This window comes from Sciurus carolinensis, chromosome 11 (assembly GCF_902686445.1).
Source record: "Sciurus carolinensis chromosome 11, mSciCar1.2, whole genome shotgun sequence".
In the NCBI taxonomy this organism is placed as follows: domain Eukaryota; kingdom Metazoa; phylum Chordata; class Mammalia; order Rodentia; family Sciuridae; genus Sciurus; species Sciurus carolinensis.
The window spans coordinates 76,077,244-76,349,865 of NC_062223.1; the positions used below are offsets into that span (position 1 = coordinate 76,077,244).

At 40.1% G+C, this 272,622-nt stretch overlaps 3 protein-coding genes, 1 non-coding gene and 1 pseudogene across 17 annotated transcripts in view; 3 read left to right on the forward strand and 2 right to left on the reverse strand.

Annotated features, from left to right (window-relative positions):
- The window catches only part of Relt (RELT TNF receptor), a 19,264-nt gene extending 15,163 nt beyond the window's left edge, over window positions 1-4,101 (forward strand). For all 7 annotated transcript variants that reach the window (XM_047516066.1, XM_047516062.1, XM_047516068.1 and 4 more), the window contains 5 exons: window positions 1,273-1,353; window positions 1,639-1,720; window positions 1,882-2,139; window positions 2,557-2,755; window positions 2,900-4,101. In XM_047516066.1, the coding sequence (XP_047372022.1) occupies window positions 1,273-1,353; window positions 1,639-1,720; window positions 1,882-2,139; window positions 2,557-2,755; window positions 2,900-2,947 (668 nt within the window). In that variant the 3' untranslated portion in view covers window positions 2,948-4,101. The remainder of the gene's footprint in view (window positions 1-1,272; window positions 1,354-1,638; window positions 1,721-1,881; window positions 2,140-2,556; window positions 2,756-2,899) is intronic.
- A 9,404-nt stretch (window positions 4,102-13,505) lies between these two features.
- Fam168a (family with sequence similarity 168 member A) lies at window positions 13,506-220,943 on the reverse strand. Of its 7 annotated transcripts, XM_047516070.1 has the most exons (11): window positions 220,701-220,943; window positions 111,908-111,981; window positions 98,867-98,954; window positions 95,254-95,343; window positions 36,410-36,490; window positions 30,555-30,581; window positions 25,673-25,798; window positions 17,820-17,962; window positions 16,364-16,538; window positions 14,981-15,111; window positions 13,506-14,133 (listed from the first exon to the last, which is right to left on the reverse strand). In XM_047516070.1, the coding sequence occupies exons 3-10, from the start codon at window positions 98,934-98,936 to the stop codon at window positions 14,999-15,001; spliced, it is 825 nt and encodes a 274-aa protein (XP_047372026.1). In that variant the 5' UTR covers window positions 98,937-98,954; window positions 111,908-111,981; window positions 220,701-220,943; the 3' UTR covers window positions 13,506-14,133; window positions 14,981-14,998. The 7 variants fall into 7 exon arrangements, with proteins under 7 accessions (XP_047372026.1, XP_047372025.1, XP_047372029.1 ...); XM_047516069.1 differs by lacking the exon at window positions 111,908-111,981 and having other exon boundaries at window positions 220,701-220,942; XM_047516073.1 differs by lacking the exon at window positions 95,254-95,343 and having other exon boundaries at window positions 220,701-220,940.
- Window positions 102,485-220,882, forward strand: LOC124959591 (N-lysine methyltransferase KMT5A-like; annotated as a pseudogene).
- On the reverse strand, window positions 210,421-210,494 carry Trnat-ugu (transfer RNA threonine (anticodon UGU)). Its single transcript has one exon. It is a non-coding gene; the product is annotated as a tRNA-Thr (tRNA).
- Window positions 220,944-255,664: 34,721 nt separating the features above from the next.
- Plekhb1 (pleckstrin homology domain containing B1) lies at window positions 255,665-269,229 on the forward strand. 2 transcript variants are annotated; one of them, XM_047518550.1, is made up of 8 exons: window positions 255,665-255,809; window positions 257,068-257,143; window positions 258,287-258,439; window positions 258,960-259,062; window positions 260,149-260,188; window positions 263,098-263,202; window positions 267,215-267,314; window positions 267,909-269,229. In XM_047518550.1, the coding sequence occupies exons 2-8, from the start codon at window positions 257,107-257,109 to the stop codon at window positions 268,043-268,045; spliced, it is 675 nt and encodes a 224-aa protein (XP_047374506.1). In that variant the 5' UTR covers window positions 255,665-255,809; window positions 257,068-257,106; the 3' UTR covers window positions 268,046-269,229. The 2 variants fall into 2 exon arrangements, with proteins under 2 accessions (XP_047374506.1, XP_047374507.1); XM_047518551.1 differs by lacking the exon at window positions 263,098-263,202.
- Window positions 269,230-272,622: the final 3,393 nt, after the last annotated feature.

Genomic DNA, 272,622 nt, shown 5'->3' on the forward strand with positions numbered 1-272,622 from the left:
AGAGGCCCATGGAGGGCCAACTGGGAGGGCCTCCTGGAGGTGCTGCGTGTGAGCCTTAGAGGAGACAGCTGCAGAGGCGCCACTGCCAGGAGGAAGGTGAGGGGTCTGAGAATGGTGACGAGCAGAACAGGCAGAGCTGGTCAAGTGGTGTGGCTGTTTTCTCACCCTGGCTGAGGCCCTGCCCAGCTGAGGGATTCTGGATTCCTTGGTGGGGGCAGGTGCAGGTTATAGTTGTGTGTGTGGTTCCAGGGTTGGATGACCTTTAAGTACTCAAAGTGACCTTTGACCTATGGCCTGTAGCTGGAGGAATATCCTGTGGGAAGGGGCAGCTGTCCTGGGCAGACACCACAAGGAGCTCAGGTTACAACAGCTCCAGGCTGTGGTTTGAATTACAAGTTCTGAAAAGAGGAAGAGGCACATTCTCCCACTCCTACCCCAGGGGCCTGGACCCCCTTTTCCTCTTCCCCACCTGGCCAATACTTCCTGAAGGACAGGGGCCCCACTTCCATATACGCTGACCGTGGGCCTTCTGGCCGAGTGAAATAGCATCTCCCATGCTAGTGTCCCAGGCTGCCTGGGGCTGCTAACACCCCTTCTAACCCCTAAGTCTGGAGAGGGCAGGAAGGCAGGCAGGCAGGTGGCAACTCAGGATCATTTTACCTGGGACTGCACTTGTTTTCCTAGCTTAGTGACTTCCTTTAACCTCTGGCTGCTGCTTGGATGCAAATTTTGGGAGCTTTCTTTGCTGCTGGGCTCACGGTTATCACAGTGGCCCATTCCCACACTCTTGAAGTTTGGGTCCCAAGCTGACCAAAGCCCTCAGTTAAATAGTACCATGGACAGGGAGGTGTGCAGGGAGGTAATGGGCCTGGAAGGGCAGAGGTTGCCAAAGAAATCTGGAGTTCTGGGCAGGAAGGAGCCCACTGCAGAGAGGCAGTGCGACCCAGAAGAGGCTGAAACGGCCTCCCACCCCCAGCGGGCAGGGATGCAGTGTTCAGATGGCCCTGAAATCACTCAGCACCTGTGGCTTTTGGGTACAGAGAGTGTTCAATAGTAAAAGTGATGATGAGCTTCTCTGAGCCAGAGCTAAGGTCTAGAACCTGCAGGTGCAGAACCCTGGGATACTGTCACCTAAACAAATGCACACTGTCAACTAAATGCAAGCTCTGCTGTGGCTTCAAGGAAGGCCCGGGGTGCCCTCTGCTGGTTGATCCTGGTGTAGCCTGGGAGCCCAGCTTCCTGGGATCAAGGTCCTTCTCTTCTCTTTCCCAGGTATCAACCCTGCCTACAGGACTGAGGATGCCAATGAGGACACCATTGGGGTCCTGGTACGCCTGATCACAGAGAAGAAAGGTGAGGAGATGGTTTGACCCAACCCAGTGCCCAGGAGAGGAGGGTCTCCTCCCAGAGCCTGCAAGGCAGTGAGGTCACTGTCCTGCTCTGCCCTGTCCCCACACCTGGGTGCTTCAGACTGACGGAGGTGCTGCCCCTGTGCCTCTGGTCTTGCTTGATGAGGGGTGGAGGAAAAGGTGCACAGCCCAGCTTGGGTATGGGTGGTGGGTAGGTCGGGGGCTCTGCTGGGGCTCACGGGGGCTCCCCTCATGGTTGGAGCTGGGTTCTGACCACAGCTGCCCACAGAGAATGCGGCGGCCCTGGAGGAGCTGCTGAAAGAATACCACAGCAAACAGCTGGTGCAGACAAGCCACAGGCCTGTGCCCAGGTGAGGGGGGCAGGGCCTTCAGATAATCAGCCTGCCTCCTGGGGGCTCACCATTGGTCTGTTCCCTCATGTGCTACCTCTACCCCTTCTCTCTCTGCTTGGGTCTTCTGGCCCTGAGCCTGGGCTGCCTTGGTGACTGCTCCTTCCTGTTCCCTTCCATAGGCTGCCGCCGGCCTCCCCCAGCATGCCACACATCTGTCCTCATCGCCACCATCTCCACACCGTGCAGGGCCTGGCTTCACTCTCTGGCCCCTGCTGCTCCCGTTGTAGCCAGAAGAAGTGGCCTGAGGTGCTGCTGTCCCCTGAGGCCGCAGCTGCTACCACTCCTGCTCCCAGCCTTCTGCCCAACCCAGCCAGAGCTCCCAAGGCTGGGGCCAAGGCAGGACGTCAGGGCGAGATCACCATCTTGTCTGTGGGCAGGTGAGGTTGGCACAGTTGCAGCAGGGTCATGGAGAGATGAGACAGCCTTGAGTGGAGGCAGGGTCCTAGAGGAAACCCTACCCTTCCTGGGCCTCTCTAGTCGGGTGTGTGGCAGAGAGAAATCAGGATTTCCTAGCTATGCAAAACCTCACATGGAGCCCTTGGGTTCTCAGGGCACATCTTGGCCCCTATGGCATCTGGGGCTTCCGAAGCCAAGGGCCTACCTACCTGCAACCTAGAGTTGGGGGTGCTGGGGCTGGCACAAACAGCAGAGCGAAGCCTTATCTATGGAGGGCCTGGGAAGCTGCTCAGGCACAGCTGTCAACAGGCTCCAATCCTGAGATGGAACCTGTTGTGTGACCCCAGCAGGTGCTGCCCTCTCTATACCCAGAGTGGTCACACCACCTCTTCTTGTAGGTTCCGTGTGGCTCGAATTCCTGAGCAGCGGACAAGTTCAGCAGCATCTGAGGTGAAGGCCATCACGGAGGCTGGGCCTTCAGGGGGTGATCTCCCTGACTCCCCACAACCTGGCCTCCCCCCTGAGCAGCGGGCACTGCTGGGAAGTGGCGGGAGCCATACTAAGTGGTTGAAGCCTCCAGCAGAGAACAAAGCTGAGGTGAGGGCTGGGAGGAGGTTAGTACCTGGGCTAACCCCAACTGCAGAACAGGGGTGGAAATGCAGGGGTCCATGGGCAAGAGCCATTTTCCTGGAGCCTAGAAGCCCCCTCACTCAGCTTTGGCCTTTCACCCCTATCTCCCAGGAGAACCGCTATGTGGTCCGGCTTAGTGAGAGCACCCTGGTCATCTGAGGGGCTGCCTTGTCTGAGGACACTCAGCCCTGCCTTGGGAGGTTCTGAAGGCTTCCTGGAGGAGGAAGAGCTATAGCTGGGACTGTAAGGACCAAGAAACAATGGCCCAGCAGGCAAAACAGCAAAGGCCAAGGCCTGGAGGTGGGACCGTCCGCCCCAGTGAGGAGGCAGGCAGTTGGCAGGCACTGTGTGCAGGAGCAGATTGAGAGCCTGGCCCCTGTCCCTGCTGCCCCAGTTCCTCCCCTACAGGATGCCCTAACCCTGTGCCTGCCCTGGCCACATCGTAGGAGCCCAGAGTTCTCTGTACCATCAGAGGTCTAGGCTTGGCCGAGGGGTGGCGCCTGTACCTGGTGCCCCAGTACTTTGGTGACTAGCTACCCTGCCCCTGTACAGGGCCCTGGAGCAGATGTGCCTCCTCCTCCTCTCCTAGCAGGTTCTGTAAAGGGAAGGGGCAATATAAAAGCCCTGGGCTGGGAGGCTGAGTTCCTAGGTTCTAATCCTGGGTATATCCCTGGCCATCACTGGTCCGTTTATCTGACTATGAAGTGAGGAGAGAATGATGCCTCAGTACCCAGGGCCTCCCCAGCTCCTTGGAGGTTCAGGGCTGGGTCCTGTGGAGGGGGGTGCTTGACTCTGCCACCTCTCCTATTAGTAGCTTTATTTGGCCCATTTTTGCTGCTTCTGGGGCCTCTGCCTTCAAGGCCCCCATGGGGCTGCCCATCCATGGCTCTGCCTACAGAAGGGGCTTACTGCATGTGCCTGCCCCTACTTTGCTGTTTTTAATGAAACAGAAAAATGACTTGACCTGGGCAGGCTGAAGTGCAGAGTCCCAGACCACCCTGCCACCCCACACCCCCAGATCTCTGGAACTTCTGGGAGAGGACCATTGGCTGGGCAGGAGAGCACTTCTGGCCTAGGTGGTTTCTGTGTCCCTGTGGTGTAGCATGTCTGCCCCCAGCTCTGGACAGCGCAGGTGACTGCTGGCCCAGCCCTGTCTGTCTCCACTCTGACTCAGCCACCTGGTTATTTATGTGGGGCCGTGCAGGCGCGAACCCACTGCCCATCCCCGTTTCTCTTATTTATTAAAACCTGCTGTTGTCATCTTTCATCTCCATCCCCATCCACTTGTTGAAGAATAAAAGGTGGGAACGTGGTGTATGAGGAGCTTCTTTTCCTTGTGCCCCTTCCCGAGGTCATCTGTCTGTTCAATACCTATCTCCTTGGCCCTGAGTGTTGGGCTCCGTGTGCTGGACGCGTGGCCCCTCCCTCCCTACACCAGCAGTGGGGGAGATGGGCCAGAGGCGGCCCCTAACTTCACCTGGTTCCCACAAAGGCGCCTAGAGGGCTGTCCAACAGCAATACAGTGAGCCATATATGTGATTCAAATTTCTAATAACCAGATTCCAAAAAGTAAAAGCAAGTGGATTCAATTTTAATATTACTATATTTTAAACAGTATATGCAAAATATTTTCATTGCAATATAAAATCAATATAAAATTATGAATGAGGTTTTTTTTTGTTTTATAATCTATTATGTATTTTACACATCTTAATATGAACTAGCATATTTCAGGGGCTCAAGAGTCACACGTGGCAAATGATTACCCTATTGGACAGCGCAGCTCTAGGGGAAGCTGTGGTGTGGTGCTTGGAGATAAATGGGGGCGAGGGAGACCTTGGGAGGGAGACAGTGTGAAAAGGGGAGACAGCCCCATGGGGAGGGAACAGCATGTACAAAGTCCAGACCAACAGAAATGTGACCACTAAACACGAGAGGAGCCTGACCCATCAGCTCCCTCTTGGCCAGGGAGTGCAGGGTCAAGGGAAGCAGGGGGTACTGTGAGGGAGCCCTTGCAGCTGTCCAGGCAAGAGATGATGGAGTGCAACAGCTGGAGCCACGGGATTCCTAGGGCAGACCTGCTAGGGCTCCTTAATGTGGGGCAAGAGCCAACTTGGGGGCACCTATGACAGCCCTGGCAGGTGTCCTAAGGCATCTGGACATGGAAGTCTGGGGCTTTCAAGAGACAGACCTGGTTGGCAACAATATCACTTAGATGGACATGTATGCCAGTATTGGGCTGGGAGGGAACATGTCACAGGGAAAGGGCCCAGAGCAGATCCTGGGCTGCTCCAGGACCTGGCAGAGAAAGCACTGGCAGGGAGAAAATCAGGAGAGGAGGTGTCCTGGCAGCTAGGAAGTGGGTGAGGGGGTGACAAGGAGGATGGGCTACAAGGCCGGGTGCTGCTGCTGGGCTAGGAGGACTAAACCCATGAGTAGACATGGATTTAGAAGGAGTCCTCTTGGGAGCAGTGAGAGAATAAGGCCATGTCCAAGTGAATTGAGGGAGACCGCTCCATGCAGAAGCCTGGCTGGGTCAGGCCATGGCCACTGGGGCCTTAGGTTCTGGGAGAGATTGTTTCTAGTGAAGTCAGGACTTCACTGGTGTTTGCAATTTTGTTTAAAGATGGAAAGAGGTGGCTGGAGGCAGTAGCATATGCCTGTAACCCCAGCTACTCAAAAAGTTGAGGCAGGAGGATCAAAAGTTCAAGTCCAGCTTGTGTAACTTGGTGAGACCCTCTCTCAAAACAAAGAGGGTTAGGGATGTACCTCAGCGGTAGAGCACTGCCCTCATATGCAAGGGGCTCAGAGTCAATTCCCCACACCCCAGAATAAAACAAAGCAAAACATGGCAGAGGGTGACACATGTACACTATGGACCTACCCAGAGAGAGGCTGAAGGGCTACAAAGTGACCCTGGATGTAATCAAGGAGGCGTGCAGAGTACCGGCCTATGTGAGTTGGGCCTCTTGTGAAGCAGGCATAAATGACCAGGCTGGTGCTGCAGGAATCCTGGCTTTGCAGAAAGCAAAGCCTTCTAGGCTGAAGCCAAGGTGGGCAGACATGCTGAGATTCCGCTTCCCCTTGCTTCTCCCCAGGTACCAGGGCACAGGCTTCTCTCTTTGGGGTTTCTCAGTTGAGTAGGAAAGGAATGGGGTGCTCCTGAGGAAGCAGGAGACAAGGCTTCACCTATACTACAAGAGGAAGGAGAGAGGGATGCTGGACATCAGTAGGAAATTTTTGGAGCAATAAAGGATGTCAAATCAAAATCTAGGACAGGATAGATGACTAGCCCATGTAACCAGTGAACCAAAGGAAATGTTCCCGGGGGCTGCAGGGTGGCCCTTGGCATCTCTATTTGCCTGTTGTTCAAATTCTCCAACTTGACTGTTCCCTTAGCCAGCCAGCCACCCCTCTTCACCCTAGGGCTTGGATAATACGCAGCTCACGGGGGGTGGGGGGGGATATGTGAGGATGAGACAATGGACCCCCCCCCACTCTCCTGCTTTGGCCTCTTCCCCCAGGGGAAGGCTGGACAGTGGTCTTCTGATGTCCTTTTCCTACCTGCAGAACCAGCCTGGGGACAGGCATCTACACATGCCAGCCACGGTGGAGACTGAGGCTGTCCAGACTTCCCAGGTTGTTAGGGACACCCATATCATAGGGGAGTACTGTGCTCCCCTGCCACCCAGCTTCCTGCTCACTGAGAGGAATGGTCTGTCTCTTGGGGTGTTCAGGGTAGTTCTTAAGAGTGGGGTAAAGAGCTAAGGGGCAGGCAGGAGTGTGCCTAATGCTCCTGGCCTCCATCCCCCACTTCCCTGGAGCTTTCCTATCTCCTCACTTCAAGTCCCTGCAACCGTCTTAACTCTTTTTTTTTTTTTGGTTCTGGGGATTGAACCCAGGGACACAACCATGGAGCCACATCCCCAGCTCTCTTTATTATTTTAAGGCAGGGTCTCATCAAATTGCTTAGGGCCTTGCTAAGTTGCTGAGGCTGGACTCAAACTTGGATTCCTCCTGACTCAGCCTCCCAAGTTGCTGGGATACAGGTGCATAACACCTGTGCACCACCATGCAGGCCCTCTCAGCTCTTGAGCTCTCCACTGAGGGAAGAGTGCTGAGCTTGACCTCCACTCACCTCCTCAGGATGGTGGGGTTGGGGACCAGGTTGCAACTTCCCTCCCTGACCCTGGCCTCAGCCCTGACACTAGGACCTGATGCTGAGTGCCCAAGAAGTGCCCTGGACAAACTGAGTGCTGTGACACAGCGGCAATCCTGGTGGCCAGAGGTGCCTTTCCCACCCACTGGGTTTCAAGCTGAGTCAGGGACAGAAAGGGGCCCTGCGGAGGGCCATGGAGGTACAGGAAGTAGTTTGGTGGAAAGCACTGGAGAGAACAAGTCTTGTTGCCTCCCCCTCTCCCTGAAACTGAACCCAGGGCTTCACATACTATTGAACAATACACAGCTTATAATAAATATGTCGACAAAGGCTTGATTTTAGTCTTTCCAAGTGATCACGCTAATGGGCCTGTTTTTCCTTCCATTTGAACTGTGTGGCTGTAGCCATGTGATGACTGAATTGTCTGGGTCAGGCCCTAGTAAGGCCCAATGACCCAGGGAGAGAAGCCTGGGCCTGTACTAGGGCAGTATCATCACCCAGAGAGGGGACAAGAGATTCAGATGTTTAGCAGGTAAAACTGATAACACTTGATGACTGCTTGGATAAAATCATGTGGCCTCTGTCAACTGTCCTGTAACTATAAACCACCAAAGCCTTCTTGGTTTCCCATGTGATTAAATCCACCCTTTAAGCTTCTGTCTGGGATGGGCAGGGGAATGTGAGCCTTGGTGTCTGGGTTCTGGAGCCAGACCAAGCAGGAGTTCCAACTCTGCCCCTCACCAGCCCTGTAACCGGCCACGGCACTTACCCTCCGGGGCCTCCCCCTTTAAGACGGGCAGGACTTACCTCCTAGCCAGCTGTGAAGACTGTGTTAAGCGGTCAACAAGCAGAAAACGAGTGGCAAGCACCAGCCACAAAGGAGGCACTCCATAACTTTTTTTGGCAGGGGTGGGCACTGGGTATCTAACCCAGGCCCCCTGCATGCTAGGCACACTGCACTACAGAGCTATGCCCCAGCCCCAGCAGATGTCAGCAATGAATGGCCTCACTGAGTTCCAGTCACACAACTTATTTCAGGTGCTAAAGTTGCCATTTCACAGCTCTGCAATGTGGAGGGGCATGCACTGGGGAAACAAGTTTAGAATCACCTGGGGAGAAGCCCAGGGAATTTACTGGCTGGGGTTTTCTGTGCCTCCCTCCCCAAGAACCACTCAGTCTGGTCACCTAGGACTTTTTTTTTTTTTTTTTTTTGGAAACTTTTTTTAATAGTTATTGAATGTTCTACAGTTTACAGTAAATATCATAGTTACAAACTCTTGGCTTCAATCTTTCAGAGCGATCACTATCTGATCTTCAAAACAAAACAAAACAAAACCCAAAGGAATCCAAAACAACAAAACAAAACCAGATTTACACTTCATACACGCACAAGCGAGGCCGTGGGGCTTTCCAATCTTTACACTCCACGTTGTGTTTTGAAAACACCTATAAATTCTTTGATCAAACTACTTGGAAGACACTGGTCAAAAGTTTATTATTATTATTATTATTATTATTATTATTTTAAATGTTTTTATTTCTTTTTAAAATGTGAGTTCCAATAAAATTTAAAAATTAGATTCCAACCTGTAGATTAAAATGAATTAAAAAATACAAAAATCATATACAACGCTCTCTTCACAGGGACGTTACATGCCATGAGAACAGGCTTCTCTGTCATGTGATACGAAAGGGATGCAGACACTTGAAGTCAGCAAGGGGACCTACCGGTCCGGGGCCTTTTAAGATCAGACAACTCCAAGGTGCTAAGCATAGCCTTAACCTCCCCTTGTTTATAGAGGAGCTTGAGCCACAACAGATTCTGGCAATCTGGCTGACCCGAGGAGATCTCTGGGCCAGTCCCACTCTTTCCTTGATTCTTAGGCATGACAAGGAGGCTGGAGCCGCGAGCATGCTGGTCTTGCTGGGGTTAGGCCCAAAGCTGATTTCACCTATTTGATTTCCAGTGGCTGATATTTATCTTCCAAGTGGTTACATCTGTTCTCTTCAGGAAGAAAAATTCCCCCTCTACCAGGGGCTGGAATGGGTAAAGGGACTCTGCCACAGCAAGGGCACCTAAGGATTTTGATGCAGCTACAGTGAAGGGGGCTGTTGTGTCCCTCCCTGGCCCTGTGGCAGCCAGTTTCATCCCCTATGCTCCTTGGCTTGCTGCTGGGCTGGACTCAACAGCATTGGAGATAGAAAATACCCACAGGAGAAGCTGAAGAGGTGGAACCCAAGTGTGGCTCAGGCAAGGTTGGCCATGGAATGTTGAAGCTAGCCTGCCAGAAATTTTGAAGGCTGGGTCCTGGAACCATGTAATGCTGAATTTCTGAAGAGTTTTCTAGGAGTGTGGACATGGATGGGTAAAAGACAAATCCTGACACTAGCTGGGCATGTCCACAAGTGCTTAGAGGCCTAGGTGTGGAATCTGCCCAGTTGCGGGGCTGGGTTTCTGCCACAGACCCCTGCTTTGGGGAGTGGGTGGGGCTTACACACCAGCACCAAGCCTGCTTTTCCCTACCCATCTCTGGAATCCCAGGATGGCAAGAAGCCAGGGGCTGCACAACCAGTGGTGATATGGTGATATGGGGTGGAAAAGCAGAGCTTCCACGAACTTCTACTCCACTCCATCTGAGGAGTCACTCCATGGTGATGAAGACCACAGGGCTCACAATGAAGCCTGTGCTCTCTGGTCACAGAGCAGACCCAATGAATTTGATATGCTGGTCTTGCCCAGTCAGCAAAGGTGTGTCCAATCTATACAATAAGGATGCCAGAACTTGGTGACCAAGGAGCTGTCCTATTACATGCAATTCGTTTTTGAAGGCAATTCAGAACAAACTAAGCCCTCCAAAGAAGCACCTTCAGATCTCTGGAAGGAGGATACCTCAAATTCGGAACATTTTGGGCGGTGAGGGGAAAGGATGAGAATGCTCAGAGCCTGCTTACTTGATGTTTGCTCCTGGTTCTCACCCATGAAAGACCAAGCCTGGGACTCCAGTTGAGATAGGTGTTTGGCTCTTCAGGGCCATGGCTGGCCCCCTGGAAGTGCCAACTTGCTTGATCTGGACATTGGTAGGCTTTCAGGGGTCAGAAAGCCAGGGTGCCGTAGGTTTCTCAGAGACATGGGTCTTCGATAGAAAAAGATGCCTGGAGCTATCGTTGAACATGTCTTCAGTACTGGGTACTGTGACAGCAAAGTGCTTTAAGTTAGCCTTTTGATCCAAATTCTCATCCTCTCTGTGCTGCCAGCTTGATATACCCCTGGGTCCCCAGGGTCTATCCCACAGGTTTTGGCCCAAAGCAGAAGTTCATAAAAATCTGCTACTCTGAGAGCACTGAGCTTCCCAGGCCTCCATAAAGTTTCCCTCTGCTTGGGGGCAGACAGGTAGCCCTTCCTTTCTAGCCTCATTGAGAGACCCAGCAGGTGGCAGCAGAAGGAGCAGGGGATTTCAAGAGTTTGAACCTTGGCTTTCACTCAGGAGCCTTGTGTAGTGTGTTCAGCTGTGTGTAGTGTGTCATTTGGCAAGTCTCTTAACCCTTTGAACATTAGTTTTTTTATGTATAAAACCAAAGTTTTGGGAATCAACATCAAAGTACTTTACATACCTTAAAAACTTTGGACAGGTGTGTGTGCCCTGTTGATATTCAGGGTAGGGGATGTATTTCAGGGTCATTGCCAGAAGAATAAGAAGGAACAGCAACCGTCTACCTCACAGAAAGAAGTTTTTTGTTTTTTTAAAAGCATGAAAAAAATGAAGTTTTAGGCTTTCACTATTTTGGGGAACCCAGCTCCCCGACTCAAGCGTCCTGGGCCCCAGGCTGACTGAGTGGCAGTCAGGGAAGCCACAAGTGTTGTCCGGTGATTGGAACCACTTTTATCCTTGGCGCTGGCCACCAAAGTGCTTAGCTGAGGAGAGGCAGTAGCATGGGATGGAGAAGGCTGTGCATGCTGTGGCTAAGTCACATGGGCATGTCCCTTCTATTCTCTGGTCTGCTGCCTTCCTGCAACGGGAGGACCCTTCCAGCTTTGACCTTCTGCCCAGCCTGATCACTGCGTCATCCAGAATTTTTGGTTGATACCTACGGTATCTCCTGCCAGATGGCTATGACCTTTGCCAGAGCTGTGCTCATCCGCTCAGAGGCACACTGCCCTGCTCTCCTGGGCTTGGTCCCTCTGTAGTGACTCCCTAAGCTTGGCCAGGCTTATGGATTTCTGTCAAAACAAGAGGGTGACGCCAGCTCAACTTTGGCTCCACTGCTTATCATGACAAAGGGGTTCTGGGCCTGGGTCCCTCAAGACCATAGCTTTTCAATGCCTTGTTTTTACCTCGTGGCTTCCCTGTGGTCCTGAATTACACACCAGAGGCTAAGAGGGTGCTGAGCATAGATACTTCAGTACATGGGCCTGTGTATGGGTCAGAGAGAGAGCACACAGCCTGGGATCCAAGAGGTTCTGCTGTTATTAGCAAGTCACTACTTTTCTGAGCCTCAGTTTCCTTATGGTTCAAATGGTAGGCATAATCATCATTTCTCAGGGTTAAACCACATGATGTATATTAAACTGCTCTGTGCAACGTGAGGTATAGATGTTAGTTTTTACTTATGGGTGTAGAAAGAACAAAAGTTACAAGGTCATTCCTAGGTCCCTTCCTTTTTTCCCTACTCTCTGTGGTCCCACCCAGCTTACCCGGAGGTGACAGGGTCAACAGTGAAGTCTGTCAGGATCCCAGCATTCAGCTCATTTTGGGCTTATTCCCTTTCTTCTAAAACCTGTATTCTCATTTGTCAAATGGGTAGAGTAACTGACCCTGTCTTTCTCTGGACCAGTAAATTAAAAGGCTGTGAAGTGCTTTGAAATCTATGAAGCACCTGACAAATGCAATCATTTCCTATTATTATCATTATTATTATTTTGGCATTTTTCAAACACATATGACATAATCTAGAAGAACCTTCACCCACCTTTATGAAACCAAAGAAGGTGGGAGGAAGTATTTGCAAAAAATGGATTAACACTGGAAAACTTTATGTTGTTTAAAAATAAAACCTCATCAAGCACCCCAGAACAGACCTCTCAGAATAGCTGGATTTTCTTTTTGGTCTTGAAGTTCCCTGGAGGGCCAGGAAAGTAGCCCCCAAACTCCTGGCTCTGGGCCAAAGATGCTGATGGGCTCTGATCTCCTGGGAACAGCTAGACAGTTTCTGAGGTCCTTACGACCCAAGGGTTTCCTGATTTTTTTCCTCCTAAAGGGGAGAAATGGAAGATAGGGGGAAGGGTATGTCCAAGTTTACATGAATTTAAAATGAAAGTTATTTTAAAATCCCAAATGTCGTCAATGATCCCACTTTGTACAGTAAAATGTTCCTGCGCCACCCCACGGGGGGGTTGCTGGCCCAGCTATGTGCTGGATACAGGAGGATGGTGCTGGGCAAGTCAGGCTCCTGGCTGAGACTAGCAGGGGCCGCTTTGTCCTAGGGGTCCCTCTTCTCCCAGATGAGCCCATGTCTGTTGGGCCTTATCCTCGTCCTCCTCTCCTGATGGCTCCCACTCTCTTCCTCTCTTCTCAGGACGAGGGGCTACTGTCCTAAAAGCATGGCCTCTCCTTTTCAGCCAGCCCACCTGCTCCTTTTCCTAGGGTGGAGTCAGGCACAGGATGAAAGTTCCAGATGTCTTCACAGAATTTCCAAATGCTATTTCTTCATTTGCAATTTCTGTTCCTGCCATCTGCCCCCAGGTAGCCTCAGATCAGTCTTCAACCCCCACCTCTGGAGTCCGTGAGGGTAAGGAGCAGAAACAAAGAGCCCAGAGATCATTCCAGAGCTCACCATGTGTGGGCGCTGCTGACTTAATTTTTACAAAACCAAGCCAATCCATCCCTAGGTAAATTTTTGTAGGCAACATACCACTAGGTAGGAAGGCTGCATTTAATGCTAATTTACTGCGAGGTCTAGGGAAGTCCTTTCTTCTTCTCTGGGCCTCAGTTTCCTCATCTGTCAAACAGGGAAATGGATGAGATGATTGCTAAGGTCCCTTAAGTTCCATGAGTCTATGAAATGTTTATTGCTATTGCTTTTCCTTCACTATCCTGACCTTCAGAGCCGCCAGCACCCACCTGGAATGTGGTTCCTTCACTTTGGCCCTGAATGGCACAAGGTACCCAGGAGGCTGGCCAAGGTGAGCCCTGGCACTGGGAAAGGCGGAAGGGAAAGGGAGAGAAATGCCACAGGTTCCCACTCTAATCAGGAAGAAGCTCCTCATCAGAGTGGGTCTAGGAGGGCTCAGAGGCCGAGGTCAGGATTATGCAGGGAACCTGGCCTTCCACGTCCTCAGGACGCTGGGATCCCACCACCCTGCAGCTGCTTGGCGGGTCTAAGGTCAAAATCACCTTTTGAGGAAGTGCCAGGTCAGTTATCATCACTGTGCAAATCAGAAGGTCCGGGCTCAGAACATATGGCCAGAGACCTTTCAAACCAAAGCCATTAGGCAAGCACCTCTCTCCCCTTCTTTCCTCTCCTTCCCCAAGTCCCCCCTCCCCCCACCCTTCCCCCAGTTCTCCCAAAGACTCTGGTTTCCCCAGGTTCTCATGAAGCTGCTAATAACACTCCTACATAAACAGGTGGTTTTTGTTCTTGGTCTGCTGCAATGGTTCTCAGAAGACATTTCATTTGTGTCAGGAGTAGAAATGTCCTAAACTAATTTTGCTTACAAACAAAAAACAAAAAAAACAGAAAAAGAACAATTACCCAGAGATGTGGCCTGCTCAACAGCTCTGAGTTCTGACCCTGTGCTTGAGGGCCACATCTGTTTATATTCTTCAAATGAAGTTGAGCCTTCAGCTGAACCACTGCAATAAACCCCACTCTGCTTGCCACTAGTCTGGGATCCTGGGGACAAGATGCTTGGGGAGAAAAGAAGTGCTGAGGGGATGTAGCCTGATCAGGTAGAAGGGGGTAGAGCTGGAAGGGCAGCAGCTAAGAGAGGGGCAATGGGGGAAAGGCAGGAGATTAGAAAAAGCAGCTTTTACAAAAACCAAAAATAAAAACCAAAATCATTAAAGATGCATAAAGTGACCCTTGCACTTCTGTTGTCTCTTCTTGAAAATAGAGGTGGTGCTGCTACGGAGCTGCTCCAGCACCGGTGTAAGACTTGAGTAGTTGCATACAATGTGTGACTCCAGATCTGGAGGAGGAAGGGAAACCATCAGTGACAGTGATATTCCACAGGCCACCTCAGGAAGCCTCTGAACCCTCTTCTTTCAACTTGGGAGCCCTAAACAGAGCCCTCCATGTCCTCCCAGTGGAGCTGCTTTCTCCCTGCCCGCAGAAGTTGTGTTCTAGCATCAGTTGTCTTCAGAGGAGGTGGAGGGCAAAGTAGATGCTGCTGTAGGGCAAATTCCAAGTGACATCCTTAGAACCCTACAGTTCACAGGCACTGCCTCAGAAGCCGCTGCGGGCAACAGAGGGCTGGTGGTCAGGGCCTACCTCAAGTTTCCACTTGCCACAAACCAGAGCTAAAATTGGTAAGATTTCATTTGAAGAATGGGGCCCACAGAAGTCTGAAGGCCATACAGTAAAAAGCACAGAATTTAGTACTTGGGGACTAGAGTTCCAAGTCTCAGTTCAATTTTTACTGGCTGAATGGTGTTGAGCTATATCTTTTATCTGTAAAACAGACCTAATGATTCTTATTTCACAGAGCTACTGTGAGTATTATGAGATAACACATGAAATGATAGCTATTAAGAAGAGTAAAAACTGCCAGGTGTAGTGGCACAGGAGGATTGCAAATTCAAGGCCAGACTGGGCAACTTAGCAAGACCCTGTCTCAAAAACAAAAAAGGGATGGGGATGTAGCTCAGGGGAAGAGCAACTCTGGGTTCAATACCTGAAGCCATACATACAAAAAAGAGCAAAATTACAGATCTTGGAACAGGAAAGCAACATCTAGGCTCCAGATTCAAGTGGGAGCTTTGAGGCAGTTTCTACATGGACCCCTCCCCCACCTCTCCCACCTTGGCCCCACTCACTTGGATGGGCTGAAGGTTTTACCAGTGTGGGGGCACGTAGCTGTACGCAGGGGTTCCTTGGGCCCTGTATGTTGGCATGGAGACAGGGTGTGCCCCAATCGCGGTGTGCTGGGGTGTAGTCAGCAGAGTACCTGAGCATACAAAGAGAGAGGAAACCTGACGAGTCTGTACCAGGGTCCGGGTGAAGAGGAGGAAACCATGAACCTTCTCTACCATGTCAGGCTTTACCTCCTTAGGGGCATCTTTTCGGATGCTGAAGGAGAGAATTAACCACTATTCTTGGGAAGCCTCCTTTTGCTTTTCTTTGTGGGATTCTCTTGTTGCACACACCAAGCTGTAATTGTTGGTGTCTGTGCTTATATCTCTCACACTAACCTGGATGTTCCTTAAGGAAGGGCACTAGTCTGACCTATTGATTCCTGGTCCCCAGGACCTAAACAACAGGGCAGGCCCTGAGCAGGTATCAGTAGCTGGCTAATGTAAAGGACAGAATAGAATCCGAATGTCCACTCTACTCCTGGCCCTCTCTTTTCTCAGATGGTAACCTAGTTGGTTCTTTAAGGTCTGGGTTTCAACAAGCTAGTCAAAGACCCTGGTTTTCTCTCACCCTTAATGGGAAAGCCCAGTTTCTCTCTAGGTGTCAACTTACCCAGAGACCTTCCTGAAGCTGCACTCCCCATCCCTACTCTCAAGGTTCACTAAAGGCAGTGCTCTGGTAAGCTCTGCAAGGGTCTTCAGGAACTCCTGCTACCCTCCTCCTTCACTGCAGGTCCTTATACTTCTGCCTGCTAAATAACATTGCCCTGTGCCCTCTTTTCTGGGCCCCCTGCTGATACCAGAGTCCTCATGCTATGGTCTCTCTCCTTATCTGCAGTGACAGCCTCCTCATTGGCCTATTTGCTTGTAGCCTTTACCTCTGGTCCTGCCTCCAGCCTGTAGCTAGAGAGAAGGTTTAAACCCAACCCTTTCCTCCTACTTGAAGCCCTTTGCCAGCTCCCTCACCTTAAGATCCTCAAGACTTTCCACCACCTTATCCTTGCCACTGTGCCAACCACTCTTCCCATCCATGCCCCTATTTCCTAGGTGCCTTTGCTGCCTCCAGTCCATCAATTTGCCACTTTTGGATTCTTTCTGCCTGTATTGCCCTTCCCTTTGTCACCTCTCTGCTTGGTCTCCATTCACCCTTTAAGGCCTTGCTCAATATCCCCTCCTTGGTGAAAACTTTCTCATCTCTGTGACAGAGTTAGAAGGTCCTTCCTCTGTGTCCCTCGAACATCTCAGCATAGGATTTCTTATGCTATGTGGCAATCAGTACATGATTGTTCTCTGCTCCAGCAGGAGTTCCTAGAGGAGGAGGGATGCTAAGGTAGATACTGCTCTCACCTGCTGACATTGCCATGGTGGTACCTGCCACCATGCCCATGGCCACACCATTGGTCCTGGGGGCAGCAACAGGCGCTGGGTAGATGGCAGAGGGAATGCTGTTGGGTTGGACGACCGTGGTATGGTGGATGACATGGGGCTGAGCAGCATACACCGGCTGGGTATAGTAGGCTCCCTGGAGGAAAGAGACTGAGGTCACATGGGCTCTTGGAAGAAGTGGCAGGGGATGGAGAGAAGTAGTTGGGGGTGGGGCTCTCTGTTCCTCCCAGACCCTACGGAATGGGAAGGGGAGAAGGGCTGATCCAGGGACACAAGGCCTAGGCTCCAACTGGAGCCCTGCTTTGTCTTACTACACAACTGTGGTTAGCTCAATACAGGCTTGGTTACTGGTCTCCCTGACACCTGTCTTTCCTTGCTCCCAGGGCTGCCATGATGACCTAATGGGGTAAGCTCTACTCCTTTAACCCTCATTCTAGCAATTTAAAATGTCTGCATTTTACTGAACTATACTTCTACAAGCTGCCTAAAATTTAAAGGTAGGGACTATAATTGATCAGTTTCTAAGTATTTGCATGGGGCTGGTGAATCCCAGAGCACTATGCATGTGTGCTGAGGAATCACCAGACTGGTGTGAGTACTGGCAGTTTACACACTGAGAAAGTGCCATCAGCCAACAGCATTTTCCATGATGTCTCTTACTATCTATCTCCCTTTGACCAAAAGGTAAGGATGGAGACAGAGGTCCAAGGTGGCTTCCCAGTGTCTGGATCACATGGTTCTTCCTGCTACTACCATTCATATGTCTGCCGAGCACTGGGAGCAGACAAAGGCCCGTGAGATCATCTTAATCCAAAAATTTTTGTATCTTTCCACTAAATAATAACAAGGCCTTCAATGTAACCTCAGAGGTCTGAAAGCACAGTCTAATACAGTTTTCCATAAATGAGAAAAATTAATCTCAAAAGCCTCTTCCTTTTTTAAAAAAGTTCTACATTCTACACGGCTAGTTTTTAAACTAAAAAAAGTATTCTCTTTGCCAATTACACCTTGTGTTGAATTGCCACTCCAGAAGAACATGCCATGGGCACCCTCCCAGAGTGCACACATTCTTCAAATGAGGGCACTGAGGCACAGACAGAATAACTGCCCAAGGTCAGAGCCTGGGCACTTTTCTCCTTCTTGGTTCACAGACTTTATCATGGAAGAGTGGATGTGGGGTTAGGGAAGACTAAGACATATGTGATCTCATCCTGACTCAACCAATAGCTCACAGTGTGACCTTGGACAAGACACTCCCCTCTCTGGGTCTGTTTCCCCATTTGTTTAACAAAGGAATTCAGCTAGATGATCACTAAAGGACCCATGAACCCTCCACTCTTCTTCACCCTACCCAACCCACCCCATTCAGTCTGGAGGGTCTTCTATTTGCAGAAGAGGTAGGCCCATGTATACCTACCTGTGCATACAGATTCTGCTGGGGGTAGGCACTTCTGATTGGATACATGGCCGTCTGATAGGGGTTAGGTGATGGGGAGTAGGGGGGTGGAGCAGTATTACTCTGGGTCGGTGGGACCTTGTATGGAGTCCCTGCAGTATATCCTGTACCAAGGAAATAAGAGAGACCACCAGTTAGTTGGCATAACAGCAGTGCTAGAAGGCAGCAGGTCCCAGTCACAATTCCCCAGACAAAGATAGGCTGAATCCAGGCTGGAAACACAAATGAGAACAAACAAGAGAACAGGGCTCAACCCAGAGAGCCCTGGCCCTATAGGTAGCTCCCTCAGTCCTGGTGCACAGGGCTATACATGTTTCTGGAGATTTTTTATTTCTCTAGGTTTCAAGGACTCTCATCTACAAAGTAAGAGGCTGGAACCAGATAGTCTCTTATAGGACCCTTTCAGCTATGATGGCCTGGGTTTCTACATTGTCTGAAAAAGGTGGGTGCACACAGATGGAAGCCCCTCAACCCACCCATTCCTATCTTCTTGCTTGTCTGTCTTTTTATTTATCCCAGTATCCCAGAGTATCTATCTTTCTCTGTCTTGCTTTTTTCCTTATTCTTGTTCTATTTCCTTTTCCTCTTATATGGACCTCCCTTGACCATGCTGTCCTCCCCCCCACCAAGTTTGAAGGTAAAAACTCACACAAAACATCTCTCAGATGCTCATCTTTTGGGCTGTTGAAAATATTGCTCTATAGGGCTGGCTTTTTCCTCCCCTCCTGTGGCTTGTGGGAGGGTCACCTTTGCCCCTTGAGCCTGAAGTCAGGACCCAGACCCCAGGCCATGTCTGCACCTCAGTAGGCTGGACAAAAGCTGGGGGATTGTGAATTCAGGTCTCAAAAAGCTCACAATTGCCCATGAGACACAATTGGGCTGCCTTGAGACCTCCAAAAAAAGGTCAGATCTTATGTTCACAGGAAGGACTTCAGACACAAGTCACTCAGGAATGAGAAGGTTTCCTTATAGAATCACCAAATGGAATCATCCTAATGAACTAGGTAGTTATCAACTGACCCCCCAATCCTCTCAGTTACATGAGGGGATCCTGAGGCTCAGATAGGGCAAGTCTTTTTAGAAACTTCTCCTAAATACTCTAAACTCTAGCCAAGCATGATGGCCTGTAATCCCAGCTACTCAGGACACTGCCAACAGGAGGATCACAAGTTCAAGACCAGCCTGGGCAACTTAGCAAGACCCTGTCTCAATATAAAAAGGGCTGGGATATAGCTTAGTGGTAGAATGCCCCTGGGTTTGATCTGCAGTATTAAAAAAAAAAAATTAAGATTCTAAATTTTTCCTTCTGAGTTGGAAGGGTCAGTGTCAGGGGACCTTGGCTATGAAGTCCTAGTGATGAAATAAATACTAAGGTGGCTTCTTCCCTGTAGTCCTATCCTACGTGGGTCCGGCTGATGTCGTTGGACCTCTCTGGGCTTCATTTCTTCTGCCTATAAGATGTTTGTTAAGGACCCTTTAAGTCTCAAGGGACTGTTTCTGAAAGAAGGAACTAGGGGTCAAAGTAGCAAGGGGCTTTATTGGATGAGAAGCCAACTAGACTTTTGTCTGGCTTTCTGCCTAATTTGAGTGACAACTGCCAAATCTCTGGGCCTGGGTTTCTTATTTTGTAAAACAGTAGATTAAAAATGAAGATCTCTTTCTAAACTAAAATTCCATGCTCTAAGATCACAGGTTTCCTCTATCCTAACTCTTTAAGTAAAAGCAAGCTTCCACATGGGCACAAATCCTCAATTACACCGTAACTTTAGCTTGGTATTTTCTGCCCTGATGACTCAAGAGGATATGAGAGCTGCTGCTCAGCTGGCACAAAAGATGTCCTGTCATCTCCCCTGGAATTGTCATTTATTTTCCCACCTGCATAGCTATAGTTCGTTCCATGAAAAAAATGTTTTGTCGTCAAATTTGCTTGGGAAATAAGTAGCAATGAAGATGGGGTGAAAAAGATACATTAAAGAAAAGGAAGAAATGATAAGAAGTAGAAATTAACTGGAAGTTGAAGGAGAATTATAGAGCAGATTCCCTAAGGTTTCTAAACTGTGGAGTTAAACATGAGATGTGGCCACAGGAAAAGAAGCAGATACCATGTCGGAAGATAGAGTCTAAGTTTGTAGAGATCTAGGGAGCCATCTGATGGCACCTTTTCACTTTGGAGATAGTTTACTTCTCTAAGAAACAAAGGGGATTCTCAAAATAGACTGATTCCAGGGAATCTTCTTTTCTTTTATGGTCCCAGAGACTGAACCTTTGCATATGCTAGGCAAGTTCTCTACCACTGAGCAATATCAACAGCCCCATAAGGAATCTTACTAGTTGTCTGGAGAAGAAAAAAGAAGGAATGAGTTTTGAGGTCCCACAATTTGTGAAGTAGCAATGTAAAATAGAAAAATAGGTGGGGGTCTTTGTTTTATTTTAATTTTATGGCCCTAACAAGTCTTTAAAATAATTTGATGAGCTGGTGAATCTCTGAAGATGGAGAGATATGTAAGGGACTATATTTCCCTAAAACTATTACAGAATTATTATTTTTTTGGTGGTACTGGAAATTGAACCCAGAAGCACTTTGCCAGTGAGCTACATCTCCAGTTCTTTTTATATTTTATTTCAAACAGGGTCTTGCTAAGTCGCCGAGACTGGCTTCAAATCTGTGATCCTCCTGCCTCAGCCTCCTGAGTAGCTGGAATTATAGATGTGTGCCACCACACCTGGTAGTACCACAGAATCTTTTATTCATACTAATAACATTTAAGATAGGCAAACCTGTGGTCTTCTGTAATTGCAACTTGTTTGGTAAATAAATCTTTAACTACAAATCCACTATGACTACTTTCTTGTTACTATGGTAGGTACAGAAATCATAGGGTTAAAAAGCCTAAAGCATTTATTATCTAAGATCTGGTCCTTTACAGGAAAGTTTCCTGATCCTCGATTTAAAGGAATAAAACAAGATATAGAGAAGTTGGAGATGTAGCTCAGTGGTAAGGCACTTACCTAGCATGTGTGAGGCCTTGGGTTTAGTTCCCAGAGTAGTGCAAACAAGACAAGAAAACAAAACAAAGGCTGGGGATGTAGCTCAGTGGTAGAGTGCTTGCCTAGCAAGTACAAGGCCCTGGGTTCAATTTCCAGTTAAAAACAAAGAAGAGAAAAGAAAAGAAGAGAAAGAAAAAGAAAAGAAAGACTTATTGAAAAACAAAAACAAGCCAGGTGTGGTGGCACACACCTGTAATGCCAGCAACTCGGGAGACTAAGGCAGGAGGATTCCAAGTTTGAGGCCAGCCTCAGCACTTTAGCAAAACCCTGTCTCCAAACAAACAAACAAACAAAAAAAGGGTTGGGGTAGTGATTCAGTGGTCAATCACCTGGTTTTCTACCTAATTTGACACCTGGGTTTAATCCTTGGTATCAAAAAAAAAAAAGAAAGAAAGAAAGAAAGAAAAGGAAATATGACAAAATAAAGCAAAACAATGTGTGGAGAGTCCTGCCAGGATGGAGAGCATCTCTTTTCTATGTAGAAGAGGGGGCTTCCTCAATCAGAAGATGCCTATCTCTGAGACTATCTCTGAGAGAACTACAACACAGAGCAGTGGTTACAGTCTGAAGATAGATTGACAGTCTGAGTCCAGACCCCAGTTCTGCAACTTAATAGCTGTGGACTATATCATCTCCTGACATGTAAAATGGGGGTAATAACAGCACCTGTTTCATAAAGTTCCTGCAACAAATACGTTGATAAGTGCAAAGCACTCAGTACAGTGCTTGACAATATAAGCATTTCAAACAGAGTAGCTACTATTATTTTTTTTCTCACACTGTATAGAGATAGTAAGCTTCCTGTCCTGGGGGTGCACAAGCCAAGACTGGTCTGGATGAATACAAAAAGAAGTTAAATTATGATTTGGTATGGTTTGTTCCAACTTGGAACAAAGACTCCAGGATTCTAATATTCTATTTATGGTTGAAATACTATGATTTTATGATTCTTTAGAATTAACGGGACAACACTATTGGTTATTTTACTTTTATGCTCTTAAAGAATGTACTCTGGAATTTTTATCTTCACCAGGAAAGGTTGCCCAACCCCTCTATACCCCAAAGACAACCATGTTAGAAAGTGCAGGAACTCTCCCTTTGAGGAAAAGCAAAAGGTTCCGAGAGAGCTTTAGATGTGGTACATTTAAGAATAACCTTGTCTGAGAATGTTTCCCTTTCTTCATGTTATAAAATGACACACACACATACTCAGAATACAAATAAGTAACCAAAACATCCTTGGCAGCCAGAGATGCTGATCTAGAAGGCCCTGCTTATCTGTCTAGACAGTTTGGGATGGGAGAAGCAGAGCTGCAAGCTAGAGGAGATCTTGGAGATGGCCCAGACTGACATTAACATTTCACAGATGACAGAACGAATAGATACTAAAAGAGAATGACTGCTCATAGGGACACTTCCTCTAACCACAGCGGTAATCAAGGTTACCATTTGTGTCAGGAAGATCTTATATGAGGCTACAAAAACTACTCAGGGTCCTCAGCCTGGACTCCTTCAGAGAGTCTGCTCATTTCTCTCAGGGAATGTACTTATTTGGACTAGATAATTTCAGAGGGTCTTTCTGAGGGTGCTGATATTCTAAGTCTCTGAGTATCTCAGTAGGACTTTTATGAGAACATCATTGCAGAGAACTTTCCACAAGGGATTGGTGGTCCTATGGATACCCTTGGGGAACAATGAAAATTCCTCTTTTGCTATAGTCTGGGTTACCTTAAGTATCACAAAAGTCAGGGTTTATTACTTTGTGCATCTAAGTAAAAGAAGTTGTTAGGCTTTTTGAAAAAAAAAAAAAAAGTGTTTTTTACCCAAGTGAACTTAGACTCAATTCACTCACTGGTGGCCTAGTAATCCTGGAAGGAATTCTAAATCTGAAGGTCACAATATTAGGGCTTTGATATGCTGTGCATTAAGGACATTAGAGGCTCACAATCAACCTTCTCCCTTTCAGAGGAAGAACCTGGAGCCCAGAAGGGCAGCAATTTTCCCAAAATTGCATAACAAATTAATATAGAGCTGGGTCCAGAGTTCAGAGCTTGAGGTCTTGTCCTGGACAGAGTTCTTTCTGAGTTAAAGGTTTTTACAGTCCAGTTTTGGGCATTTAATATATTGGTCTTTTGGTCCCCCATTTCACTAAGGGCAAAATCATGAGAGGAATTTGATCATCAGAAGTCCCAGTTTTGCCTTATATAAGAAGCTTTATGATATCTGTTCTTTGTCTCAGGTTCCTAACCATAATTTTAGGCTCCATCAAACAGGGTAACATTAGCAAGGTAAAACTTTTTCAAGCCTCTCTTCAATCCTTCTTCACTGCTATAAATCTTTGACTTGTAGAACACCTACCACTTTCAAAGGCATTGGTCCTCACATCACAGGTACCTTTGAGACTAATAGATTTACTGATCACCAGGTTTACATGTCTGGACAAAACAAAGGTCTATGTCCGAGTCTTGCCTTGCCCTCTGACTTTCCTTGTTGGTACCCAAACAAGACAGAACTGAATAAGTAGAAGGGAGACCTTATTACAAACAGGCTTAGCAAATGTTGATGAAATTGAACTGAATTTCTCAAAGCACCCGAATTTTCTATGACACTAGAAGCAACAAAATGTGAATGTGTGAGGAGTTTTAGTGGGTACAGTGGGTCAATCAATCCCAACTTCATTAAAGAATTACACAGGTTTAAACATTACTTGTAAGAGAGGGATACATTTTGGTCCCTTCCAGGGACTGTGACAGTCTGTCTGGGAGGGGACAGTGGGACATGGCTACTGGACATTTCAATGGGATTTCAGAAAGCCTTCAGATAGTACAAGGCAAGGCTTCTGATACTCGGGCTGCCTAACTGTGGAAAGGGCTGCCTCTGGAGGGAACCAGCATGCAGACCCTGAAGACGTGAACAAAGGCTTGATGGCCAACTACTGAGAGTAGCTGGAGAGGAAGTCCCTGTGGCAGGGAGGATACTGATACACAGCTCCAGGGCAAGAGAATCAGGAGTCTAATAGCTCTTGAGAATGTTTAGGATGAAGTCATTCAGGCCAGTCATTTAAAAGATCAAGGTCCAAAGCATGAATATGAATTACTTATCTAAGGCTACTCAGAAACAAGTCTAGAATCAACTCTGGGCTTCTACTCCAGGCGTCTTCTTACTGCACTAGTAAGTATGCCCTCATGTATTTTTCTCCATATGTGTAGTTGTATGAGAGAACAGTTTTATGCCAATTAACATATATAGTTTTATATATGTTCTTTCAATTCTAACTGAGGTATCTGGAAAAAGTTTCTATTGCTGTTATCCCTCTAAAAGTAAACTTAACTTCATGAAAAAAGTTAGGAATAGAATCTTAACCCTGGGTGTTATCTCTTCTCAGTTGTGCTGCTTATTAGTTGGGCAGCACTGGGCATATTACCTTTTTGAGCCTCAGTTTTCATATTGGGATGAAAATCCTCCTAAATCACTTTTAAGACTACAGTGTTGACTAAATGAGAGGGTACTGGGCAAAGTGGCACACACCTGTAATCCTAGTGACTTGGGAGGTTGAAGCAGGAGGACAGCAAGTTTGAGGCCAGCCTCAGCAATTTAGTGAGGCCCTAAGCAACTCAGTGAGATCTCATTAAAAAAAAAAAAAAAAAAAAACTAAAAAGGGCTAGAGATACAGCTCAGTGGTAAGGTACCTCTGGGTTCAATGCTCAGTACTGAAAAATAAATAAATAAATAAACAAACAAATAAATAAATAAAAAGGGAATTATGAAAGCACATTCTCCAAAAAATGAGCTACGCTATATAGGTTGATATTGACACCTAGGGGCAAATGATAATAAGGAGAAAGGACTTTGGATGTTTTAAAGAAAAGAAAATACAATGAATTTTTCTAATCTACTTACTTAGTAGACTAGCAATTCACTATAATATGCATGAAAGGCTTGTACAGCCCCAGGTGGCCACAACCAAAGTCAGCCATTCCTCTATCAGATAGTTCCCTCAAGGCATCAAGATCTTCCTTATGTGGAATCAAAATGCCACTCAGTGATTTCTAACCACTGGTTCTCATTTCCTCAGTGGAACCACTGTGTTAAAAATCAGAGATGTAAAGATGATAGCACCAGTTACTCTACTGAGCCTCTAGATTATCATGACCAATCTGTCAGGCCAGCTGGCTTCTGTCAATATATGGACTTTGTTCCCATAGTATAGCTTCTATAAGGGCAGTGTTTCTTAAAAAAAAAGGGGGGGGGCATTTACTAAGTTCGAAGACATTTTTAGTTGTCATAATGGCACTTTGCTCCTGGCATCTAGGGTTAGAGACCAGGAATGCTGCTAAACATCTACAATGCACAATGTGGACAGTCCCCCACAACAAAGAATTATCTGGCCCAGAAGTCAATAGTGCTGTAGTTAAGAAATCCTGCATTGGGGGAAATCCCTCTCTGTTCATAGACACACGGGTCTTCACAATGTGTCCTCTGTCCTTTCCCCTGAAATGCAGTAACAGTCTTTTCCTAATCAACTTTCTCAGTCAGGTGAGTATTCCTTCTCCCTCCCTCACTGTTATGTGTCTCCCTAAAGCGGTGTGTATGACCAAAGAGATCTTTCCTGAATGAGGAAGGACGACTTTTTGCATGGATAGAAGAACCTTTTAAAGTAGTATATATAGTATGTCGTTTTTAAAAATCCCCTTTCCTTTCTTCCTAAGAAACAAATCAGTCCCAACCAAGGGGAACAAGGAAAGGAGGAGACAGGCTGTATTTACTGAAAGCCGCAGAGGATGCTTGGTAAGTTCGGTTCTCGGTCCCGGTGTCCACTGGGAGGTGGAAGGTGCCTTCAGTGCCACAGGAAGACGAGTTCTGTGGCCAGGCCTGTTTCATCAGCAGAGTGGCTTAAGGGAAGACACAAGAATGGCATTAGGCAGAAATAAGAAGTGGGCACCACCAATCACAGACACAAAGCAAGGATCTTGTGCTGGACAGAAACATATAACCCAAAGGGCCTGTTCAGACACACAGAATGATTCAGCTTTTCTGAGATGGGTTAGTGGGTTGGGAGCAGTGCTGAAGTGAGCTTCCAAGTGATTGAAAACAAGGAAATCTGCACTTATGCAAAGAGCATCAGGATTTTCTATGTACTACTAAAACCATGAACATGTCCATGAATACTGTCTCCTTCTACCTGACCTTTTGGCATAAGGCTCTGGTATATTCCTCAGCTATTTTACAATGTGGATCAACTTGGCAGCCTTTGTGTACTGGGCCATATCAACTCAACCCCCCTCCTTTTTGTCTGAAATTTCACCTGGAGGTATATTTAATAAGTTGCTGAAATACCATATCCTCTAAGGGGATTGAGCTGTAGCCATGTGAGCTTAAAGGCACAGGGCACTGTGGGTGTGTTCCTAGTTATCCAGTGGGATACCTGCTAACTCATCCTGGACACCTAGCCAAGGTCAGAAGAATAAACCTCTTGCATACCCTTGAATTATCCTGCTGAGGAGCAACTTGGTGTCCCACCTGAGATAGCTCATAAATTAGAGATGATCCTTTAAGTCATCCCAAAAGTAAATGCCAACTTGGGGTAGGTGTGAAAGATGAGGCCCAGTATATCTGTAGAGACTTCCCCGGCTGACTCAAAGATCAGCTTGAGAAATTTGAAAGATGATCATACTTCATATGTTCTAGAAGTGGGACTGACTCAAAAAACTTACCTTCATGGCACCCAGAGGAGAAGGAGAGAGGAAATAGGACTCCAAAGGGTAGAAATGCCTAACTTTTTCTATATTTTCAAACACTAGAGGAGAAACATTCTTGACCCAAATTTCTACATATATGGTAAAAAGAATAATTTTTAGCAATATCTTTTCCACTCAAATAAGGTCTTGGGAGTCTTTGATATGAGACATTAAAAAGCATATTAGCAGGAGGTGTGACTGTACTGACAACAGTCAGACATAATTGAAACATTTTAACAAGGAGCTAAAGTAAGTTAGTGTAGTCTGAGAAGGAAGTATGCCTATATATGCTAAATCCACAAGTATATTCTATCCTTCAGAGAGATTTCCTAACTCCCTCTGCCTGTCTGGGTAATAGCAAATGTCTCTGTTCCTTCAATCACAGAACTGTTAAGGTTAGAAAAGGTCAGGGACTTCACTATTTTTGCTGAACTAAGGCTAGGAGTGCAGCTGTTATATGCTGACTCTGCTTGCATTAATGGCCCGCAATATATACAGCAGATGCTGAAGAATGAGAAGGAAATCATGGGCAGGAAAGTGACACTAAAAGGAGAATTCTGGCAAAGAGAAGTGGAGAACTCGCAGAACTCCAAGTAGAGTTCAGGGCCTCTTCTGGATATCCAGACATGGCTCTGCAGATACTACAGGAGGAGAGAAGTCCATTAAAGCAATCATCTTGGGTTCTTTATGAGGGCAGAGGGCTGGTATGAAGGGGATTAACAAAGGATCCAATTAATGCCAAAAATCTTATCAAGATGTCTTCAAATTTAGAACTTGATACTCCATGTGGCTGGAAAGATGCAGCCACCCAAAACAACTACCTGAAAGGTTAAACATGTTCTGAGGTGTCAGATAGAGCAAGCCCATGCCCACAAGAACCTCACTGGGACTCCACCAGGGAGCAGGAGCCCTGAATTCGGCTGTACAAATTTGGAGAAATTAGAGGTCCTGATTCATTCCAGTTTTTTCTTCCAAGTGGCACATACTTCACCATCATTTGCATCATTAGTCAAAAGTCTGACATTAGCCTGAAGGGCTGTGTGACAAAGTAAATCAAAATTAGCCAAAGAGTACTGAGGTCTAACTGCACTCAGTACTGAGGGGAGCGCCACCGTGGACAGGAACACACGGGTCACGGTCACTGCACACAAGGTACTTACAATCTAGCTGGGGATGCAACACAGCCACACGCCAACCAGGGAGTGAACAAGACAGCATGATACCCAGGAAAACAATGTTGTAGATTCACCAGGAAAAAAGCAAATGGGACTATGCTTTTGATTGTCTTCTCTAAGTGATCTCTTGAGCCAAACTATACATTTTCCTGAATAAAGGGGCATTTTCTTCTGGTTTCATTAAAGAAAACAAATATTTTCTATACCTCTTCTGTATATTTGAATACTAAATAATTTAAATAATTGAATAAATGTGAAAACTTAAAACCAAATATCAACTTGACCTCCTCATTAATTAGATGATCCTGCTCTTCCAAGTACAATTCGAAAGGCACCCATTCTACTGGCGGTGATCAGAGCTTAGTTGTGGAATGAAAACAATCCCAACTGAAGCTTTTCCGAGGCATGGTGGTGGAAGAGGCTGCTCTGATAGGCAGGCCTGTTCTTGGGTGCCAGAAAGGAACCACTTCCTAGAAATGTGTGATAGCTATATATAGGTGTATCATATGTGAAGATGTTGTTAAGCTGTGTATTTAAGATTGGTGTACTATATTATATTTATCATCTTTCAAGTCAAAAAGACAGAACAAAAGAGAACCACTGGCAGTGAAGGGCCATGGGCCAGTCACAGCAAGTCGCCCACATCCAGGTGCTGGGTTGTTCACTTCCCTGGATATGGGACCCTCACACCCTCTGACACTGGAACAATCTGTTAAGCACACTTAGAAGAGAGGCAGCAAGGGACCATCATCCTGAACAATGTACTGAGTCAAGAAATTTGAATTTTTCTAGCCTGGGCTCTGCCACTTATTAGCTATGGGATCTTGGGCAAGTCACTTAATTTTTTGGTTACCTCAAAATGGCAATAATATTATTCCCTGATTGCTTCACAGTATTGACATGGGGGTCAAAAATAAAGTGTCATCCAGTTTTAGGTATGGTAGCTATCTACTCCCCCATACCCACAGTGGCAGACTGCTCTAATTCAAGCTCTCAGCACCTCTCACCTGAATTACTCCAACTGCTTCCTCATTGTTCTGTTTATTTTTAAACCTGTCCCCTCCAATCTTTACGTTATAGCTACAGTGATCTATCTAAGACACAATCATAAAACCCTCTTTCTTAAGAACATTCCATGGTTCTCTACTGCATAGAGGCTGGTTTGAAGTCCATTAGCATTCAAGATCCCCCCACTCTAGTTCTGATTATCTCATTAAGTCTCCAGTCCACACTACAGTGCAACTGCTTACCATTCCCAGAATATACTGAGGAGCTACACATCTCCATGGTTTTGTCCACACTGCTAGCTCTTCTGGTATGTCCCTTCTCACACTGTACCTGGTAACTTAGACTAATACATCAATCATGAGCTGAAGATTCACATGTACTACAAAGTCTTTACTTCTCTCCACCCAATGACCTCAGTTTCTGCATGTACTCCATGTCATTCATTATCCTTGCCATTCCTGTGATTCTTAGAAGTCCCTGTACTTGGCTGGCTTATTTGTCTCCCCAATAAATTGCACACTCCTTGAGAACTAGAGACCTTGTCTTACTGGTCTTTGTATCTTCAAATGGCCACTTAGGGCCTGCCACAGAATATTTTGTTAAGTGTACCATCCATACTACTCATGCATCTTCATTTCAGATGCTGTAAGTGGAAGGGTGAAGAAGAATGAGACCTTCTATACTTTTTATGGATATATGTCCAAGTCCATATATCCCGAGGCAACCAAACAAAATGACTTCCCGTAATTAAGTGAAACAGGTCTGTGCTTAAAAAACTGAAATCATAAAATTATAAATGGATGGAAGGTTAGTATTTAAAGAGACCAAAATATCCATGTATAATAAAACTTTACCTATGACCTAGAAACATTAGCATATTGCCCAAGATCACACAGCCCACAGTAGTGGCAAGAAATTTCACAGCTCATTTTCTGAAAGATGTGCCACATGTAAATTTAATTTCTGACATCTAGATGATCAAGGTTAAAAGTGTGCAGAGATTTTACAAAAACATTGTCCTAAGCAGCCCAGGTGAGGGTGGTAAAAGTGGCAAGTCCTTCCCATGGTCCCTTCCTGTCTATGACGAAAAGAACCTAGTCAAATTACACTGCTGGGACCCTCACAGGTGCCCAGAAGTTCCTGTGGTGCCTTGGGCCTGGAGTCCACACTGCCCCAGAACTCAGCTTTTGGCACACGTGGCTCCCACTTTCACCATCCTGGAAAATGCCCCAATAACAAGCCCAGAGCTCAAGATATGGGCTAAGGGAACAGATTGTATTTAAAGTCACCAGGTCTTCAAACATGTCAGACTGCTGATGGAGATGGGAAATCTGATCCTGGGGCAGACTGGTGTTTTGGGTTCTAATAGACAAAATCCAGGCACTCCATCAAAGAGGCTGCCACAAAGCCAACAGAGGAGCCACATATAGACCCTGAAATTTTGGTTCATTTGTTTGAATTCAGCAGCCAGGTTAGGGTGAGAAACGCCTTTTAGTGCCATGATCCTTCATTGTTGCCCTAGGGAAATGGTTCATGTGTGTCTCCAACCCATGATTTTGCACCATCAGACATGTTCCTGCATGCTTTAGGAACTGCTGCTGAGCCACCTGGGGGGAGCCCAAGCCTAGGGGATGGGATTTAGGGAGGAAAGGAGAGGGGTTCTACTATTGTTACAAGATAACACATTCATAGGCCATAATACAGATGAGGAAAAATAGCTTTCCTACCATAAGCTGAATGCAGGAACTGAAACTCTGTTGGATAGAAATGTTAGTTGAAATTACCACTAAGAATTTGTGCAAAGTTTTACATATTGCAGTTACATAAACATTCTTTGTCTTGAGATAGCAGTTACCCCCGGGCCACACAAGAAATGGTGATTGTACAGAGTGTGAAGTACCTCTACCCTGGAGAGGGTGACAGACTTGCCATCCAGGAAAGTTCAGCCATTGCAGAGAAGCATTTCCCTGGATGCCATGGCATCTTCCAGGCAGCTGACCCAGAAGGTGCCTGGAATGAACAAGACCAAGCTCCTGTTCTTAGCTCATCTATGATAAAAACAAGTTTCAATCCTCCCAAGAACTACAAAGGGTGAAGATGCACTGCAAAGGCTGTAGGTATTAAAGGATGTGAAGGTTCAGAGACAATACTGTAATCATAACAGGACTCTTAAGAGTTGTCTATAAAACCCCGGAGAACTAGGCCCAAGCTTCCAGGACAGTGTGGTGCTACAGAAGGAACACAGGTCATGGGAACACAGACAAGTAGGTTTGAATCCCAGCCTTATGGCTTTTTTAACTGTATAACTTTGGACAACTTATTTAACCTCTGTGAGCAAAACTGGAGGCAAGAAGCTCTAACACATAAGACTAATACAAAAGGGAACACTTGTAGCTTGCCTTACCTAGTGCCTGGAAGGAGGCAGGGGTTCAGAAAACAATTCCTTTTCCCTACCATTCTCTAGGCTTGTTATATGCAAAATGGGAATAATATAGTTGTACTTTACAGGGCATTATGAAATCGAGTGAGATAATAGGTAAAAAATGCTTTTGTATACAGATTCTTGTGAGGAGGTATTGTATTTTTGTTATACCAGTTACCCTGTGTATCCTTCCTTTTCACTTTCAAGTCAAAATTATCATTAATATGATAAACCCTTTGCACTGTGGATTCTGAAAACCTAGTCTTGACTAGCTTCTGCCTCCTGTGGGGCAAAACAGTTCTTAAATAAGATTCTTGAAATCATTAAGAAATTGTAAAAAAAAGCTCCAAGTACCAACACTACTTTCAGAACCAATCAAAGAGCTTCCCTGCATCCTAGACAAATGACATCTTAGGTGCTAAAAATAGCCCTGTCTAAAGCAACTTCTTGGTCTCCTTGAAGCAACTGAAACATATTTAAACCTGAGAGCCTGGCTCCTTTGCAGGCATTTGCTCCTGTGATGCTGGCATCACAAATGGCCGGTTTTGGCAGGAAGCTGAGAGTAACCAACTCTGTCTTCTCTGACCTTGAGCCAGTTCCTCCATGGTAAAATCCTCCTCACTGCAATCAAGAAACCTATGAATGCAGAGGCCAGTGTCCCACAATATGAAGTAGACTGTGTGTGTGTGTGTGTGTGTGTGTGTGTGTGTGTGTGTGTGTTTATGTGTAAGATTCAGAAGCCAAAGGCATCTCCCCAGGGTCACACCAAAATCAGAAGAGTTGGTGCTACAGCCCAGGTTTTCCAACTTTCAGTATGGGGCTTTCTAACACAATGCACGAGCATTACCCTTTCTTGTGTACTTTGTGAGTTTCTGAGCAAATGGTCAATATTACCTCAATTAGAGTCTGGAAATATGTTGACTTTTAAAAACATAAAACTGAGTTGTGTATGGTGGTGCACTCCTGCCAGCTCAGGAGGCTGAGGCAGAAGGATCGTGAATTCAAAGCCAGCCTCAGTAACTTAGTGAGAACCTGTCTCTAAATAAAATATAAAAGGGGCTGGAGATGTGGTTCAGTGAGTTCAATCCCCAGTACCAACCAACCAACCAACTAACCAACCAACCAACAAAAAAACCATGAAACTGGGGAAAATCAGGTTAAGAGATGACTTTTATTTTTTATTTTTAAAACTTAAATCTTCTACACATACCAGCAGCTTTCCAATCTCTCCATTTTGTTTTGGTTCTTTTTTTCTGAGACAGTCTCAATTCCTCCTTTCTGCACCACCTTTCCTCTCTAACCTGGTTGTTCTAGTTTAACACTTCAATTTCTCTCTGTCCACTGCCTCAACAACAATGTAGTGGTTTAGAGCTCACATGGTGGTGTGACAGAATGCTGGGCTGTGGATCTTTGAACTAGTTACTCATCTTCTCTGAGTTTTAGTTTTCCCATTTGGAAGATAGGAATAACAACAGTACTGCCCTCAAAGTTCTGATGTGTTATAAAACAAGTTCCCATCTGTAAAGAGCTTAAAACAGTCTCCTATACAAAGAACACTTCAATAAATAGTAGCAATTTATTTTTTATCTTTCCATTTTCTTGCCAAACAATCCTACAATCTCTCACCAGAAGTGCTGAACATGATGAGGAAAGAGCCCACTGCTGGGAATCAAAGCCCAGGCCAATCTTGGCCTTTACCTCAGCCTCCAGGGTTACCCTGCTCTGTGTTCTTTTGGTAGTTTCCATTTCCACTGTTTCATATGAGTCTCTAACTCTCTGACCTTTGTCCTTCCTCTATCCCTCCTCACCTCTATGTCAGCAAATCAAGACCATTAGATAAGAACTCCACTTTCCATTGGGCAACTGATTCTAAGCACATCCCCTGTGACTTTTCCTGTGGTCTGTGAGGAAGAGCTGCTCTCCTGGTGTGAGGCACCCCACTCCCCCTGCCACTTGACACCCCAAAACTAGGAAAAGACCCAAACTCTGGATTTCCCACCCCCACTGCAGCCTCTGTGCAGGCCTGGCTGTGTGGCACTGCTTCTCCTGCGTATCTGACTCGTCCCCTCCATTTGCTCAGTCCCAGCAGGGCTTGTTTAATCGTGCCTATACCCCAAAACTTTCTCAACCCCACATACCCTTCTAGTCAATGCTATTTCATTTTGCTTTCCCAGCTAGCCAAGCTTCTCGTAAGCGTAGCCTCCATCTGATAAATCTACTTCTTTCCTCCCTGGTTCACTGTACTCTGGTTTCCAGTCTCACCACCTACCTGACTGTTGCCAGCGAGGTCAGTGGTGGCCTCCTGACTACGAAGACAATGAATCTTCCTCATTCCTACCTGAGTTTCTGCCACAACTTGCTTCACTTTACTTTAGACTAGTTTACAAAGCCAACTCATAGATCTCATGAAGATTTAAATCACTTATCTATCATGATAGATTTAACAAAAGCCACCACAGTTAAGATAGAACTTATCAAATTTATTATTTTATCAGAGAGAATTTCTGTAGTTTTTATTGTTGCTTCCTTCTATTATAAATTTTTTGGGAAATATATTTTATTGATTAAAAGAAAACAGAAAATAATGCTGAGATACAAATTTTAGCCCACATGTCACTGCTCCCCTTATAAACTTTTTTTTGGGGGGGGGGGTACTAGGGATTGAATTCAGGGGCACTCAACCACTGAGCCACATCCCCAGCCCTATTTTGTATTTTGTTTAGAGACAGGGTCTCACAGAGTTGCTTAGTGCCTCACCATTGCTGAGGCTGGCTTTGAATTCATGATCCTCCTGCCTCAGCCTCCCAAGCTGCTAGGATTACAGGTGTGCGTCATGGTGCCTGGCTCTTATAAACTCTTTGAGGGCAGTGACAGCAGCTTCCTCAAGTTTGAATTACCTGCAGTGTCTTCCAGACTGTCTCAGGTATAACAGGGCCAAAATAAATATCTGTCACATCTATGTAAGTACTTCAGGGACTATCATCATTTATGTGCATAAAATAGCTCTTGTTTGCCAAAAAAAGAAGAGCCTATCTGATAATTTCATGGTGTGTGTGTGTGTGTGTGTCATGGGGCAGGGGATATGGTTAGGATATGATTCCAGGGCTCAAACAGAGATCTTCAAATATAGCCCATGTTCATTTCTGCTTTAAATATCCCAGAAAAAAAGGGAACGAGTAGAATGGGGATGTGGCTCAGCACTACAGAGCTTGCCTGGCATGCATGAGATCTCGAGTTCGATTCCCAATACCACACACAAGGGGAATGACAGTAGAATGAGTACTGGTTTGGTACAGAAAAGTAGGGAACTGAGAGACAAGAAATCTTCCAAGGTGGACTGGGGATACAGCTCAGTTGGTAGAGTAAGTTTGCCTTGCCTGCACAAGGCCCTGGGTTTTAAATCCCCAGCACCACACACACACACACACAAAAAGAAATCTTCCAAGGGTTCTAATTCATAAGCTGTTGCTGATTCACTGGGTCATGTGAAACTAACCACTCTGTAATCAAGAGAAGAGGCTTAACTGGAGAAACCTCTGAGGTCTTTTCAAGCTTTCTAATTCCATAATAATAATCACTAAACAATAAAACAGGGTGTTAGGATATTCAAGGCTTTTCCAAATCACCTTTGCATATCTTTAGTTCAGATTCATCACCAGCCCCCACCCTGGCCCATGCTTCAACCACTCCTATTACTTCTAAGTCTCTAACAGTGTTATGTTCCCACATTTCCATGCCTTTACCGTGCTGCTCTGCCTGGAATGCTCGGTCCTCCTTTGTGTCCTTAAAAGAACACCTTCTAGGGCTGGGTTGTAGCTCAGTGGTAGAGTGCTTGCCTAGCATGCATGAGGCCCTGGGTCTAATCCCCAGCAGTGGGGAAAAAAGAAAAAAAAAAAGACTTTCTATTTCTCCCTCAAGTCTCTATTGCTAGATCACTTCCATGAAACCTCATTATACTCTTACCCTCCCCCCCCAGGCAGACTACGGTTCCCTCTTCTCTTCTAATATGTATTCCTTTTATAATATTTACTGTATTGTACTGCAATGAATTTGTCTACATGCTTAGGCTTCAAAATAAACTGTAAGTTACTTCAGGCAAGGATTCTGTATTTTAATTTTTCTATCCCAGAATAGAAGAGAGTCAACAAATAAATATTTACTGAGTAAATGAAGACCTTCCATAAAACAACTTAACCCTGAGGTAAGTAGTTACACTGAATCTCAGAGAGGTGAGGTGAACTACCCCAAGGTTTTAACGAGTCAGTCAGGGAATGCAGATTCAAACCCAGGACTTTCTAACCACAGAACCTAAATATTCTCCTGCTCTTTTTCTTCCCCCAGTTCTAGCAATCAAACCCAGGGCTTCACACATGCTAGGCAAGTGGTCTACCACTGAGTCACACCCCTAGTCCTTTTATTTATTTATTTATTTTTGAGACAGGGTCTTGATAAGTTGTCCAGGCTGGCTTTGAACTTGCAACCCCTCCTGCCTCAGCTGCCTGAGTAGCTGGAACTACAGGCATGCAACACTATGCCTAATTTTCCTGCTCTTGAGTGTTAAAGTTACTGGCTGAGCAGGAATTTAAGATCAGTGAAGATCTCTGCAATGTATCCAGTCCAAATTAGAATAAACCTTTTTAATTTTTTCACACCCATTTCAACCTCTATCCAGTAAGTGTTGGACATTTATTGTTTTTGAAAAACAAGTAGCTTGTCTCAGCTTGAAGACCAGTTCTTTACTCTCTGATGGCAAGTCTCTTACTCTCTTCCAAATCTATACCCCAAGAGTGTGTGTGTGCGTGTATGTTCATGTGTTTCCCAGCTGCAGCCTCAGGGGAGACAGCAAAGAATGGATTTGGATATTGCTTGGGAGAGCAGAAAGGGTGCTATAAGGAGGATGCATGTCTCACACATTCTAGTATAGGAGAGATGGGCCAAGCTTAAGACCCAAGGAGAATGAAGGAGATTCTACTCCCAACCCCCACCCTGAGGCTCATCTGCCTCAGTTCCCAGAGGGGCCTGCTCCCACAGAATCAAACCAGGACAGGCTGAGCCCAGAGCAATTAAGGACAGGGGAAGGCCAGCAAGTGGGTCTGTCTTCCCAAAAAGAGTGCCAAACTTCCCACCCCATTCACCACTGCTGCCCCCCACTGTGTTTACCTGGAGCATAACTGGGGCTATTGGTTGGGTACAGGCTGGGATTGTAGGCAGGGGCCGCTGCTGGGTAGGCTGTGGGGTAACCTACATAAAGACAAGAAAAGTCTTACTTAAACAAGGAAAACAACAACAACAACAAAAAAAACTTCTAATGAAACAAAATCCAAGTTATAGGCTTGGCTTTCATTTTCTTCACAGGCCATTTCAGATTATATGTGATCAGCTTTCAGACTCTCAGAAAAGTTATTAATGCCACAACTCCAATATATGCAGATTTGGGGGCCCACTTTTAAAAAGCAAAACATAAAATATGCCTGCATTTTTACTGTAAAAAATTGAAGAAAAATAAAAGAGCATATGATAAAAAGTGTAAGCTTCCTTTAACATTCCTATCATAATACTGCTCTCAGAGGGAACAACATTAACAGTTTGGCATCTATTTTTGTAGGTAGCTTTCTATGCATTTTTATACACATATTCAGTGGTGTACTGGCAAGTATTTAACAACTAATTCGAAGAGGCTGGGAGTAGGATGCTTTTCTAGCATACACTAATTGCCATGATGTAAATTCTCTCACTGTGGCCAATTTGAAGTTACCAATATCACTGAATAATTTGTTGGGAAAAGATGCTCACACTCAGCACTTGACCAAAGCATATCATATACGGTTTTGTTTTTTTTTTTGAAAACTTCTATTGTGGCAAAGTAAATATAAAATTTGGAATTTAAACCATCTAAGTGTACAATTCAATGGCATTAATTACATTCACAATGTTGTGTAACTCACCAGTACCTGTTTATGCAACCTTTTTACAATCCCACACAAAACCTCTGTGTCCGTTAATAATAATTTCCCACTCTCCCCACCCCTACCCTGGTAACCTCTAATTTACTTCCTGTCCCCTCAAATTTTCCCCATCCTCACCAATGCTTTTTTTTTTTTTTTAATTATAGCTTTTATAGTTAGTGCGAAGTTGGTATCTCATGGTTTTGATTTATATTTCCCTAATGATTAATAATGTTGAACATCTTTTTATGTGCCTGTTGGCCATTTATATGTCTCTCTTTTTTTTATCCAGGGATTGAAGCCAGGGGTCCTTAACCATTGAGCCACATTCCCAGCCCTTTTTATTTTTTATTTATTTATTTATTTTTTTTGCGGTACTAGGGATTGAACCCAGGGTCTTGTGCTTGTGAGGCAAACACTCTACCAACTGAGCTATATCCCCAGCCCCCCTTTTTATTTTTTATTTTGAGTCTCACTAAATTGCTGAGGCTCGCCTTGAACTTGTGATCCTCCTGCCTTAGGCTCCTGAGCTGCTGGGATTATAGGTGTGTGCTACTGGGCCTGGCTTATATATCTTCTTTGGAGAAATGTCTACTCAAATCATTTTCCCCTTTTTGTAACTGGTTCATCTTTTTGCTGTTGCACATTGTAGAAGTTTTATATATACTCTGAATATTGAGCCATTACCAGATTAATAATTCACAAATATTTTCTCCCATATTCTGTGGGGTTTCACTTGATAATACCTTCAATGTAATTTTTTAAGTCCAATTTATCTACTTTTTCTTTTGCTACTTGTACTATTGGTGTCATATCCAAGAATGTATTGCCAAAACCAAGGCCATGAGATTTACCTTTGTTTTCTTCTAAGAGTTTTGTACTTTGGGCATTTTGAATCGATTTTTGTGTACAGTGTGAGGCAGGGGTACATATAATTTTATATCCTATTCTTTCATTTAAACAACATAAACATTTTCCCATATAATTACATATTCTTCAAAAACATTTTTAGTATCTTTGTACTATTCAATTACATAGATACATAAAATTACTTAACCATTACCCTATTTTTAAATGTTTGGATTGTTTGAAATTTTTCATTTTTATTATGGCTAACAACCTAAAGTAAACTAAATAAACCTTTGGCTGCAACTCTATTTCTTTAAAAATTAGGTCTAGCTGGGCATGGTGGCACATGCCTGTAATCCCAGAGGCTCAGGAGGTTGAGGCAGGAGGATCACAAGTTCACAGCCAGCCTCAGCAATGGCAAGGTGAGACCTTTTCTCTAAATAAAAATACAAAATAGGGCTGGGGATGGGGCTCAGTGGTCAAGTGCCCCTGAGTTCAATTCCCGGTACCCCCAAAAATAAATACATAAAAATTAAGTATAGAAACAAATTAAATATTCTTATATACAGACATTTTAAATGCACATTGTAGCCACTACAGAGAAACCTTTTACACAGAGTTTCCAAGAATCATCTTATGAAATCTCTTCAAAGAAGCCAGGTGTGGTGGTGCATTCCTGTAACCCCAGAGGCTTGGAAGGCTGAGGATGGAGGATGGACAGTTTGAAGTCCCTCAGCAACTTAGTGAGGCCCTAAGTAACTCAGTGAAACCCTATTTCTAAATAAACTATAAAAAAGAGTTAAGGATGTAGCACGGTGGTTAAGCGTCCCTGGATTCAATCTCTGGTACCCTGCCCAAAAGAATATTTTTTCAATTTAAAAATAAAAAAGAGAAAGGGTTGGGGATGTAGCTCAGTGGTAAACTGCCCCTAGGCTAAATCCCTAGTACCCTCTCCCCCGAAAAATGAATCTCTTCATAGGGTAGGTGCTCAGTGATAAAGAACGCGTTTACCTAGCATTTGTGAAGCTCTGAGTTCAATTCCCACACCACAAAACAAACAATCTCTTCATAAGTCTCCAAATCCAAAGTAATGATAAGAAGGTAGAAATGCTACTTACCCCATTTGAGCAATACATATTATATATATGTACTAAAATATCACATATACCTTATAAATATGCAAAATTATGTTAATCAAAAATGAATTTCAAAGGAAATGGAAGTATAACTAATCTTATATGATCTTTGCATACTGTATACGTCCATTGTATCCCTAAATTTGTACAAATAATAATAATATCAAAACTAATCTTTAAGGCAGAATTAATATTGTCAAAATGGCCATACTACCAAAAGTGCTATACAGATTCAATGCAATTCCAAGTAAAATCCCAAGGATGTACCTTACAGAAATAGAGCAAGCAATCATGAAATTCATCTGGAAGAATAAGAAACCCAGAATAGCTAAAGCAATCCTTAGCAGGAAGAATGAAACAGGGGGTATCACAATACCAGAACTTCAACTATACTACAAAGCAATAATAACAAAAACGGCATGGTATTGGCACCAAAATAGACAGGTAGATCAATGGTACAGAATAGAGGACAGGCAAACAAACCCAAATAAATACAATTTTCTCATACTAGACAAAGGGGCCAAAAATAATGCAATGGAGAAAAGATAGCCTCTTCAACAAATGGTGCTGGGAAAACTGGAAATCCATATGCAAGAGAATGAAACTAAACTCCTGTCTCTTACCCTGCACAAAAATCAACTCACAATGGATCAAGGACCTTGAAATTAGACCAGAGACCCTGAATCTTATAGAAGAAAAAGCAGGTCCAAATCTTCAACTTGTTGGCTTAGGATCAGACTTCCTTAACAGGACTCCCATAGCACAAGAAATAAAAGCAAGAATCAACAACTGGGATAGATTCAAACTAAAAAGCTTTCTCTCAGCAAAGGAAACTATCAGTAATGCGAAGAGAGAGCCTACAGAGTAGGAGAATATCTTTGCCACTGATACTTCAGATAGAGCACTAATTTCCAGAATCTATAAAGAACTCAAAAAACTCTACACCAAGAATACAAATAACCCAATCAACAAATGGGCTAAGGATATGAACAGACGCTTAAGATCTACAAGCAATCAGCAAACATATGAAAAAAATGTTCCCTATCTTTAGTAATAAGAGAAATGCAAATCAAAACTACACTAAGATTCCATCTCACCCCAATTAGAATGGTGATTATCAAGAATACAAGCAACAATAGGTGTTGGAGAGGATGTGGGGGAAAAGGTACACTCATACATTGCTGGTGGGGCTGCAAATTATTAGTGCAGCCACTCTGGAAAGCAGTGTGGAGATTCCTTAGAAAACTTGGAATGGACCCACCATTTGACCCAGCTATCCCACTCCTTGGCCTATACCCAAAGGACTTAAAATCAGCATACTACAGAGATACAGCCACATCAATGTTCATAGCTGCTCAATTCACAATAGCCAGATTGTAGAACCAACCTAGATGTCCTTCCATTGATGAATGGATAAAGAAACTGGTATATATATACAATGGAATATTACTCAGCTATAAAGAATAATAAAATTATGGCATTTGCAGGCAAATGGATGAAATTGGAGAATATCATGCTAAGTGAAGTAAGCCAATCTCAAAAAACCAAAGGACGAATGATCTCACTGATAAGCGGATGATGACACATAATGGAGGGTGGAAGGGGGGCAAGAATGGAGGAAGGAGGGACTGTATAGAGGGAAAAAAGGGGTGGGAGGGGTGGGGGAAGGAAAAAATAACAATGAATCAAACATCATTACCCTATGTAAATGTATGATTACGCAAATGGTATGCTGTTACTCCATGTACAAAGAAACAACATGTATCTCATTTGTTTACAATAAAAATAAATTTAAAAAAATTAAATAAAAAAAACTAATCTTTAGCTTAGAAAAAAATTAGTATAAGAAGTGAGACTCCAAAGGCTATTTTTATAATTCATCCATTCAACAAATATTTGAATATCAATTCTGTGTCAGACACTGGTTTAGGGAACAAAACTAAGAACTTTGCCCTTGTAGAACTTATATTCTAAGTGGGGGGAAGAAGGCAACAGATAAATAGGAAATATAAACAAAATCTTTGGGATTCGTAAATACTGAAGTTTTAATTATGTATCTTTGTTAAACTGTTGGTCTTTAAACCCTTTCCAACTCCAAAGAGAATTCATTTCTGAATTCATCTTAAATCATTTTCTGATTTTAGAATTGAGATAACCAACTTGTCACTTCAGTAGCAATTGCTTTGGAAAAAGAAAAAAGGCAGGGAGAAAAACACCAGAATTGTCCCAGTGTCAAGGTCGAGAGCACTGCAATATTTAACAGGATAATCAGGGTAAGACACTGAGAAGGTGAGATTTCCACAGACTTGAAGGAAATGCTATGGTTAACCAAACAAAAAGCTTAAGCATTTCAAAGAAAATGATCAACGCTGAGGCCCTAAATTGGGGAGCATCAGGGACATAGCAGAGGAACAGCAGAGACTGGAGTGAAACAAATGAGGGATACAGTAGTAAGCAGTAGTAGTAGTTGTAGTTGTAGTAGTAGTTAGATAAAGAGCTATTCAGTTCATGTACAGTCTTACAGGCTACTGTGAGGACTATGACTTTTATTGTAAGTGAAATGAGAAGCTATCACAGGGTTTTGAGCAGAATAACATGATCTGACTTATGTGAAAAGGGTCACTCTGATGGCCAGCTGAAAAGAGAGTACAAGGGGGCAAGGATAGAGAAGCATAGAGATCAGCAGAGAGCTACTGCAAACTCCTGACAACAGATGATGGGGCCCAGACCAGCACAGCAGCAGTGCAGGTGATGAGATGACAGGCTAAGTCTTCACAAACTTTGCCACACTGCTTTCTAGAAAAACTATCAATCTGAACTTGCACTAGTAGTGTAAAAGTGCCTGTCTCACTACTCCCTGCAGTTTTTAAATGCTCTTTGGTATTCTGACTGACATTGAAAAGCTGGTTTTAAAAGTCAAAGATTAAATCCCTAAATCCCTAAAAGCTTCTTTGGGATTTGTAAATATTGGAGTTTAATAATGTATCTTTATTAATATGCTCTTTCCTAAATCCCAACTCCAAAGAAAATTCACTTCTGAATTCATCTTTGATCATTTCCGATTTTGGAACTGAGATAACCAACTTGTTGTCACTTAATTAGCAATCGGGAAGTATGCCACTCTACAGAAGAAAGTCAGGGTCTAAGCTGGGAAGTTAAGTGATCTAATCTTATGGATAAAATCTGTACTCAGCTTCAAGTAAGAGACTGCAGCCATGGGTAATCACAACACTGTTATGTCACTTCAGATGCTATTTACTTCAGGGGCAATTAGGATCTTCCTTCAAGATTTCCAAGTAGAATTATTTTTCATTTACATAGAATGGCAGCACTATAGGGGTTTTATTTGGTTTACTCTTCTTCAGTTTACAGGTGACATTCATAGGCCCAGAAAAGGGAAGGGATTCTTAGGATCACAGAGTGCTGAGGTTAGAAGGTACCTTAAAGGTCCTTTAGTCTATTGCATTTGGAGTTAGAGCTTCCATTACAATACCCTCAATGGAATTGTTTATCCCAATTCCAAACTTACACCTCTATTGCAATCAAGGCCTTCCATTCCTAAGATTCCCTACTCCACTGAGACCACTCTACATCTCTATTGCAATCAAGGCCTTCCATTCCTAAGATCCCCTACTCCACCGAGACCACTCTGTCCAAAAGTGCCTTCTCATACTGCACCAAATTCTGACTATAGCTTCTACTTTTTAGAACAGAAAAATTTGAAGATATCTAGTTGCCTTATCACATTGTACTTCACACTTTAATTATTATACTATACACTTCAATGCTTTGTTTTCATTTTCTATCCTATGCCCCTCTCCCCAAACTGTAAGCTCCTTGAAGGCACAGCTATGTCTCATTTGCTTATACACAATAGCTCTTGGTCAGTACCCCCTTCCCATTCAGCCCACAAACTCACCACTCTCCTCAGCCCAGACAGCAAGCACCCGAGCTTCTCAAATGCTGGGTGGCTGACAGCCTGTCTGGCCAACAGGGAATATCCTTTCCCTACTATCAACTTTGTCTGGAAAGGAAATTATAGATAAGCTGGGTTCCTTCCCTGCTCTTTTTCTGGCTTTCATTTTGTTTATTTCATTTCCTTGTCTCATTGACTATTTTTCATCCTGCTGCTTCTACTGATGATGATGTCTGTATCTTTAGTGCCCAGCACAGATAAGGTAAAGAATAGGTACAGGTACTCAACGAAGAGATTATCAAGGGGTTGTTTTTAGAACTATGAGTGGCTGTGTGCGTGTGTGTGTTGGAGATTGAACTCAGGGCCTCATGCATGCTAGGTGTGAGAAACAGAAAGTCCACTGGTCCATTTTCAGAATATAGTATTTAGCCTTAAATGTAAAATTAGGATGTAAAAAATGAAAGGCAGTTGGAGGGAAAATAGAGCAGAATGGAAAGTTATAAGCAGTTAACTCACACAATAGCACCATAGCCAATGAGGATGACAGATCCAAAGTCCATGTACCAGAAGAGCCCTTTGACAAAACAGGAGGTTAAGGAAGGAGTCTGACTGACCAAAAGAGATAGAAATCTCTCTGTTAAGAAATAATAACTGGGCTGGGATTGTGGCTCAGCTTGATCCTCAGCACCATATAAAAATAAATAAATAAAATGAAGTTAAAAAAATAAATCAGATACTCTTTAAAAAACAAAAGAAATATTAACTTAGGTAAAAAAGTGAGAGCTTGTATATATGCCAAAAGGTACTCAATCCAAGAAGACTTTCTCACCACAAGAGAACAAAGGGAGGTGGGATCAACTAAGGTATATTTCTTTAAATAACACAATAGGGGACAGTAAAACCTAGGCAACTTTTGAGAAGATTGTGCACCCCATAGTACTCAGCCAAAGAGGAACAGGGGAAGGACCTTTTGCCCTAGGGGAAAAATGCCAATCATAACCATTCTGGGTATGCCTGCTTACCCAGACACCCGATCTTGCAAAACTGTCATTAAAGCCTGGATTTTTTTTGCTGTACCTTGTGTCTCTGAGCCCATTGTTTGGGTTTGGGTAGGTGAGCAAGTTTCTCACACTAGGCAAGCACTCTATCAACTAAGCAATGCCCAGCCCTTTTTTCTCCATGAGTTTTGTGGAGGTTTTTGTTTTTTGTTGGGAAACTGATGCTGGGAACTGAACACAGGGTCTTATGTATGCTAGACAAGCACACCAGCCCTGAGCTACAACCCCAGCCCTGAGTAGTTTAAAAACAAATGAAACCAATTCAACAGGGTCTCTGGCTTTGAGGGGGCCACCAAATGATGATGGAGAAAGATCAGAGGATAAGCAGAGATAAGTGGATAGTTAGAATAAAGTCTGAAATGTACCATGACAAGGAAAAACTGGTCAGAGAAGAGACTTTCATCCATCTCATTATTTAGTATCTATTGTCTGAATTATACTGAACACAGAGTGTCCCTGGATGTAAACTAAAAAGAGGAAGAAGGACATTCCAGATAGAAGTATAGGGAGTAGAATTTTGAAGACATCCACCACTGGATTGGCTTATGCCCTCCTTGCTTCTGAGAGGTAGGACTGATGTTTTAACCACACCCCTTGTCTTTAGGGGCTTGAATTCATAATTTCACCTTCTTGTGACATGTCTCCTTTTATGGTAGTTGCCCTAACCTACCTTTCTGGCTTCATCTGTCCACTAATTATATATAAAGGCATTATAGTACAGTAGTTAAGAGTGGTCTCTGAGAGCTGGGTGTGTTGGTGCACACCTGTAATGCCAGTGATTTGGAAGACTGAGGCAGAAGGATTCCAAGTTCAAGGCCAGCCTCAGCAATGTGCAACTCGGTGATACTTTCACTCAAAAAAAACCAAAAAACAAAAAACAAAACACTGACCTCTGATAGCTGGGAGTGTATGTCAGTAGTAGAGCACTTGCCTAGTATAAGTGAGGCCCAGGAAAGAGAAGGGTAAGGCAGGAAAAGAAAGGGAAAGGAAGGGCAAGAGGGAGGAAATTTTTAAAATTGTGTGTGAAGCTGGGTGCAATGGCACATGCCTATAATCCCAGCAGCTTGGAGGCTGAGGCAGGAGGATCACAGGTTCAAAGTCAGTCTTAGCAACTTAGTAAGGCCCTGAGCAACTTAGTGAGACCCTGTCTCAAAATAAAAAATAAAAAATAAAAAGGGCTGGGCGCCGGGGTTGTGGCTCAGTGGTAGAGCATTCATCTAGCATGGGTGAGGCACTGGGTTTGATCCTCAGCACCACATAAAAGCAAATAAATAAAAATAAAGGTAAATTCATTTGTGAGGAGGGAGTACTGGGGATTGAACTCAGGGGCACTTGACCATTCAGCCACATTCCCAGCCCTATTTTGTATTTTAATTAGAGACAGGGTCTCACTGATTTGCTTAGTGCCTTGCTTTTGCTGAGGTTGACTTTGAAGTCGCAATTCGCCTGCCTCACCTCCTGAGCAGTTGGGATTACAGTTGTGTGTCACCGTGCCCAGCACAGTGGATTCTTAAAAAAAAAGGGGGGGGGGGGCAGGCAGGGCACACTGGGTATGCAGCTTAGCGGTTAAGCACTCCTGGGCTCAATCTCTGGTATAAAAAAATTAAAAAAAGAAAGAAAGAAAAGAAAATTGGGTGTAGGCTCCAAAGCCAGACTGCCTAGGTTTGAATTCCAATGATAAATAACATTAATTCTCTGTACTTTAGTTTTCCCATCTCCAAAATGGGGCTAATAATATCAAATAGCTATAGAAAAATTAGAATGCCTAAGAATAAATTTAACCAAGAAAGTAAATAACCTCTACAATAGAAGTTACAAAATAGTGATGAAAGAAACTGTAACACAAAAATGGAAAGAACTTGAATGTTCATAGATTGGAAGAATTAATTAATACTATTAAAATGTCCAGACTATCCAAAGTGATTTATGGATTTAATGTAATCTCCATAAAAATACCAATGTCATTCTTCACAGAGATAGAAAATTACATTCTAGAATTCACTGGGAAACATAAAAGACCCCAAACAGCCAAAGCGATTGTGAGCAAAAAGAACAAAGCTGGAAGTACCATGATACTGGCTCCTAAGACCTACTACTAGGCTATGGTAACCAAAACAACAAGATACTGGCATAAAAATAGACACCTAGTGAGTGGCTGGGGTTGTAGCTCAGTGATAAAAGCACATGCACAAGGTCCTGGGTCAATTCTCAGCACAACATCCCCCCTCCCCCCAAAAAAATATTGACACATAGGCCAATGGAACAGAATAGATAACTCAGACATAAATTCAAGCATCTATAGTCAACTGATTTTCTAAAAAGGCACCAAAAACATACAATGAAGAAAGGGCAGCCTTTTCAATGATGCTGGGAAGACGGAAATCCCCAAGCAGAAGAATTAAACTGGACCCTCATCTTTCACCATACAAAAGATGAATAAAACAAAGAGCTGTTTTTTTTGAAAATACAAACAAAATCGATGAACATTTAGCTAGACTAAGGATGAAGAAAAAAGTGGGAGGGCAAATGAATAAAATCAGAAATGAAAAAGAAGACATTACAACTAATATCCCAGCAGTAAAAAGGATCATTTGGATCTATTATGAACAAATATATGCCAACGAATTAGAAAACCCAGAAGAAATGAATAAATGGACACACATAAGCTACCAAAATTGAACCATGAAGGTATAGAAAACATGAACAAATCAGTAACAAGTAATAAAACTGAATGAGTAATAAAGTCTCCCAAAAAAGAAAAGCCCAAGACTGGATGGCTTCACTGCTGAAATTTACAAAACTTTTAAAGAACTAATACCAGTTTTTTTCAGACTACTTAAAAAAATTCGAAGAGGGGGAACCAAAAAAGATCATATACCATGATCAAGAGATACAAAGGCAGTTCAACATATGCAAATAAACAAACATTAATCATATTAGCAAAATTAAAGACAAAAATTGGGGGCTGGGGATATAGCTCAGTTGGTAGAGTGTTTACCTTGCATACATAAGGCCCTGGATTCAATCCCCAACACCACCAAAAAAAAAAAAAAAAAAAAAGACAAAAATCATGACTATCTCAGTAGATCCATAAAAAGCATTCAATGACAACCATCTGTGATAAAAATTTCATAAATTAGTTATAGAAAGGAATGCATCTTTACTTAATAAAGGTCATATAAAACAAACCCACAGCCCATACTGAACAAGAAAAAGCTGAAAGATCTGAAACAAGACAAGGATGTCCATTTTCACTGCTATATTCAATATAGCACTGCAAGTCTTAATCAGAGCAATTAGGCAAGAAAAAGAAAAAGCGCTTCTTTCCACGGGGCGATCCAAGATGGCGGCCTAGAGGGTGACTGCACCCCCAGTCGCTCCAGAACCCAGGAGTTAAGAAGGGGAGGCACTGAGAGACTCGAACTGAAATAGAGCCACGGGTGAGTCTGCCCACTGGGTAAAGCTCGGCCGGGGTGGCAGGCCCAGATAGAGGTGGCTTATCGGAGCAGGGCAGGGCAGCTAGAGTCTTCCACAGGCAGCCCTGCGCACTCCGGCGGTGGGCCCCGCCCACACAGCCAGCTTCTCCAGGTTCTCGGAGCAGGCCCCCTAGTGAGAGCCTTTCTGACCAGAACAAGCTCCAAGTCCCGGAGCCAGCGTAGCGCAGCGTACTCCAGCACGCAAGCAGCTTCAGGGACCAGGATAGGGCAGCCAGAGACTTCCCCAAGTAGCCTGGACCCCTGCGGTGGGAGGTGCCTTTCAAGGCTAGCTTCTCGGACCAGACCGCACATGAGAGGCTTTCTACATAGAACCAGCCACAAGTCCCCGAACCAACGGAGAGCTTCGATCCGCAAGCAGACTCTGGGATCAGGGCAGGGCAGCCAGAGACCTCTTCAGGAGGCTCTGCCCACTCCGGCCGCAGGTTCTTTCCACGGGGCGATCCAAGATGGCGGCCTAGAGGGTGACTGCACCCCCAGTCGCTCCAGAACCCAGGAGTTAAGAAGGGGAGGCATTGAGAGACTCGGACTGAAATAGAGCCATGGGTGAGTCTGCCCACTGGGTAAAGCTCGGCCCGGGTGGCAGGCACAGATAGAGGTGGCTTATGAGAGCAGGGCAGGGCAGCTAGAGCCTTCCCCAGGTAGCCTTCCACAATCCGGCGGTGGGCTCCCCCCACACGGCCAGCTGCACGGTGCAGGTCCCCAGTGAGAGCCTTTCCGCACAGAGCCAGCTCCAAACCCTGGAACCAGTAGGGGGCTAGGGGCAGCTTTCTTCGGATGCACTGCATTATCAAATTCCTCCAAGACATCAGGCTACTGAAGGCTGGGAGGTGATACACTGGAAATCTACAGGGACACTATAAGCCAATAGCGGAAATCTGCAATATCTCAGGGTCCCACTGACAGCTGACCAATATGAGAAAACAAGGGAAGAAAATGTCCCAAACAAACCTAGATACTACATCAATAAAACCCAATGACAGCACAGCAGAAGAAATGTCAGAAAGGGAGTTCAGAATGTACATAATTAAAACAATCAGGGAAGCAAATGAGGAGATGAAAGAGCAAATGCAGGCATTGAAGGAGGAGATGAAAGAGCAAATGCAGGCATTAAATGATCGCACCAATCAACAGTTAAAAGACCAAATACGGGAAGCAAGAGATCATTTCAATAAAGAGTTAGAGATACTGAAAAAAAAAACAAACTGAAATACTTGAAATGAAGGAAACAATAAGCCAAGTTAAAAACTATAGAAAGCATAACCAATAGGATAGAACACCTGGAAGACTGAACCTCAGACACTGAAGACAAATTATTTAATATTGAAAACAAAGTTGGCCAAACAGAGAAGATGGTAAGAAATCATGAACAGAATCTACAAGAATTATGGGATATTATGAAAAGACCAAATTTAAGAATTATTGGGATTGAGGAAGGCTTAGAGAAACAAACCAAAGGAATGAACAATCTATTCAATGAAACAATAGCAGAAAATTTCCCAAATCTGAAGAATGAAATCCAGGTACAAGAGGCTTATAGGACTCCAAATATACAAAATTACAACAGACCCACACCAAGGCACATTATTATGAAAATATCTAACATACAAAATAAAGACAGAATTTTAAAGGACGCGAGAGAAAAGAATCAAATTACATTCAGAGGGAAACCAATAAGAATATCAGCAGATTTTTCAATCCAGACCCTAAAAGCTAGAAGGGCCTGTAACAACATATACCAAGCCCTGAAAGAAAATGGATGCCAACCAAGAATCTTATACCCAGCAAAACTTACCTTCAAATTTGACGATGAAATAAGATCCTTCCATGATAAACAAAAGCTAAAGGAATTTACAAAAAGAAAGCCAGCATTACAGAACATTCTCAGCAAAATATTCCATGAGGAAGAGATGAAAAACAACAATGCAAATCAGCAACAGGAGGTGCTAGCCTAAAGGAATAGCCAAATGAAGGAGAAACCAAATCATGTCAAAAACAAATATGAGTCAATTGACTGGGAATACAAATCATATCACAATAATAACCCTGAATGTTAATGGCCTGAATTCATCAATCAAAAGACATAGACTGGCAGATTGGATTAAAAAGAAAAATCCAACAATATGCTGCCTGCAAGAGACTCATCTCATAGAAAGAGACACCCATAGACTAAAGGTGAAAGGATGGGGAAAAACATACCATGCACATGGACATAGCAAAAAAATTGGAGTATCCATCCTCATTTCAGATAATGTGGACTTCAAGCCAAAACTAGTCGGAAGGGATAAAGAAGGACATTACATGCTGCTTAAGGGAAGCATAAATCAGCAAGACATAACAATCATAAATATCTATGCCCTGAACATTGGCTCATCCACATACGTCAAACAAATCGTTCTCAATTCCAGAAATCAAATAGACCACAACACAATAATACTAGGTGATTTTAACACACCTCTCTCACCACTGGATAGATCGACCAAACAAAAATTGAATAAAGAAACTACAGATCTCAACAACACAATCAACAATTTAGACTTAACGGACATATATAGAATATACCATCCAACAAAGAACGAATACACTTTCTTCTCAGCAGCACATGGATCCTTCTCTAAAATAGACCATATTTTATGCCACAAAGCTACTGTTAGCAAATACAAAAAGATGGAGATACTACCTTGTACTCTATCAGATCATAATGGATTGAAATTAGAAATAAATGACAGAATAAAAAACAGAAACTTCTCCAATACCTGGAGATTAAATAATACACTATTATATGATGAATGGATAACAGAAGACATCAGGAGGGAAATAAAAAAATTCTTAGAAGTAAACGAGAACAAAGACACATCATATCAAAATCTCTGGGACACTATGAAAGCAGTACTTAGAGGAAGATTTATTTCATGGGGCGCATTCAAAAAAAGAAGTAGAAATCAACAAATAAATGACTTAACACTACAGCTCAAAGCGCTAGAAAAAGAAGAGCAGACCAATACAAAAAGTAGTAGAAGACAGGAAATAGTTAAAATCAGAGCCGAAATCAATGAAATCGAAACAAAAGAAACAATTGGAAAAATTAACAAAATAAATAGTTGGTTTTTGAAAAAATAAATAAAATTGATAAACCCTTAGCCACACTAACAAAGAGAAAGAGGGAGAAAACTCAAATTACTAAAATTCGGAATGAACAAGGAAACATCACAACAGACACGAGTGAAATAGAAAACATAATTAGAAGCTATTTCAAAAATCTATACTCCAACAAAACAGAAAACCTCGAAGACATCAACAAATTTCTAGAGACATATGAATTACCTAAACTGAATGAGGAGGACATACACAACTTAAATAAACCAATCTCAAGCAATGAAATAGAAGAGGTCATCAAAAGCCTACCAACAAAGAAAAGTCTGGGACCAGATGGGTTCTCAGTCGAGTTCTACAAAACCTTTAAAGAAGAGCTCATTCCAATACTCCTCAAACTATTCCATGAAATAGAAGAGGAGGGAACCCTCCCAAACTTGTTCTATGAAGCCAATATCACCCTGATACCTAAACCAGACAGAGACACATGGAGGAAAGAAAATTTCAGACCAATAACCTTAAAATTCTCAACAAAATTTTAGCAAATCGCATACAAATATATATTAAAAAGATAGTGCACCACGATCAAGTGGGTTTTATCCCAGGGATGCAAGGTAGGTTCAACATTCGGAAATCAATAAATGTCATTCACCATATCAACAGACTTAAAGTTAAGAATCACATGATTATTTCAATAGATGCAGAAAAAGCATTCGATAAAATACAGCATCCCTTCATGCTCAAAACACTAGAAAAAATTGGGGTAGTGGGAACATTCCTTAACATTATAAAGGCCATCTACTCTAAGCCCATGGCCAATATCATTCTAAATGGTGAAAAACTGAAAGCGTTCCCCCTAAAAACTGGAACAAGGCAGGGATGCCCTCTTTCACCACTTCTATTCAACATCGTCCTTGAGACTCTAGCCAGAGCAATTAGACAGACCAAAGAAATTAAAGGGATACGAATAGGAAAAGAAGAACTCAAACTATCCCTGTTCGCTGATGACATGATTATATATTTAGAGGAACCTGGAAATTCCACCAGAAAACTTTTAGAACTCATAAGTGAATTCAGTAAAGTAGCAGGTTACAAGATCAATGCTCATAAATCCAATGCATTTTTATACATAAGTGATGAATCTTCAGATAGAGAAATTAGGAAAACTACCCCATTCACAATAGCATCGAAAAAAATAAAATACTTGGGAGTCAATCTCACAAAAGAGGTGAAAGACCTCTACAATGAGAACTACAGAACACTAAAGAAAGAAATTAAAGAAAACCTTAGAAGATGGAAAGATCTCCCATGTTCCTGGATAGGCAGAATTAATATTGTCAAAATGGCTATACTACCTAAAGTGCTATACAGATTCAATGCAATTCCAATTAAAATCCCAATGATGTACCTTGCAGAAATAGAGCAAGCAATTATGAAATTCATCTGGAAGAATAAAAAACCTAGAATAGCTAAAGCAATCCTCAGTAGCAAGAGCGAAGCAGGGGGTATTGCAATACCAGATCTTCAACTCTACTACAAAGCAGTAGTAACAAAAACGGCATGGTATTGGTACCAAAATAGACAGATAGATCAATGGTACAGAATAGAGGACATGGACACAAACTCAAATAAATACAATTTTCTCATACTAGACAAAGGTTCCAAAAATATGCAATGGAGAAAAGATAGCCTCTTCAACAAATGGTGCTGGGAAAACTGGAAAACCATATGCAATAGAATGAAATTAAACCCCTATCTCTCACCCTACACAAAACTCAACTCAAAATGGATCAAGGACCTCGGAATCAGACCAGAGACCCTGCATCTTATAGAAGAAAAAGGAGGTCCAAATCTTCAACTTGTTGGCTTAGGATCAGACTTCCTTAACAGGACTCCCATAGCACAAGAAATAAAAGCAAGAATCAACAACTGAGATAGATTCAAACTAAAAAGCTTTCTCTCAGCAAAGGAAACTATCAGCAATGTGAAGAGAGAGCCTACAGAGTGGGAGAATATCTTTGCCAACCATACTTCAGATAGAGCGCTAATTTCCAGAATCTATAAAGAACTCAAAAACTCTACACGAAGAATACAAATAATCCAATCAACAAATGGGCTAAGGAAATGAACAGACACTTCACAGAAGAAGATGTACAAGTAATCAACAGATATATGCAAAAATGTTCAACATCCCTAGTAATAAGGGAAATGCAAATCAAAACTACCCTAAGATTTCATCTCACCCCAATTAGAATGGCGATTATCAAGAACACAAGCAACAATAGGTGTTGGAGAGGATGTGGTGAAAAAGGAACACTCATACATTGCTGGTGGGGTTGCAAATTAGTGCAGCCACTCTGGAAAGCAGTGTGGAGATTCCTCAGAAAGCTTGGAATGGAAACACCATTTGACCCAGCTATCCCACTCCTTGGCCTATACCCAAAGGACTTAAAATCAGCATACTACAGAGATACAGCCACATCAATGTTCATAGCTGCTCAATTCACCATAGCCAGATTGTGGAACCAACCTAGATGCCCTTCAGTTGATGAATGGATAAAGAAACTGTGGCATATATATACAATGGAAAATTACTCCGCAATGAAGAATGATAAAATTATGGCATTTGCAGGCAAATGGATGAAATTGGAGAATATCATGCTAAGTAAGATAAGCCAATCTCAAAAAACTAAAGGACGAATGATCTCGCTGATAAGCGGATGAGGACATATAATGGGGGGTGGGAGGGGTTAGCATTAGGTTTAGGGTTAGGTTTAGGGTTAGGGATAAGGAGAGCGGTAAGAATGAAGGACTGTATAGAGGGAAAAGAGTGGTGGGAGGGGTGGGGGGAAGGGAAAAAAATAATCAAACATCATTGCCCTATGTAAACGTATGATTACACAAATAGTATGCCTTGACTCTATGTACAAATAGAGAAACAACATGTATTCCATTTGTATACAATAATAAAAAAAAAAAAAGAAAAAGAAAAAACACCTAAACAGGAAGTGAGGAGTCAAATTATCCTTCTATGCAGGCAACATGATTCTATAAATAGAAAACCAAAAGACTGGTAGAACTAATAAATGAATTTAGTAAAGTAGCAGGATACAAAAAGCAGCATTCAAAAGCAAGCAGTAATTTTACATACCAATAGCTAACTTGCTGAGAATGAAAATAAGAATGCAATCCCATTCACAATATCCACAAAAATAAAATAACCCAACATTGCTAGAAGTATTAATAGTTAAGATCCTAAAGGGCTGGGGGCCAAGTACATAGTTAAGACTTTTTAAAAAGTTAGCTATTATTATTTCAAACATAAAAGACTATAAAATTTTTGCTTCTTATCTTCCCAAACCTGTCCAAACTTGTTCTCCATGGTTTTCTCTATAGCATTAGTTGGCAATTCATTCTTCCAACTCTCAGAGTAAATACCTTAGAATCATTCTTGACTCTATTCTTTCTCTTCTATCTACATCCAATTCATCAACAAATCCTTTCAATTGTTTTCAAAATATTTAGAATCTGACCATATCACTCTGTTTACACAATTTCTATCCTCCAAGTCATCATTAATTCTCATCTAGATTACTGTAATTATCAAGCTGGCTTATACTTTTGATCCCACAACAGCCAAAGTGATCCTGTTAAAACATTAAGTCAAATCACAGAACTACTCTCTTCAAGTGCCAAAGTAGCCCACATGACAATGATAGCTAAATCCTTTCAATGACCTGGGTCCCTACTACCTGTGTAACCTCCTCTCCTACTATTTGCCTCTTGGCTAATCTTTGGCCACAGTGGCCTCCTTGATATTCCTTAAATGTGCCAAGCACTTTCCCAATTCAGAGCCTCTGTCCTTTGTGCTCCCTCTTCCTAAAACTTGGTTCAAAGGTCACCTTACATTCATTCTAAAATAGTATTCTCATCATACTCTATGCTCCTTGATCTGTTTTCTTTTTCTTTGCAGTACTAGAACACCTGACATCCATATGCTTGTTTATGTGATCACTGTCCATATCCCACCACTAGAATGAAGTTAACAGTCAAGCTTGCTAATTTGTGGATTCCTTGCTGAAACCTCCTCTTCCCACACTCCAAAGGCTCTCCCCACAAACTCAGTCCCACCCCTGTGAAGAGAGTACATTCCAGACCCCAAGTTCCCCCAGATCGACTATACCTGCTGAAGTACATCAGTAGTAAAGTATACTGAACTGAAATAACATATGTGTGTATTTCATCCATTATTCATAGAAAAAAAATTTTTTCACACCTGTTCTTCATTTTACCTTAAAATCAACCCTAATGTTATTTCTCCCATTTTGTAGATAAGCAAACAGAAGCTGGGAGGTGAAGAGACTTTTTGACTAAGGTTATTCAACAACTCAATGGTGAAACTGGGAAAAGTATCCCAAAACCAATGTATTCTCCACACCTACCAAATAACTATGACTGCACCCTTGGAAGCAAATCTACCACTTCTGTGCGTGTGTCTGTTTTCTTTTTTTGCAGTACTGGGAATTGAACCCTGGGGTGCTTTACCACTGAGCTACACCTCAATCCCTTTCTAGTTTTTACTTTGAGACAGGATTTTGCTAAGTTGCTGAGGTTGGTCTCAAACTTGGGCTCCTCCTGCCTTGGATCTCCTGAACTGCTGAGATGAAAGGCATGCACTACTGCATTTGGCTGTATTTATATTTTTTGAAGGTCAAAAGTGAAGAGAATAAATGGATACAAGTGAGTTTTCTCTTTTACAGTTCAAAGGCTATAGCAGTGATTGGGTTTCCTGAGATCCTGATACATACATTTTAATTTCTTTATAGATGTCAATATAATTTAATCCTCTTTTCTTATTCTTATTGGGATTAGAAATAAAGAAATATAAAGTTATTTTTGATTAATATGGAAATTAGAAATTATTCTCAGCAGAAATCAGAGAACTATTTCTGAAACTAATTGACTTTTAGGAGCTAAAAATAATAGAGTATTAAAAGACTAGTGAAAGACTACCTCTCTGGTTCAGGAAGGCAGAGGATTACTCCTTTGTGAGCAGGGGATACTTAGGCAATGAAGACATTTTAGGTCTGAAGTTCACAATGAAAAAGAAAACCGCCCTTGCCCCCAATGCCAGGGTGACCTAAAATCAACAAAATCTTCATACTCTCAAACTAAAAAGAGGGGGGGAGATATAATTTGGAATCTATACTACATTCTGAGAACTGTGGTAGGCAAATCTTTATCTGATTTAATTTTCACCCTAACTCTACAAAATATATTAGGACTTCCATTTTAGAGATGAGAATTTTAAGACATGTCTTGCAAAGTTAAGTAGAAAGTGGAGACAGAGCTCAGACCTGAGTCAAACAGTCCATTCCTATCAACCTCCTTACATCTCCTCAAAACATGAGTTTACTCAATGTATACCTCCAGATTTGATTGCCATTAACTTGGCCAAGATTCTTTGATTTCATTTTCAAAACCAGAGAAATTATTCTGGAGAGTCAAATTGCTCAAAGATGGTTCTGCTTAAAAGAAAAAAAAAAAAAGCTATTTTGTTCCTATTCAGTCTTAAAATACACCATACTCATGTCATTAAAAGTAACACACAGACACTGAGTCAGAGTTGGAAGAAGTATTAGAGGTAATTGAATCTAATTTGCCATTCAGGATAGGAATACCCTTTATAGTGGTCCATATGGCAGGGAACAACCTCTGCTATGCCTTTCTAAAGATGGTATGTTCAGAATCTTTTCGTTAAAAGCTTGTGCAGGGAGATCCAAGATGGCGGACTAGAGAGAGGCTGCGTTACTTGTCGCTCCGTAACTCCGGTATCAAGCAGAGGACATCTATTTCTTGGTGAGGCAGTTTTTGCTGCTTATCGATCCCCTGCTATTTACCCCATTTGTCTGCTGAGATCACCTGCAGTCTGCCAGTATATCGACGCCTTTTTTGAGTGCAGATTGCTCATTGTCAGGCGCCTATCATCTGCCATTTGCCTGCCTCTTGCCTGTCCATCGCCTGCCTTACACCTATCCATCACCCAATGCACGAGGTTCACCTCCTGATCGTCCAACAACAGTCAGCAAACTGATTGCCGACCACCAGTGGAGCACCAGCTGCCTGCTATTGCCTGGAAGTTCACTGTTACAGTACCTGCAGGTTTGATTACACGTGGTTGCTGCCATTTTGAGACAACAGCCAGGCTCCATAGGGCCCCTGGCTGGACTGACTGAGCCCCGTCTCCAGGATCCCTCAGCCCGACCAATTACTCCCTGCCTCCGGGAGCCTCACATTGACTGACTGCTCCCTGCCGCCAGGACCCCCAGACCAACGGACTGCGCCCTATCACCGGGACCCCACACCGACTGGTTGCAACCAGCTTCCAGAATCCCACAACCACACCAAACACACCCGAACTCCAGGACCCCTGCCTGGCCAACCACACCCTGCCTCCAGGACCTCCAGCTGACCACGTCCACACCCTGAGCTGCAGCTCCCTAGTTGCCAACACATTTGGAAGCCAGAGCAGCCATCTTGGATAATCCTGGAAGCCGTAACTCTGATCTTTAGGTGGGGCAAAACCCATCCTGAGACGCCTGCTGGAGGCTTGAAGCTCATTGTCAGGTACCTCTCATGCATCAGGCTACTGACTCTGGGAGGTTTCATTACTATATGACTGTTATACTGTAGATTTTCTTTTTTCTCCTTATTGAAAAAATTTAAGTTTTTATTTCTTTATTTTTCTTGCTCTCTTTTCCTTTTGGTTACCTGTTCCCTCAGAGTCTCTTTCTCCTTTTTTGCATGCTAACATCCAATTTCTTTTGATTACACTCTCACCCTTTCCATTATCTAGAACTTCTGTGTATTCATATTCTTTTCTTATCCCATTAACAACCACAATCTACATCCCTCTGCATCCTCTTTGTCCTCCATTTGAAACTGCAGACCTTATTGCAAATCTGTTTTACCGAAGATAATATTTGAACTCATTCTGCTTATTATGACAATTTTGTTATTGTCCTCATAGGGGCTATTGGGTCTAGGATTGCATAGTGTCTGAATTGGGCACTGCTAATATTGATCTCCCCTTAAAGAAAGGGTTTTGGAAACCTATAGGGCCACTATAAGCCTATAGGGGGAAATCTGCAATACCCCAGATCTGCACTGCTAGAGGGGAAGAAACGTGAACAACATGAAAAAACAAGGGAAGAAAATGATCCAAACAAATCTAGATTCTATATTAATAGAATCCAATGACAGTATGTTAGAAGAAATGTCAGAAAAGGACTTCAGATTATACATGATTAAGATGATTTGTGAAGCAAAGGATGAGATAAGAGAGCAAATGCAGGCAATGAATGATAATACCAATAAGCTGAAAGAGCACCTGCAGAAAGCAAAAGATAATTTCAATAAAGAGATAGAGATTCTCAAAAAAAAAAAAAAAATGGAAATCCTTGAAATGAAGGAAACAATAAACCAAATAAAAAACTCAATGGAAAGCATCACCAAAAGACTAGACCACTTGGAAGACAGAACCTCAGACAATGAAGACTAAATATTTAATCTTGAAAATAAAGTTGCCCAAACAGAGAAGATGGTAAGAAATCATAAACAGAATCTCTAAGAACTATGGGACATCAGGAAAAGACCAAATTTAAGAATTATTGGGATTGAGGAAGGCACAGAGATACAAAACAAAGGAATGAACAACCTATTCAATGAAATAATAGCAGAAAATTTCCAAAACCTGAAGAATGAAATGGAAAATCAATTATAAGAGGCTTACAGAACACCAAATGCACAAAATCACAACAGGTCCACACCAAGGCACATTATAATGAAAATGCCTAACATTCAAAATAAAGATAGGATTTTGAAGGCCGCGAGAGAAAAGCATCAGATTACATATAGGGGGAGACCAATATGGATAGCAGCCGACTTCTCAACCCACACTCTAAAAGCTAGAAGGGCCTGGAACAACGTATTTCAAGCTCTGAAAGAACATGGTTGCCAACCAAGAATCCTATACCCAGCAAAACTAACCTTCAGATTTGAAGATGAAATAAAATCCTTCCACGATAAACAAAAGCTAAAAGAATTTACAAATACAAAGCCTGCACTACAGAAAGTTCTCAACAGAATATTCCATGAGGAGGAAATGAAAAACAACAATGGAGGTCAGCAAAGGGAGGAACTACCTTAGAGAAAAACCACTCAAAGGAGAAACCAAGCCAATTTAAAAACCAAAAATAAGCCAAATGACTGGGAATACTAATCATATCTCAATAATAACCCTGAACGTTAATGGCCTGAACTCATCAATCAAAAGACACAGACTGGCAGAATGAATTAAAAAGAAAGACCCAACAATATGCTGCTTGCAAGAGACTCATCTCATAGAAAAAGATACCCACAGACTAAAGGTGAAAGGATGGGAAAAAACCTACCACGCACATGGACTCAGTAAAGAAGCAGGGGTTTCCATCCTTATATCAGATAAAGTGGACTTCAAGCCAAAGTTAGTCAGAAGGGATAAAGAAGGACATTTCACACTGCTTAAGTGAACCATAAATCAGGAAGACATAACGATAATAAATATTTATGCCCCAAATAATGGTGCATCCCTGTACATCAAACAAATCCTTCTAAATTTCAGGAATCACACAGAACAAAACACAATAATTCTGGGGGACTTTAATGCACCGCTGTCACCATTAGATAGATCTTCCAAACAAAAACCAAACAAAGAAACCATAGAACTTGATCCAAGATGGCAGACTAGAGGGTGACTGCATCTCCCGTCGCTCCAGAACCCAGGATTCAAGAAGAGGAGGCATTGAGAGACTCGGACTAACATAGAGCCGTGGGGTGAGTCTCTCCCACCAGGTGAAGCTCGGCCCGGGAGGCAGGCCCGGACAGAGGCACCTTCTCGGAGCAGGGCAGGGCAGCTAGAGTCTTCCCCAAGTGCCCCACTCCCTCCGGTGGCAGGCTCGTTCCACAGCCAGCTTCTTGGAGCAGGCCGCCCAGTGAGAGCCTTTCCGCACAGAGCCAGCTCCAAGCCTCGGACCCAGTAGCGGGCCCTGGCCTGCAGGCGGCTTCTAGGACCAGTGCAGGGCAGCTAGAGTCTTCCCCAAGCAGCCCTACTCCCTCCGGCGGCAGGCTGGTTCCACAGCCAACTTCTTGGAGCAGGCCGCCCAGTGAGAGCCTTTCTGCACAGAGCCAGCTCCACGCCCCGGGCCCAACGGAGGGCCACGGCCCGCAGGTGGCTTCTGGGACCAGGGTAGGGCAGCCAGAGACTTCCCCAAGCAGCCCTGCTCCCTCTGGCAGCAGGCACGATCTACAGCCAGCTCCTCGGAGCAGATTCGCCCAGTAAGAGCTTTTCCGCACAGAGCCAGCCCCCACCTCTGGACCCAGTAGCGGGCTAGGGGCAGCTCTCTTTGGAAGCACTGAATTATCAAGTTCCTTCAAGATTTCAGGCTACTGAAGGCTGGGAGGTGATATACTGGAAATCTACAGGGAAACTATAAGCCAAAGAGGAAATCTGCAATATCTCAGAGTCCCACTGATATCTGACCAATATGAGAAAACAAGAGAAGAAAATGTCCCAAACAAACCAAGATACTATATATCAATAAAACCCAATGACAGAACAGCAGAAGAAATGTCAGAAAGGGAGTTCAGAATGTACATAATTAAAACAATCAGGGAAGCAAACGAGGAGATGAAAGAGCAAATGCAGGCATTGAAGGAAGACATGAAAGAGCAAATACAGGCATTAAATGATCACACCAATCAACAGTTAAAAGACCAAATACGGGAAGCAAGAGATCATTTCAATAAAGAGTTAGAGATACTGAAAAAAAACAAACAAATCCTTGAAATGAAGGAAACAATAAACCAAGTTAAAAACTCCATAGAAAGCATAACCAATAGGATAGAACACCTGGAAGACAGAACCTCAGATATTGAAGACAAAATATTTAATCTTGAAAACAAAGTTGACCAGAGAAGATGGTTAAGAAATCATGAACAGAGTCTACAAGAATTATGGGATATCATGAAAAGACCAAATTTAAGAATTATTGGGATTGAGGAAGGCTTAGAGAAACAAACCAAAGGAATGAACAATCTATTCAATGAAACAATAGCAGAAAATTTCCCAAATCTGAAGAATGAAATCCAGGTACAAGAGGCTTACAGGACTCCAAATATACAAAATTACAACAGACCCACACCAAGGCACATTATTATGAAAATATCTAACATACAAAATAAAGACAGAATTTTAAAGGACGCGAGAGAAAAGAATCAAATTACATTCCAGGGGAAACCAATAAGAATATCAGCAGATTTTTCAATCCAGACCCTAAAAGCTAGAAGGGCCTGTAACAACATTTACCAAGCCCTGAAAGAAAATGGATGCCAACCAAGAATCTTATACCCAGCAAAAGTTAAAACTTACTTTCAGATTTGAAGACAAAATAAAATCCTTCCATGATAAACAAAAGCTAAAATAATTTACAAAAAGAAAGCCAGCATTACAGAACATTCTCAGCAAAATATTCCATGAGGAAGAGATGAAAAACAACAATGCAAATCAGCAACAGGAGGAGCTAGCCTAAAGGAATAGCCAAATAAAGGAGAAACCAAAACATGTCAAAAACCAAAAATGAGTCAAATGACTGGGAATACAAATCATATCACAATAATAATCCTGAATGTTAATGGCCTGAACTCATCAATCAAAAGACATAGACTGGCAGATTGGATTAAAAAGAAAAATCCAACAATATGCTGCCCGCAAGAGACTCACCTCATAGAAAGAGATACCCATAGACTACAGGTGAAAGGATGAGAAAAACATACCATGCACATGGACATAGCAAAAAAGCTGGAGTATCCATCCTCATTTCAGATAATGTGGACTTCAAGCCAAAACTAGTCAGAAGGGATAAAGAAGGACATTACATACTGCTTAAGGGAAGCATAAATCAGGAAGACATAACAATCTTAAATATCTATGCCCTGAACATTGGCTCATCCATGTATGTCAAACAAATCGTTCTCAATTCCAGAAATCAAATAGACCACAACACAATAATACTAGGTGATTTTAACACACCTCTCTCACCACTGGATAGATCTTCCAAACAAAAATTGAATAAAGAAACCGTAGATCTCAAAAACACAATCAACAATTCAGACTTAACGGACATATATAGAATATACCATCCAACAAAGAACGAATACACTTTCTTCTCAGCAGCACATGGATCCTTCTCTAAAATAGACCATATTTTATGCCACAAAGCTACTGTGAGCAAATACAAGAAGATAGAGATACGACCTTGTATTCTATCAGAACATAATGGATTAAAATTAGAAATAAATGACAGAATAAAAAACAGAAACTTCTCCAATACCTGGAGATTAAATAATACACTATTATATGATGAATGGATAACAGAAGACATCAGGAGGGAAATAAAAAATTTCTTAGAAGTAAACGAGAACAAAGACATATCATATCAAAATCTCTGGGAAACTATGAAAGCAGTACTAAGAGGAAGATTTAATTCATGGGGCGCATTCAACAACACAAGTAAAAATCAACAAATAAACAACTTAAAACTACAGTTCAAAGCCCTAGAAAAAGAAGAGCAGACCAACACCAAAAGTAGTAGAAGACAGGAAATAGTTAAAATCAGGGCTGAAATCAACGAAATTGGAACAAAAGAATCAATCGGAAAATTAACAAAATAAATAGTTGGTTCTTTGAAAAAATAAAAAAAATTGATAAACCCTCAGCCACACTAACAAAGAGAAAGAGGGAGAAAACTCAAATTACTAAAATTCGGAATGAACAAGGAAATATCACAACAGACACGAGTGAAATACAAAACATAATTAGAAGCTATTTTGAAAATCTATATTCCAACAAAACAGAAAACCTCGAAAACATCAACAAGTTTCTAGAGACATAAATTACCTAAACTGAATGAGGAGGACATACACAACTTAAATAAATCGATTTCAAGCAATGAAATACAAGAGGTCATCAAAAGCCTACCAACAAAGAAAAGTCCGGGACCAGATGGTTTCTCAGCCAAGTTCTACAAAATCTTTAAAGAAGGGCTCATTCCAATACTCCTCAAACTATTCCATGAAATAGAAGAGGAGGGAACCCTCCCAAACTCATTCTATGAAGCCAACATAACCCTGATACCTAAACCAGACAGAGACACATCGAGGAAAGAAAATTTCAGACCAATATCCTTAATGAACATCGATGCAAAAATTCTCAACAAAATTTTAGCAAATCGCATACAAAAATATATTAAAAGATAGTGCACCACGATCAAGTGGGTTTTATCCCAGGGATGCAAGGTTGGTTCAACATTCGGAAATCAATAAATGTCATTCACCATATCAACAGACTTAAAGTTAAGAATCACATGATTATTTCAATAGATGCAGAAAAAGCATTTGATAAAATACAGCACCCCTTCATGCTCAAAACACTAGAAAAAAAAGGGATAGTGGGAACATTCCTTAACATTATAAAGGCCATCTATGCGAAGCCCATGGACAATATCATTCTAAATGGTGAAAAACTGAAAGCGTTCCCCCTAAAAACTGGAACAAGGCAGGGATGCCCTCTTTCACCACTTCTATTCAATATCGTCCTTGAAACTCTAGCCAGAGCAATTAGACAAACCAAAGAAATTAAAAGGATACAAATAGGAAAAGAAGAACTCAAACTATCCCTGTTTGCTGATGACATGATTATATATTTAGAGGAATGGGGAAATTCCACCAGAAAACTTTTAGAACTCATAAGTGAATTCAGTAAAGTAGCAAGTTACAAGATCAATGCTCATAAATCCAATGCATTTTTATACATAAGTGATGAATCTTCAGAAAGAGAAGTTAGGAGAACTACCCCATTCACAATAGCCTTGAAAAAAATAAAATTCTTGGGAATCAATCTCACAAAAAGGTGAAAGACCTCTACAATGAGAACTACAGAACACCAAAGAAAGAAATTAAAGAAAACCTTAGAAGATGGAAAGATCTCCCATGTTCTTGGATAGCAGAATTAATAATGTCAAAATGGCCATACTACCAAAAGTGCTATACAGATTCAATGCAATTCCAAGTAAAATCCCAATGACATACCTTACAGAAATAGAGCAAGCAATCATGAAATTCATCTGGAAGAATAAGAAACCCAGAATAGCTAAAGCAATCCTTAGGAAAAAGAGCGAAGCAGGAGGTATCGCAATACCAAAACTTCCACTCTACTACCAAGCAATAGTAACAAAAACAGCATGGTATTGGCACCAAAATAGACAGGTAGATCAATGGTACAGAATAGAGGACAGGCAAACAAACCCAAATAAATACAATTTTCTCATACTAGACAAAGGGGCCAAAAATAATGCAATGGAGAAAAGAGCCTCTTCAACAAATGGTGCTGGGAAAACTGGAAATCCATATGCAAGAGAATGAAACTAAACCCCTGTCTCTTACCCTGCACAAAAATCAACTCACAATGGATCAAGGACCATGGAATCAGACCAGAGACCCTGCATCTTATAGAATAAAAAGGAGGTTCAAGTCTTCAACTTGTTGGCTTAGGATCAGACTTCCTTAACAGGACTCCCATAGCACAAGAAATAAAAGCAAGAGTCAACAACTGGGATAGATTCAAACTAAAAAGCTTTCTCTCAGCAAAGGAAACTATCAGTAATGCGAAGAGAGAGCCTACAGAGTGGGAGAATATCTTTGCCACTGATACTTCAGATAGAGCACTAATTTCCAGAATCTATAAAGAACTCAAAAAACTCTACACCAAGAATACAAATAACCCAATCAACAAATGGGCTAAGGATATGAACAGATGCTTCACAGAAGAAGGTCTATAAGCAATCAGCAAACATACGAAAAAAATGTTCCCTATCTTTAGTAATAAGAGAAATGCAAATCAAAACTACACTAAGATTCCATCTCACCCCAATTAGAATGGTGATTATCAAGAATACAAGCAACAATAGGTGTTGGAGAGGATGTGGGGGAAAAGGTACACTCATACATTGCTGGTGGGGCTGCAAATTATTAGTGCAGCCACTCTGGAAAGCAGTGTGGAGATTCCTTAGAAAACTTGGAATGGACCCACCATTTGACCCAACTATCCCACTCCTCGGCCTATACCCCAAGGACTTAAAATCAGCATACTACAGAGATACAGCCATATCAATGTTCATAGCTGCTCAATTCACAATAGCCAGATTGTGGAACCAACCTAGATGTCCTTCCATTGATGAATGGATAAAGAAACTGTGGTATATATATATACAACAGAATATTACTCAGCTATAAAGAATAATAAAATTATGGCATTTGCAGGCAAATGGATGAAATTGGAGAACATCATGCTAAGTGAGATAAGTCAATCTCAAAAAACCAAAGGACGAATGATCTCACTGATAAGCGGATGATGACACATAATGGAGGGTGGAAGGAGGGCAAGAATGGAGGAAGGAGGGACTGTACAGAGGGAAAAGAGGGGTGGGAGGGTGGCGGGGGAGGAAAAAATAGCAGAATGAGTCAAACATCATTACCCTGTGTAAATGTATGAGTGTGCAAATGGTATGCTGTTACTCCATGTACAAAGAGAAACAACATGTATCCCATTTGTTTACAATAAAAATAAATTAAAAAAAAAAAAAAAAGCTTGTGCAGGTTGGAAATTCTTCACTTTTGAGCAAAAAATCAGCCTCATGAGGAATCGTACTCTGACATCTCTTTCCTTAGTTACTGGTCCCAGTTCTACCTTCACAGAACATGTGTGTTTCTTCTGCTTCAAGACAGGCCTCCAGAGATATGAAGACATCAGTTATTTTTCCTTAATTTTCTCTTGTACAAATACAATACACCCAATTCTTTCAAGCTTCCCCCTCCTAATTGTTCACCTCTGATCAGACTTCAATTTACAAATCCCCTTTCCATTAAACAATTCAATTTTCTTCCTGCTTTGTTCACTTTTCCACTGATGGTTTTTCCCCTGACTTAAAAAAAATTAATTGAATTGACATAACAAGACTAATGATGGTGGTCAGTGAAGGCCTAAAATGACAACCCAGATTTCTTCATCATCATCATCATAATTAGCATCTAGCAAATGCTTACTCTGTGCCAAGCATGGTGTTACGTACCTTCTTTACATAGGAGTTTACAGGCCAATTGGAAATAATGTAGGTCATTTAAATTATCTACAGGAATTACATAAAATATACAACCAGAATGTTGGGGTGTTATTAGAATGCTAAGGAGGAAATAAAGAACAGGTTTGGGAGAGTTGGGAATGGCTTCTCAGAGGAAGAAACATCTCAGTTGGCCTTGAACAATGAATGAGAAGAATTTGTCAGAGGTGTGTGGGGTGAGAACAAAGAAATACATAGTCATTCATGCATGAAGGAATGAAAATGTCTGCCTTATTAGACAAATGGCAAATAGTTTATTATGGCTGGAGTTTACATTATATAGGGGAAAATAGTAGGAAATGAAGACAAAAAGGAAGATGGGGTTGTGGGGGACTGTGAAGGGATCTGAATGCAAGGATAAAGGACAGAATTTACTAGTAAATAAAAGGAAACCATTGGACGGTTTTAAACTGGGTGTGGGGGGTGGTTCAGATTTGTGTTTTACAAAAACTACTAGAGCAGCAGTGTAGGAAGGGGTTCAAAGTGGGCAAGATCAGAGAAGGGATGGAATAAGAAATTACTGTAGTAGCCCAAAAAAGCTAAATGCATAGCAATGGGATGAAGAAGAAGGAACTACAAAGATATTTAGGAGACAAAGCCTACAAAATTTGATCCTGATAATAAAAATCCCATTTTTAGTGTGGTAGGCTGAGAAGTTACAAAGTAAGGAAAACATTCTAACTGCAGGGTATGCAGGCACCCTCCTCCCTTCTTTAATAGAAGGAAATAAAATAAATAAAATGGGTTCTTGAATCTGTTTGCACCAGAAAAAGGCCTAAATCTGAATTCTTTTCATTTGCTCGGAGGCCTGGCTGCTGAGAGTGCTAGACTAGTGAGAATGTAGGTCAGCCCAAGCAGTTGGTGGTTGTGGAGTGCTGAATCTGAGGCAGCCAGTATACTGGATTTAAGGCCCACACACTGAGTCTAGCAGTGGAGTGTCCCAAGGTTTGATAAAGGGTATGAGCTGTGAGTGAGGCACTGTTCTCAGTTAGGGCAAGGTAACAAGAGGGGAGACATCTAGTGCTCACACCTGGCACTCATCTGTGCTCTGTGTTGCATCTTCAAGGAAAGTCTATCCAGGTTAAGGGCAGCCACCTCTAGGTCATTCGCCTAGAAGAATCCCAGCAGACAGGGCTGCTAAAACCTTGGCAGGTTTAACTTGCATGTTATTAGTGTAGAAGCAGTACCAACAACAACAGAAAGGAAAGCGGGCTGCTTAGATGTTCCTAATATAATTGCTTTTAAGTACGTAAGGCCAAGTGTGTGTGCTGTTCCTCAGGGGAAAAAGATTCTTTAACAAATCTAACCACATCTCTTCAGGTTCTTTTTTGCTGGAATGGGAGAAATTTTAATAGAAAGCAGATGGTCTATTCCACCTCAAAGTATGCTGCTGCTGCTGCTTCTCCCTTCTCCCTTCTCCTTATTTTCTTGTATCTATAAGGCACTTGGGAAGTACCCAACACTTCCTAAGTTGTTAGTGAATGGTCTCTGACCTCCACGCATTTATCTTCTAAAAGCAGATTAAAGAGAAAAGTAAGATTTTGCAAACCAATGATTTGGTCCACGAATTCCTTTCCCTACCAGATCAACTCCTTCATTCCATTATTGTGTTTAAAAAACTGCAGCAAAGGGGAGAATATAGCCATATTCAATAAAATACATGGGACACTTGCTTTCCATATAAAAAATAAAAATCGAACCCCTGCTTCACACTTCTCCAATTCCAAAACAATCAGACTTTACTATAAAATAAAAATTTAAAACGATTAAAAGAAAAAGGAATAGGAAAACATCAGTATGACCCTAGAGTTAGAAAACCCTAGAGTAAGACGGTCTCTTCTTCAGTCTCCTTCCCTCCCTCCATCCCCCTCACTCCCTCCCTTCCTTCCTACCTTTCTTTGGACTGGGGATTGAACCCAGGGTGCCTTACCATTGCAATACATCCCCAACTCTTTCTCATTAAGTTACTGAGGCTGATCACTCTGACTTGTGATCCTTCTGTCTCAGGCTCCAGAGTCACCAGGATTACAGGCATGCGCCACCTCACCCGGTTTAGACAGCATTTATTAGATAAGACTAAAAGGAGAATCACAGAAGGGTGATAAATTTAACTCATCAAAACATAAAACTCTATATAATAAAAGATGCAAACCAAAGTTAAAAGATAAGTACACAGAAAGAAAAAACATTTGTAACATATACAATACAGGATTAATAACCAAAATAAAAAGCTTGCATTAGTCAATGAGAAATTAAAATAATTCAATAGAATCTAATCAGGCAATTTGCAGAAGAAATAACTCAATTGACTAGGCAGGAGGAGGAGAAAAGGAAAAGATGTTTAATCACACCAGTAATCAACAAAATTCAAATAAATGGAATGCGTTATCACTTTACACTTAACAGACTAGCAAAAATTTTAAGTTGGGAAGAAAGAGTCTGAAATATTCCTAGTATTCTATTGGGTTTTTTTAAAAATTTATATTCAAATAGCATATTGGTCTACAGTTTTCTTGTCTGTGACACCTTTGTCTGGTTTGGGCATCAAGGTTATATAAGCCTCACAGAATGATTTAGAAAATGTACCTATATTTTCTACTATGCTGCATAAAGTCATTCATAGTATTCCCTTATATTTCTTTTTATTTGCAAAAAGACAGTAGTAATGTTCCGTTTCATTCTTTTTAACTGCAAAAACCCTAGAAACTTTTTTTTTTTTGAAATTCCATGTAAAAAGGATAAAAAGACAAGCTATGGCCTGAGATAAAATATTTGCAAATCATATCTGATAAAGATAAGTATCTAGAATATGTATGTACCCTATCATTTTTTTTACATATATTCAAACAATCTTTTTGAAGATTTAATGGAAGAAAATATTTCATATGTAACAGTAACGAAAATATATTAATATGTTTGACAATAAAAATGTGAGACTAATTAAAAATTAAAATTAAAATACCACTGAAGCAAAAAAAAAAAAACCAGCCTTTCTACAAATAGAAGGACCATATTATTGTGTAAATTGATTTGTAAATTTAACAAAATCTCAATGAAAATTTAATAGTTTTGAGCTATATCACCTGATGCTAAATTTAGTGAAAAAAATAAACACAGAAATGGGACCAGCACTAAACACATTAAGGCATTTTTAAAAGCCTAAATAATTTAAGAGTATCATACTGGTGTATTAGCAAAACAGAATGCCCAGAAGTAAGTACACTCAGATACATATAGAAATTGAATGTATAAAGAGGACATCATCTCAAATCACTGGGAAAAAGAAGTAGTCAATAAGTGTTATAGGGATAAGAAGAGTAATATCCTTGCCTTGCCTCATATACCATTATAAATTCCATATGTACCAAAGATATTTTTCAAATAACACAACCATTAAATAATATGAAAACTTGAAAAATTTTTCTTTACAAATCTGGAGTTACCAAGAATTATCTAACCTTTCAAGACTCAAAATCCCCAAGTCATAAATTATTTCACTGGTACTTTTTGTCACATAAAAATCAATTTTTTATGGAAAGAAGCATCATAAGCAAACTTTTAAAAAAGACAAATAAGGGAGATATTTACAGCTTATATCACAAACATGTAAACTGACAAAAATCATAACCCTTTCCAAATATAAAAAAAGGAAATAAAATTTGCTATTAATAAATAAGATAGTGAACTTCACTCATTAAAAAAGAGAAATGTAAGTTAAAACTGTGGGTGAAAGACTGTTTTCCCTCTCTCCATTGGCAAAAATCCAAAATAACATACTCTATTGATAGGACTCTGGAGGGGAAAGCATTTTCTCATGCATTCTGACAGTAGTGTGTTAAAATCACCCAAAATTATTATGTTGTGGTCTATTTGATTCTGGAATTGAGAAGGATTTGTTTGACATACATGGATGCGCCGTTATTTGGGGCATAAATATTTACGATCATTATGTCTTCCTGATTTATGGTTACCTTAAGCAGTATGAAATGTCCTTCTTTATTCCTTCTGACTAACTTTGGCTTGAAGTCCACTTTATCTGATATAAGGATGGAAATCCCCACTTTTTTACTGATTCTTTGTGCATGGTATGTTTTTCCCCATCCTTTGACCTTTAGTTTGTAGATGTCTTTTTCTATGAGTCTGTCAAAGGTAGCAATATTGTCGGGTCTTTCTTTTTAATCCAATCTGCCAGTCTATGTCTTTTGACTGATGAGTTTAGACCTTAACATTCAGGGTTATTATTGGGGTATGATTTGTCTTCCCAGTCATTTGGGCTTATTTTTGGTTTTTAACTTGACTTGGTTTCTCCTTTGATTGGCTTTACCTTTAGGGTAGTTCCTCCCTTTGCTGACCTACATTGTTGTTTTTCATTTCCTCCTCATGGAATATTTTGCTGAGAAAGTTCTGTAGCACAGGCTTTCTATTTGTAAATTCTTTTAACTTTTGTTTATCATGGAAGGATTTTATTTCAACTTCAAATCTGAAGGTTAGTTTTGCTGGGTATAAGATTCTTGGTTGTCAATCATGTTCTTTCAGAGCTTGAAATATGTTATTCCAGGCCCTTCTAGCTTTTAGGGTCTGGGCTGAGAAATCTGCTGATATCCATATTGGTTTTCCCCTATATGTAATCTGATGTTTTTCTCTTGCAGTCTTTAAAATTCTATCTATACTTTGCATGTTAGGCATTTTCATTATAATGTGCCTCGGTGTGGATCTGTTGTAATTTTGTGCATTTGGTGTTCTGTAAGCCTCTTGTAGTTGATTTTCCATTTCATACTTCAGGTTTGGGAAATTTTCTGCTATTATTTCATTGAATAGGTTGTTCATTCCTTTGGTTTGTATCTCTGTGCCTTCCTCTATCCCGATAATTCTTAAATTTTTATCTTTTCAAGCTATCTCATAATTCTTGGAGGTTCCATTCATGACTTACCATCTTCTCTGTTTGGTCAACTTTATTTTCAAGATTAAATATTTTGTTTTCATTGTCTGAGGTTCTGTTTTCCAAGTGATCTAGTCTGTTGGTGATGCTTTCCATTGTGTTTTTTATTTGGGTTTATTGTTTCCTTCATTTCAAGGATTTTTTTTTGTTTGTTTGTTTTTTTAATTTTTCCAGATTCTCTATCTCTTTGTTGAAATGATCTTTTGCTTCCTGCAGTTGCTCTTTCAACTGTTTATTGGAGTGATCATTCATTGCCTTCATTTGCTCTCTTATCTCATCCTTTGCTTCACGGATCATTTTAATTAAGTATATTCTGAACGCCTTTTCTGACATTTCTTCTACCATTCTTCAGTGGATTCTATTAATATAGAGTCTTGGTTTGTTTGGAACACTTTCTTCCCTTATTTTTTCATGTTGTTTGTGTATCTATCCCTCTAGCAGTGCAGATCTGGGGCATTGCAGTTTCCTCCCATAGGCTTACAGTGAACCTGCAGGTTTCCAAAACCTCTTCTTTAAGGGGGAGATCAATATTAGCAGCACCCAGTACAGACAATATGTAGACCTAAACCAAATAACAACAGTACTTTCATAATAAACAGAGAGGATGAGCTCAGTTATTATCTACAGTATAACAAATAGATTTACAATGAGGTCTACAGTTTCTAGTGGTGGACAAAGAGGATGGGGAGGGGTGTAGGATATAACTGTTAATGGGATTAAAAAAAAGAATATATAGAAGTACTAGATCGTAGGAAGAGTGAAAACAGAACCAAAAGAAGTTGGTTGTTAGAATGAGAAAAGGGATAAAAGACTCTGAGGAAATGGGTAAATGAAAGGAAAACAGAGCGAGAAAAATAAAGAAATAAAACTTAAAATTTTTCGAAAAGGAGAAAAAAAATTTATACTATAACAGTCATACACTATTCAAACTTCCCAGTCTTCAGTAGCCTGATGCATGAGAGGTACCTGACAATGAACTTCCATTCTCCCACAGGCATTTCAGGATGGGATTGGCCCCCCCCTAAAGACGGCAGCTTCTGTTTACAGGATAATCCAAGATGGCTGCACTGGCTTCCAAATGTGTTGGCAAAAGGGGAGCTGCAGCACAAGGTGTAGGCACTGATCTGTGTGGGGTGCGGTTGGTCAAGTCTGCTGGCAATCCACTGGTGGCCTGCAGACTACTGGTGGACAATCAGCAGGTGGTCCTTGAGCGGTGGGTGATGGGTAGATGAAAGGCAGGCAATGGGCAGGCAAGAGGAAGGCAAATGGGCAAATGGCGGATGAGAGGCGGCAGTCCGTGAGCAATCTGCACTCAAAAAATAGGTGATATGCTGGCAAACTGTGGGTGATCGAGCTGGACAAATGGGGTAAACAGCAGGGGATCGATAAGTAGTAAAGACTGTCTCACAGAGAAACAGATTTTCCTCTGTTTGAAACCCAAGTTACAGAGTAATAAGGAACACAGTCTCCCTCTAGCCTGCAATCTTGGATTTCCCTCTATCATTGTTGATTTTAGCAATTGGAAGTTTACTCTCTTGTTCTTGATCAGTCCAGCTAAAATGATTTGCCAACTTGATACTCTTAAAAGAACCAATTTTTGTTTTATTGATTTTCTCTGCTGTTTTTCTATATTTCACTGATTTCTGCTTTACTCTTTATTTTTTTCCCTCTACTTGCTTTAAGATTCCTTTGCTTTTTTTCTTCTCCCAATGTATTAGGGTGAAATGTCAGGTTATTAAGCTGAGATCATTCTTCTTTCTTAATGTAGGTACCTACAGTTACATATTTCCATTTCCTAAGTACTGCTTAGCTGCATCCCATTTGTTTGGTGTTATATTTCATTCACCTCAAAATATTCCCTGATTTCTTTTATGATCCATTTTGACTCACTGGTTATTTAGGAGTGCTTTCTTTAATTTTCATGTAATTATGAATTTCTCAAATTTCATTCTGTAACTGACTACCATTTTCATTCCACTGTTCTCCATCAGAGAACATATTTTATTTAAGTTCAATCCTTTAAATGTATTGAAAGTTGTTTAACAGCATAGCATCTGGTCTATCCTGGAGAATATTGCATATTCTCTTAAGAATTATATTCTGTAATTATTCTACTGGTGTCTATTAAGCATACAGTGTTCAAGTCTTCTATTTCTTCACTGATCTTCTACTTAAGCCTATCTACTATTGAGGATAATGAAGTTTCCAACTATCAATGCTGAATTGTCTCTTTCATGCTTCATTTCTGTCATTTTTTTGCTCATGTATGTTGGGGTCCTGTTTTTAGGTGCATATGTTCATAAATGTTATAGCTTCAATTGACCCTTTTCTCATAAAATACCCCTCTTTAACTCCAGCAACATTTTTGTTTTGTTTTAAAGCCCATTTGGTCTGCTATAACTACTCTAGCTTTCTAATCATTGCTGTTTACATAATCTTTTTTCAACCTTTTACTTTCAAATAATCTCTAGCTTTGAATCTATAGTGTGTCTCCTGTGGACAGTGTACAACTGGATCTTGGTTTTCTTTTTTCATGTATTTTTTTAAATTTATTTTTTTCCAATTTTTTTAATCAGTACATTATAATTGTACATAATGGATCTTGTTTTTTCATATAGTCTAACAGACAATATTTGCCTTTAGATTCAACACAGAGAAGATTGAATGAAGGTACCAGAACAATAGGGTGTATTGAAGAGTGAGTAAAAATGTTGACAGTAAAGGAAAGAAGAAGTGATGATAGACTGAGGAGCTAGGAGGATCCAGAGGAAATTCATATTTTTTTTAATAGAAGCAAGATTTTTCTTCTCCTTAAAAATGAAGGAAACAAGGGCATTTGCACCTTCATTCATGATCAGGTTATCAATACTCATTTTCATACTCATTTTAGTGTCTTGAAGCCTGTACCCCCAGTGCTGGAATTAGTTCTTGGCTGGAAGTCCAAAAATCCATGTTTTCTAGAACTGTGTATACATTAAACATTAACACTTGAGTCACTGCCTTCAACAGTGAGCCAAGTACACAAAACATGGGCTGGGGGTGTGGCTCAGTGGTAGAGCACTTGCCTAGCATACTCAAGACTCTGCGTTCAATCCCCAGCATCACCAAAAGAAAAAGATCACAAGTTCCAAAAAGAGAAGGAAAAAATTTTTTTTGGTCAATTCAACTAGGTGAATACTTAAACACTGAAGTGTGTTCAGGGCTACAATGAATGCAAAATGAAAAGAGATAATACTTGCGGTACAAGAACTGAATTTCTATTGGGGTAACAGAGAAGAAAGAATTTTTGTCTGGCTTCTGGCTTTGGAGAGGCTACAGCAACTCCAAGCTAGGGAGAGGAGGCACCTTAAGTAGTACATGACCTTATGTTCAGGTCACGGACCCTCCCCCACTGTTGTGCACACTGAATCAGGCATCAAACTAAGCCAAACTATACAGTATTATGCAACAGCCGAGCTTTATTCACAGGCAGACCTAGGTTCGAATTCCAGTTTTTATTTACTAACTGTGACTTTGGGCAACTCACTTCAACTTTGAAAGCCTGGGTGTTATGGTTTGGATATGTGGAGACCCCAAAAAAGTCATGTGTGACAATGCAAGATGTTCAGAGGTGATATGATTAGATTATGAGAGTTGTAATCTGATCTGTGGATGAATCCATTGATATGAGTTAACTAGGTGGTAACTGTAGGCAGGGAGGGTATTGCTGGAGGAGTTAGATCACCGAGGGCATGCCTTTGGGGTTTATATTTCAAACTCCTGATGGGAAGAATTCTTTCTCTGTTTCCATGTTGCCAAGTAGTGAATTGCTTTCTTCTGCCATGATGTTTTGCTTCATCTCAGGCCAGGGCAATGGAGTCGGCAATCTGTGGAATGAGACCTCTGAAACCATGAGCCCCAAATAAAATTTTCCTCCTCTACGTTGTTCTTGTCAGGTCTTTTGGTCACAAGCAATGAAAAAGCTGACTAAAACACTGGGTTCTGATATTTTAAAAAATAGATGCAATCAGTAACTTATTTGCTAAGTAATTTTTTATTGCCAACTCTATGTCCAGCATCAGCACCCCTTTTCCATCTGTATTTGCCATGTGGGCTGGCTGAGGAAGTGGACAGCACAGTCCTTGAACTTGCTTTGTAAAGATTCTAAGATTCATCTAAGCATTCCTACTATAAGTTAAAATTTTCCTGCTCTGGTCCTCCTAACGAAGTCATCACAATCCACTGGGGAGAACAGGGACTCTGAGGGCAGGCAAATATGGATTCAGCAGTCAGTTGTACCATTTACCAGATATGGAGACTTAGACAAATCCCTTTACCTGATCCTCAGAAACACAGAGATGCCCTATACTACAGGCAAGACAATCAAAAGAATACTTGAAATTCTAAACAGTTTATGCAAAATATCTCACATAAATACTTGGCACAGAGTGGTAGGTACTTAAATGTTAGTCTCCCCACTCATATTCATTTCATTACAAGTTCTGTTTGGGAAATATGATTTGCCCATGGATTTTAACACTATTTAATTAAAATCTCCCAGGTTCTCAATCGTGCCTTATCTCCCACCTTTTCCTTGCCCTCACATGGTTCCAGATGGTTAGGCCTTTCACTGTTTGGCTACTCAGAAGCAAGCTACAAGTCATCTTGACTTTTTGTAGAAACATTGAACTAGTCGCCTTTCCTGAATAAAGGTAATTGTGTGTGTGTATTTTGTGTTTATAATCTTTTGGGTATCATGCTGGGGTTTTAATCCAGGGACTCAAGTGCTCTACCACCAAAACTATACTCCCAGTCCTTTTTTTCTGGACATTTTAAAGCATTTTTGTTTCCCTTTAAAAAACTGTAAATGAAAATGTCCCCACATCTTTGCATTTTTATTTCTAGTTCAATTCAGTATATTATTTCTGTTTTATACTGTTGGTTAATAGTTCGTTTAAGCAACCTGAACATCTACCAATAGAACATTAGCTGAAGCAAATTTAAATGATCCAATTCAGAATTCAAATAAATTAAGTTAATACTGGACTTGGTGGCCCATACCTATAAACCCAGCAACTCCGGACGCTCAAGGTTGGCCTCACCAACTTAGCAAGACCCTATCTCAAAATAGAAAACAGCATGGAACTGGGGATATATAGAACTGAGTGCTTAGTGGTAAAGCAGCCCTTAGTTCAATCCTCAGTACCAAGACAAATAAATTAATCAGCCAATTAAGACAAATTATAGAACACTACACAACATATAATCTCATTTTTGTTGAAAATGTGTGCCTGTTCATTTGAAATGAACTAGAAAAAAATGGATACATCGAAGGTTTAGCAGTGACTGTCTCCACATCAGGAGAATTATGGGTGCTCTTTATGTTTTTCTCATATGTTGATACTTTGATTTTTCTCACATGAACATACTTGTTTTGGAAATGAGGAAAAACAAGAGAAACCATAAAATGAGTGTGTTACTGGACACTGAGGGTCAATTAATCTCCTATTATTAAACATTTCATATGTTCCAAATAACTGTCACTCATCCTTTAGGCTAAGTCAGGACTAAAATCCAAATACTCAGATTTTCCAGGTGTACGCAAAAATGTAGTAAAAACTATCATTGGGTCCTATTTAAAAGGCTGATATTCTTGGAAACTGTCAACTCACTGGTGAGGTCCTAAGGAAGCAGGTAGGAAATATGTGTGACATCCACACCAGGACTGGGTTTTCAAATAAAAGGAAACATGGAACATGTCTTAAGTGAAAGATCCTTAGAAAATACCACTTCAGCACTTTTTCTGGGGGGAGGATCAGGTGTTAGAGCTATTATTAAGTTACTATATGACATTGGCAAGATCTTTAAACTCCTTATCAAATTCTGAATCTTTGTTTCCTTGTCTGCCGAATAAAAACTACTCTTAAATGAACATCTCCCATATTTTATGGTGAAAAAACTGTGGCCCTGAGAGGTTTCATAATTTTCTCGTGGTTATTTAAATGACAGGTTTAAGACTGAAACCAGATCTGATAAAAAGAAAATGAGGGTATGAGAATGTTTGACTATTTCTGTCAGTTATTTTGGGTTTTCTTTCTTTTAACACTAATGAGGCATCAGCAGAATTTTCTTTGTGCAATGTGAATAATACTGTGCACTCTGTTGAATTGAATTAGAAGGTGCATTGAATTATGATTAACCCATGGCCTCATCTTAACAGCTGAGTAATTAGATAAATCTAATCTTCTGAATTTTATTGCTTGGTTTATTATGGCCTATAATAAGTTGAAATTACCACACAAAGTCCAAGTATGGCACAAGGGCAACATGCTATGGAGGACAGATTTTCTTACTTTGAGCAGTTGGGTGATACCAGGCAAATTACTTAACTACTGAGCGTGTCAGTAATCTGTAAAATGGAAATAACATTATCTTGCTCATAATTACCGAGCTATGTTAAGTTTAAAAATGCCCAGTTCTAAGGAAAAAGTCATGAGTTATGAGACTATTATCTGAGAAATATCTAAAAGGAAAGCTTCCTGGAACACTCACTGGTCTCAGTATTACCGAGAACTCAGTGATGGCACAACCATGCAATCTGTCACCTAACACTGAGAGAGTGTGTGGAATAAATTCAGATTCCTCCCCCTTTCTCTCTCCCCAAATCCAACATTCAGTCCTAACTTAATTAATTTCATAAATGTTGAGTGTCTACTGTATGTCAGACACCTTTTTCTCTAACAATGTTTCAAATCTATTCTTCTCTTCATCCCAGATACCACCTCTAACTCAGGTCCCTTGACTATAAACTATTTAAAAGACCTAAGTGGTCTTCTAACCTCCATTTCTCTCTCCCTCTCCCTCTCATCTCCTCTCTTCCTCTCTCCAATTCATCCACCTCACTACACTTAGATCATTTTTAAACATGCCAATCTATACATCATGCCTGAAACTCTCTGATGGTTCCCCATTGCCAATGATGATGTCCCAAACTTCTTAGTATGGCACAAGGACCCTCCAAGTCTGCCTTCTATACATCTAAATGGCTTACTTCTTCTCTTGCCAAGCCTGGCCTGGCATTTTACACTTTACCAACACCAAACAGAGATTTCCTAACAATACTTCACAGGTCTATTCTACGTTCATGTCATTGTTCAGGCTATCCTTATGCATACATAGTCTTTTTCTTGCCCTTCACTTTTTTCTCCTAAAAGTCTTCCTTGACCATTATCCCTCCAGTTTAGACCAGGGGTTCTTTCAGGCTGTTTTTTCTTACAGTACTTATCAAATTACAGCCAGATGCAATGGCACTCCACAGAATCCCAGCAAGCTGGGAGGCTAAGATAGGAGGATTACTTGAACCTGGGAGCTTGAGGCAAGAGTGGTCAACACAGTGAGTCAGTCAGTCAGTCTCTCTCTCTCTCTCTCTCTCTCTCTCTCTCTCTCTCTCTCTCTCAAAAGAAAAACACATTTCCATTTTTCTCAAATATTCACCCCTCGATTTCGTAGGTCTAGGATCAGGTCAAGGATGACCCCCTAATTTATGATTCTCTTTGTCTTTATGTGCTCCAGGTGGGGACTGCTGCTTGGGCTGTCATCACCCATACCTATTCTTTTTGCTCTCTCTCGTTTCCTAATTAACAAGCCTTAACTGATGCCCTGGGTCTGGCAAAGACAAACCCATCAACTAATGAAACTTTATTTCTGTGCTCACTCAACTTCCAGTGCAGAAAAAGTAGCATGGATTATAGATTCAGATATAGGTGTTAACCCCAATTCTGCCATTTCAAAATGTGAATTCAGTAAGGTTACTTCTACTCACTGAGCTTCAGCTACCATGCATGCACATGGTATATGTGTGTTTTCAACCCAGGGTCTTGTATGTGGTAGGTAAATACTCTACACTGAGCCCTCCCAGTTCATACTTCTTATGTAAAATGGGGTGATAATTATTTTGCAGAGTTGAGATGATTATAATGAAATCAAGTGATATTTCTGTGTGTCTAGTATCTATGCTAACGAAGCCCTTTATGTTAATATCATTTAATCATTGCAATACCTTCAAGCGGTATTATCTTTATTTTATAGATAAGGAAACCAACTGTGATGGACATGATGGACTAGTTCACTGAATACTCCTTCCCAACCCCCTCTGCCCTTTGGTGGGTTTGGGGGAACACTACTCGTTTCCCAGTCTACCTAACAGCTGATGATAACCATGTGGTCTAGTTCTGACTAATGATGTGTACAAAGAAATGTACTGGGGGAACTTTGGGAAAGTCTTTGCTTTCCTAGTAAAAGAATACACATTACTGGGGGCTGCAGTTGTAGCTCAGTGGTAGAGTGCTTGTCTAGCATGTGTGAAAAGGCTGTGGATTTGATCGATCCTCGGCACGACATAAAAATAAACAAAGATATAAAAATACAATAACATAAAAAAAAAAGAATACACATTATTGATGTTCCCTACACATACCCTTTTTTCCAACCTCAATCACAGACATGATCCCTAGGGCCACAGCAACCATCTTAGATCAACACAGACCACAAGAGTCATGGGGATCTTGAAATCACTGATCTAACAAATCAATGCCACCTGCCACTGACCTCCAAACTTCTTTTAATGTGGAAAAAACATACATACTTTCTATTTGTCTAGTTAAGCTACTGCTAGTTAAGTCTTCCAGAAGCATGTTCTGGTGTTTGTAACTGACACAAATGATGGAGCTGAGAGTCAAACCTAGCTGAGACGCAAGTTAAGCTACATTCCCAGCCCAAATTGGGGCAATCTAAACTGTTGTTACATAAGAAACACCTTTCACTGGACTTGGTAGGGAATGGGTATGCAAATAATAAAAGTGATTATAATAATATCAGTCACTCAGCCTACCTCCTCAAGGCTCTATGCTCCTCTGGAAACTTAAGATTAATAGTAACTTTAATCACAACAGAGGTGCTCAGGAACAGTGTCCCTGCCTTTCCTTAGACTCTATGTCCAGCCCTCTTGTCTCAATTTCAATTCAGTTGTCCCAGTTCAGATTCACTCTAAAGAAGGAAGGAGAGACATTCTGGAGTTAGGTTTTGGTTCTATGCCCACCTGTACCATTCTCATGCCATGTAGGTGTAAGACAACAGAGTTTGATGACCATAAACTTACAAACTGTGACAGCCTTTGTGACAGTGAAGGTCAAAGCTTCTCCCTGGCACATAAAGGCCTTCTGAGATAACATCAAGTGTGGTTTTACAGCTTAAACAAGACTATTGATTTTTCTGCCTCTTCTCCTGCTGAGAGCAGTAATAACAGAAACCTGATTTAAACACTTAAATTCAAGTACCTTTCCCACCAGCTGAGCAATTTTCAAGTAATCACACTTTTGACCTTACCCAACAAGAGTCCGTTTAAAGCCAATTTGGGGGGCCAATTATTTAGTTTCCCAAAGATGTGTAAGAAAAATGATAGAATTGTTGGCTATCCTGCTGGAAACTGTAGCCTTCATCCCTGTGCCCAGGGTTTGGGGTTACCTAACCACAGACTTCTCAATCTGTCTGAAAAGGGGCCGGCTGTCCCTCCCATTATAGCTGATGCATGACCTGTTTATAAAGTTGTTGTGAACTCAAAGGAATTATGGGATTTGCAATGCCAAGATTCTTAGACAAGCACACAGAATTGGGAGGGAAGAAGGAGACTATTTATTGAATATTTACTAAATGGCAGATATGTGCATCAGAAATGTCTATAGAGGGGCTGGGGAGATAGCTCAGTTGGTAGAGTGCTTGCCTTACAAGCACTAAGGCCCTGGGTTCAATCCCCAGCACTGCAAAAAAAAAAAAAAAAAGAAAAAAAAGAAAAAGAAAAAGAAATACAAAGAAATGTCTATAGAACTTCTGAAAAACATACAATTTGCTGGGAACTACCTCCCAGATGATTCTGGGGTAGGAGCCCTAGAATGCATTTTTAAACAAGTTCCCAGGCCCTACACTTAGAAAACCAGTTATAAAGTGCAAATCAATTATTAGGGAATCTTTTGGCCTTTTGGAGGATTTAGCCACTATTGGGCAAATCCAGATGTTGGAAAAGTCTCTTCATCCCTGAGAAGAGGTTATTGTTCTATATCAGAATATTTATTTTGTTAAACAAAGCAACACACACACCACACTAGACTGCTTTTCGTCACTGTGGAGAAATACCTGAGAAAATCGGTTTAGAGGAGGAATGATATATTTTAGCAGTGGCTAAGAGGTTAACATGAATCATTGTTATAGAAGAACCTCAGGACAAAAAAAAAAAAAAAAAAAAAAGCCTATTTAAACTGAGGTCAATTTGCCAGTGAACATAGCCAGCTGGCTCCATTGCTTTCAAGCCTGTGATGAGATTGAAACATCATGATAGAAGGGTATGGGGGTAGAAACTTGCTCACCTCACTGGCAGCCAGGGTGCTGGGAGGAGGGGGCGCTGGCTCAAGGAAGGGACTAAGGAAATGACATATCCTTCAAGGATACACACCCAGTGACTTACTTCCTCTAACTGGGGTCCACCTCCTAAACTTTCCACCACTTCCCAATAATTCCACAAAATTATGACTCCATCAACCAATTAATTCACCAATAAGGTTATAGCCCTCATGATCCAATTACTTCCCAAAAGTCTCACATCTGAACACTGCTGCACTGGGGACCAAATCTTGGACACTCGGGCCTTTGGGGGACATTCCAGATCCAAACCATTAACACCTCCCAATCTGAAAGCCAATAGTAACAGATTTCTATAGATTTTTCCTTAAGGACCAGATGGATTCCAAAATTTCAGAACACTGGGCAATGCCTATGGATTTTCTTAAGGCAAAGCTCTCTCTTAAGATGCTTTGAGACTGGGGCTATAGCTCAGTGGTAGAGCACATGCTTAGTATACATGAGGCCCTTGAGTTCAACTCAGCATAGAAAAAGAAAGGAAAAGAAGGAAAGAAAAGAAAAAAAGATATATTAAATTCAGAAGAGAATTCACTCTGGAAGAAAGGAGGAGTCTCTAGAGGAGGTTCTCCAACCTCCCAAAGCATATATATATGTGTACATATACAACTACCAGCTGATACTGGGTGGGAGGGAAGGATCCAGCTTTTTACATAACACACCTGTGCTCACTACTGTAATAATAAGGAATGTATGGATACAAAAATAGAGAAGAGAAAGGAGTGTGTGAATACAGTATATGGTGGAAGGATAGGGATACAAACATAAACCACACAATTCTGAGATTCCCTTCATGGTAGCTTAAGGAGTTGTACATGGGTTATGACTTGAGATACTAATTTCTTAAGCTAATCTAATGGTGTCTGGGAAGGAGGTGGACATGGAAGATCCTGGGTAGCTTTGTCTATTTATCTAGAGTTCCCTGCAGATATCAACTTTTTTCCCTAAGCACTGGATTAGAGCTTAATGTGAATCACTGTTATAAAAGAGCCTCAGGACAAAGAAAGGTCTATTTAAACTCTGAGGTCAATTTGTCAGAACCATACGAACCTTTGAAATGACTTCATTTTAGGGGCTTGATCATTCAGTCATTTATTCATTCAACCAATATTCATTATGAGTTTACTTTTTGTTTATTTGTTTGTTTGCATTTTAATCCTCTGGCCTCAACCTGCCTAGTTGCTGGATTATATGTGCAGGATACAGCACTCTGCTTTATGCACCCTGTCAAGCATAAAGGACACACAAGATTGCCTGCAAGAGCAATAGGAACTATAGAAATATATAAATAAGTTAATAAAATAACATGGGAGACTACATGTAGTTCAGGGGTTAAAAGCATGGAACATTCCACTTTGGGTTTGAGTCTGGCTATATTATTTCTTGGATCTGTAACAGGAACAAGTCTTTTTTCATCTTTCTTGACTTGTGTCTAAAACTATTAAAATTTGAATAGTAAAGATTATGTAAAATGAGGGGCTGGGGTTGAAGCTCAGTGGTAGAATACTTGCCTAGCATGTGTGAGGCACTGAGTTAAATTCTCAGCACCACATAAAAATAAATAAATAAAACTAAGGTATTGTGTCCATCTACAACTTAAAAAAAAATTAAGTAAAAGGATAACATAGTTCTCAAACTGTATTCAGTAACCCCTGTGGTTATTCAACAGTATGCTCGAGGTACATGAAATAAATATAGTATACCTTCCTGGGTACCACTAATTTTACCAGATGGTAAATATGGTATTTATAGAAAACAAGTATGATTATACAATGGTGTTTTCAGGCAAAAGTCATATAAATTTTGAAGATGAGACATAAACTTTGTTCTCCACTAATGTCAGGTACACACACTTGGGTAAAAGTTTCCACACACTGTGTATGGTCTACAAACAGAAACCATTGTTGTTAATAATAGATAGCTGCATTTATTAGCTCATCCACTGAAGAAACAAATTTATTCTATGGAGTTTGGGCATAAGAGGAAGCCTCTCTACCTAGTCGTTTTTTTCCAAGCTTGGGATCTCTCCAGGTCTTGCCCAGAAGTTCTGTGATTCCATGCTGAGAAGCAGGCTAATTCTGCCTCCAAATGCCAGGAAATTCTCTTCAAAACACAGAAAAAAAAAAAATTTTTTTTTTAGCTAGTAAAGTTGCTAATCTCAATGACTTCCTGGCCTGCCTTAGGGACCTCAGTCCGTGCTAGCAGTTAACCTCCAGGATAAAAAGTCCAATCCAGCTCCACCCATGACCATTTTAAAATTTCTGACAGATCAATTATCTTCTTAAAGTGTCAGAAACAAATGATAAATAGGGTAGGTATTATTATTATTACCTTTATAGAGGAAACTGAGGCCTTTAGAAATAAAATGACTTATCCAAGTTTTTAATGAAAGGCAGCTGAGGCAGATTCAGGTCTTCTGACTTTAAGTGTAGCTCTCCCAGCTACACTAAATAACAGAGGTCATTCTAATGAGAATTTATGCAGCACAGTCCAAAGCTCTTCAAATCCTTTGTTAACATCCCACTGATCTGCAGCTGTATTCAGAGCCACAAAAATTATATTAGCATTGACTAAGAACCATAAGTTACTAATAGAAAACTAAATTAAATTGCATAAGCTTAATTAGCAGAAAAAGGGAACTCAGGCACTAGAGATAACGATAGCTATATGTGATCTTCCATAGGAACCTACTTGTGAAAAAAGGCTTTCAGCTTGGAATGGACCCACCATTTGACCCAGCTATCCCACTCCTCGGCCTATATCCAAAGAACTTAAAATCAGCATACTACAGAGATACAGTCACATCAATGTTCATAGCTGCTCAGTTCACAATAGCCAGATTGTGGAACCAACCTAGATGTCCTTCAGTTGATGAATGGATAAAGAAACTGTGGCATATATATACAGTGGAATATTACTCCACCATAAAGAATGATAAAATTATGGCATTTGCAGGCAAATGGATGAAACTGGAGAATATCATGCTAAGTGAGATAAACCAATCTCAAAAAACCAGAGGATGAATGATCTCACTGATAAGCAGATGATGACACATAATGGGGGGTGGGAGGGGTTAGTGTTAGGGTTAGGCTTAGGTTTAGGGTTAGGGTTAAGGAGGGTGGCAAGAATGGAGGAAGGAAGGACTGTATAGAGGGGTGGGAAGGGTGGGAGAAGAGAAAAAATAACAGAATGAACCAAACAACATTACCCTATGTAAATTTATGATTACACAAATGGTATGCCTTTACTCCATGTACAAACAGAAACAACATGTATCCCATTTGTTTGCAATTAAAAAAAAAAAAAAAAAAAAAGGCTTTCATGGTTTCCTATTGATCTTGCCCAAGTCCATCAAGAGCTGTAGGGAAAGAACCCTGGGCTGACAGAGCTGCTGTCACTGTACTCAGAATGGGCTCTGAGTAGGAGTACTGAGCTTACCTCATCTTACCTAGCTGATTCCGAGGCAAAAGGAGCTGGGCGCAGTGGCCCACAACTGTAATCCCAGCTACTCAGGGAACTGAGACAAGTGAATTTTTCAAGTTCCAGTCCAGCCCCAGCAACTTGACAAGGTCCTATCTCAAAATAAATAAAAGGGGTGGAAATGTGGCTCAGTGTTAACATTTTACAGAGCCCCTGGATTCAATCCCCAATGGGGTATGGGAGGGACTAGGGAGAGAAGGCAAAAGAAAGAGATTAAGGAAAGGAGTATAATGAAAGAGATCTAACAAAAAAAAAATGTAAACATTAATGCCCAGAATGTTAGAAGTGAAAGGGAAATTGCTAAGTAGCTCAAGTCCCTGGTAGCATGGATGGGAAAGTGAAGATGAGAAATAGGTAGAACTGGTCAGGTTTCATACAGTCATTTATAGTAGAATTAGATCTAGAACTCAGACTCTTCTCATGCTTCAAAATCTAGTTCCACGCTTGCTTTCTCAGAACCCTTTTCTGACACCAATCTCTGACCCCACGCATACCTTGTTTCTACAAAAATTTACATCTACTTATTATATTAAGCTTTGAGAATATTGTGGCACCTCTTTCTGAGATAGCATGTTCCTCAGTGTACTGAAATTGTCTCCTTACACACCTGTGTCTTTCTATACCTCACAACCTATGCTGGTTAACAAAGGGAGTCTATGGAGGGGCCAAGAATGTACATAAAGAACATAACCATTGTGTGTGTTCACAAACTCATATAATTGAAAAACAGAGTATATAACAAAATTGGTGTAGAAGAATAAAACTAGATCCCTCCCACCCTGCACAAAAGTCTAAAATGGATCAAAGACCTAGGAATTAGACCAGAAACTTTCAAGCACTAAAAGAAAACATAGGGTCAATGCTCCAACACACAGGTGCAGGCAACAACTTCCTCAAAGGACCACTACAGCTCAGGAAATAGTACCAAGAATTAACAAATGAAAAGTCTTCAAATTTAAAAGCTTCTGCACAGCAAAGGAAACAAGAGCATGAAGAGAAAGCCCACAGAATGGGAGGAAAACTTTGCCAGCTTCTCTTTCCTCGGAGGGTAAATACCCAGAATACATAAAGATCTCAAAACCTTACTACCAAAAAAAATTCCCAAACAATAAATGGCCAAATGAACTAAACAGACACTTCTCAAAAGAAGAAATACAAATGACCAATAAATGTATGACAAAATGCTCCACATTTTTAGCAATCAGGGAAATGCAAATAAAAACAACAATGAAATGTCATCTCACTCCAGTTAGAAACGCAGTTATCAAGAATACTTTTCAACTGTTAGAAGGAAACACAGGGTCAATGCTCCAACATACAGGCACTTAGGAATGCTGGAGAGAATATGGGAGAAAAAGAACACTTATACACTGTTGGTGTGACTGTAAATTATTACAACCACTGTGGAGATCAGGATGGAGGTTCCTCAAAAGACTAGGAATGGAACAACCATATGATCCAGCTATCCCACTCCTTGGTACTTATCCAAAAGAATTAAAGTCAGTATACTACAGCAATTCATGCACACCCAGGTTCACAGCAGTGCAAGTCACACAGCCAAATTATGGAACCAGTCTAAATACTGGTCAACAGATGAATGGGTAAAGAAAATGTGGTGTATATATACACAATGAAGTTCTTCTCAGCCATAAAGAAGAATGAAACTATTTTATTTGCAGCAAAATGGATAGAACTTGAGAGTTTTATGTGAAGTGAAATAAGCTAGGCTTGATCAAGGAACCTATGTTTTCTCTCATATGTGGAAGCTAGAGAGAAAAAAGGGGGAGGGAAAGTCCTCATGAATATAGAAGGGAGGTCAGTAGAGTAGAGGAAGGGCACCAAGAGGGAGGCAGGAAGGGAAAGAAAGTAAAGGCAATGGAGAAGGAAATTGACCAAATTATGTTATGCAAATGTACAAATAAAAGAAAGCCCACTGTATGTACAATTATAATGTACCAATTAAAAATAAAACAAAACTGGAAGATCAGAGTTCATCCAGTCTAATTCATTTAGGCCCCATTCTGAGGCACTTCATCAAACAAAATCTCACCTGGAAGCCCAATATACAAAATAAAGGTATAAGCAGACCTCTACTGAAGAAGAAAACACTTATTTGGCTTGCTCCTAAGCTCCTAAGACACACTGAGGAGCAATCATCTCATTTTTTGAATGATAAAACAGTCAAAATAAAAGAACATTTTTTATTGTAGGCCTTCTCTTCATTTAGCATGGAACAAAAAAAATAGTAGGATCATTGGAGCACAGTAAACCAGAAGGAAATTCTCTATGACCTTGAAAAGGACATTTAACCCCCTTCAGATAGCTTTTTTTTTTTTTTCCATTTATAAAACTCATAATATCTATCTTTCAGGCAGGTTCTGAGGATTAAATAAGATGAAATATTTAAAGCATCCAGCTCATGCTTGATACAATTTGGTGCTCAATAGTCACCCTAAAATTACTTTTACTAGGAATCAGGGGTAGAACCTGGTGTTCCTCAGAGCTCTGTTCAGCAAGCCTATTATCATCAAAGAATAGCATTCCAGAGAAAAGATATGACTACTAATAACCTGTAAGGTGACAAAGCAGGGATGAAGCATCTTAAAGCAAAACCTTAAATGAAATCTCTCCAGATATAAGAAGGCACCTTAAGTCTTCATTCAAAGCTCTCGGCATGGTGATGATAAAGACTGTTCCCCTACTAGGGCAGAAGAAAGGTAATAAAGTGAGCTATAGGACAATTCTGCATCATTTTATAGAAATATGCCCATGACTGAATGCTACAGAAAGGTCCATGTGTTAAAGGCCTGCAGAGCTTTTGGGAGGTGGTAGAACTTTAACAGGTGGCACCTATCCCGAGCCCCTCCCATTCTTTCTTTCTTTGCTTCATGGTTGCCATGAGGTGGGCAGTTTGCTTCACAGTGTGCTCCCACCATGATGTTCTCCCTTCTGAGGCCCAAAAGCAAAGGGACAAGCAACCAAGGACTGAAAACTCCAAAACTTTGAGTCAAAATAAACCATTCCTCCTTATCAGTTTATTATCTGTTTAATATCTCTTATTTTGACAACAGTGACAAAAAGCTGACTACCATACTGAATACACTGCTGTGACTTCAGTTAATTGTGAGAATCTGTCATTGCAAATGGGTATACAGAAAGAATGTCTCCCACCAATCTTCCAGGATGATGACTATTCTTTATTTACAAAGAATATTGTAATACAGCAAGACTATTTAGAGGGAAAAATAACAAATTCTGGCTTGATACTTTTTATGATGTAATGGTGCTAGACCTTTTTAAAATATGACACCAAGGGTTTATTGTTGCTTTTAAAGAAATCCTATATTGGGAGTGATTGTCATGGAAGCTCCAGGAGTCCACTTCTTCACCCTGACAACTACTGGCATAAAGTATCTGAGGTAACTCTGGATTCTAATCAGAATACTTACAGCATCCAGGGGAGAGCTTGATGGTTGTTCCATTCCCAGTAGCTACCATCCCCCTAGTTTCTGGTATAGCTTTTGCTAGAGTCAGGGTGGGCAATAAGGACTTAAAAAAAAAGACATGATGGTACTTTGATATTTGTATGACAATAAGAACTCTGTCCTCCAAATATCAGGGTTATGTTTTGACTGCAGGTTTTGATCATCAAGAGATCAGCAAAAAGGCTGGCAGCCACAGTTTCAACTTCTATTGGCTGAAGCAGATTCCAGGGTATTTAAAGAGAGAAATGAATGGATAAACAAATATTGCATGATTCTACTTAGTGAATGATATAGGTAAATGCACAGAAACAAAGTAGATTAAGGGTTACCAGAGGATGGAGGGAAGATAAAGGGGAGTTATTATTTAATGGGTACAGAATTTTTGTTTAGGATGGTGAAAAAAATTCTGGAAATAGTGGAGATAGTTACACATCATTATGAATATACCCAATGCTACTGAATTATACACTTAAAAATGGCTAAAAAGGTAAATTTTATGTCATATATTTTACTGTGATAAACATTTTTTTTTAAAAGCATGCTTATATTTCATTTAAGGTGACTTTTATAAGCTATATACCCTTGGGAAGATTGAATGACTCCTACAGAGAAAAGGAAGCCAAGAAGAACTTAGAAGCAGGGGAGTAACAACCTAACGACACTACTACTTCTTTGGGGGAATAAGCTGTTCTTTTCTACAGAGGTGGGAAATTATTTTGTGATGCTGGAAAGAAAATTGGTCACAGAAAAATAGCATTGTGATTTAATGTATATGGTTCTTGCCCCGACAAGATTTAATCCATCTACCTTTTGTGTTGGCATAACAGAGATTCAGAGACAGACACACCCACAGTTTGTATTCATTCCAAAATCCAGAGCAACCTTGGTAGAATGAAAAGACTGGAGTCTGGTAAACCTAAACTCTAATCTTGGCTTTGTCATTTTAGCTGTATTACCTTGTATAAATTTATTAACCTTTTTGAGTCTTTTTTCATCTATGAACAAGATGTTTTTTTTTTGTTGTTGTTGTTGTTGTTTTGTGGTGCTGGGGATCAAACCCAGGGCCTTGTGCTTGCAAGGCAAGCACTCTACCGACTGAGCTATCTCCCCAGCCCTGAACAAGATGTTTTAATAGGAATAAATATTGTACTGTTCTAAGAATTAAATGACTCCACAAATGGTAGTTTTCACAAATGGTAGTTTTAACTTGTACAGTAATGTACTTCTTAGTATATGGGTTCTTGTGGGCCTTTGTTCTCTCATGTTTCAGAGAAAATTTGTCATAGGAGAGTTAAATTTTGTTTTTAAAAGTTGAGTCTGGCTTTGTTAGCAAAGAAGCTGTGCCTCAAAGTGATGCAATCCAAGGCTGAATAGGTAATACAGGAGGCTTGAAAGCAACCCTTGTTAAGTAGTTCAATGGAATTGTTGAACTTCAATTATTATTGTTCTAAAAAATATATATTTCTTACAAATCAAGTAGGCCAGGGGAAAGGATCCCTTTTTTTGCTTTCTCTGACGATCTCTACTATCTCTATATGATTCGGAAGCAGTAAAAATCTTCCCGTTCCATCTAGAGGAATTGATCAGACAATATCCAAGTGAAATTTTCATTCACTTATAAAGCAGGAACAAACCCTCCCAAACTTTCCTTGTCACATCAGAAGGCTACTCATTAGCAAGAACAGTCATATCACAGACATCTCTTCCTCAAACCCAATGTATATTTCTCTGCTGTGATCTCCTTCACTCAGATTTCCATCTCCTTCCCTTTTATTTCTTTCTTCCCTCCTTCCCTTTCTTCCTTCAAAGTTTATTGAGAGTCAACTCTGTACCACTCTGTGTGCTAGATGCTGGGGATATAAGGATGACTAAGAACAAAACAATGGCTACTCATTCTTTAGTACCTATTAAGAGACTTAACCACATACTGGATGCTTTACACATATCATGTCGGTCCTCAAAGTACTTTTGAAGTAGGTATATACTATTATCCCTGTTTTCAGAGGTGGGAAATGACCTAAGAAGATGATAGAGTTATCTTGTTTAAAGAAGTCTAAATAAATGTCTTAGAAATTAAAAAGAAAAGAAAAACAGCATAAAGTAGAAAGAGAACCACATTGGTTGTCAAAATTCTGGGTAGCTCTGACATTTCCCTGTCTATTCATGTGTACAAAAACTACTGAGTAGGGGCTGAGGTTGTGGCTCAGTGGTAGAGCGCCCACCTCGCAAGTGTGAGGCACTGGGTTCAATTCTCAGCACCACATATAAATAAATAAAAATAAAGTTCCATCAACAACTAAAAAAAAAATTAAAAAAAAAACTACTGAGTAAATATTCATGGCATGAAGCTGTGCTGGGTACTAGAAATACTAGAGTAAATCAGGTTTTGAATTCATTGTGAATATCAATAAGCACTTCCTTATAATTCTAAATAAAAACCTGAAATGCCAGCCATCAGGAGAATACAGATTAAAAAAAAAGATGAGCAGGAGATGGGCTAAAGAGATCTGAATGGTTAGGTCATTAAAACTATCCTCTACAAGCTAAAGAGTTTGGATTTTATCCAGATAATGAAGAGTCATTGAAGAGTTTTAAGAACTGGAGTGATGTGATCAAATTTTCAAGTTAGAAAAATGATTCTGGCTGCTATGTGAAGAATGGATTAGGGGGCTGGAGTGTGGCTCAGTGGTAGAGTGCTTGCCTGGAATGTGCAAGGTCCTGGGTTCAATCCCCAGCAGTGTAAAAAAAGAAAAGAAAGAACAATGGGTTTGGGAGAAAGCCTATGATAGGAGCTGAGAAGACCAGTTAAAAGGCAATTTAAATAATCCCAGAAAGAGTAATAATGGCCTGAATAATAAGGATGAGAAAGATGAGGAGTGAAGGTCTGAGAAATGTAAAGAACATTTTTCTTTTAAAACAAAGTCATTTCATAACCATTAAAATAATTACTATTACTTTTGAGAGGGAGAGGGAGAATAACAAACACTGATGAAGCTGTGTGGAAACTGGAATCCTTAATACATTGCTGGGAGAATGTAAAATGGTGCAACTGCTAAGAAAATGATATGATGGCTCATCAAAAAATTAACAATAGGGGCTGGGGTTGTGGCTCAGTGGTAGCAGAATGGCCTAGCATGCATGAGGCCCTGGTTTTGATCCTTAGCACCATATAAAAATAAAGGCATTGTGTCCACCTACAACTAAAAAAAAAATATATATATATATATATAATATATATATATATGTATATAAAGTGAGAGAGACACACACACACACAAACAATAGAATTATCCAGCAATGTGATCCAACAATTCCACCTCTGGATATACGCCCAAAAGAATTGAAAGCAAGGTATATGATACATTCATATTCACAGCAGCATTATTCACAGTCAAGAGGTAGAAGGAACCCAAGTGTTAATGAACAAAAATAGATAGATAAAATGTATATACACACAATGAAATATTATTCAGTCTTAAATAGGAAGTTAGTTCTGAAAAACGCTATATAACATGGATGAACCTTGAAGACACTGGGCTGTGTGAAATAAGTCAGTCACAAAAGGATAAAGATTGAATGGTTCCACTTAAATATCTAGAGTACTCTAATTCATAGAGCTAGAAGGGAGAATGGTGACTGCCAGGGGTTTACAGAAGGCAGGAATGGGGAGCTTTTGTTTAACAGGTACAGAGTTTCAGTTTTGCAAGACAAAAGAGTTCTGTGGATGGTTAGTGATAATGGTTGCACATCATTATGAATGTACTTAACACCACTGTATAGTATATACTTAAACATGGTTAAGATTTCATGTACAACTAAGAAAAACCAAAAAATTTTTAAAAATGATTAAGATAGTAAATAATTCTAGGTTATGTGTATTTTACATAATTATTTCTAAAAGGCAGGACTGAATGATTAAATTTGAAAGGCAAAAGAGAATGGATATCAAGGATGATACTTTCTCATATCAGGGAATAGGAAGATAGTGATACAAACCACAAATTGATAAAAGGAAAGAGAGGTTACAGAGAAAAGATAAGTGAACAAGCTCAGTTTTAGATATGTTAAGTCTGTGCAAAGTATGAGACATTCATAGAGATGTTCAGAAGACTGCTGGAATAAACTAGTCTGTAGCTCAGAAGAGTGATCTGCTACAAAGCTAAAGCAAATGAATCATCAACCTATAGATAGTAGATGAGGCAAAGGATGAGCAATGTGGCCCTTGGGCAACACCACTTTTTCATGGGTGAGCCAGAGGAAAAATCCTAAAAATAAACTGAGATTTATAGATAAAGAGGAATAAAAGAGAAATCAAAAAGAAAAATTACAATGGCATCAATAAAAGTAAGGAAATCTTGTTTCAAGAAGAAAGGTGCATCAGGGGTGTCAAATGATATACAGTGTCAAATAAGGATGAGGGCTGAAAAGGGTCTGTTGTATTTAACAAGAAGAAAATTATTTGGTAACTACAATGAGAATCGTTTGTAAGAAATCTTAAGGCTCTTCTTCAACTATAGGTGAGGAAAGTGACCCGAGAGGTCTTTTCTAAGCAGAGAAAATCAGTTTGAATATCAAAGGGGGTTTTGCTGGAGCAGTTTCAGAAATTAGAATCTAATTTCCAGGCTCATCTGCGATCATAACCACTGTGGTGTCCAACACAGCTCCAGTCACAAGTGCCACAGTAGTAAAAGCGCTTACTGTGTAATTCAGAAAATCTGTAGTTAGTTTAGGTTCTGCAATACAGTGTGATGTTAAGGAAGATGATCCCCACTATTTCATCTGGAAAATAATGGCTATCTCCCCAGAATTGTTATAAAAAAACAAAAATGAGGGAAAACCCCCACAAAAGTTCTTTGCAAAGAATAAATGCACGAATGTCAGTTAATCTTAAAATTTCCACCACATGATCCTTAGAAAAGAAATGAACTGAGCAGGGCTTGGGTCATTGCTGAGAAAGACTTTATTTTTCAGTCTTACTGATATACCAGGTTATTCATTATATCTGTAGGCTGTCAGCTTCATTAATTATCATGATCATTTAGATGACAAATCACTGTGTCAAATATAATCTGCTTTGTAAATTGACTTTTTTTTTTTAAGTAAGGGAGGGTTGGAGTTGTAGTTCAGTGGTTAAGCACTTGCCTAGCACATGTGAGGCACTGAGTTCGATCCTCAGCACCACATAAAAATAAACAAAATAAAGGCATTGTGTCAATTTACAACTAAAAAAAAATTTAAAAGAAGTAAAAGAAGCATTCTAGAAAAAAAACTGATGGAAAGAAAGACGGTGACATCTTTGAACAGATCAATTTTTTAGCTTTCTAAATTTGAGGGTCATAACTTCTATTTGTGTATTTGTAGCTTTTGAATATGGGTTTGATACATGGTGAAATTGGGAAATTAATTCAGGGTCTACCACAGGAGTCAGGAGAGCACTTGAACTGGTAGGGGCCAGCAGAGAAATGGGAAGTGGTCGGGATAGGATGTAGGGAAGAAGAAACCTTGCTTATTATTTTGTGGTAGAGACACAATGAATACACAGGCCTAGAGTGGTGGTCCTAGGTTTCAGACTCAGCTCTAACACTTTCTGTAAAATACTTCTTATTCTCCATCTTTTCACCTATAAAGTGATGAATTTGTTGACTTCATTTGTTCTCACATTTCAAAATTCTTTTCTAATTGGTTTTAGGGAACTACATCAAAGTAAATGGCTGGCAATAGTACATTCAGTTGTCTTATGAAGAAGGCATTCCCTAATTCTTTTTCGTAAGTTATCTTTTTTTGCAAATGATATATCAAGGGCAAGAAACCTTAATAACTTACGTGATGTCACACAGGTCTTAAGTGACAAAAAGGACTTGTAATATAAGTTACATCTCCTAAAACCACACTCTTTTCCCTACAGAGAAATATATTCATTGCTGTGCTTTATAACAACCATTAACTGAGTGTCAACTATGAGGCAGACACCATGTTAGAGGCTCAATCAACATTTTTATGGACTCACTAACCAACCATCTGTTTAGGTCATTATCCCATTTTACAGTTGAGGAAACCAAATTCAGAATGGTTAAATAATTAATGTGCCACGTCTAATTAATTGCAGAGCCTAGATTCTAGCTCAAATCTGACAAGACACATATGAAAGTTATCAGTATCAAAATAGTCACATGTCAAATCCTAACAAAATGGAGTCAGGAGGTTATGAAGAAGAAGCTTTATGGACATATGCCTGTAACAGTACTTATAACAAGAAATTCCTTCACATATGCCTGTTATACAATTTACTGCAAGAAATTCCTCAAGACCACAGTATTTCAGGATAAGTCACTTGTAGAAGGATGCTTGCCTAGCAACAATGAGCTCAGGTCAACTCCTCCAACAAGCCCTGTTACCATAGGTCTTTGTTTCAAAACAGTTAAATGAACTTTTTTCCTTAAAAGTTTCCCTTTTGCCCCAGCCCTCCTGGATGTGCCTATGGTCCACTATAGCATGCATATCCTGAATTAAAATTTTGCATATTCCCAGATAAACTTTGTGTGGAGCTTTATCTCCATATATTTTTATTTCAGGTTGGCACACCAAAACCTGTCCTCTTCCCAGACCACCTATAATACCTCTAGGTGATGCCTGGATATTGACACCCACCAAACATTTTAAGAAAGAGAATAATGTTTACATCTTAACTACATTCCAGAATTCTAGCAGAGAAACCTATCTGAGGCCTTTGGGAAAAAAAATGCCTCAATCTGTATAGAGTTCATTGTTATGGTAAACCTAGGTGACAGGTATTCAAGTGTTCACTATACTTACTATTGTCTTAGGGAGCCTGGGCTGCCATAACAAAATACCACAGACTGGGGGCTTAAACAACAGACATCTAGTTCTTACAGTTCTGGAGGCTGGAAGTCCATATCAGGATGTCAGCATGGTTGGGTTCTAGTGACAGGTCTTCCTGGCTTGCAGATGGCCACCTTGTGTCTTCACAAAGCAGAAAGAGGACTGATGTCTTCTCTTATAACAGCACTAATCCCATCATGAAGGCCCCACCCTCATGACCTCATGTAAACCCATAAAGGCCCCATCTTTAATTAATATCCTATTGGGGGTTAGAGCTTCCACTTAAGAACTTTAGAGGGACATATTCAGTCCATAACACAATCTATAAACATTTTAAAATATATGGCACATTACATTCTTTAAATTCACTTTTTCAAGATGTACAGGAAGTAGTAATAACAATGCCATAGGATTGTTGGCACGTGTAAAAATGGATTTGTGTATAAAATGCTGAGCTCAGTTTTGAGCACACTGTAAATACTCAGTAAAGGAGCTTTAAAAAGGAGGGGAGGGAGAAAGCAAGGGAGACAGAGACAGAGAAGAAAAACACTGTCAAATGGGCAGAAGATAGCCACTTATTGCAATACACTATATCATAAAACGTATTTTATTTCCCATCTGATACTTCAGAGAGAATTTCAAATCGGGAGTGTTTCCCTTTATTTCCTTTATACCACGGTCTTTGAAGCAGATAACACCACAATGCACTTGACTCCCTCAATTTTTGCCCTGCTGAACCTACCTCAAACTGCAGGTCAGTGCAGGCTTGTAACATCTCAAAGGGAAGGTTCCCTAGTCCTAGAATCTCCCATAGATTATTCATAGAACAGTGAAAGGGACACATATTCTAAGACAGATCAACTTACTACAACAAAAAGCACACACATTTTAAAATCATAAAGACCTAAATTCAAATCTTTCCTCATTCCTTAGATGCTAGATACACTACCCAAGTCACATGAACTGAATTAAACTATCAGTTTTTTAAACTCTGTAAGAGTACTATGAAGTTTATGATTAATAAGATTAACCATAATATACAAACATAAACATACATACATACATACATACATACATACAATCATACATAGAACAAGCTTAGAATGTGTCTGCCAAATGGCAATTAATACTTGTTAACATAACCATTACTATTATCAACAATAAGTGTATATTGTAATGTACTATGTTTTGCCATTTGTTTATAAATTATCTCATTTGGACCTTGCATTTCCAGAGGAGAGGAGGAGAGAAGAGGGGAGGGGAGAGGAGAGGAGGAGAGGAGAGGGGAGGGGAGGGGAGGGGAGGGGAGGGGAGGGGAGGAGAGGAGAGGGAAAAGGAAAAGGAAAAGGAAAAGGAGAGATACAACAGGGACACTTGAGTTAAAAAAGAAAAAATCTCTCTACGAATTTGAAACTTTGGCCTGAGTGAAGTCTGAATTTATAAATCTTATGTGGAATTTATACTATCTGTGTGGTCCTAGAATGTCCATCAGGGAAATGAACTTTAAACATAGTTCCAGCCTGAAAAAGTGTTCCCTTCCTAATATATCATACTTCCTAAGCTTTTTTTGTGTAAATCAATAGATAAATGCAACTATTTCCTTCCTTCTCGAGCTAAGCAACTCAGTAGGAATGAAGACAGCCAGGATCACAGCAATTGGGAAACCAAAGCCCCACAGGGCTCCCAAGGGCTCTGCTAAATAGCTCTGCCCTCTGACACAGGAACTTAGGTTGCTAGCACACCCTGAAATGGGAAGGGGAAAACCAACCAGCTAGATTGATGTGGGGTACTACCCCATGGGTCCTAGTTACTGGAATTACTTTTATTAGAATAAATACACAATAGACATTCAAGTAGAAAATATTTAAGGTTAAATAATAAGGAATATATATACAGTTATGATAACATCAACACGTAAAATTAAAAGTTAGGGAAAACAGCTGTAGTTGTATCAGGCTTAACTTCCAATATATTTCATATTTCAAAATGTTATGGCTGCATAGTATTGAGACAATTCTGACTTAAAAACATAAGCAGCTGGGGTTAAGGGCATAGCTCAGGAGTAGAGCACTTGCCTAGCATGTTTGAAGCCCTCGGTTCAATCCCAAGCACCACAATAAAATGAAAACAAAGATGAGAAGCTGCAAGTGGTACCAGTTGTTTTTTTTTAATTAACATGCAGTCTTAGACCCTTAGCACACTGATAAACATGTATGCATGATTTATAAAAACAGACCTTAATATTTTAAAAAAATCAAATTTTTGAGGACTCTGAAATACTCTCATAGCATTCTTATAGAACAAAGTTTAGAAATAACCAAACAATGGGTTCCCTGAGATCCTTCCACTCTCAGTCTTAGGAAGTTGTACAGCATACACAGTGAAGTACGTAAGGAGTTTGAGAAACCAGTACATGTCACAGCTTCTTATTTTCAATAACTTGCTTCTGGGATAAAACTCTCCAACGCTCCCAACTCCAAACCCTCTATCAAGACCTTAACCTATCTTTTTGATCTTTCTTTCCCACTTCTTTTCTGATCTATATACTTCATCTAAGCTTGAGTATTGACAGTACCCTGTATGATCAAGAATTGATCACACATTCTTTTATTGTTGTTGTTATTTGTTTTTGGTGTTCGGGATTGAATCCAGGGCCCTATGCAAGTAAAGCATGCATTCTACCACTGAGCTAACCCCAGCCCTGACCATACTATCTCAATTCCATGTGTTTGTTTATACTGTTACCTCCACTATCATTTATATTTATTAATATTTTTGAAGGTTTGTGATGTGCTAAGCACCATGCTAGACATTTTCTCATTCACTTCTACTGCCATAAGTCCTATCTGACTTTGTTTGTAAATAATAATAGTCACTATTAAGCACTTACATTGTAAATGCTGAGTGCATTACACTAGCTCATGTAATTCTTTCAGCACTCCTACAAAATAGGGTAATACAAATGACCCTGTTTTATACATGAGAACACCAAGGTTCTGGAAGTTTGGAAAACTTGCCTAAAGTCAAGTAAAGGAAAAGAAGGTTTTTGGAAAAGTTTTTGTCCAAATTCAGAGTTGATTTCTTAAGGAATAAAGTAAAGCAGTCAGGGAACAATAGCATTCCAAACAGACAACATAAATAAAGGCAGAGAAGTAAGAACAGCTGCTCTGCAGTGCATACCTTCAGAAACATCTGAGCTTGGTTTGAAGATCTAATGTTTTGTTTTATAGCTTCTGACTATGTGATTTTTATTTTCTCATCTGTAAAATGGTGATAATAAGCTCTGCTATGTAGAATTTACTTTAAGAATGAAGTGAAATAAGGTAAATGGAAGCCAGCACAGGCTAGACCCATCGTGCCCGGTGTTACCTCCCTACCTTCCCACTTGTTAACAATTCAGTGATTCATAGAATGAGACAGACATTACTACCCCTATATACATGTATGAAAAATTTTTTTTAATATTTAATTTTTTTTTTTTTAAATTTCAATGATTCTTAGTGAAGAATGTCACACTTTCATCACTACTTGACCTCAGATATATCTTCTCCAAGTTCCCAAGCTTAACCAGGACTTTTGAAGAAACAGCATACCAAGTCACTCAGAAAGTTATTTTGCAATGGCCTCAACCATTTCTCACAAGAGCCTTTCTCACACCACTCACCCGTGTAGGCCATGTTCTTAGGGTTGCCATAAGGAGCCCCAGGCTGCACGGGGCTGTAAACAGGGTTCATTGTGGAAGACTGAGGATCCTACAGAGAAAACAAAGAAAACAGAACTGATTGTTAATAGCTTATTTTCCTTGACATCAGTTTCTCATCAAAATTCTCCAATTTATGCTCAAAGGGAAGTATCATAGTTTAGTAATAAAACGAACTAAACAAAGTATCTATACAAGATACTTTTCCCATTCTACAGATGAAGATATTGAGAAGCAGAGGTGTGATACAACTCGCTTAATGTCAATTCAAGTTCTGAGTTTAGTGTTAATTATACTATCCCCCTGAAAGCTCTGTCATTAGTGTGGCATTAGCCAGGTCACTTTTCCTCTTTAGATTTTAATATCCTGATGTAAAATGAATTAGTTTAGGATCTCTGAGGTGCTTTCTAATTCTAATGATATTAGCCCAAAGAGCTGGAAAATTATATGCTTCTATGGTTCACTAAGGGAGTCCAGTGCCTGAAGATGATCACACAGTCAGCTGTAAGGGAAAGCAGCAAGTGTCTTACCAATTCCTTATACCTGCAGAGGACAAGATACCAGCTTTGCAGCTTTAAAGAAAAAAAGATGGAGAGATTTACTGTCACTGAACATTTTAATGTAAACAAGGAAATGGCCAGAATTTCTTTCCATATGTATTCAAGAGAAAAAATAAACTTAAAAGATTTGTGTGCAGTAACACCTGCACAAGTGTTCTGGTAATTACCTTAATGAAGTACATTCTCCTATTCTGATTAGTGGAAAATCTGTCATTAAGCTCTATTAACCATCCAATTTGTCCCAACCTTGTTTAGGAAGCCATTTCTTACACACAGGCTGACACATTTGAAAATGTATCTACAAATATATTATTTACACTTCATAAAAAACTATTCCCTCCTAACTAGGTTCATATGATAGATGGGCAATTTTTTAGGTCATTAACTTTTCTAACACCTCAGGATAGGAAACAAGTTCACTGTTGAAGGCAGGCAGTGAACAGCTGGCCTGATGACATGTGTTCTGAGATTAATTAGTCTGTCCAGGAATCTGGAATGAGAGGTGGAGAAAGGATGGATTCCCAAGGAGAGGAAGTTAGGGCCACCAGACAGGCAAAAGGGATAATGCTGTTGGTCAGTTTCAGAAGCCAGAACTTCCTGAAACCTATCCAATATGCAGCCTTGGCAAACCATCTCAGGGTCACAGGCTAGATAAAACTACCATCTGTCTATAAACTAAAACCACAACAACTTGAGGATGAAAGTTAAAGAAGACATGTATATTTTAGCTCAACTTAGAAAAAAAATATTTCACAACCAGAGTTGAAAATTACAAGAGATTACAGATGTTAAAATATGTCACAAACTATAAAGTGACATGCAGATGTAAACAATGATGGTGTGATAATGGTGCTAACGTGGGAATGACAACACAGAAGACTGCTTATACACTTTTCCTGTCTCCCTTCTATTCACCCAATTCTCTGTATAATAAGCCAGCATGAGGGAGACTATTAAGGTGTTGCAACGGTTTGAATGGGTCCACCAAGAAGTATGTGTGGGAAACTTACTGGTCATTGTGATAGTACTAAGGGGTGGGACCTTTAAGAGGTGATTCAGCCAAGAGGGATCTGCTCTCATGAACGAATGAATTAAAGCTGTTATTATGGGGCAGGGTTCCTTATAAAAGAATGAATTTAGCCCCTTCTTGCTCTCTTTTATCTTCTTTTTGCCCTTCTGCTCTTCTACCACAGGATGACACAGCAAGAGGGCACTTACCAGATCCCAGCACCTTGGTACTGAACTTCCTAGCCTCCCCAATCTGCCCCAATAAATGTATTATAAATTACCCTGTCTACAGTATGCTGTTACAGCAGCACAAAATGACTAAGACAAGTCTTGGACAGCAAAACTGAGCCCGTAAACATCAGAGCACTTTCCTACTGAGAAAACACTCTGTGTTGCTGATTGGAGAAAATACAAAATTGCTTTTCATAATCAAAGAAACTGGTCTTAAGTTTTGAAACTGGCCTCCTGTTGCTCCAAAATGAAGGCCACTGGGATAGGAAGAGACCATGCCTGGGACAGTACTCCATATCAGCATCAATTCCAATCCTAACTAATGACTGACAGAAAAGAGATTGGTCAGGGGTTCAAAATTTGAAATAAGCTTATGACAGCCACTTCTGGGGAGCTGCTTGAGGGCAGACAGGATTCCCAGCTTCCAAAAGAAGGTTAGCATTTTATGATAGAATCTAAGTTTTTAAGTTCCCAAGGAGATTTTGATGTCCAAACAGTTCAAGGATCACTAGCTTAAGACTCTTTCCCAAATGCAATTTCCCTAACATAAGCTTGATAGAGGAATTAAACTAACAGTAGTGAACAAGAACAACAAAAACCCCTACTTACATTCTAGTTGGGAACAGGGTAAGAAGAGAGACTATTCTAAAAACTGAAATATCAGTATACTAGAAGGCAATGAATGCTATAAGGACAAGAGTTTCAATTTGATGGTTAGAGAAAGTGTCACAGAGTGACATCTGAGCAAAGACCTGAATAAACTGAAAGAGCAAGCCATGTAGACTTTAACAAGAAACTGTCCAAGCAGTCCCTAATAAAAACTCCCTGGCAGAATGTAGCTCAGTGGTAGAGCATGCTTGCCCAGCGTGCACCAGGCAAAAATGCCCTGCAGTAAAAACATGTTTGAGAAATACTTTGCAGGATAATAGTGTAATGGTTAATTTTAGCATGTTAAATGATTGGATTAAGAAATACTTGGTAAAGAATTATTTGGGGTATGTCTGCAAGGGTGTTCTCAGAGATGAGCATTGGAGTTTCAGTGGATGAGGTGGGGAAGATCTCATTGGCCAGCCAGGAGAGAATAAATACAGAAAGTTAACAGGTCTCTTCTCCAAGAATTGTTCTTTTTAGATACGTGTGACAGTAGAGTGTATTTTGACATATTATACATACATGGAGTATAACTTCCCATTCTTGGGATTGAACATGACATGGAGTTACACTGATTGTGTGTTCATCTATGAACATAGGAAAGTTATATTCAATTCATTCTACTGTCTTTCCTATTCCCATCCCTCCTCCCCTCCCTTCACTCCCCTGTCTAACCCAAAGTTCCTCTATTCTCTCCCCCACAATCCCTTATCGTGAATTAGTATCCACATATCACAGAAAACATTCAGCCTTTGGTTTTTTGGGATTGGCTAGAATTGGCTTATTTTGCTTAGCATAATATTCTCCAGTTCCATCCATTCACCAGCAAATGCCCTAATTTCATTCTTCTTTAAGGGTGAGTAAAATTCCATTGTGTATATACACCACAACTTCTTTATCCATTCACCTGTTGAAGGGCACCTAGGTTGGTTTCATAGCTTAGCTACTGTGAAATGGGCTGCTATAAACATTGATGTGGCTGCATTACTATAGTACGCTGACTTTAAGTCCTTCGGGTATAAACCTAGCAAGAAGGTGGCAGCAGTGGCACTGGTGGGCAGCAGCAGTGGTGGCGGTGGCAGCAGCAGCAGGAGAGCACTGGTGGTCGGGCTGTGGCGGTGTGGGTGGCAAGGGCCGGGGGCTCACAGCCTTGGGCCTGGTTAGTCTGCAAGAGAACATACTTGCCGGGCAATCAAAGATCTATTCCTATATGAGCCAGAACAAATGCTCTGGAATGCATTCCCCACTTCAGGTAGAGAACTCAGTTGCACATCATAAGTCAAATGCCAGGGGAAACCACTAGATGGAATCTACAGGAAACAAGAAAAGAAATGCTGGAAACCCAATACGAAGCTCCATGAAGTGAAAGGAACAGAAGATCAAAGACGCCAACAAAGGTCCCCTGACACCTTTTCCAAACCAAAAATCTGAAGCAGCAGGACCTCCAAAAACTCCAACCTTGTCTTGTGATTCAACCAATGTAGCCATTGCCAAGCAGGCTGGTGAAAAGCCCCTCAAAGGAAAACAGGTCCCTCGGAAAAAAGCTCAAGGAAAAACACAACAGAACCACAAACTCACAGATTTCTACCCAGTCCGAAGGAGCTCTATGAAGAACAAAGCCGAGCTGCAGACTGACCTCATCGATGGCAACGGCAGAGGCATGATCGCCACCAAGCAGTTCTCCCAGGGCGACTTTGTGGTGGCATACCACAGGGATCTCACTGAGCTCACCGATGCCAAGAAGTGAGAGGCTCGGTATGCACAAGATCTCTCCAACGGGTTGCTACATGTACTATTTTCAGTATCTGAGCAAAACCTACTCTGTGGACGCCACCAGAGAGACAAATCATCTGGGAAGACTGATCAATCATAGCAAATGAGGGAACTGCCAGACGAAACTGCACGTCATAGATGGCGTGCCTCACCCCTTCCTCACCGCCTCCCGCGACAGAGCGGAGGAGGAGCTGACTATGGTGACCGCAGCAGGGCCCCCATCCGGGCCTACTCTTGGCTGAAGCATCTAGGGCAACGCCACCTTCCCCGCAGGGCCTCCCTTCTTCAAAGGGCAAAGTGCCCTCAAAGAGAAATGACTTTTTTTATACACTTAATCTTAGCAGATTACTTTAGATGTTTTTAAAAAGTATACTCAGATGCTTTTTCACTGTAGTATTTAAGTATGTTACAGATGGCCTTATATTACCAAAACTTTTATATTCTAGTTGTTTTTGTACTTTTTTTTGCATACAAGCTGAACGTGTGTGCTTCCCGTGCATGCGAAGATCCGCACAGGTTTTAGAGGAAAGAGTCAAATATGACCTAGGAAGCCCGGGAGTCTCCTGCCTCCAGGTGAAAAGCCTGGACTGTTCCCACACACGACGTTTGAGGACAGGCAGGTGAAAGGGCTATTGTTGCCTCCCATGGCCTGGACGGGATGTTCTCACATCTCCACAGGCGCACCTTGAAGCATATGAATATTTTTTTTAAAAGTTTCGCAGTAAGCCAGTCTACCCCCCTGCTTTCTTGAAAGCTTACTGCCCAGGGATATGGCTGGGCCTAGACTTTCTCTTCCACAGGTAGCCGCTTTTCCGCGCACCTCCAGGTATCAGGGTGCGCAGTTACCCTAGAGCCAGGCAGAGACAAGTGCTGCTCCCTGCACCTGCCAAGGCAGGGCTTCCTGAAACCAGGTTAATTCGTTTTTTGTTTTTTTTTTAATTAATTAATTAATTTTGATTCATTGTACACAAATGGAGCACAACTTTTGTTTCTCTACTTGTACACGAAGTAGAGTCTCACCATTTGTATAATCATACATGTACATAGGGTTATCAGGTTAATTCTTTTTTTTTTTTCTTTTTTTTTTATTGTAAACAAATGGGATACATGTTGTTTCTCTGTCTGTACATGGCGTAAAGGCATACCATTTGTGTAATCATAAATTTACGTAGGGTAAAGTTGTTTGATTCATTCTGCCATTTTTTCCCTTCCCCCTCTCCCCTCCGACCCTTCCCCTTCATCTATACAGTCCTTCCTTCCTCCATTCCTGCCCCCCTCCCTAAACCCAACTCCAACCCCAACACTAACCCTTCCCACCCCCCATTATGTGTCATCATCCACTTATTAGCGATATCATTCTTCCTTTGGTTTTTTGAGATTGGCTTATCTCACTTAGCATGATATTCTCCAGTTTCATCCATTTGCCTGCAAATGCCATAATTTTATCATTCTTTATGGCTGAGTAATATTCCATTGTATATATATACCACATTTTCTTTATCCATTCATCAATTGAAGGACATCTACGTTGGTTCCACACTCTGGCTATTGTGAACTGAGCAGCTATGAACATTGATGTGACTGTATCTCTGTAGTATGCTGATTTTAAGTCCTTTGGGTATAGGCCAAGGAGTGGGATAGCTGGGTCAAATGGTGGTTCCATTCCAAGTTTTCTAAGGAATCTCCACACTGCTTTCCAGAGTGGCTGCACTAATTTGCAGCCCCACCAGCAATGTAGGAGTGTACCTTTCTCCCCACATCCTCGCCAACACCTGTTGTTGCTTGTATTCTTGATAATCGCCATTCTAATTGGGGTGAGATGGAATCTTAGGGTGGTTTTGATTTGCATTTCTCTTATTACTAGAGATGTTGAACATTTTTCCATATGTTTGTTGATTGCTTGTAGATCTTCTTCTGTGAAGTGTCTATTCATTTCCTTAGCCCATTTGTCAGTTGGATTATTTACATTCTTGGTGTAGAGTTTTTTGAGTTCTTTATAGATTCTGGAGATTAGCGCTCTATCTGAAGTATGATTGGCAAAAATTTTCTCCCACTCTGCAGGCTCTTTCTTCGCATTGCTGATAGTTTCCCTTGCTGAGAGAAAGCTTTTTAGTTTGAATCTATCCCAGTTATTAATTCTTGCTTTTATTTCTTGTGCTATGGGAGTCCTGTTGAGGAAGTCTGGTCCTAAGCCGACATGTTGAAGCTCTGGACCTACTTTTTCTTCTATAAGATGCAAGGTCTCTGGTCTGATTCCGAGATCCTTAATCCATTCTGAGTTTAGTTTCGTGCATGGTGAGAGATATGGGTTTAGTTTCATTCTGTTGCATATGGATTTCCAATTCTCCCAGCACCATTTGTTGAAGAGGCTATCTTTTCTCCATTGCATATTTTTGGCCCCTTTGTCTAGTATGAGAAAATTGTATTTATTTGGGTTTGTGTCCGTGTCCTCTATTCTGTACCATTGATCCACCTTTCTATTTTGGTACCAATACCATGCCGTTTTTGTTACTATTGCTTTCTAGTAGAGTTGAAGATCTGGTATTGCGACACCCCCTGCTTCACTCTTTCTACTGAGGATTGCTTTAGCTATTCTGGGTTTTTTATTCTTCCAGATGAATTTCATGATTGCTTGCTCTATTTCTGTAAGGTACATCATTGGGATTTTAATTGGAATTGCATTGAATCTGTATAGCACTTTTGGTAGTATGGCCATTTTGACAATATTAATTCTTCCTATCCAAGAACATGGGAGATCTTTCCATCTTCTAAGGTTTTCTTTAATTTCTTTCTTTAGTGTTCTGTAGTTCTCTTTGTAGAGGCCTTTCACCTCTTTTGTGAGATTGATTCCCAAATACTTTATTTTTTTCGAAGCTATTGTGAATGGGGTAGTTTTCCTAATTTCTCTTTCTGAAGATTCATCGCTTATGTATAAAAATGCCTTAGATTTATGTGCATTGATCTTATATCCCGCTACTTTACTGAATTCACTTATGAGATTTAAAAGTTTTCTGGTGGAATTTCCTGGTTCCTCTAAGTATACCATCATATCATCAGCAAATAGCGATAGTTTGAGTTCTTCTTTTCCTATTCGTATCCCTTTAATTTCTTTGGTCTGTCTAATTGCTCTGGCTAGAGTTTCAAGGACAATATTGAATAGAAGTGGTGAAAGAGGGCATCCCTGCCTTGTTCCAGTTTTTAGAGGGAATGCTTTCAGTTTTTCACCATTTAGAATGGTATTAGCCATGGGTTTAGCGTAGATGGCCTTTACAATGTTAAGGAATGTTCCCACTATCCCTATTTTTTCTAGTGTTTTGAGCATGAAGGGGTGCTGTATTTTATCAAATGCTTTTTCTGCATCTATCGAAATAATCATGTGATTCTTGACTTTAAGTCTATTGATATGGTGAATGACATTTATTGATTTCCTGATGTTGAACCAACCTTGCATCCCTGGGATGAAACCCACTTGATCATGGTGCACTATCTGTTTAATATGTTTTTGTATGCGATTTGCTAAAATTTTGTTGAGAATTTTTGCGTCGATGTTCATTAAGGATATTGGTCTGAAATTTTCTTTCCTTGATGTGTCTCTGTCTGGTTTAGGAATCAGGGTAATATTGGCTTCATAGAATGAGTTTGGGAGAGTTCCCTCCTCTTCTATTTTCTGGAATACTTTGAGAAGTATTGGAATGAGCTCTTCTTTAAAAGTTTTGTAGAACTCGGCTGAGAACCCATCTGGTCCTGGACTTTTCTTTGATGGAAGGCTTTTATTGACTTCTTCTATTTCATTACTTGAAATTGGTCTATTTAAATTGTGTATGTCCTCCTCGTTCAGTTTAGGCAATTCATATGTCTCTAGAAACCTGTTGATGTCTTCGAAATTTTCTATTTTGTTGGAGTATAGATTTTCAAAATAGCTTCTAATTATGTTTTGTATTTCAGTCGTGTCTGTTGTGATATTTCCTTGTTCATTCCGAATTTTAGTGACTTGGGTTTTCTCTCGTCTTCTCTTTGTTAGTGTAGCTAAAGGTTTATCAATTTTGTTTATTTTTTCGAAGAACCAACTATTTATTTTGTCAATTTTTTGTATTGTTTCTTTCGTTTCAATTTCGTTGATTTCAGCTCTCAGTTTAACTATTTCCTGTCTTCTACTACTTTTGGTGTTGGTCTGTTCTTCTTTTTCGAGGGCTTTGAGCTGTAGTGTTAGGTCATTTATTTTTTGAGTTTTACTTCTTTTATTAAATGCGCTCCATGAAATAAATCTTCCTCTAAGTACTGCTTTCATAGTGTCCCAGAGATTTTGATATGATGTTTCTTTGTTCTCGTTTACCTCTAAGAATTTTTTAATTTCCTTCCTAATATCTTCTGTTATCCATTCATCATATAGTAGCATATTGAGGTTAATTCTTTATAGAAATGTGAACACTGAGTTTACTTAAACCACTAATAAAAATTTAAGAAAAACAAAAAAGAAAAAAACAACTTACATGTACATAGGTCTTGAGATGAGTGAAGTGGTTGCAATTTTTTTTGTTTTGTTTTGTTGGGGTTTTTTGTTTTTGTATAAGAGATTTGAGATGGTACTCTATTCTAATCAAAAATAAAGTTTTGTAGCAGGACCAGAAATTATTATTCACCACCATCACCCCCCGCCCCTGTCCCTGCAACCCCTGCAATTCTGCTGGGTTGAAAGTTCCAGATTTGCTGTGGAGGCCTTCTGTTTGTCAGACCACCTGATGTCCTTCCTGTGAAGTGCAGCCATAACTGGAATTGTGAGGCTCTATCTCAGGACCCCACCCAGCCACCACCACCAGCCTCAAGGAAAGGCATCAGGAGCACAGGGAGCAGGCAGAGCCTACAACCAGGGAGCAAGGACGTGGCTCAGGTTTCATCTTGACTGTGATAGCAGGAGTAGTTGGCTTATTCTTCCCTCCCCAGGGGTCTGATTCTCACCTACCGTCCACCCTCAATCTATGGGGCTGGGGTTCCTGCACACCTGTGAGAACCTGTCCTCATCCTTATCCCCACCCTGGGCATCATGATGGTACTACCTAAGAAAGTCTTCTCCACCACCCCCAGTAGCCTGGTCAGTGGTCAGAAAATTGGAGAAGGATCTGACAGGAGTATTTAAATGTGAGATTAAATGTCTTGGTTGTACCTGTTTTTGGTTTAGTTTGTATTTAAGCAAACAAACAAACAAAAAGGAAATAAACTTGAAAATTATTTGTCATCATAAAAATGAAACAAAAATTAAAATATTTCTTGCCAGAAAAAAAAGGCCAAAAAAAAAAAAAAAAGTAACCTAGGAGTGGGATGCCTGGGTCAAATGGTGGTTCCATTTCAAGTTTTCTTAGGAATCTCCACACTGCTTTCCAGAGTGGTTGCACCAATTTTCAGTCACAACAGTTTTCCCCACATCTTCTACAACTTTTACTGTTATTTGTATTTTTGATGATTGTCATTCTGACTAGCGTGAGATGGAATCTCAGTATAGTTTTAATGTGCATTTCTTTAATTGCTAGAGATGTTGAACATTTTTTCATATATTTGTTGACCATTCATATTTCTTCTGTGAAGTGCCTGTTCAGTTCCTTTGCTCATTCATTGTTTTTTTTTTCTTTTGTGTGTGTGTGTGTGTGTGTGTGTGTGTGTGTAAGTTTTTTCAGTTCTTCATATATCCTGGAGATTAATGTTCTATTTGAGGTGCAGGTAGCAAAGATTTTCTCCCATTCTCTAGGCTTTCTCTTCACATTCTTAATTGTTTCCTTTGCCATAAAGAAACATTTCCCATTTATTGATTCTTGATTTTACTTCTTGCACATTAGGAGTCCTGTTGAGGAAGTCAGTTCCTACAACATGATGGGAGAGTTAGGCCTACTTTTTCTCCTAGTAGGCTCAGGGTCTCTGGTCAGATGCCTAGCTAGGTTCTTGATGCACTGTGAGTTGGATTTTGTGCAGAGTGAGAGCAGTCTAATTTCATTTTGCTACGTATAGCTTTCCAGTTTTCCCAGCACCATTTGTTAAAGAGGTTATATTTTCTCCAATATATGTTTATGGTGTCTTTGTAAACTATGAAATAACTGTATTTTTGTGGGTTTGGGGATAGGCCTTTGCTTACTGCCTTGGACATCAGAACTCTCAGCTCACTGGTATTTGGACTCTAGGACTTACACCATCAGCTCTCTAGCTTCACAGGTTTTTTTGCCTTGGACTCAGTTACACTATTAGCTTCTTGGTTCTGGGGCCTTTAGACTTGAACTGAGCTACACTACCGGCATCTCAGGGTCTTCAGCTTGCCGACTGCCTGTTGTGTACTCCTTAGTTGTCATAGTTGTGTGAGCCAATTCCTCTAATAAATTCCATTTCATGAATATACAATAGGTATCCTATTGGTTCTGCCTCTCTGAAGAACATGGACTAATACAGACTGGAAGATACTGGAGTGCTCTGAACAAAAGTGACATGCTCTGACTTCATTTTAAGACACTGTTGTGCTAAGATTAGATGGAAAAAGGCATCAATTGGAAAAGCGTGATCAATTAGGAGGCTACTGAAATAGTACGAATGAAAGATGACAGTGGTTGAATAGGTGGTGGTAGTGATGGTGGTGGTGGGAAGTAGTCATATTTTGGACATATTCTGATGACCAAGCTGACAGAAGTTGCTGATTAACTGAATATGGGGTCTGGAAAGAAGATTAAGGATGACTCCAGGGCTGAACTGAGGAACTGGAATGATTAAAATGCCATTAACTGGGATGAAAACTATGAGAGGTTTGGATGAAGAACAAAAAAATATAGATTTGGACTTAAATTGGAGTTACTCAAAAGTTCTGCTTAGAACTTGAGTCAAGAGAAATTAAGTGATTTGCCCAAGGTGTCAACTAACAAGTGAGAAAATGTCAGTTTCAAACTGATTACAATGTCTATGCTACTTCCACAGTGCTAGATAACTCTCCCAGGCTCCTTTGTCTCCCTTTGTACTGAATATTCCTCTGGAATACCAGGTTTTCAACCCCCCCTGTACCTCAGGGGTCCTGGTGCTCTGTTTGGACCCTGATAAATCCCACCATGGAGGCAGTTCATATATAATATAATATCGCCACCTGCTGGGTCCCTGGGGGGCATATGTGGGCAGTACAAGAGAATAAAAACCTGCCTCTCTTTCTATTCCTGTCAGCTGCCTAGAATCTTAGCTGCCATATGCTACACATCTGATCTGATTTCAGTTTTACAGTAAGACAAACTTAGGGATACCCAGAATGCAAGTCCTACCAACTTATCTTTGCAGAGTCAAGTATGAAATCGCCCCTATTCCCTGGGGTTGAACCACTGTAAGTCTACTTGTACCAGCCTCTCACCTTATTCAGAATAAAACCCAAAGTCCTTATAAGAGTCTATTAAGATCTTATACAATCGGGCCTTTACAACCACCTCTCTGGGTGCAATTCCCATACCACTACCTCTTATTTTGGCAATGACAATGACCTCCTTGCTGTTCTCTGAACACATGACGGTGCTTCAGAGTCTTTGCACTTGCTCTTTGCCCTATCTAAATGACCTTCTCCCTGGATATGCAAATGGCATGCTCCCTAATTTCCTTTAGGTTTCTGCTCAAATGTCACCTTATCTATCAGAAATGCCCTCTTTAACCAACCTTTAAAAAATAGCTCCTCTGCATGATGTTTTTCTCTGTCCTCTCATCCTGCTTTATTTTTCCTATTGACATTTTAGTCCATTTTGTGTTACCATAACAAAATACCTGAGACTAGATAATTTATATTGAACAGAAACTTTCTTGCGGTTCTAGAGGCTGGGAAACCCAAGATCAAGGGTCTGGCATCTAGAAAGAGCCTCACTGATACATCATCCCATGGTGGAAGGCAGAAGGACAAGAAAGAGAACCTACTGAAACTTACTGAAAGCCCTTTTTTAAAGACATTAAACCCACGCATGAAAGCAGAGCTCTCATGACTTAATCACTTCTTTAATTTTTATTTTTTATTTTTTGCAGTACTTGGGGTTGAACCCAGAGGTGCTTTACCATAGAGCTATATCCCCAGACCTTTCTTGCTTATGCTACGTGAGCGCTCTCCAAGAGGAGCCATCCCTCCAGCTTCCAGACCTTTCTATTTTGAGACAGAATCTCGCTAAGTTGTTGAGGCTGGTCTGGAACTTGTCATCCTCCTGTCTCAGCCTCCAGAGTAACTGATTACAGGCATGTGCCACCTTGCCCAGCAGCCTAATCACTCCTTAAAGGTCTCACTTCCCAATATTGTTACACTGGCAATTAAATTTCAGCATGAGTTTTGAAGGGGACAAACATTCAAAGCAACAACTATTACCTTTTTTTTTTTTTTTTTGCTTATTTGCTTATTCTTTCCCTCATTAAATTCTATGAAAATAAGAATGCTGATTCTTTTGTCTTATATTCCCAGTACATAGTAACTGAATGAATAATGAGCCAGTCTTCATGCTTCTTCAAAAACAACTTTAAAAAAGTTTTAAGGTACTTGGCACTTCTTGGCATACTCTAATCAACTACTTGGTTCCATGGTCTCGTTATCTACTTCTCAAAGAAGCTCATCTTGGGTTGAATAAGTCAAGGTGAACCCAGCAGTAGTATGATGTGTGAAATAAAACAAAGATGCTGATGAAGTTGGTGTGCACCCTCAGACTTCCTGCCCACCGTTCCTTCTATAAGTGGGTTGCTGCTGCCCTCAAAACAACTGTACTATTTCCTTCAAAACAGCAGCAAAACTGTGTGCACTGGCACATACCTGTAATCCTAGAGACTCAGGAGGTTGAGGTAGAAGGATAAGTTCAAGCTTGGTCCAAGCAACCCAGCAAGACCCTGTCTCAAAATAAAAAATAAACAGAACTAGGAATGTAGCTCAGTGGTAAAGTATCCTGGGTTCAATCCCCAGTACCAAAAAAATAAAGAAAATTAGAAGTAGTATTAATAATAATACAAGGATATGAAAATTCTGGAATAGCCAAAGTGCTCAAGCAATACTCCTGCCTAGCCTCCAATGTAGCTGGGACTACAGGCATGTTCAAAGACACCAGGCAGTCTCTAAAAATCAAATGCATACATTAAAGTGAGAAAAGCCACTGAACCACACTAAGAATGGTGAGAGTATATGACATTTCAGCCTGGAGCTGCCCGTATTTCCAGGGCCCCTGCCCCCAGCTCCCTGGGGTTAATTCTATCAGGACAGGCCAGAACAGGCCAAGAGAACTACTGCTACCAGAGTAGGCTGATTTAATTTGAAGCTGAGCATAGAAAATGCCATGCCAAGAGTCACTGTTTAAAAACAACAATGAGACAATCTGGAGAACAATAGCAAATAATCCAGGAAGGCCACTACTGCAGCTACTCTGAGGTGATAATACTAGTTGGGACAGGCCATAGACTTGAGATAAATAAAAAATTTAAAAGGAATTCTAGGGAACAAAATGGGTATAGTGGGTGTTGTTGATAATCTTTCATGGGACCCCTAGTGGTCCGAAAGACTTCACACCTACTTAAGGAGACATCTGAGAGAATCCTCACTATCTGCTGACCTTAGGTGAATGCAAAAAGGCCTTGAACTTACTGAAACTTAAAAGCTAGAGAAGAACTGTAAATTGAATGCATTTCCACAAACTATATACAGATCCATCAGTAAAGGGTGAAAGTCTTCCAAGTCTATAGGGTTTAAGCACAACCCCTGACCAATGAATAATTGGCCACTAATCTATGCCCAAGGATAGTCTTTAGAAAGTCAAGTTTGAAAATTAAAATAAAAATTTTTTAAAATATGACCAGAGACACAAGTAGTCACACACTGAAAAAAATGACCGATTTACAGAAGAATCTAAATAAGTCACTAAACAAAAAAACCCTAGCAAAAATACCCTCTTAGTGGTGAGAGCAAAGGGGGACCTGAATCAAGAGTTATAACAATATATTATTTTAAACATATGTCTTTCAACAACAAATCTCATGAAAAATGCAAAGAAACAATATAGCATGGCCTATTTGTGGGAAGTAAAGGCAGGCAATGTTAGATCCAAATGTTAAGGAATCAAAATATTGGTATCAGGAGATAAAAACTTCAAAGCAGCAATTAAAAATGTTAAGAAAACTAAAGAAAGTCATACTTTAAAGAATTAAAAGGAAAGTATAATTATAATAACTCATCAACACAAAATACCAATAAACAAAACTTATAAAAGTAAAAAGAACCAAACTGAAATTATATTCTAAAATGAAACATTCAAGAAGGGTTCAACAGCAAATCTGAGTTGGCAGAATTACTGAACTCGAAGGCAGATCAATATAGATCATGCAATCTGAAAAACAAAAAGAAAAGATGAAGAAAAATAGAGTCCCAGAGACCTACAGGATATACAAAAAAGAAAAAAGAAAAAAAAGAAAGAAAAACAAGTAATAAAAAAAGAAAGAAAAACATGTAATGAGAATTCCAAAAGGAAAAGTAGGAAGAAAAAAATCTTTTAAGATATAATGGCCCCAAACTTCCCAAACTTGATTTAACAATAACAATAACAAGGTTCATATGTTGGAGGCTTGGTCCTCAGGGTGGGGTATCAGGAAGTGATATACAACCTTTAAAAGGTGGAACCTAGTGGGAAGTCCTCAGGTCACTGAAGATATGACCTTGGAATGGATTGTGGGATTCCAGCCTTTCTGGCTTCCTGTCTGATGATGTGATCTCCTGCTCTCACATATGCTACCATCACTGAAATCTGTCATGAGGGGCTGCAACTGGGGGTGGGGACAGGGTGTTCCATGCCTGCAAAATGGCGAGTTAAATAAACTTTTTTTCTTTATAAGCAGGCTGCCTCATAGTTAACAAAAACAACAATAAAAACAGGCTACTATAACTACACATCCCACAAACACAATGAACACCAAGCAGGATAAACACAAAAAAATGGGAAAGTCAAAGGGAACATTTCAAAAACAGAAAGAGAAAACAAGTTCCCAGATAAAAGGGAACACTAATAAGATTACCAGTTGATTTCTTATTAGAAATAATGGAGGCCAGAAGGCAGGGGTGGGGAGGGGGATGATGTATTTAATATGCTGAAAGAAAAACCTGTCAATCAAGAATTTTAGCTGGGGCTATAGCTCAGTTGGTAGAGTGCTTGCCTTGCAAGCACAAGGCCCTGGGTTCAATCCCCGGCACCGCAAAAAAAAAAAATTGACCCAAAGCAGCCTTTTAAAATCAAGAATTTTAAACCTGGCAAACCTACCTTTTGAAATTGAAGACACATAAATACATTCCCAGACAAATAACAACTGAGAGAATTCATTGCTAGCAACCTGTGCTTCAAAAAACCCTAAAGAAATACTAAGGCTAAAAGGAAGTGATAATAGTAATTCAAATTCATACAAAAAACTAAAGAGCACCAGTAAAGGTGACTAGGTAATAGGATAGACAGTAGTATAAATATTTTTTTTCTCTTAAATGATTTAATTACAAAATTGTATTGTTAGCTTTTAGGATATGTAATGATGTAATAAAAACATATAGTTCTCATAAAAGCAAGAGTCCAAAGTAAAGGAGCATGGGAATAGAGCTATATGAGAGCAAAGTTTCTTTATTTTACTGAAATTAGTTCTATATCTGAAATATTATAATACAATAAACTGTAACAAGTAAGGATGCATATTTAATACCCAAAGTAACCACTAGGAGAATAAACTTAAAATTTTTAAGTATCAACAGTAATAGCAATAAAAGGGATAAACTACTAATCCATGTCACAACATGGATTAACTTTGAAAATACTGTGCCAACAGAAACAAGTCAAAGCAAAAAAAAAAAACATGTATTTTATCCTTCTGTTTATATGAAATGTTCAGAAAAGGCAAATCTACAGAAACAGACAATAGATTTTTGATTGTCTGGAACTCAAAAGAAATGGAGACTGACTACAGATAAAGAGTAAGAGATTTCTTTGAACCAACAAAAATGGTCTAAAACTAGAATTTGGGGATAGCTGCACAAATCTGTAAATTTGCTAAAAACATTGCATTATAAACTCAAAATGGGTGGATTTTATTATATACAAATTATACTACAATGAAGCTGTTAAAAATACAAGTTATTGATCCAAGAAGTAGTTACAGGTTTTCTAAATTAAAAGGGATTAAGTAGTGAGGTGGTGCACACCTGTAATCCCAGCAGTTTAGGAGGCTGAGGCAGGAGGATTACAAGTTCAAAGCCAGTCAGCGAGGTGATAAGTAACTCAGTGAGACCCTGTCTCTAAATAAAATACAAAATAGGGCTGGGGGTATGGCTCAGTGGTCGAGTGCCCCTGAGTTCAATCCCAGTACCCACAAAAGAGGGATTAAATAATTTAGTTCAACACCCTTGTTTTATTTTTTTGTGGTGCTGGGTATCGAACCCAGGGTCTTGCATGTTAGAGAAATGCTCTACCACTGAGTGATACCTCCAGCCCCAACACTTTCATTTTACACACATGAACTAATGTTCCTACTGTTCTTGTGCAAGGTGTTACAGATTCAGAGGTTGATGAGACACAATTTCTGAAAGCCATGGAAACTGGCAATTAATGGCAGTCTAGTACTGTTATCATACTGCTAGAATATAAAGAAAGAACGAAAATGTGAGGGGAATAGGGGCAGTGGAATGCTGTGACTGTCATAGGCAGCAATATACTCAAAGGATTCTATTTCCTAATCTCCCAGGTAGTTAGGGGTGGCTATGTAATTAGTTCTGTTCCATGGGGTGTAAATGAAATACCATGCAGAACTTCTGGGAAGGCTGCTTAAAAGGAATTGTGCTAGTTTAGGAAAAGATACTATCTGCCTGCCCTTCCCTCTCCCTTAACTTTTTCCCACCATGTAGACTTAAAACATGATTAGAGCTCAGTGGTCTTCTTTTCCAAGTAATCTGGAGATTGGAAGTCTTAAACCCAGGAAGGTGGTGGCAGTTTTGATAAGTTCATGGTACAACAATTTTAGCCCTGGACTACCTACCTCTTACTTTTTTTACATGAGAAAAATAAAACTCTGTGTTTTTAACCCATTATTACTTTAGATTTCTGTTTATGTAGCTAAACCTAATTCTATTTAATAGGGGAGAGACTAGAGAAGGTTTCAAAAGAAGGTATGTTCTGAGAATGATATGAATTCTACAGAAAGAAAAGAAGGAAAGGCCATTTGTGAAATTATGCCAGGAGAGAGTGAGACATTCAGAGAATATCGAGTAGTTCTGGAAAGCTAAAGCACAGAACCTAAGGGAAAACATGGCAAGAATATCATCATTCCCATCCCCGTTTCTCAATAGTGTCCACTCAAGCTCTTACAGAGGACATCAAAATGCCAGGTATGGCAAGGCTACAGGCCATTTTATGATGCCAGAGATCCCTGAACTTTTCTGTTATAAATACTCATTGAGGTTGTGATTTGTTTGCTGGATTCTTTTTTTTTTCCTGCCTCATTTTAAGCACAAAGAGGTAAAGCGGCTGTAAGTTTTATTTACTACTAAATTACTAGAAAGGGCCTGGTACAAAAGCAGAACACTCCAATAAAAACTTTTTAACTAGATTAGTGAATGAATTAATGAAACATGAAGAAGTGACTGGAATTCAACAGCTTGATTTCTTTTCAGAAATTAATCTTTTCTTAACCAAATGAATTTAAGAAAGCAGGTCAGGCATAGTGGCACACACCTGTAATCCCAGTAAACTGGAAGGCTGAGGCAGGAGAATTGCACCAGTAACAAAAAAGAAAATTCCCTTTGAGGGGTTTTCTCCTGAATCCATTAGTGTGTTACGCAAAGAAGCCCAATTTGTTTGTTTGTTTGCTTAACATTTTCAATTATTGGTTTACATTATAAAATATTTTATTTTGAAAAATAATATAAATTTACAGAAAATTTGGAAAAACAGTATAGAAAGTTACCATATATGCTCCTCCCAGTCTCCCTGGTATTAACACCTCACATTGCCACACTCCAGATTGTCACAACTAAGAAGTTAGCATGGCTGGGCATGGTGGCACACACCTGTAATCTCAGTGGCTCAAGAGACTGAGGCAGGAGGATCATGAGTTCAAAGCCAGACCCCACAACTTAGTGAGGCCCTAAGAACTCAGCAAGACCCTGTCTCTAAATTAATATTTAAAAAGGGCTAGGATGTGGCTCCAAGGTGAAGAGCCCCTGGGTTCAATCCCTGTTACCAAAGGAAAAAAAAAGCATGAGTTTTATACTAGTAATTCAACTGTGGATTGTGTTGGATTTCACCAGTTGTCCTTTTCCTATACAGGAGCCAATTCAGACCCCACAGAGAAGCCCAGCTTTTTATAGTAGTTATCTGCTTCTTCATACTGTCTGCCCAATGTAAACAGACTGCACATTAGAGTTCTGCATTTTACAATTCTGTACATAACATTCCATTTTAGAAAAGGTTTCGATTTAAAGATGAAATGGGAAATCTAACTTCTAGGAATGTGTTAAGAAGAATCTCAATATCTGAAAAGCTTCCACAGAAAGATCTTTTCATGCAAAAGTCCAACAACCAGCTTTTGGGTCTGCCTGTAAATGAGATGCTCGTCATCAAAATGTCAGGTTCAAACCACCAGAGCATTTAACCCTATTAAAATTGCTTTAAGAAAATAACTTTTTAGCTAATCAAAACATAACAAAATTGTCTCTCAAGCAAATGCCTGCAAATAATACAAAATTTCTTCTCAAGTTATTATTATTATTATTTTTTGGGGGGGTAGCGGTTTGAACCCAAGGGTACTTTACCACTGAGCTGCATCTCCAGCCCTTTTAATTTTTTAATTTAAGACAGGGTCACACTAAATTGCTTAGGGTCTGCTAAATTGTTGAGGTTGATGTCCAAGTTGCAATCCTCCTGCCTCAGCTCCCCAAGTTGCTGGGATTACAGGCAGGCACCACCATGTCTGGTTGTCTTTTGTTTTGTTTGTTTTTGAAAGAACAAGCAAATCTGTAGGGAACCTACCTAAGTATAGAATCCAGTCACTCACTGAACCACACAAATACTTGGGATTCGCTATGTGCCAGTTCTCTGCCCTTAAGAGAGAAAACAGTGGCAAGACTGACTACAATGCTGGTGCTACATTAGAACACAGTGCTTGAAACAGAGAGGATGTCACTTTTTCTTGGCAAAGGGTCAAGAAAAAATTTCACAGTGCTGCAATTTTATAGTTTATGAGGAGTGTGCAAGAGTTAACAAGTATCGTTTTACAGATAAAAAATGATTTGTTCAAGGTCTCACAGATTTTTGGTGGAAGGCCAAGTACTCAAATCTAAATCTACAGTCCCCAGAGGTCTAGTGTTCCTTTCATAACATCATGCTGTTTTACAATCCAGATGTACTAATAAACTATCAGGTGAATGAACAAATGACAAATGAGGAACACTCTTGACCCTTGGATTGGGCCTTGCTCTGGTCACTGGGAAGCTCAAAGCTGAATGTGCTACCAAATGAGCAAGAATTTCCAGTACTAAAATTATACTGGCATCATTTACTCTGTCATCCTGTTTCACCTGTCACTGCTAATCTATTTATTTTGATACTATTATGCCTTTTTAAAAAAAATTTTTTTCATACATGTATATAGGGTAATAATGTCTGTCTCATTCTACCATCCTTCCTATCCACACTGCCCCACCCCTCCCCTCAATTCCCTCTGCATAATCCAAAATTCCTTCATTCTTCCCTACTCACCCCCAACTATGGATCAACATTTGCTTATCAGAGAAAATATATGACTTTAGATTTTGGGGATTGGCTTATTTCACTTAGCAGGATATTCTTTAGTTCCATCCATTTACCTGAAAAATGTCATAATTTCATTCTTTAAGGCTAAGTAATATTCCACTGTATATATGTACCACATTTCCTTTATCCATTCATCTGTTGAAGGGAATCTAGGTGGGTTTCATAGTTTAGTTATTGTGAAATGACCTGCTATAAACTTTGATGTGGCCTGCATCACTGTAGTATGCTGATTTTAAGTCCTTTGGGTATAAACCGAGGAGGGGTGGAATAGCTGGGTCAAATGGTGGTTCCCTTACAAGTTTTCTTAGGAATCTCCATACTGCTTTCCACAGTGGTCAAACCATCTGCAGTTCCAACAACAATGTATGAATGTACCTTTTTCCCCTACATCCTTGCCAACACTTATTACTTATATTCTTGATAATTGCCCTTCTGACTAGAGTGAGATGAAATCTTAGAGTTTTGATTTGCATTTCTCTAATTGCTAGAGATGACGAACATTTTTTCATGTTTGTTGATTAAGTATTGTGAAGTGCCTGTTCAGTTCCTTAGCCCAGTTATTGACTGGGTTATTTTTGGGGTGATGTTAAGTTTTTTGAGTTGGCTTTTTCATGGTAAAATATACATAAACATAAATTTACCACTTTAACCATTTTAAAGTACACAGTTCAATATATTATATGAAATACATTCACACTGCTGTGTAACTATCACCACCATCCATCTCCACAACTTCTTATCTTCCCACCGTGACTCTTCATATCCATGAAACAGGAAATCGCCATTGTCCCCTCTCCACCCAGATCCTGACAACCACCTTTCAACTTTCTGTCCCCATGAACGTCATAACTAACTGTTCTAGAAATCTCATGTAAGAATACATACTATTTGTGGTTTTTGTGAATGACATTTCACGTAATGTTTTCAAGGTTCATCCATGTTATAGCAGGAAAACACTGGTTTTTAATTATAAAACACTGCAGACTTCCCATTTCAGATAAAGATGACCACAAACTATAAGAATGACCATCATTTATTAGGTTTCAAGACAAAATAAAAAGCTCACTGTAGGATTTTCCCCCCTCAAGTACCACTGAGATTTCCAAATTGATTTCTAATCTGGAACAAATATTTCTAAATAGATAATTGAATGAAGCATCTTACTGCTCTCAAAATAAATTCTAACATATTCATTAGGAAGTAAAATGACCCTCAATAAAAAAGACAATGTGGTATCAATGTTTGAATAAATAAGATAAATGTTTAGAATAAGCTATTCTAACTGCCTTCTCAGTTGTTTGACTTGCTCTCTTCCACTGATCTTGACTTCTACGCTACCTCAGTCTTTTGTTTCCATGGTTATAACCTTGTCCTTGACTTTGTCATTACTAATAATTATAGCTTTCTAGAGTGGTTTTTTTTTTTTTTTGGGGGGGGGGATGCTGTGGACTGAACCCAGGGGCTCATGCATGCCAGATGTTATAGTTTAGATAAGAGGTGTCCCCCCTATGAAAGCAGTACTAAGAGGAAAATTCACTGCATGGAGCGCATTCCAGAAAAGAATGAAAAGTCAACAACTAAATGACCTAACATTACAGCTCAAAGTCCTAGAAAAAGAAGAACAGAATAACAGCAAAAGTACTAGAAGACAGGAAATAAATAAAATCAGAGCTGAAATCAATGAAATTGAAACAAAAGAAACAATTCACATTATTGACAAAACAAAAAGTTGGTTCTTTGAGAAAGTAAACAAAATAGACAAACCCTTAGCCACACTAACAAAGAGAAGGAGAGAAAAAACTCAAATTACTAAAATTTGTGATGAAAAAGGAAATTCCACAACAGACACCACTGAGATACAGAACATAATGAGAAGCTACTTTGAAAATCTGTATTCCAACAAAATAGAAACTACCGAAGACACCAACAAATTTCTAGAGACATATGCTCCTCCCAAACTGAACCAGGAGGACATACACAATTTAAACAGATCAATATCAACCAATAAATAGAAGAAGCCATTAAAAACCTACCATCCAAGAAAAGCCCAGGACCAGACGGATTCTCAGCTGAGTTCTACAAGACCTTCAAAGAAGAACTCATTCCAATACTTCTCAAAGTATTCCAGGAAATAGAAAAGAAGGGTACCCTACCAAACTCATTCTATGAAGCTAATATCACCCTCATACCCAAACCAGGAAAAGACACATCAAGGAAAGAAAATTTCAGACCAATAACCTTGATGAATACAGATGCAAGGATCCTTAACAAAATATTGGCAAACCGTATCCAAAAACATATTAAAAAAATCATGCACCACGATCAAGTGGGGTTCATCCCTGGAATGCAAGGATGGTTTTAACATCCGTAAATCAATAAATGTAATCCATCATGTCAATAGACTCAAGGATCAGAATCATATGGTTATTTCAATTGATGCAGAAAAAGCGTTTGACAAAATACAACACCCCTTCATGCTCAAAACACTAGAAAAAATAGGGATAGTAGGAACATACCTGAATATTGTAAAGGCTATTTATGCTAAGCCCATGGCCAACATCATTCTTAATGGAGAAAAACTGAAACCATTCCCTTTAAACACAGGAACAAGACAGGGATGTCCTCTTTCACCACTTCTATTCAGCACTGTCCTCGAAACTCTAGCCAGAGCAATTAGGCAGACTAAAGAAATTAAAGGGATACGAATAGGAAAAGAGGAACTTAAGCTGTCACTATTAGCTGATGACATGATTCTATATTTAGAAGATTCAAACACTCCTCCAGAAAATTCTAGACCTCATCAATGAATTCAGCAATATAGCAGACTATAAAATCAACACACATAAATCTAAAGCATTTTTATATGCAAGCGACAAAACAGCTGAAAGGGAAATGAGGAAAACAACTCCATTTGCAATAGCCTCAGAAAAATAAAATCCTTGGGAATCAATCTAACCAAAGAGGTAAAAGATCTCTACAATGAAAACTTCAAAACATTGAAGAAAGAAATTGAGGAAGACCTTAGAAGATGGAAAGATCTCCCATGTTCTTGGATAGCAGAATTAATATTGTCAAAATGGCCATACTACCAAAAGTGCTATTCAATGCAATTCCAAGTAAAATCCCAAGGATGTACCTTACAGAAATAGAGCAAGCAATTATGAAATTCATCTGGAAGAATAAGAAACCCTGAATAGCTAAAGTAATCCTTAGCAGGAAGAATGAAACAGGGGGTATCGCAATACCAAAACTTTCACTCTACTACAAAGCAATAGTAACAAAAACAGCATGGTATTGGCACCAAAATAGGTAGATCAATGGTACAGAATAGAGGACATGCATACAAACCCAAATAAAATTTTCTCATACTAGACAAAAGGGCCAAAATAATGCAATGGAGAAAAGATAGCCTCTTCAACAAATGGTGCTGGGAAAACTGGAAATCCATATGCAAGAGAATGAAACTAAACCCCTATCTCTCACCCTGTACAAAAATCAACTCACAATGGATCAAGGATCTTGAAATCAGACCAGAGACCCTGCATCTTATAGAAGAAAAAGCAGGGCCAAATCTTCAATTTGTTGGCTTAGGATCAAACTTCCTTAACAGGACTCCCATAGCACAAGAAATAAAAGCAAGAATCAATAACTGGGATAGATTCAAACTAAATAGCTTTCTCTCAGCAAAGGAAACTATCAGCAATGTGAAGAGAGAGCCTACAGAGTGGGAGAATATCTTTGCCACTCATACTTTAGATAGAGCACTAATTTCCAGAATATATAAAGAACTCAAAAAACTCTATATCAAGAATACAAATAACCCAATCAACAAATGGGCTAAGGATATGAACAGATGCTTCACAGAAGAAGATCTACAAGCAATCAACAAACATATGAAAAAATGTTCCCCATCTTTAGTAATAAGAGAAATGCAAATCAAAACTACACTAAGATTCCATCTCATCCCAATTAGAATGGTGATTATCAAGAATACAAGCAACAATAGGTGTTGGAGAGGATGTGGGGAAAAAGTTATGCTCATACATTGCTGGTAGGGCTGCAAATTAGTGCAGCCACTCTGGAAAGCTGTGTGGAGATTCCTTAGAAAACTTGGAATGGACCCACCATTTGACCCAGCTATCCCACTCCTTGGCCTATACCCCAAGGACTTAAAATCAGCATACTACAGAGATACAGCCACATCAATGTTCATAGCTGCTCAATTCACAATAGCCAGAGTGTGGAACCAACCTAGATGTCCTTCAATTGATGAATGGATAAAGAAGCTGTGGTATATATATATATATACAATGGAATATTTCTCAGCTATAAAAAATAATAAAATTATGGCATTTGCAGGCAAATGGATGAAATTGGAGATCATCATGCTAAGTGAGATAAGCCAATCTCAGAAAACCAAAGTATGAATGATCTTGCTGATACGTGGATGATGACACATAATGGAGGGTGGGAGGGAGGCAAGAATGGAGGAAGGAAGGACTATATAGAGGGAAAAGAGGGGTGGGAGGGTGGGGGGGAGGAAAAAATAACAGAATGAACATCATTACCCTGCGTAAATGTATGATTGCGCAAATGGTATGTTGTTACTCCATGTACAAACAGAAACAACATGTATCCCATTTGTTTACAATAAAAATAAATTAAAAAAAAAAGAGGTGTCCCCCAAAAGCTCATGTGTGAGACAATGCAAAAAAGCTTGGGGGTAAAAGGATTGAATTATGAGAGCCTTAACCTATTCAATGCATTAATCCCAATAGAGATTAACTGGATGGTAACTATATAGGTAGGAAGGGTGTATCTGGAGGTGATGTATCATTGGGGATGTGCCTTTGGGGTATATATTTTGTCCATGGTGGGGGGAGGTTCTCTCTCTGCTTCCTGGTATCCTGTGCTGAGCTGCTTTCCTCTGCCACACCATTCTGCCATGGTGGTCTACCTCACTTCAGGTCCAGAGCAATCAAGCCAGCCGTCTATGAACTGGGATCTCTGAAACTGTAAGTGCCAAGTAAACTTTTCCTCCTCTAAAATTGTTCTTGTTAGATCTTTTGGTCAAAGCAGTAAAAAAAGCTGACTAAAATACCAGGCAAGCACTTTGCCACTGAGCTACTTTCCCAGTCCACTTTCTTTAGTCTTAGTATCAAATATCTCACTCTGTAACCATCTCCTATCTTTAGTTTGGTCACTATAGTACTTCAACTCTAACAATGCTTCAACCTATCTGGACATTTCAACTCTACTAATTCTACCTGCATTTCATTATCTATCACTCTCCTCAAATTCTCACGTCCCTCAGAACTGTGACTATTTTAAACTCCTCAGTCAATTTTTTATAAATATTGCCCCCCCCACCACTTGTATTAACACTAGTTTAATTAAACCACAATTTTTATTAAACCCAAATCACCATCTACTCACTGCCTACACTGGTACAAATGTTGGAAGGAAGAAAACATACCGCTATGTTTACTAAAGTTAAGTTTTAAACTCATGACCATCATTTTCATGTGGCTTTAAATGCTACCTGACAATCATTCTATATTTTCCTAGTCCAATCCATTTTGCTTTTCATGAGAACTTTCACAAACTTCTCCAGATTTACCTACCAAATCGCTTCTATGTCCACAAACTCTAACTTCTCCCTTATTACAGTCCATGTCCAGCCCTCCAGTGATATATTACATTCAATTTCCTCACCAATGAAGAACACTATTCCAGTCACTTCTCCCATTTCTCAAGCATTATTAGGACTTCTCTTCTTTGCAAGATTATTCATATTAACATATTACTTGTCTCATCTAAAAGTACATACATAAGATAAACTAAAAAAAATTATTTCTCGATACCATCTAACATGCCAACTACAACTTTGTTTCTTTCCCTTCAGAGCAAAGTTCTTAGAAAAAGCTAGTTTATATTTTTTTTCACCTTTCCTCTCATTCTTTTGATCACACTCTGACCAGATTTTCATTCCCACAATCCCAAACACTGTCCTTTTCAAAGTCACCAATGACCTCTACCAGGCAAAAACTTGAAACAATTTTCAGCCCTCATCTTCCTTGACATGTCAGCAGCACTTGACCCACATGATCCTTTTGTCTACTCTTTATTTTTCTGCAGTGTTAGGGATCAAACCCAGGGGCTCATGCATATTCTCTACCACTGAGCTGCATCACAGACTGCTCTCTCCTCTTAAAAACCGTTTTTTCTCTATTTTTGTATTATATATATTCATATGTATAAATATATTTATTTATTTATTTCAGTACTAGGGATTTAACACAGGGGTGCTTTATCACTGAATCACATCCCCAACCCTATTCATTTATTTATTTATTTTTGTTGTGAAAAAGGGTCTCGCTAAGTTGCTTAGGGCCTCGCCAACTTGCTGAGGCTGGCCTCAAAGTCACAATCCTCCTGGCCTTTAGCCTCCTGATCACTTGGACTACAGGTGTGTGCCACTGTGACTGGCTTCCCTACTCTTTTAAATACTCTTTTCACTTGGCTTCCAGACTCTACACTCACCAGGGTTTTAGTGTGTTTGTTTTGTTTTTCTCCCTGTGGTCTGACAGCAACTTCTCAATTTCTAAATTTTGTGATGACCCAGGTTCAAGTTTGGGCCTCTGATCTACCTCCATATATTCACAAGGTCATCTCATCTAATCCCATGACTAAATACAATCTATATTTTAATATTTACTATCTCCCAGCCTTCTGAAATCTGTTTCTCATAGTTTTCCCCAGTTCAGTGAATTGCAACTCCATGATTTCAACTGCACTGGTCAAAAGTCTGGTGTTATTTGTGAATTCTTTTATTCTCAGTCCTCATGACCAGGCAATCAATAAATTTTTTGTGGTTCTACCTCATATTTAATATATCCAATATTCAATAAATTTTCACTACCTCCACATCTACCATTTTAATCTAAGCTACGATCAGTTCTCACAAGGATTAATGATACTACCTCCTAACTGTCAGCTTTTGTTTTTTGTTTGGTACTCAGGACTGAACCCAGAGGCACTTTACCACTGCACTACATCCCCAACCCTTTTCACTTTTTATTTTGAGACAGGGTCTCACTAAATTACTGTAGGTTGGCCTTGAACTTGTGATCTTTTGCCTCTGCCTCCTAAATTGCTGGGTTTACAGGTGTGTGCACACCTAACTGGTCTTGTTTTTGCATATATTCTTTCTCTCTATTCTCAATGTAGCAGTCAGAATGATTCTATGAAAACATTAAGTCAGATGAAGTCACTGCTCTGATCAAAATCCTCAATGACTATCTACCTCACTCAGTGGGAAAAGCCAAGTCTTCACTAGGACCTACAAAACTCAACAAAATCTGCTCTCATACCAACCTTCTGATCTCTTCTCTTACTCTCCTCCCCCTTGATCAAAACAGCCATCCTGTCCTGAACCATACCAGATCTGGTGTCAGCGCTCTGGCACTTGTTCCCTCTGCCTGTTCTTTCAGTTCACTCTCTCACTTACCTCCAGTCTTAATTAAAAATCACCTTTTCCAGTAAGACTTTCTTTGGTTCCCTAACAATTCAAACTTTCACTTCCAACCTTATAGTTCTCTTTTCTTTGCTTTATATTTCTTCTTTCCCACTTAACTATTCTACTTAATATTTATTTTTTACCTTGTTAATGGCATATTACCCAATAAAATATAAGTTCCATGGTAATAGGAATTTTCATCTATTTTATTCACTATTTGCCTCACATGTTAGAACAGTACCTAGAATGTGGCAGATAATTTTAGACATTCCTCTGTTCTATGATTCAGATGATGCACAAATCATGGACAATGAAAGTTTCCATTAGTCACTACCTACTATTTGTCAGATGTTAATCCCAGTTGGTCTCATTGATACTATTGTACTTACTCTTCATAAAAATCCTAAACCTTCAGGGACCAGCTGTTGACAAAGAAAACGTGCACTCACGTGTGTACGTGCACACCCACCCCCCACACCCAGTTGGGCAGAAAGGAAGGCTAGGAATTGATAGAAGGTGAAAAAATGGCCCACAGAGAGGTGAGGATCACAAACAGAAAGAAGAAATGATGGAAAGTTATTATTCCAGTAGAAAGCAGATTTTGTGTTTGGTCATCCATGAGAGAAGTCTGCATGTTTACACAGTTCTCACAATCAAGGGATATCTTTTCATGGCTTCTATTTTACATTCTTCTTTTTTTTTATTATAAACAAATGGAATACATGTTGTTTCTCTGTTTGTACATGGCATAAAGGCATACAATTTGTGTAATCATAAATTTACATAGGGTAATGTTGTTTGATTCATTCTGTTATTTTTTCCCTTCCTCCAATCCCTCCCACCCCTCTTTTCCCTCTATACAGTCCTTCCTTCCTCCATTCTTTTCCCCCTCCCTAACCCTAACTCTAACCCTAAAACTAACCCCTCCCATGCCCCATTATGTGTCATCATCCACTTATCAGCGAGATCATTCTTCCTTTGGTTTTTTGAGATTGGCTTATCTCACTTAGCATGATATTCTCCAATTTTATCCATTTGCCTGCAAATGCCATAATTTTATCATTCTTTATGGCTGAGTAATATTCCATTGTATATATATATACCACAGTTTCTTTATCCATTCATCAACTGAAGGGCATCTAGGTTGGTTCCACACTCTGGCTATTGTGAATTGAGCAGCTATGAACATTGATGTGGCTGTATCTCTGTAGTATGCTGATTTTAAGTCCTTGGGGTATAGGCCAAGGAGTGGGATAGCTGGGTCAAATGGTGGTTCCATTCCAAGTTTTCTAAGGAATCTCCACACAGCTTTCCAGAGTGGCTGCACTAATTTGCAGCCCCATCTTAGGGTGGTTTTGATTTGCACTTCTCTTATTACTAGAGATGTTGAACATTTTTCCATATGTTTGTTGATTGCTTGTAGATCTTCTTCTGTGAAGTAACTATTCATTTCCTTAGACCATTTGTGGATTGGATTATTTGCATTCTTGGTGTAGAGTTTTTTGAGTTCTTTATAGATTCTGGAAATTAGTGCTCTATCTGAAGTATGATTGGCAAAGATTTTCTCCCACTCTGTAGGCTCTCTCTTCGCATTGCTGATAGTTTCCCTTGCTGAGAGAAAGCTATTTAGTTTGAATCTGTCCCAGTTATTGATTCTTGCTTTTATTTCTTGTGCTATGGGAGTTCTGTTGAGGAAGTCTGGTCCTAAGCCGACATGTTGAAGATCTGGACCTACTTTTTCTTCTATAAGATGCAGGGTCTCTGGTCTGATTCCGAGGTCCTTAATCCATTTTGAGTTTAGTTTCGTGCATGGTGAGAGATATGGGTTTAGTTTCATTCTGTTGCATATGGATTTCCAATTCTCCCAGCACCATTTGTTGAAGAGGCTATCTTTTCTCCATTGCATATTTTTGGTCCCTTTGTCTAGTATGAGAAAATTGTATTTATTTGGATTTGGGTACATGTCCTCTATTCTGTACCATTGATCTACCTGTCTATTTTAGTACCAATACCATGCTGTTTTTGTTACTATTGCTTTGTAGTAGAGTTGAAGATCTGGTATTGCGAAACCCCCTGCTTCACTCTTTCTGCTAAGGATTGCTTTAGCTATTCTGGGTTTCTTATTCTTCCAGATGAAATTCATAATTGCTTGCTCTATTTCTGTAAGGTACATCCTTGGGATTTTACTTGGAATTGCATTGAATCTGTATAGCACTTTTGGTAGTATGGCCATTTTGACAATATTAATTCTGCCTATCCAAGAACATGGGAGATCTTTCCATCTTCTAAGGTTTTCTTTAATTTCTTTCTTTAGTGTTCTGTAGTTCTCATTGTAGAGGACTTTCACCTCTTTTGTGAGATTGATTCCCAAGTATTTTTTTCGAGGCTATTGTGAATGGGGTAGTTTTCCTAATTATTCTTTCCAAAGATTCATCACTTATGTATAAAAATGCATTAGATTTATGTGCATTGATCTTATATCCCACTACTTTACTGAATTCACTTATGAGTTCTAAAAGTTTTCTCGTGCAATTGACTGGTTCCTCTAAGTATATAATCATATCATCAGCAAAAAGGGATAGTTTGAGTTCTTCTTTTCCTATTCATATCCCTTTAATTTCTTTAGTTTGTCTAATTACTCTGGCTAGAGTTTCAAGGATGATATTGAATAGAAGTGGTGAAAGAGGGCATCCCTGCCTTGTTCCAGTTTTTAGGGGGAATGCTTTCAGTTTTTCACCATTTAGAATGATATTAGCCATGGGCTTAGCATAGATGGCCTTTACAATGTTAAGGAATGTTCCCACTATCCCTATTTTTTCTAGTGTTTTGAGCATGAAGGGATGCTGTATTTTATCGAATGCTTTTTCTGCATCTATTGAAATAATCATGTGATTCTTGACTTTAAGTCTATTGATATGGTGAATTACATTTATTGATTTCCTGATGTTGAACCAACCTTGCATCCCTGGGATGAAACCCACTTGATCATGGTGCACTATCTGTTTAATATGTTTTTGTATGCAATTTACTAAAATTTTGTTGAGATTTTTTGTGTTGATGTTCATTAAGGATATTGGTCTGAAATTTTCTTTCCTCGATGTGTCTCTGTCTGGTTTAGGTATAAGGGTTATGTTGGCTTCACAGAATGAGTTTGGGAGGGTTCCCTCCTCTTCTATTTTATGGAATACTTTGAGAAGTACTGGAATGAGCTCTTCTTTAAAGGTTTTGTAGAACTTGGCTGAGAACCCATCTGGTCCCGGACTTTTCTTTGTTGGTAGGCTTTTGATGACTTCTTCTATTTCATTACTTGAAATTGGTCTATTTAAATTGTGTATGTCCTCCTCGTTCAGTTTAGGCAATTCATATGTCTCTAGAAACCTGTTGATGTCTTCGAAATTTTCTATTTTGTTGGAGTATTGATTTTCAGAGTAGCTTCTAATTACGTTTTGTATTTCAGTCGTGTCTGTTGTGATATTTCCTTGTTCATTCCGAATTTTAATGATCTGGGTTTTCTCTCGTCTTCTCTTTGTTAGTGTGGCTAAAGGTTTATCAATTTTCAAAGAACCAACTATTTATTTTGTCAATTTTTTGTATTGTTTCTTTTGTTCCAATTTCGTTGATTTCAGTTCTGAGTTTAACTATTTCCTGTCTTCTACTACTTTTGGTGTTGGTCTGTTCTTCTTTTTCTAGGGCTTTGAGCTGTAGTGTTAGGTCATTTATTTGTTGAGTTTTACTTCTTTTATTGAATGCGCTCCATGATATAAATTTTCCTCTAAGTACTGCTTTCATAGTGTCCCAGAGATTTTGATATGATGTTTCTTTGTTCTCATTTACCTCTAAGAATTTTTTAATTTCCTTCCTAATATCTTCTGTTATCCATTCATCATATAATAGCATATTGTTGAATCTCCAGGTGTTGGAGTAGTTTCTGTTTTTTTACTCTTTCATTTATTTCTAACTTCAATCCATTATGATCTGATAGAATACAAGGTAGTGTCTCTATCTTCTTGTATTTGCTAACATTAGCTTTGTGGCATAATATATGGTCTATTTTAGAGAAGGATCCATGTGCTGCTGAGAAGAAAGTGTATTCGCTCTTGGTTGGATGGTATATTCTATAATATACCATCCGTTAAGTCTAATGTCCTGTTGATGTCTTTGAAATTTTCTATTTTGTTTGGAGTGTAGATTTTCAAAATAGCTTCTAATTATGTCCGTTAAGTCTAAATTATTGATTGTGTTATTGAGATCTATGGTTTCTTTGTTCAATTTTTGTTTGGAAGATCTGTCCAGTGGTAAGAGAGGTGTGTTAAAATCACCTAGTATTACTGTGTTATGGTCTATTTGGTTTCTGAAATTGAGAAGGATTTGTTTGACGTACAGTGATGAGCCACTGTTTGGGGCATAGATGTTTATGATTGTTATGTCTTGCTGATTTATGCTTCCTTTAAGCAGTATGAAATGTCCTTCTTTATCCCTTCTGACTAACTTTGGCTTGAAGTCCACATTATCTGAAATGAGGATGGATACTCCAGCTTTTTTGCTGAGTCCATGTGCATGGTATGTTTTTCCCCATCCTTTCACCTTTAGTCTATGGGTATCTCTTTCTATGAGGTGAGTCTCTTGCAGGCAACATATTGTTGGATCTTTCTTTTTAATCCAATCTGCCAGTCTATGTCTTTTGATTGATGAGTTCAGGCCATTAACATTCAGGGTTATTATTGAGATATGATTTGTGTTCCCAGTCATTTGGTTCATTTATTTTATTTTATTTATTTATTTATTTATTTTTTTGACACGACTTGGTTCCTCCTTATTTGACAATTCCTTTAGGATAATTCCTCCCTTTGCTGATTTGCTTCTTTGTTTTTCATCTCTTCCTCATGGAATATTTTGCTGAAAATGTTCTGTAATGCTGGCTTTCTTTTTGTAAATTCTTTTAACTTTTGTTTATCATGGAAGGATTTTATTTCATCATCCAATTTGAAGGTAAGTTTTGCTGGGTATAAGATTCTTGGTTGGCATCCATTTTCTTTCAGGGTTTGAAAAATGTTGTTCCAGGCCCTTCTAGCTTTTAGGGTCTGGATTGAAAAATCTGCTGATATCCGTATTGGTTTCTCCCTGAATGTAATTTGGTTCTTTTCTCTTACAGCCTTTAAAATTCTGTCTTTATTTTGTATGTTAGGTATGTTCATTATAAAGTGCCTTGGTGTGGGTCTGTTGTAATTTTGTGTATTTGGAGTCCTATAAGCCTCTTGGACTTGATTTTCCATTTCATTCTTCAGATTTGGGAAATTTTATGATATTATTTCATTGAATAGATTGTTCATTCCTTTGGTTTGTTTCTCTAAGCCTTCCTCAATCCCAATAATTCTTAAATTTGGCCTTTTCATGATATCCCATAGTTCTTAGAGATTCTCTTCATGATTTCTTACCATCTTCTCTGTTTGTTCAACTTTGTTTTCAAGGTTAAATATTTTGTCTTCAATATCTGAGGTTCTGTCTTCCAGGTGTTCTATCCTATTAGTTATGCTTTCTATGGAGTTCTTAATTTGGTTTATTGTTTCCTTCATTTCAAGGATTTGTTTGGTTTTTTTTCAGTATCTCTAATTCTTTATTGAAATGATCTTTTGCTTCCTGTATTTGCTCTTTTAACTGTCGATTGGTGTGATCATTCAAAGCCTGCATTTGCTCTTTCATCTCATCGTTTGCTTCCCTGATCATTTTAATTATGTACATTCTGAACTCCCTTTCTGTCATTTCTTCTGCCATGCTGTCATTGGATTTTATTGATGTAACATCTAGATCTGTTTGGGGCATTTTCTTCCCTTGTTTTCTCATATTGTTCAGGTATCAGTGGACCGCTAAGATATTGCAGATTTCCTCTATTGACTTATAATGTCCCTGAAGATTGCTAGTATATCCCCTCTAGCCTTCAGTAGCCTGAAGTCTTGGAGGAAGTTGATAATGCGGTGCTCCACAAGGAAGCTGCCTCTCTAGGGGTGGTGGCCTTCAGGCAGGGTATATTCCCTGCTAGTGGGCAGAGGTGCCTCCACTTGTTGACCAATGGTCCTCCAAAGGGGAACTAGGTTGCGGGCTGAGGCAAGGCCTGTTTGGGCTTGTGTGTCTGGTTTTACCGTCCTTGTGGGAAAACCTCACCCGGCAGGGAAGACTTGCCCGGTGGGGAGGTTTTGCTGGTCAGTTCCCCTCCTAAAGTTTCCCCTCAATCCACAACTACCGCCTGGACTGGGCTGCCTTCCTCTGCAACGTTCCCAGGGGCATGGACCTACCTCCTGGGCCTGGGAGCCTCACCCTTCACAGACGAGTCTCCTTAGGCTGCCTCTCCTCAGAGAATCTGCCCGCAGTCCTGGAACCTTCGCTCCGCCCCTAAGCGTGTCTCTGTGCAGCTCTTCCACTAAGAAGCCACCTAGGTCCTGGGACCCTGCTCTGCACCTAATCACCTGGCTATGCGGCCCCTCCTCTGAGCAGCTACCTGGAGCCCCGTATAGTCGCTCCGAGTCCCAGTAACCCACTGCACTCCTCTTCCTCCGGGCAGCCGCTCGGTGTTCCAGTGCGTTTGCTAGGAGTCGAAGTAACTCACTGCGTGCCTCCTCCTCCCGCCAACTGCCCATAGCCCTGGGAAGTCACTCTGAGTCCAAGCGACCCGCCGCGCTCCTCCTCCTCCTCCGGGCAGCCCCCCGGTGTTCAGGAGCGGTCGCTCTGAGTCCACACAGCTCGCCATTCAGCTCCTCCTCTGGGCAGCTACCCGTAGCCCTGGTGCAGTCACTCTGAGTCCAAGCGACCCGCCACACTCCTCCTCCTCCTCCGGGCAGCCCTCCCACCCCCACCCCCTACCCCCGGTGTTCAGGAGCGGTTGCTCTGAGTCCAAACAGTTCGGCGCGCAACTTCTCCTCTGGGCAGCCGCCCAGAACCCCAGTGGTTGCTCTGAGTCCAAGCACTGTGCTGAGCGGCCTCCTCTACGATGTTCCCAGTTGTCCGAGTTCACTGCTCCAGCAGGGGGAGGGGTGTCTCGTTGGGCAACTCTACTCCAAAAGTTCCCTGCGTTCTGGGACTACCGCACCATCCGGGACGCCTCCCCAATGGGAGAGACTCACCCGGCAGCTTTGAGTTGGTCCCAAGTGTCTCAATATCTCCTCTTTTGAATCCTGAGTCCTGGAGCAACATGAAATGCAGCCACCCTCTAGTCCGCCATCTTGAAACCTTACATTCTTGCTTGATACAATTTGTCTTCCCCTGGTCTGAGAATTCCTGAGACACTGTCCTTTCACTTCTGCAAGCTCAAATCCAGCCATCAGAGAGAACATTCCCATAAATTTTTGTTAAACTGAACTCAACAATTACTTGAGGTATTTATTCTATTTTCACTCATGACAAAACTGAGTTTTCAGCAACATTATGTAACATGCTCAAGGATGCATATACCCTCTAATTGATAGAACGGGAAATTGAACTCAAGTTCCCTGTTCTCTTCCCTGTTGTTGTAATATACAATATGATACAAAAGTCATAATCACTAGCTGAACACTACCCTTTCCCCATCTCCATCTGCTAAGTGAAGAGTAGAACTGAACTCTGTAAGTTCACAAGTCCAACATTCCACCATGTTTCCCAATTCTTTTCCCCACCCATCCACTTTCTTCACTGCCTTGTTCCAGCTAGAACCACTATCCTCTGTTCTGAGCACACTGAGTGATAGCTCCATTCTAAATCCACTTCAAGTTAGAAGACTTGGTTGTTCATGGGACTGTTTCCCTCCTAGGCCAAGAGTTCTGAAAGCAGCAGCTATCTTGTAAACCTATGGAGTTTTCCACTGCCTAACAGAGCCAAGCACAGTGTTAAGTACACAGTTTAATTAACTAAAATGAATGATAGAACATGATAGGAACTCAAAGATCATTTAATTCAAGTCCTTCATTCTACAATGAAAACATAGAGACCAAGTAACTTGCTCAAAGTCACAGAGCGAGTCAATAATAGAGCCAGAAGTGGGCCTCAGACCTCCAGACTCTCAGCCAAAAGAGTGGCAGTGAAGCCACTCTTTCTACCAAAGTACAAGAGATCTCCACTGCCTACTGGCTAGTTCGAAGACTACTGGGCCCTTGCAGTGGGAGGTCTAAGACTCTGAATCAGGAACTGCTGCATTCCAAACAGCTGACACTCAGAATACCAGGGCCAAGTCCTTTGTCTCAGGACAGAAGGGCTCAGAAAAACCTGGCAGAACAAGCCCTATTTGATGCAAAGCCCCAGAATACTATGGGCTGCAGGCAATGGACCAGTAAGGATTTTATTCTGATAAAGCTAAAGAAAAAATGGGGGGAGAAATGGGAGTTTGGGAGCAATGGAGAGGTAGATTCATTTGCCCAGCAACACTGACACGGAGAAAGCACTCTGCAATAGAAAGAGATTCTATTAGAAGAAGCTAAGGGCTTAGGAAATGGTAGAGAGGGTAATTTCAGGATCAGAGATTTCGCAGGGAAGCACCTCTCTAATTTGAGACTTGATGGTATAGATATAACAAAAAAAAAAAAAAAAAAAAAAAAAAAAAAAAAATCAGACTGGAGAGTGTATGATGCCAAAGAAGAACCCAGCTGAGAGAAATGCAGTTTGAGAGATACAGGTCTCCTCATTCTCCATCACCGATGCAGCCCACTCACCACCACCCTCCATCCAAACCACTGTACACTCACTTAAAACATAGTTTTACAAATAAATTTAAAATTTAAATTCCTGAATTTAAAAAGGAACAAAGGATTTCAACAGATATTTCTTCAAAGGAGATACACAAATGGACAATGAGTGCAACATCACTAATAATTAGACAAATGCAAAGCAAAACTACAATGGGACTGGGATCGTGGCCCAGTGGTAGAGCACTTGCCTCACATGTGTGAGGCACTGGGTTTGATCCTCCCACCACATAAAATGAATAAATAAAATAAAAGTATTGTGTTCATCTACAACTAAAAATTAAAAATAAAAAACTACACTAACAATACCTCTTGTCCAGTAGGCCAATATCAAAAAACCAGAAAATAACAAATGTTGGTGAGGATGCAGAGAAACTAGAACTCTAATGCTCTTTTGGTGGGAATGTAAAATGGTACACTTGCTATGGAAAACAATATGAAAGTTCCCCCCAAAATTAAAAACATAATTACTGTAAGATTCAGCAATCCCACTTTGGTGTATATATCTAAAAGCAGTGAAAACAGAATCTTTTGAGGAGATATTTGCACACCCGTATTTACTGCAGCACTACTCACAGTGGCCAAGAAGTGGGAGCAATCTAAATGTCCACTGATGGATAGCTAATGAAATGCTTGTATGCACACACACACACATATACACACACACACAGAAATATTATTCAGGCTAAAAAAAATTGTTATGTGCTAAAATGTGCATGAATCCTGAGGATATCACGCTATGTGAAGTAAGCCAGTCCCAAAAATGATACATGATTTCACTTAACATGACATATCTAAAGTAGTCAAACTCTTAGAAACAGAAAGCAGAATGGTAGTTACTAAGGGCTGGCGAGAGAGTGAAAATGGGAGTTACTGCTCAATGAACAGTTTGTTTTGCAAGATGAAAAAGTTCTAGAGATATGAACAACAAAGCACAGATAAACACTACTGTACTATACACTTACTGATGTTAAGATAGTAGCTTTTATGTCACTCTGTTCTTTTAAAACACACACACACACACACACACACACACACACACACACACACAGAAAACATTTTAGGTCCCACACCAAAACTACTAAATCTGACCCTCTGGGAATTGAAATTTTAAACAAATTCTTGAGGTATTTACAGTAGTGATATTTCTGAAATCCAAAAACCACTGGCTTCAAAATAAAGTTCAAACTTTATTTTGTCATCCAAAGCCCTCCATAATTCCATTCCTATCTAGCATTCCATTCTTACCACTTGCTATTCCTCAGGTGCCACTCCACTTGCCCTCTGGCTAATCTAGCCCCGCCGCCCCAGGAGATAATGGGAGAAGCACGCTGTCCAACTGAACACTGGAAATGTTCTGTGCTATCTAATATAAAAGCTATTAGCCACATGTGGTTATTGAGTATCTGAAATGTGGCTACTGTCTACTATATTGAACCGTGTAGGAGTAGAGCAATAATCAGATCCTGGAAGAAAAAAGAAGTATTGGTAAAAACTCAAAACAAAACCCTCCATGTAACCTTTTTCTCACATATTATGGATGTGCATTCATCCATTCAACAAATATTTATTGATTATTATGTGCCAGGTAGGTACAATTCTAAGTCCAGGAGAAACAACAGTAAGAAAAATCAATATCCCTGACCTGAGAAACTTGAAGTAGATAGAGCAGGTAAGAGCAAAAAGACAGTGCCAGAGAGTTTAGGTTCAGATTGTGGTTCCACTTCTAACTACCTATATATTCTTTGAAAATCACTTCACTTTTTCATGCCTAATATGGTCTGGATGTCCCCCAAAAGGTTCATATGTTGATGGTCAATCCCCAGTCTGGCAAGAGCTTATGTGGGGTCTTTAGAAGGTGGGGCCTAGTGGGAAGTCCTTGGGTTACTGGGGACCCTGCCTCAGAAAGGATGAAGGTCATTCTAGTGTAACCCTGAGTTGATTCTCTCAAGAAAGTTATTATAAAAGGAACAATCCTGACCCCCCTCCCCTTCTTTCTGGCTTCCTGCCTGGCAATGTGATCTATTCCTTTCACATGCACCACCACCACTGTGAAGGCATTACCATGAGGTCCTCACCAGAGTTGAATCAATGTCAGTACTTTGCCCTTGAATCTCCAGAACTATGATCTAAATAAACCTTTTTTTCTTTATAAAGTTAGCCTACCTCAACTATTTCATTATAGTAATGTAGACTAAACAATTCCAATCCTCAGTTTCTTAATTTGTAAAAGATGGGTAATAATACTACTATCTAACAGGGTTTCTATAAGGATTAAACTAGTTAACATACAAAAAGGGCTTTTACTCAACAGCTGGGCACAGACTTACACACCTGTAATCTTGGCAACTTGGGAGACTAAAGCAGGAGGATAGCAAGTTCAAGGTCAACCGGGACAACTTAGTGACCTTCTGTCTCAAAATAAAATAAAATGGCCTGGGATGTACCTCAGTAGTAAAGCACCCTGGACACACACACACACACACACACAATAATGCTCAACATGTAATAACTACCTGCTACTATTATTGTAAAAAAAAATATGGAAGTTCCTCAAAAAATTAAAAACATAATTACTGTAAGATTCAGCAATCCCACTTTGGGGTATGTATCTAAAGAACTAAAACAAAATCTCAAGGAGTTATTTGCACACTCATGCTTACTGCAGCACTATTCACAGTGGCCAAGAAGTGGGAGTGAGGAGCAAGACAAATTAGCAAATTATGAGTGGGGAACAAGACAATTAACAAATAGCAAAAAGTACAGGCAATTAGTGATATGGGAAGAAAATAAAGCAGGATATAGACAGGGAGTACCAAGAGAGACAGTAGTAACAATTTTTAAGCAGATGGTTAGGGAAAGCCTAACTAAGATGGTTACCTGAGAAGAGACCTGAAGGAGGAAAGAGAACAAGTCACACACACATAGGAGAAAAGAATGCAATCCTCTTGTGAATGCTTTCTCTGTATGTTTTACTTGTGCTCATGAAACCCCTATGAAAATATTGGCAATCTAGTCTTATTGAGGTTCAGAAATAAGATAGCTAAATAGATGAAAATTATTATTAAAAAAAACAACTGGGGGGGACTGGTATTGTGGCTCAGTGGTAGAGTGCTTGCCTAGCATGTGTGAGGTACTACTGGGTTCGATTCACAGCACCACATACAAATAAATAAATAAAGGTTCGTCAACAACTAATTTTTAAAAAGCAAGTGAGACAAATATCTAAATCAAATGATCATAATTCATATCATCTATCTACCATATATGTACCATATGATTATTGTGAATTTATTCATCTGTCAGTGAAGACACAATGTAGGAGAGAGAAAGGGGAAATACTGGGGAATAATACTGACAAAATTATATTTTTCTATTGTGTGCATGTATGAATATATAACAACAAATCCCACTTTTATGTACAATTATAATGCACCAATTAAAATATGGGAAAAAAAGATACAATGCCATACCCTCATAGAGATCATAGAATCAGTTAGGAAGCCAGACAGTGTTGACTTCAAACCACAGCTTTAAAGGCACAGTGTGGCACATCTGTAGATCTGGTTCCTATACTCCTCAGGAGTCTCATACTGCTCTTGAGCCTGGGAGTTCAAGGACAGTTTGGGTAACACAGTGAGATCTGGTCTTTTAAAAAAAAAAAAAAAAAATCACAGCTTTATCACATATTAACCATGTGATTTTAAGTGTGTTACTTAATCTCCTTGGGTCTTTAAGTCTTTATCACTTTCAAATAGTGATAATACCACTTTAATAGCTGATATAAGAATTAAATACAAGTAAAGCACTTGTGTACTATCTGGCACACAATAAGTACTCAAGGAAAAGTAGCATCATCTTCAGATTATTTATAAAATATTTTCAATAAGAGGAAAAAGCCTCTTTAGATTAATGTGTTGTGAAATGTTTAGAATGCCTATGTACAAAATTATAATACTCATTTATTATCATTTAGAATACTCATCTAAAATTATGGAGCAAATTAATAAAAATGAGGGGAAGAGTGTCAAAAGACAGTTGTCGTAGGCTGAGGATGTGACTCAGTGGTAGAACGTTATGCCTAGCATGCATGAGACACTGGGTTTAATTCCAAGCACCAATGCACTCATGCATGTGCGAAGACAGTTGTCTTAAACCACATTTCTCTAAATATGATTCCTTTTTCTCTACTTTGCATTTCTAGCTTCCTTCCAAACATCTTTAATATTGCAGTAAAGCACATGTGGAAATGCACTTGCAACTGATAGGAAAGGTAAGGCTTGGGATCTTTCTATCAATTTGGAATAAACTGCCATGTCTCCTCCTTTTAGCCTTGTAGGCTGCTTGTACAGTAACTGATCATCTGTATCTACTATCAGAAAAGTCAGTTTAAATTGAAGCTGCAGGTTGTGTTTGTTTTTGTTTTAGATTTTTTTTTTTCTTCTGATACTACCAGAACACAGTGGTGTCTTTGGATCTGTGGCCTGCTCATCTGGATAACAGGAGATAGTACAGCCAGAACATGAAAGCCACAGATGACATGAAAAGGACAAAATGGAAGAAAAATACCCCAAAAGGTACTGTAATATGATCACCAATGGAAAGTGTTTCATATACATATGTTGAATAAGCTAATATAATTGGCTTATTGTGTTATGATCCACATATATTAAGAGTATAATACAAAAGGCTTATCTGTGTCCAACATACTGAATCCTGAAATGTCAGAACTAGAAGAGCCTTTAGAGAGTATCCAAAATAGCATTACTGTTATTATGGATATAGGAACTAAAGACCAGAAAGGAAAAGAAAAGCTTATCCACAATTACATGGGAACAGACCTAAGATCAGAACTCAGGACCAGACTGATTGTAGACTTGAGTATAAAGTGTGTAGGAAGGAAATCTGAAAAACCTTAACATTTGTGAACAAATCTCCAGAGACAGTTTAATAACCCTCACATTTACAAATGCCACTGACTCTAAGAATGAGACACTCTTTAGCTAAGTAAATTACTCTCATCCACCACTGTCTTGTCAAATGCTTTTCAAATGAGAAAATGGGAAATTATGGCAGCTCAAGGGGCCTTTGAAGTTGTTCAAGAACAAGCCTAAGCTGCATATATTAAGTTCAAAAGTGAAAATATCAAAAACAAAGCCCTAATTCGTAAAGGGCAAAAAGGCAGAGAGTTCATTACCCAGGTGTTTCCAGAGTTCCCACAACTTACCTCTGTACATTGGGGAGCATATGTGCAGTGGTACTAACAGGAAATAAAATCCCCAAATCTAGAATTCTACACTTTTTAAAACCTAACTGCAACCTCCACTCTCCAGCACTTCCCACTATTCAACAATGTTTCAGGCAAAATGAACCACCCTGGTCTTCTTACACAAAACTTGTGCCATCCCTATGAATTCAAAATGTAACCGTCCTTCAGGTCCACCTCAAGGTTCCCAATTCCGGAAGGTTTTCTCTAAAAATCCCACATTAAAGTTATCAGTCCTCTTTGGCACTGAACCCTTCTGCCCCTGCAAACCCCCCCCCCCGCCCCCGCCAGTCATTTCTCACTGCCTTTCCTCCATCCTCTTTCACTTAATTCAACCTGTGTTCTGGCTACCACATCAATTTAGCTGCTTCTTTCCAATTACAGCTAATACTCTGCCTGTAGAGCTTGGCTCTACTGGTACTATGTTCCCCTGTCAAAATCATATCAATCCAGTTATAATGTACCAGAAAGAATATGGACAACTTGAACTCAGAATATCTGAGTTGTAACAATGGCTCCATCAAATCCTAGCCAAGATTCACATCCAGGTCCACCTCACTCTTTCAACTAGGCAACTCATCCTCCATATACAAAACCAAATAGCCACTGATTTAACAAACCTGAGAGTTTATTAGGCATACCTCATAACTCTCTAAAGGATCAAAAGGTACATAAGGCATGACCTCTGCCCTCAAACAGTTTGTGATCTTATGTGAGCAGGAAAATAGAAAGTAGCAGAGTCGGGGATGGGGACAAGGACTGGTTTGCAGTCAAGGCATCAGGGTCCTAGGCTCACCTCTGCCATAAAACCTGTGTGTTCTGTGTAAGTACTTTCCCTGCTTTCTAACTCTGAAAATGAGCAAGGGTTAGAGTAAGTGATTTGTAAGAGTCCTCCCTCCCTCTCAGCTTTGACACTCTGTGGAAAATAACCACAGTACAAGCCTGTTCAGGATTAAAGCCAAGAACACGGGACAGATAATGCCTAATGTAACCGAAACAAGCTTCTGGATTCAATGGAAGCTGCTGTGTGACCAGGAGATCCAATGGAACCTCAAAGGGGGGATGGGAAAGTTGAAGTTGGATGATGAATGCATCTGCTGCCAGGAGGTCATGGCTAATCACAGGAACACTTCTCATTCACAGGAAGCTTTGCACAAACCCTCCATTCAAATTGTAAGGTCCTGTTCCACACAAAGGAGACTCATGGCCCAGAAAAGGAGAGGTACCAGCCAGAAGCCTGCCAATGCAGACAATGGACAAAGCCAGTGGGGCAGAACCCATCCTGCCCAGGGCTGAGACCACATCTTGGGGTTTCTCCGTTCTCAGGTCTTCTTTAACACAAGAAGATGGGGAAAGCAAGAGGCTACAGGAAAGTTGAACGTTTCAAAATACATAATAAATCACAAGTTCTTTTAGCCAAAACATAGATTTTGCTTTGTAGAATTTACTTACAAATTTCAGAGATTTGGCAGAAGATTCTTTCTGCAAGCATCAGAAATAGTAAAAAAAGGTTTTCCTGTCAGATCAATTCAAATCCCAGCTCAACTTACTTATCATCCACATGACTCTGAGCAAGTTTTTAAACATCTATCTCTCTTTGAGATAGATAAGACAGTAACATCTATCTTATTTATCTATTATAAACAGATATTAGAGGGCTCAGCAGTAGAGTTTATTATGCTTAATATAGGTTCAATCCCCAGCACCGAGGCGGTGGGGGCTGAGGAAGATATTAGAAAGAAAACAAAGGCCTGGAATTTTAGATGTTCAATAATGTTTAGTTGAACTAAACTGAAAAATAAGCCATTTGTTAATTTAATTCCTGACTTCAAGGCACTCAGTATAAAACACCATCCATACATGTTCACAAACTATCCCTCATGTAAGTTAGAAGGAAACAGGTATTATGTGAAAATAATTTCCTTAGGGAAACATCTTTTATGAAGTAATCTGGCAAAAATATTCAATATTCACTAACTATCCATAAGTTCTCTCACAGTTCTAACACCTTTTAACAGGCAGTTCCATGTGATGAGTTTTGGCCAATGTTCCATTCGCTTCTGTGAACAGAAGAAGACACATCTCAAACACATGAAGAAGTACTTAAAAGCTGGTGTATGATCCACAGTTTTCTCTCTTCTACAAAGGCAGCCTCATGTTGAGATGGTGGCATCAGAAGACTGAAGAAGCCTAAATACCCTAATCATCACATCCTGGAAGACATTTATGGCCTCCAAAGTCACCAAACCTGCACTGGAATTTATAAGAATCCAACAAATATTTGCTACATTGAGCCACTGAATATCTGGGGCCAATTCATTATCACAGCATAATTCTGCCTATCCCGACTAATGAAAATGGGGGTGTGGGGTACCAAGGATTAAACCCAGGGGCACTTAACCACTGAGCTACATCCCTAGCCCTTTTTATGTTTTTTTGTTGTTGTTGTTTTGTTTTGTTCCGTTATGTTTTGGTTTTTAAGACAGGATCCTGATAAGTTGCTGAGGCTGGCTTTGAACTTGTGATTCTTCTGCCTCACCCTCCTGAACTGCTGGGATTACAGTTGTTCACCAACACACCCAGCTTGACCTATGAAATTGTAACAAGAAATAAACCTAGAATATGTGACTTCAAATCTGTACTCTACCACTTACTATTTTGTCCAAGTTTCAATTTGCTAGTCCTTAATTTACTCTTTAAAATGGAGTAGTAGCGCTATCCTCTCAGAATTGTTATGAAAACTAAATAAAATATATGAAAGCAGAGGGTATAATACAACTACCTTTGGGGGAAAATGTGAGACTAAACTTGATGCTCAGCTGAGAAATTCCAACTGGAGTCTGTGTTGCCAAAATCAAGAAAGGGCATATATCTGGAGGACAAACTTTCCTTGGGCTAGTTTAGAAAGAGCAGTTATTTGTTTCTTTGGTAGGAAAAGAAAACTCATCCTCCAGTCTGTAACACTTTTTATGGTCAAAGTAACCTATCTTACTGCTACATTTATTCTTCACAAGAAGCCAGTGTGTAGATTCTATCAAAAAAGGGACTTAAGAATTAGAAATGTCAAGAAATTCCTCAAAAGCATCAAGAATTTTGATCCTTGGGGGGAACACTTGAGAGTTCTGTAAAAATGAACTCACAGTACAATAAAAAATCGCTCTGAACTTGTAGTCCAAAACCCTAAATGTGTCCTGGCTCTGTCCTTTATCAGCTATCTTACCTCAATTAAGTTATTCAACCTCTCTGATCTCAACTCCCTTATCTCTAAAATCGGGAATAATACCAATTACCTTACTGGACTGTCAAAATAATTAAGTGAGAAATGGTTAAGAAAGTACCTGATAAACAAAGGTTGATAACACATCTCAAAACAATATCCTTGGGATTAATACCCTTCCATTCCTACATCTTGACAGAATAAACTTAACTAATTTTAAACTTCTAAATTATTGTTGAAATTGAACACTGTTATATTTCTAATAAATAAACCTCAAACTCTAAGCCCAACTAAGTTTTGCTTTTAAATATAGATTTCTCAACCCCTTCTTACCCCCAAGGTTGCATACTATATAAGACACTTCTGAGTTGTTCTCCCTGATCCTCAAGGAACAGAAACATTTATTTCTGCATGGTAGGACTATACCTTCAGAGGCAAGCACAATCCACCACAACATACATAAGGCTCCTCTATCTGACTTGTGCAGAAATTCATGAAAACTTCCAATATTTTTTTGTTCCATGTCCATCTCTTCCTAATAGATTTTGTGTGCCTCCAGGGTAGAGATCATGCGCAACTCTCTTAATTTAGGGCCTACCAGGTTCAATTCCTGAGTCTACAAACAAATCAATGAACCTCCAGTACTTTAAAGAATGGATGGTAGAAAACCCATCATTCATTTATCCAAAAATATTTATGATGTGTCTTCTATATGCCTGGCACTGTCCTGAATCTTACAGAAACATTAATGAACAGGATAGATATGATCTCCTGAACACAGTGGCACATGGCTGTAATCCCAGCAAGTTGGGAGGTTGAGGCAAGAGGATCATAAATTTGAGGTCAGCTTGGACCACTTGGCAAGGCCCTATCTCAAAATAAAAAATAAAAAGGGCAGAAGTAGTTAAGTGCCCCTGGATTCAAACCCCAGTACTTGGGGGTGGGGTGGGGAGAATATAGACATGAACTTTGACCTCATGGAGTTTCTGGCTAGTGGGGAAAACAGATATGAAACAAATAATTATAAATATATTATTATTTTTTAAAAATACAAATTGTTATAGAAGCTTATAGTAGTCAAGAGCATGTAGCTACAGAAAAAGTACAGCTAGCTGTAAGGTGCTTTTGAGACAAATGAGTCTACATACTTTTTAAAAAGTATGTAGTAACTCAGTGATAAACTCTCCATATCCCAATAGCTACATTTCCACCCCACCCCTACCCCAGTCCCTCATGCTGCTAATCTAGAACCCAGATTACCTTGACTATTGCCTCTATCCCAATTCATAAATTTCTAAATCCAACAGAAATAGATCTTAGGGCACTGTTTATTTGGGCAGGGGTAGGGTGGAGAAACCTTATATATGTTGTGGTAGATTGTGCTTGCTCATGAGTTCTCTGAAAGTATACTCCTAACATGAAGAAATAAATATTTCTGTTTCTCAAGAGGTCCAGAAAGAACAACAATTCAGAAGAGTCTTCTACACTATATAACCTTGGTCTTGTGGCTCAGGGCTACCAACTACTTTATTGAAATACCTGATATGATTGAGTTTCGGGGTTTTTTTGTTTGTTTTTTGGTACTAGGGATTAAACCCAAAGAATCCGAGTCTTAGCAGACAGTAGTATTCAAAATACATTTGTTAAAAATCTGAATCAAGGGCTGGGGCTCTAGCTCAGTGGCAGAATGCTTACCTAGCATGCGTGAGACACTGGGTTCGATCCTTAGCACCACATAAAAATAAACAAATTAAAAAAAAAGCATTCTGTCCATCTACAACTACCAAAAAATTTTTTTAAAAATCTGAATCAAGAAACCTGTTACATTTTTTGATAATTCTCTTTTTCTATCACTAGTAAGTGAAAGAATTAGGATCTAAATCTCTGACTAAATTACACTCTAAATTACACTCCAGGGATGTTACACAGTAGTATAAAGGCCTTTAACAGATTTGCATCCATTTCCTAGGGAAACTCTTCAGTACCCAGCTAAAAACTACTTCTTCAAACAGATTATAATTTCTAAAAATGGTCACAATAACATCGCCCATCCCACATGTTCTTTCACCATGTGATCTTGCCACAAACCCATCAAGAAGTAGAGCCTAGCTGGATGTGGTGGCACACGCCTGTAACCCCAGAAACTCCGAAGGCTAAGGCGAGAGGATCACAAGTTTGAGGCCAGCTTCAGCAACTCAGTGAGGTTCTAAGCAAATTAGAGAGACACTGTCTCAAAATTTTAAAAATAGATAAATAAGGCTGAGGATGTGGCTCAGTGGTAAAGCTCCCTTCAATCCCCAATAGTCCCCTAATAGTGGGGAGCAGAGTAGAGCCTAATTTTTCTCCTCTTGAATTTGGGATGGTAGTCCAAATTACAATTTACAGGATCCAGCTTTTTACCTGGTTCTCTTGGGATATTCCCTAGGAAACATCTATGAAAAAAAATTTTAAGAAGTTCTTTCATTCATTCAAGCTTTCAATAAATATTTATTATGTTCCTATTATGTGTCAGGCTTGAGACATTGTGTGACACACTGAGAATGCAGTGGTGCACTACCAGCTACTATCCCTGTCCACACAGACTTTACACAATGGATGAGGAAAGTGGTAAAGAGCAGGTGAGACAAACTAATATATCCCATAATTAAAACTTGTAAGAGATGCTCACAAAGAGGCAAAGAGAGATTTGCTTAAGAATGGCAAGTCAAGAAAGGACAGTCCAAGGAAGTGACATTTAAAACCTGCCATAGCCAAGGAGTAGTTAGCCATGTTGCAAGGAGAAGCAGGCAAACGTTTTAGGAAAAAGAAGAGCAAACACAAAGGCACTGAAGCAGAAAAGAGCTTGACATACACTCAGAGAAACAGAGAGATGATGAGTGTGGCTGGAATCAGTCACAGAAGGGAGAGTGGCACAAGGACCAGAGCATAGATATCTGAAGCAATATTGTTGGGTTAATCAGAGGTCATTAAGTGTAGCATATCAATAGGCTCGCTTCTCAGTTATCTTTTAAATATCATTTTAAAGCTAGCTTTATATAATTTCAGATATAAAACAAAAAGGAAATAATAAATGCAGGTACTGAACACTGTAGAATTAATTATAGTCACACAGAAAGTACATTACACTAAAATGGGACTGTATCCAAGATAAAGGAACATATGGTTTGAAGGCCTTCCTGTAATTAACCTCTTCAGAATTTCAGGACATAGAAAGACAAAATTGACTTTCCTACTGCCTCATTAATGGTACATATCATAAATCATACCTGATTTGACCTAGTTTCTTTAGTTCTCAAAATGTTTCACTGAAATCATAATCCTGAAGTGAAAGGATGATCAAGACTGTCACCAAAGGATGCCCTGTCCAAAATGAAATAGCTTCCTGATAGAATTCAGAACATCAAAGTGGTCCCTTTTTTTAGGGGGTGGGGGTGCTGGGAATTGAACCCAGGGTTGCCTCCAAACAATCAACTTTTTGATTAAAAAAAGTATGAGTCCATGTTCCACAAAAGAGCTATCACAAGACCATTAACGGGGGGGGGGGGGGGGGGGACATGGCTGCCAATCTAGCATTTCTGAAAGCAGTTTTATGATAATTTATTACCCCAGCATCAGCTACTCAGGAACTGGGTCATTAGGACTCTTGTTTGCTATGTCAGGGACTCTGCAGTGTCCTACATGCAGAAACTATAAGGACCAGTATTAAAAATATTGCAAGGACACTGCTGGGAGCACAAGTTTTCATTCATACAAACATCACTCCAAATACTCCAAAGCATGGTAGAGAAGAAAGGGCACTGGGGAGAGTCAGAGAGCTGGTGCAGAAGTCTCAGTTTCTCTAGTTATTCATTCTAACTCTCTGGGCCTTACTTCCATGTATGATAATAACTCTTAATTTCATATGGTTTTGAGGAGAGAGAGGGCATAACAATTATTTTATGACCTAATCTAATTTTTTATTTTTATTTATTTATTTATTTTGGTGATGGTATTGGATGGAACCCAGAGCAAGCACTTTGCTTGCCATTGAGTTGCCTCCCCAGCCCTCTAATTTTATTTTTCATCAAGGTTATAGGTAGTTTTACAGGTCAAATTCAATAATACTAAAACAAACACTTCAATAATACTAAAACGCTTTTTTGTTTTTTTATAAAAAGTGAGTTTTCTGTCTTTTCTCTGATTTCTGCTTCAATTACTTCAATTTTTAGCTCAACCTCCTAGTGTTTATTTATTTCCAAAAACATGCATACATTGTCATATATATCGTCATTTGTTATTTAATAGTCACTTATTATCTTCCTATGATGAGTTTGCTCATTTATATCACTGTCTTATATGCTACACAAAACCACACACAAGGTACATGTACTTCCCTTGCACCAACATAGTTAGATCATAACTTTCAGCTAAATTAATATTAGGAACAACACTAAAGTAGTAGAAGACAGGAAATAATTAAAACCAAAGCTGAAATCAAGGAAATTGAAACAAAACAGTTAAAAAAAATTGACAAAACAAAAAGTTGGTTCTTTGAAAAAGTAAACAACATAAACACTTAGCTACACTAACAAACAGGAGGAGAGAGAAAACTCAAATTACTAAAATTCATGATGAAAAAGGAAATATCACGACAGACGCCAATGAAATACATAATTAGAAGCTACTTTGAAAATCTATACTCCAACAAAATAGAAAATCTCAAAGTCATCAACAAATTTCTAGAGACATATGATCCACCCAAACTAAATCAGGAGGACATACACAATTTAAACAGATCAATTTCAAGCAATGAAATAGAAGAAGCCATCAAAAGTCTACCAACCAAGAAAAGCCCGGGACCAGATGGATTTTCAGCTGAGTTCTATGAGACCTTCAAAGAACTTATACCAATACTCCTCGAAGTATTCCATGAAGTAGAAAAGGAGGGAACCATTCCAAACTCATTCTATGAAGCTAGTATCACTACAAAACCAGACAAAGACTCATCAAGGAAAGAAAACTTTAGACCAATATCTCTAAAGAACATAGACACAAAAATCCTTAACAAAATTCTGGCAAACTGCATACAAAAACATATTTAAAAGATAGTGCACCACAATCAAGTGGGGTTCACCCTAGGGATGCAAGGTTGGTTCAACAGCCAGAAATCAATAAATATAATTCATCACATTAATAGACTTAAGGTTAAGAAACATATGATTATTTCAATAGATCCAGAGAAAGCATTTGATAAAATACAAGAAAACCCCTTCATACTCAAAATACAAGAAAAAATATGGATAGGAGGAACATACTCCAACATTGTAAAGACTATCTATGCTAAGCCCATGGCCAACATCATTCTTAATAGAGAAAAACTGAAAGCACTCCCTCTAAAAACTGGAACAAGACAGGGATGGCCTCTTTCACCACTTCTATTCAACACTGTGCTTGAAATACTAGCCAGAGCAATTAGAAAGAACAAAGAAATTAAAGGGATACAAATAGGAAAAGAAGAACTCAAGTTATCACTATTTGCCAATGACATGATTCTATAGAGGATCCAAAAACCTCCACCAGAAAACTTCTAGAATAAATGAATTCAGCAAAATAACAGGATATAAAATCAACATGCATAAATCTAATGAATTTCTATTCATAGGTGATGAACAGAAATTTCTAAAAGAGAAATTAGGAAAACTACTCCATTCACAATAGCCTCAAAAAAAATAAAATAAAATAAAAATACTTGGAATCAATCTAACAAAAGAGGTGAAAGACCTCTACAATGAAAACTATAGAACACTAATGAAAGAAATTAAAGAAAACCTTAGAAGATGGAAAAATCTCCCATGTTCTTGGACAGGCAGAATTAATATTGTCAAAATGGACACACTACCAAAAGGGTTATACAAATTCAATGCAATTCCAATTAAAATCCCAATAACATACCTCACAGAAATCGAGAAAGCAATCGTGAAATTCATTTGGAAGAATAAGAGAACCAGGATAGCCAAAGCAATCCTTAGCAGGAAGAGCGAAGCAGGAGGTATCACGATACCAAACCTTCAACCATACTACAGAGCAATAGTAACAAAAACAGCATGGTATTGGCACCAAAATAGACAGGTAGACCAATGGTACAGAATAAAGGGCACACAGACAAATCCACATAAATACAGTTACCTCATTCTAGATAAAGGTGCCAAAAACATACATTGGAGAAGACAGCCTCTTCAACAAATGGTGCTGGGAAAACTGGAAATCCATATGCAGCAAAATGTAACTAAACCCCTCTCCTCACCCTGCACAAAACTCAACTCAAAATGGATCAAAGACCTAGGAATTAGACCAGAGACCCTGCACCTAATAGAAGAAAAAGTAGGTCCAAACCTTCATCATGTCAGCTTGGGACCAGACTACCTTAACATGACTCCCAAAGCACAAGAAATAAAAGCAGGAATCAATAAATGGGATAGATTCAAACTAAAAAGCTTTCTCGCAGCAAAGGAAATAATCAACAATGTGAAGAGAGAGCCTACTGAGTGGGAGAAAATCTTTGCCACACGAACATCAGATAGAACACTCATCTCCAGAATTTATAAAGAATTCAAAAAACTCTACACGAAGAATACAAATAAACCAATCAATAAATGGGCTAAGGAAAGTGAGCAGACACTTCACAGAAGATCTACAAGTATTCAACAAATATATAAAAAATTGTTCAACATCTCTAGTAATAAGAGAAATGCAAATCAAAACTACCCTAAGACTTCATCTCACCCCAATTAGAATGTCTATTACCAATACAAGCAACAATAAATGTTGTCAAGGATGTGAGAAAAAAGGCACACTCATACATTGCTGGTGGAGATGCAAATTGGTGCAGCTACCCTGGAAAGCAGTATGGAGATTCCTCAGAAAACTCGGAATGGACCCATCATTTGACCCAGCTATCCCACCCCTCAGTTTATACCCAAAGGACTTAAAAATCAGCATACCACATTAAAGCAGTCACATCAATGTTTATAGCTGCTCAATTCACAATAGCTAGGTGATTGTGACTGAGACAGATATTACCCTATGTACATGTATGATTACATGAATAATGTGAATCTACATTGTGTACAACCATAGGAACAAAAAGTTGTACCCCATTTGTGTACAATGAATCAAAATGCAGTATGTAAAAATTTTTTTAAAAATTGAATTAAGAAACATACAAAAAAATTAATTAATTAATACTAGGATACATTCAGAACATGGCTCTAGAATAGTCCTTAATCATTATTTGGGAATTTCTCCCTTAATTTTCTACACTAGATTCTCCTGTTTCCATGATTCCATGCCTCTCTCTTCCTTTTTGACCTCATTTTGTTGGATCAAACTACCTAGTTTATTGAGATAACATATATGGGAGATAAGTTTTTTGAGGTACTGCTATAAGAAAATGTCCCACCTCTCTCATGTTAGTGTCAAAAGAGTATAAAATTTTAAGTTGGAAACCATTTCCTCTCATAAACAAATTTCTTGGCTTTCCTCTAGCTTCCAACATACTTTTGAAAAGTCAAACAATTTGTATGTGACCTCTTAATTCTTTTTGAACGTTTTTATGCAGTGTACTGAAATTTCATGATGTATTTCTTTTATTCATTCACTACACTGAGCACTTGAGGGGGCCTTTTATCTAAACTTAAGTTCAGAGAAATTATGTTATTTATTTGATTTCCTTCACTCCATGATCCAACATCTAACAATTTAGATCTAGAGATCTGAAGAGAAGAAACTAGAGAAAATAGATAGGAGGAAATCATCAAAAAGTAAATCAACCTTATGTTTAAATAACTTTTAAATATAGCTTAAATTGATCATTTAATTTTTCTTAACTTTTTTGTTTCTGCTACTTTTTAAAATTTGTTCTAATTAGTTATACATGACAGTATAATGCACTTTGATGTATCATACATTCTGCTAATATATTTTTAAATGTCCAAAGTTCTTTCTTCCTTCATTTTTTTTTAAACAAAATCCTATTCTTGGTTCACTGAGGCAAGTCCTTCTCTGATATGACTTTTTTCTTACAAATTTTATGTAGCTGTTGGGTTCACATGTTCTTCTTCCCCCTACTCTACTTTCTCTCTTTTTGAAAGGGATGCAGGTTCCTTTTATTTGTTTGTTTTAGTTTATGTAGATTCATGTTAAGAAGTTTTTCTCAAATAGCAACTATCTTTGTCCATTTGTTCACATTTAAGAGTAAAGCACACATAGACACACCATATGAGCACTAGGGTATTTTAACTCCTAGGGTTCAGTACAGTAAAGAAAATGTCATGTCAAATTTTTCATTTTGGGGTAAGAGGGGTCTTCAAATGTCTGCGGGTCAGTTTCTCAGAAAGAAATCTCCCAATTTCCTACCTGAGGAGAATAAGCCTGATTTATCTATGTCTGCAAGCTAAGAACTAGATAGAGAACTTCGCTTAATTCTTGTTTTCAGAATGCCACCTATCTGAATGATGCTATTAGCTATGTTTCATATCCCCAAGTCCAAATCCTCCCTAATTTTTTCTCCAGTGAATAAACCTCAGTGTTCTGCTGAAACAGAAAAAGAACAAAGGAGTATAATTATTCCTTATGTAACCTCTAAATTAATCTTCCTGTTTTCTCTCTACTTCTTATCTTAACATTCAAGATGCTAAGGATCTCCAATAACTTAGGGCTTTCTAGGGTTTGTACCTCAAGATGACATTGTTCACACTGACATCCCTCTGCAGCCTTAGTTTTGTTTTCTATAATCTGTTAAATAATTCACCACTTGTGCTCTTTTTCATCTTCTAAATGTTGCCCTCTCTCATTTAATGTTGTCACCTCTCCTATTTTCTTAGCCCTTACGAGTTAATACTAGTTTTGTTCCATTTCAAGGAATTTTTTTAAAAGGAGATAAGATATACACATTCAATCTGTCTTATTTTAATTACAACCCCCCACATGAAGCTCTTGGAAGCACCACAAAGAATATGAAAATTCTTGGAAAATTTAGAAAATCAAAGTGATAGTGCTAATGATAGCAATAGTGCAGTTTCTTCAAAAACAATTATCCCAATATAAAAACTATTCTCTTTGGTGCTCTAGGGAAGCACCAGTTTCATAAATAAAACATTAAAAATATTTGTAGGGTTGGGGAGATAGCTCAGCTGGTAGAGTGCTTGCCTTGCAAGCACAAGGCCCTGAGTTCAATCCCCAGTATCGAAAAAAAAAAAAAAAATTAGCATATATACCAAAAGAGTAATAAATATCTTGACATACCAATAATCTCAATATAAAATGTGAGACAACTCAGCATAAAATTGCAGTAAATGACACAGAGTTCACAGGGTAACTATAAGTGGCCAATAAACAAGAAAAAAGTTTTAAATTTAACATTACTAGTAATGTAGGGATTTAAAAATTAAAACCATGAGGTATCTTTCTTATATGAGACTGGGAAAAATTGAAGAGAGTGAAAATATCTGGTGTTGGTGAGATGTGCAAGGTATGACAATGATCCAGATAATCAGAAACCTAAAAACTAAAAGGCCTCCTTGCTCCTGAGTTCTCATTCTAACTCTACTGAGTCCTTGACTTAGTGACTGATTCACCTCCTTTCTCTGGGCTTCCATTTCCTCAGCGGTTAAAACATTAAAATAAAATTTAAAAAAATCACTGAGTATTTAACTAACATTTATTTCAAAGTACTGTGAAGAAAAAAATGAAAAAAAAAAACTGGCCATAAAAGAACTTCATAAAATCCTATAGCAATAGTATGATAAGGCAATAAGTGGTCTCAAAATTAAACTGTTTATTGTTGGCTAAAAAGTCTATGAAATAAATAGCTAATTTTCCCAAAGAACTGCATAAAGAGAATTAAAAGGACAAAATCCAGGTTCTCATTTCACCAAATAAATTTAAGAAGTCCTCTACTCTCTGTTTTTGGGCTTCTGAAGACCTCTAAGGATTCTATTATTGTCTGGGGGAAAGGGGAATGAAACCCTTGAACTTCAACAGTGAATTCAAACTTACTAGTCTCTGACCTGAAAAACCAAGGCAGAACCTAGGCCAGCTTTGCAGACAACCAGGTTACAGGTCCATGAATATTTTTTAGTGGCCAGCCTCCTTTGTGGGTTATACCAAAGAAATAGCAAAATAACAGCATGATCACACATCATTAAAGGCCTATGACACACATTTCTTGGTCTTGTATACAGAAAACCGGACCCAGAAATACAAAGTACGAGAGGTTCTGAACCACCACGTGGCCTTTGCACTACACTTTTTATAGCACAGAGCAACTTGGCAGAGCAGAAACAGTGCTACAGGCTGGGAAGGAAACTCAGGATAAAACTTCATAGTTCTGTTTAGATATATGAGTATCAGAAGACCACATAAAATTGCCCCTAAAGCAAATGGCAAGAGCTCCCCATTAGAATTAATCCTTGAGTATGTATTAAACTCCACAGTAAACACCCACCCTTAGGAATTTCTCTTCCTTTAATTCTCCTGAAAATGACGGGTTAAATCACTTAATGAGTCCTTAGCATATGCAAATACCATGTACCAAATGTGTGACAAGACACTTCTGTTTCCATTAGCCAGTTTCATTCTCAAATCAAACCTATCATTGAGGAATTACTACCTTCATTTTACAGGTAAGTTGAGGTTCAAAGAAATTAATGGACTTACTCAAAATCATCGATCATTACTGTCATCATTATATATCATTCTCATTTTAATGCTGAGGAAACTGAAGCTCAGAAGGGATATATATCATTAAGTTATTAAGTAGCAGAACACAGGTTTGCCCCAGATAGTTCTGCTTCTAAAGCCCCTACAACTTCCACCACACCACCTTTTTTGTTCTATGCTAAACTACAAAATTAAAGATTTCAACTCCAATGAGTACACAGTTAATAATAAGCAACATGTCACAGCTGGGCATGATGATACACAGGTGTCGTCCCAGTTATTTGGGAAGCTGAGGAGGGAGAATTACTTGAGTTCAAGAGTTCATTCGAGACTAGCCTGGGCAACATGGTGAAACCCTATCTCAAAAAATAAACAGAAATAAACATATAAATGTCACGTACAAAATCTTTCCTTTAGTTCCTTCGAAAAAATAAACATCATCACTTCTGAAAAGCAATTAAGGAACAGCATTTATAGCAAGGAAAATCAGAGGGGAAGGTAACTATCCTAAGATTCCCTCCTAATGATAGTTCCAAAAGAAACTAAGGAAAGGTGACACTGATACAAGACTTTTTATTCTTGCAATGAAGTCATACTCCCAAATGAGCCAATTTTTCTGGCCATCCATCCAAGGGATCATCACAATCAGTTGAATGTACCAGTAAAAACTGGTACACCATAATTATACAGAATAGTGAGTTTCATTATGGCATTTTTGTACATGGAGATAAAATAATTTGATCAATTTCAATCCCCAGAACCTTCCCTTGTCCTCCCCGCCTCCCTTCCTCTACCTTACTGGTCTCCCTTCTATTTAAATGAGATCCCTTTTTACCTGCAGCTGAATAATTTGATTAGCAAATCCTGTCATTACTGGTCTCACACAATGCTTTTAATGAAAAGATTGTCTCAGAATAGCATCTCCCCCAGGTCACATGCAATACTCTGACACTGTGAGCAATGAGACTAGGATCCCCAATTCTGCCTGCTTGAAAGACATCCTGAAAAAAGAAGTAACTGACTCCCAATCCTAAAAATTTACTCAGAGGCTTTGCATGTGCTGACCCAGAAGCAACAAACACATTAGCCTCATAAATTTTGCTCCCTAATAATAATTAAGTGATCTGTCCAGCGTTAGCCCCCAGAAAAGCAAAGAAACCTGCAAGAGAAAGCAAAGAGAAGCTTAATGTTGTAAGGAATGTATCAGAACTCTTTTGTAAACTGCTAGTATGGGATTAAAGAAGGGGAAGGAAGAAGAGGAAAAGGAGGAGGACAAAGATGAAGATGATCCTGCTGCCAGGTAGTAACAGCTTCATAAATTAGTGTAGGAAGCTCAGGCTCAAACTGGCGTATTTAAAAGGCCAATTATTAGTAACAGTGTTTGTAAGTGCTGCTCTTTTGTTCTGTTGTTCCTTGACCAGTCCCAAATGGACAGAAAGAGAAATCAGTTCCACAAATTTCTACTGTCATCACCTAACAAAAACTCTAGGCTTGCCTACATAAGATGGGAGAAAGGGAGAAGGTGCTGCTCAGTTTAAATTTTAGAAGATTCAAACTCAGGCTCTTGTCCTGTCTCTTCCACTTTACCAGCTGTACAACTTTAGTAAAGACCCTCAAACTTTTTCAGGTCCCTCCGTCTCTCTATCTGAAAAACAGAGAAAATACAATGGGATAACAGGAATAAAAGAACTAATTGTACATAATAAGTTAGTCTCCTTGCCCTTCTAAGAAATACACGTGAGTGCAAAGTACCCACTCTAGAGTTCAGATTATCACTTTTTAGGAAAAAAAGATGTGTTTGATTTCATGGTATATATGAATATCAATAGTAGAATGTTCTCCCATTCTCATTCTCATTCTAGCATCTATGAACATGACAGGCACAAAGCTTGTGCTTTCAATAAGGTTTTAACGTACAGAATAAAGTAGTTACTGGGGATGATGCCTAGCCTAGTCCAATCCCTTCCAACAGTAATTAGAATTAAGCCATCCTAGAGAAATATCTAACTTTCCCTATCTGAGAGATATTCCTTTATTCAAATAGCATTTTTTGAGCAACTCTTTAATACCAAGACCCTTCTGGAGCAATGCAGACACAGAGACAGATCAGATACTATTTCAGTCACTATCAAACTCATGGTTCAATGAAGATGACAGACATCAAAATAAATTATTATAATATAGAATTTACGGCTGGGATTGTGGCTCAGTGGTAGAGCACTCACTCAGCACACGTGAGACCCTGGGTTTGATCTTCAGCACCACATAAAAATAAAGGTATTGTGTCTACCTACAACTAAAACAAAATATTTTTAAAATACATAGAGTTTTTTCACTTGTTGTCATACAGTTTCAAACTAATTCTCTATTGTCCCGCTGTGTGATACCAGACTAGACTCTGTAGACTACATTTTCTTTTCCCAGCTGAGTGCCTATTAGGTTCTGCCAACAGAGGGTGCTGGAAGGAGACTGCAAGGCTGGGGAGAAAGAAGGGACTCTTAAAAAGTTCAGTTTTCTACAAGGCAGCAAGCAGGTCAGTGTGTAGTGGGCCTTGGTTGATTTCAATGCAATGACTCTCTAGTTACTGAGGCAACTGCCCATCAGCTAGTTTCACCACAACAATAAGCAATACATTGCTACAGCAATCATATACTCTCCTGAGAGGTCTGAATCTGAGCCTTGTGAAACTCTCCTCTAAGTTTCTTCCCAGTTCAGTCGTAGCAGTGGTAGTCCTTTTCTGCAATTACTACCTCTACTATACTTAGAGTTTGAACTCTTTTAGTAGTTAAATACCTTTTGCCTAGTTAACAATTCTTTATATTAAATTTAACCTGTTCGAATTATTGTTGGAACTTTTGTCTCCTTAATTGAATCATAACTGACTTAAGTAGGATAAATGTTATGACACTGATCACAGAGTCCAGCCTCCTATTTTACAAATAAACTCCTGTTCCAAATATTGGAAAGAACATGCACATAGTCACAAGACTGAACCTATTAGTAATAGTAGTCCCTGTTTCTGACTCTCAACAACAAAAATACAATTTGTTTCTCTTCCCATCTACACTATAAGATTCCTTAGCAATATATTCCTTAGTAACTATTCCTCTTCCCAGTACACAGCAATATACAGAATTGATCTCCTGAATTGGATAACTTAGCCTTTTTGCCTAAGAATGAACATATATTGGAGTCTTAATATACCCTGATTCATGAAAAATCCCTCCTGGGGTCTAAGAATATTAAACTGTACTATAAACTCAGAAAACATTTCTATTTGAGAGCTTAAGTATTTCTTGTTCCAAAGTGGCAATGCAACTATGTATCTTTAGAACTTCTAACTAAAGAAATTAATTTGTTGCAAGGACAAACCCAATAGTTCTTTATCTTCCTCCTTTATCTGAATTGGAAAAGTAGACAGAATTCCAATTAGGATAAATCTTGTTTTGTTTTGATACTGGGGATTGAACTCAGGGGCACCAGACCACTAAGCCACATCCTCAGTCCTATTTTGTACTTTTATTTAGAGACAGGGTCCCACAGAGTTGTTTAGCGCCTCACTTTTGCTGAGGTTGGCTTTGAACTTGAGATCCTCCTGCCTCAGCCTCCCAAGGTAAACCTTGTTTACTAGCATTCAAACTATTGCTGTCTAATATTCGTATCGCTAGCATTTTGTTTTCTTTTGGAAGCTCATTTTATTTAGGGAGGGTGAATCATACACTGTAATAAAAAGTAGAAACTGGAGTCAAAAGAGAATGAATCCTAGACTCTGCCAAATTTTATTTTTCCAGGTGAACTTGGACAAGTCATTTAATTTCTCTGAGCTTCAATTTCCTCAGAAAGGAAATAGGAAAAATACTACCTGCTCCACTGAGCTACTATATGAATCAAATGAGAACTACTCCTCATTGCACTGTACTCTGACGTGATGAATCTGACCCTCTCAGTTGGGCATGGTGGTACACACCTATAATTCTAAGTACTTGGGAGGCTGAAGCAAAAGGATTCCTTGAGCCCAGGAGTTCAAGGAACTCCCAAAGAACTAAACCTGTATTCAGAAGGCTAAAACAGCAGGATCTCAAGTTCAAGACCAGTGTTCAGAAACTTAGTAAGGCCCCAAGCAACTTAGTGAGACACTGTCTCAAAATAAAAACTTAAAGAGGCTGGGGGTATAGTTGGTGGTAAAATGCCCCTGGGTTCAATCCTTGCTACCAAAAAAAATAAATGAAAAAAACCTCTCCATTCACTCAACCTGAGATTATTCCGAGCTCTACCATTCATCATGTGATATGAGTCAGGTATTTAATCTCTCTGAGCCTCAAATTGTTGCATCCATAAAATAGGAATAATCTGGAATAATCCTAACTTCCCTATTTACTTTATAGAATCACTAGGAAGCTTTAAACAAATGAGATATGATGAAAGCAATGTACTTGACAAATCATTAGATTCATCATAATACCTCACATATGTGAAACTCAGCAATACAATTACCTTATCTTTTGGGAACACACAGAGAACTTAACTAGGAAGCAAGCAAAAATTTCTCTCCAAAGCCAAAATGACTGTCTTTAATGCTACACATCTTATTACTGGGAGAGTCCCTAGGGCCTCACTCTTCCATTAAAAACAGATCTAATAGTGCTGGGTGACAATATCTAGCATGCATGAGAGCCTGCATTTAATCCCCAGCCTTGCAAACACACACATTCTCTCTCTCTCTCTCTCTCTCTCTCTCTCTCTCTCTCTCTCTCTCTCTCTCTTTCTCTCTCTCTCTCTCTCTCTCTCTCTCTCTCTCTCTCTCTCTCTCTAATAAATTCAGTTATTTCAAAGTACCACATACATTGGGTGAGAAGTAGCCAAAAAAGAAAGTAAAACACTATTCTCTATCATGTTTCACAAACACCAAAGAGAAAAGGCAGAAAAATAACTCAAAACAACCACAAAAACTGGGCTGGGGATATAGCTCACAAGATATAGCTCATACGCTGGGACAGAGCACATGTATAAAATCTAAAAGCATAGTATTCACACACCAAAAAGTGGCTGTTAAGGTTTAGATGTGAGGTGTCCCCCAAAAGCTCACATGTGAGACAATGAAAGAAATTTCAGAGGAGAAATGAATGGGCTGTAAGAGTCTTAACCCAATCAGTGAACTGATCCCTGATGGGATTAACTGAAGTGGTAGGGTGTGGATGGAGGACATGGGTATCAGGGTGTGGCTATGGGGTATATATTTTGTATCTGGAGTGTGCCCCCCCCCCCCCCAGTTGTGCTGGTCGGTTCATTTAGTTACAGTAGCAAAAAAGTCGACTAAAACAGTAAATTTTAGCATTTCTGGGGGAGGAGTATTGGAGATAGAACCAAGGAGTGGTTTTTTTTTTTTGGGTGCTGGGGACCGAACCCAGGGCCTTGTGCTTACAAGGCAAGCACTCTACCGACTGAGCTATCTCCCCAGCCCCCAAGGAGTGTTTTACTACTGAGCTGCATCCCCAGTCCTTTCTGTTTTTAGTTTGAGACAACGTCTCACTAAATTACTGAGGGTCTCTCACAAATTTGCAGAGGCTGGCCTCAAACTTCTGATCTTCCTGCCTCAGCCTCCTGAATTGCTGGGATTATAGACATTAACCAAGGTGCCCGATAAGCTTTTATGTTTTGTCTTTAAGTACAGCATTAGGGGTTTTAAGTGTAAAATGCAACAGCTCCCATGGGGATCACCACAACATAAAAGGCAAAATAACTGATGTTCAAAATAATGAACTTGACTTTCACAAAAGAGTCTTTATGATATTCTGTCTGCAATGAAGAGGGATGTACATAAAGTATATTAAGAGGAAAATAGATTCAAAACACTCTTCCCTCCCTCTCTTCTTCCCTTTTTTCTTCCTTTTTACTTTGGTGCTTAAAAGGGCAAAACCTCAGGCAGGCATGGTGATACATGCCTATAATTCCAGCTACTCAGGAGGCAGGAGGATCACAAGCTCAAGGCTAGCCTGGGCAATTTAGCAAAGTGCCTTATCTCAAAATAAAATTTAAAATTCCAACTGTCCAAGTAGTTTGGTCATCTATCTATTTGCTAATGGACAGTATAATAATTCATGCAATTTAGTTAAGAAAATCACAATTATTTGTTGGGCCACATTCTGTTAGGTTATACTGCTGGGAGTGGACAATCACATTCTTGTGGATGTGATGAGTTTGAGGGCAGGTACACAGAATTGACCTATGTGGTGCTATCATACTGCATGCCACCTTAAAGCCTGTTGACATCTCATTCTAGGTAAGTGTCCTAGGGTCACAGAGCTTCTTAGCAATGGATCTGAAACCCAAGACTCTCAATGATGTCAAAAGCCCACATTCTTCTCACATAGAAATACATGATTTCATCAATTGTCAAACAAGAAATGAAATTCTGACATAGATTTCTAGACAAAGTAGATGAACTGAATAAGTGTCCTCTTCTTAGATTCTACTTTAGAGTCTTTTTTTTCACTCATCAGAAGAGAGAAAGAGAGAGAGAGAGAGGCAGGATTCCTATACCAAAAATAATAACAATAAGTAAACTAAACATTGAGAACCTCCTCTCCCACTTAGCTTCCCAAGCACTGGCAGCCAGGTCCACAACTTCTATGAAAGAGACTAGGGGATTCTTCCAAAGAATCCGGTGAACTCTAGTAGAAAGACCCACACTGTAGTTGCCCCATACACAGCCCATGCAGATCATCATATAGCTTAAGTGCACAACCAGAATTTGTGTATTTCAAACTTAAAATTATCAAGGACCTCGGAATCAGACCAGAGACCCTGCATCTTATAGAAGAAAAAGTAGGTCCAAATCTTCAACTTGTTGGCTCAGGATCAGATTTCCTTAACAGGACTCCCATAGCACAAGAAATAAAAGCAAGAATCAACAACTGGGATAGATTCAAACTAAAAAGCTTTCTCTCAGCAAAGGAAACTATCAGCAATGTGAAGAGAGAGCCTACAGAGTGGGAGAATATCTTTGCCAACCATACCTCAGATAGAGCGCTAATTTCCAGAATCTATAAAGAACTCAAAAAACTCTACACGAAGAATACAAATAATCCAATCAACAAATGGGCTAAGGAAATGAACAGACACTTCACAGAAGAAGATGTACAAGTAATCAACAGATATATGAAAAAATGTTCAACATCCCTAGTAATAAGGGAAATGCAAATCAAAACTACCCTAAGATTTCATCTCACCCCAATTAGAATGGCGATTATCAAGAATACAAGCAACAATAGGTGTTGGCGAGGATGTGGTGAAAAAGGAACACTCATACATTGCTGGTGGGGTTGCAAATTAGTGCAGCCACTCTGGAAAGCAGTGTGGAGATTCCTCAGAAAGCTTGGAATGGAAACACCATTTGACCCAGCTATCCCACTCCTTGGCCTATACCCAAAGGACTTAAAATCAGCATACTACAGAGATACAGCCACATCAATGTTCATAGCTGCTCAATTCACCATAGCCAGATTGTGGAACCAACCTAGATGCCCTTCAGTTGATGAATGGATAAAGAAACTGTGGCATATTTATACAATGGAATATTACTCCGCAATGAAGAATGATAAAATTATGGCATTTGTAGGCAAATGGTCGAAATTGGAGAATATCATGCTAAGTGAGATAAGCCAATCTCAAAAAACTAAAGGACGAATGATCTCGCTGATAAGCGGATGAGGACATATAATGGGGGGTGGGAGGGGCTAGCATTAGGTTTAGGGTTAGGTTTAGAGTTAGGCTAAGGAGAGCGGCAAGAATGAAGGAAAGAAGGACTGTATAGAGGGAAAAGAGGGGTGGGAGGGGTGGGGGGAGGGGAAAAATAAAATAAACATCATTACCCTATGTAAATGTAAAAAAAAAAAAATAATAATGAAATGATGTTTAGGATGAGAAAGTAGTGAAATATTTCAAGGTATAGGAGAAATAAAATAACTAAAATTTCATAGTATGTTTTAGAAAGATTTTAATGTATCTAAATACATGCTAATTGTAAGATATGATGACTTCTATTTTTAAAAGATAAATGAACTTTTTCTTTGTTCTGGATGGCATTCAAGAAAAAATAAAAATCATAAAATATTAAAAAAAAATTATCTCTTTAGTATTCCACTTTTAAATATGAAGAGGCAATCAAGGATCACCAAATATCTAGGGAAAACTCCAACATGAAAGACAGATTTCATGTCTTTATTTGTATCAGAAGAAATTTGGTGGTACAAATGAGAAGCTACTTGATAGAAAATATAAGTATATCCCAGCTATTTGGGAGCCAAGACAGGAAGATCACAAATTTGAGACCAACCTGAAAAACACAGCAAAAACCCATTAAGAAAAAAGAAAGGAAGGAAGAAAGAAGGGAAGGGAAAAGAAAAAGAATAATAATTACAATTTATTTTGGTTGAAATTGGTCAATGATTTAAAATCAGATCAGATGAACCCGTGCCACCAATCTGATAATAAACAGCCCTTTTCAACCCTAGTGGTTTTACTGATGGTTATTCGTTTCTTCGGTAGCACAAGACATAAAAAAATATATATAATCTGCTTAATGAGACATAAACAAAAGTATTAATAGATGCATAACTCTGTCCACTAATTAATAATGCTACAACATGCAGATATATTTTTAAAGTTCAAAATTCTAGATGAACCTAGAGGAAAGAGGTCTCTCATTCCATGGCATCTCACCATCAGAAGGAGGACTTCACAGAAAACATGGTGACCGAGAAGAGTTTTAAAGAAAGAGTATAAATTTGTCCAACAAAACAGGAAGTACAGCATAGAAGACTAGAAGGGGCCAGAACATAAATGAGCTGAAAGGGCTGAGAAGCTAAAAATAGTACAGTGTAACTGAAGCATAAGCAAGAGCAATAGGAAATGAAGCTAAAAGGGCAGGCAGAGATCAGATCAAGAAACACCTTGTGGGGCTGGGGAGATAGCTCAGTCGGTAGAGTGCTTGCCTTGTAAGCACAAGGCCCTGAGTTCGATCCCCAGCACTCAAAAAAAAAAAAAAAAAAAAAAGAACAAGAAAAAAAGAAGAAACACCTTGTATGTCATGTAAGGAATCTGGATTCTAACGTGAAGGCAACAGAGAGCCAATAAAAGGCTTTACCAGAAAATTGAGATGACCAGATTTGTATCTTGGAGATTTTTCTGAGGGTGATGTGACAGATCTGGGGGTACAAAGGGGAAGAATGATGCTACAATCTTCCATACTTTGTAGCCGTTCTCCTGCCTACAAAACCCAGGTTCTGTTCTCAGCTTACTGTGAAGCAGACTCTTCTCTCTCTAAGAGACTAGTGGCTACTAGAGACATTCTAAAGGTGCACCTAAGGAAAGCTGTATCTCAAGGCCTCTACTTTCAGGTTCTTTTTCCCCCACTCCTTCCTAATATCTTCTCTAAGGATACAAAGACTGTGCTATGCTTGCCTTACCAGAGTGTATCTCTTAGTCTGGTTTCAAAGACATGCATCTGCCCCAAGCCCTCACCTCCAGTTCCCAAAGACCATGGGAAATTCCAGTCACTTCTTAGACCTGTACTAAACAATCATGTGTGCACGTGCACACGCACATACATACACACAGTTACTTATATGAAAATCTGATTTCCTCATGTATAATTCTTAAGAAGATGGAAAGAAAGATGAAAGAGAATACTTATCACTGACTTAATGCCTTATCCTTTCCTATATATTCTCTGATTGGATCCTTACTACAATTTTAGATGAGGTGATATTTACATACTCATTTTCAGAGATAAAGAAACTGTGGCTCAAAGTCACAAAGCCAATATAGGGCAAAGTTAAAGTTTGAATCCACACGTCTGTGGGTTCACTAACAAATCACCTAAACCTTACAGGTACTGGGTTTCCACATATCTTACCTTATTCATTACTGAATTTCTACTTAACACAGTCTGTTGAATTGCATTACATTAAGCCACTAACTGAGCAGAGCGGCAACCAGTAAAAGCAACCAAACAGAAAAACAAAGAACAAATGGAATACTAAGTCGATAAATGCAGATACCAAAAGCAAAAATTTAAAAAGAAAATCAGTAACATCAACTCCAACAAGCTCATCAAAGCTGATACTGGCAAGAAGTGAAATAGCCAAATTGCATGTTGATTCACCTCCATTCCAGAATTTTATCTCTTCCTCAGGCAGCTCAGCAGAGGACCTGGTAAAATACTGCCTAGTAAGGCACACCACATAAATGAATTCCATTAAGCAGATGCATTTCTCCCAGGAACCTTCCTACTCTTACAAAACCACCAGGAACTGGAAAAATCTTTTGTTCTCCATCTGAACTGCCTGTAAGCCCTTGCTGGTTAGAGGAAGTTGGTGTCCAGAAGCAGATAGCTTGTCAAAGAGCCTAAAATCTAAGGTGAAAAGAAAGCAATTTACTAAAACCAACATTCCAAAAGGGAAACCAAAACTCTTGTGACAAAGAATGCTGTCATAGTAGTCACCTTCTAAACAGAAGATTCCAAAGCACCTTGTAGGAGGGGTAGAGGCCAAGACCCACATTACCTCCCCAGCTGTATTTATCCATAGACATCACCACATGTTTACACTAAGATTCTATATTTTTCTGAAAGCAAGAATCACTTGTTACTATCAACTTTTTTTTCCCCCAGTACTAGGGATCAAATCCAGGACCTCACACATGCTAAGTCAGCACTCTATCCCCAGCCCTGAACAATTATTTTTCATTGTAGAGATTTTACTATAGAATGAAAGAATACTCTTAAACTAGTTAGACCCTCAATATAACACAAAGAGACAAAAAAGAATTTAAAGGTTAAATAAGATAATGTAAGTGAAATTGAATTGGCACAAGATAGATGCTTAATTAGTATTTGTTCAATTGAACTGAAGAAAAATAACTGGTATTTGTTTACTACCCTCTGATTATCAAAAATGACCTAAGCAGCTTTCATATACTTTTTCTCATTTAATCCCTATACAATTCATAACAAGTGTTAATTATCCTCATTTTACAGATGATAAGAGCATTAAAAAAAAACAAACAAAAAAAAACAAATGGCTCAGTCATTCAGGTAAAGGGAAAAAGTTGCTTTGTTCAAAGTATCAAAGGAAGTTATCAACTAAGCAAAAAATAATAATACTGCCTTTTCATATTTGGATAATGCTTTGAAATTTTTCACAAGCACAACAAAATATGGGGTGGGGGTAAACAATGGGCTGGGAATTCAAACACCTGAGTTCTGGTTTGGGCTGTTTCAAACTGCTACACAATTTAAACTATGTTTATTTCCCTCTCTGGGTCTTAATTTCCTCACCTTATGCAAGAGGGGTACAACATTTAACTTAAAGAATCAGTAGAGCTGGGCACAGTGGCCTATAATCCCAGGAGCTCAGGAAGCTGAGGCAGGAGTATCACAAGTTCAAAGCCAGTCTCAGCCATTTAGCAAAACCTTGTCTCAAAATAAAAAATGAAAACGACTAGGAATTCGGCTCAGTGGTAAAGCTCCCCTGGGTCTGATTCCTTGTACCAAAAAAATAAGTCAGTTGAGCTAAATGATCTCAAACACTATTCACTGGACAAGGCACTCTTGTCAGAGTTAGCTTGCTTCGTCTAATTACATTCTGAGGAGTAACAGCTTACCTCCACCTGTCCAAGAGTCATTTCTAACCAGAAGCATCCTTTTTACAGCACAACTTACCACCTGTGCTAGATGCTTCATTAAGTGTAAAGCTGATACTGTACTTTGCTAGAAGGCTGGTGCAAAAATGTTATCTGGAGATGAATAAATCATTCCAGTTGTGTTGGGTTGCAACTGTAAGGGCAGCATCTGTGGTTCTGAAAACAGATGGTCTTATAAAGATAGAGGATGTGGTTCCTATCTCATTTTCCTACGGTAAGCAGGTTTGGATCAGCAGGAAGGCTGGCTGATATGTGCCTGAATAGAGCTAGTATCCAGAGATGAGGAAAGATGACAAAAATGCACTTGCAGTTTCTTCCATAATAAATGAATATATCAGGGGCTGCAATTACCAGAATTCCAAGCTCTTATTTTTGTACCTACTCATCAATTTCTAAATTGTTTTCTTTTTAGTCCAACACTCTTTTTTTATTTCTTTTTAGTTGTAGATAGACACAATACCTTAATTTTATTTATTTATATGTGGTGCTGAGGATCAAACCCAGTGCTTTGCACGTGCTAGGCAAGCATTCTACCATAGTCACACAAACCCAGACACAACGCTCCTTTCTTGATCACAACACAAAGGTAAGCTCAGGGAGAGTGCTTAGAATAGTCTTGGCACAGAACAAGAACTTTAAGATGTGCTAACTAAAATTTCAAAAACAGAAAAATAAGAACTGAACAGATTTGAGGACAGCCTAGGACACTGTCGAAAATAGTGCATATGCTTAAAAAATGAAGTAATATGCCAAGTACCATTCTAGGTGTTTTACCTACATGTTCTCATTTAATTCTCAAGACATTTTATTTTATTATCTTCATTTTGTAGATAAGGATAAGTCATTGTTGGGTCTGATAAGTCATTGTAGAAAACTCAGAAAAGTTAGGTACTCTACCCAGTCACACATCAAATTAACTGACACCCAAAGCCTCAATGACTTCAAAGCTCTGTGAATTTTGTCAACCTCCTGTCCTATCAATGTCTTTCTTGCATTCCTCAAATACACCTGACTCATTCCTACCTCTGTATCTTTCTACCTGCTGTTTCTCTCCTCTGAACTCCCTTCTACCACATCTCCTCACCGCTTTCCACTTTAGATCATTCAAGTCTTTGTTCAAATGCAATCTCTTCAGAGGAGCTGTTCTTGATCATCCTCCCAACATACACTGTTTCCTTATCTTGTTTTTCTTTTTAATTATGGCACTAACATTATATTATCTGTTAGTTTTTTTTTACTATGGGCCTCCTTTAATAGAATGAAAAGCCTATGAGAGCCAGCTGTTTGTCTTGGTCATAACTGTATCCCCAGCGCAGATCAGTTACTGGTATGGCATGTACCCATGAAATATTCATTGAATGAATGATTGAATTTACATGCCCAGAATCAGAGGGCTCTAGAACATCAACTTAATAAGGTAGTTGTTACAGGATAAAAAGAGCACAGGTTTTGAGATCAAGCAGACCTGCATTCAAGCCTCTCACTGACAATAGTGATATGACTTTGGAAGTCTCTAAACTTTAATCTCATCTATAAAATGCATATAAAAATATAGGTCACAAGGATTTGCTATGATGACTGAGATAAATCCATAAAAATACTTTGTGCAAACTATAAAATATTATAGAAACAGGTTTATTATAATTATGGGAAAAAAATTTAGAGGTAAGCCAAGCCCTTCACTTCAGATTATCAACCCAAGACCCAAAAAGTTGAAGTTTATTATTCAATGTCCCACAGTTATTTAGAATCAAACCATGATTAGACTCCAGGACTCCAGGTGAGCATACTAGAACACTTGGCATTATCCTCCACAGACTGTCTGACCTCTGGTGTACTACTTTCTCTGGTCCTATCTCACTGGATGCTCCTTTGATCTTCTCAACTTCTCAGGGTCAGAGTAACCAGGGCTCAATAATCAGATCTCTTCTCTACACACATTTCCTAGGTGATCACACCTATTCCATGACTTTACCTATGGTAATGACTACAGCTATAATTTGGATGTGTCCTCCAAAGGTCCACATGTTTTAACGTGGGGCTTGGTCCCCAAGGTGGCAGTATTGGGAGGTTATGGATACTTCAAGATGAGGCGTAATGGGAGGAGAGCCTTAGGTTACTGGGAGCATGCCTCCAAAGGGTTTGTAGGGTCCTGGTCCCATTCTCTTCCTCTACTCTCGGGCCCAAGATGTAAGTGGCTTACTCTCTGTCATGTGCTCCTGCCATGATGTGCCATCCTCATCAGAGTCCCAAAGCTATGGGACCACCTGATATTGCACCAGAGACTCCAGAAACGCAAACCAAAATAAACTTTTTTTCTTTTTAAGTTAATTGCTTTGGGTACTGCATTATAGTAATATGAATCTAACTATTACAACTCCAATTTTATATTTCCAACTTGGACTATTCAGACTTTCAGAAATGTACATCCAACTGTTTACCTGACATATTCTCTTGGTTATCTAACAGCCATCTTAAAGTACAAAACAGTCATGTTATCATTTAACAACAAAAATATGTTCTGAGAAACACAATGTTAATGATTTCATCCCTGCACAAACATTATAGAATGTATTGACACAAACTAAGATAGCTATAACACTGCTAGACTATATAATTTTACAAGACCACCACTGTATATAGGATCTATGACTGAAGAAAATATACATGCAAAAATATGTTTATACGGTTAGGGTTGTGGTTTAGTGGTAATGCGATCGTCTAGCATGTGTGAGGCACTGGGTTCAATCCTCAGCACCACATAAAGATGAATAAATAAAATAAATGCATTGTGTCCATCTATAACTAAAAACAAATTTAAAAGAAAATATATATTTATAACCAAATGCCTAATCCCTCCCTACAAAACCTGCTCCTCTCAGTCTTTCCCCATCTCTATAAGTGGCAACTCTATTTTAAAGGTGCTCAAAGCAAAAATGTCAGAACCTTTGACTACTTTTTTATTACTGTCATAATCCTCATCTAATCTATCAGCAAATTTATTCAGTTCTACTTTCAAAACATTCTGAATCTAACCCATTTTTTATCACTGTTAATCACTAACAGATTTGAGCTTTCATTATTGCTATTTAATTATTAAAACAACCTATCTGAATCCTCTGCTTTGGTCCTCTCCATGTCTACCCCATCTCCCTCTTTCCCAGTAGCCAAAATGATCTTTTTAAGCTCAAATGAGAGCACTCTCTTCAAAATCCTACAATGACTTTTTTCACTCAGTATAAAATACAAGATCCTTACAAGACATCATGACTTACAAGACACCATGTAATGTAGCTCCCTTCTTCCCATCTCATCTCACCCCTTACAACATTCCTTCTTTATCACTGTTCAATACATTTATCACTCTCCTCCCTGCTCCATACTGTACTAAAATTTTAGCATCAACATCTATGGGGTTTGGAAACCACTCTGAAATGACCAAAAGCAAGGATCAAGAAAAACATACAACCCTCAGATCCCCTAAATGTGAACAAGAGGGACATTTTCCCTTTTTATTCTTTGATAAACCAAGTACAGGCCCACCTTAGTTCTCTGCCTAAAGCATTCTTCCCTCAAATTATCTGTATGACTTGCTCCTTTATTGCACTTAGATCTCTACTCAAATTTCACTTCATTAAGAAGCCGAGGTTAACTCGTTACATCTAAAACAGCTCCCTCCCTTCCCTTACACTGTTTGACTTTTTTCTCTCTACCTATCAGAACTCTGTTGAAAGTAGGGAATTCATTTTATTCACTGCTGTATTCCCAGTGTCAAGATCAAATTCTAAGTACTCTATATGCAATACCAGTAATATATTTCATATATACCAGTAATATTTTTCAGCCATTAATTGTTCTTTAATCATATTTTAAGTCTTCAATCTCATCTTCCCCTAAACAGAGTGAAAATTTCTTTAAAAATATTCCTTTTCTGAATACTGGACAGAAGTAACTAAAGAAGGAAAGAATAAAAAATGAAGCCAGATTTTTTTTTCCCCATGGGATTCTCTTATAATTGGCTAACAAATCAATATCAGTAAGTACCTTTGGGTGCAGAGTACCATCCTACTAAATTTAGAAAGATATTATCAAGCTACATGGTAAAGCATAAAAAATATACATAAAAAGAGTATCAAGGAGCTGGGGTTGTGGCTCATCGGAAAAACACTTGCCTAGCATGTGTGAGACACTGGGTTCGATTCTCAGCACCACATATAAATTAATGAATAAAATAAAGGTTATTGTGTCCATCTACAACTTAAAAAAATTAAAAGAAAAAGAGTAACAAGATGGGCAATAAGTTCATGAAAAATGCTCAGCATCATTATCCATCAGGTAAACACAAATCAAATCACAATGAGATATTAACAGTATGGCTAAAAACAAAAAGACAAAACGAGTGGATGTTAGGACATGGAGAAATTGGAATCCCCAATCTATTGCTAATGGAAATGTAAAATGGTGCAGCCATTGTGAAAAACACTCTGAAGTTCCTCAAAAGGTTAAACATAAAATTCTCATATGATCCAGCAATTCCACCCCTAAATGTATACCCAAGATAAGTAAAAATCTTTGTCCATATAAAAATTTATGTGAGGATTCACAGCATTACTGAAAGATAAAAAATGAATACCACCCCAGTGTTCATAAACTAATGAATAAATAAATAAAACGTGGCATATCCATTGGGAATGGTGGCAAATGCATATAATCCCAGCAACTCAAGGGGTGAGGCAGAAGGATCACAAGTTCAAGGATAATCTTGGCAATTTAGTGAGACTGTTTCAAAATAAAATATAAAAAGGGCTGGAGATGTAGCTCAGTGATACAGTTACCTTGGGGTTCAATCCCCAGTACCAAAGGAGAAAAAGTTGTATATCCATACAATAATATTCAGCAGTAAAAAAGAAATAAGGATACATGCTAGAACATGAATAAAACTTGAAAACACTATGCTAACTAGAAAAAAGTCACCAAAAGCCACCTTTTTATTATTGCATTTATGTGAAATGTCCAGAAAAGGCAAATCTAACTGTAGAAAATAAATGAGTTGCTTGTCTAGTGCCGGTAGAAATGTGTAGAACAGAGAATGGCTGCTAAAGGGTATGATTTTTTTTTGGAGTAACGAAAATATTCTAAAACTGACTGTGGTGATAGTTGTACAATTCTTTAAATATACTAAAAGCCACTGAATTGTACACTTTAAATGGGCAAACTGTATGGTATATGAATTATATCTCAATAACGCTCTTGTTTTTAAAAAACCATTATAAACTTCATCTGGGTGGGGGGATATAGCTCATCAGTAGAGTGCTTGCCTAGCATGCACAAGGCGGTGGTGTGATTCCCCAGCACTGCAAACAAATAAACAAAAAGTGATTTGAGGCTTACATTGGGTTCCATTTATCAATATTCCCATTCACTGAAACTAAAAAAGAAAGGAAAAAACCTTCCAATTGAGACTAAAATAAATTTTTTTTCTCATATTCATATTCAACCTAACATTTACCGAATGTTAGATAATTCTCACCTTCTTTATTTTACTTAATACAACCAAAACGGCTACAAGACAGGAATTATCAACTCACCGATATTGTAAGCAAGATACCTACAACTCATAGAAATTAAATGATTTAGGATTTTATGAAGTTATTAAAGCCAGGATTGATAGTGCTTTCACTGTCCCAAATCTAGAACTCTTTCTCCTCTCTCTCTCTTCTTACTACTGAGCATAATTCAGACCTGGACATAGCACTTATTCATAAAAGTGTCTATGAATCAATAAAGCAAGAATTTATAAATCATAAGAACACAGATTATGGGTTAGGGATGTAGCTCAGTGGTAGAATCCTTGTCTATCACAGGGTGAGGCCCTAGGTTCATTCCCCAATACTGCAAAACAAAACAAAAAAGGACACACTAAAAGAATGATCAATAAAGGTATATAAATCCCAGTATCTCTGCATTTAATTACTTGTTCATCAGTGCCCTGCTACATGAAAAGGGAGCTAGGTCTGATCCCCTAGGTCATCTAGATGGGAGCAGGAGTGTTTTAAAAAACAACAACAACAACAAAAAGATACAGAACATATCCCAGCAAATCAATTAAAAGCCATAAGCATTTATATAAGACTCATTCAATTCACAACTGACTTTGATCAATCTTAAAGTAAAGCAGCTTTAAAACAACAGAAAAATACCTTTTAAAAAGTGAGCTGTAGCTAGACATGGGGGCGGGGGGTGCACACCTATAAGCCCAGCAGCTCAGAAAACTGAAGCAGGAGAACTCCAAGTTCTAAGTCAGCCTAAGCAAAAATGAGGCACTAAGCAACTCAATGAGAGCCTATCTCTAAATAAAATACAAAATAGGGCTGGGGATGTGGCTCAGTGGTTAAGCACCCTTGGGTTCAATCCCTGGCTATGACAAGGAAGTTTCTTAGGGTGATGGAACTGTCCTGTATCTTGACTATAGTGGTGATTACACAAACTACACGTTAAAATTCATGGATTTTTATTACAAGTTAATTTGTGGTTAATTTTAAATAAAATTTAACAAAAACTTCATATTAAAAAATAAACTACCTATAATTCAACAAAATAACAATTAAAAAATGGACAAAGGACTTGAACAGACGTTTTTCCAAAGAAGATATATGAATACACAATAAGCATACGAAAAGATGTTCAACATCACTAATCATTAGAAAAATGCAAATAAAAATCACAATGAGATATCAACTCGCATCCATCAGAATATCCACTATCAAAACAAAACAAAAAATAAATATTGGTGAGGATGTGAAAAAAAGAAACCCTTTTACATTATTGGCAACAAAGTAAACTGATATAGCTACTAATGAAAGTTGTATGGTGTGCCTCAAAAAATTAGTAATAGATTATTATGTGATCCAGTGAGTCTACTTCTGGATATATATCCAAGAGAATTGAAAACAAAATCACAGAGATAATCTGTGTGCCCATCCATGTTCACTACAGCATTATGATAGTAGCCAAGAGAGGCAAACAAACCAATGTCCACCATGGAGTGAATAGAAAAAGAAACCATGGTATGTGCATACAATGGAATATTATTTAGATTTTAAATTCTGTCACTTGCTACAATATGGATGAACCTTGAAGATATTATGCTAAAGGAAATAAGCCAGTTACAGAAAGATAAATACAGTATAATTCCATTTAAATTGTGGATGACAGATGACAGGAACTGGGAAGAAGTGGGAAGAGAATGGTTCAATGAGACAGAATTTCAGTTCTCCAAGAATAAAAATTTAATGTAAAAATAATTAACACTACTAAACTATACATTTAAAATAGTTAAGATGGCAAATTTTATGTAATGTTTTTATCACAATCCATTTATGAGTAAATAAATAAGCTGGGCATACACAGTAATGTGACAGAAGGTGAAATGATAATGATGGTTAAATTTACTGAGTGTTTTCTACAAGCCAGTATCTCACCCATCTGTGACCATAATCTCAATATGATCCCTCTTTCACAAATGAGAAGTCTGAGCCTCAAAAGGTCAAGTCAGTTGCTTAAAATTATACTGCTCATAACCGAAACTGAATTCAGACTCAGGCAATTGGACTATAAAGCCCAGGCACTTTACCACTGGTATTTTACACTATAAAATACCATAACAAATACTACAGATCACCTAGGCACAGCAGTGCATGCCTATAATCCCAGCAACTCAGAGGCTGAGAAAGGAGGATCTAAATTCCAGACTAACCTGGACAACTTAGCAAGACCCTGTCTTAAAATAAAAAATAAAAACAACTGAAGATGGTGGGGATTGTGGCTCAGTGGCAAAGTGCTTGCCTAGCATGTGTGTGGCACTGGGTGTAAGCCTTAGCACCACATATCAAATAAAATAAGGCATTCTTTCCATCTGCAACTACAAAAAATTTTTTAAAATAAAAATTTAATAACAACAACAAAAAAATGACTGAAGATACAACTTAGTAATAAAGTGTCCCTGGTTTAATCCCCAAGTACAAAAAAAAAAAAAAAAAAATACAGACAGAAGTTGATAACTACTCAATCCTGACAACCAAAACTTTTGATTGAAAACAGTCATATTAGAAGCAGACACATTGTACATTCAATGTATGTGATTAGAAGCATTGTGGAAACATCAAGACTATCCTTGGGGAAAAAAATATAGATATATAAATGTAGCTGGCCCCACAGTATCTCCCTTTGGAACCTCCCAAGTCAGCCAAGAAAAAAAAAAAAGCAAACTAAACAGTTCTGGATCATCACTCAAGCAGGGTGCACACTTGCACACACGCGCGTGCACGCGCCCACACACACACACACACACACACTTCTAAGACCTAACCTCCAGCATCCCAATATCAAAATGGCCTCCAATACTGTCAGACATCAGTGCCACCAGCCTCCCTGAAGGCACTTTGGGCTTCTGAATGGTTTTCATATTTGCTCTGAGCAAAGGACTCTTCCCTTCAGCCCACAGCTCTGCAGAAACAAACACCATCCTCTGCATCTCCACCCAGCATCCCGTAAGTGAATATTAGAATTTCTTCCAAGCCCTACACTACATACATCCCCCTTGTTTCTACCTGAAATCTGTATTTTCCTATATCTCATGGTTGATGAGGTTTATTATTATTACCTAAAAAGTAGGAGAAAAAAAAAAAAAAAAGACACACTAAGTCAAAATAAAGTACCAACAGCATTAATAGGGGCCTAATGAGGAATTAACTTTCTTCTGATTATAATCATTCCCCAACACTTAAGGAAGGTCAGTGAAGGCTCCTCACCATGAGTTCTTTTCACTTCTGTAGTTTCTATCAAATAAACATGATGTACTACATAATAAATACATTTTGTTAGCTGTATTTATTATATTTAGGCCACGTTTCTTAATTTTCCATATTTCTTTGCAAGATTTCTTATCTTTCCAAGAATGTTAATCTTCTCCTTCATAGTAATCATTGGTTGAACAAAGCAATAAGAGGTTTACACTCAACCAAACTTAATTGAGCACCTACAATGTTTCTGAATAGCTTTTAATAGTTTTTCATTTAACCCTCAAAAAGAATCCTTTGAATTAAGTATTACTGACTTTTTAGAGGGGTGCTAGGACTCAGTCTCAGGGCTTCATGAATGCTAGGTAGGTGTTCCTGCACTGAGTACCACCACTAGCCCCTCTATTACACTGAACTATACTTCCTCATCTACAGGTCTATTTCCCCACCATATTTTCCAATATATAAGCAACTAGTCATTGCAGCCATTTTAATTCATATTTAAATCAACTGAAACTAAGTAAAATTTAAATTTCATTTCCTCAGTCTCACTATTCATGTTTCAAACACAAAGAGTACATATGGCTGGTGACTACCCAATGGACAAAACAAATATAAAACATTTCACTCACTGCAGAAAGTTCTATCGGATAGGGTCACATCTAGATTGTGCGTATTACTGGGAGTCAATCTGGCAATAACCATGCCTAACTCATTTCTGTATCCCAGCATCAGCCCTTAATAAGCTCCCATTAAATGTTTCTTAGGAATGAATGACACTGGGTAAGAGAGAGCTTGTTCTACCTTATTATCGCACAGCACTCAGGTTCTCTTTTCCATAAATTCAGTGACCTTTAGCTAGAAGCAGTATAATAATAAACCATCCTAAGAAGGAACCACAAGAGTAAGAGATAATCAGAAAGTCCTTTTTTTCAGTTCCTCTCCCCAAAAGCTTCACTACTTATTATAAAATTTAATTAAGAGGGCTCATTTCTTATTTCAGATTTGGCAAGTAATTAAACTGCCGGTGATTCTGAAAGGAATTTTTTTTCAAACAATGGAACAATCTCACAACTTGGCAGAAATAAAAACAGGAAAACGCCAGTCAAAATTTATCACATTTTTGGGGACTCCATAATAGATATCTCCTATGTTTTTTATATAATTAGTCACCTGTCACATTTTCTGAGAAATACTAAGAAGTAGGTGCTAAAGAGAGTCAATTATGGTGGTTCATGCCTGTAATCCCAGCAACTCAAGAGGCTGAGGCAGGAGGATTGCAAATTTGAGGCTAGCCTCAGCAATTTAGTGAGACCCTCTGCAACTTAGTGAGACCTAGTCTCAAAATTTAAAAAAAAAAAAAAAAAAAAAAAAACAGGGACTGGGGATGTAGCTCAGTGGCAAAATGTCACTGGTTTCAATCCCCAGTACAACAAACAAACAAAAACAGGTGTTAAAAATAAATAAATAAAAGAAAAATAAAGGAGAGAAGGAGAGGAACAAAATCTATTGCAGACTGCAGCAAGATGGAAGAACCATAAGGGAAGCTGTTCAAAGATGAGTCCAAACTAAGTTTAAAGGGTAATCAAGAGGTTGGGAGAGGAAAAAAGTGTGAGAATGTTTCCCAAGTAGAAACAATATCATGAAGGTATAGGAATAGGACTTGGACAATAAATGAGAAATAGTTCAGTATGACTGAAACATATGAGAAAGAAGAGAATTTCAGAGCCCAAACCATGAAAAGACCTTTGCAAAGTAAAATAAGAGGATTAAATTTTGCCCTTTAGTTATGGAAAATCTCTGATAGTTTTAAAGAAGGAAAGAGGAGTAAAATCTGTAATGAACCTCAGTACCAAAAAAAAAAAAAAAAAAAAAAAAAAAAGGTACCAAAAAAAGAGAGAGAGAGAGAAAGAAAGAGAGCCTGATAGAAACAGTTATAGTTTTAAACACAGCCTGTTTTAAATGGTCTTTCTCCATTAGTCTATGCCTCTCAAAGCTGTAACACCATGATTTAATTATATAACACAACTACAAAAGCAACTGTTAAAGTCAATTCCATACACTGTAAAAATTTCATAGCGCTCGTTTATTCAACAGTCATTCTAAACTTCGAACTAAAATGGCTCGTTTTTCTCCTTTCCACTGCACACAATTTTAAAAAACATTTTAGCCAGATGCGCACATCTGTGCAGTGCACAACAAGTGTAAACAACTTAACAGGAGCTTAATGAAACATTTCCTATTCTTTATTGGGGAAAATTCTAACATGGTAACATCAGGTTGCAAATTGACATTTTTAAATTAACTTTTTAAAAAATATGAACATGCTAATTCTAAATCCCATCTGGTTGCATGGTGTGGCTGTCCTGAATGAATGAATTTGCAGTTATTTGGCACATGGCTAAAGCATTCAGAACTGCCATGTGCCACCAGCAGCCTCAAGGACAATAATTAGGAAGCTCTTATACTCACACTGCTATGAGAGGATTTCTTAGTCTGTCCTACAGAGGAAAGGATATGCAGGGAAATGGAAAGAAGAAACTCATATTTTAATAAAGTACTATCTTTTAGTTTTACCTCCTTGGGTATGGTGGCGCATGCCTGTGACCCCAGCAGCTCCGGAGACTGAGGCAGGAGGATCACGAGTTCAAAGTCACCCTCGGCAAAAGCAAGGCACTAAGCAACTCAGTGAGACCCTGTCTCTAAATAAAATACTAAATAGGGCTGGGGAAGTGGCTCAGTGGTCGAGTGCCTCTGAGTTCAATACTTGGGTACCTGTCCCCTTCCCCCGCAAAAAAAAAAAAGGCAATGGATTGTCATATTTTTTTATTGCACAGTTCCTGAGCTTAGAGAGTTTTAGCTACCCTCCTGACTTGTACCAACAAAATCCTAAAAAGACTGGAATTGAACTAAACTAGGTTCAATTCTAACTCTACCTCTTACAAATTGTGTGAAATTGGGCATATTACCTAATCTTATTGAACCTTTATATGTAAAGTAAAATGATAATACCTAATACCTAACCTTGCAGAACTGTGGTGAGGATGAAAGAAAATGTACTCAAAATATCTATATATGTCTGGCTCATTTGAGTGTTTAAGAAATGGTAAGTATGTTAACACTTTCCTTTGTATCCAACTATAATTTGTACTAACAGTAATTATACATCTATTTTAAAGGTTTGTTTTAAAGATTAAATGAATTAATTCAGATAAAGGGCTTACCACAGTGCCTGGCATAGTAGGTAATCATTAAGTTTTAATTGCTTTTGTTACTATTATCATAGCAAGTTTCAAACTAAAATGCAATTTCTTTCATTGCTGTCTTCCCCCTCATATAATTACATGAAACAGGTATTCAATAAAATATCTATTGACCAGTTAAATAAATAATGGCTGGGGCTGGGTTGTGTCTCAGTAGTAGAGCATTTGCCTAGCATATGTGACGCACTGGGTTCAATTCTCAACACCGCATATAAATAAATGAGTAAAATAAAGGTTCATCAACAACTAAAATATACATATGTGTGTGTGTGTGTATACATACACATATATGTGTATATACAATTGCTGAATGGCTGAATGAACAAATCAGAGACGTGACAGTTCATTACAGAGGTTGGGAGATGAAGTAAGGATGGGAATGTGTCCCAAATAGATACAATGGCATGGATGAAGGTATAAGAATGTGATGTAGACAATAAAAGTCAAGTAGTTCAGGTTGGCTGGAACAACATATGAGAAATAAGAGGATTTGAGGCTAATGAGACAGGCAGAACCCAAATCATGAAAGAGCCTTGCAAAATAAACTAAGGAGTTTAAATTTCATCCTCAAAGTTATGTACAGATAATAAACAGAGTCCCAGAGACATTAAAGGTTAAGATTAAAGGTTAAGATAACTCATAATAACAACTACAATCCCCTTTAGTCTCTCAAAAACTATAGTTACAGATTTTTTTCTCCAACTAGACTTCTCTCTCTCTCTCTCTCTCTCTCTCTCTCTCTCCTTCTCTCCCTCGCTCCCTCTCCATATTTTAAATGTTACATATGGGATTGGTCAAGTTTTTCAGATATATGTGGTTTCAAGGAAAACCCTCTGAGTCAGGATATGCCACCAATGAATGATGAAGGGATGTGGAAGGAACATAACCAAATGAGACAAACCTCAGCATCTCTCCTTTAGGAGAGAAGCAATAAAGAACTGATTTCATCTGCCCTGAGCTAGAGAAAGCAATTAAATCCAAAAGTAACAAGAGGATAAAGTCCTAAGTATGAACAAATGAGGACAGAACACGGAGAGAAACAAAATGATGAAAGGCAGGATGGGAGTTAAGGCACTCATCCCCTCCTCTGGAGAGCATAAGTAGGTAGCCTTCTGTGGAGCATTCCTTCTTTCATTTAACAAATAATTCATGCAATGAATAACAGTAATTCAAGAGCGTATATCCAGACCTTAAAAAAAAAAAATTACACCTTTACTCCTATTACCTTCTCTTATTACCTAAATAATTATTCTAAGAAAACTATTAAAAAATATAGACCAAAAATTACAACCGAAGATGCTTATTGCAGGCTGGGGAGATAGCTCAGTTGGTAGAGTGCTTGCCTCGCAAGCACAAGGCCCTGGGTTCAATCCCCAGCACCGCAAAAAAAAAAAAAAAGATGCTTATTGCAATGCTATTTATAATATCCAAAAAATGGAAATGTCTCACAATAAAGTTATAATTAAATCATGCCAGACAAAGTAATAGCATGCAACCATTAAAACTGATAGATTGTGGGCTGGGGGTATAGCTCAGTGGTAAAGCACTTGCCTAGCATGTGTGAGGCACTGGGTTCGATCCTCAGCACCACATAAAAATAAATAAATAAAATAAAGGTATTGTGTCCATCTACAACTAAAAAAGTTTTTTAAATGGATAGATTGCTAAATTAAAAAGCACTCCATAAAACTACCTATAGATTGATCTTAATGTCATAAAATAAATAGAAAAAAATTTTAAACCCCAAAAGCTGAAAAGTTGTTTTGTTTTTGTTTTTAGTGCAAGGGACTGAACCCAGGGGCACTCTACCACTGAGCTATATATCCCCAGACCTTTTTTAATTTTAATTTTTTATTTATTTACCTACTTAGGTACTGGGAATTGAACCCAGGGGCACTTTACCACCAAAGTTACATCTCCAGCCTTTCTAATTTTTATTTTGAGACAGGGTCTCGCTAAGTTGTTTAGGGCCTCTCTAAATTGCTAAGGCTGGCCTTGAACTTTTGATCCTTCTGCCTCATCAAATGCTGAAAAGTTTTAATTTAATCTCTATATAGTAGAATAAAGAGAGAGATTGTCAAGTTTTCAAATTTTTCCATAATAGAAATTTTTCAAAAACCACGGGGGATGGGGAGGAGAATTGACACAAATGCAAGGGTAAAAAACAATGGGAGAGCAATAAAAAGGAAATCCCATCAGATTCCCAAGAGGTAACTTTCCTTTTAGAATGCCTGTCATCAGCAAAACCAAGTTCAATGAATGATGTGAGGAATGAAGCTTGCTAGATGAAGAAGATGGTAGAAATCCACCTAAGAACTAGTGCTAAAATATGTAAATTCCTTGAGAATATGGAACCCATCATTATCATATGGTATGATAAAGGACATAACGGAAGGCAGCAGCAGAAATATACAAAGTAGAGGGATCAATGAAAGAATTTTGGCAAATGATTGATTTAAAAGAGAAAGACATTAACTTAGAGAAAGGTGAAAAGGACATTCTAGGAAAAAAAGGGACACCCCAGAAAATAAAAACAGGGAAATGACACTTGTTTCAGCATTGTTGGAGAGCAAAATGCAAGGCAGACAGTGGTGAATGATGTAGTTGCAAAGTCCTCAGAGATCTGTTTCAGAAAACCTCAATGTCTGCTCTACTTTATCGGTCAAGCAGTTACGCATGAATCAAACAACCCATCAGCCCAGAAGAAGCTCACTCCAACAGAAGAGACAACAGGGTAGCATTATGGAAAAAAATGAGTGAGGGGGAGGTTAGAGCACAAGGAGGAGCACCCAAGCCATCCTAGGAGCTCAGAGAAAGCCTATGAGAAAAGGTGCTAAAATTGAAGAACAGAGGAAAAACGGGGCTAAAGGCATTAAGATCCAAGATGGTAACACAGTACTGACCCCTGGCCTGATCACAAGCTCCATAATCAGAGAACCAGTCCCTGCAAGGCTTCCAAAGAGGGAGCCATTCCTATCACCAGACCATAAGCCCCAAGGACCTTGTTGGCTGACTTCCTCCCCAATCAGGTAACTCTCTCTGCCACCTAATAAGGCCTAGGACCCTGACTTGTCCTTCTCTCCAGTTGTGGTAAAAATTACCAAACACCCTTTCAGGCAGTCTCCAATAGTCAGAGGTGAGAATGCACTGAACCACTGAGGAGGAGAAAGGAGAGGTACCTGACACAGGTTTTCCAGACCCCAAATTTACCAAGCTAGAACACAGATACTTAGAATATTTGTAACAAATGTTTCCTCCAGGAGGGCAAACACTCTCCTGGCAGTGCCTACAACAGTACTGCTGTTTCACAAGCTTGGATGACTAATAGCCCCACTCCCTTTCCTCTCTGGACCCGTCCTAGAAATAATTATCAACTCCAGTCTCTTCCTAGCCTATTTTTCCTCAGGCTCTCCCACTCCCAACTGCACCACCCCAACCACCACTGAGTTCAAAACTTATCTAAACAAGATCTTGTCTTCCTCCATATACCTCTCAAAACATCCCAATTCTGTAGGCTTTCACTTAAACCACCCCTGCTAGATGACATCCACTAGCAAATGAACTAGTTAGTATCTGTACAATTCTCAGACACTTTTATATACATTAAATCATTTACTCTTCACAACCTTGAGATGTAGGTATTCATATCTTCATTGAACTAAACTGCTCCAATTTGGTGTAAGTAAACAAATAAGTGGTGGGAATTATTACCAGAAAAAAAGAGGCCTTTCTTTTTATCTTTTTTTTTTTTTTTTTGGCGGTACTGGGGATCGAACTCAGGGTCTTGTGCTTGCAAGGCAGGCACTCTACCAGCTGAGCTAACTCCCCAGCCCTCTTTTTATCTTTTGTTCAAGCCAAATCTTTCTCAGAAGCTTTTGACAGTGTTCTTCTCATGTCTCACTAGCCAGACTTTGGGGACATACCCATTCCTAAATCATTCATTGGCAAGGGGCATGGGATTACCACGAGTAACTGATTTAAACTACTTTTTAGAGTGGAACGGAAGCTGTCAAACACAACCAACCACAGTGCCCATCACCTCTAGGACACAGACAGGGTCCAATGAGGGAAGCAGGCTGCTTTCAAACTAGATGTATGGTCCCTGAAAACTGCTATCCTGGGAAAGAGGGAACAGACATTCTGTGGAGTCCACAGTCTGTGGAAAACACTCAAGAAGGGGATTTAAAGACCTTAGTTTCAACACCAGTAGTACATTAAGACTATTTCTAAATCTAAAGCCTACTGGTGGGAATGAAAATTGGTGCAACCACTATGGAAAGCAGTATGGAGATTCCTCAGAAAACTTGGAATGGAGGCACCATTTGACCCAGCTATCCCACTACTCCATTTATATTCAAAGGACTTAAAATCAGCATACTATACTGACTCAGCCATATAGTAGCTCAACTCACAATAGCTAAACTATGGAACCCACCTAGGTTTCCTTCAACAGATGGATGGATAAAGAAAATGATATATATATATATATATATATATATATATATATATATATATATGACGGAATATTACTCAGCTTTAAAGAAGAACGAAATTCTGACATTTGCTGGTAAATGGATGGAGTTAAGAGAATATCATGCTAATGAAATAAGCCAAACCCAAAAAACTAAAGGCCAAATGTTTTCTCTGATATGTGGACACTAATTCACAATAAGCGGGGAGAAGCACTAGGGAAGAATACAGTTACTTTAGATTAGGGAGAGGCAAGGGAAGGGAGGGGAAGGGGATTGGGGGTAGGAAGGATAGTAGAGTGAAACAGACATTTTTACCTCATATACATATATGACTGCAAGAGACCAATGTGATCCTATAATATACAGGATTAAAAAAATCATACTCCATTTATGTATGATTTATCAAAATGCATAAATGTATTCTACTGTCATATATAACTAATTAGAACAAACAAACAAAAAAGGACTATACAATGGTCAGAGGGGTCATCAGTTAGGGTGATGCCACCAGATTACCTTAGGCTCTGTCATTGGATTATGAACTCATTTAGAAGAACCCTTTTTTCATTTAAAAAAAAAAAAAAAAAGTCGACTATGTAGGCTTGGCTAAGGGATTGCCTCACCCCAGTCCTCAGTTTCCCCTTGGATAATACAAAACTACACAGATCAGTGCTTTCAAATTGTTCTGCAGAGAACTAGGGGTTATGAAAAGGTACCCAAGACCAGAAGTGGGGGGGGATACAAAGGAGTGATGTTATAAGCCCCACTTAACCAGAGTAGTTTCCATTTAATCTGTCTCTAACCTTCACGTGACACTTGAAAGAAAAGGTTTCTAGTGTTTTAAATTTTTTTAAATCCACTAGACAACTAATATCCCTTCCATCATGTGTTAATTTCACTCCAAAGTTCAGCCATTCCACAATGTATACATGTTTCAAAGCATCATATTATACATAATATATATGATTTTGTCAATTAAAAATAAATATTAAAAAGAAAAATAATTACAGCAAAATGACAAAAGTAAGATAACAATATTCCTTCTAGATTAGCATTCCCCCTTTCAGTGAAAAAGGTATCAGCTGCACAATTCCCCATTAATCACTTCACTATATGTCATTGAAGTGTGAATAATCAAATGGAAGAAAAAAATCCAATGAACATTAAGTCTGTGTTTTCATTTGCTCTCTCAGCATTGTTTAGCTCTACTATTCATTTCTTCCTTATTCTTTCACCGTATTATCCTAGTTTTCCTCCTACCTCTTTGTTTTTGCCCACTCTCTACTTTCCAGACTTGGCCTCATTTGCTCAGTGACTAAATACTCCTCAACACTGTATTATTTCCTGTTCTCTTCTCTTCTCTCTCCTCCTAGAATCCATGACCATGTCCATGACTTCTATTTTTTTAACCATCTATATGCCAAATATATAACTAATTTTTCTCTGGTTCTCATCTTTCTGTAAGTTTCAAGACAAACTTATGTCACTGCCTGCTCAACATCATCTCTTGGATGTCTTAAAGTCACTTCAAATTCAATATATCCAAAACTGAACTCATAAGATTCTCTCTCCAAACTAATCCTTTTCAAGAATTCCCATTTTACTGAAAGACATCACCACCAAACACCTCCTAAGCTAGGGAATTGTTATCACTTCCTTTTCCTTTACCCCTCCCCCACTAGATCCATCATTCAGTCTTATAAATTCAATATGCTGAATACCTCTTAACATTTCTAATCATTTCCACCTACCATCCTCTTCATCCAACCTATCTTCTTATCTCTCACATGAACCATATCTGTGAACAAAACATCTCTCTGCATTTACTGATAACCTTCTAGACAGTAGTCTCTCTTTATCTGCAGGAGAAATGTTCCAAGATCCACCATGGATGCCTGAAATAGAGACTAGTACCAAACCCTATACATACTATGTTGTTTTTTCCCCTGTACATTTATATCTCTGATGAAGTTTAATTTATAAATTAGGCACAGTTAAGAAGTTAAAAACAAAAACATAATAGAATGATTATAACAGTATACTGTAACTGAAGTTATATGAATGTGGTCTGTCTCAAAATCTCATTGTACTCTATTAACCTTTTTCTTGTGATTGTGTGAGATGATACAATGCCCCCATGATAAGATGAAGAGAGGTGAATGACACAGAAATTGTGACACAAAATATTAGGCTACTACATAATAGTTACCCGAACACAAGCACAGCAATACCTCATTGTCAATCTGATAACTGAGATAGCCACTAAGTGACTAATCAGTATACAACACAGATACACTGGACAAAGGGATGATTCAGGTTGGACAGAGACCAAAGGTACAAGGTTTCATCATGCTACTCAGAATGGATGTGCAATTGAAAATTTATGAATTGTTTATACCTGGAAATTTAATATTTTTAGACTGTGGGCAACTGAAAACATAGGAAAGGAAGCCATAGACAAGAGGGGACTCTAGTATTCCTTTCAATAGACAGCAAAGTGCTTTTTTCCAAATTTAGATCATGTTATGCCCCCATAAAACACTTTAATGGCTTCCAATTATTCTTAGTATAAAGAAAAATACTGGTCCTTTATGTTTCTTATTCCTATCCCTCACTGTGCACTGCAACCATGCTATCCTTATTTCATTTTCTCAAATATACCAATCTCTTTTCTGCAAGAGACTTTCCATGTGTCATTCCCTTTACATGGAAGATTCTGCTCACTATCCTTGCCCCAGTTTTTGTCTAAAAAACTAACTCATCCTTCAGATTCCCCATCTAATACCACTTCCTTAGAGAAGCTTTCACAGAACTTCCAGACTAGGTCAGATTCCCCTGAGATGTTTGCTCAGAGCAACATGAAATTCTTACTTGTAACACTTAGCCACAGTTATAATTTTACATTGTTTATGTGTATGATTAATTGATCAATATTAATAATTCCCACTAAACTGTAAGCACCATAAATATGTGGAGACCATATCTGATTTTGTTCACCATAGCCTCTGTAATTCACAGTGTTATATAATCGTAACCACAAGAGCCCAGCTCTATTCACTTCCAAAATCCAAGGTATTTCTAGTAAATACCACTGAAGAGGATAAATCATTAAGACTGTGATTAAGCAATTTTAACTGAAAACTAAAAAGAAAGGTGAGTCTGATGCTTTATGAATGTCTGTTAACCTTCAAGATCCCAAAAAGTGAATTTTTCTACATTATTAGAGTGGCTGAACTATTCTTCCAAAATATGGAAGGCTAGAAATGTGGAAGAGGGGAGGATGGGAAAGTGAAAATATTAAAATTGAGTTATTAATGAAAAGATATCCTATGATCATGAACTTAAAAGACTTATTATTGGGATAGCAAAACTAGGCAAAGCAGTCTACAGATTCAATATAATCTCTTGCAAAAATCCAAAAGGTTATTCTTGTAGGAATGAAAGAACTGATCCTCAAAGTCATATGAGATTGCAAGGGGCTAAAAACAGCCAAAATAGTCTTGAAAAAGATGAAAAAGTTGGAGGACTCACACTTTCCAATTTTAAAACTCACTACACCGCTACAGTAATCAAAACAGTGTGGTACAGGATAAACAGATAAAGCAATAGAATAAAGGGTTCAGAAAAAAATTCACACATCTGTGAGCAAATCATTTTCAACAAAGGTGTCAAGACCAATTAAGAAAGAAAGAATAGTCTTCAACAAAGAGTGTTGGGACAACTCGTTATCTATATACAAAAGAATAAAATTGTTGACTGGAGATATACATCAATGAATAGTACTTATCTATATGTATGAGATAAGTTCCATCTCCAACACTGCAAAAGAAGACAAAAAACAAACACAAAAAAACCCTACACACAAGAATAAAGCTGGATTCCTATTTCATATCATAAATAAAAACTCAAAATGAATCTTTGATTCATAAATCTTTGATTTAGTTTTGTAAAGCTGAAAACATAAAACTCTTAGAAGAAAACAGGAATAAATCTTCATGACTTAGGTTTTGGCAATTAATTCTTAGATATAGCATCAAAATATTAGCGACAAAAGAAATATTTAATTGGACTTCAAAATTTAAAACTTGTAACTCAGCATGGTGACACATGCCTATAATCCCAGTTACTTTACTAAGAAAATAAAAAGAAACCCTACAGAATGAAAGAAAATATTTGAAACACTTGGTAAAGGTCTGATATTGAGAATACACGAAGAACTCTTAAAATTTAAATATAAAAAGGCAAACAACCCAACTTTAAAATAAGCAAAGACCCTAACTAGATATTTCTCCAAAATTATACAAATAATCAACAAATATGTGAAAAGACTCAACATCATTAAGCATTTGGGAAATACTAATCAAAATCATATGAGATACAATGTCACTCACGTCCACTAAAATTACAGTGTTAAGAATGGTGTGAAATTTGACTCTTCATACATTACTGGTAGAATGTTAAAATGGTGTAACCATTATGGAAAACAGTTTGGCAGCTCCAAAACAAGTTAAACATATAATTACCATATGACCCAGTAATTCCACTCCTAGATATAATCCAAAAGAACTTAAAACAGTTACTCAAACAAATAAATCCACCCACACATTTATAACAGTACTATTCACAATAGTCAAAGATAGAAACAATCCAAATGTCCATCAGAAGATGGATGGATGGATAAACTATATAGTATATCCACACAATGGAATGAAGTCAGAAAATGAAATAAAGTACTAATATGTGCAATAACATGGATGAACCTCAAAAATACTATTCTGAGTGCAAGAAGCTAGATACAAAAAGCCTCATATTTATATGGTTTATATAAATTATCCAAAAATAGGTAAATCCATAGAGACAGAAAAAATTGTTGTACTAGAGGCTGGGGAAAGTAAGAACCCAAAATCACTACTTAGTAGATACAGAGTTTATTTTTTCCTTTTGAGGTGATGAAATATTTTGGAACTCCACAGAGGCAGTAGTTACACAACCCTGTGAATGCACTAAATGCCACTGGGTTGTTCACTTTATAGAATGGTTAATTTCAATAATGTTACATGAATTTCACCTCATTCAATCTGGTATGGTTTAGATGTGAGGTGTCCCCCAAAAGTTCATGTGTGAGACAAAGCAAGAAGGCTTAGAGGTGAAATGATTGGGTTATGAGAACCTTATCCCAATCAGTGATTAACTGAATGGTAACTGAAGGGAGGTAGGGTATGGATGGAAGAGATGGGTCATTGGGGTCAAGACTTTGGGGTATATATTTTGTCTCTAGTGAGTGGTCTCTCTCTCTCTCTCTCTCTCTCTCTCTCTCTCTCTCTCTCTCTCTCTCTCTCTCTCTCTCTTCTCTGCTTCTTGGTGCCACGTTCCCAGATGATTTTCCTCTGCCACACCCTTCTGCCATGATGTTCTGCCTGACATCAGGCCCAAGGAATGAATCTGGCCATCTAAGGACTAACACCTCTGAAATCATGAGCCCCAAATAAATTTTTCCTCCTCTGATTGTTTGTGTCAGGTCTTTTGGTCACAGCAACAAAAAAGCTGACTAAAGCACAATCAGTAAGAAGGTATTTTCTTTCCTACACACACACACCTGAGTCATGACCTTTTTTTCTCATTGCCCAAACTGAAAACCACAACAGGCAGTGCACTTCTTGATTCTCAGCAGGAAAGAAAAAAACAATGGCTCTAGGGAGTTGCCACATGAGAAGAACATAAACAAAATCCTCAGTACCACTACCATAGCATTAAGAAGTCCAAGCAACTATGTTCATAAAATTAAGTATCACTTCAGAAAGTCCAGTGAAGGCACTTTTTACTAAGCTACATGAAGGTAGGTACCTATTGCTGAATCCAGAAGACATAAAGAAAGTAAGAGAAAACTCAAATACTGGGAAAAGTATTCAATAGCTTTATAAGCCTTAAGGTTAACTACATTTTTAACTTGTTTTTTATTGTTGTTGCTATTGTTGTGTGTGTGTGTATGTGTTTATAGTACTGAGCTACACCTCCAGTCCCTTCCCTTTTTTTTTTTTTTTTTTTTTTTTTTCTTTTTTTTGATACAGAGTCTTACCAAGTTACTAAGTTGCCCAGGCTGGCCTCAAACTTGGAATTCTCCTGCCTCTGTCTCCTAAGTAGCTGGGATTGCAGGCATGTGCCACCACACTCAGCTTGCTCAAGTACGTTCTCTTTAAAAAAAAAAAACTTAAATGCGGTGGTCCAAACACAGTACATTTGAAAGGTTAACCCTAAGGCTATCAACCTGCCTTGTGCTGAAAACAAATGTAGTTTAATCAGAGAAACACTGACAGAGGTGTGTACTACATGCTTATTAAAACAGCTAAAATACAACAGTGATAACACTAAGGGCTGACAAGGATGCAGAGAAACTAGATTTCTCATACATTGTTGGTAGGAATATAAAATGGTACAGTAGCTCTAGAAAACAATCTGATACTTTCTTAACAAATTAAACATGCATACACACACAACAAATGCACTCCTGGACATTCATCCCAGAGAAATAAAAATGCAAAAATCTATATACAAAGCTCATAGGTGCTTCATAAGAAATAGCAAAAAAGTGGTAACAACTCAAATGTCCTTCAATCCGTGAGTGGCTAAACAAACTCTAATATAATCTGCCTAAGGGAGTTCTACTCAACAACAAAAAAATCAAAGTAAAGATACAAGCAACAACCTAGATGAACCTCAAGGAAATTATGCTTAATAAAGTCAATTGAAAAAGGTTACATGCTCTGAGTTCACTTATGTATCATTCTCAAAATGACAATACTATACAGATAAAGAACAAACAAGTGGTTACCAGAGGACTGGGACAGGGGTGGGATGGAGGAAAGGGAGGTGCATGCCCAAATATAAAGACATAGCACAAGGGAGTTCCTTTATGGTGATGCAATAGTTCTGTATCTTGACTGTGGTGGTGGTTACACAAATCTGAACATGAGATGAAACTGCACAGAACTATACACATATGCACACTCAAATGCATAAAAAATGGTGAAAAATCAAGTCTATAGTCCAGTAACATTATTCTACTCATGTCAAATACCTGGTTTTGATAGTCTGTATTATTTTTTATGTCACCACTGAGGGAAGCTGAGAGAAGGATACATAGAATTCTATGTACTATTTTTTGAAACTTCCTTTGAGTCTATAGTTATTTCAAAGTAAAAAGATTTTCTTAAAAAAAAATTCAACATTTACTGAATATCAACAGTATGTCAGGCACTGTGCAAATGTCACATTCTAATTAAATATTATTCACCAAAAATTACATATAATAGAATCTTGAGAAAACCCAACTTTTAAAAATTTTGATATTCCTGCTTATCTATTTTAAAAATTAGGATTTTTTTTGCTGAGGTTTTTCTATTAATTACTTGCTCTAATATGGAACCTATCATAAACATAATTTATTATTATTGCTCATATATGCCAAAGCACTCAGACTTTATTTAAATACACAGGTATACATACAGTTACAGATACATAAACTGACATAGCTAGGGCAATGATGTCACTTCTCAACACATTAGCTTCTTCACCTATTGTCAGGCTGCCTCTTTCCACTATACTATATGTTAAAGGTTGGCAACTCAAAGAGAAAAGTACCAAACACACTACAAGTTGAGAGCACATTATGACAAAACAAATGAAAGAAAAACCCCACTAAAATGACATTTCCACACATGCAGTTTATGCTAGCTGAGACAGTATCATGTACCAAAAATGTGGTAGGGTTTGGAATTTGCATCAATCTCCATGAGTTTAATAACTATGTAAGTTTGGGCAAGTCACTTCCCTGACCTCAGTTTCCTCACCTATAAAATGGAAAACATGATTACACCACCTTTCTTGGAGTTACTACAGGAATTAAAACAAGGGAAAGCACTTGATCAAATTGTAAAATTAGTTATGCCAATGTTTCTTTTGTTCCTTAACTCTTTAAGAAGTGATGTTTCAAAAAATTACAGAACTACTTTTATAATGAATAGTATCCTCAAAGCTCCACAATGCAGAGACTACATTTTATTTTGCATTCAAAGTGATCAAAACTGTTTCCAGGGAAGGCTTATAAAAACAATACCACATTAAACATTGGTAATTTGTTTTAAAAGCTGGTATGCAATTAAAAGGATTCCACTGTTTCACCAGGCTCCTGTGGCATCCAATTAAGTAATAACATGAGAGAGGAGCTCTTAATTATGGAGGAAAACTTCCATAAGCCAGTGACAGGTGTGCAGAGCTCAAGCTGAGATCAAAATAGTTGACTACAGCATTAATTCCTCCTTTTCCTTTTTCCCAAAGACACTTAAGTTTGCGCACAATTAGTTGAAATGTAAACCAGACCAAATGACTGCTATATTTCAAGCTTTATTACCTTTTATCATGTTAACATCCACCAATTGAGTTTTAAAGGATTAACACCAAAACAGATGGCTTAAACCCACAATAAGTGAGCTTCAGTGATCAGAAATGATAATGGTAAGACTGAATTTACACTCATACTGAGATGTTACCATGTTTCCCTGAATAGTACCTATTGTAAACTGAAGTTATACCTTTTTCATTTTCATGTTCTGTGTAAATAACCTATGAACAAAACCATCTTCAAGGGAATGCATTTTTTTTCTAATTTGCCTGCCTCTCCTCCAAAATGTAAAGCAAATCTCTCTTTTTTTTTTTTTTTTTCTTTTTTTAATTTTAAGACGATTTCACTAAATTGTCCAGGCTGGCCTTGGACTTGTGATCCTCCTGCCTCAACCTACCAGAAGCTGGGATTACAGGAGTGAGTGACCTCACCAGGCTAAAAAGCTACTCTTTTGTCCCTTGATGTAAGCAATAAAAATTAAAGCCACATATCCAACATTTTTTTGTTTTGCAAATTATAGACAATGGTTTTTGTAGCACCTGCAAAAAAAAAAAAGGCCAAATAAAGCCCATCCCCAAAATCCAAAAGGAAGAATAATTTTCCCACAAGTTTGATTGTCCCTGGGTCAAAGCTTGACCTTTAGGAGACACAGACTCTTACAAATATCAATGAAACTGTTCCTGTGAACTCCAAACATGTGACAGAGCAATGATGATGCCACAAAAGCACCCATTAGTTGAAATATCCCTTTTTAAGCAGGACTACTCTCCACTTCCAAAGAAATAAGCTTCTGGAAAACCAGATCTCCAAATTTGGTGTTTGGAAGAGACTCTTGAGAAATTATGTACATATTTACACAAGAAGAGTCATTATGATATGAAAAACTCAGGTTCTGAATTCATGTACCAGTCTGTCACATAACTCCATTCAAGCAATTATTGAGTAGCTGCTCTTTATCAGGATTGAATGCTGATGATCAAAGTAGGACACATAATAATTAGTATAATAAAGTGTTACAGATTCTCTGATCATCAACAGAAGAGAAGCATAAAGAGAAAATAGCTCTACCCAGAAAAGAGAGAGAGTTTTACACAGGACGTGATATAGGTACCATTTTTTTTTTAATAAAATAAGATCATGTTTACCAAGTTAAGAAGGGAAGAGAACCATTTGAGTAGGAAAAAACAACACAAGATTTGGCAGTGTAATAGCTTATGGTGAGTACTGGGGACTGCAAGTGATTGGGAGGCTTGAGTTCAGAAGAGGGAGTCACTGGAGGTGATCCTGGCAGCAGAAGGAAGAAGAAAGGCTGCTGCCCAAAAAAGAGATGCTGAGAGTCTGAGCTAAGGCAACAGCTGTGGGGATGGAGAGAAAGGCCACACATTAGAGAAATGTTAAGGCGATCATATCTACACAGCTCTGTGACTAAAAGAATACAGGAAGATAAGGAAATACTAAATTTCCAGCATACGTGACAGAAAATGATGAGATAAGAAACAAAAAGAGAAGGTTTAGGAAAGATAATGAATTTAGTTTTAAATCAATCTTGTGACTAAACCAGTCACTTAATATGTCAAATTTCAGTTTCTCAGTTGGAAAAATTATTACAATACCACCTACTTCAAAGGTTATGGTGAGAATTAAATAAAATAATTAATGGAGGAAGGGTAGAGGGAATCATTACCCTCTACCAATGACTGTAAGGAAGAAACTGCTAATAATATCCATTTTCTCTCCCTGGTACAAACACTTCCCTATTCTCACCCCCTACCGAGATTTAACTGGGCACAAGAAAACATGTTGGAAACATTCATTCCCCAGGGTTATTTACAATTAGGAATACCATGTTTCTAAATATAATGAATGAGCCGCCAAAAGAACTGGCACATACAACTTTCAGCTCTTTTGGGGGGACAGAGGGACTGAACCTAGGCCCTCACACATGCTAAGCATATACTCTACCACTGAGCTACACCCTTAACCCCATTTTTATGGCAACTATGTGCCATTTGCTGTCCCTTCTCCCTTCTCACTTCTCACATACTAGAAGGTAGGTGTGTCAATCAGCTGTCTGAGCATGCAGATGAAGGTGTCATTCTGGTACAACAACGGAATAGTAGTAACTTTGGTTTCCAGAATGATTTCAGGGAGCAGGACCTCTGACCACCATAGTCATAACAAACCTACCTCTGAACTGTTAAATAATAGATAAAAGTCGATCTCGTTTCAGCTACTGAATGTCTGGGTCTCTGTTTCAGCAGTTACCCTAAATTCTATACCAAGCTTTTAAAATGTGCAAGGTAAGCATGCAAGACAATTTCAAGACCCTAAAAATCTACTAGATATTGGCAGTTATGTTTGAGATTGGAGGGAGGAACAGTCACATGTATATATACACACATGTGCACTTATAAAATGAGAAGAGCTGAAATAGTCCAGGACAGTAGTCATCTAGTTAAGATTGAAAGTTCTAACTTTTTTCATTCCTGAATTCACTTTTAAGTTTCCACATTAAAACATTTTTTTAAAAAGCTAATAACATATAGATTACTAACTAAATCAAATCTACAATCTGTAATAATTGAATTAATTGTGACACTCTTAATTTAAGTTCAAGTAATTTACCTAGCGATCGTGTCAAACTAAAACAAGGGCTTGGAATTCTCAAATTTCAGAACTAGAATTGTATGGAAAAATAATGCAGGTCAGAACACCTGGAAAACCAAGTGGTTACATTATAACATGACTATATTTCACTCTGAGATTGCCTAGAAGCTAACTGAACCAAAACTGGCATCTCCTCATGGTGAAGATGAACTTCAAAACACTTGAGCCTGTAACTCTGACTATATGGCATCACCTTTAGGCATTATCTGGCTATGAAATTGCCAAAGTAAGCGAATAATTTTCAAAAGCAAAAGAATATAATGTGGTAAATGCAAGGCAACATAGGTTCTAGTCCCAGGTTCTTCGTTTTCACACTGTATGACCTTGAATAAATCAATTGACTTCTCTGAGTTTGTTCCTTATCTTTGTAATACAGCTGTATGAAATTCTAAAGTTTGTAAATTTTCTAACAGAATTAAAATAATTTCGTCATTTAAATGCCAATACTTCAATGTTAAAAAGTGAATTCAGGGGCTAGAATTGTAGCTCAGTGGTAGAGCACTTGCCTAGCATGTGTGAGGCACTGGGTTTGATTCTCAGCACCACATATAAATAAATAAAAAATAAAGGTTCATCAACAACTAAAATATATATATTTTAAATATTTTTTAAAAAGTGAATTCAGGGTTAAGGATACAGCTCAGTTGGTAAAGTGCTTGCCTTGCATGCACAAGGCCCTAGGTTCAATCCCCAGGACCGCAAAAAAAAAAGGTGAATTCACAGAACATAGTATCACTTCAATTTCTTATTTAAAATGCTCTGTTAAACAAATACTGGAAAATAATTTGTTACTGACATACCTTCCTTTAGAAATACAAAAAAAAATATGACAAGGCAATCAAAAAAAATCAGTACATTAAAAAGAAAATAAAATTGCTTCTTCAAGTACTACAAAGGTTTAAGTGTAATTCCTTTTCTCATATGAAGGTTATAGACAGTTATTATATACTGGTTCAACTATATTAAATGTCACTATAAATAGAATTAATCTAATTCTCAAATATAATCAAACAGTAACCAAGAATAAAGAATCAGGGCTGGGGCTGTGGCTATGGCTCAGTGGTAGAGCGCTTGCCTAGCATGTGTGAGGCACTGGATTCAATCCTCAGCACTGCACATAAATAAATAAATAAATAAAATAAAGGTTCATTGACAACTAAAAAAGTATTAAAAAAAAAGAATGAAGAATCAGGAGAAAGCACAGGATATAAAAATAAACTAGCAGTTTTAGGATCATCATTCTCTATATTAGACTCAGCATTAACATTTTCTTTTTTTTTAAGATTTTTATTTATAGATGGACATAGTACCTTTATTTATTTATTTTTATGTGGTGCTGAGGATTGAACCCAGTGCCTCACTCACGTTAGGCAAGCACTCTACTGTTGAGCCACAACCCTGCCTCCCAACATTTTTTTTTTTTTTTTTTTTTTTTTTTGCGGTACTGGGGATCGAACTCAGGGCCTTGTGCTTGTGAGGCAAGCACTCTACCAGCTGAGCTATCTCCCCAGTCCCCAACATTTTCAATATGTATACACTCTGCAACCTTTATGGAAAACACCTTCATGCCACTACTAGGAAAGCAGAGACCACACACACATATGCACACACACACACACACACACACACACACAGAGCTGTCCTATCTGTCCACAAATAGCTCAAACGAAGGAATTTATTTTCCACAAATCAAAAACACCATTGTGCATTCCTAAGAAAATAGATGTGAAGCTCCACAGCTAAAAGTAAAGTAGAGGGAGAAAATATGAGATTTGGAGTCAGGAAACCTGGGATTCCTCAGCAAATGTATAAGCCTATATAATTAATTCACTTCACTTTTCCTGACCTATAGAATGGATACAAAAAGGATAATGTCTGTTTCACAGAGTTTTAAAGCTCAAATAAGATAGATAATATATTTCATATATATGTACATATTCATAGAAACTGTTTCTGTGAAAATACAGTGCAGGGATTATATAGGCTCTGAAGTCAGGTTGACTTGGGTTATAATCACAACTGCATCTCTTCATTAGCTATGAGACTGAGTAAATCAAATTCCTCTCTCTGAGACTCAGTTTTCTCTTCTATGAAATAAGGTTAATGAGACTCCACATCATGCACAACCACAAGAATGGGATCCTAATCAGAATAAGTTATACTCAATGTATGTATACTATGTCAAAACCAAATCTACTGTCACATACATCTAAAATGAACAAGTAAAGGAAAAAAAAAAAGAAATAGGATCAATGAGAATGAAGACAAATACTGCACTTGGCACAATGCCTGGCATAGAGCACAATGTTACCAGCATCATGATTATCATCCTTAGAGCAAGGGGAAAAACAATTTGGTCCTGCCCCAAGAGCTACCAGTTTAATACAAAAAAAAAAAAAAAAAAAAAAAAATTAGTAAAATTTTAAATAACATAAAAAAATATTTTTCAAAAAATGAATTATGTAAATACCAGTCAACACTATAATATGAAGTTAATATGATAAGGTAACTCAAGACTGATTCTGAGTGGGGCCTATGAAAACCCATCTCCTTATTTAACCACTAAACCACCTTCATAATAGCAAACAAAGAGCACAGAAGAAAAAAACCTAAATGTGTTCTTACAATCATACAAAATACACACTTTGAAACTGTCCTAGACATCAATTACTCTACCCTATTGCCCAATAGAAAAGAAAATAATCCAGACAATATAATGCAGTCACTTGTAGTAAAGAAAAAACAACATCACCCTGAAAGAAAAATGAATAAAACTGGTGCAGCACTGAAATCCAGAGCCAGAAGGTTTCTTCATATGGAAAAATGCTTAGCCAATACATAGCATCATTCAAATACATCAATAATTAAACACAATGAAAATCTGGATTGATGTTGCACTGAGGAAAACTATCATCTGCATTACTGAAATACTGTAAACAAAATCAAATTTCAGAGAAGAGGTAATCCACATATGACTGCATAAATTGAGCTTTCTGGTCAGTGGAAGCAAATCCCCTACTTGCCAAACTCCTGCACATCTTTAAACAAAGATATGCCAATATGCTCACCTGAGAGCCACCTCTGGATTCATGTGCAATAATTACAAAATTCACTTGCAACTTTCCCCCAAAATGGGCACATTCCTATGTTGGAAAGTAAGGAGTTAGGAATGAAACAAAATATATATTAGCTTCTTTACAGATTCCTAGAAGACTTAAAACTGCAATTTTAACTTGAGTGTCCTCATTTAGGAAGATACAGATGTTAACGACCATCTTATTCTTTCAACCAATCCTCCACCCACTGCCCAGTGTCCTAAGTTTTTCTGAACAAGGAGCTTCCCTTCTCCCTGTTCTATGGATCAGGATTAGACCAGAATCCAAACTTGATTTCTAAGTGCTTCCCTAAGTCCCCCTGGGCTGCCTCATATTGTATCCACACCCCTACCCTATTCTCACTTCCACTAAAAACTTTCTTTACCCTCATTATGACCTCTTCTCTTCAGCAGTCCCCAAGAATAACAATAAAACTTATCAAAATGTCTGCTTTATTTAGTTTAAGTGAAATTTTACATTTTTCTTTTAAACATTTACTAGTGAATTCTAAGTCCCACCTAATCTAATGAAAAAAGTCACACAGTAATTACTACTTTATCTAGCATTTTTCAACTTAAAGTGCATTTTCACATCTATTATCTCATTTGATCCTCACAACAGATGGAAGGGTCACCTATTATTATCCCTGTCCCAAGACTCAGAGAAAGTCAGCTGTCCCAAGAAACTAAACTAGTAAGTAGTGCTGTAGGCAAATATTACTGTATACATCAACCCTAACATACCTATTGAGTACCACATCCCTATCTTGCAGATGAGCAAAATAAAACTTATCCAATGAGGTTAGGAGGCTTTTATCCAAGATCACCTAATAAAGAGCAGTGCCAAGATTTTAAAACCTGGTCCCTAAACTCGAAGTCTGGGCTAATTCCAGTGACTAGTAAGTTTTAGAGACTTTCAAAGAATTCATAAAACAACATCTCTTTAGAAAAGCCTTTAATTTTATTAAGATAATCAAAATACTCCATGGACTTCACTGTTATAATACAAGATTAAATGACAGAAAGAAAACAAAGATATACATCTGATTATGTACTAATTCATGCATAATAGATTATTGAGCCGACTGCTGTAAAATCTAATAAGAGTTTAGCAGAAATTTGAATGTATCTTCAGAATGTCTAACACTATAATTAAAAACCTAGTGTGAGCTTTGAATCTGGCAGGCCTGTCACTAATTAGCTGGGATACCTTAATTTAATTATTTCTTTGAATTTTAAGTTTTTATATAGGTAAAATGAAAATAATACCTACTTCTCAGGGTTCTCATTAAGATTTAGAGATAATATATGTAAAACACCTAGGGCAATGTCTAGTATGACAGCTATAGTCATCCTTTGCCCCCTGTGGATTTTCCCAGTCAAAACATGTAGATGAAAATTTAAAACACAAACACATAATACTCCAAATATAATGAACCGTGTGGTACCAAGGAAAATAAATATTCAAATAACTTAACATTTAAAATATCATCAGATATTTTGGATTTGGATAAATTCTTTTTTAAATCCCAGATAATCAAAATAAGCCTGAGTATTTGCCTTGAATCCCTAAGCAGAATTTCTTCCCCCTTCAGAAGGTCCTCTAGTTACCTAGTAACCACCTGCCAGCCCCAAACTAAAGAAAATTGGCTCAGCACCGGGCTAATTACCCAACCAGCCTGAACAATCTAAAACAAGTCTGGAATAAAGGGAATTGTCAGCCAGAATGTTATTGAAATTATCCACAACAGGAGACCTGAGAATCCAAATACCACTGGGCAGTTATTTCCATGAGAATAAAATCACAATTTATGAGCCCTACAAATTATACCATTATTAAAACAAACATCCCATTGAGGCTACAGCTATCAGATAAATGGCTTTATTGTCCCCATTGTTTCATCTACTGCAGCAAAGAGGTGCAAACTGAATGAGCAGTTACCAGAAGCAGTAATTTCTAGGAAATTACAATGCAGACCTCCATCTTAAAACTCCCTTTGTGTTGGAGTGTACATGCTCTAAAGGGGAAAGAGAAATGGAGAATCAACTGTTCTCCACCTGCCCCCACACTCAAAAGATTCTGACAACTTCACAAGCAGAACTCACCAGTTTTCCCTGCTTTTTCCTATTTGTTTTCTCTCCCAGCAGGTCGTTCCTGGGCTCACCCAAGAGGAAGAATCTGAACTCAAAAAATGCACTTTATTGACTAGGAAACCTTTAGACATTCTTCCAACCCAAATAAACACAGAAGAGACAAGAAAATGGCCCCTGGTTTCCTTGGCTCCCAACAATACAATGAACCTCTTGCTAGAGCAATGAGAATTAATAAGAAAGTACAAAAAAGCATGGCATAGGCTCCTCCTGTTATTAAAAAAAGAAAAAAAACTCTTTAAAATAACTGGTAACATTATTAACCTCGCACTGTATTTCCAGACTAAAATAGAAAACCTGAAGCATACTACCTAAGTGCTATCCTTGCTCAACTACATCATGCTATGGGGAAAGCAAAAGTAATCCTTTCTGTAACAGCTCAATGAATGCACAAATCTACCAATTTTGGAAAGAGAAAAGAGTGAAACTAGCATCACCGGGCATCTGCTCTAGGTCAACCACAGTACATACAGTATTTTTAATTCTCACAACATCCCTGAGGTAGAACAGATATTCTTATCAACAGTGAAAATTTAAAGCTAAGAGAAGTTCAATAACTTACCCAAAGTCACAGACCTTTAAACTAAGATTTGATTTAAAAGTTCTCTGACTTTAAAGTTTTACACTCTTAACCTTTAGTCTTTGCTTCTTTGTGCTATTAGTAGAACCTAACAAAAATACTTAGAAAAAAAAAAAAAAAAAAAACTCAAAGATATCAAACTAAATTCTATCTAAACCTTTTATAAAATTCTAACTCTGCAAAGAAGTCATGGATCAATGCAGGTGGACTATGACCTCATTATAAAATTCACTTCTGAAATTCTTTAAACTCAAAAAACTTATGAAGTGAGTGATGATGATTCCTCACATGTGAGAAAACTGAGACTCAAAGAATTTATGATTTGCTCAAAACAGAATGGAAACTAAAACCTAGGACTCTGACTATAAGCTCAGTGCTTATGCAACTGTACCATCATATTAAACATAGGCATAAAGAACTAAAAAAAAAATCTGCTTGAAGTTCTTTGCTTATTTATGAAGAACATCTGTTCATAATTAATATCATATGGAACACTAGGAATGAGGGGAGCACCAGAAAGTTCCTTAGGGCCTCAAGCTGCCTCAATCTAAACTTTCCTATTTCAAAAACACTGGAAGCCCAGTGGAAGGCAGCATGAGCTCTAGGTGATAGAAAATCATTTTGGAATTCTGAACTTCTAAATGTACTCTGGATCACCAAGTGAAAACATGGCTAGTAATAATGGCTTCCAGGGTTTGAGGGCCCACTATGGAGGGTACTATGCTAGGTTGTTGCTTTTGTTTTGCACTGCTGGGGATTAAAACCAGGCCCTCACACATGCCAGGCAAACACATGCCCAGCCCTCTAGGTTCTTTATTTTTATTTTTCGTAACGTTCTTCATGGTCCTTTAGCAGGTGGTAGAATTCCTATTTTACAGGTGAGTCAACTAAGGCCGATAAATGAAGTGACTGAATCCTAAAACTTTAAAACCACTGCTTAATCTGTGGAACTAAAAAGTACATCAGTGGCTACACTGGGGATGGGGCAGACCAGCAGGAACCGACTTCAAAGAGGCACGAGGAAACTTTTGGGAGGTGAAAGATGTTTACCATCTGAATTGCAGTCATGGTTTCATGGGTATATACATATATCAAAACTTAGCAAACTATACATTAAATTTATGTCCTTTATTTATGTTGGTTTTACCTCAATAAAGCTGCTTAGAAGGAAACAGACATACACGTTGTTTTTACTAATCACTGACCATCACCCCAAAATATCTACCCTTAAATTGTGTCTGATCACATAAAAGTCAAGCCAGAGTTCTTTCCTTAATCAATTTAGTTTCAAGTTTATATAAACTATTAGTAAAATATCACTGAAAATTTTAATTATCTAAGAAAAACAAATTATTTCCAAAAATTCCATAACATATCAGACTACATTTTCATACAAAGGAAATGTTTATTATAGAATGTTGCCTGGTAGAAAGGATAAACAGTGAAGACTTTTACATCACATAAACCTGAACTAAATCCTATACTTGATTCTTACTAGTGAATCTAGTCAGGTTTCCCAATCGGTATCCAGTTCTTCATTTATAAAATCAAAGTTATAGTAACAATACTACCTGTCTATGTAACATAATGCCACAAAGCCTAGCCCTGTCATCTCAGTGCCTCAGGAGGTTGGGGTAAGAGGATGGCCAATTTCAAGGCCAGCCTGGGCAACTTAAAGAGACTCTGTTTCAAAATGAAAAAATAAAATAAAAAGGGCTGGGGATGAAATTCAGAGGTAGAGTATTGCATTTGCCTAGCCATGTGGGAGACCTTGGGTTCAAAACTCAGTACCACCAGAAAAAAAAAACAAGTAAATAAATAAAAAACAAAATATCGGGGGCTGGGGAGATAGCTCAGTCGGTAGAGTGCTTGACTTGCAAGCAAAGGCCCTGGGTTCAATCCCTAGCACCACACACACAAAAAAAAAAAAAAAAAAAAAAAAAAAAATCACTTGGGAAATCCAAGATCATGGTACAAAGAGATACAGTGTCTGGTGACAGTTTGCTTCCTAATTTGCAGAAGGTCCTTCTTTCATTTTCATTGTATTCCCACATGGTGGGGAACAGAGAGGAGCAAGCTCCCTCTTTTTTCTTATAAGGGCACTAATCCCATCTTGAGAATTCCACCCTCATGATTTAATTACTTCCCAAAGTCCCCATTTCCAGATACCACTGCATTGAGGACTATGGTTTCAATATGTGAATTTGGGGGAGGGGAAATGCAGTTCATAGTACTACCATCACTAGAAGTCATATCAAGTGCCAAAAACTAAACTAAGCACTTTATCTCACTTAATCCTCCCCAAAAATATATAATGTAAATACCACTATACTTCTACTCAACAGATGGAGGAAATAATAAAAAGATTATAGCACCATCTAGTAGATGGAGAAAATAAGTTATAAAAAGATTAAGTAACTTTAAAGGTCAAAATTAAAGGAATAAACTTGAAGAAGGAGGCAAAATACAATCAGTGTCAGTACAGAATAAATGATAGAATGCCCATCCCCATTCTTTTTTTTTTTAGTATTTTTTATTTGTAGATGGACACAATACCTTTATTTTATTTATTTTTATGTGGTGGTGAGGATCAAACCCAGAGCCTCATTCATGCTAGGCAAGCACTCTAACACTGAGCTACAACCCCAGCTCCCTGGTCCCATTCTTTAAAGCAAGCTTCTCAGGGCTGGGGAGATAGCTCAGCCAGTAGAGTGCTTGCCTTGCAAGCACAAGGCCCTGGATTCAATCCCCAGCACTGCAAATAAATAAATAAATAAAGCAAGCTTCTCTGAAGTTTAGTGTATTAAAAAGAAAAAATTAATAATATTCTATAAATAAACTTTTAACTGATTAAGGCTAGTGGTATCTACTTTATCCAATTCATCCTTAATTCTACTGTTTTTTTTTCTGTTTTACTGATGGGGAAAATGAAATTCTGAAATTTAAGCAACCTTTAGCAGTGGTACAAACATAAACTATCACCTGGATGCAAGCGTTAAGTCTTCTAAAAGGAAATGGAGCTCTTTCTAGTTCATCTTCTTGCTCTCCAAGCCATTGAGAAAGACATTCAAAATTTTTAAGAGTCAAGCAGGGCAGCACAAATCCCAGTGACTCAGAAGGCTGAGGCAAAAAGATACGAAGTTCAAAGCCAGCTTCGGCAGCTTGGCAAGGCCCTAAGCAACTTAGTGAAACCCTGTCTCAAAATAAAAAATTTTAAAAAGGGTTGTGGATGTGGCTCAGTGGTTAAGTACCCCTGGGTTCAATCCCTGGTACCAAAAAAATAAAAAATAAAAAATTTAAGAAGTTATTCACCTTAAGCAGTATCTTCCACAGTAGCACAGAATCAAAGTTTCATGGATTCTGGACTTAAAAATCTGTTCTAATTCATGAGACTTACAATGTTAGCATTTTGTAAATAACATCTACACACAAATATACTCAATATTTTTCTTGCTTATTTATGGTTTGGGGAGAAAAACACCTCATGCTCCTGTCAAAACACTATTGTCAATGAGTAAACTTTTTAAAAATCAGAATATACTATTTGTATACATATTTATGAGGTTCTTTTCATGTGCCAAATTCTCACAACTACTTTCAAGGTAGATACGTAGAAACAGACACATTTATCTTCATTTTAAGGGTAAAAAAAAAATGATTAAAAAAAAATAAAGTTGCACAGTTATTAAGTAGTTGAGCTAGGATTCAAATCCTGATCTTCTGACTCTATGCCCAGAATCATCAGAAATAAGTTCAGGCTTCTCCTCCAAAAGAACTCTTTCCTGAAGAAGGTTTTAACCCCTCTTTTCTGCTATTCATGTTATAGTACCCACAAGACACAAACAGTAATGTATTTGTTTATACCTTATTTCACAAATACCTGGGAGCTTCTTTTTTTTTTTTTTTTTTTTTTTTTGTGGCGCTGGGGTTTGAACCCAGGGTCTTGTGCTTGCACTCTACCAACTGAGCTATAGCCCCAGCCCCACCTGGGAGCTTCTTAAAGACAGCAACCACATCTTACTCATCTGTATCAATATCAACCAAAACCAACTTAACACATAGTTTGACACTCATGTAGAAATAACATGCATAAATGTTTACTTTTACTTGCTACTAACACTCTAATCAGCAAGATATTTTTTAAGAATTGTAATTTCAATCACCTGTCAGAAATTACTGAGGGCTTAGTAGGACAATCATTAAAACCCCAAATATTTTAAAGTTTCAGTCATCTCATCATTCAGATAAATCAAATCTTATATGTACACTAAAAAATCAAGGGGCTAGTGGTACAGTGCTTACCTACCATGTGTGAGGCACTGGGTTCAATTCTCAGCACCACATATAAATAAATTAAGGTCCACTGACGACTAAAAAAATAAAAATAAAAAAATCAAATGCACAAGCAAAGTACTGATAAAATTTGGTTTTGCAGCATCTATTTTATGTTATCTAGAAGTTAAAATTAACCAAAAGTTAGCAAAAAGGAAACTCAGAGGCAGAAAAAAAGAACACTGGACTGAGTCAGAAAGCAATCATAATGTCCCAGCTTCTCCATTTAGCAATGTAATCTTCATTCATTCCAAATGAGACTCCAAGATCTCACAAAAATTAAGTTCCTTCTGAATATTTAGATGTCTACTATATACACAGCTCTACTGACCCCAACTATGGGCAAAGAACAGAAAAGCTGCATGAGAGAAAAATGAAGTAAGAGGAGACAACAGAATGCACAGGGAGCAAGGGATAATGGCCAAGACAGAAAAGTCACTCTACTAAAATTCAGCTTACAGCAATATGGGTGACTGGTTGGAAAATTACAGCTGCTTAACAAACCAGTGTGAAACTATGGATTCATCTGACAAGTCCTTACTGATACCTATTCTATGCAAAGTCCCAAGATGAGTTCTGAGAATACAAAGATGATCGGATATAGTCCCTACCCACTTCAAGTAGAGAAACCCAACAAAAATTTAGTAAATGGATAATTATAATCAGAGTCACTGAGAGATGGGGCACCCAATCCCAACAAAGGAAATCAAGGAAAGCTTTCTGGAAAAGATTGGCTCTTAGTCTGAGTCTTAAAGGTTAAGTCAGTAGACCAATTAAGAGTAAAAAGAAGGGGTTATAGGTTGCACTTCAGTGTTAGAGCACTTGCCTAGTATGCAGAAGGCACTGGGTTCAATCTCCAGTAACACAGCAAAAAACAAAAACAAAAAAAAAAGAAGCAAAAAAAAAAAAAAAAAAAAAAAAAAGAGATATCTAGACCAAGAGAAGAACATATGCAAAGACACTAGGACAAAAACCATGACACATATGAAGAACTGTAAGCACAGTACAATGTGCATTTCAGCAATACTGGAAATAAAATGTGCAAGCTGGGAGGAGAGAAAAACTATAAATGAATCTGGAGAGGACGTTAGGAAGAGAATTCTGAACTGCCTTAGATATACTATACCAAGGAACTGAACCTCAACTCAAAGATTTTTAAGTATTTGAGGGGCTGGGGACATGGCTCAGTAGTAGAGCATTTGCCTGGCACATGAGGTCCTGGGTTCAATACAGCACCAAAAAAAACAGAAAAGAAAAAAAAAAAGATTTGAAGTACTGGAGATTCATGCTAACTCTCCTCTAGGAAACAGTGTTGCTACAATGACATTTGATTGAAGGACAGGCTTTTAGATAGCTTCACTGAGAATGGAGTTGGTTTTTCCCCATCATAATTTTATAGCTTGATGAAAATGTACTATCAGAGTCAAAAATCACAAAAATAAGGATGATATTACCATCAACATCAGTACAGAAAAATAATTTTTTTTAAAAAAGTCCAGGGGTTGGGGTTATAGCTCAGTGGTACAGCACTTGCCTAGCACATGTGAGGCACTGGATTTGATCCTCAGCACCACATAAAAATAAATAAATAAAATAAAGGTATATGTCCATCTACAACTAAAAAATATTTAAAAAAAAAAACTCCAAATGGGCTGGGTGCCATGGCACATGCCTATAATCCCAGTGGCTTGGGAGGCTGGGACAGGAGAATCACTGAGTTCAAAGCCACCCTCAGCAAAGGCGAGGCAATAAGCAACTCGGTGAGACCCTGTCTCTAAATAAAATACAAAATAGGGCTGGGGATGTGGCTTAGTGGTCGAGTGCCCCTGAGTTCAATCCCCAGTACCAAAAAAAAAAAAAAAAAAAAAAAAACCAAATGCTTCAGAGATAGGGTACTTTGGAGAAATACTGGATTCCCTCAGTAATGACTAGAAACATCAGAAAGTTCATAAAAGGGTGTTTCTCATATTTAGTGACACCTTTCATTGAACAGATCTATTAACTCTACTAATTTTCCAGAACAATTCATTACTTCAATCAGAAACCATACCACAAAGTGTAAAAAGTTGATGTGAAAATCAGGCATAGTGATACACATCTGTAGTCCCAGCTACTTGGGAGGCTAAGGCAGGAGAATAGCAATTTCAAGATCAACCTAAGGAACTGGGGTTATAGCTCAGCGTAGAGCACTTGCCTAGCATGTGTGAGGCACTGGGTTCAATCCTCAGCACCAAGTACAAAATAAAGTAAAAATAAAGGTCCAACAACAACTAAAAAAAGTTAAAAAAAAAAAAAAATCAACCTAGGCAACTTATCAGAACTTGGTCACAAAATTTTTAAAAAGTGAAAAGACTGGGGAACTACATAGTAGTTCAGTGCTAGGAGCACCCTGGATTCAATCCCCAGTAAAGGCAGGACAAAGAAAGGGTGAATCTTTCCCCAAACCAATAAACAGTGCCCAGATCCCAGGATGCAAAACCACTGTATGACCACATACTTAGTAGCACCTATATACAGTGTCTGAGAGTAGTTAGGTTATATTCTGCTCTGTAAAATCTGGTTCATTCATTTAGCATTGATTCAATTATTTGACAAAAATATATTAAGGACCTGCTGGGTTCCAAATATTAGGGATACACAAATAATTAGTGAGATGCTGGAGGTGTAGCTCAAGGGTACAGCACATCTGGTTCCATCCTCAGTACTGCAAAAAGGGGGATGGGGAAGGAGGAGGAGGTGAAGAAGGAAGAGACAGGGTCTAAGGCAATGAATGTTAATTCCTCAACCCCAGAACTAAGGTTCTACACTGTATAGGGGTGATAACTAGAAAGCAAGATGATATTCAGTACTATGACTTGTCTAGCCAAACTCTCTCTCCATTCTCTGCTCAATCACAGTGAAAAATCAAAGTCATGCAGGCCAGTTGCAACAGTGCACAGAAGTAATCCCAATGACTACAGAGATCGAAACAGGAGAATCACAAGTTCAAGGCTAGCCTCAGCAATTTAGCAAGACCCTGTTTCAAAACTTAAAAAAAAAAAAAGAAAGAAAGAAAAAAGGGAGGGGTAGAGGTTTAGTGGCAGAGGACCTCTGGGTTCAATCCCCAGTACTGCAAAAAGAAGAAAGAGAAAAAAAATTAAGAAGAGCTGAAGACACAGAATAGATGCAGAGTACTTGCCTTATGTGCAAGGCCCTGGGTTTAACCCCCATTACTGGGGGGGGAAATAATGTAAAAATCAAAGCCATTACACAATCAAGATTAATTGGCTATGGCTTCATCTGCATTTTTTTCTTTTTCTACTGTAAACAATATTCTAGGTCAAAAGGAAGGAAGACCTAATATATCTAAAGAGTGACTTATGCATAGACACAGACACAGATCTCTAAAGGTCACTTCACACTTTTCTCTCACCACAAGGTGGACAAGAATAAGCACCAAGCCCAATGATTTCTAACACCCAAAGTTGTGAAACTGCTTGTGTTTTAGTTCTAGCAAGTCAAGCAAAAAACAACTGCATTCGCACTGGTTTCAAAACAGTATTTTAAATAAAGATTTGACTACCTACTCCCTCAGTAAGTCTGGGAACAAAATCATATTAACTAAAAATAAAGCCCACCATGGTGGCACACACATGTAATCCCAGCAACTTAGGAGGCTGAGGCAGGAAGATAGCAAGTTCAAGGTAAACCTCAACTACTTTGGGAGGCCCCAAGCAACTTAGTAAGACCCTGTTTCAAAATAAAAAATAAAAAACGTGAGGGATGTGGCTCAGGGGTTAAGCACCCTTTGGGTCAATCCCCAGTGCCAAAAATAAAATAGAATAAAATAAATCAACTTGCATTGAATTGAGGCAGTGAAACAAAACTTCAACAGTGCATTCTCTCTAGCCACACCAAAAGGAAGGAAGGAAGGAAAAAAGCTAGTTTGTTTTACTAAGGAATGTTTTTTATGAAGCTGCAAAAGTTACTTATTTTATTAAATCTCAATCCTTACCTACACATCTTAATAGCCTGGATGAAAAGAGATGTACACATAAAGCATTTCTGCTACATATAAAAGTACAAGAATTATCTCAAGGCAAAGTACTAAAGCACTTGTGCAATTGAGTTGCAAGCTGAACTAGCTGCTTCTTTCATAACACACCATTTTTACTTGAAAGAACAACTGGCAGACAAACCATAATTATTCAGATTTAGATGTTTGGCAGACATTTTTTCAAAAATGAACAATGTGAGACTGTCACTTCAAGGAAAACAACTGTCAGTATTTGTTGCCAATGATAAAATTTGAGCTTTCAAGTGAAAATTAGAAAAGACTTGTCTGAAGAGATTGGTGGCAATATCAACGAATGTGACTTTTTTGTATTATACAATAGAATATGTCAACATTGAGATGATCTGCATACATCATTGCCATACACTAAAATGTGTCCCCTCTAAATTCATACTTTGAAGCCCTATCCTCCAATGTGATAGTATCTGGATGTGGACCTTTGGGAGAAAAATCAGGGTTAGAAGAGGTTGTAGGGGGGCCACCATGATGAGATCAGAACCCTCATTAAGAAGAAATACCAGAGAGCATGATTGTGCAAGTAAGCAAGCTTGCTCATCTGTGCTCCACTCTCACTTTACCCTCTCTCCATCTCCCCCCATCCAACCCTGTAGCTTTTCTCTTTCTCTGTTTCCTTTCTCCCAATTCTACCCCATGTGAGGACCCGTCAGTAGGTGACCATTTACAAGCCAGGAAGAGGCTGGGCACTGTAGTGCACGCCTATAATCCCAGAGACTCAGAGGCTAAGGCAGGAGGATCACAAGTTGAAAGTCAGTCTCAGTAACTTAGTGAGGCCCTACTTAATGAGACTCTCTTTCAAAATAAAAGATAAAAATGGTGGGGGTATGGCTCAGTGGTTAAGCACCCCTGTATTCAATCCCTGATACAAAAAAATTTGCGTGTGCATGTGTGTGTGTGTGTGTAAGCCAGGAAGAGAGCCCTCTCCAGAAAAAGCCATACTGGCAACCTGATCTTAGACTTTGAGCCTCCAGAACTATGAAAAAATAAATATCTAGCCAGGTACAGTGACGCACGCCTATAATCCCAGCTCGAGAGGCTGAGGCAGGAGGATCACAAATTCAAGGCCAGCCTCAGCAACAGGGAGGCACTAACCAAATCCATAAGACACTGTCTCTAAATAAAATACAAAACAGGGCTGGGGATGTGGCTCAGTGGTTGAGTGCCCCCGAGTTCAATCCCCAGCAACCCAAAATAAATAAATAAATATCCAATACTTAAGTCACTTGGTTTTGATATTTTATTATGGCAGCCCAAGAAAACTAAGACACTTGTGAACCAATATTTTCCAAATGACCCATAAGTATTACTAACAGAATCATGCATGGGTTTAAAGATCTATTCAAAGTTCAAAACAGATCAATTGACTTTAAAATGACCACATATGCTGATTTGGATGTGAGGGATCCCCCAAAAACTTCTGCGTTAATGCAGGAATATTCAAAAGTGAAATGATTATTACGAGAGCAGTAACCTTATCAGTTCATCCTAGTTTGAATGGACTACTGGGTGGTAACTATAGGCAGATGAGGAATGGCAGGGAGGTGGCTCACTGTGGGTGTGCCTTGGGAGGGTTCAACTTCCCTGCAGCCCCTTCCCCTTCTCTCTCTCTGCTTCCTGGTCACTATAAGCTGAGTAGCACTCCTCCACCAGGCCCTTCTACCATGATATTCTGCCTCATCTTGGGCCAAGAGCAAGGAATTTGGTTGACCATGAACTAAACCTCTGAAACTATGAGCCAAAATAAACTTCTCCTCCTCTAAGTTGTTTTTGTCAGGTATTTTGATCACAATGACAAGATGCTGACTAACAGGAGAAAAACAGTTTCAGATTCCGTAAGAAATTCCAAGGGACCTTAAGAAACTGCAGTTGTCAAGCTCAGGTGTAGTATCAAAGAAGAACATTGAGCTACGCATGGTGATGCATGCCAATAATCCCAGCAACTCAAGATGCTGAGGCAGGAGGATCAAAAGTTTGAGGCCAGCCTCAGTAACTCAGCAAGGCCTTAAGCAACTTAGTGGGACCCTGTCTCAAAATTAAAAAGCAGGGAGGAGTGCTGGGAATGTAGCTTAGTGGTTAAGCATCCCTCTGTTAAATCCCTATTACCCCAAAAAAAAAAAAAAAAAAAATCCATAATTATATAAAAAAGCAATTAAAACATTCCTCCCTTTTTCAAACACCTATCTATGTGGGACAGGATTTTTTAATATATTCTAGCAAAATTATTAATTGCAACAGATTGAATACAAAAACAGTTATGAACCCAGACAGTAAAGAGATTTGAAAGAATGCAAAATGCCATTCTATTTTTTTTGGTTTGCGATAATATACTTGTTTTCATAAAAAATATGCTAACAATAGATTTATTTTTTAATAATTTAAATAATCCAGACTGGGATTGTAGCTCAGTGGTATAGTGCTTGCTTAGCAATTTTAAGGCATTGGGTTCGATCCTCAGCACCACAAAAATAAATTAACTTATTAAATAAAGGTATTTTGTCCATCTACAACTAAAAATAAAAATAAAAAATAAGTTCCCTAAATTTCTCAGTTTTAATTTTTTTTTTTTTGGGGGGTGCTGGGGATCGAACCCAGGGCCTTGTGCTTACAAGGCAAACACTCTACCAACTGAGCTACCTCCCCAGTTCCAGTTTTAATTTTTTAATGCAGTAAATATTGATAGATATTTAGGGTCCTTGGTAAGTAAAAATGTAAGGACACCACATTCAAGAACTGTTGATACACAACAAGCAAGAACAACTATTCCTACACACAAGAATGATCAGAACAAAAAGCAAGTCAGTCCAGTCAGAATGGCAATTATCAAGAACACAAGCAATAATAAGTGTTTGCAAGGACGTGGGGGAAAAGGTACACTCATACATTGCTGGTGGGACTGCAAATTTGTGCAACCACTATGGAAAGCAGTATGGAGATTCCTCAGAAAACTAGGAATGGAACCATTTGTTCCAGTTATCCCATTCCTCAGTTTATACCCGAAAGACTTAAAATCAGCAGACTACAGTGACACAGCCTCATCAATGTTTATAGCAGCTCAATTCACAATAAACTATGGTACCAACCTAGATGCCCTTCAACAGATGAATGGATAAAGAAAAATGTGGTACATATACACAATGGAATATTACTCAGTCTTAAAGAAGAATGAAATTATGGCATTTACAGGGAAATAGATCAAGCTGGAGAATATCATGCTAAGCAAAATAAGCCAAACCCAAAATACCAAAGGTCAAATGTTTTCTCTGATAAGTGGATGATGCTCCATAATGGGGGGAGGTGGATGAAGGAACTTTCTAATGTGCAGAGGGGAGTGAGGGGATGGGACAGGGTGTGGGGTTGGGAAGGACAGTGGAATGAGATGGACATTACTACCCCATACATGTATGATTACACTATCCATGTGACTCTACCATGAACAGTTAGAGGAATGAGAAGTTGTGCTCCATGTGTGTACAATGTATCTAAATGCACTCTACTTGGGGATCCGGTTATGGCTCAGTGGTAGAGCGCTTGCCTAGTGAGGATGAAGCACTGGGTTCTATCAGCACCACAAAAAATAAATAAATAAATAAAGATATTTTTAAAAATACATTCTACTGTCATGTATAACTAATTAGAACAAATAAAAAATTAAAAAATAAAAGAAATATAACATTCAGAGACAAGCAAGGTGGCACACACCTATAATCCCAGCGGCTCAGGAAGCAGGAAGATCTGGAGTTCAAAGCCTGCCTCTGCAATAGAGCAATCCCCTAAACCACTCGGCAAGACCCTGTCTCTAATAAAATACAAAAGGGCTGGGGATGTGGTTCAATAGTTAAGTGACCCGGGTTCAATTTCTGGTACAAAAAAAAAAGCAATTCAGTCATAGCTTATGAAAGTTCATAAGCAGACAAAAATATGGTATTAGAAACCAAATATTGGTTATCTTAGGGGAATGGTTAATGTTCCCTTTCTTGATCTGGGTACTGTTCACACTTTCTGTGTATATTTTTTACCTGTATTATGTATACATTGATATGATTTCATTTTAATTTATATTTTCTATATAAACATATATCCTTGCTATGGTTTGAATGCTGTGTCCCTTCAAAATTCATGTTCAAACTTAATCCCCCACTGTGGGGGTATTAAGATATAAGGACTCTGGAAATGTGATGAAGTCATGAGGGTTCCATTATCATGAATAGGACTAATTCCCTTATAAAAGCTTCCTGGAAAGTGTTGCCCTTCCATTTCTTCCACCATGTGAGGACACAGCTTCTGTCCCCTCCAAAGGATGCAACAAGGCACCATTTGGAAGCAGAAAGCCCTTACCAGATACCAAATCTGTCAGTACCTTGATCTTAGACTTCCTAGCCTACAGAACTATAAGAAATACATTCCTATTACTTGTAAACTATCCAGTCTAAGGTATTTTGTTACAGCAGCAGGAATGGACCGAAACACCCATACACATGCCTACCTTAGGCCACCCACAGTTCTGTTAGCACTGGACCAGGATATAACTGGGGAAAATCATAAGAAGCCAAAGTAGACAGGGATAATGAGTTCTAGCTTGCACACACTGAATTTGAGGACCCTGAAATGGATATATTATAGGTAGTAGATAGTAGTCAATGAGACTTCCAAGTATGGAGCTTAGGAGGAAGCTCTGAGCTGGAGATAGAAATTTAAGTCATCAGCATATGAGCAAGATTACTTACTCAAAGAAAGAATCTAAAAGTTCAGTGAGCCAGGAATCCAACTCCAAGAAGAAAGAAGAGTAAAGATATCTCCTTTTTTTTTTTTTGCGGTGCTGGGGATCAAACCCAGGGCCTTGTGCTTGCGAGAGCAACCACTCCCCAGCCCAAGATACCTCCTTAAATATCAGTTGTTTTCACAGCTTCAAAAATCGGTTCCTGTAAAATCAGTTTACAGCAAACCGGGAAGAGCAATAACCATGAACTATGTTCAACAGTACAGCTAGCTCATTCAGTGGATGAAGTAAAGAAAAGAAATTTGGTAGGGAGAGGGTTTTCCAGATGGAAGGCACAACATATGGCAAGAATAGGAGTATGACAGTACAGCCTGATTCATAACTGGCTTATCTGATTTTACAGTAAGGACACATCCTAAAAAGGCCTAAAAGAAAGATACAAACTAAGGCCTCGCAGAACACAGAGAGAACAATTAAAGAAGACTGCATGTGATCATGAAATGAGCCATTCCTAACCTCATTCCCCAGCATATCTGCATATCCTTCAGGCCTCACCTCAGGCACTAATTCCTCTCCTCCCTGCTCCACAGGTAGATGAGACCATGCCAAACCTCATCCTCCCATGCCTTGTCCATGCCTCTACTGTAATATGTATCCTGCTATGCTACTATTATGGATCATATCCAACCTACCCACTAGACTGTAAGCAGAGCAGAGAATTTTATTTTTGTATCCTTGATTCCCAGCACTCTCTACTGCTTGCCATCTAATAATCACTCAATAGATATTTGTTGAACAGATGTTTTAAACTTGTTTTGCACAAGACTATTAGCTCCTTGGCCTTAGAATGTGTTGCAGTTATAGATTTATGTTCTTTATTTTGCTTTACTTATGATAGTATCAAAGTAAATTTACATTCCAAATGTAAAGTGACTAAGGGAAGATGTAGCCAAGGACAATACTGAACAACAAAAGAGCAGCCTGGAAGAAAAGTTGGCTCTAAACAAGTCACAAGTAAAATAAAAATATCAATAATAACAGTAAGCACTAATATACCAAAGGAAGGTATTTTTTTCCCTCCTTGCCTCACTTAATCCATACATCGCCCCAACAATAGAGTAAATTTCCCTCTTATATATGTAAAAACAATCTTTTTCATTTGTCTCTGTAATAAGTTACAGGTAGAAAACTAAAAGGTAAGTGGCTATATTTGTCTGGATAAAGGCAAGAAAATAGTATATGCTGCACTCTTCACATCAATAAAGCCTCAACTGTTTCATTTTTAGCTAGCCAGCACAGATAATGTGGTCCCATAAATTCACTAGGAGAAAGTCTGCTAGCACTTTCTCCATTCCACTATATGCAACAATCTTTAAGTCTAAGAAAGAAACTGTAAACTGGCCTTCATGGATTCCCTCCTTCACTGGGAAAAGAACCTTACAGAGTCAATAAACCAAGTATGACAAACTTTTTATGTTTTAGGGTGCTCTGATTTCACTCTGGTAAACTAGGAGGGGGGGAATGCAACTAAGATTTATATAGTCCTTTATAGTTTAAAAAGTATTTTCACATTTATTATCTCATTTGAGTCCAAATTCAGATATGTAAACTGAAGCTCCAACAGATTATTAATGAATTTGATTTCAAATTTCTTGCTGGACATTCAGATTGTTAATATGTATAACTGAGCGTCTCCTGTTGGTGGTATTCTGTACTTCCAGATGACAAATTCTCCTACCCCAACACGTGAGGACCAATGTACCAGCGAGCCTTTCTACAAAAAGAGGCATAAAAACCCCAACCAAAAGAGTCAAGTGGCTTGCAAAAATATGACATGAAGCTTCAAGCTGGTATAACAAAAAAAAAAAAAAAAAAAGAATCTAAAATATGCAGATTTTCTCTACCAGTGAGAAAAATGCTTCAAAATAGTAGTCTTAAAGAGTTCGCATAGGGCTGGGGTTGTGGCTCAGTGGCAGAGCACTTGCCTACACGTGTGAGGCACTGGGTTCAATTCTTACACCACATAAAAAATAAATAAAGATATCATGTCCATCTATAACTAAAAATATATATATTTTTAAATAGTCTAAGAAAAAAAAAAAAAGAGTTCACATAGATGAGTGTGGTGGCCCACACCTGTAATTCCTGTAATTTGGGACACAAGTTCAAGACCAGCTTCAGCAACTTAGTGAGGTCCTGAACAACTTAATGAGACCCTATCTCTAAATAAATAAATAAATAAAACAGAGGGCTGGGAATGTGGCTCATTGCACCCATGGGTTCAATCTCCAGCACCAAAAACAATAAGAGTTCACAAAGGCTGTTACTCTGTTCCTATTTCCAACTCTGATCAATATCCAAGTAATCTGATCATCCATAAAAGCAAATTGGCTGCTTCCTGCTATCTACTAAACTACCCATATTCTTCAGTAAATGCATACATAGATAATAGAAAGCATTACTGAGCTTAGCATATGCAAAGTCCTGGGTTTGATCTCTAGCACAAGAAGGAAGAAAGAAAGGATGGATGGTGAACCATAGACAATAATTCTGCTTCTTTGTATCTTTTCGTAATTTCCAGTTTTCATCATGTATATTTTAATGGTAGAAGACAAAACACTTTGACAATTAAAAAACAGGAATAGGGGTTGGGGATATAGCCCAGTTAGTATAGTGTGTGCCTCACATGCACAAGGCTCTGGGTTCTTATCAAAGGAAAGGAAAGGAAAGGAAAGGAAAGGAAAGGAAAGGAAAGGAAAGGGAAAAGGAAAAGGAAAAGGGGAAGGGGAAAGGAAAAGGAAAAGGGGAAGGGGAAGGGGAAGGGAAAGGGGAAGGGAAAGGGAAAGGGAAAAGGGAAAGGGAAAGGAAAAGGAAAAGGAAGGGAAAGGAAAGGAAAGGAAAGGAAAGGAAAGGAAAGGAAAGGAAAGGAAAGGAAAGGAAAAGAAAAGAAAAGAGAAAGAAAGAAAGACCTAAGAATAAAGTGCCTAGTGTGGTGGCGCAAACCTGTAAGCCCAGATATTGGAGAGGCTGGAGATACCAAGTTTGAGGACAACCTGGGTAACTTAGAAAGACCTGGTCTCGGACTGGGGCTGTGGCTCAGTGTTGGAGCACTTGCCTTGCACATGTGAGGCACGGGGTTTGATCCTCAGCACCACATTTAAAAAAAAAGAATAAAAAATATTTGTCCATCTATAACTAAAAATATATATTAAAAAAAAGAAAAGAAAGACCTGGTCTCAAAAATAAATATTTTTTTCTGGAATCAGGAATTAAACCCAGGTTTGCTTAGCCACTGAGTCACATCCCCAGTCCTTTTTATTTTTTATTTTGAGACAGGGTCTCAGCAAGTTGCTTGGGGCCTTACTAAGTTGCTAAGGCTGGCCTTGAACTTGAGATCTTCCTGCCTCAGCCTCCAGAGCCCAACTGCTGGAATTGGCATGCACCACTATGCCTGGCTCAAAATAAATTTTAAAAGGGTCAGGTGTGTAGCTCAGTGATAGAGCATTTGCCTAGCATATACACAGGCCCTGTGTTCAATCCCCAATACCACCAAACAAACAAAAAAACAGAAAAAAAGGAAGTCACAGAAGAATACTTATACTATGATACTCTTTATAAAAAGTTGCACACATAGGGCAAGGAATATCTGTTGCCTAGCAGAGAGAGGCCCTGGGTTCTATTCCCAGTGCCACAAAAAAAAAAAAAAAAAAAAGAAAAAAAGTTGCAAGTAAACTATATTGTTTACAAGGGGTTGGAGGTGGGGGAGGGGATGCTGGGTAGTAATATTTGCCAAATTATATTGTTATATTGTGTGCGTGTACGAATATGTAACAACAAATTCCATCAATATTTACAACTATAGTGCACCAATAAAAAATGTGGAAAAAACACATTGTTTAGATGTTTAGAGATATGCACATATTTGGTAAAAGTAAGGGAATGATTCACGTCAAATTCAGGAAAGCAGGAGGGAAACCTAAGGGAGAGGGAAACCCAAGGGAGAGGGAAGGAGGAAGATTCAATTGGGCAGAGCTTCCCAAGAGACTTTAAAAATACTACAAAGCTCCTTTTTTGTTAGGCTGGGTAATAGACAATCTTTATTATTATTAAATAATTTTTTGAATTTGTGTTATATATACTCATACATATGAACTACTTCACAATTTAAAAGGAAGATATAAAGATGAATGAACTGTATGTAATCCAGACATTTTCTCCTACTATCTGTGTAACTTTAAACAATTTAATCTGACAGCAGTCTACTTATTTTATAGATGAGGAAATTAACAGCTCACATCTGTTTAGTACTTTTTCTGGCATTTAAAGAACTATTTAAAGTTCCTAGACTACAAGTATGCAAATATGTAGCAAAAACATGCAAATGGCAATAAATTTTTATATCATAATAATACAAAATAATGTCTCTTTAATAAATAATACAATACCATAATACTAAGAACTCATTGGCAGGACACAGAAGGCAATTCATCATTCTAGCCTCTGCCTAGCTTTTTAATAATAATGGTAACTTACACTGTTTTAATGTTCACTGTGTAACACACCATGTTAAAAGCTTTCTTGGATTATTTTGTCTAATCCTCAAACAACTTTATGAGATTAGTTCTATTATACCCACTTTAAAGATGAGTTCACTGTGCCCAGCGTCACATAGTTAATAGTGACAGACTTCAGAACCCACACTCAGTCACCACACTCATTTTGCCTCACTTATTTCACATTAAATTCTCTCTCCCATGACACTTGCTCCTTGACAACTGCTTTTTGTTCATCTTCATTTCCCCTGGCACTTAGCAGGCATTCAATAAATAAACAGTGAACAGATATTTCATGTATTTACAGTGTTTTCAAGACACAATTTCAGGACATGAACTGATTTGTTCCTCTTGATAGCTTTGGGAAGTATAAATGAGTTTTTTGTTTGTTTTGTTTTAGCATACTTAAGTGTATGACTCCGGGCATTCAGTACATTCACAAGGCTGAGCAATCATTACTAGTAAATATGAAAGGTTTCTAATGACTTTACTTAAGTCTCAGCTTTCAAGTGATGGATTTGAAGCCAGTTTAACTCCTAAATTCATGAGCTATTCATTCTACCAAGGCCTCTACCAATACTTCCACCTGCTCTCCACTTTTCACCAGAGTGTCTCAAGGGTCAAAAGAAGTTAAGACACCGTCTTAAAACGCTTTATACACATTAACACTGCACAGGTGACCACAGCTATAGGGGAGAAAAATCCACTAACACATTTCTCTCAGGTGATTACTTTTCATTTTGCGCTTTCAAAAGCTAGAACTGTAATAGAAACATCACAACTCTAAACATTACCTGCAGATGCACAAAAGCAAGGTCTGGACCCCAGAGTAAAGTTATGAGGAGAAATGTTTGCATTAGTTAGATTACACTCTCATAGAACTACAGGTAATTGCTCAAAACTGATTTTATTGTAATACAGAAAACCTCTTTGTAACAAAACACTTTCAATTCCAAGGGTGAGTTCAATCTTCCATCATTCTACCTAATTTGAAAACCACAAAAAAAAAAAAAAAGACTCCAAGTAGGTATTTTTGTGCTCAACTGAAAGTCAAGAAAAATGGTTTGTTTTCAAGCTGAACTGTGAAGCTTTAACAAAAATAAAAAGAATATTTTTGATCCCATTGGTGCCAATTTTATCCTCTTTACATCTCATTTTTCCTCAGTCTGAGCTCTAATCAACAACCACTTCATATTTAACATATCATAGTTAATGTAATAAGTACAGAAAACAATTTCCCTAAAGATGTTCCCACCATTTACACTCCTCTCTATTTTCCATCATCAGCATTGTGCCATGAGAATAAGTGTATCTCTAAGCTTTAAATCAAATTTCTGATGAATAGATGGAGATGTTGTTTCTGTAGTTAATACAAAGCATACATCAACGTCATCCCCTAAAAAATAAAATAAAAATGATTCTATATACTTCATTTATCCACATCTGACAGAATTCTGATCACCTGAACTCCTTTTGAAGAAAATTCAATCTATAAAATAGTCCAATTATTTTAAATCTTATCAAGCAATGTCAAAAGAAAATCAAATGAAAAACTCCATCAGTACCATCTCACCATCTCACCAATGAATATTTATGACATTTCCATATTTCCTGTCTTCTGTTTACATAAAGCAGTGATGCCAAGATTCATCTCAGTATTATTAGCCTGCAATACAATGATGGGCCTAATTGCCTTGCAAACCAGGACACCAATAAATGGAGTCTTCAAGCAATCAATTTTAAGAGGAGGGAAAAAAGGCCTAAGCTCTTTCTGCATACGTGCACGTTGCCTACCTAGAAAATAAATTCAGTTTCATATTTTTTAAGTCTCATTCATCAGTTCTCAAGCAAGGAATGCACCCTTAACAACCTCAAGCTCATCAAATCTATTTAAATTCCAAATTCCAGGACTAGTTTTAATGCACCAGGGCGAAGGGGAAAGGAAAAGGCAGAGTTCTCACACAGAAAGATACCTATCACAACCCAGTTGCACCTCCTTGACCTTTAGTTTCAAAGTGGGTCCCACCAAATTCCTCTTTATGACATAAGAATAATAAAAGACACCCTCCCCTCCTTAACTGAAGCCCCTCTCAACTTTACCTTTTTGGCTGACTTTACTTCCAAAAGACACTAATATAAATAAAACAAACAAAAAGATCAAACTGACATCTTAAAATGTCCTCCAGGAGAGAGTCTTTAATGTACCTTCTCTGTCCCCTGCAAAGTACCCTTTTACAACCTTCTAATTACTGCCTCTCCCCCAAAAACAGCCACCAAAACTGCCCATTTAAGTGTTCCAACCCCTAAACCTCTATCTTAGAGGATATCCCAATCCTTCCTCTCCAGAACAATCCAACCCACTCCTGCCCAGCACTGCTCACCTCTCCATCTTCTCTGTCCCATCCACACCAACAACTCCAGGTCTCCCACATCTTACATTTCCCCTCTTTCACCTCACCATCTACAACCACCTCTCCAGCTCATCACAAACATTCCTTCTCCAAAACTCCTTCTGCCACCTTGGCCAAGGGACATTTTCTTCAAGATACCATCCCCCAATCTTGCTCACCACCTGCCACTATTCTTTCAGTGAATCCAGTCTAGCAGTCTTATGTGCCACAATGCCCTCTCCAGTGAGTCCAAGATCACCCTAAATTCTACTTCACTGTGCCCCACCCCCAATTTCAATCCCTGTCCTCCCATTTTAGGCCTAACTTCCAATTTATCCCCCTCCTGCCAGCTCACCATCACACTCCCTCCCTGAGATTGAAAGTCTCACCCCTACCAGCGCCTATTCCAACCTTCATCAACCATCCCAGGAAAATCCCAAATCCCACCCCCTCCGCTCTATCTTAACCATGCTAATTCCATAAGTCTCCGCAAATTCCACCATCCCCAGGTGACAAAAGCCCGCTTCAAGCTCAGGTCTCAACCCATGCCAAGTCCCTCACCCCCAGCTCCTACCACCCTATCACCTCCATCAGTCTGTCCCAGTCCCACCCCAAATTCCACCTTACTGAATTAAAACATTCCCCAGGGCCTTATCCAACGGTTTACATCCCACTCTATATTGAAATCATCCACCTATCTCCCAGCCCGGCTCAGATCCCAAGCTGTCAACTGCTCCAGGCCAACCCCAAATCACCACCCTCATTTAGTCCCCTCCCCATTATAAAAAACATCCCACTTCAGTCTCCCATCTCACCCCAAGACTATCCCAAATGCTTCCCGACACCCCCCGCCCCAACACACACACACACACACACACACACACACACACACACACACACACACACACAGGCTCCTGTCCCAGGTCCGGCTATTCTCCCATTAAAAGCCCACCTCCTTCATTACCCCCCAACCTGCTTGGGTCCCACCCTCACCCCACCCCCAGTCCGCGCTCGGACAAGTCTCCCCCACCAGCCCGCCGTTCCATCGCGACCCCAGCCCCCTCCCCCCAACCCGCGCGGGGGCTCTGCAGCCCCCACTCTCATTCTCCCCAGCACCTCCAGCACAGGCTCCAGACCAGCGGACCGGCGGGCCGGGGCTTGGGGGGACTCGGGGGGGTCTCCTCACCGGCTAGCCGCTGCAGGCGAAAAAGGTTGCGGCGACGACAGGCGGCGATGCCCTTGTCTTCTCTGGAGGCTACAGCGGCGACGCTCTCGCTCCCTCGCCCGTGTCCAGTAGGGTGGCGGGTGGCGCGCAGGGACGGGAGCCTCCTCCTCCTCAGCTACTCGGCTCTGAATCCTCTGCAGTAGCCGCCGAGAAGCCCGACGGGTGGGGGGAGGGGACGATCGGCTGCAGGCGAGAGAGGAGGAGGCGGAGGGAGGGGGCGGGGGACCGCTGAGAAGGGCTGGGGAGGAGGAGCCGGCGCGGCGTCGCGACACGTCCCATGGCCTCAACACCGCCGGACCACAACTCCCGGCATGCCCTGTTCCGGCCCGCACTCGGCCTTTGCTTCCCGCCGCGCCAACGCTGAGGGGTCGTGCTTTCTGCCGCCAGAGACAATGGAATGGAGCTGTCGGTGCGCTGACGGCTTTTATAGCCTTGAAGACCACTTGTCGGGAAAGTCAGGCGATTCTGCATCCCCATTCTCAGGTGGTGAAGCTTTCAGCGTCTCCAACCTACTCAGAGACACGGGTTGCCGTCCACTGGACTACATCTCCCAGCATGCCCCACAGCCTCCCACTCTCCTCCTTCCGGACCCTTCTCAGACCCGGTACTACAGTTCCCAGGGAGTGTAGTCCCTGCAAAAGGTAGGAGATGCAGTTCTCGATTCTTCCTCCATGTTAAGAAAAAGAAGTGAAAGAGAAAAAGGGAAGGAATATATCAACCCACCGAGCATAGGCCTAGATGAGCTAATCACCTGTGATTCTGTACTCTCCATCTCCGTTACTACTGTCTCACTCCAGAATAATGAGGCAGCTTCCTCACTGGTATCTTCGCAAATTCGAGGACGATTCGGCAACTTGAATTCAAATGTAAAAAGGACATTTATGTACATTTACGGCATCATTACTTTTAGAATTTACCTTGAAAAGATAATGGATAAAAGACAAGCACACAGATTGTTATATTAGGTTGTTGATTATGGGGAAAAATGTAAGTATCCGTCAATAGGAGGCTCATTAAATGGTGATATATGCATACATACAATGCGGTACTTAGCAGCCATTTAAAATGATGAAGATCTATTGACATGAAAAGCTGTTTACAACTTACTCTTAAGGGGAAAAATAATTCCAAAACACTATGTTTAGACAGGTCCAGTTTATGTGAAATTTAAGACAATATTCTATAAACATAGATTTCGGGAAAAAGGTTCCCCCAAAATATTATTAGTGATTATCTGGGGTAAAGGGTGTCAGGTTTCAAGTTATTTTAATTTTCATATTGACTGAATTGTTGTAAAGAAACACATTTTGGGGGCTGGGGAGATAGCTCAGTTGGTAGAGTGCTTGCCTTGTAAGCACAAGGCCCTGAGTTCGATCCCCAGCACCCAAAAAAAAAAAAGAAACACATTTTTTTTCTTTTTTTTTTTTTTTTTGGGGGGGGGGGGGGGCTACTACTGGGAATTAAACCCAGGGGTGTTTACCATTGTACTACACCCCCAGACTTTTTTCTCTTTTTTTTGGTACGGGGGAATTTGATACCTAGGGACACTTAACTATTGAGCCTCCTGCCCAACCCTTTTTTATTTTTTATTTTGAAACAGGGTCTCTAAGTTGCTGAGACTGGCTTTGAACTTGGAGTCCTCCTGTCTGAGCCTCTCCAGTGCTGAGATTACAGGTGTGTTCCACTGGGCCCAGCAGCGTATACTACTTATGAAAAGCTATGAGACTGCTGGGCACAGTGGCTCACGTCTGTATTTCCAGCCACTTGGGAAGCTGAAGCAGGAAGATCACAAATTCAAAACCAGCCTCAGCAATTTAGCAAGGCCCTGTCTCAGAATAAAAAATAAAAAGGGCTGAGTAGTGAGGCACTTAGCAACTCAGTGAGACCCTGTCCCTAAATAAAATACAAAAAAGTGCTGGGGATGTGACTCAGTTAAGCACTCCTGAGTTCAATCCCCAGTATCAAAGAAAAGAAAAATCGTGAGACCCTTTCCAAAAAAGTAAAATTTCCAAATCCAACAACCTCTCTCCTGCCTAGAAATATTTCGTGGCTTAAGGACTCTGTCTGGTTCTGGGAGCTCAATAGTTCTATTAAAACAATGACAGTGACTTCTAATTCATATCATTAACAAAGAGAATTTTCTCAATTTTCAGTGTTCTCGAATGTTTCCCTTTTCTTATCCTTCCACACCCATTTCCTCCTCTTACTCACTCTTCAAACTTAGGCCAAAATCCTACCTTCCTTTGGCATATTTTAAGCACACTCATTAATCCTTACATCTTATTTCTTATAGCATAGCTTTCTGATCTGTGGGCTAGAGACTGTGAGGAGGGAAGTAAAAATGGAAGAACAGTGCCTACACAAAGCATTTTCTACAGAATGAATAAATTTGTTTTGCAGTTAAAAAAATATATATATTTGTTTTTCTTCTGACAACTGTGTCTAGCTCTTCCAGAATGTAGACTCTGAGGCTGGGTATTTAAAACAGTGGCAGAGTGCTTGCCTTGCACAAGGCTCTGGGTTTGATCCTTAGCACCGAACCAAAAACAAAATAACAAGGAAAAGAAAATGTGGAATATGGTATCAGATGATTTCTGATTTAACATAAATAATGTATTCAATTACAGTATTTTTAATTTTATGTCATTATTCTTTGATGTTCTATAAAAAAAATAATAGGACATTTGAACTCTACCACCCAGCCCACTGGAGCTCAGGAAAGCTGAGAGAAAGCTCTGGTTGCTTAGGTCAGAAGATAACAGTTCACAGTCCTGGTGAAGCTTCTCTCTCTAGCACCCTCAACAGCACACTCTGGTTACATTGCTTTTCCTCAGGACCCATGTTCCCCAAATATATCAAGCACTGTCTTTTTTCAACTGCCTATCTCCTTTTTCATCCTAATCTCCCAATTTTAAGAATTCCAACCTTCCGTTCCCTTTTCTGACAACAGCGAAAAAGGTGCCTATGGTGCATTGGCTATGTAACAAGTCCCTCCCTCTGTCTCGTTGACCATGCCTTTTCCAAATCCTGTCTTCACTTCTTTTCCTCCTCCTTCCCCACTTTTCTAGTGACAAGAACTGGAAGCTTGGTGGTCAAAATTAGAAGAGCTCTGATCTCTCTAGCCATATCAGCATTGTCTGAGTTGGGAGAGTCAAGAGGTGTGAGGAAGCTTCTTGGACCAGGAATCTGGCAATCGGGTTCTAAATTAGACCTTGGAAAAAGTGTTCCACATCTCTATTAATTAGAGAAATGCAAATTAAAACAACCCTAAGGGGGCTGGGGAGATAGCTCAGTCAGTAGAGTGCTTGCCTTGCAAGCACAAGGCCTTGGGTTCGATCCCCAGCACCCAAAAAAAAAAAAAAAAAAAAAAAAAACCCCTAAGATTTCTTCTTACTCCAATTAGAATGGCCATTATCAAGAACACAAACAATAATAGATGTTGGCGTGGATGTGAGGAAAAAGGCACCCTCTTACATTGCTGGAGGAGTTGCAAATTGGTGCAGCCACTCTGGAAAGTAGTGTGGCGAATCCTCAGAAAACTTGGAATGTCACCTTTTGACCCAATTATCCCACTCCTTGATTTATACCCAAAGGACTTAAAATTAGCATACTACAATAACACAGCCATATCAATGTTTGTAGCAGCTCAATTCACAATAGCCAGATTGTGGAACCAACCTAGATGTCCTACAACAGATGAATGGATAAAGAAATTGTGGTATATATACACCATGGAATATTATTCAGCCATAAAGAAGAATAATATCATGGCATTTGCAAATAAATGGATGGATTTGGAGAATAATGCTAAGTGAAATAAGCCAATCCCAAAAAACCAAAGACCGAATGTTTTCCTGATAAGTGGATGATGACATATAATGGTGGGGGAGTGAGAGAAGAATGGAGGAACTTCTACTTTATGTAGAAGGCAATGGGGAAGTATGAAAAATTGTGGAATGAGACAGACATCATTACCCTATGTATGTGTATGATTACACGAATGGTATGACTACAGTCGTGTACAGCCATAGAAATGAAATGATGTACCCCATTTGTGTACAACAAACCAAAATGCAGTCTGTAAAAAATTATTAATTAATTAATTAATAAAGTAGATCTTGCCATGAACATGCTGGGGACCCTCAATCCCTTCCCTTTTTTGTGGGGGAGAGGGGTACAGGATTGAACTCGGGCACTCAACCACTGAGGCACATCGCCAGCCCTATTTTGTATCTTATTTAGAAACACAGTCTCACTGGGTTGCATAGCGCCTCACCATTGCTGAGATTGGCTTTGAACTCTCCATCCTCCTGTCTCAGCTCCCCAGGCCACTGCCATTAGAGGCATGCACCACTGTGCCCAGAAATCCCTTCACTTCTGAACCTCCATTTTTATATCTGTAAAATGGAAGAAATGATTCCTGCCCTGCTATTTCATAAGGTTATTAGAATTTTTTTAAATGGGTATGCCAAGCACTATGGCAAATGCCTGTAATCCCAGCTACTAGGGAGGCTGAGGCAAGTTTGAGGCCAGGCTCAGCAACTTAATAAGTAAGACGCTGTCTCAAAATATTTAAATTGAAGGCCTGGGGATATAGCTCAGTAGTAGAATATCCCTGGATTCAATCTCCAATACAGAGAGAAAAAAAAAAAGAACCTCTGGGTATGAAAGTGTTTTGAAGAGTGTAGAGCATCACAATCTAATTCCTTCATCCAATTTGAAATTTCTCTCCAAATCACTGCCAAGTCATGGCATATAAATTTCTTACTGAGAATTATATCAATGTTAATGAATTGAAGAACATTTTGATGAATTTATTAGCCAATTTAATTCCTTGATAAAATTTTTATATTTCTAACTGTACTGTTAAAAATTCTAACTTTTCTATATTGAATTTGTATCGAGATATGTTCTTTTCTCTATCAATTTTATAAGAAAGATTTGATTCATCTGTTATCATTTTTCTTTGATGATTTTTCTGATTATTATTGTTTCAGCCATTATAAAATTTCCTTGCTAATAATTATTTCCACCAAGTCTGCCTTTTCCTCAAAGCAATTGGAGCCATTGTTGGTTTTATTTTGTGTCGATTATTCCTACTTAGTGGAATTTTCCCAGGGGTCAACTTTGCAGTGGTCAATGTTACCAACAAAGATGAGATCATTCAGTTTGCTTCTCCATCCATAATAAATTGTATCACATGTAACTTTAGCCATTGTCAGTTTTATTTTGTGTTGATTATTTCTACCATATCTAATTTTCTTCTGCAACCCCATCAAAATAAACTCAAGAGTCAAAATGACAGAGTCCAAACACTATCCTTTGCCTATTAGTATCTGATTAACTTGTAATTTGTTGTGTTTTTGTCCCAGCAATGTTAATGAGCTTCCTTGCATGCTGTCTCTCTAAACATCTCTTTGGGGCCTTTGGCACATGTGTAGTCTTTAAGAACTGCTCTGGGAGCACAGGAAAATGGATATTAAAGATCATGTTCGGGGGCTGGGGTTGTGGCTTCGCGGTAGAGTGCTTGCCTAGCACCGGTGATGCACCGGGTTCCATTCTTGGCACCACATAAAAATAAAAAAAGGTATTGTGTCAATCTACAACTAAAACATACCTATTTAAAAAAAAATGTTAGGAGAACTGATTTTTATTAATAATCCAAATGCTGTGCTAATGTCTAAGATCTATTATCTCATTTCCTTCAAGCTTGAGCTGTGCAGTAGTGCTTACCTGTAATCCCAGAGGCTCAGGAGGCTGAGGCAGGAGGATCATGAGTTAAAAACTAGCCTAAGCAATTTAGCAAGGCTCTAAGCAATTTAGAAAGACCCTGTCTCAAAATAAAAAATAAAAAACAGGCTGGGAATGTGGCTCAGTGGTGAAGCACCCCTGGGTTCAATCCCTGGTTACCAAAACAACAACAACAAAAAAACCTTTCAACCTAAACTTCCTTTACCTGCCCATCTTATAGGAGAGGAAATTGAGACTGAAAGAGGAAGGGACTGGCTGAGTTAGCATTAGAATCTCGTCTCTCTTTAATTCTCAGTGCTATTTGTATTGTGATTTGCAAGGTTATCTCATTTAATTTTATAAATGTTTGCAATTATCTTTTTGGAAAATTAAATACAATTTTTGAGTTTAGCTAAGAGATAAAACAAGAGAAATTACATGAATATAAACAAAGCACTCTCAGAGCTTCTTGTTACTGCAAATGAGACAAGAAGTATGAAAATGTTTTGTAAATGGCTCAACACTGGGCAAATGGAAGTTACTGCCATTTGTGCCGAAGGCTGTTAGATAAAGCTGCTATGCCAGCTTGCCAGAATGCTAGAAAACTAATGACACACCATTAATTCACTACATGAGTATCAAGTGCCCACTCTAATATTCAATAGCCAATATTAAAGGAATAAAATTGTATTCTACTTATCCTTTAGAACCTAATTCAGGCATCAGAAAGCTTCTCCTGACTTTGGCTAGGTTGAGTCTGCTGGGGACTCTCACTACACTGCTAACACCCTATGTTCACTATTTACATACTGTCCTCAAGGACAAGGCCCAAGGTTATCTGGTTCCTCTTGGTGGCCCAAAAGTTCAATGTAGCTCAGGGCTTCTTGAAAAGTAAGGGTTCAAAAAATGGTGATTGAATCAATCAATCAATTAATCAATTAGCATGACAAGTATATAGATGATATAGAGAATCAATGAGAATGCAAGGGAAAATACACATCAAGTGAAATTAAGGGCAAAAGTAAATCACAAATGAATCTGAATGAACCAATAATAACAACTGAAGCTCCTGTTGAGCAGCAGCAGTACAGGGAAAAACTTAATATCCTAGGTTCAGTTCCTGCCATTGCCTAGCTGGGTGTCCCCAGTCAAGTCAATTTCCCACTTACACCTGTTTTCTCTTTTGTAAAACCTTGGAGTACTTCCAGTGCAAATGAAAGAGTTAACTAAAGTAACAGATGTTTTGCAAGGTATGCAGAGCTGACAGAGTGAAGATTGTTACTGAAAAAAGCCAGAAAATAATTTGGAAGAAGTGGTTGGAGTTTAAGTTTAGCAGCATAAAGCTGCTCAAGGGATGGGGATATAATCAGTGATAGACTGCTTGCCTAACGTGTGAAGCCCTGGATTTGATCCCTCAGCACCACAAAAAAACTGCTCAAGTTCATAAACTTAAAAACATGGGGCTGGGGCTATAGCTCAATGGCAGAGTGCTTGCCTAGCACGTGTGAGGCAGTGGGTTCAATCCTTAATACCACATAAAAATAAAGGCATGCTGTCCATCTACAACTACAAAAATATTTTTTAAAATATATATGTATATGTAAATATATGTGTATGTATTTACAAACACACACACCCACACACACAATTGCACTGTTGAATTGTGTCCTCCCAAAATATGCCCAGTGCCATGGGCCTATAATCCCAGCAACTCAGGAGACCGAGGTAGGAGGATTACAAGTTCAAGGCCAGCTTTAGTTAAGACCCTATCTCAAAATTCAAAAAAATTTAAAAGGGCTGCAGCTGTAGCTCAGTGGTAGAGCATCCCTGGGTTTAATTCCCAGTACCACCAAAAGAAAAAAATATAGGAAAGAATAAGATCTCATTGGCAGTCTAATAACTACCATAATTTCAAAGTATCAAGGAGCACAAACAGTATTTCAATATATCTGCAACAACTGCAATATGACATGAAAACGTCTGTTATGGTGACAAAGTCACATGAACTGCAGTACTACTAATTATGTATGTAGTTTGTTACCTGTATTGAGCACGGAAGGAAATACTAAATATCTGTAAAGATGAATTAATATAAAAATGTCACTTTCCCATTGGAGATCAAAGAGTCACTGATTTCTTTTCATGAACTCTCAAAGTAAAGGACCCCTCTCCCAATGGGCTGAACAAGAACAAAAAGTATGTGAGAAGGGATGACAAAGATGGGTGAGGATGGGATGCTCTCTACCAGTGAGCTACACTCAGCACTTTATCATTTTATACTGAGACAGGGTCTCACTACATTGCAAAGACTAGCCTCAAACTTGCAATCCTCCTGCCTCAGCTCCCAACTTGCTTGGATTACAGGCATGCACCTCCATACCCAGTGACTATAAAACTATAATTCTAATTTTTTTTGGAGGGGTACTAGATATTGAACCCAGGGTCACTTCCTGACCTACATTCCCAGTTCCTTTCTGTTTTTTTATTTTAAGATAGTGTCTCACCAAGTTGCTGTGGCCCTCACTAAATTGCTGAGGCTGACTGGGCCTCAAACTTTTGATCCTACTGCCTCAGCCTCCTGAGTCATTGGGTTTACAGGTGTGCACCACAAGAGTAGGTGAGATTGAAGAGGTAGGGGGATACAGGTGGCAGAGACTAAGGATCCAGTCATAATTGAACTCCAGTCCTTTTCCCTACTCTTTCCTCACATGAACCCCAGTTTCATTACCTTGGGCAAGTTTTTTAATCTTTTCGCAAAAGGCAGATATTCCCACATAACCTCACAGGGTTGTCTTGCAAGTCAATGTAAAGTTCTCTTCAACAAGACTTTTGTGTTTTGTTTACATTTGTATTGTTTGGGATTTTTGTGAGTGAAGTAAGCTCTTGGAAGGTAGGCAGCAGGCGTTCAGGGACAGCAGGGATGGGTGGGGCAGATTGGACAAGATCAGAAGGATGAATTGTCTTGGGATGGGACAATCTCCACAGTCTCAGAGAATATACTGTAGGTAAATTAAACAATACAGAGAAAGCAGAGCTGAGTGAGTCAGGAAGACTCTCAGGAGGGAAAAGTCAAGAGGCCAGGACACCCATGAAGACTGAGGCTCTGCCCAAATACCATGACCTACTGTGTATTTCTGTTGTTGTTAATGAAATTCAATAGATAGAAGCATTCTGAGAATACAAAACATGCCCACCTGTCAGCTCCATCAATTCCTAATGTTTTTCATGAGTTCCTCATTTTAAACATATAAACCATTGCAGATGGTGCAGAAAGTCCTTGTTATTCTATATCCAGGATTATCTGTAAATTGGTAATTAACTCAAAGTGTGATTATATCCAGATTCTGTATTTCTAACTAATTCCTAGATGTTGTGGTATGCTTTCATCAGAGGAACATAAATGACTTTGTCTCTTTTGAGAATGTCACCATCCATTGATGGTCATGCCTAGATTCAGTAATTTATTAAAGGTTTCCAAATGGTGGTATTCTCTCATTTCTTCTTCATTTACTACTTGGAAGTTTTCTTCTCCTCATCAACTATTTAATTACCCTGAAGTATATCATTTGTTCATAAAAGACTAGAAAAAAAATACTTGATTCTTTATTACTAATTTTGCACTGGGCGTGGTAGTGCACCCCTACAATCCTAATAACTCGGGAGACTGAGGATTGCAAGTTCAAGGCCAGCCTCAGCAACCTAGTGACACCCTGTCTAAAAAATAAAATAAAATAAAAGGGCCTTGGGGTTTAACTCAGCGGTAAAGCGCCCCTGGGTTCAAAATATTGCAAAAAAAAAAAAAAAAAGTATTATAACCCAAAAACTAAAGGAAACAAAAATTTAACTGTAGGAGAAGGAACAGAACATGATGGAGAGAGGCATAGAAACTAGAATTCTTTGAGGAATATACCTTGTTTTGTGGATTTGGTTTTGGAACTGAGTGTTTTACATAATTGTAAGATAAGATAAATTTTTTAAAAAATTTTTAGTTGTAGGTGGACACAATACCTTTATTTATTTATTTTTTTAATGTGGTGCTGAGAGTCCAATCCAGTGCTTCACACATGCCAGGCAAGCATTCTACCCCTGCCCAAGATAAATTTTAAAAAGGAAAAATCCCCCAAAATCAAACAAAATGAACAGAACTGGGTTTGGAGATGTAGCTCAGTGGTAAAGCACTTGCCTAGCATGTGTGAGGCCCTGAGTTCAATCCTCAGCACTGCAAAAACAAAAAATAACAGAATTATATATCAAGCCAAAGAAGAATTATTTTAAATGACATTAAAGCACATTAATTTGACTGTACATGTCATGGGAAATAGACTCAAAGGACAAAAGTACTACAGAAATTCTATTGTAAGCAATCATTTTGTTAGCAATAACACTGGTATTAATAATTTGAAACTATAAATATTCAGTATACAAATATGTATATAGTAGGAGGGAGCAAGTGAGTAAATTTTGTTAATATTCTTAGGAACTGAGATTTTCAAGTATGAATACGAGGTGTGTATGTTTAAGACCTAAGAAGTAAAAATCGTATGATGCTAGAATTAATTGAATCTTTATGAACTCATATACATTTTTCTTTTTAGAAACAATGACCAACCAATAGTAATAAAGTACTTAGACCTGGACTATATTCTCTACATACCATTCCCCACTGAAATGAACTAGGGATTCTTGGAGAAACAGTTCAATGTGTATCCAGGGAAAGAAATGAAAGATGAGGTTGGAAGTCCTTATCTAACGGGAATCAAGGAATCTGTCAGAGACCATTGGTGTTGTATCACATACCAATTGAAAAACTTCCTATTGACAGTAGATGAAGCCAAGAATAATAACTGCAGGTGGAAACATATTAAATACGTTTAAGTTCACGAATTCACAATGATTATATGAAAATAATAGCCCCTAGGTCATCTGTGGAGAATGCTAGGAACCAACTCATTGTTCTGAAAATTGTTCTGAAAATAAAGAAAAGAATCAAAGATTTATCTAATCTTTTGGCCAGGCACAGCGGCACATACCTGTAATCTCAGTGACTCGGTAAGCTGAGGCAAGAGGATCATGAGTTCAAACCCAGTCTCAGCAAGTTAGGGCGGATGTAAGCAACTCAGTGAGAACCTATCTCTAATAAAATGTAAAAAAGGGCTGGGGAATGTGGCTTGGTGGTTAAGTGCTGCTGGAACTAAAAAGAAAAAAAAAAAAAGATTAATTTTATTTGTTTTCCTGGTACCAGGAATTGACCCCAGGGCTTTGTGCATGTTAGGCAAGCAGCTCTACCACTGTGTATCCCCAGCCCATCATTTTATTTGATTTTATTTTGAGACAAGGTTTCAGTCTCATTAAATTGTTGAGATTGGCCTCAAACTTTTGATTCTCCTGCTCAGCCTCCCAAGTAACTGCCATGCACCACTGAGCCCAGCAATTTTAGTCTTTTCTGAGCAAACTACACATTTCATCAATTACATATTTCAGGGTAATTGATGAGAGGAAAAAGTTCAGCTGATAATGTACCACCATTACAACCAAGAAGCAAAACTGACTGGGAAGGTGACACACACACCCTTAATCTCAGCTATTCAGTAGGCTGAGGCAGGGGATCACAAACTTAGACACTGTTTCAAAATAAGAATTTTTTTCAAAATACTGGGATGTAGCTCAGTGGTAGAACGGTTTGTCTAGCAAGCTGGAGGCCTTGAGTTTAATCCCCAGAACTGAAGGGAAAAAAAAAAAAAAAAAAAAAACAAGAATTACAGAAGTGTTTCTCCTCTACAAAGGAACTCCCTCATACTACCTCTCCCTCTTTGTACCATGGCAACCACTAATATGTTCATCTCTCTAGTTTTGTCATTTAGAGAAATGTAACCTTTTCAGGTTGATGTTTTTCTTCTAAGTATAATGCCCTTGAGATTCATCCAAGTTGTTACATGTGTCAATAGTTCTTTCCTTTTGATGCTGAATAGTAAACAGTATTCTATCATATGGATGTACCCAAGTGTGTTTAATCATTCACTCCTTAAAGCATATTTGGTTTGTTTCCAGTTTTTTGTTATGATGAATAAATAAAGCTGCAGGAACATTCATGTATAGTTTTTTGTGAGAACATAAGTTTTACTTTCTCTGGGATACATGCCGAAGAATGTGATTGCTGGGTTCTATGGTTTGATATGTGCTCCATAATTCATTGGTTGAAAAATGATTCCCCAATGTGGCAGAGTAAGACACTGGGTCATATGATAAATGCACATTTTGTTTTATAAGAAATGCTTTTAAGCTGTTTTCCACGATGTATCATTTTACATTTCCACCAGCAAAGTATGATGGATCCAATTTCTCTACATTCTCACCAGTATTTGTTGTTATCACTTTCCTTAAATTTATCTGTTCTGATAGCTAAATAGAGAAATTGCATTGTGGCTTAAAGGAGTTCCTCCCTCCCCCGCTTCCTCTCTCTCTCTCTCTCTCTCTCTCTCTCTCTCTCTCTCTCTCTCTCTCTCTCTCTCTCTCTCTCTCTCTCTGCTTTTAGAAAGTCTTTACATATTGTAGACAATCACCCTTTGTCAGTCAAACCTGATTTCAAAGAGGATAAAGCATCTGTGTTCCTAAATAAAATCCATCCAGCTCTTATGTTTGCATCTCCACATTTTATTTTCTCTTTACAGATGCTATAATTGAATCATTTTACCTGTAACTATTTCTGCATTAACAGAAGCTTTTGAGGGACACCTTATATCCAAACCATAACACTCCTAAACTCAAAATATTCTTGATATATTTCCATCCTAATCTGGATGAATTAGGGGATATGAAATATGTCTGATTGCCATCCAGGACAGCCTAGAGGCAATTTTTCAGAAAGGACAGGAAAGTTTTATATTGGCAGGGACCTAGGTGGGGAGGTTGATACCTTCAAGGAGAGTGAGAGAGAAGTCTCAGAACTAGGAAGGTCTGGGGTTTGGACATGTGTGTGGTACAATCTGGTTGTGAAGAAGGGGCAATATATGGTAAATAGGTGTGCATTTGTATCTATTAAGGATGGGAGGGATCTCCTCAAATATTTTTTCTACCTAAGACCCCAGATCCTTTGCAGAACTGTAAGGTGGAAGGAACCCAAATAATGTCTAGGATGTAGCTATGAGTTAGTTGGACTTAATTTGATTTAAAATGCATAGAGTGGGCTTGGAATGTAGCTCAGTGGTAGAGCACTTGCAAAGCATGTACAAGATCTTGGGTTTGACCCCCACTATCACACACACACCCCACACACGCACAAAGTGAATAAGGTAATATGCCATATTTTACTGTCCTATTTGTGGTATAAGATTCATACAGAACTGGGCGTTATGGTGCATGCCTGTAATCCCAGCAACTCCAGAGTCTGAGGCAAGAGGATCAAGAGTTCAAACCTAGCCTCAGTGACTTAGCAAGGCCCTAAGCAACTCAGTGAGACACTGAATAAAATATAAAAAAGGAGGGCTGGGGCTACAGCTCAGTGGTGGAGCATTTGCCTCGCACATGTGAGGTATACACACACACACACACACACACGTGTGTGTGTGTAAAGGCTGGGGATATGGTTCAGTGGTTAAGTGCCCACAGGTTCAATCCCTGGTACCAAAAAAAAAAAAAAAAAAAAAAAAAAGATTCATACTCACTATATAATTAATGGAAAACAGAAAAAATAAAACTGACAACAGCTACGTTGCACATGGTGAAATATTACTGACTAAAAATTGATGGAAAAATCAAATAAATAGTGACAAAGTGTAGATATACAAAATGTGTCTCAGGAAAAGTGGACTTGATAGAAGATAAAAATGACCACAAAAAAATAACTTACAAAGATGGAACTATAATTAAATTGTGATGTGGATTTTTGAGACTGATGACTCAAATCATCATTATAACATTTACATGGAAAATTATTTTCGGATGAAGTTAATTGCTGCTCAATTTAAGTAAAAACGGTTAGTTGGAAATAGATTCAATAGGGTGTGTAGAAAATTTAAAGGTATTGAACTGACCTAATGGCATTTGTTCTGATAAATATTCTCCATGAAAAATAATCAATATGACATAATTTCATATAAAAGTGTGTTCATGTACACAGAACAAAAACATCCTCAGGACAAAGGAGTGGGCCAAATATCCTGACCCTCTACTGCAGCTTAGGAAAAAACAGAATGGAGACAGCAGCCAAATGTTTGCTTATTTACATTTTGTCAAGATTTACAAAATTTCAGGCTGGGGAGATAGCTCAGTAGGTAGGGTGCTTGCCTTGAAAGCACTAAGGCCCTGGGTTCGATCTCCAGCACTGCAAAAAAAAAAAAAGATTTACAAAAATTTTGCCAGGTGTGGTGGTACTTGCCTGTTATACCAGCTACTCAGGAAGCTGAGGCAGGAAGATAATAAATAATAAATTCAAGGCCATACTGGGCAATTTATCAAGACCCTGTCTCAAAATAATAAAATAGCAAGGGCGGTGGATGTAGTAGTAGAGGACCCCTGCATTCAATCCCCAGTACCAGAAAAAAAAAAAATTACAAAATTTACTGTGCACAGTTTGCCATGATCTAGGTTTCGATTCGATTACAGTTTAGCAGATACTTGCATTCACTGTGAATTCACCACCACATTAATGTTGGACTTGGTCATATGATTTGCTTTGCACAGGAAATGTTTACAGACATGACACGAGCAATAGCCTCAAGTACGCTTGTGCTGTTTGATTTGGCTCCCACACCTCCGTGAGCTGCCAGAAGAATCCGCCCCAGGTAGACTCTGGTTCAAGTTGGATGAGAACCTGTGGAGCAGACCTGGATCCAACCCGCAACCTGAGGCGGAGCTGCCCCACCAAGCCCAGTGGACTCACTGTCAGCAGTTCACTGCAGAATGGGAAAACAGCTTAGTGCTCAGTGAGCTTTGGGGTGAGACATTTTAGGGGCAACAACAAACTGAAACAATAAGCAACAGAAAATATGAGGAAGGAGAGGATATAATCCGGGAGGACACACAGAGCTTGAAAGTATTGGTATACTCTGGTTTTCAAGCCCAGTGTTTAGATCCCCAGTACCGAAAAAAAAAAAAAAAAAGTCCATTGTTGAGTTCACAAGTGTTTATTACATCATTCTTCTCCTTCTTCTTTTTTCTCCATAATGGGATTGAACCCAGGACGTCGTACATACTAGGCAACTCCAGGACCTTTAATTTTTTTTTTTTTTGAGTCAGGATCTGCTAAAGTTGCTGAGGTGGGTCTTGAACTTATGATCCTCCTGCTTCATCCTTGTAAATTGCTGGGATTACAGGCGTGTGCCCCCACACTCGCCTACATTTTATTTATTTATTTGTATCTTATTTTTTTCCAGTGACAGCATTATTCATTAAATGGTACACATCCATTGTACAAACTCTATTATTTGTTAATTTTTTTTCACAGTTAAAAAAAAAAAAAAAAGGGAGGGAGAAATTTGGGGACATGGTCTACAACCTACTTTTTTCAGTGATACTTGAGATTTAACCCAGGTCTCACTTACGCTAGACTAGTGCTGTACTACTGAGCTACACCCCACACTCTTTTTCATTTTTTATTTTGAGACAAGGCTCACTAAGTGGCCCATGCTGTCCTTGATTTTATGATCCTCTTGTCAACCTCCAGAGTCCTGGGATTTTAAGCACGCCAAATGTCCAGCAACAACCAACTTTTATGTACTGAATAGAAGGTGGTTTCAGAGTGGTCAGGCAGATTTCAAGGGCTAGTGCACAATGAAGGATGCAGGGGTTTGTGGGGGATGGAATGCAAAGATGAATAAAATCAATGCAAGAGGGATAAGACAATTATTGGATCTAACTGTTGGAATATGAGGAGACTACTTCCCTCTCCATTCTCTTCTGGATTTCCCAAATATTCTATAATGAACATATATGACTTTGTAATTTGAGAAGAGAATAAGAAATATTATGACAGACGCAAATTGTCACTTCCCAACAGTCATCCTCTTTCTTCCTTGTTGACGGCATGAATCATTGGTCCAAGTCAGCCTGGCACTCGTCCCCTTCCTTGTGGTTTATTTAATAAGAGTCTGTGTGCCCCACTTCTATCAAGGAGTTGAAAGGGCATGTGTGCTAGGAGTGGGGGCCAAGATTTTGAGAAAGATTTCCCTTCCTGAGGGAAAAAAAGGGAAAAAGAGAAAAGACAAAAAATGAAGCTCTCTTGATATTTCCTTCCAGAGTTTGGACAATGTTGTATGATGGTTTGATATTTGGATCTGTGGCAACCATCTTGCAACCTTGAGGGAAGATGTTGCCCAAGAAGGATGGCTAAGGGGAGAGAGAGCAAGGCCATGGATGACAGGTTGAACCACTGAGTCAATCCAAAAACTACTCTGCTAGATGAGGCATAAAACTTTAATGGTTTAAGTCACTTTTCATTAAGAAGACTCAGTTACAATCAAAAACATCCTGACACAAAATTCTTCTTTACAGTATTATAAAGACAAGACATATCTGGACGGCCTCGAGGGTCCACTTCATCTCCCCAGACGGCTAGCTCAGCATGTCCAAATCAACCCAGTGAAAGATCTGGCAGATGTTATCATCACAGGGGCCCAGGGGCTCCCCCTTTCTAACAAGGTTACTTCCTCCATAGGAGAGCTTTCAGTGTGACATTGTCACAAAGCTCTTCCCTCCCCTGCCCACCCTATTTAAAAGTTCCTTTTCCTATCATTCGTGTCAGCAAAATATGTTCCTTCCCCATTTCAATATTACTGAACAGCACAGAGGGGTAATGAGAGTTTCAAGGATTGTTTGTGTCCTACTTCTCTGCTTGGACATTTCTCCTTATCATACCTCATCTTACATCTGCACATTGAGCCAGGGCGAGTGGTGTGCATGACAAAGTGTGATGCAAAATGAAAACCTTGGGATAGAGACAGTAGAGTAGACATAAACAAGAACTGATTAACGTCAATATCTGTTGATGGCACCTGGCCCTGGATTCTGAACCAGACACTGTCCTCAGGGTGCGGGCCTGCATCTGGGTATGAGAGGTCATAGGGTAAAGTCTGCAGTCCTAGCAGTGCTATCTTCTGCAGGAGTCCTCCTGGTGTGTCCAAGTTCCATAACTTAATCTCACTAAATTACTTAGGGCCTTGCTAATTTGCTGAGGTTGGCTTTGAATTTGTGATTCTCCTGCCTCAACCTCCCTAGTAGCTGGGATTATAGGCCTGTGCCACCGCACCTGGCTTATCACCACATCTTATTTCAAGAAATAACCTGTCCCATCAACCTCCCAAAAGTGAGTTTTTAAAAAAATATAAATAGCAACACACCAAACTCTCCAACGGTTTCCACCCTACTCAGTATGTGTCTGCTCCTGTCTTTTTCTCTATGCCTGCTCACATTGGTGACATCCAGAATATTTGTGGCCATCTGCCCTGGCTTTTATTGACACCTCCCATATATGAAATCTCCAGTAGCACTTGAAAAGTAGGAGAAGCTCCAGAGAAGCTAGACTTGAGGGCATCAGCCATATGAGCATGCCCAGGGTCCTCCTGAATCTATGTTTTGAGAATGCCAAAGTCAGAATCTAATAGCTTTAGAAGACCCTTTGACTGTTCCTCTCCTCTGTATGGAGGAATAGGCTGATGATGGAAATCATCTACTTGCCTCAGGGGTAATTTGATAGATGCTACCCAACCTGGGGACCATCAGGTCATCTCAGCTGGAAGAGCCACTCTGCCAGGCCAGTATAGAGCCCAGTTCATCTAGTTCCTCACCTTGGCTAAAGCTTTGAAAAGTCCTGTCTTCACAGACTGGGTGCCCAGCTTGAGTGCAGCAACCAAATATGGCCACGAGAGGGCAGTAACGCCTCTCACCAGTGGCAGGGATTTGGCTTCAACCAGGAACTGCTCAAGGTATTTTTATCCTGTTAAAGCAGAAGGGCCAGATGGAGATCTGTGGGTGAAGGATAACTTGGTGTGCCTCTAAAATGGCATTCTTAACATACGTATTCAAATGTACTTGAGGGAATGAAACGAATCTACTTTCTGTTAATACAATATATGTAAATAAAAACAATATAAATACATATATATAAATGCATACACATATATTTATATACTCCTTATGGGCAGAGGCTAGGAGCAGATATGAAGGTGACTGGCGGGGTGTTTCTTGATCTGAATGCAAGTTACACAAGAGTGCTCATGTTGTGAAAATGGATCAAGTTGTGCTGCTATGATTTGTGTACTTTTCTGTAGGGTTTGCTGTTGTTGTGCATCTTGGGATGGACCCAGAACCTCGTTTGTTCCAAACATGAGTTCTACCACTGGGCTGTATCCCCAACCCATGTAGATAAGTTTTGCTTTAAGAAAAAACTTCTTAAAAAGTAATAGTAAGGGCTGGGGCTGCGGCTCAGTGGTAGAGCACTTGCCTTGAATGTGCAAAGCACTGGGTTCGATCCTCAGCACCACATAAAAATAGATTTGTGTCCATCTACAACTAATATTAAAAAAAAAAAAAAAGTAATAGTAAGGGCTAGGGGCAGTAGGAGGGAACTGGTGGAAGCTGCAGGGCCTCTTCAGGCCTAGACCAGAACTCTGACATCATCACTTCAGGTACCTTTGATTGGTGAAAGCAAGTCACCTGGCCAGCCAGACTTGAGAGTGGGAGAAAGAGACTCCATCCCTTGAAGGGAGGAGTGACGGGAATTCACTTTGCCAAAGACCATTCTTATAGGGATTGGGAAGAATTTCTGACTATCTTTTGCAATCTACCATGCTTCTTGTGGTGTTTCTTATACATCCTTCTAGAAATATTTTGTATAAATTTAAATACACACACACACAAATGGCTCCCACTCAAGCCAAAAACCTGGGATTCTTTCCTAAAATCTTCTTTCTCTCCAGATTTATACCTAGTTAGCCAGAAAGTTAGTAAAATCTCCAAAACTGAACACAAAATCCATCCACTTCTCGCCGTCTCTGTTGCCACCTCCCCTTCCAAGTCATTTCATCTGCGGCCTTCCATGGTCTCCTAACTAGTCTCCCTCCTTCCACTCTGGTCTCACTTAAAGAAGTTATCTACCTAGTGGTAGAGTGAGCTTTTATTCTCATTTTATTAATTTTTATTTATTTATTTATTTTCATGGTGCTGGGGAGTGAACCCAGGTCATTGCTCAATGTGAGGCAAGCATTGTACCCCTGAGCTACATCCCCAACCCAAAGTGGGCTTTTAAAAAAGAAATTGTGTCATGTTATTTCTTTGTTGAAAACTATCCAAGAATTTCCATTCCACTCACTATGTGTTTGCTCCTGTCTCTCTGAACAATCTCATATCTACCACTCTTTCTTCTCTGTTCACTAAGACACAGCCTCTTTGCTTTCAAATAAACCAGGCTCTTCTCTGTCCCAGGGTCTTTGCTCCACTGTTTCTTCAGACTGGGTAGCTCTTCCTTTTGTAGTCTGACTCCTTTTTCCCCTTCATGCAATAGCTTCAAAAAGGGTTTCCCTTACTAGGATTCTCCTGCCAACCGTTCCATCATTTCGAACACAACATGCTATTTATTTCCTTGGGCATTTATTATATTATCTTGCTTATGTGTTTCTTTTCTTATATTTTTCCTCTCTCCTCCTTCCAGAATGTAAGAACTTTGTCTTTTCATTGATGGATTCCTTGTATGTGGTGCAATGTCTAGTTCATAATAGGGGCTCAATGAATATGTGCAGGCTGAATGAAGAACATCAAAGAGCATGGACAGTGACATTGCTCTGTGGCAGAGTAAAAGGAAGCCCTGAATTATGGGAAACCTCTGCAAGTTTATAGCTCAGTCTGGAGGACCAGAGAGGACCTCGTTGGGTGATAACTCTTGTGCTATATTCAGAGAGATATGTCAGAGTACATTGATTGCCAGGCAGCTGGGATGCAGACAACCCAGGATTATTGCAATAGACAGAGCAGATGCCATTTTACTTATGAGCACCAACTCTAGAAAATGGTATTTTAATCTAGGATCCATAGGCCCCTATAATGCATGAGTCTGTGAATTTAGATGGGAAAAATTACATATTTATATTCATTAATCCTTAATGAATGAACCCTAATTTCCTTCAATTATGAATGTAGGCAAACAACTATAGGAGTCTCTGTAAGCTGCATGGGATGGCCTTGGAACTTGTGATCCTCCTGCCTCAGCCTCCTGGGTTGCTGGGATTATGGGTGTGCTTAAATTTTATATTGAGACAGGATCTCATCTTAGTGTCTTCCTGAGGCTCAGTTAGTACCAGCTCAGTCAAACAAGAACTGTATAACAAAATGACCTCAGGGCATCTGGGAGTCTCTTGGCTAGAATCTCTCTCTCCTTCACATATGAATCCCCAGCACTAACATCACACCTAGAACATGGAAGTACCCAGTAAAGTCTGGTTAAACTAATGAGTAGGTCAATAGTCCTCACTTAATTCCTAGGTCAGCCACATTGCTGAGAAGCAGTACACAAGCCCAAGACTGAAAGGTCACATGCATGAAGGATGCAAGAGAGCATGCCCTGCTTGGGAAATTCAGAGTGATCCAAGTCCACTTCCTGCTGGTGCAGGTTCAAGGGCCCAAGGAATGTTTTAAAGGTTGAGCAGTCTCAGATCCTTGCAGCCAGGTTTTGGGGTAGCACAAATTCAATAGCACAATTCCCTTCAAAAATTTAGTAGACCTTTGATCTGTTTGGTTCTGGTTAGTTCCAATGTAAGTAACCACAGTCAAAATTCTTATCTAGGGGCTGGAGTTGTGGCTCAGTGGTGTGCTCAGTGCCTGGCATGTGTGAGGCCCTGGGTTCAATAATCAGCACCACATATAAATAAATAAAATAAAAGATCCATTGACAACTAAAAAAAATATTTTAAAAAATTGTATCTAGTCATGGTGTTCAAGCCTGAAGACTCTGATCTTTTACTTACTAGCCTTTCTACCAACTTAATGATGACTTTCCTCAGGCCATCTGAAACACCATCTTGAGTAGGCTTGAGTAGGAAAACACCATCCTTAATTCCTTCTTTGCCAACAAGCTCACAGCTTTTCTGAAGCGGGCACTAGTATTAAGTCCTGCTAAGGCTGCCACTTTGCAGTTACCACTTACAACTGTGTTAGTGTGGAAGCAATGACTTTTTCAACTCTGCAAAACACAAAATTATAAGACTCTCTGTCATCCCAGATTGTAGGTTTTAGCAGAGAATTCCTCCCCTAGCAAAGCTGTATGGAGTATCTAGCTCCAGCTTGATGTTTCTCTATTTCTCTTTCTTTTTTGTAGAACTTTGCTAAACTAACAAGAAGCCAGAAGACAGGAACAGAAGGCTAGAAGCTCTCTTTCCATGTAGCTTAGCTTGGACTTCTTTACATTGTGACTGAATCCCAAGAATACAAAAGTAGAAATTGCCAGAACTTCCTAAGGCTTAGGCCCAGAACTAGCAAGTGTCACTTCTTCTACATTCTGTTGGTTAAAGTGAATCGCAGGGCAATTCAGGTGAGGGGCAAAAGCCTGTAATTCCATTGATTTGGGAGGCTAAGGCAGGAGGATCACAAGTTCAAGGGCAACCTAGGCAATGTAGCAAGACCCTGTCTCAAAATAATTTTTTTTTCTACAAAAGGGATGGGGATAGCTCAGTGGTAGAGTGACCCTGGGTTCAATCCTCAGTGCCACCAAAAAAAAAAAAAAAAAAAAGAGTTGCAGGGTTATCCCAGGTTTAATAGGATATACCACACCAGGTTGGGAATACTGGCACACTAACTACCTCATCGTGGAGGCAGATCACGGACCGATTTAGGTTGTAGCAATGCAATATAGCAATGTAGAAATGGCAAGAAAATTCTTGGAATTCAGCCACAATGTAAAGAAGTCCAAACTAAGTCACTTGGAAAGAGAGGTTACAGCCTTCTGTCATCCCACCTGGGTGACACACATGAGTGAAGCCATCCTGGACATTCCATCCCCAGCCACTGTCTGATGCAACCTCATGAAAGACCCTGCGGGACCCAGAAAAACCACCCACAGAAATGGTGAGAGGCATAAAATGCTTGTTTTGACCCATTAAGTTTGGAGGTTTACCACACAAGAAGAGGTAACTCTTAGCTTTTTGTCACTGTAACCAAAATACCTGAGAAAAACAATTTAAAGGAGGAAAGTTTTATTTTGGTTCACAGATTTCAGATGTTGCGATCCGTGGTTGGCTGCCTCCATGGCTTTGGTCCTGTGGCAAGGCAGACCATCATGGCAGAAGGGTGCAGCAGAGGAAAGCTGCCCAGCTCATTGTACCCGGGAAGCAGAGAGAGAGAGAAAGGAAAGAGCCAGAAACAAGATATAGTCCATAGGGCACACCCCAAGGACCCACTCTCTCCAACTAGGTCCCACCACCTATAGTTTCCACTTCCTCAGTAGTTCATTCAGCTATGAGTCCATCAAGGGCTTAAACCATTGATGAGGTTAGAACCCTCAGGGACTATCACTTCCCAAAAGCCCCATTTCTGAAGTCTGTTGCAGCGGGAGTGGGGGGGACCAAGCCTTCAACACATGAGCCCATAACAATAACTAAACACAAGGTTTTGTTTTGTTTTAAAGTTGTTATGGACCTTTATTTTATTCATTTATTTACATGTGGTGTTGAGAATCAAACCCAGTGCCTCACACAAGCAAGGTAAGTGCTCCAACACTGAGCCACAACTTCGGCCCAACACAAGGTTTTAATCAAATGTCTGACTACCATGCAACAAGAATCACAAGCTTTTCAGTCTGCAGTGTTCAATCCTTGCCATCTGCAACCCAACTGCAGTCATTAATTAAGCATTTCAGTCTATCACTTGCAGTACCCTATTCCCAATTGTGGTTCTAGCTTATTAGTTATTTTTGCTAATCTATTCCTGTGCCTAATTTATAAATTAAACTGTGTCCTAGGTATATATGTGTAGCAGAACACAGTATAGGAGAGGATGGCACTGTCAATGGCTTCAGGCATCCACTTGGTGGCTTGGAACATTCCTGTATGTATGAGGGGAATTACTATAAAGTTTTCTCTTTTTTGTGGAGCCGGATACCAGAGATTGAACTCAGGGGCACTCGACCACTGAGCCACATCCCCAGTCCTATTTTGTATTTTATGTGGAGACAGGGTCTCACTGCATTGCTTAGCATCTCACTTTTGCTGAGGCTGGCTTTGAACTTTTTATCCTCCTGCCTCAGTCTCCGAGCCACTGAGATTATAGGCATATGCCACTGTGCCCAGCAAGTTTTCTTTTTCTTTTCTTTTCTTTTTTTTTTTTTTTTTTTTTTGCGGTGCTGGGAATTGAACCCAGGGCCTTGTACTTGCAAGGCAAGCACCCTACCAACTGAGCTATCTCCCCAGCCCACTTTTTTCTTTTTTTTTAAAGGAGGTTTTTTTGTTTTGTTTTGTTGTTTCTGTTTTGCCGTTTGCAGTGGTGCATATCTGCAATCACAGCTACTAGGAAAGCTGAGGCAGGAGGTTTGCAAGTTTGAGGTCAGTATGGGCAATTTAGCAAGACTCTGTCTCAAAATAAAATTTCAAAAAGGGGTTGGGATTGTGGTTCAATCCCCAGTACCAAAAATAAAATTAAATTAAAGCTTTTCATATTTCCCATACTATATGTTTATCTTGCCAATTCTCTTATTAATTCTAGTGTTTTTTATTAGAATATTTTGTTTTCTAGACATACTAGTCTAACAGTAAAAAGAACTTTATCTCTTAATGCTCTTGCTAATCCTGGGTGGAATAACCAAATACCTGATTAGCAGGAGGAGTTGCTAATACCTTGGATGATGCAATCAAGAAATTCACTAAAATGTACCAAGCCCCTCACCTGCCAGGCCTACGCCCACCCTCATGTTAATCCTCATAACAACTGTGTGACATGGACAGTACTCTCACCACCTATAGAGGAGGAAAGAAGACTAAGGGAGGCTAGGCAACCTGCTTGAAGTCTCATAGTGGATTTGGCAGGTCAGGAGTTGGTGGGGGGAGAGCGGGGACCCAAGCCAGAGCAGCTGCCATTTCCACTTCTGTCCACAACCCTGCACTGAGGCCTGAAAGGAGTTTCTTAAAGCTTTCTTAATGGAGCCATCTGCTAAGCCAACAGAGCCGTTTATGTAAATCAACTCGGATGGCACGTGATGGCTTTATCCCTTCTTCATTCACTCTCTCATTCATTTGTTTTTTTCCACAAACATGTGTGGAGCACTGAACACCTCCTCTGTGCCAGGTCTTGCCCTCAGCACTGGCAATATGGGGATAAAGAGTTCCGGTGACAACAGAATGGGCCTTGTTCCCTGTATAGACAGCTAGAGAAAGCATTTTCAAGGCAAAGAGCCAACAGAAAGAGATGTTCAAGAATAGAAAAGCAGCAGCCATGGAGAAGTTGCATACATGTAAATTCTTTGTTGGATCAGTCCTGTCCACCTGCCCCTCCCTTGCTCCCTTCCCCCACCCCAACCTCATCTACCCCCATCCTCTAAATTCATTTCAATTCGACTTGGTTATCAGACACAGATTTGGTTCTAGATGTAACCTAGCTCAGTGTCTGCCTCAGTGTGTCTTGCTTGACACAGCAGGACTTGGCATCAACAGGCTGCTCTGTGTTGCCTAGGGACCATGGAGGTGCTTCATCCTGCCTGGAATCTGCATTATTAAGGGACTTGGGAGATGCTACGGAGTTCAGCGCAGAAGTACCTGACAGTCTGAGAAAGTCTCACTCTCCAGGGCATTAGTGGGAAATAGTTAATATGTGTTAATAGTGCTCTTGGTTTTTGTCAGAATTTTTCAGTCAATGAAAAAATAATTTTTTTCTGTACTGAGAGTCAAGAACACACTATTCTCAATTCAGCACTAGTCCTAGTAAAGTCAAAGCTCTTGTTAAGTTTCTCCCTGCTACAAAAGCAGATAAAAACCCTGGACATTCCCCAGTTTGCTGCATCTTATTTTATTTTTTAATGCTTTTAGTTGTTGATGGACCTTTATTTAATTAATTAATTTATATATGGTGCTTAGCATCAAACCCAATGCCTCCCACATGCTAAGCAAGTGCTCTACCAATGAGCCACAACCCCAGGCTTGCATCTTATGTTTGAATGCAAACCTAGTGGGAAAAGGAAAATATTCAGATCAAGATGAACTTCTCTCTCTTGTGCTAGAAGATCCTGTCACTAGAAGCAGAGAGCAAATTGATAAAACAAATGGGGAAAGCAAAATCAAACTTAAAACAACTATTACAGGCAACAGGAGAAAGACTTAGGACTTTCCTACAGAACTCTAGGGCACATGGAGAGAGTCAGGTCAAATCTCTGCAGGAGTGCTGGTTACTGATGAAAGGCCCAGGTTGCAGATTTAGCTTACGGCAGAGCACTTGCTTAGCATGGGCAAAGCCTTGGGTTCAATCCCACGTACTGACACACACACACACACACACACACACACACAAATGGTGAAAGACTTGATAGTTTCTCTTAGAGAAGAGAACATGGATAGTAACTTGGAATCAGGAGATGGAGATAATTTTTATGACCAGATGAGAGCAGCCAGGAGGCAAATGACTGTAGAAAAATCAAGTGTGCACTGAAACACTCAAGCTGGAGAGAAAATTCAATTCTACATCAATTACTAAAGAAGAAGACAGAAAAGCTGACATGACAGATCATCCAAAGTCTTCAGGCTGAGCAAACCTGGATTGAATATAAAGATCAAAATCTTCAGGAGAGAGGAAATGAAATGACTGAACTTTGTCAAGAGAAATAAATGGAATCTCTTGAGAAATGATTTTTCCAGGATGATTATTAGATGGAATGAGAGAAGGAAAGTTTTGAAATAAATGACACAAATGAAGAGCTGAAGCCCTTCCGAAAGCAAGTCAAGGACCATGAAGCAAAGCTGGAAAAAATATCATTTGTTCTCAAAGTCAACTTATCTCCCTTGAACCAAAAGCTCAGGATCATTGGTTGGGAATGCAGGAGGTTGAGAGAAACCTCTTCATCTTGACAGATCAGAGAGATGAGACAAAGAATGATGGAAATAGTCACTGCTCAAGCTTCTAGAAGTGGCTCCTCGCACATCTGATGATCCAGATGGTGTGTTTTTTTCAGAAGGAACTTGGAACCCCCCATCTCTGAGTGTGGAGTGCTGTTTCCCCTGAGACAGGAGGTTCTACAGACCTTCTCTTTGGCTCTCAGACTTTCCTCCTTCGTTCCCAAATCTGGCATTTGCAATAGACTCAACTGGGGAGTTCATGGCATGATGTCCTCTTTCTGAATTCGTCAGGGCTCTCCAGAGAAACAGAAACAGTGAGAGATATATTCATGTGTAAAGAGATTTATTTCAAGGAACTGGCTTACTTGTGTGTGGGGGCTGGCAAATCTAAAGTCTGGAGGGCAAGCTGGCAGACTGGAAACTCTCACACAGGGCCTGAGGCTGCAGTACAATCGGCAAGTAGACTTCTTCCTCAGGGAATCCTCAGTTTTGCAATTCAGACCCTTCAACTGACTGGATGAGGCTCACCCAAATTATCAGGGATAATTTCCTTTACTTTAATTCAGCTGATTGTACACATAGGTTACATATATCAACAAAATGTCTTTACAGCAACACCTAGATTCATGTTTGAATGACTAACTGACTAAAGCCTAGTCAGGTTGACACATAAAACTAACCGTTGTACTCCCTCTGCTGCAGGGAGCCTGGAGGAACCCCTCTGAGGTGGCTTTCCATCAAGAGTTCATTGACCTTGTTATCATTCGTCTTGGGATAGGTTTCTCTCTGGGCACTGTAAGCTCATGGTCCACAAATGATGGAGGCAAGAGACAACCTCAGATGAGCAAATTTTTCTTTATTCTGCCTCGGGCATGGGAGGGTCCATTTTCTGAGTATAGAACTGGACCCTTGGTTACAGAAGGAGTCTGGGTTTTTGTAGTTTTCATTGGAGACTGCGGACGTGCAGTTTTGACAGTCAGGCTAGTAGTGCAGGTTAAAAATTTAACTTAGGGAAGGTAGTGGGGAGAAGGTTGAAACTCATTATTATCTGGGAAGAGAGGAGTCCAGATCTTGAGGGATGAATACTCAAATCTTGCCCATTGCTTTTCTTTCTCTGGGATCCATTGTTTCCCAGAGTTTCAGTATTTGCTGTGCCTCCATTTAGGACTAATTTGTGATGGGGGAAGATCAAAATTTAGGGTCCAGCATTCAGTATCTGCTCCTTTCCTTTAGGGTCTATTGTTATGAGGAAAGGATTTACTGGGAGAGGTTAAATGTTGGGTTAATTTCCCCTTCCTCCTCCCGAGTCACACTGTCTCTCCATTTTTCTTGGGGAGCTGTCTTGTAGGAATATTATTTTCCATAACCCTTTAGGCACCCTATTCAAAAAATGGAACTATTATTCCTTTTAGATTCTTTTAACCTCCGTATGATTCTTTAACTCAAAATCCTGAAACACTGTAAGGTTCTTAAGTCATTTCTCTTATTTTTTTCTTTGAAATCTTGAATTATTTATATATTTTACTATATATATTCACCCAGGTGTTGGGGAGCATACCTATAATCTCAGCAATCTGAGCAGTTGAGCAAAGTCAGCCATGGTGGTATAGTTGTACAATGTCAACTATTTGGGAACCTGAGACAGGGGGATTGCAAGTTTGAAGGCAGCCTAGGCAACTTGTTGAGCAGTTATCTCAAAAATAAAGAATAAATAAAGAGGGCTGGAGATGCAGCTCAGTGGTAGAATGTTTGACTGGCATGCATGAGGCCTTGGGTTCAATCCCCAAGAATGAAAACCAAAACAAACAAAATAACAACAACAACAACAAAAACCCAACTTTTGCAATTTAACAATAAAAAATAAATAACCTAGTTTAAAAATGGGTAAATGGATTCTTTGTGCCCTTGTAAGGAGGAGGAGTCAGGCTGGGACCAGAGCAGGTCAGATAGAAGACTCTTGTTCTCCTCCTACTAGGACTCTCAAGAAATGCAAGTAAAAATCACAATGAGATAACACACATCACCCACTGGAATGGCTATAGCAAAAAAGACATACAATAGCAAGTGTTGGCCAGAACACAGAAACAAAGGAACTCTTCCCCACTCACTGTTCCCTTTCCCTTCCCCCACCCCTCCCCCTCTTCCTCCTCCCCACTCCTTCCCCAGCCCTCCCCTCCCCTCTGATCCTCTTTGTCCTTCTCCTTCTTCCTCCTCTTCCCTTGTTTAGGGCCTGAGGCTGCAATACAATCCACAGCAGACTTTTTCCTCAGGGAAGTCTCACAGCCAGGACTGCTGGAGCTGGGACTCTAGGTGGTGAGTTCATACCTCTCATTGAAACACACTGAATTTGGGGGTCACATACCCCCAAATTGGGAACACATTTCTCCTCCTGAGAGAAGGAAGCTAAAGGGCTGCGACCCCCCACCCTGACAGCCAAAGAAGATGGGAGTGGAGATTGCCCACTCAGGCCTGTCTAACACAGACTAACTGCCTGATTCACCCGCAACTCTGCCTGTTTCACCTGACTTTTGTCTCTTTCCTGCCTCTTCTTTAAAAGTTCTGATAATTTTCAGGAGTTTGGGAGATGGAACTTTTGAAACAATTAAGTTTCTTCTGCCTTCCTTCAAAGCTGGCTTTGAATAAAACCTGTTTTCCAACCAAACTGACTCAAAATTGGAGCATCAAGTGTTATGATCCAGCCTCATTCCTCCCAGGGTGGGTATTAGAGCCACCCTGTAACATCATTGGTAAATCCACTCTTTTCACTGTCTACACAGTGAGGTTAAAAATAACCCGGTAGCTGGCATGCTAGTGCACCTTGTAATCTCAGCAATTTGAAGCTGAAGCAAAAGTAAAAGTATCACAAGTTCAAGGCCAACCTAACCTCAGCAATTTAGCATGACCCTCAGCTACTTAGAGAGACCCTTTCTCAAAATTAAAATATAAAAGGGACTGGGGATGTAACTCAGTGATAAAGAGCCCAAGGTTCAATCTCCAGTACCCCCCACCCCCGAATAGGAGACAGACATACGAATGGTGGGAATACAAGGTTAAGGGACTCAGTCTATAAAATGGGGCAACTATATTGACCCCCACATGCTTTCTTTTCCAAAAAGCAATTTACCTGCAGCCCTGCTTAAGTGGACAGGATATGTCACATTCCTCAGCAAGCTACCTGTTATCTGCAGAAGAAACACAGGCCAGAAACAATGTCCATAAGAGGAACCCAAGTTACCCTCAAGGGGAAGACTTGTGACCCTTCTCACAGACTAAATCCTGAAACACTCAGGGAGATAAGGATAATTCCTCTTTTTTTTTTTTTTTTGGGTGCTGGGGATCGAACCCAGGGCCTTGTGCTTACAAGGCAAGCACTCTACCGACTGAGCTATCTCCCCAGCCCCAGGATAATTCCTCTTAATCATAAAATCTGTAAGAAATTATGGTTAGGAATTCAATTAGAACTGGTCAACATGGACCAAAGTGACCTACAATTATCATGACAGTGGGGACTTTCGTCAGTCAAAAGTCAAGAGGTGGACCTGGGCAGGACTCTCTGGAAACTTCTCTGGGATTCCCAGTGAAGCTGGACTGCAGGAGAGGTACACTATCCCTGTCCACTCTGAGAGGACCCACTCTCTCTCTTGGGAGTATCCCGTTTCCCTTTTCCTATCCTTTCAATAAACTCATCCTGTTATTCTGAGCCACATGTCTGAAATCTTCCTGACTTGATAGAAAGACTTGGGGTTTGAAGGATGTGTCTTCATGCTGCCTCAGTTTCCCAGAACACCCCAGCCCTGTAACACCTCCCCCTTTCCAAAAAAATAAAAAATTAAAAAAAGCCAAGAACCAAAAACCAACCCAACAGTGATAATTCAGGCATCAGGGATTATATGCAAAATATTATAATGTGTGTAGGCATCCCCACCCACCTGGAGAGTCCTCACTGCTTATTAGTTTCTTGCAGAGGGCATTGGCAACACTTTAGAGACTGTAGCCACACTGGTTGCATTTACATTTGGAATTGGAGTCTGTGGTTTTAATTTGCTCAGCTTCCTTTGCTCTTTTTCTTGTCTTAGCCTCCCATTTGGGAGGGTCTCAGTCTCTCCCCTGAATTCTACACTGTTGAAGAATCTTCCCTTTTCATCTGGTTGCTAAATCTGGAGAAAGCAATGTAGATGTTTTCAACGTTCACCACCCTACTCCCTCTATGAAGGATGCCCAGTTGCCCATATGGGATGGCATCAGGAAAAGGACAGGAACCCACAGGATCCAGGTCCAGATCCTGAGGCCAGTTTCCTCCTCCTTCCTTCACTCTCTTCCAGCCTCTTCTCCCTCCTCCCATCTCTGCTATGGGAGTTTTGGAAAATTCAGCCAGGCAAAGGTTGGGATGGAACATTCCAGGAACCGGAAAGTGAGTTAAAGGCACAGATATGGAAAACAGCATGGTTTGGGAGATCTGGTTCCTGGACTGCTAAGAGGGGATGAGCTCGGCGGCTAATAGGATAGGCCACGGCGAATCTCCCAGCATGGCACGCACTGCACGAAGAGCAGAAGAGCTGGGGTGGATCGAGGTCAAGATTAGAGACTCAGGAGCGAAAGAGGGAGGCTTAAGGAGCCAAGCTGAGTATCCAGGACTGGGGTGATGGGCGCGGTTCTGTCAGGCAGCAGAACGAAGACTTAGTCCCACCCCTGACTGAAGGAGGACTGGCCCAGCCCGCTCTGCTGCTGGAACCTATCCTCCTTCCCCCGTGCCTTGGCGACCCTGGTTCAAGACCACCTCTGAATCACTGATGACTTGTTCAGGCATGAAGGGTCAGAGCTGGAGATCACTCGGAAGGTTGGGGAGAAGACTGGAGAAAGATGACTTTCCCTAAATCTGTGTGCCTCCCCCTTTCCTCCCCCGTCAGCCCCGCCTTGGTAGCACCTTCTTGATCCCCTTATCTCTAAGGCGCTCAGGGAAATGCCGCCCCGCAGAAGTCGTCTGGGAAATGCTGCTCTGACCGCCGGGAACCATGAGCCCTGCAACTCCGGTAAGGGAAGTTTTTTTGGGATATAAGGGCCAGAGCCGGGTGGGCCCTTCCCCAAAAGGGAATGGATCAGGAGCCTTTTAGACCCTGGCAACCCCTGATCCGGTGTCAGCTGCTATGTGGGTGGGGATTTGAGGCTGAGTTATTCAAGGAAATGATCCTGGATGGGGCAGACCTAGGAGATAGAGAAACACGCTTCCTTACCCACTTGGGAGTTGGGCCGCTCCAACTCTCCAATCTTTTTTTTTTTTTTTTTTTTTTTTTTTTTTTTTTGAGTTGGGATCTTGCCATATTTCGCAGACTGATCTTAAATTTGTGAGCTTAAGCCATTCTTCTGCCCCAGTCTCCTGAGGAGGTGGAACTACAGGCATGTGCTACTGTCTGTCCAGGGCTTTCCAGTCCTTTTTTTTTTTTTTTTTGGGGGGGGGAGGGTGGGTACCAGGGATTGAACTCAGGGACACTCAACCATTGAGCCACATCCCCAGCCCTATTTTTGTATTTTATTCAGAGACAGGGTCTCACTGAGTTGCTTAGCACCTCACCATTGCTGAGGCTGGCTTTGAACTCTTGATCCTCCTGCCTCAGCCTCTGGAGCTGCTGGGATTATAGGCCTGCACCACCGTGCCCGGCTCCAAACCATTTTTTTATTTATTTTATTTTTTTGTGGTGCTGGGGATTGAACCCAGGGTCTTGTGCATGTGAGGCGAGCACTCTACCAACTGAGCTATATCCCCAGCCCTCCAATCCATTTTTGACTGTGCTCTAGATGAACTTTTCCTTTGCAACCCATTTATCATACCACTTAAACCCTCAACTGGAAACTTTCTCAAGCTGCAGTCACTGTACCATAACATCCAAGCTCTTAGCCTGCCATCCAAGGCTTTTATGTTATATTCTAGCCAACCCTGCAGCTTTATCACCTACTCTCCATGCTACTCTCCATGACCATCCCCCTTCTATTTTCTTTCTTTTAAATTTTTTTTATTTTTACAGATTGCATTTTGATTCATTGTACACAAATGGAGTACAACTTTTCATTTCTATGGTTGTACACAATGTAGATTCACACCATTCATGTAATCATACATATACACAGGGTAATACTGTCTGTTTCATTCCACTATCTTTCCATCCCCCGCCCCCACCCACCCCATTTTCCTCTACACCATCCAAAGTTCCTTCATTCTTCTCTTGCCCCCCGCCACCCGCCTTGTTATATATCGTCATATACTTATCAGAGAAAACGTTTGGCCTTCGGTTTTTTTGGCTTGGCCTATTTCACTTAGCATGTTATTTTCCAAACTTCATCCATTTACCAGCAAATGCCATAATTTTACTCTTCTTTATGACTGAGTAATATTCCTTGAACTTTTTTGAGGAGGGGAGAGTGCTGGTGATTGAACCCAGGGGCACTTAACCACTGAGCCACATCCCCAACTCTTTTTATTTTTCACTTTTAGACAGGGTTTTTCTAAGTTGCTGAGGGCCTCCACTAAATGGCTGAGGCTGATTTTGAACTTGTGATCTTACTGCCTCAGCCTCCTGAGTTGCTGGGATTACAGGCATGTGCCACAGCGCCTGGCCACCCTTAAACTTTTTGACTAGAGCTTATATGGACTCATGAGTAGTAAAGTTACTAATCATCCCTTGGAGACCTTGCAACCTCCTCTGGGAAGCCTTCTCTAACCTCTTGGTCAAAGACTGACTCTTCTTTCTCCTTGTTAAATTACATCTTTGCTTTAACTGTGTGTTTACATTTAGTCTCCCCAGGAGACTAGAAACTAGGAGTGGAGGGGAAGGACATGTCAGAGGCTGCCCTGGAGCCCAGTGCCATGCCTGGTATGAACCAAGCTTCAAAAAAACCATGCAAGCCAGGCATGGTGGGGAATACCTGTAATCCTAGCAGCTCTGGAGGCTAAGGCAGGAGGATCACAAGATCAAAGCCAGCCTCAGCAACTTAGTGAGGCCCTAGGCAACTTAAGGAGACCCTGTCTCAGAATAAAAATATAAATAAAAAGGGCTGGGGATGTGGCTCAGTGGTTAATTACCCCTGGATTTCCCCAGTACCAAAAACAAACACAAACAAAAAACCATGTAAAACTGGGAGTCTGGTTTCTCTTTGAAACTTTCTTTTTTTTTTTTTATTTTAGAAAATTAGTTTACAGATTAAAAAAAAATTTAAGGTATACTTTTAAACTCAGTTCTTTATGTGGCTTTGGTGGAGGTGATGGGGTAGCACCTGAAGGTCTAAATTAGAGTAGGGGTGTTCACTTCTGTGGGACTAAGGAAATCAATTCCTGCCTCCCTCCCTTGCTGTGAATAGTACCTTTGTGCAGTGACGGAGCTTCACGTACAACTTGGGAAGCACATACGTGTCAAAGACACTGGCTTTGGAAATAACCCCTGATAGGTGAGGCTTCTGCAATGTTTCTAATGACATTTTTATTTATTTTTTTTAGAACTGAGTCTTGCTGTGTTGCCCAGGCTGCCCTGGAAGTCCTTGGCTCATACAGTTCTCATGCCTCAACCTCCCACGTAGTTGAGACTCTAGGTGCACACGGGGCACTTGCTCTATGGAATTTTGTTTTTTTTTCCTTTTTTTTTTTGATAACTAGGGATTGGATCTGGGAGTGTTTAACCACTGGGCCACACCCCAACCCTTTTTTATATTTTATTTAGAGACAGGGTCTCACTATGTTGCTTAGGGCTTCACTAAATTGGTGAGGCTGGCTTTGAACTTGAGATCCTCCTGCTTCAGCTTCCCAAGCCCCTGGAATTATAGGTGTGAGCCTGGCCTCTGCAGAACTTTTTCATGGCCTTGTCCTTGGGCATTCATAGGGTACAGTTGACGCAGCCATCCTTCTTAATAGCCTTGCACTCAGACACACATAGGGTGTTCATGCAGTGAATTTTGTGGTGTAATGGGGATGGGATTGGGGATTGAACCCAGGCCTCACTCATGGTAAGCAAGCAGTCTACCACTAAGCGATTCCCAGCTCTTCTTTTTATTTTGGGTGGGGAGACCGTGGGGTGAGGAGATACCAGAGATTGAACTCAGAGGCACTCGACCACTGAGCCATATTCCCAGCCCTATTTTGTATTTTATTCAGAGACAGGGTTTCACTGAGTTGCTTAGCACTTCACCATTGCTGAGGCTGGCTTTGAATTTGCAATCTATCTTGCCTCAGCCTCCCAAGCAGCTGGGATTACAGGTGTACGCCAGGAACCCAGCTCGAGCGAATTTTTTTTTCCAAAGGCTATGATTTCTTTTTAAAATTTTTTTCTTAGTTATAGATGGACACAATACCTTTGTTTTATTTATTTATTTTCATGTGGTGCTGAGGATCGAACCCAGTGCCTCATACATGCTAGGCAAGTGAGCTATCATTGAGCTACAACCCCAACCCTTCAAGCCAAATTCTTAAGAAAAATTATTTTAGTTGGGCACATTTGCACACACCTGTAATCCCAGAAACTTGGGAGGCTAAGGCAGGAGGATCACAACTTTGAGGCCAGCCTCAGCAACTCTGTGAGATCCTGTCTCAAGAATAAAAAAGGGCTTAGTGATCAAGTGCTCCTGGTTCCTGCGTTCAGTCCCCAGTACCAAAAAAAAAAAAAAAAAAGGATATTTTATAGTAATGACTGATGTTATAGCTCAGTGGTACAGTGTGTGGCTAGCATGTTGAATGCCTTGGGTTCGATCCCCAGCACTGAAAAAAATATACATGTTTGGGCTTGGGCTGGGGATATAGCTCAGTTGGTAGAGTGTTTGCCTCACAAGCACAAGACCCTGGGTTCAATCCCCAGCACCGGAAAAAAAAAAATATATATATATATATATTAGTAAAAAAAATGTGTATATATATATATATATATATATATTAGTAAAATAAACTGGACATGGTGGCTCACACCTAGGTACTTCGGAGGTTGAGGCAGGGGAATCACTGGAGACCAGACTGGGCAACATAGCGTGTCCCCTAAAAAAAAAAAAAAAGAAAAAGAAAATAGCCCGGGGTCAGTAATGGCCTGCCACTCATGAGAGCATCTCCTGCCCCTCTGCAGAGTTGCAAACTACAAGTCCCAGAATGCCTCGGTCATCTCTTCGCGCCACGCCCCCTCCTGGGGGTGGGGCGGGTCTGGCGGGCGGGGCCCCAGGGCCGCTGGGCCCAGGGCGAAGCCTGGGAGTGAAATGCCCCAGGCTCTGAGGCGCACAAAGCGCAGGCGCAGCGGGTTGGGTGGCAGCTGCAACGAGTAGCGCTGGTTTTGGCAGCAGCATCCACAACAGGTGTAGACAGGTGGGTGCATCAAGGGGGGCTGGAGAGGGAGTTTGCACCTGGTCTCTTAATCTGTGTCAGCTTGGAGAGGGGAGGGAACCGTATGAGGAAAAGAGACCTGGCCAGGTCTTCCATCCCAGGTGTGTCAACCCGTGTTACGCAGCAACAGGTGTGAGCAGGTGGGGGCGGGGCAGACGCACCTGCTCACAAATAAGTCGCCATTAGGAATAGAGGGCACCTGGCTTCTAGTCCAAGTTCTGTCACATACGTGGATTAAGTCATTTGCTGCCTCTTTGTTCATCTGAAAATACGAGTAAAAATCCCCATCTAACAGAGTTACAGTGGGGACACAGTGAGGTAGTAGTCTGCAGTGGCTCCCAGACTTTGCTGTGCAGTGGAATCACTTCAGGATCTTTAAAGACTAGCAGTGTTTGCCTCCTCCACAAATTATAATTAACTCTCATGGGGCATGACTTGAACATTGCATGTTTTCAAACTCCTACTGGTTTAATGGTGAAAAGCCAGCACTGCTGGGTGTGGATCCTGGCTTCAGTGCTTACTAACCAACGGGATCTGTGCAAGTGACTGGACCTCTCCAGGCCCCAGTTTCCTCATATCTAAAGTGGGAATAATAGCCAGGATGGCTAAGAGGCTTAAATGAGATAATAGGTGAAAGCCGAGAGGTACACCTGGCACACGGGACTCCATCAGTCATAGCTGCTGTTCAAGTATTATTTTATGCACTTTGTAAGTGGGCTCCAGTGGGGTCCAACAGCAAGGGAGACTTTTCTTACTATGAAATTTCCTCATTCATTGCCATGACTCTGATGTTCCGTGCTGCTAGCATTTCAGAATCCCATTTTCTAACATTTTATAAGTTTTAAGAGTTCCTCACTCCAGCTCCTACCTACTTCATAGACATACTTCTACCTGCTTTGTGACACAGTTTCATAGAATTGAGGCTGGCCCAGAAAGCCCAGGAAAAGGAACTTGGCAAAGGATCTGTAGTTGAGACTGGAATTCAGGCTCCTGATCCCTACCCCCACCTCTGCCAACCACATCACAGCTGGTGGTGGCCCTGCTGGCCCTACCAGGACAGACAGTGCTCTCATTCTCTAGCTGGAGTAGAGAATGGGGAGGAGATGGAGGCCGCCTGGCCTTTGTTTGTTTACTGCCTTAAATGTTCCCTGAGTGGCTCCCCAGGGAGGACAGGGCTGGGGGTTTCTTCCAGGAGTCTGGTTCTACTGATGAGGACTGTGTGCCTGGACTCCTTTGACAGGTCCCACCTGACTCCATCCTGGAAAGTCCTTTTGAAGAAATGGCCCTGGTGAGGGGCGGCTGGCTGTGGAGACAGAGTGAGTGATTCTGAGCCAGCCCTTTCTCTATCCTGCTTCTTGGCCTGGGGCAGGGGTGAGGGAAGCAGTATGTTAGGCCAGCAACAGTGAACCCTCCCAGGAAATCAGTTCTCTCCCCTCCTTTGTCCATGCTCTTCTCCCTGCCCAATGTCCTTCCTATTCCTGTCTGCTTGGCAAACTTCTGATTAATCTTCAAGATCCAGCCAGGTGTCCCCTTCTTTGAAGAGCCTTCTCTACTTTTCCTCTAACCCTCACCTTGCCACTGTGGCATCAAGCTGCCTCAGAGGCCCCCTTCCTAGTTCCTGCGTTGAGTTATAATGTAACTGTCTTTACCTGTGTGTGTCCCAGTCCCCCACTCCATACTGGCTCTAGAGTGTGAGCTTCTCAGGACACAGACTGGGTTTGAAACTCTGTGTGTCCTCAGGAGCCCAATCCAAGACTGGACACAGAACAAGTCTCAGAACAAAATGAGAAACATCTCCTTTGAAATCCATAAAGCTCTGAGAAACCCTCTTATGTCTTTGTTCTTTCCAGTTATGATTCCAGTTGCAAAATGTCTGAGGTTATAGTGGTCTTAGGCTTTCAGACCTGCTTTTGACTGGATTTAGGATCTGAACAAGAGCTATCCTGGGAACCCCTGGGTCCAGGACCACCCCCACCCATGCCCCTGGCCCATTCAATTTGGCAAACTCTAAACACAAGTCTAGCTAGTTCTAGGATCTGTGTGGGTAGCTGTGCCCATCTCCCCCCAACGTCCCAGTCTGGTAGAGGAGGCAGACATGACACAATGACTGTCATACAAGCTAAGGTAAGAGATAAGAGAGAGGCTCAGAATAAGGAGAGGTCTTTATCCTTGAAGATACAGGGGTTGGCCTTGTGGATCTGTAAACAATGGATCTGGTCATTCACTTCCTGTTCAACATTTTCTGAGCCTCTACGGTATGTCGGGTCAGTGGGAAAAAGGTTTTGAGCAAGACAGAAAGGGACCCTGTGCCCATTTCAGGGATAGATATACAAGAAAGGGGTGAAGGGGATTAACCTACTGAGGGCTAGGTCTGAGGGGACTCTGGGAGCCCATCTGGGGCTCTTGCCCCCAGCAGGCTCTGGGATTAGTTCGCTTGGTGGGTCTGGAATATCACACAGGCTCCATCCTCCGCCGCTGGAAGCGGAACTGGTTTGCTCTGTGGCTGGATGGGACACTGGGTTACTACCACGATGAGACAGCGCAGGATGAGGAAGACCGTGTGCTCATCCAGTTCAATGTTCGTGACATAAAGGTCGGCCAAGAGTGTCACGGTGAGTAGAAGCCTTCCTCTATGACATTGTGACCAGGGGCAGGGTCCTTCCACTGTGTCTGAGAAGACTAGCAATTGGAAAACCTCTTCGCAGCTTTCAGAGAGCTTCCGCTGACACTGCTTCTGGGTCTTTTTCAACTCCACTTCAGTTAGGTGTGAATGAAGAAATTACTGCTTTGTCAAATTTTCTACTCTGCTAGTTGCAGAGGCAAGTCAGACACAGGAGCTAGATGAAGACAAAATAAGGAGACTCGGAGAAGTTAAGTGACTGGCTCATCTAATCTCCAAATTCTTCAACCAAGGTTCAGGCCACAGTTATAACAGAAAACTGGGAGATGTACCTAGGGAGGCTGGTAATGTGGGACCATTGAAAGGGTTTGAAAAGTACAGCAGAATCCTCAAAATGTGTGGGATCAGAGGAGGTTAGCAAAGACCAGTCAGTTCCTGTTCTTGTTCCTGGTTTCAGCGGGGATCTGGGACCTATACTCATGGAAAGTCCACCTATGTATGTCTACTTCCAGATATACAGCCCCCAGAGGGCCGGAGTCGGGACGGCCTGCTGACTGTGAACCTGCGGGAGGGCTCCCGCCTGCACCTATGCGCAGAGACCCGGGATGATGCCATGTGAGTGGCTCCTGAGAGAGAATGCAGTAGAATCTTGGGGAATGCAACCAGACACCCCCTTCTCCTTGGGCCTTCCAGTTCCCTGGCAGTAGGAAGAGGCGACTGAAACCAGTAAGGTTGTGTCATGGGCAGAGGGAATTCAAATGACCCCCGGTGATTGGTATGCTACAGTGAGCTCCTCATGTGGTCTATGATGAGCTCAGTGTGTGCAGGCAGAGGTGTGCACAGCTGCCTCAGGTGCATGGTCCCTCGGCATTCAGAATGTATGTAGTAGCTTCTGAGGGGAGTCCTCACCTGGGGGGGGATATAAAAGAGGAGACAAACCCAATGGCATCCTAAAAGGAACCTTCCCTCCCACTCCCATCTGAGTAGATGCCCCCACAGGGGCACTGAGATCTCGGGGGTAGGCCCAGACCTGCCTGTGGAGGCAACAGGCTATGGCCCAGGCAAGGGGACCCCAAGGTCAAATGCATATCCACACTGAGAGCCTGGAGGTGACCTCAGGCACCACCAGCTACTCCCTCACATTCCTTCCCTTCTCCCCTCTGGCTGAGGGGCTTGGCCTTTGCACTGGGGGAGAGTGAAGTGATGGGTGTGCGGGAGTTGGGGAAGCCGAGCTCCAGGCACACAGCACAGAGCCGCCTTGTCCACCCCTGCCAGGTGCCATGGCAACCAACAAAGGCCCAATTGTCTGGTGTCCATTGGGCATTCCCAAGGGTCAGAGCTCTGGGGAGCTGTGTTTGTAGGATTGCTATGTGGAGGTGGGCCGCAGCTAGAGCACTGGCGCAGGCATGTCAGAATCAAATGTAAACCATCCCCCTAAGCCCAATGGTCCACTGTACTGATGGAAAAACGGGATGGAAATTGAGGGGAGGGGACTGTGGAGTAAGAGTGAATTAGCCTAATTTAGGGTCCGTGCAGGGGCAGAGGAGGGTCACTCTTGTCTACCTGAGGGAGTCAGAAGGATCTTCTTTTAATGAGACTGGGGTTTGAGAGTGAGTTAGAGAGGAAGAGTCTAGGATGTGAAGGTCTGAACCCCCTTCTTCCAAACTCTCACCTCATGGTCTGGTGGGGTTTGCTTTGCAGAGCATGGAAGACAGCACTGCTGGAGGCGAACTCCACTCCGGTGAGCCCCATTCTCTCTCCCTCCTTCCCAGTGCCGTGTGCCATAGAATCATGGGTGATTCAGATTCGGTCTCCACCTGTCAGCAGTTCTCAATCTAGTGCTCATATGCCTGGGCAGACTCAGATTCCCTGAGTCCCATGTGGAAAAAGAGGAAGGACAGCCAGCTGGTGCTCAGAGGCAAGAGGGAGAAAGCCTCCATGAAGACTTGGAGGGAAGTGGCATATAAACTAGGGGAAAGGAACTTTTATCGAGCAACTATTATGTTCCAGGTGTGGTGCAGGTATAATTCCAAATACAATAGTCCTTTGAAGCCAAACTTGCTACCTGGGATTATTGTTTCTGCAGATAATAAGACTGAGGTTCATTCATCCATACAATAAATGTTTACTGAGTTCCTACTGTGTTCCAGGTGCTGTGACAAGTTCCTACTATGTTCCAGGTACTCAGCTCAGAAGTGAGTTGAGGGGATGTAGGGCTGTCCTCCTGGACTCAGTCTAGTGAGGGGTCAGATGTGAAACAACGGATTAATTAGTTAATGATTCCATTGCAATTGTGGTAACTGCTCTGACAGAGACATGCAGCATTCAACTCTTTGGTGGCCTGATCCAGGTGGGAATTCAGATAAGGATTAAGCTGAGACCTGAAGGATAAACAGAAACTGACCAGGTAAACGGGATGGGGATGTAGTGAAGGGAACAGCTTTCCAGATAGATGGATCAGCTGTGCAAAGGCCTGAGAGGGATTAAGATAATTGCAGGTTGAGCAACAGAAGGAAAATGGCTGGAGTGGCTGGAGCTCTGGAGGGGGTGGTTGGGAAGGAGAGTTGGCAGGGCCAGGCTTTATGGGCAGTGTTAAGGATGCTGGTTTCTTATAAGAGCATCCAGGAAGCCATTGGAAGTTTTTAAACAAAGGGATGGCATGTTTAGATCAGAGCTACATTTCCAGCCTGTTTTATTTCTTGAGACAGGGTCTCACTGAGTTGCTGAGGTTGGCCTTGAACTTGTGATCTTCCTGCCTTAGCCTCCTGAGTGGCTGGGGTTACATGTGTGCACTCCCATGCATGGCCAGACTTGGATTTTTTTTTTTTTTTTTTAATACTGTGGATTTAACCAAGGGGCAATTTACCACTGAGTCACATCCCCAGTCTCCCCTTTAAAAAAAAAATTCTTTGAGAATAAAGATAAAAACAAAAATTCTCAATAAAAAAAGAATCTCAATAAAATAATTGTCTCCCAAACCGCTGGGATTGCAGGTGTGCACCATTGCACCTGGCCAGACTTGGATTCTTAATAAGAATCTGATTGGTAGTTAGGGAATGAATTGTAGTGTGGATGCCTGGGGACCAGCTAGGAGTCCAGGACAGTGTTCAGGCAATGGTTCTGGATCGAGGCCTTGCTGGCAGGGACAGGCTGATAATTACAGGACATATTTAGGAAATGCAGTCAAAAGAGCTTAGTGACTGATGGAGGTGTGGGTTTAAAGAGCTGCCAAGGCCCAGCATGATCTCTGACCCTACCTGCCAGACTCCAGAATCTATGCTTGCTCCTTCTATTTGTGGCATAATGGAGCCTGCTGTTATCTAGAGAGACAGTCCACTGGGAAAGAGCAAAGGATCTGGGATGTATGTAGAAACCCTCTTGGGGGCCAGGCATCATACTGAGCACCTGAATACATCATTTCATCCTCTCACAGCCTGGGAGAAGCTGAGGGTTGATGATCAATTGCATTTTACAGGTAGGGAAGCTGAGTCCAGAGATGGGAAGTGTCATGTCCAAAGTCCGAGTCTTAAGTCAGCAAAGAGCCTGTGTTTCCAGAAGAGGCCATCATCTGCAGAAAGAGTTACCAGAGCAGAGGCAGGGATGTGTGTGCATGTGTGCATATGCACGTGGCTGATGGCCCAGAGTCTGGCCTGGCAGGATGGTTTAGCATGGAGGCAATGACATGGGAGGAAATTACTTCTGAGGTTATGAGGGCCAGGTCACAAAGGACCTCAAAGTCCAGTTGGAGAAACTGGACTTTTCCCGAGGATCGTGGGAGCAATAAGGGGCATTATGTAGGGAGAGCCATGATTAGGCTTTGGGGGACAGACTCAGGCTTCCAGGATCGGAGGAAGCTAGGAGTGAGGACACTGAAACAGTGGTCCACAGGGAGCAGGAACCCAGGTCAGGCTCACAGGGCTCTGAGCTCCAAAGCCCTCTTGAGTAGGGCTACTTAGTTCCATTGAAGGTGAGGGATGACCGTTCTGCACTCTGACTCTATGAAGCTGCTTTGTCCCTTCTCTAGCTGTCCATCCTCCTGCTGCTCTGCTGACCACTTCTCTCTGCCCCACCCTGGATCCTACTTCACTTTGCCCCACATGCACACATCACTCTGGACCCAGGGCTCAGAGGAGGTGTGTGTTTGTGTCAGTGTCTTTATACTTGTGTCTGCTTGTTTGTGTGCCTTCATGTCTGTGGACTTTTTCTGTCCTTGTGCTTATGCAGGAGTGACCTGTGCTTTGTCCCTCCACATGCTACAGGTTCATGCCCACTCTGGAGCAAGACTCCAGGAGGAGTCCCTCACCTGGATGTACCAGGGAACACAGAGCCTGGGGACAGAAACTGCCAGGGGCAAGACTGGGGTGGTGGTGGTGAGGGGGCCAGGTAGATGGGAAGACAGCTGAGAGCTGAGCTGCCCTCTCCTTCCTGGAGACTGGGAGTCCCAGATGCATGAAGAGGTAAAGGTGGGCTAGAAAGAGAGTGCTGGCATTTCCTCACTGTGTAACTTTGGCAGTCACCATCCCTTTCTGTGCCTCCCCTTACCATGGGCTGAAGAGGTAGGGCCTGCTAAGAGCTCTGAGTCTCTCCAGGAATAGAGGGCCTCTGACGCCTTTGTCCCTCCCCCTTCTTGGGTTTCTGTGGCTTGAGCAGGCCCCAGCTGGAGCCCCCGTCCCACTCAGGAGCCGCCGGGTTTGCCCCAAGGTCAGGTGTGTGACCCGATCGTGGAATCCTTGTAAGGTTGAGAGGCGGATCTGGGTAAGTGCTGGTTAGCCCTCCCTGCCTCCATTCTAGCCACCAGGATGAGCCTCTCCAAAACGGTCCCAGTCACCGCCCTTCCCTGCTCATGAACATTCACTCAACACCAACCACAACCCTGTTTTTAAGGCTTGTAGAACTGACTAGTCTCACCTGCTACCTCCCCTCAACCTGGGCTCCACCGCTTTGCTGTACCCCGGCCACTCCCACTTTCTCCTTCTCCAGCACCACACATGCCATTCTCTCTGCCACCAAGACCCTTAGCTTCCTCGTTCACCTGCTAACTGGTGCTCATCCTTGAAGGCCCACCTCAGATGCTGCCACCTCCTCAGCGAGGTGTGCTTAGTGATGTGGACAGCTATTCTTACCATTCCTAGTACATGAGGGTCTAGCAGAAGTAGGTCTCAGAATACTCATGGAAAGAGTGAAAGAAGGAAGGAAGGAGTGAGAAGCCTCAGTATGGCATTACTACCACCTATTATAGTTTAGTCCAGGTCTGCCTCTCCTCTCCCTAATGTTTCTTGGAATCAGGATTTGGGCTTGAACCCCTCTGTCCCCAGTGCTCAGTACGGGGCCTAGCCAGCATGGGGTAGGTGGCAGTGGGGCTTGAGTTAGTGTTTGTAGTTTTATAGTTGACTGTGAACTCTTCTTGCTCAGTGGTGCTCAATGAGGCTGTGTGTTAGAATTGCTTAGGGACTTAAAACAACAACAAATATTAAAATCTTACCTCTGGATGCTCTGATTTCATAAGTCTGGGGTGAGGCCTGGGAAATCTGTGGTATTTATTGATTTATTTTTATTTTTTGCAGTGCTGGGGATCAACCCAGGGCCTTAGCCATGCTAGGCAAGCACTTTACCACTGAGTTACACCCCTAGCCTCAGGAGTGAATTTTTTAAAACTATAGTTTTATGGGCTAAAGTGCTCACCTAGCATGGACAAGGCCCTGGGTCAATCCCCAGCAAAACACACACACACACACACCACAGATTGTTCCTGGTGATTTGGGCGTGCATAACCTCTGAGCCTAGAAGCACCTGGGCCATCTGGTTGCCTAATACATGTGGTTCTGCTGCATTCTCACAGTTCCTTGGGAGTGGGCAGTGTGGAAAAGACTTTACAGATGAGGAAGCTGAGGCTCTGAGGGTTACTTAATTTGATCAGCGTTACTCAATTCATCAATGCCTGGAACTTCTAGACCTCCTTCCCTTTTTTGGAGGTTTCCAGGTGATTGAACCCAGACGCTCATGAATACTAGGCAAGTGACCTGCCACTGAGTCACATCTACAGCCTTTACATTTTATTTTGAGAAAGGGTCTCACTAAGTTGCTCAGTCTGGACTCCAACTTGCAATCCTACCTCAGCCTCCTGGGTAGCTGGGATTGCAGGTGTGCACCACTGCACCTGCCTCTAGCTCATTATTCTGAGGCATTCCCCATGCCTGACCTAGGGTACAAGTTTGTTTAAAGTGGCAATGCCTAAAAAATAGGATTTAAAGAACTGTAAGCTAAACCTAAGTATGAAAGTTTATCTGAGGGGCTGGGGTTATGGCTCAGCGGTAGAGCGCTCAACTAGTGCATGTGAGGGGCTGGGTTCGGTCCTCAGCACCACATGAAAATAAATAAAAATAAAGGTGTCCAGCTACAACTAACAAAAAAATAAAAAAGTTTATCTGAGAAAAGGGAGTTATTTGTGTGTGGCCCTGACAGATCAACTCTTCCCTGCCTACAGAAGTGGTGGGGCCTCCAGAAGAGGAAGAGAATCAGAGATCAAGTCTTCAGGTTGCCTATTGCCAAATGATCTACATGAGTTTACTTCTGGGCCTCCCAGACCTGGAGGGTAGAAACAGGTGCCCCAGAGGGATATGAGGTGGTGTTTTCCACCCTCTTCAGGGCCTCACAAGGCCACTGGCTCACTGCAACTGCAGGGTAGGTGGAAACTTTGGATTTCAGTTTCTCAAACAGTAAAATTGGATCTGCATGCTTAAATCCCACCAGCCCCTTTTGGGCATGAAGCCCAGATCCTGACCACCCCAACCAGAAAGCCCTTGAGGGAACAGGACAAGCAGTTATTTGAGCCCAAGGACCTAAGCATTGCTTGTCTGAGTCTCCTGCATCCAGTGACCATTTGTTCTTCCTAACTTAAACCCCAATTCAGAGTTGGGTGACCTTAGTTCCAGTCTGTATTTCATTCACTTGAGCTAAGGTCATTAAACATTTGTTAGGCACCTATCATATTCTTGAATAGAACCTGAGGGGTCTCCAAGTCTTCTTCTGAGAGGGACCAACACAGGGACAGGAACAAGGTTTTATCATTGACCAGCTGTGAGAGAGAGAGAAGTCCAAGAGCTATGTGGGTGTCTAAATGAGATCCAACAGAACCTGTGGTTCAAGGAGAACAGTACCTGAGTTGAATCTGAAATGCAAATTAGGAGGTTGAAAGAGAAAAAGTGAGAAGGCATCTTTATCAGAGGGAAATGGTGTGGAAACTTGAGATCAGAAGGTGTGCTTGGAGAAGTCTTCCTCTTTACAACCAAACTTCTTAAAATGTCAAAACACATTGATTCCTTCCCTCTTCTCTCAACTATTCTTTGACCCTTGGTAGCCTGGCTTCTTTTCCCCAAACATTTTTTTTTTTTTTTTAAAGTAAAGTAACAATTTATTTTTGAAACAGAAAGGAAGCAGAGCTCCCACAAGGGAGAGGTCCTGAGTAGGTTGGCCAAAAGGTGTTTTTTCAAGGTCACTCACAACTTCCAAGTTTCTAAAACCAATGACTTATTCTTTTGACATTGGTCAAGAGGATGGACAGGAGAGCATATTTAGAAGATCAAATCATGAGACCGAGTGGCTGATGTGACAAGCAGGACAAGTGTGTGAAGACAAGGGTGTCAACCTAATTGCTTTGATTGAGTGCATGGTGATGGCATTTTTAGAGAAAAACATTTGTGAGGAGAGGAACAGGTTTGGTGGATGGTGAAACACTGCAGTCAACCCAAGTTAATGGACTTTGAGACACCTTGACTTCTAAGGGGAGTTGGACCATTTAGCTGTGAAGCCCAATGAGAAAGAGGCATAGGGAGAAAGGGGGTTAAGAGGAAGTATCCAGGAAAGAAGGGGAGAAGGGAACCCTGTCCCTTCCCCATGTCTGCTCCCCCTTGCACTGGGAACTTCCATTTAACCCAGAATTTATTGGTTCCTGTGCTAGGCCCTGCTGGTGACACAAATTAATGAGTTCTTGCTCACAGGTAGCTCACATTTGGAGTGCAGGTAGAAAAGGCCAAGAGAAATGAAAAGGAGAGGCACAAGCAAAGTCCATAGTGAATTCACGAAGAAAGACTTCTTTCTGAGACCAGGAGGGCTTTCTGGAGTGGGTGGCTTTTGAACTAGGTTTTGAAGGGTTGGGGTCTCGGGGAGCAAAGAGTACATTCTACAGAGAACACTGACCATTCTCTGAACCTCAGTCCCTAGCTCTGTAGTACCACAGAGATAATAATACCCACCTTAAGGATTAGAGGTGGTAACACTGGTGAACACCTCTCTCAGGGCCTGGTACACAGTAGATGCTCGATAACAGTTACTTTGGTTACCTCCCATTCCTACCCTTCCTTTTCTTCTTTTTCTCCCCAACACCTCTTTATTTCCTGCCTGGGACTTGGCCATATTCCCCACCCTATGACTAGGGGAGAAGAGAAATCAATTGGGTTTTAACTGAGACCATTATACACTTACAAGCAAAGTCTGCCTTTGCTACCTATGAAAGGAAGTTGGGAGCCATAGAAAATTTTCTCGAGCAAGGTAGGAGAGACCAGGGTGAGAAAAGGCATCACTGGGAGCTGGATATAAGGGCTGAATTTTTAGAAGACAAAAGACCATGGACTTTGTGGGGAGGTGGGACCTTTCCAGGAGCTCGCTGGTGCCTGGGGGCCCATTTTAAACTTGGGGCGGGGGCAAGAGGGTTGGGGATCAAACCCAGACCAGGAAGTTCCTGGGCAGTTGACCTGGCTGGACTCTCTAGGTACGCGTCTACAGCCCATACCAGGACTACTACGAGGTGGTGCCCCCCAACGCGCACGAGGCCACATACGTCCGCAGCTACTATGGGCCGCCCTACGCAGGTAAGTCTCCCCTCACCCTTTAACCCCAGCCCCTTCACTGTACCCGCACCCGCGGCCTGCCTCGGTCCAACGCCAGGTCCCGCCCACGCCTCATCGGCGGTCAGGACCACACTTCACCCTTTTAGTGTTCACAGATTTTCCCAGGCAGGACCCTCCGCAAATTCCTTGCAGCCCGAGACTTAGAAATAGTGCTGGATGCTCCAGAGCTGGCCCCCAGGCTTCTCCAGTCTCGCTCCTACTCAGCTTGGTTGCCCAGCAATCTTTCCTGAGGTCGTAGCGGGCCCTGGTGGCTAACTTGGGAACCGTAGCCTCCTTGCCGCTCCAAGGTCTGGACTGCGAACGCCCAGTCAGGTGCAGTGTGGTGGTGGTTAGAGATTCGCCCCGCCCTGGCCCCACGGTTCCCGCACGTCCGTGGCAGACCCGGAAGGGAAGCCGTAATGTGGATCCCTCACCTCGTCAAGGTCTCAGTTTCTTCGACTGGGGAGTATGGGTTCAGTGCCTTAATATTGGATTGGGCTGGAGTCACGCAGAAAAGGAATGGAGATGACTGGTTTCTCCTCCGAAGTCCCTGATGTTCACTGGCTGTCTCCGCAGGCCCTGGTGTGACGCACGTGATAGTGCGGGAGGATCCCTGCTACAGTGCGGGTGCCCCGCTGGCCATGGGCATGCTCGCGGGAGCCGCCACCGGCGCCGCACTCGGCTCACTCATGTGGTCGCCCTGTTGGTTCTGAGCTCTCGTACTGCAGCGCTGGACCCTGCAACTAGACGCTAAACCCCTTTTCCTCCTGGACCCCCCACCCTCCACTCTCCACCCTCCAAGCGCTGTCCCATTTTAGTCCTTTCCTCTCCAGTACCCCTTTCTGGGCTTGGACCATCCCTCCCACTCTTTATCCTCACCCCACGCCCGCCCATCGGAAGAAGTTATCATCTTGGCCACAGACATGGTTCGAAATCCTCACCATCTACTTCTAGACACCCTAGAAATCCCTTATAGACACATACGAATATATTTTAACCATACGAAGAGAGTATATATAACTTTCATCAGGCTTCAAGTTCTCCAGGTGCTGGAGAGAGAACGCGTGTTGAGCTCTCTGCTCCCTCTAGGGGCAGCTCCAGGCTAGTGGGAAAACAGGAGTAAACAGTTGTGCTGAAGTTGCAGTTATCTGTCTTTTGACAAATGTAGGGGCGGGGAGCAAAGCAGGTAGGTTGGGAGTAATGTTGCTGACAAGTTTAGAGCCCTGGATGTCATGGCATGTCCAGAGAATTAAAGGGGAGATCAGTTGGGCTAGGTCAGATCATAATGGGCTTACAGGGTAAGGAGCTTGCTAGATAAATGGGAGATGTGAGCTTTTTAATGGAATGAAGTTTCATGATTGCACCTATCATGAATATTTTGCCTGTACTGTTAGTACTGACATACCCTTACCCAAAATACTTCCTGAGTTCAGCTCCATTCTACCATCTTCCTGGGTTCCCTGTTCCCCATGACAACTGAGTTGCACCTGGGGGCTCCTGGTTGGGGGCCAGGTGAGCTCTGCTTGGGAGCTCCAGCCTTAGGAAGTTGCCTCCATTAGGAAATGCCTTTCTGATTCCAGGAGCTCTGTCTACTGCTGTGACTGTCCCCATCTCAGGCTTTGTCTCTTCTTTCACTCTGGGGGAGATGGTAGTGTTTCCCTCTGGGACCTGACAAACCTTTGTACCATCCTGGGACGACCCCCATGTGCCTGCCTGCAGGTGGCCCAGCAGTCTCCCCATTTAGTTCCCTTCCAGTCTCTTCCTCCATCCAGTCCCAACTGCCAGTAGAAATGCCAGCTAGCATCCATGCCCAGTAGCCAGAGTAGCTCACTAATGTTCCCTGTAGATGGGGGCTCCATTGGCTCAGCTGCAGAGACTAATAAAGATGTGATTGGCTCTGGAACTGGCTCTGGCTTGTTTTGTTCTCCCAGGAGTCTGTTTTCCTGGGACATCTCCATGTGGGACAGCTCCGTGACCCAGCATCTACCAGTGCTTTCTTTTGTATAATGAGAAGAGTTTGGATTCTGAGGTCAGGTGGAACTGGTGACAATATCTTAGCTAAACAATTTGGGGCAAGTCACTTGACCTTTCTAAACATTGCTTCGCCTACCCAAGTTGGCCATCCCTGAGGGCTCAAGAGGAGAGGCTGCCAGGGTCTCTGTTATCTGAGGTGAGGCATGTGCCATGGCTGGCCCTGCCTGCTAGTTCTCAAAGGCTTGTGTTGTTTGGGTCTTTTCCAGTGAGAACCTTCCTTCTAGAGTTGAATCAACTCTCCTCTCCACCCCCCACCCCCATACTAGGGACTGAACCCAGCTACATCCCTAGTCCTTTTATCTTTTCAGACAGGGTCTCACTAAGTTGCCCAGGCTGGCCTCAAACTTGTCATTCTCCTGTCTCAGCCTCCTAAGTAGCTGGGATTACAAGCATGTGTCACCATCCCTGACAAATCAATTGTTTTTATAGAAACCAGGTGACCAGGGAAGAAAGCAACCATCAGGCCTCTTGAAGCTGCAAGTGACAGAAAACTCCTATTCAAACTGATTTAAGTCAAAGAAGAAAAAACATCAGACACATAAGACATAAATCAAAGACCATGGGTTCAAACAGTATCACTCCGACTTCGCATTGCATCCATCTTTACATCCACTGGGCTGGTACATTTGAAGGCTGCAGTAGTGTGGAGTCTAGCAGCTCCCAACTATGATGCTCCTGGGTTCAAGATCAGTCAAAAGAATTTCTGTTCTTTTTTGGGGGTGCTGGGATGCACTACCACTGAGTTACATCCCCAGTTCATTTTATTTTATTTATTTATTTATTTTTGGGTGCTGGGGATTGAACCCAGGGCCTTGTGCTTACAAGGCAAGCACTCTACCGACTGAGCTATCTCCCCAGCCCCCATTTTATTTTTTGAGACAGGGTTTCACTAAATTGCTGAGGCTGCCTCAAACTTGATGTCCTCCTGTCTTAGCCTCCCAAGTGGCTGGGGTTACAGATGTGTGCCATCACACCAGGCCAAGATTTTCTCTTCTAACAGTACAAATAAAGTCCTGAGCTTGATAGACATTAGTCCAAATGTGGTCCTGTAGCCACCCCTCAATCAATCATAGCCGTCTGTAAAAGGGTGGTCTAAAACAATAAGGGATAGCCAGGCCCAGTAGCATTTAGCTACTCAGGAGGCTGAGGGAGGAGGATCCCAGGTTCAAGGCCAGCCGGGACAACTTGGTGAGACTGTGAGACTGTACTGTTTCTGAGGATCCAGCAGTGGATCATATACAATTGATGCTCTAGAACCTCAGCCTTAATTTTCTAACCAGTGCCCAGTTGCCCTCTCAGTCCTTTAGTAGTATCTCCACTAAGCCATCTCACTAGAGGGTATGCTGTACTGAGGGAGCCAATCTCTTAGGTTGGCTTTGAGAATGACCCTTTCCTCTGGACATACTTTCTGGGGCTCAGTCTCAGGGCTTTTTAAGAATCAATATATAGGGGCTGGGGATATAGCTCAGTTGGTAGAGTGCTTGCCTCACAAGCACAAGGCCCTGGGTTCAATCCCCAGAACCGCAAAAAAAAAAAAAAAAAAGAATCAATATATAGGAAATGCCTAAGCAATACAGATTCTTTCCCATGACTGTGTCAGGAAGCTGCTGGGCAGGGGACTTGAGTCTGTTATTTAGAGTTGGTGGCACTCAAATTCACTGCTCAGAGCTTCTCCTGCTTTAACTAGGTCTTCACAACATCCGCATGGGTCACTTGTTAATATCTGTCTTACAAAGAAACAGATGCAGTGGGGGAAAGTAAATTGCTCAAAGTCATGCATGCTGTGTCAGAATCTGGATTTAAATGCAGGTCACTTGAACTTATCCCACCACACTATATTGTTTCTGCACTATAAAGCCCATGTGATTCCTTACCTGGTAGGAAAACAATTCCCAGGAGACCAGGGCCACTTACCAAACATATCTTTTCCTTTAGCAAATCACTGGAAGTTGAGAACTAGAAGAATGAGACTTGGGCCCTATACTCAAGAAGCGGTGTCTGTCTCAGACATGAGCTGAAGCTATGACAACAAGGTATTATCAGGGCTGTGGCAAATGGCAGCCCTTAGATTGTAGGACACAAAGAAGTAGAAGTTGAGGGAGAAATTGTCTTAAGTTGGATTAAATGAGAAATGCTTTCCCTACTATGGTCTGATGGGGTTGTTAGATGAAGAGGAAACAAGGACTAAAGCAACAGTCAATGCTGGGATTTTACTGGATGAGGCTACATCTGCAGTGTGATCTGGCAGTAGAGGGAACTAAGGGTGGAGAAACAGGTCAGCAGATCAGACTACCAGGGGCTTTCAGTGCCAGGGAAGGAACTTGAACTAGACTTCCAGGGCCACAAAGAACATCAAAATATGAGAGGCAAGGGAAGACATGGTCACACTCAGAAGTTGGAAAGATTACATACAGACAAACATCGATCCTCATAAACAACAATCTAAAATCAGGGTCAGTTAACTGGGGGAGTTCAACTCCAGGTCTATTCCTGAGACCACCCTGCCTCCATTAGCTCTGTAGACAGTCTGTTCCATTCTGAGCATCCTGGCAGTTGAGCACTTCTCTAGAACCAAGTACATGGCTCCATGTCAGAACTACTGATATCTACTTTCAGAACACTTGCTGGAAAGGACCCTAAATGCCTACTTGGCCTGATAGGGACTGTTCTACTGTTTTATGCTACCCATAGGCACCTTTCTTTCCCTTGTGGGGTAGTGCAGACTGTGGGACCTCCTTCCTCAGTGAAGCTGAAATCTGCCTCCAGAGAAGAACTAAGAGCTGGGTTTCAGCTTCATTTCTGGGCCTCAGACCACAATGCTCCCCAGTCCCACAACTTATCTACTGGTCAGTTGGTTTTGCCCCCAACACCTTAGTCTGCCTGGATGCACTGGTCACCACTTGACAAAATTTCTTTAAGTGGTTGTCTATTCTCTCCACCTGGGTACCAAGAAGGGATCAATGTGGAATAGCCTTCCCTTGCTGCTCTAGTTTTTCATTCTCCATGTGTCTACCAGCCCCATCATGAAGACACGTATCCACCAGAGTTTACAGAATTTGTTGGGTAACTGAAGGGAAAACAAGAAAATGAAAACATAAAACTAAATGACTTCTTATCTCTCCCATAAGAAGTTAGGTTTTTGGTCTACCTGCCAAGTCCCTACCTCCTCACCTTACTCCCTTATCCTGTCTTTTGGCTTTTCCCCAAAACATCTCTACACTTTGGCTACAGTGTTTTCCACTCACTCCCATTAACT

Coding starts and splice junctions, on each gene's coding strand:
- Fam168a (XM_047516070.1), bottom strand. CDS start 98,936: ATGAACCCTGTTTACAGCCCCGTGCAGCCTGGGGCTCCTTATGGCAAC. Junction 36,491..95,253: donor GACTTCCAGCCTCCAGAACT/GTAAGAACTAGA, acceptor GTCTTTATGTAG/GTTACCCCACAGCCTACCCA. Junction 15,112..16,363: donor CACCATGGCAATGTCAGCAG/GTGAGAGCAGTA, acceptor TTGTATGCTCAG/GTACTCTGCTGACTACACCC.
- Plekhb1 (XM_047518550.1), top strand. CDS start 257,107: ATGGCCCTGGTGAGGGGCGGCTGGCTGTGGAGACAGA. Junction 257,144..258,286: donor CGGCTGGCTGTGGAGACAGA/GTGAGTGATTCT, acceptor AATATCACACAG/GCTCCATCCTCCGCCGCTGG. Junction 259,063..260,148: donor GAGACCCGGGATGATGCCAT/GTGAGTGGCTCC, acceptor TTTGCTTTGCAG/AGCATGGAAGACAGCACTGC.